We start from the raw sequence: 254,822 nt of genomic DNA on the forward strand, positions 1-254,822 counted from the left end.
AGCAGGAGGCCCCATTAGCTAAAGTGGTGCTTCGGGTTAAGAACAGTTTCAGATTAAGTATGGACCTCCGGAACGAATTAAGTACTTAACCTGAGGTACCACTGTACTTAGTTCCTGGGCCAGGTCACAGGCTCACACCCTATTCATATCTTAAATGTGCCCTTAAGACAGGATTTGTGAGGAAAGAGACATTGGGAGGTTTCCCACTTTGACCTTTCAGAGAAAACATTTGTTCAGTTTAGGAATCAAAATGGTTCCAGGTGGGTTTTCCTGTGCTGATCTATGTATGTGCTTGGTTGGTACACTTATGAACATTACCATATATCTAAGACCTCAAAATTCCTATCACAGGCGCGTCTTGCAGGAGGGGGGCGCCACTCCAGCTCTCCCCCCCCGCATGGGCAGGGGCAGCTGCCCCCCCATCAAGTAAATAAATAAAAATACTTAAGTAAAATTAAAAATTGTAGAAAGATTTTGACAGATTTTTCTGAGCACTTGGGGTCAAAAGAAAGTAATTTAAAACAGCTGTTGTTGTGTTGAGACGTTTCATTCCGAATCTGCTGCGCAGAGCAAGACAGAGGATGGCGTCAGGTGGTTGTCCTGCCAACCCCCCCCAACATAAATCGCCCATGCCCCCGGGCAGTAGGCCCAGGCAGTAGCAGTGAGGGGGCAAATGTCCACCTGGGAAGGTAGCCCACAGAGAAGAAGGAAAACGCGCAGGGCATCTTCAGGAAGAAAAGGCTAAGGGGTAGACTCTACACCAGTGTTTCTCAACCGGGGGCCATGTGGCCCCCTGCCCTTCCCCAGCTATTCCAAGGGGGGCACAGGTAAAATTATATAATTTATATTGTAATAAACAAAATCTGCCCTTATTCCCTTATGGGGTACACAAGAGCCCTTGTAGAGTCCTTTGTAGGTTCTCCATCGGTTGGAGAAAATATCAGAGGCCAACCAGAGAATATTGAGAAGCAAAGCAGCTCGTAAGCCTGATCTTTATTGATCTGTTGCAACAGGGTGCTCCCCTCACACGCAGGAAAGGAGGAGGAACCCAGAACCCAGGTGTGTTCGCCCTTATATAGACATTTTAAATTCCCTGCCCTGGAGCTCAAGACCCCCCCCCCCAGAAACAACATACATACATCACAGAAGGGGTGGTCTACAACAGAAATCTGAGTGTGCTGTTTACCAGAAACCTGTTACTGCTTACTTGATTGGATTGCCTGGGGAGCCTGGCCAGTCTTTTGTAATGATAAATACGGTACTTAGTTCCTGAGGCAGGTCACAGGCTCACACCCTAGTCATATCTTAAATGTGCCCTTAAGACAGGATTTGTGAAGGAAAAGACAATGGGGGGGGGGCTTTTCTGTTTTCCTTTGACTTTGCAGAGAAAACATTTGGTCAGTTTGGGAGCCAAAATGGCTTCATGGCTGTTTTCTCCTGTGCTGCTTCAGACATGTGGTTTATATATTTATATACGTGTTTGCTTGGTACATTTATGAACATTTATTACATATCTAAGACCTTAAAATTCTTATAACACAGCCCCCATCCCGTTGTCTGAAATATCGGTGTTTGTGGGAGAGTGGCAACTGTGGTCTCTCTCTCTCTCTCTCTCTCTCTCTCTCTCTCTCTCTCACACACACACACACACACACACACACACACTGTGTAGTCAGAGGCTAACCATGCTAAGATAAACAATTAAACAGCCACCACATGGCATACGATTGCGTGAGTTCGAAGGTGGTGCGGCGTTGGACATTGTATCAGTTGATTATTCTACAGATCTGCTGATCCGCTGTGATAAATAAGTATTGTAAACAGGCTGTCTGGGATATTCACCCAGCCCATAATGTCTCCCATCTCTGGAATGAGGAACCTGGCACAGGGACACGATTTACAGTAAAGGTTGGCCTTTTGTGCATGAACTGGAACGGAGCAGAGAGTGGGGGAAGGAAGTGAGGACTCTAAAAACAAACTCCATAGCGGGGAAATCCCAGCCGTGCAGGTTTTGCTCATTAGTCTAACAGCCGAGGCCTTGCTGAGAACACAGTGTAACCTGGATGGCCATTTTGAAATTGGGAACTGGTACATGAGCAGAGAGGGACGCGGGTGGCGCTGTGGGTAAAACCTCAGCGCCTAGGACTTGCTGATCGCATGGTCTGATCGCATGGTCGGCGGTTCGAATCCCCGCAGCGGGGTGCGCTCCCGTCGTTCGGTCCCAGCGCCTGCCAACCTAGCAGTTCGAAAGCACCTCCGGGTGCAAGTAGATAAATAGGGACCGCTTACCAGCGGGAAGGTAAACGGCGTTCCGTGTGCTGCGCTGGCTCGCCAGATGCAGCTTGTCACACTGGCCACGTGACCCGGAAGTGTCTCCAGACAGCGCTGGCTCCCGGCCTCTTGAGTGAGATGAGCACACAACCCTAGAGTCTGGCAAGACTGGCCCGTACGGGAAGGGGTACCTTTACCTTTTACATGAGCAGAGAGACACAGAGAGACAACAGGAGCCAACTCCTGGGGCTGAGGTCCCTTTGGCCCCCCCCATAAAATATTTGAAGGGACCGATCCCCCCAAGTTGATGGGCATTGCCATTCAAAGGGTGTGCTTGCACCACATCTTGTGACACATCATGCAGGTCCCCCCTGCCCCCCATATTTTATTTAAGGTGGCACCCTTGCATAGAAAGTGCCTTCCTGTTTGGGTCTGCTCGGGAAAGTTTTTTGGGGGGAAGCCGTTTCCCCAAAGATGAGCAAATCCATTTCGGAAGTTGCGGCTTGTAATATCTGCTTCTTTTACTTTGGTGTTTCGGTCAGTTTTGTTCTGCATGTAAACCATAAATAATTCACAGGATAGTATGCAACTGGGTTTTACTCAGAGTAAGGTAAAGGTAAAGGGTTAAGGGACCCTTGACCATTAGATCCAATCGTGGCCGACTCTGGGGTTGTGGCGCTCATCTCGATTTATTGGCCGAGGGAACCGGGGTACAGCTTCCAGGTCATGAGGCCAGCATGACTAGGCCACTTCTGGCGCAATGGAACACCAACACCAGAGCAGCGCACGGAAACGCTGTTTACCTTACCACCGGAGTGTTACCTATTTATCTAAAAAAGGTAAAGGTACCCCTGCCCGTACGGGCCAGTCTTGACAGACTCTGGGGTTGTGCGCCCATCTCACTCAAGAGGCCGGGGGCCAGCGCTGTCCGGAGACACTTCCGGGTCACGTGGCCAGCGTGACAAGCTGCATCTGGCGAGCCAGCGCAGCACACGGAAACGCCGTTTACCTTCCCACCAGTAAGCGGTCCCTATTTATCTACTTGCACCCGGGGGTGCTTTCGAACTGCTAGGTTGGCAGGCGCTGGGACCGATCAACGGGAGCGCACCCCACCGCGGGGATTCGAACCGCCGACCTTTCGATCGGCAAGCCCTAGGCGCTGAGGCTTTTACCCACAGCGCCACCCGCGTCCCCACCTATTTATCTACTTGCACTTTGATGTGCTTTCGAACTGCTAGGTTGGCAGGAGCAGGGACCGAGCAACGGGAGCTCACCCCGTCGTGGGGATTCGAACTGCCGACCTTCCGATCAGCAAGTCCTATGCTCTGTGGTTTAACCCACAATGCTACCCACATCCCTCTACTCAGAGTAGTCCCATGTAAATTAATAAATATGACTAAGTTGGGCCCATTCATTTTAATGGCTCGGCTCTGAGTAGCGCATAGTTGTATCTATTGGCCATTCAGCATCTTACTTAAACCTCATCTCGTCCTAGTATCGGTACATACATCCTTTCATATCACTAATACCTGACTACTGATCCTCTGCTAAACGTAGCCAACATTCATGAAGCACAGAGTTTCTTTAAAGCCACAAAGCCCATCCAATTGGAGAACAGCCTTTACCAAAGGTGTCATGGGCTTTGAAGACACCTGAACTCAGAACACAAGGGAGAAATGTGCTAAGAGGAAGGCACGCTTGGCAAATCCACACCATGATCAACTCCTGCCTGGAAACCTATGTCCCCACTGTGGAAGGACGTGTGGATCCAGAACTGGCCTCCACAGTCACTTACGGACTCATTGTTAAAACTGTGTTTATGGAAGACAAGGCTGATCGCCGAAGAATTGATCCTTTTGAATGATGGTGCTGGAGGAAACTCTTGAGAATCCCATGGACTGCAAGAAGATCCAACCTATCCATTCTGAAGGAAATCAGCCCTGAGTGCTCACTGGAAGGACAGATCCTGAAGCTGAGGCTCCAAGACTTTGGCCACCTCATGAGAAGAGAAGACTCCCTGGAAAAGACCCTGATGTTGGGGAAGATGGAGGGCACAAGGAGAAGGGGACGACAGAGGATGAGATGTTGGGACAGTGTTCTCGAAGCTACCAGCATGAGTTTGACCAAACTGCGGGAGGCAGTGGAAGACAGAAGTGCCTGGCGTGCTCTGGTCCAGGGGGTCACGAAGAGGAGGACACGGCTAAACAACAACAACAACAAACGAGGGATCGCAGAAGAAGAAGACTACTGATCCTGTTGCCTCCTCTCCCATCTTCACTCCTCTCCTTCCTGGCACCAGCCCCATCTGTCCCATCTGTATTGACAATTTCCCCCCTTAAACTCCATGAACATATCTCCCCACCATCTGAGTCATTGGCAGCAACCAACTAAACCTGGCACTCTCTCAGCTAATAGCTAGAAAGACTTCTGACAAAACAGCCTCTGTTTTCCAGAGGCTTTTGGTCTGCTTTTACCTGCCAATTTGACAAAAGAGGGTGGGGCTTTGCATAGCCTGGGTCTGATCCAGTACTGGGGCTTTTCCTTCTATGCACACCACAACCCACTCCCTCTTCTGAACCAAAACTCCAGTTCCTCCTATCGACAACTTAGTGAGGAATTTTGTCCCTGGAGACCTGGTTAGATTTCAAGAGATTTGTCTGCTGTCAGGCCAGCTCAGGAGATTCATCACTGCTAATCTCTCTGCTTTAATCAAATAGGACTTGGGTTCCATTTTTGAGTGACAGGCAGACATGTGAAGAATTAATCTCCTGAAATTCGGAGCTTAAGATCAGCTGAGCCTGCTAAATGGCAAAGAGGTCCCAGCAGAGGCAAGGCTGACGTATCTGTCGGCTGAAGACGCAAGTCTGGGCTCTGGATTTGGTATTCAGCAATATGAGAAGACGTGGACAATATGCCTTATAGCATTTATATTTTCTCATCTTTCCAATCTTCAGTTCTCCACATTTCGACATCAGTTTGCATTAAAAAAAAGAAAAAATCCTCATGCAAATTAATCAGCATTTGAGTGCTAATTTCTCATATACACATTTTTGAATGCGCTTTTGCCTAATACATATTTTTTTTGCAGTATGATTTACCCTAATACAGTGGTTCTGAAACGGAGTGTGTATTCAATGAAGAAGAAAAATATTAATAAAACAATAAACACCACCACTGCTTGTGTGAGCAGTTCTATAAGATTTTGCCCTTAAATGGGAAAAACAATGCAAAGTGGCCTCTAAGTGTGTTTTTCAATGATTTCCTCTCAGCACCGAGCAACCACTGCTGCTAATGCCTGTTAAGTTGTGGGTGAACATATCAGATGACACAGCGATTCTTCAAACAGCTCTTGTTTATTCACAGAACAGAACAGAACTGAACTGAAGGGTTCAGCCAGCCTGCTTATATAGAGCTCCACTACAACGCAACTGTAACCACTTTCCGTAACTATCCAATCACTGAATGTCACTTTCAATCCCTTATTTGCATATGTGGACCTGAGTGAAAACTATCTACAATATCCCCCTGCTGGCCCAGGGTGAGAACTTCAGTACATAACAATGCCCCTCCATACAGATCTGGATTTAGGGGACTGGCTTCCAGTGAGATGATATGGCATTTAGACAGACACAAACACTGGCGTCTCTAATTTTCAGCGACCAGCTGCTCCACCAGGACAACCTCTGAGGCTTCCTGGCCATGCTTAAGTTAGGCATGTGCTTGATCTTCAAATTGGATTCCATCTCCGCCGTATTAAGCAGTTGGTCCCTTACCTTTCTTGCCCTGATCTGGCCAGTGTGATCCATGCGACGGTCACCTCCGGGCTTGATTATTGTAACTCGCTCTATGTGGGGCTGCCCTTGAGACTGACCCAGAAACTACAGCGGGTGCAGAATGCCGTGGTGAGGCTCCTTACGGGGTCCTTGCCACGGGATCACATTCATCCAGTGCTTTACCAACTGCACTGGCTCCCGGTGGAGTACAGGGTCAGGTTTAAGGTGCTGGTTTTGACCTTTAAAGCTCTATGTGGCCTAGGACCCTCGTACCTACGGGACTGCCTCTCCTGGTATGCCCCGCAGAGGACCTTAAAGTCCACAATAACAATACTTTGGAGGTCCCAAGCCTCAAGGAGGTTAGATTGATCTGAACTAGGGCCAGGGCCTTTTCAGTACTGGCCCTGACTTGGTGGAACGCTCTGTCACAAGAGACTAGGGCCCTGCGGGACTTGACATCTTTCCGCAGGGCCTGCAAGACAGAGCTGTTCCGCCTGGCCTTTGGTTTGGACTCAGTCTCACCCTTATGTTTCCTTCCCCTTATGCTTTTGATCCATGGGCTACTTTTAAAACGAGGCTGCATTTTAAATTGCATTTTATCCTGTATTTTAAATTGGGTTTTTTTCCCTATTATGTTTTTACTGTAATTTTACTGGTGTTAGCTGCCCTGAGCCCGGCTCTGGCCGGGGAGGGCGGGGTATAAATAAAATTTACTATTGTTATTATTATTATTATTATTAAAAATGACAATTCCCTACGATATAATCGTAGAATTGTAGAGTTGGACAGGGACCCCTAAGGATTATCCAGTCCAGCCCCCTGCTTAAAAACCTCCAATGAAGGAGAGTCCCCCACTTTCCATGGCAGTGTGTTCCACTGTCAAACAGCTCTTACAGTAAGAAAGCTATTCAAAGGCTTTGGAGCGAAAAAAAGGGAGCAGGCTTTGGGCACTCCACCCTCCAACTGTCTTTCAAACCAGGAAACCATGCCAAGGAAGTAAACCAACAGCAAGTATTTCTAGAAGCACCACTTGTGGTCTTACAACACACAGAGTGGACCGGGCTGCTGGTCCCAGATTGGAAGGGCAAGCAAAGAAGCATTGCCGGCATGGGCTGCTATCATTTCCCTGTGGTGCCCCTTTTATTATTGTGTCTTCTCTGCTGCACCTGGACCCATGGTGAGTGACTGCTGCCAAGTCTCACTGACTAATGCATAGCAACGTGTTGGGGGGGGGGGGAGAAAGGTGGCTTTGGAGGAAAGCTGGAGTTCCAGAATCAGCCAAATCCTTGCGTTGGTTCATACACAAATCAGCTGTTAATAACCTTTGGCCAAAGAAAGCAAAAACCAAAGTGTGTTTTTGTGGCTCATGTGAAAACATGGGCGCAGAATTACTCAAGATCAGTGAAAAACTAGGGAGCTTGTCCGTTGTACCACAAGGAGTAGCTCATAACTTTCAGCTAGAAGGTGCATGAAATGCTTTTGCAGTGACAGCAATCTTGCAATGCATCATGGAGTAAAATAGGCAGAGAAGAAACCAGTTCACAAGAGAACCATCTTCCTGGCTCAGTTCTGTCTGTGGCATATTTTACTTCCACTGCGCCATGCTCCCTAGAGATTTTAGCCACTTTGGGAACTGAATAGCACCAGAGTTGTATTTTCTTTTCCTTTCCTGGGAGCTGTTGAAATACGCTGGAGTGTTGTAACAGGCAAAGCCCCAGGGCAGTTTGGACCCTGTGCAGTGTAGAAACTGCTGCTGCTGCCTTGTCTTTTTGGCATGGATTCTAAGGCTTGCTTCAGGAATCTCTTTTGAACAGTTGAGTGCATGTCAATTTCATATCGGTTTCTTCTCTAGTTGTTCTCTGGGGAGGAGGGGAGGCATGCAAATTGAGGATCAGCCACTGGAAGCCCTGGGGCCAAATCAGCCCCCACCTGAGGTGTCCACTTGTCCACCTGCTGCACAGTTGCCAATGCAAAGACAAGTGTGGTGTGCGGATGGAGTAGTAGCTGACACCAGGATTCGCTAGAAATCCAAGAAGGATAACCCAGGTGTAGCCCGTGGGCAATCTTATCATCCCTTCCTAATAGCGGCCCTCGCATTCAGTTGGTTGCTGACCTTAAAGGTAAAGGGACTCCTGACCATTAGGTCCAGTCGCGGACCACTCTGGGGTTGCGGTGCTCATCTCGCTTTATTGGCCGAGGGAGCCGGCATACAACTGCCGGGTCATGTGGCCAGCATGACTAAGCTGCTTCTGGAGAACGAGAGCAGCGCACAAAAATGCCGTTTACCTTCCCGCCGGAGTGGTACCTATTTATCTACTTGCACTTTGACGTGCTTTCGAACTGCTAGGTTGGCAGGAGCAGGGACAGAGCAACGGGAGCTCACCCCGTCATGGGGATTCGAACTGCCAACCTTCAGATCGGCAAGTCCTAGGCTTTGTGGTTTAACCCACAGCGCCACCCGCGTCCCTGGTTGCTGACCTTGGGATCCAGCAAATGGCCTAAGAACAAGAGTAGCTGTAGCACAACTGAACTAAGAACATAGGGGGCTTCTTTATATTAAGAGAGCAATTGATCCATGAGGCTCAGTACTGCCTACACTGGCTCTCCAGGTTGCAGACTGGGATCCCTCGGAGATCTTCCTGGGGACACCAGGGATTGATCCTGGGACCTCCTGAATGCAAAGCAGATGCTCCAACCCTGAGCTGCATTCGTTCCCAAGCTATGCTAGCAGAAATCTTTATTATTAGCATTAAACAAGTCAGTACACAACCATGAGCGTTTCATAGGAAGTACACAAACAGGTGTCTACTCAGAAGGAGCTCACAGTTTAAGGCAGACAAACGGGGAGAAACTGAGGGATTGATGATTCTGAGGATAAGCCAAAGGCCATGCAGGGAAATGTGGGTTTTTAGGGGAGTTTTGAAGGAAGGGAGAGAGGTGCTAAACTACAGGGGAGCCCAGTGAGAGACACAAAGGAATCCATAAATATTTTCAAAAGAAAACAATCTTTTTTAAAAAGTTGCTGGGGTGCAAACTGTGTGAAGGATGTTGCCATATCCCATCTCAGAATTTTTGTCTGTCTAGCCAAGTATGGAATTCTAAAAGAAATTTTCAGTTCCTGGAGAAGGTGAGCTCTTTCTGTGCCACAGTGCAGAACTCGATCTCGCTTCTCTTCCTCCTCAGGTGCAGCCACAGTTCACTCTGCCTTCACAACAAGCTCCAGTCTCACCTCCACACCAAAGACAAATGCATCAGAGAAATCCACCGTTCCATTGCTAAGCAGTTCCACCACACACCCCTCAACAACAGGGACTACCCCAGGTCCTGACCCATCATCCTCTGCAGGTAAAAGCGCTGTTCAGATCACATCTGAGGAGACCACCACTGCTATTTCAGAAGGGACTGTCAGCCCTGCAGAAGAAACCACCCATTCCCAAGCAAAAATGTCCACAGAAGAATTACCAGTCCCCTCATCAGCTGTACCCACACCTGGAAGCTATTCTACCAATACTAGGCCATCCAGGTTCACCCTGGTAACTTCTCATTCCACCTTCGCAGGTGAAGGCTCTCCTACCATCAGCACTACGGCCAAAGTCACTTCCAATTCTGTTGCTCCCACCATTTCACAAACCACAACCAGGCCCAGTCTCACTAGTACAGAACCAAAGGCAAGCTCAGCAACTCAATCCACCACTGTCCCATGGCTAAGCACATTGCCAACCATGGATGTCACCGCAGTAGCTGACTCCTCCACCTCCATCAGCACTGCAGTAGAAGACAGTAGCTCAACGCTGGCGGTATCCTACAGCACAGAAGAAGCCACATCTGCAGAAGAAACCACCACCCCAACAACAGTTCATCCTTCATCCTCTCCTGGTGGAACGAGTGTTGAGCCTACACCTTTTATCCAAAGAAGTGCAGTCACTCCAACAGAATCACTAGCTAAGACCACGGATGAAAGTACCACCACTACTGGCACAACGCCAGAAAAGACCACGTCAACAGGCCTCTCTTCCACCACCCCATCAACTGAAATCACAGGTCAAACAGCGAGGCCCAGGAGCACTGAGCCAACACTCAGCCAACAGCCAACAATGTTCCTCTTCTCTTCACTGCATGATTCAACAGCTATCACTGGCACTTCAGAACCTGGAACCACGGATTCTACTACTTTGGAAGAAGAAACAAGCCCTACAGTCCTATCTTCAGCCTCTCAAGACAAAGCCACGCCCATCACAGAATCTGTTGCTACTTTGCATACCATGACCACAGCCAAAAGCTTTGCCACCCCCAACACTGGAGCAGGAAGATCCATGCATGCGTCTGGCTCTTCCACAGAACATCCACCAATCTTCAGCACCAGTGTAGAAGTCACCTCCACAGCCCTTTCACCCACACTCTCAACTGTTTCCCCTCCATCCACATTCTCTTCTGCAGCCCTGCAGCCCCACACCAACTCACCTCGGACAGTTGCCGCTGGCAGTTCAACATCTGGAATGACCACCAGCCCTGGTGCTTTAGGTGATGTGGCTAGCAGCTCTGCACCTGAAATCCCAGAAGCCACCAGCACTATGATAGTAGAAACTAGCTCAAGATCCCAATCGCTAGCTCCTCAAGACATAACCACATTCAAAACCACAAAGCGTAGAGAACTGACTTCAGCGGAGGAGACCACCACTGCTTTTTCAGACGTGACCATCAGCCCTGCAGAAGAAACCACCACCCCAACAACAGTTCATCCTTCATCCTATCCTGGTGAAACGAGCGTTGATCCTACATCTTTTATCCAAAGAAGTGCAGTCACTCCTACAGAATCACTAGCTAAGACCACAGATGAAAGTACCACCACTACTGGCACACTGCCAGAAGAGACCATGTCAACAAGCCTCTCTTCCACCACCCCATCAACTGAAATCACAGGTCAAACAGTGAGGTCCAGGAGCACTGTTCCAGACGTAACACTCAGCCAAAAACCAGCCAAAAACCAACCAATGTTCATCAGCATTGCAGTAGAAGACAATAGGCCAACACTGCTGGCATCCCACAGTCCAGAAAAAGCCACATTTGCAGAAGGAACCTCCACCCCAACAACAGCTCCTTCTTCCCATCCTGGTGAAATGACCTCTGAGCTCACAACTTTTATCCAAAGTTATCAAGCCACTTCGACAGCACTCCTCTCCCCATCGCTAGCTGCAACCAAGGGTGAAGGTAGTATCCCTGTTGTCACATCGCCAAAACAGACCACATCAACCACAACTGAGCTCACAACCACAGCTGGAAGCTCCCCTGCCCTCACCTCAGGACCACAGATGACCTTCACAACCACCTCCAGAGGTGAAGCTTTATCTACCACCAGTAAAACTGCCAGGGTCACTTCAACAGTTGCTTCTTCCACCATTTCACTGCTCCAAACCACAACAAGCAGCCCCAGTCTCACTCCTACAGCACCGAAGGCAAGCTCAGCAGCCCAACCCACCACCTCATTGCTAAGCACATTGCCAGCCACGGCAGCTGAGCCCTCCACATCCGAAACTGCTGTGACTGCCACAAGGCTCAACACTTTGTCAGTCTCCAGTCCGTCTTCCTCTCCAGGTAAATCCACAGCTCATCTCACAACTGTTGCAGCGCACAGTTCTCTCTCACCAACTGAAACGACATCTGAAACCGGCACTCCAGCAGTTGTGACTTTCAGCACAACAGAAGAGATCAGCACCTCCATTAGCAGTGCAGTAGAAGACTCAACGCTGCCAGTATCCTACGGCACAGAAGAAGCCACATTTGCAGAAGGAACCACCATCCTAAAAACAGTTCATCCTTCTTCTTATCCTGGTGAAACGAGCGTTGATCCTACATCTTTTATCCAAAGAAGTGCAGTCACTCCAACAGAATCACTAGCTAAGATCACAGATGAAAGTACCACCACTGCTGGCACACCGCCAGAAGAGACCACGTCAACAGGCCTCTCTTCCACCACCCCATCAACTGAAATCACAGGTCAAACAGCGAGGTCCAGGAGCACTGTTCCAGACGTAACACTCAGCCAACAACCAACTATGTTCATCAGCACTGCAGTAGAAGACAATAGGTCAACACTGCTGGCATCCCACAATCCAGAAAAAGCCACATCTGCAGAAGGAACCTCCACCCCAACAACAGCTCCTTCTTTCCATCCTGGTGAAACCACCTCTGAGCTCACAACTTTTATCCAAAGTTATCAAGCCACTTCGACAGCACTCCTCTCCCCATCGCTAGCTGCAACCAAGGGTGAAGGTGGCATCCGTGTTGTCACATCGCCAAAACAGACCACATCAACCACAACTGAGCTCACAACCACATCTGGAAGCTCCCCTGCCCTCACCTCAGGACCACAGATGACCTTCACAACCACCTCCAGAGGTGAAGCTTTATCTACCACCAGTAAAACTGCCAGGGTCACTTCAACAGTTGCTTCTTCCACCATTTCACTGCTCAAAACCACTACAGCACCAAAGACAATAGGGAAACCCACCGCCTCACGGCAAGCTACCACACTAACTACAAATGTCACAAGGGCAACTGGTACCACCACATCGTCAACAAAGGTGACCAAAATTATTAAGGTTCCAATTTCAGCGCCAGGTAAGCATACTGACTTTGACATTCATCTGAACAGGGAAGACTCACACAAGCAGGGGGGCCGACTTGAATACAATATTGGGGGGCAGTTAAGTTCTGCCCAACCGAATTGATCACATGATGTGGCTCACATCCACCATTTGAATGGCAGTGACCGTCAACCCTCGGGAGGGGAAGCCTCCTCAAACATTTGGGGTGTGTGTGAAGGGACTTCGGCCCCGGGGAGTTGGCTCCTAGGCACACAAGTACAGTGGTACCTCAGGTTAAGAACTTAATTCGTTCTGGAGGTCCGTTCTTTACCTGAAACTGTTCTTAACCTGAGGTACCACTTTAGCTAATGGGGCCTCCCGCCGCCACCGATTTCTGTTCTCATCCTGAAGCAAAGTTCTTAACCCGAGGTACAATTTCTGGGTTAGCGGAGTCTGTAACCTGAAGCGTCTGTAACCTGAAGCGTATGCATTTTGAGCTAGGCGGCAGAGCTGGAAGGAATGCAAGTACCTGTAGGCTGAGATAGCTGCCCTGGGATCATATATACTCTGCGGTATATAAATTTAACAAACAAACAAATAAGGCTAGCATTATCCTAACCCTAAGAAGTGGGTTTATTGAACATTCACCTTGCACAGAACATAAACAGAGGTCAGACTACATCTGGTTTTTATCAAAATTGTTGTTGTTATTAATATTATTATTATTATTATTATTATTATTAATCTTTTTTACCAAGGTAAGTAACTCAAAGCAACTTATAATATATTAACAAACACATACATTATTATTATTATTATTATTATTATTATTAATCTTTTTTACCAAGGTAAGTAACTCAAAGCAACTTATAATATATTAACAAACACATACATTATTATTATTATTATTATTATTATTATTATTATTATTATTATTAGTTCTGCATGGGAGGGAGTCTCACAACTGGGGCAGTACCACAGAGAAGGGTCTACTCATGTTCCCCACCAGCAGCCCCTCTCCCTAGTCTCAGCAGGGCCTGGGCTGGTTGATGGGGCCAACTTATGTGGGAGGGGCTGGATCTTTTGCAAGCAAAGAGCTGACTTGTGTTCTTGTGGCTCCTCCAGCTCCTTCCGCAGCTCCAGTTGGAACCAAGAGGCCCCCGCCAAGGCCTTCCTGCCCTTCTCTACCTCCAAATACAGGTAAGCTCTTGTCATCCAGGGACTGAAGCATCCTGTGTCGCTCTTCCTAAATCTCACCTGACTTTGCAATTTCTCTTCCTGCTTCCTTGCCCTGACGGGACGTGGGGTAGTTGAATGCCTCCCGTCGTGAAAAGCAGGATATAAATGTCTTAAATAAGTAAAGCAATTAAATGGCAGGCGTTTATACAAAGACACATGATGTGAAGAAAAGGTTTTTCTTCCTGTCTGCTTATACTGCGACTTGTGGCTGAACTTGTGCAGAAAAGGAACAAATGCGGTTTGTGTGTGATTTTCTCCTCTGCTGGCAGGTGGGACCCAGGTCATCTTGTCAATGGGCTTGACCACTTCCCTGAATATCTCAGACCCCACAACCCAAGAGATGGTTTTGAACAAGGTGAGGGTTCATTATTATCGTACGGAGTCCTCCAGGCAGCTTCTGATTTAACATGGAGCGATTTTAAGTGCTTGGTAACCAAATATCAGTTCTGTTTGGATCAGTCATCATTCCTTCTCTTAGTAATAATGTGATAATGTTTTCTGAAAGATTTAGTCTGGATCTGAGTGGTCAATGGCCACCGATTTTGTACGGCTTTTTATTGCCATCACTATTATTATTAAACAGTCTCAAAATATCTGTGGGATGTCAGCAATTTTGAGGTAAGGGATCACATCCAAGCCAAAAGATTACAGGATATATTCTTTCTTTGGCAATCCCTCGTAGCCGAGTAAGATTGTCTTCCATGAACACGGTCTTAATAGTGAGTCCATAAGTGACTACGGAGGCCAGTTCTGGATCCACATGTCCTTCCATTCTGGGGACATAGGTTTCCAGGTGGGAATTGATCACGGTGTGGATTTGCCAAACATGCCTTCCTCTTAGCACGTTTCTCCCTTGTGTCCTGAGTTCGAGGGTCTTCAAAGCCCATGACACCTTTGGTCAAGGCTGTTCTCCAACTGCAGCACTCACAGGCCAATGTTTCCCAGTTGTCGGTGTTTATACTACATTTTTTTAGATTTGCCCTGAGAGAGTCTTTAAACTTCTTATGTTGACCACCAGCATTACGCTTTCCGTTTTTAAGTTTGGAATAGAGTAGTTGCTTTGGAAGGTGATAATCAGGCAACCGAACAACATGACCAGTCCAACGAAGTTGATGTTGAAGAACCATTGCTTCGACACTGGTGATCAGAGAGAGGGGCTCGCAGTATTAATACCCCAACAGAGCTTGATTTACCATTAGTGACAGCTTTGAATCCATCACAGAGCAAGCAAGTTGCTGTTTCTCCAGCTTCCAGCTCTGTTTGCATACCACTCTGGCTATTGCCCTCTTACCTAGCAGCTGGCTGAGCGGGGTGGAGAAAAGGACCACTCATTAGCCTGGCAGAAGCCATCACTTAGGACTCAGCTACATGAGTCAAAGAAAACATTTTGGGTGCATTATAAACACGCAAAACCAGATGGCACCAGAGAGCAAATAAATTTTCGATGTGTTTTTTACATAGCGTTTCCCCCCCTTTTGTTGTAATGATTTAATTTCTGACTTATTTATAGGATTTTTTTTCCTGCATGAAGATCAGCCCTTAGTTGAAGCTCTCTCAATTTAGCTAATTCTTTTGGGACGCTGATGAGGACACTTAAGTGGCCAGCTAAGGTTGTTGTCTTACAAAGAAATTTGTCTGACCCATTCAGTAAACTCCTCTGTTAGATTCTAACCCTCCCTGGTTATAGGATCCCAATAACTGGAAAGAATTCAGGGCCTCATCCAGACCCCACCCCACCCTACCCTGAACTCACCACGTCATCTTTAAATGCCGATACAGTGGTACCTCGGGTTAAGTACTTAATTCATTCTGGAGGTCCGTTCTTAACCTGAAACTGTTCTTAACCTGAAGCACCACTTTAGCTAAAGGGGCCTCCTGCTGCCACCGCACCGCCAGAGCACGATTTCTGTTCTCATTCTAAAGCAAAGTTTTTAACCTGAAGCACCATTTCTGGGTTAGCGGAGTCTGTAACCTGAAGCGTATGTAACCTGAGGCACCACTGTACAGTAGTACCTCTGGTTGCGAATGGGATCCGTTCAAGAGGCCAGTTCGCAACATGGAAAGAGCACAACCCGCAGCAGCACGTCTGTGCATGCGCGGGTTGCGATTCGGTGCTTCTGCGCATGCGCGTGATGTCATTTTGTGCTTCTGCGCATGCGCAAGCAGCGAAACCCGAAAGTAACCCTTTCCGGTACTTCTGGTTCGCCGCGGGACGTAACCTGAAAGAACGTAACATGAAGCATACGTAACATGAGGTATGACTGTATCCTTAACATGAATTCATATATCTTATTCATTTCCCCACCCCTGTGTTTGTCCTTTCCTCTCCAGCTGAGTCACGACTTGAGAGCCAACTTCCCCTGCGCTGCCTTCAGTGTGAAATGGATAGAGCAGATGAAGTAAAGCTCTAAAAGTCTCACAGCAGCCTCTGGCTGATCAGAAATGAAGGCAGAATGAGCCCCACAAAAGGAGAAGGAGAGATTCTGTAGCAGCTGAGCTCCAGTTCTGACACAAGAGTGTGAACTGATTCTGTATTTCCATCACATGCAAATGGATATCTCTAAGTGCATACTCCTTGCTTGCAAAGTTTGCTCCTTATGGTTATCTGCAGATGGACCAGAGGGTTGGCATAGCACTGCAGTGAAGAGACTGAGCTACGTACCCAGAAGGTCATTGGCTCAAATTTCACTCCTGCCATAAATTCACCAGGGGTCCTGAGGCAAGCCCCTTATCTTTAATGAACTGGTTGTTTTGGGTGCTATGTTGTGCCGGTCCTTCAGAAACAACCACACCCTTGCCTCAAATTGGCTAGATCCTTTTTCCTAAATGGCAAGATCTCGAATTGACTAGATCCCTTCTCTTAAATGTCAGTCACTGCTGTGACTCTTTCCATTGGCCAAAATGCTGAAATGTGAGGGAAAGCTACCATATTTTCCGCTCTATAAGATGCACCAGACCACAAGACGCACCTAATTTTTGGAGGAGGAAAACAAGAAAAAAAATATTCTGAATCTCAGAAGCCAGAACAGCAAGAGGGATCGCTGCGCAGTGAAAGCAGCAATCCCTCTTGCTGTTCTGGCTTCTGGGATAGCTGCACAGCCTGCATTTGCTCCATAAAACGCACACACATTTCCCCTTACTTTTTAGGAGGGAAAACGTGAGTCTTACAGAGCAAAAAATACAGTAGTTTCTGGCGAAACTAACGAGGAAAATAGCACCTGCACATGTTGCCTCACATATCAGACTCCAGAATCTTACTTTTAACAAAAAAATAAAAAGTGCACATTTTTTTGTTTGAGAATTTGGGAGCGGTGCAGATTTTGAAAGGCAGCTGCATTTCAGCCCCGCATTTCAGGGACTGCAAATTAGGTAGTTTCGCGTGGAAATTCAAACTGAATCGAACTCGTCCCTCAACCCTAGAAGCCATCGAGGGGAGACGTTTTTGTGACAATTGCAGGTGTGGACCAGCTGACCCACCCAAGAGTCGCCTCAGGAGGACTGCAAAGAGCTCAGTGTCCCATCTGGTAATTTCTTCCTTATTAGAAATCCTTCTAACACCTCAGGCCATTAGTGTCCTGCTCAACGCTTCAGGAGTTTGCTAACCCTGTGACGCCACCGCAAGTATCCAGTTCATTAATTTGGAAAGCTGTTTGGAGGGCTTGAAGGCAATCCTCCGCTCCTGTGCCCCCCCTCGCCAAATGCCAGGTTGCGTAACAGCTTAGTCACCTATTAACTCTTTAATCAGCTTGGTAAAATCAAACTAATAAACCTTTGTGCAGCTGAATTTGGTTAAATGTCACCTTGGAGGAAAGTCAAATGCTTTCTGGTGGCAGCTCCAGATTTCGAAAAGAAGCTCAGGGAAGATATCTGAGAGAGGCTTCCCAAACTGATTCAGTGAGCATCATCACAGAAAGTCCTCAACTCATGGGATGCCTACGGTTTTCCATGGGGAAGAGGCAGGGGAATATCTGCATGGGATATATTTTCTGTAGGGAAGCTCATATGCTTGCGGGCTGTGGACCTAGATTCATTGTCTCAATCAACAGCTATGGGGTCTTTTCCTTCCCATACATTTCCAAGCACAATTCAAAGTGTTGGTGCTGACCTTTAAAGCCCTAAACATCCTGGGCCTTGTATACCTGAAGGAGCGTCTCCACCCCCATCGTCCAGCCCGGACACTCAGGTCCAGCTCCAAGGTCTTCTGGTGTTAACCTCACTGCAAAAAGTGAAGCTACAGTGAACCAGGCAGAGGGCCTTCTTGGTAGTGGCACCCTCCCATCAGATGGCAAGAAGATGAGAAATTATATCACATTTAGGAAACCTGAAGGCAGCCGTTTTTAATATTTGCTGTTTTATTATGTTTTTATATATGCTGGAAGCTGCCCAGAGTGGCTAGGGAAACCTAGTCAGATGGGCAGGGTACAAATAATAAAATTATTATTATTATTATTATTATTATTATTATTATTATTATTATTATTTATTCAGTTCTTTCATGAACCAGTTTTGAAAAGCCAAATTCTATCAAAGAGAGCAAAGGAGGCACATTTTATTGCTGTTTTTAAATGGCATATTGGTTATGAATTGCATTCAGGTGCATTTTCCTGTTGTAAGTTGTTATGAATCGCTCCCGCGCCCCCATAGAATATGACAAACAAATAAACCAATCTGGTGCTAGGTGAAAATAAATTGGAGACTTGCATTTAACCAATGAAGGTGCCCCCTAGTAAGAATCTTCTCTGCCATCCTTCAGGAGAATTCTCCCAGCCTTCTGGTCTGGCTCTAAAACATGCACACTGAGGTCCAGCTCCAAGGGCCTTCTGGCAGTTCCCTCTCTGCGAGAAGTGAGGTTACAGGGAACCAGGCAGAGGGCCTTCTTGGTGGTGGCGCCCGCCCTGTGGAACGCCCTCCCATCAGATGTCAAGGAAATAAACAACTATCTGACTCTAGAAGACATCTGAAGGCAGCCCTGTTTAGGAAAGTTTTTATTTTTGATGTTTTTCATGTTTTTAATATTCTGTTGGGGGCCACCCAGAGTGACTGCGCAAACCCAGCCAGATGGGCAGGGTATAAATAATAAATTATTATTATTATTATTATTATTATTATTATTATTATTATTATTATCCCATCCCCACTCAAACAGTGGGCTCCTGCGGAGTGTCAGCTGGAAAATGGAAATTGAAGACCAGGAGAAGAGAATGAAGGAAAAGGAAATTGGCCTGTTCTATTCTCCGGCAGCTTAGAGCAGAGATGGGGGACCTCAAAGGAAAAGGGGCAATTTATGAGCCTTGAACGCGGGTGTAAGCTGGGATTCAACATTTGAAAAGCCAGGAATATCTCTGAAATATACTCGGAGTCGAGTGTGAATTTCATGCTCTTTATTCAGCTCATAGTAGCAATGAATGAAACTTTCCCCAAAATGTCTAGCTACATATACATTACTTACACAATGGACCCTGCGTGATTGGCTAATTCCGGGCTGCTCCTGTAGGCCAATCAGGTTGTCAATTCACTTCATCCAGGAGCCTGATTGGCTGCTCCTGCAGGCCAATCAGGTCACTGATTCACTTCCACCTGGAGCTGGATTGGGGGGCTCCTGCGGACCAATCAGACTGCTGCATTCTGGATCCTATTGATCTAGGATTCAGCTCAGTACATAACAATCTCCATCGATCTAAACCTTGCAAAATTCTTTTGATAGCATCGAGGTGCGGCTGTGACGTTTGCCCCGCTCACAAGGTGTGCCCGTTATCAGTGATGCTGCCTTTTACTGGCTGGTGACATAATGCCCTCTCTGTCCCTTCCCAAGACGCGGCCAAGGCGTTTGTTCCAGCTGAGCGGAGAGCCCTTAATGACCCACGGTCTGTGACCTCATCAGCAGAGTTAATGGGCCGTGTGGGCACTGGCGGAATTAGCAAGTTTATATCTCCGTGGCTCCTCAAGTGTGACCAGAGGCCCATTGAACATTCCTGGCCCTCTTGGAGTGGGCGATGCTTGCAAGCAGGAGCGGCTGGCGGCTGGCATGCATGCCAAGCTGGTCTTCCCGGACCCCCTTCTGCGTTTTGGGGATTCTCGAGGGTCCCGCAGCACAATGCAACGCCTGTTCTAGTTGTTTGGAAACCACATCCCGGGGAGTTATCGACAGAGGTGCGCCGACGGTCCCTTGGCAAGTAGTTGTATCGGCACACACACACACACACACAGAAAATCACTTTACCCCACTAGCCAAATTAGAAATTATTACATTTTACAAGACCCAAGTACTTGAAGCATCCTGAGTTAGGGTAAGAGGAGGAGGAAGGGAGGAAAAATTGCACGCCTTTGTGATGTGGTGTAAGAAAGATGAGAAGCTTCTGCATTTGACCTTTCCATAATACTGGGGTACACATATGTGTCATACAACCCAGAGTCTGATAGGTGATTTTAGTGCCCCTGACTGGGGCACTGGTTTTGCCAACCCCTAGCTTGCCGATCAGAAGGTCGGCGGTTTGAATCCCCGCGACAGGGTGAGCTCCCGTTGCTCGGTCCCTGCTCCTGCCAACCTAGCAGTTCGAAAGCACGTCAAAGTGCAAGTAGATAAATAGGTACCACTCTGGTGGGAAGGTAAACGGCGTTTCCATGCGCTGCTCTGGTTCACCAGAAGTGGCTTAGTCATGCTGGCCACATGACCCAGAAGCTGTACGCCGGCTCCCTCGGACAGTAAAGCGAGATTAGCACCGCAACCCCAGAGTCGGTCACGACTGGACTTAATGGTCAGGGGTCCCTTTACCTTTACCTTTAGGAGACCTTTGGCTACTGGATTCCTTGGAAGCATCTCATGGCAGCAACAGATTTAGGGCAGGGCTCAGGGGGCGAAAAATATTAAAGAAATAAAAAACCTGAGTTATTGTGGGAATAAGCAATCAATCAAATCTTTTTTATGGTCATAGACCACCATAAGTAGGTTGGGGTACAATCATTTAAAATCTGTAAACCGTTTTGGAAAGCTAAGATTATTAAAACAGAAGGTATATATAAAAGACTGTTAGAATAGAAAAGAAGCGAAAAGAAGGGTTTGGAGCATTAAACGGATGTGGAAGAGCATAAAAGGTTAGTATATAAAAGAAGAAGAAGAAGAAGAGTTTGGACTTGATATCCCGCCTTTCACTCCCCTTAAGGAGTCTCAAAGCAGCTAACATTCTCCTTTCCCTTCCTCCCCCACAACAAACACTCTGTGAGGTGAGTGGGGCTGAGAGACTTCAAAGAAGTGTGACTGGCCCAAGGTCACCCAGCAGCTGCATGTGGAGGAGCGGAGACGCGAACCCGGTTCCCCAGATTACGAGACTACCGCTCTTAACCACTACACCACACTGGCTCTAAAAGTCTATAGCTATCAATTTACAAAGCACTCCAATATGACTGTTCATTAAATCTACCGTAGTTTGTGGTGCAGGTCATCAGCCAACGAGTTTTGAACATTGCTGAGCAGAACCTGGCAACACTGTACATTGTAGCAGGATTGGTACCTCAAAGCAGCAGAAGGTATAGAATTGTCCTGTGCGCCCTGGGTACTGATGGAGTAGTGGGGAGATGAGGCGAATACGGATGTCTCTATAATATAGGCACTGGAGAAGTACATGCTCTATTGTTTCTGTTTGTCCGGAATCACAGGCGCCTTGTTTCTCCGAGTAAACTGGGGAATAAGAAATATTTAGGGGGAGCACCCAATTTGGTCTTCGCTCAGGGCTCCACAAAGTCTGCCCCTGCTCACGGGTTCCCTAAGAATGCAGGAAGAGCCCCTGCTGGATCAGGGCCAAAGGGTGTTCCTGAATGATCCAACATCCCATTTCGCACCATGGCCAACCCCACGTCTCTGGGAAGGCCCCCACAAGTGGGGCAAAAGAAGCGAAGAAGAGCCCGGAAGCTGGATAAAACCAAAAGCCCATCTCAACCGTCCCGTTTCAACCGGGACATCCCAGAATTACAAAAGCCGTCCATTATAATAATATAATAATTTATAATTTCTATGCCGCCCATCTGGCTGGGTTGCAACTCCACCTTTACATCAGGTGAGATTATTGCTGCATCGGGACTATATCCTTCCTGGATAGCTCAGTTGGTTAGAGTGTGGTGCTGATAACGCCAAGGTTGCAGGTTCGATCCCCGTACCGGGCAACTGCATATTATTGCATTGGAGGGGGTTGCGCTAGATGATCCTCAGAGTCCCTTCCAGGTCTGCCATTCTGTGATTCTATGGCTTGCATATAAGGCAGCTTCCTTTGTTCTTGTGACGCTTGACACACAAGCCAGCACAAAGAGTCCCTAAGTGACACCTGTCTGTGATGAAAGGCTCCAGAACCAACAAGGGATGTGTTTGCCACTTCTAGGTGCTTATGGACTGACTTCTCTGGCACAATCCTGCAGGATCAGGCCCACCTAGTCCAGCATCCTGTTCTCACAGTGGCCAATCCGAGCACAAGAACTCTTTCTTTCTCGTGTTCTGCAGCAACGGGCATTTTGAAGCATTGCTGCCTCTATGCATTCCTGAAAGGATTATATTTGCACCAACTTCATGATAGTTTTTTTCCTCCACGAGATTATGAGGCTTCCAAGTCCTTCTCGAGAGGCAAACTGATGTTATATCAGCAGGCATTAACCCACACATGTTGAGGCACTTTGAAATCCACGCGGAGAGAAGGAAATGTGCCATGCCAATTCCCAAGATGCCAGCTCTGCCACAGGCTTGTCAATAGACTCACGTGTGCTCAGATGTGGCCCATTGCTCTGGCCGAGAAACTGACCTGCCAGTTCAGGACGGGGCCTCAATCCTTCTACAACACCTGCCATCCATTCATCTCCCATATGAGACGCGACAATCAACCGAGGCAGATTCCCCAGATCTACAGAAACTTCTGCAGAAACTTACTTGATTAGAGTCTTTGATGTGGGTCTAACTTTAAGCTGCTGTTTTGTGTTTTCCCAAGAAACAGTCTAGGTGTGCTACTGTTGTTGTTTATTGTAGTTTAAATCATGTTCTTTACGTGTGAGAAAGAGCTGGACCATAAAGAAGGCTGATCGCCAAAGAATTGATGCTTTTGAATTATGGTGCTGGAGGAGACTCTTGAGAGTCCCATGGACTGCAAGAAGATCAAACTTATCCATTCTGAAGGAAATCAGACCTGAGTGGTCACTGGAAGGACAGATCGTGAAGCTGAGGCTCCAATACTTTGGCCACCTCATGAGAAGAGAAGACTCCCTGGAAAAGACCCTGATGTTGGGAAAGATGGAGGGCACAAGGAGAAGGGGATGACAGAGGACGAGATGGTTGGATAGTGTTCTCGAAGCTACGAACATGAGTTTGACCAAACTGCGGGAGGCAGTGAAAGACAGGAGTGCCTGGCGTGCTCTGGTCCAGGGGGCCACAAAGAGGCGGACACGACTAAACGACTAAACAACGTGTGAGAAACTAATAAAATAATGTGTTTTTCTTTAAAAAAAACAAGATGCTAGCTGAAGACACTATTTAGACATTACTCAGACATCTCGCCAAATTAAAGAGGTGCTCCTGCTCCCCGATTTCCCAGGGGCTTGCAGTTAAGAGCAATTGTGTTTCAGCTGTCTGACTTCATATTACATATTCCGTCTCTTCCAGGCACCTTTAGCAAGGCGCACCTGGTTTTTTCCAGCTCTTTGTTTGTGGCACAGTGTCATTTGGTTGATATGCATTGCATATGACTGGGAAGTGAAGGTCTTGCAGGTGGGGGGTTGAGGGGGAGGAGGTTGGCTTATTAAATTCAGCCCCTTCCAGCCTTCCTGCAAAAGGGGGGGGGGAGAGAATGGGAGTGGTCAAGGGCTTCCAGCCCACGCAGGCATATCCTATAAATGACTGGAATCTCCTGAGAGGCAGTCCACGCCAAGTCCTGCCAAAGGACTGAGCCCCCTTTAACAAATTCGATTTGCTGGGCAAATGGGGAGACAGAAAGGGATGCTTTGGGCCCTGGCAGGTTTCTGGGCATGGCTTCTGTGCGGTAAGTTTATTCTTTTTCTGGCTGCTCTCTGTGAATCTGCTCCAATTAGGATCAAGAGGTGGAGGCAAGCTCAGCCAGCCTAAGATATTAAGCTGTGATGCAGAGTGAAACATTTTCCTCTGGGCGAAGAGGAGAACTTTCTGCTTTTATCCACACACCAGCAATAACAGGCCACAGGTTCTGCTGTACTGGTGCTGCCTTTCCCTGCTTTCTCTCCCAAATTTCTTGGGGCTCCTGTTTAGTCGGCATCCACTAGATTCGCTTGCACAAAGCCTATGCAGGGGATGGAGTCTAGACGATGTCCGATCTTTACTGCACATTCATTCTGGTTTGTTTATGGGGTGATTATACAGCAATGCATTGAGCATTCGTCCTGGTTTGCCACCCCACACTTTCCAGTGCATTCACTGTCACTTTCCTACCAGCAAACAGTCTGGTTTTTTTAAAATAAAAAAGTCGTATTTGCTTTGCGCTTGAATCCCTGCTACAAAGCAGTCTGGATCCAGCTTTCATTAAAAACACGTAGCTGCGGTATGGGGATGTACTACGACCTCAGAATTATTTTCATTAATTCCTGCTAAATTTGTATTATTTTGGCAATGTGTGTGCCAAATCCAAGTTCCTCTTGACAGCTTCAGTGTTCTGCATCACTGTGGAAAAGCACTGGTTTGGGTGGAAGTTGTTCAACCCAGTGGCTGTGTAGTAAACAGAAGATGCCTAAGAGCAACAGCACGACACGCTCTTCTCCTCCTCCTTCCCCAAGTAACTCTTTATGAGTTACTTAGCAAACCTGATATAGAAATAGGTGGAGAAAATGGACTTGGACTGGGGAGAAGGTCAGGCAAGGGACTGCTGTCCGAGGGAGGGCTGGAGGAAGAAACTTGATTCTGTTTGCATTTTAACAAGAAAGCACCTAAACTTCACTTCTCGAACCAAGACGCGAAGTGAAACACAATTACCTTGCGGAATGCACACTTCTCCGATATCCACAATGCTGTCCTCCAACCACATGATGTGCACAAAAGTACATATATCAGAGGAAAGCGTACATAGAAATGCATATAACATATATGTCAGGGCAAACTGCGCTGATGAGTTTTCATGAGGTTTAAATCACAAACTGCTGTGGAAATCTGGAGACTGGAATTCAAGATTGGAAAAATGAGAAGCTGAGATTGGCAGGTCTCATCCATCCGTATTCCGGGGTTCAGAATTGACGATTAATGTTTTAAATGAAAATGAATGTGTATCGCCAACTTTGTTCAGGGAAGCAGCTCTTGAGATGATACGCTGTCGGAAGGGAAGCTAAGATTATGGCAAAGATAAAATGAAGTCAGGTTATACCACGTCCCACCATGTTAAGGTAATAAGAATAGGAGGCAATCTTCCTCTGTACCTGTGTTTTGCCGACAATTGGAAACTTTCCTTTCTGAACAAGATTGTGAGTTTGGTGTTGCTTCAGGTATTCATTGTGGGTGTTTGTGTGTTTGTATGTTGTTGTTTTTTCTCCTGCTGTTTTAGTTTTCATAATTTGTGATTTCATAGAATTGCAGAGTTGGAAGGGACCCCAAGGGTCATCTAGTCCAACCCCCTGCAAAGTACGAATCATACACTCGGTATACACTACTGAGCTGGCTGGTCCATAATAAATAATAATAATATATTTTTATTTATAGCCCGCCCTTCCTGGTTCAGAAAACCGGGTTCAGGGCATCTAACAACAAATTTAAAACACTTAATTGATGCAACAAAAACCAGCATAAAATACAGTATAAAACGTGAATAACAATAAATTCAGAATTCAAAAATCAATTTAGGGGGGAAATCCATCCAATAAACATTAGATGATCACCAGGGCTAGCTGGCTAAATCAGTCCTATTTGGGCCTGTGAGGCCAGGGGTCTGATTCGGTATAAGTCAGCAGTCCCCAAACATTTTCAAGCCACTGCCATAAACACATCCCTTGTGCCACCTAACCTATAGCAAAAATTATTCATAAAAGCACTTTGCACAAGCCACTAAGGATCATGACCTTCTGTGCAGAAAAAAATTCTCGTAACAAAAGAAAAGCGTTTTACAGCTTTGCTTGCAGATACCTGGTTTAAGCATTGCAGAAACAATGAACGATATATTGTCTCGGTTGTTTATTTCCATTCCTACATAGATTGATCCCAGTATGAGCCTCAATAACATATCTTTGCCCAAAACCAGTATTCCAGCTAAAAATCAAAAGAAATCTGACACCTCTTTTTATCCTGTATTTTTATCTTGTGAACCACCACCCTGAGATCTTCAGAGAAAGAGCAGAATAATAATAATAATAATAATAATAATAATAATAATAATAATAATAATAATAATTCACAGCTTGCTTGAATTTGGCCAGTGCCCAGGGAGATCTGTGTGTCCTTGGAAAAAAACAGTTTTGTGTCCTTGGGAATCCTATCCAAAAACTCATGACTCAGTCATAAAATCTAGCCCATCCCACTGTTGCTATGGAAAAACACAAGCCTGCATCATATGATCATGTTTACACCATTTTATGTAACATTAAATGACTTTGACAACAAGTGGTTTCCAAAGGGGGCAGTGGGATTACCTAGGGGTGTAAATGACTACCAGAATTTGAAAAGCTGGTGTCTCTGGATCAATTTCATCTGTTTTGTTGAATTAATTGCACTCAGTGGTTTGGACTGTATTTTAAATAGCCATGCAATTAATTGTTTAATTTTATTGTGTTAATGTCTTCATCAGTGGGACATGCAAACTGCTGTTTGGAATAATGCTATTTTCATAGGGTAGGGGACATTGGGGTTGAGTATGATGGACGCGGGTGGCACTGTGGGTTAAACCACAGAGCCTAGGACTTGCCGATCAGAAGGTCGGTGGTTCGAATCCCCGCGACGGGGTGAGCTTCCGTTGCTCGGTCCCAGCTCCTACCAACCAAGCAGTTTGAAAGCACGTCAAAGTGCAAGTAGATAAATAGGTACCACTCCAGCAGGAAAGTAAACGGCGTTTCCGTGCGCTGCTCTGGTTTGCCAGAAGCGGCTTAGTCATGCTGGCCACATGATCCAGAAGCTGTACGCCAGCTCCCTCGGCCAATAAAGCGAGATGAGTGCCGCAACCCCAGAGTCGGCCACGACTGGACCTAATGGTCAGGGGTCCCTTTACCTTTACTTATGGAACCCAGGGGGTGTTTACCTGAAAAAAATCTAGGAACCGCCAGTGACGCACTTACATTTGGGGGGCCCTGAAGCTTGAACTGTCACGAGGGCCCCTTCGCAACCAGCAAAGGAGCCTGGGTTATCGCTGTTATCTTCTTCAATGGGGTCGTCCCACGACAGATCGCCACACCTGTGCATCATCTGTGCTAATGACTCTCAAATTTGGGGATTGTTGAAATATATACAACCAAAAAATTAATCAATTTGATGCAAACAGTTGCAACTCAAATTGGGTATGCTAGACTCAAAAATGTTAAGATGTGGACTATAGTTGCTTCTGTTTAGAGAAGCTTTTAATGTTTGATGGACTACTGTATTTTGATATTTTGTTGGAGGCCGCCCAGAGTGGCTGGGGAAACCCAGCCAAATTGGGGGGGGGGTATATATAAATTATTATTATTATTATACCTCACCCATCTGAATTGGTTGCTCCAGCCACACTGCACAGCTTCCAATGGATAAAAACATAATAAATGGATATCAGCCCCGCTCAAGGCATGACGGACAACAGCAACAACAGGGAAAAGTTAGACATAACATTTTACAAGGACAGGAAGAAATTTCATGGACAGAATAAATGTCATACACAGGAAGAACAATGATACAGTGTGAGATCCTCACTTGTAGTCTTGCAAATCATTTAATGTGTCAACACTAATAGAAGTTATAAATATTGCAGCTGTTGTATAAGGGCTTATTATTATGACTGGAATGCCATTGAAATCAATAAGATTTTGGAATGAAGAAATAAAGAAAATCATCAAATAATCAATTCTAGGACATGGGAGACCACCTGATCTAAATTATATAATTTGGTATTTGAATGATTGATATTAGTAATTGTATTGTAAATTGGTATTGTTATAATGAGGCTATAATTGGATTACAATGGAAAAATCAATAAATATGATCAAAACACGCAAATAATAAATCATTAAAAAAATTCCATATGCAGGGCTGCCTTCAGGTGTCTTCTAAAAGTTGTATAGTTACTTATCTCCTTAGCTCAGGGGTCACATAACTCCATACCCCCTCCCATTTCTCCGATGAAAATAGGGACGTCCTAAGGAAAAGCGGGACATTCCAGGATTAAATCAGAAACCAGAACGGCTTCTGTAAATCCAGGACTGTCCCTGGAAAATAGGGACACTTGTAGGGTCTGGAACCTCTGACTGTTTTACAAAGCAGTCTTGAATGACAGACAAGTCCCTTGCTGATGCAAACATGTAACTTTCCATCTTACTTTTGTCAACTCCTTGCAGCGCCTGGGAAAACAGTTGCCGTCCCAGTTCCCACAGAATGGGAAGAAGGAGACCTGGGCGACTTCACCACCCCCAGTGATGGCCTTTCCTGGGGCACAGACAGTGACTATTTCGAGCCCACCATACTTACGACCACAGAGGCGCCTGTCTTCATGGAGGAAATCCAAGCCACAGAATTATATACTCCTAGTCCTCTCCTTGGGAAACCGGAAGAAAACCTGAGTTCTATTAGCTCAGCGAACTCTTCCAGTCCCGTGGAGGAAGAAAGGTCAGGTTCTCCGTCGGCCTCCACTCTGGCAGGAAACGTGGCTTCTTCCAACGATGGTCCCAAGAACCCAGGAATCACACCCCCAGGAGGGAACGCCAAGGAAACGACAGAAGTCCATGCTGAAGAAAAGGCCGTCTTCCCGGCCAAGATGAACTCTTCTTTGGAAGAAGGGACAACTAAAACAGCTGCAGTGGTGTCTAAGGAAGCAGCCACACCTGTCACCTTGCTTTCTAAGGAAGAAGAGGCAGCTGAATTGCCCGCGGAGAGGACTGAAGAAACAGCCACGGCGCCCATCTTGCTTTCTGCTTCTGCCTCTGAGCAGCCTGGAGGAACAGAGCTTCTCATGGAGTTGGTGCCCAGCACAACAAGCACATCTCTTCTCAGCGCCACCAGCGGTGAAGGGATACGGGCATCTCCCTCCGAGGAAGGGGCTAACAGCGTTGCTTCTGGCGAAATGAGTTTTCCACCACCAGCTGCTGGAGACGAGGAGGCAATGGATGTGGACACCAGGGGAAGCGACGTGGGTTTCCAGCTCAACCCCACCGTAGCTTCGTGGGAGGAAACACCAAACGTCATCCCAGAAGCAGATGAGGAGACTCCAGAGCTTTCTCCAGATGCTGGCAGTGAGGCTGCAGCCCCGTCCTCGAGCCCAGGGGCAGACCCTTCCAGCCACACAGAAGAGCTGCCTGTAGAAGAAGAAGAAGCTGCTCCTGCTGATGGAAGCTCTCCTCCACCACCTCCAGAGGGAGATGCTGTGACGCCACCGCCAGAATTGCCCCCATCCGGTTCGTTGCCGTCCGGTGACACAACTGCGGAGTCATCAGAACCCGGTGAGCTTGTTGCAGTTTCCACTCAACTACCTCCTGCTGATGAAGCTGCTCTGGATGTAGAATCTGCTCCTGGAGAAGGAAGGGGCGATGCAGATAGCTCTCTGTCTGCAGAAGAGCCCGAAAGCGATACGGAGGCAACTGCAGTTCCCTCTTCTGCAGGCCCAGAAGTTGGCCCTGAAAACACGGCCGATGTGCCCTCTGGAGAATCAGAAGACCTGCTGAGTGCAGAATCATCCAGTTCCCTTCCAGTAGATGAGTCCACGCTAGACAGTCCACCCGGCATTTTATCTCCCAGTGATGCTCCCTCTGAACCTTCACTGAGGATGGAAGTGTCTTCTCCTGCTGGACTCCCATTGGGGTCGGGTTCTGCTTCACAGTTACCTGAGGATGGTGAGACCCAGGCATCTTCCACAACTAACGAAGAGGCAAAGGAAGGTTCTGGAAGCCCAGACAGCAACAAGGAAGCATCTTTTGCTTCAGTGTCTCCAGAGCAAGGACCAGCTTCTTCAGGAACAGATGTCCCTGCTGGAGAAGAAGTTTCTGCAGACCTTGCCAGTGGGGCAGCCTCCCCCTTAAATCCTGGTGTGGAAACAGATAGTTCAGAGGTGGCAGAGAATGAGCAGCCCACAGTATCAACCCAGAGCGAGCCTTCTTTAGATATGACCACCATAAATTCAGCTGGGGTAGCAGAGAAGGTACCAGGGACTTTGCCCGACACCAAAACATCCCCTACTTCTCTCCTGGAGGATGAAACAGCATCCGAAGCTCAGGGGTCATCTGAAGAAACACCCTCTCCTATGTCTCTCAGTGTTACACCTTCTCAGCAGGAGGAGGGAGAGATCTCCCCCAGCGAAACACCTGGAAAGGTTGTTGGTTCTTCTCCTGAAGGCAGTGAGGCAGCTACAGGACCAGATGTTGCATCAGGATCAGCCACAACTGATGCAGTCGCACAAACGAGCAGCGAAGGCCAGAGCGAGACAGACTCCCCACTCTCCAGCTTGGAGCTTATCCCACCTGTGGGAAGATCAGAGATTTTGGACACTGAAGAATCCAAGTCACCTGCAGAGGACATGGTGGTAACAGATCCATTGGGAGGACAAGCCACCTTCCCCTCCACATCTCCTGATGAGTCACCTTCTGGTCCCTCTGCTACAGATGCAATGGAAGCTCCATCAAATGGGCCACCTGGCTCTCCACCTTTCTCCCACCTACCCCCAGACAATGACACGGGGGCAGGCTCAGAGGTCACCACGGGGCCAGAGGAACTAGGACATTCTGCTGCTGGGAACAGGGAGGAACCATCTCTTTCCCCAGTGTCCACCGCAGAGCCTGAACTGGCTCCTGCAGAAACAGAGGCCGCTGAGGATGGAAATGTTTCTGAAGACCTAGGCAAGGTATCAGCCTTACCCTCCAGAGAAGAGACAGTAGGAGCCACCTCAGAGGCAGCAGTTGATGAGGGATCCCCTTCAGATAGCAGCAGCTTTCTGGACGAAGTCAACACTCAGCCCCCAGAGCCACAGCTAGGTCCAGGAAGTGCAGAAGAGAACAGTCCACCAAGCTCTGCAGAGGTGGCAGATGCAGAATCTGGAGATCTTACACCCCTTCCTGAGAGTGGTGGAGAATCAAAGGAAGCTCAAGAGTCATCAGAAAAAAAACCCTCTTCTTCATCTTCTTCTGGGTCCTTCAGTGTGGAAGACGAAGAAGGCGAAGCCTCCTCAAGCCCAGCTTCTGACAACCTTGGTCCTTCCCCCCAAGGCACTGATGTTTTAGAAGGTAGCAGGGATGGTGAGGGCAGCACTGGATTGGTTGAAAATGAAGTAGCTGGGACAACCAACAGCGGGGGCCAAGCTGGAACGGACCTCCCACTTTCAGGTGCAGAAATTGGCCCCACTGAAAAATCAGAGCTGCCTGCAGGACCACCAGGAGCTGTGGCTGATGGAGAAACCCCAAGTCAACCGCCTGTAGAGGATGGCGAGACATTAGTAGGAAACACAGCCTCAGGAGAAGAATCTCCCTTAGTCACCCCAAGTGAAAAATCCCCCCCTTCCGTTGTTTTTGAGCCATCAGGAGCTGAGCCTAGTGGGTCCACTAGTTCTCCAGTCTCCTATCAGCTGTCTCCAGATGTTGCATTAAATCCAGGCTCTGCAACTTCTGAGGAGGCCCAGGGATTGGAAGATACTTTTAGTAAGAAAGGATTGGATTTGGTTCCAATAGACATGGGGTCACCACCGGCCTCCCCCTCCAATGATGGGATAGTGGCTACTGGCTCAGACTTGGAAGGTAGTGAGGAGTCTCAACTCTCTCCAGAAGATGCTGCGACAGCAACAGATGAGGGAGCAGAACCATCTGAAGGCTCTTCCAGTGTCGGCGGCAAGGAAACATACTTGGCTCCGTCAGCCTCAAAGCCACCAGTTTCCTCCTCTTCCGCTGAAGAGGTGCAAATGGATGGATCACCATCAGTCGATAGCGAGGAGCCTACTCTGTCTCCAGATGATGCAGTGAGAGCAGGACCTGTCACTTATGAGGAGGGAGAAGAATCAGAAGACATCTCTGCTGAAAGTGGAAAGGAACCATCGTTGTCTCCATTGGCCACAGAGTTACAATCAGCAACTGCCTCCACCGAAGGCGTGGAAACTGCCATCTCTGAATCAGAACCCAGTGCAGGATCTCAACCATCTCAAGATGCTGCAGGACCCGGAGCTTCTGAAGGCATAGAGCAGGGGGAAAACTCTTCTGCTGCAAGTGAGCAGGAAACGCCTTTGGGTTCATCGGTTGGAGAACCACCAAAAACATCTGCAGGTGAAGAGGTTTCTGAAGGACTTGTTGAAGGAAGACCTTCCCTCTCCACTGAGTGGGTGGATCCTGCCAGCTTTGAGAAGGCAGCAGGGGAAGGATCTCAACCAGTTAATGCAGGAGTGTCCAATGGGAAGGAACCATCATCTGCTCCATTGGCTGCAGAGCCACAGTCAGACTCTCTGTCAACTGAAGGGGTGGAAATGCCCAGCTTGGGGCCAGCAACTGACACAGGATCTCAACCATCCGTAGATAGTGGAGCAACAGCAGGGGCTGTAGCTTCTGAGGAGGGAGAAGAATCCTCTTTGGCCCCATTGTCACCAGATTCACAATCCTCTGGAACACCTACAAGTGAAGATGTTTCTGGAGGGCTTGGAGAATCTTCCACCCTCCCTGAAGGTGTGGAAACAGGGGCTGTAGCTTCTGAGGAGGTAGGAGAATCCATAATAAGTGAAAAGAAATCCTCTTTGGCCCCATTGTCACCAGATTCACAATCCTCTGGAACACCTACAAGTGAAGATATTTCTGGAGGGCTTGGAGAATCCCCCCTCCTCCCTGAAGATGTGGAAACACCTATTTTGGATTCAGCAACTAACACAGGATCTCAATCATCACCGGATGGTGCAGCAGAGGGTGTAGTTTCTGAGGAGGGAGGAGTATCAGAAGACGTTTCTCCTGTGAGTGGGAAAGAGCCATCTTTGCATGCATTGCCCACAGCCTCACAATCTTCTGGAACATCTGCAAGCAATGAGGTTTCTGAAGGACTTGGTGATGGAGATTCCTCCCTCGCCACTGAAGGGGTGGAAACAGCCGGCTCAGAGTCAGCAGCAAGCAAGGCATCCCAACCATCACTAGATGATGCAGGAACAATAGTGTCCAATGGGAAGGAAGCATCATCAACACCATTGGCTGCAGAGTCACCATCAGACTCTCTGTCAACTGAAGAGGTAGAAACGCCCAGCTTGGGGACAGCAACAAATGCAGGATCTCAACCATCTGCAGACAATGCAGATACAGCCGGGGATTTAGCTTCTGAGGAAGGAGAAGAATTGGAAGACATTTCCACTGTGAACGGGAAGAAGCCATCTTTGGATGCATTGTCCACAGCCTCACAATCTTCTGGGACATCTGCAAGCAATGAGGTTTCTGAAGGACTTGGTGATGGAGATTCCTCCCTCACTATTGAAGGGTTGGAAACGCCCAGCATGGGGACAGCAACAGATGCAGGATCTCACCCATCTGTGGACAATGCAGCTACAGCAGGAGCTTCTGAGGAGGGCATGAGTGGGAAGGAAGCATCATTTAATCCATTGTCCACAGAATCACAATCCCCGGGAACATTGACAAGTGAAGATGTTTCTGGAGGACTTGGTGATGGAGAACCTTCCCTTCCCACTGGAGGGGTGGAAACTGCCAGTTTGGGATCAACAGCCACCAAGGGATCCACCTCTTCCACAGAGACAGTCCTGAGCCCAGAAAACGTAGCAGAGCAGCTAGAAGAGAAATCTGGCTCAATAACTGGTGCAGAATCTTTCCCTCAACCCTCTTCTGTGATCGACAAAGCTTCAGGAGGAACCTTGCCTTCTGCTTCTGCATATTCTGATGAGAGCTTGGCCACCAATGCTGGGGCAAACCAAGTCTCTGGCATTACAGAGTCTTCACAGCCACTTCCAGGGAGTGGAGATGTTAGTGACAACATGGCAGGTCTTGATAACACAGGAAGTTCAGAAAAGTCTGTAAGTGGACAGCCCGGTTCTTCTAACAGTGATGTCTTGGGTGGGTCAGATTCTTCCTCTCCAGGGGCAGAAGTCAGCACAGAGATTTTAAGAGGAGATTTGGGGACTGGTCCAGGGTCCTTCCATACAGAGGAATCTCCTTCTGCCTTATTGCCCTCCAGTAACACACTGCCCTCTGGACCCGCCAACTCATATGGCAAAGGCACAGGAAATGTCATTGCTGATGGCTCAACTTCTCAGAAGGTAGAGGAGGCACCAGCTGGCTTAGAAGCAGGAAAAACAGACTCTTTCCCCTCTGATTCAGAGACCCAAGAATCCAGACCCTCACCCAATGGGCTTTTGAGCTCTTCCCCAGCGTCCGAAGGGAGAGGCGATGCAGACAGCTCGGTTTTGGCAGCTGACAAGGGTCCAGCCACTACATCCACTGCTGGTGGAACCAGTCCTTCCCTGTCTAGCACACACCTGAGTCCAGCGAATACCCTGAAACTGCCTTCTGGGGCAGAATCAGGCCCTGAGATCAAAGGAGGGACGTCTCCTCTGTCCTCCAAGTCTGAAGACCCAGGAAGTGTTAAGCCCATACTTTTAGGAAAACCACCCTTGAAGCCATCATCTCCCGCTGGTTCCGGCATCTCATCCCTGCCTCCTGCCTCCGCCCAGAGTAAGCCAGCTGTCGGTGTGGGCAAAGACACATCTGGCAACAGCAAAGCATCCTCCTCCGCAGGGAAAGCACCCAGCTCTGCCCTTGGAACGTCCAGCAGCAGCTCTCCAGTTCCTAAGCCCATGAAGTCGGGGTCTTCAACCAGTTCCGGCATCTCATCCCTGTCTCCTTCCCCCACGCAGAAAAAGCCGGCTGCTGGCGTGAGCAAAGTCGCACCTGCCAATAGCAAAGGAAAACCAGAGGTCCCCCTTGCCGCCACAGGAGATACTAAATCTTCAGAAGGCACCGGCAAGACAAAGAAGCCCAATTCAAGGCCCCAGAATTCGAAGGATGGGAAAACATCAACTGCTGATGGAAACTCAGCAAAGTCCGGCCGCGTCTCTGCAGTTCCAGTTCCTGTATCATCACCAGGTGAGTGCATTTAATATCTCCTTGTGATAAACTGGAATCATAAAATCATAGAACGGAGGAGTTGGAAGGGAGCCCAATAGTCATTTAGTCCAAATACTTGGCTCTGCCAAACAGTGATGAGCTAAGACAGTTCTCTTCAACCTTTACAAGACCAGGGACCCGTCTTTAGCCCAGCCATGAATTTGGGGACTCACTTCTTAATGCCATGTATTTATTTATTTTTTACTGTACATGTGCACAGGCTGCGTGATCCAGCTATGCATCTCAACCCAACAGCTGAAGACCAGAATTCCAGGAGGCATAGGGTTGTAGTCAACAGAGTTATACCCAGAGTACATCCATTAAAATTAATGGACACAAGTCACACCTGTCATTTTCAATGGATTTACTCTGAGCAGGAGTAGTATTTGATAAATGGCCTACTGGGGGGGGGGATTCAACAGAGCACTAAGCCGAGTATAAGCATTTGCTTATACTTCACCAGTAGAAGCACTTGCTGATGGAACTATCTGCCCTCTCCTCCCCCTGTATGCTCTTCCAGGAGATCTCCTGACACCCCCTCCCAAGTCAATTTGGGGGGGCCATGTGTGTGGGAGAAGGAGAAGGAGGAGAGGGGTGAAAAGCCCCATTAATGTTAAAATGAGGCTGCATTTTAAATTGTATTTTAACCCATATTTTAATAAACTGGTGTTTTGGTTTTGTTTTGTTTTGTTTGTCCCCCCCCCCATTATGTTTTATTGTAATTTTATTGGTGTTAGCCGCCCTGAGCCCGGCTCTGGATGGCGAGGGCGGGGTATAAATAAAATATATTATTATTATTATTATTATTAGTCCTTGTGTGACTTAGTTTAATGCAGTTCACAGAATTGGGGAGATGCCCAGTGCAATGGTGTCACCAGCAAGTATTGTTTTATAGAAGAGGTGAAAGGTAAGCCCCCTCCGACTGATGGTAGTTCAATGCTTCTTACGATGTGTGGCATCCTGTTACTTATAATGATAATGAATTTATTATTGCACCCCAACCATCCGACCGGGTTGCCCCTGCCACTCTGAGCGGTGTCTAACAAAATAGAAAAACACCACCATATACTGCCATCCACACGAGGGAGAGACTTTCACTTGTGCAACAGGACCCACATCCTCTCCCCACTTTACAGTCCCTCCTGCCGCTCCCCCAAATCTTGGGTGTTCCTCTCATGTGGATCTGCAGGGGGGGAGCAGGAGAAGTCTGCTCACAGAGTCTGGGTGATATTACCAATTGTCTAGTTCAGTCTCAGAGACATGGACACGGTTGTAGTCGCAGGTGAGGGCCAGGATACAGGATGCAGGTAGACTCTGGAGGGATGGGAAGGTCTTGTCGAAAGATCCACCTTGTAATGTTCTTGTGTTTTGATGTGCAGCGGCGTCCCTCTTCCCATACGGAGCAAGTGCGAACGACAAGGAATACGTTCAAAGGAAAGTGGATTTCAATTCGCCTCTGTTCAAGCCCGAGATTGGAATCCCGCTGGGAAAAACGCTGCGCAGCTCCCTCTATGTGAGTCTTTATGAAATATACTGGAAGTCGAGAGTGGATTTCATGCTCTTTATTCAGCTCATAGTGGTGAGGAGGAATGGAAGTTCTGCCAGAATAATAATAATAATAATAATAATAATAATAATAATAATAATAATAATTTATTATTTATACCCCGCCCATCTGGCTGAGTTTCCCCAGCCACTCTGGGCAGCTCCCAATCAGTGTTAAAAAAGTACAGCGTTACATATTAAAGACTTCCCTGAACAGGGCTGCCTTAAGATGTCTTCTGAATGTCAGGTAATTATTTATCTCTTTGACATCTGATGGGAGGGCGTTCCACAGGGCGGGCGCCACTACCGAGAAGGCCCTCTGTCTGGTTCCCTGTAGCCTCACTTCTCGCAATGAGGGAACCGCCAGAAGGCCCTCGGCGCTGGATCTCAGTGTCCGGGCTGAACGATGGGGGTGGAGACGCTCCTTCAGGTATACAGGACCGAGGCCGTTTAGGGCTTTAAAGGTCATAGAATCATAGAATCATAGAGTTGGAAGAGACCACAAGGGCCATCGAGTCCAACCCCCTGCCAAGCAGGAAACACCATCAGAGCACTCCTGACATATGGTTGTCAAGCCTCTGCTTAAAGACCTCCAAAGAAGGAGACTCCACCACACTCCTTGGCAGCAAATTCCACTGTCGAACAGCTCTTACTGTCAGGAAGTTCTTCCTAATGTTTAGGTGGAATCTTCTTTCTTGTAGTTTGGATCCATTGCTCCGTGTCCGCTTCTCTGGAGCAGCAGAAAACAACCTTTCTCCCTCCTCTATGTGACATCCTTTTATATATTTGAACATGGCTATCATATCGCCCCTTAACCTTAACCACCCCTTAACCACTTAACACCCCTTAACCACATAACACCGGTTCTGAGAGATCTGCATTGGCTCCCAGTACATTTCCGAGCACGATTCAAAGTGTTGATTCAAAGGTTGCAGATTCACTTCCGCCTGGAGCTGGATTGGGGGGCTCCTGTGGACCAATCAGACTGCTGAATTCTGAATCCTATTGTTCTAGGACCAATCAGACTGCTGCATTCTGGATCCTATTGTTCTAGGACCAATCAGGCTGCTGCATTCTGAATCCTATTGTTCTAGGACCAATCAGGCTGCTGCATTCTGGATCCTATTGTTCTAGGACCAATCAGACTGCTGAATTCTGAACCCTATTGTTCTAGGACCAATCAGGCTGCTGCATTCTGGATCCTATTGTTCTAGGACCAATCAGACTGCTGAATTCTGAACCCTATTGTTCTAGGACCAATCAGACTGCTGTATTTTGGGTCTTATTCAACTCAGTACATAACACCCACCCTCCCCATTTATCTCTGCCATGTCTTTCAAAGAGGCAGAGGGTCTGGATGGGCAGACGGGAAGCAGGATGACGCCACACTCCTTGGCGCTCTGGCAAATTTGCTAGTCTGGCACTTGGAACCTGGAAGGACTGCCAGAATATTTTAAGGGTGTGTGTGGTAGATTGCTTACCTTGTCAGCATTGCAACTGCCTGTGTGCATCCCTGGTCTCAGTAGCACAAACTTATATAAGCAACATTTCCTGTGGTCCAAGCTCTGGTTGATGGAATACTTTTGATACATCCACACAATTTGGATCAACTAGGCAACTTTCACGAATGCCCATGGTGCTTCACAGGGAAAATGTAAGCAACAATCAGAACGAAAGCAGAAGCTTACATTAGTGACACATTTACAATTAGCATTTGCCAGAAAAACCCAATTCTGAAAGCAGAACTTCATCTACTTTGCTGCATCTTGCCGGACCTCATTTGCACCTCTCCTTCATTTAGTTCACAGACAACGGACAAATAATTTTCCCGGCTTCTGATAAAGATATTTCCAGCTATCCTAACCCAGCTCCGAAAGGATTTAATGGCCGTGAGAAAGTACCAATGATAGCCGTGTTTTGGGACAATGCTGATTTCTCCAGAGGCAAAGGAACCATCTTTTACCAGGTGAGTATTTGGGGTGGTTTATTATATCTATACAGTGGTACCTTGGTTTATGAACTTAATCCATTCCGGAAGTCCGTGCTTAAACCAAAGCATTCTTAAACCAAGGCGTCCTTTCCCATAGCAGTGGGGAACTCGATTTACAAAAGGAACACACTCAACAGGAAGCAGAACATGTTCTTAATCCAAGGCAAACTTCACAAACCAAAACACCTACTTCCGGATTTGCAGTGTCCTTAATCCAAGTTGTTCATAAACGAAGCTATTCTTAAACCAAGGTACCACTGTACTAAGATACTCATAAGTGTTCATAGGTGGAAACTTTGTAACTTCAGATGTGGTTCTGGAGCTACATGTGTCCTTCTGTGTTATTTCCATGGCATAAGTTTAAATGTGTGTGTGAGATTCCCATCTGTAATACGCTCCTCTGTTGCATGCAGGAATATGTTACCCAGACCTCTGCAAAACACCCCGTTGTCCGTGATGTGGAAGCAAAGATTCAGCAATATTTGAAGTGTTCCTATTCAGCCACCTGGACACTCAAGATCACCTGGGTGAAAGCGCAACCTTACCCAGCACAGGGACAGAACGGCAGAGTGAGTTGTCTCCAGCAGTAGAACACTGCTATCACTGTACTTTGGTATTCTAAGAAAGATCCAAGTAACGCTTTTTAATGAAGTGCCTTATTTTAAGGAGCCTTGCAAATATATTCTGTGGCATCTTGTTTTATTATTTTGTAGAATCCTAGAATTACAGAGTTGGAAGGGACCCCAAAGCATCCCTCCAGCCTCTGCTTTAAAATCTCCAAGGAAGGAGCAAGGGTGCCAATTTGAATAAAATATTGGGGGGTGGGTGTGTATGCCATTTGAATAATAATAATAATAAATAATAATTTTTAATTTACATCCCGCCCATCTGGCTGGGTTTCCCCAAGACACTCTGGGCGGCTTACAACAAATAAAACACAACAAAACACCAAACATTAAAAAACAAGGTATCCTATACAAGCAACAAACAAACCAATAAATCAATAAAAACCAATAACAATAATAATACTACTACTACTCCATGCTGATGCCCATCAACTTGGGGGAGCAGCCCCCTCAAATATTTTATTGGGGGGTGCAAAGGGACCTTAGACCCTATATGAAGGGGACTCCATTCCACTGACTGTTCCAATGTCCAACAGCTCTTACAATCAGAACATTCTGCCTGATGTTGAGTCTGAATCTTCCTTCCTGTAACTTGAATCCTTTGATTCAGATCCTGCCCTCTGGAGCAGCAGAAAACAAGCTTGCTCCCTCTTCCATGGAACATATCACCTCTTATATTTCATGGGGCTGCCATACGTCTGGGATTTTCTGGACATATTGTGGATTCGTCCACTGAAAATAGCGTCCGGGCGGAAATTTCAAAAATTGGTTAAAATGTCTGGGAAAACCTGGTCGTATGGCAGCCAATGTTGATTCTTTGGCGAATTTCCTAAAAAATAGCTCAAAACCTCATTCTTCTTTGGAGATTTTGTGAAAAAAAAAGAGTCATTCTTGAGCAGAATTAGCCAACATAGTGCCCTCCAGATGTGGAAAGGAGATGGAGAGAACTTTTTTTAAAGCAGCAATTTGCATTTGACTTGTGGCTGCTTAATATGCATAGACTTCCCTATTCCTTTTTTATTTGTGAAGGTAGAATAAGAAAAGTGTTTCCTGAGCCTTGAATGAGCACCTGGATAGTATGGCGGGAAAACTGTCTCACCTCTTATTTATGTATCTTCCAGACCAACACGTACCAAGCCATCCTAACCACTGATGGATACAGAACATACACGCTGTTCCTTTATCAAAACGGTGGAATGCAATGGGATTACAGAAGAATCGCTCCTGCAAATGTGCTGATCGGGTGGACCAGGTATGTGCAGTTCCTTAACCAAAGGACATAGGTGGGCGAGCCAGGAATAGGAGGATTTGTCACTGGTGGTCAAACCCCTGTTGCCATGATTCAGAGACCTGTGCATGTTGAAATATGGGTATGTTTTGGATAGTGGCAGCCACTTGAGAGAGCAAAGGAATGTACACCTGGAACTGCTTCCTCCACTGCACTGAATGGGAAATTTTCAGATTTGCCAATTAATATATGGGACGTAGGTGGCGCTGTGGGTTAAACCACAGAGCCTAGGACTTGCTGATCAGAAGGTCGGTGGTTCAAATTCCCGCGATGGGGTGAGCTCCCATTGTTCGGTCCCAGCTCCTGCCAACCTAGCAGTTCGAAAGCACGTCAAACTGCAAGTAGATAAATAGGTACCACTCCAGCGGGAAGATAAGTGGTGTTTCCATGTGCTGCTCTGGTTCGCCAGAAGCAGCTTAATCATGCTGGCCACATGACCCGGAAGCTGTACGCCGGCTCCCTCGGCCAATAAAGCGAGATGAGTGCCGCAACCCCAGAGTCGGCCAGGACTGGACCTAATGGTCAGGGGTCCCTTTACATATATATGTGTGTGTGTGTGTGTGTGTGTGTGTGTGTGTGTGTGTGTGTGAAGAGGGAGACTTTGGCTCCTGCACATGGACTTGAAATCACGGGGCCAAACTACATATTCACCAATTTCTTGTCAAAAGTCCCAACCGGTGCCAGATTTACGTATAAGCTAAACAAGCTATAGCTTTTGGGGCCCCCCAAAAAATTTAAAGGGAAAAAAAGCTGGATGTACATTTCCAAAGTATAAGGTAAGGTCAACAATTACTTTGATAAAATACATATTTTGTTATGTGCAAATGGCTTTAGATACCTATTAGATCCATAAATTACCATATAGCATATATTCAACACAAAAACAGTGACAATTTGTTGTTGACAAAGGACAGGTGGACATATAAAGGGCCCCATTACCTTCAGTAGCTTAGGGCCTCATCAAACCTAAATCCGGCCCTGATCCCAACTGCTGCTTTTTACACCTTTACAAAGAGTAGGGGGGGAGGTGGATGAGTTGGCTATGACTACTGTGAGATGTCAAGCGTGTGGAAGGCTAGCTCTCCCAAAATGTAATGCGGGGATGATCTCTTCTTTGAAAGGATTGCATTCAGCTACTTGAGATCTGAACGATCTCCTGGTTTGAGAAGGGAAAATATTGTGTATCCTTGGAAAGATTAAAAAATCCGCTTTCTTCTTCTTCTTTTCTCCCACAGTGGTGACGGATATTTTAAAAACGACGACCTGATAACTAAAACGCCAGCTGAGAAATACCGGCCAGATCAAACCGAGGGCTACAACACAGGTATGGTTGACGCATCGCTAGAAACCCACTGGCACAAACAAACCAGATTCTTGTCCGCCTGCGAGGCTGCAAAGGGGTTCAAGAGAAGCAAGATACTTGCATTGCTCCACACACCTATGCCTCTGGCCCCACTAATAATAATAATAATAATAATAATAATAATAATAATAATAATACATTTTATTTATACCCCGCCCTCCCCGGCCAGAGCTGGGCTCAGGGCGGCTAACACCAATAAAATCACAGTAAAAACATAATAGGGGAAAAGAGAAGGGAGAGGGAAAATACAATTTAAAATACAGGTTAAAATGCAATTTAAAATGCAGCCTCATTTTAAAATAGCCGATAAATCACAACTGACATGTGGCCCCCTGAAGGTTGCTCAGAAAATGCCCCCCCTGATATCCTGTCAGGGGCCTGAAAGCCCCTTTGCGCTCGCAGAAAGCAAAACTCATACCCTCCAACATTTCTCTGATGAAAATAGGGATGTTCTGTTCCATCAACATCATCATGGCCATTTTATTATTTATACCCTGCCCAACTGACTGGGTTGTCCCAGCCACCTCTGGGTGGCTTCCAATGCATATAAAAACATAATAAAACATCAAACATTTTAAAAAACACCTTTCCTATACAGGGCTGGCTTCCGATGTTTTCTAAAGGTTGCATAGCTACTTATCTCCTTGGTTCAGGGGTCGTGTAACTCCGTGCCCTCCGACTTTTCTCAGATGAAAATAGGGGTGTCCTAAGGAAAAGCAGGACATTCTGGGACCAAATCAGAAACTGGAACGGCTTCTGTAAATCCGGGACTGTCCCTGGAAAAGAGGGACTCTTAGAGGGTGTGAAAATTAGAAGCTTCTAAACCAGGGGTAGGCAAACTAAGGCCTGGGGGCCGGATGTGGCCCAATCGCCTTCTCAATCTGGCTGGCGGACGGTCCGAGAATCAGCGTGTTTTTACATGAGCAGAAAATGCACCTCTGGGTTATTTGTGGGGCCTGCCTGGTGTTTTTACATGAGTGGAATGTGTGCTTTTATTTAAAATGCATCTCCAGGTTATTTGTGGGGCACAGGAATTCGTTCATTCCCCCCCCCCCAAATATATAGTCTGGCCCACCACATGGTCTGAGGGACGGTGGACCGGCCCACGCCTGAAAAAGGTTGCTGACTCCTGTTCTAAACGGCCTCTTTCAAATGTGGTTTTGTTTTCTGGTTCTAGCATTGGGGTGCAGAGTTGCAACCTTTGGCCTTTAAGAACACAAGGAGTGCCTGCTGGATCAGGCCAATGGCCCACCTAGTCCAGCATCCTGTCCCCACAGTGACCCAAAAGATGACCCTAAGAGAAACACTCAAGTTGTGTGAAGGAGGACTTCATTTTATCTGTCCTTCCAACATTCAGCTTCCTTGGGTGTCCACAAATTTTAGCAGCGTGAGAGGGGGGAAAACTCTTGCACCATTTTGTGAACTTCTATTTTGTCTTCTTTCACTCACTTTTTCTTTAAACCGCTAAGCCCCAAATGCTGCAACTGTTCCTCGAAGGGGAATTCCTTCGCCCCCTTGATCATTATGTCTGGCGTCTTCTGAAACTTTTCAGAGCAGTTAAAAGCTTCTCACTAAATTGGTGGTCCAGGTCAGGACGGGAGTCCCAACACACACTTGGATTATTCCGTTACGTTATACCAGGATGATGGCAGATATCTGGAAGGAATTCGATAGACTTAGGGCCGCTAGGTGGGGATGTACCGTATTTTTCGCTCTATAAGACGCACCAGACCACAAGACGCACCTAGTTTTTGGAGGAGGAAAACAAGAAAAAAAATATTCTGAATCTCAGAAGCCAGAACAGCAAGAGGGATCGTTTCACAGTGAAAGCAGCAATCCCTCTTGCTGTTCTGGCTTCTGGGATAGCTGCACAGCCTGCATTCACTCCATAAGACGCACACATATTTCCCCTTACTTTTTAGGAGGGAAAAAGTGAGTCTTATAGAGCAAAAAATACGGTAAGTAAATTAAGCTTCACGCCCTTGATTTCCCTCCTGTTTTCTTGCACCCTCCTTCCAGGTGTGCGTGGTCTCTGGGTATACAAGCTGGACAGCCGCATCCGGGTGAACTACAGGCGGCGGTGCCTCGACTGGTTTAGCCATGAGGGGCAGCCATCTGCCTGGAACAAGGACTTGCCTCCCTGCCCTTGCTCTCTGCAACAGGGGCTGTTGGACGATCGCTTCTCCCGCAGCAAAAAAGGTGCGTGGCCAGCCCTGCGACTCGGACACACTGCTTGGATTCAAGCCAATCTCGGACCACTGAATGCATTGAAAGCAACTCTCCAGTTTGGTTGCTGTGTGGCTCAAATGACGTTGACCCCATAGCTCCATGGCGAAGCATGTTTTCGTGCAGCGTCCACCCCTGCGAAATGCAAGAAACCTTGGAGAACCACTGTAGACAATGCTGAGTGAGATGGACCAGTGTTTTGGCTTGGTGTAAGGCAGCTTTAGGGACGCGGGTGGCGCCGTGGGTTAAACCACAGAGCCTAGGACTTGCTGATCAGAAGGTTGGCGGTTCGAATCCCCGCGACGGGGTGAGCCCCCGTTGCTCGGTCCCTGCTCCTGCCAACCTAGCAGTTCGAAAGCACATCAAAGTGCAAGTAGATAAATAGGTACCGCTCCGGCGGGAAGGTAAATGGTGTTTCCATGCGCTGCTCTGGTTCACCAGAAGTGGCTTAGTCATGTTGGCCACATGACCCGGAAGCTGTACGCCGGCTCCCTTGGCCAGTAAAGCGAGATGAGCGCCGCAACTCTAGAGTTGGTCATGACTGGACCTAACGGTCAGGGGTCCCTTTACCTTTAAGGTAGCTTTGCATGCCCATCCATTTCTCTCTGCATTGTCATAATTTCTGATGCCCCTGCATGGGTCCTCCTGCCTTGTAGATAATAATAATTATTATTTATTATTTAAACCTGGTCCATCTGGCTGGGTTTCCCTAGCCACTCTGGGCGGTTCCCAGCAGAAGATTCAAAATAGAATCAAACATTAAAAACTTCCCTAAACAAGGTTGCCTTCAGATGTCTTCTAAAAGTCTGGTAGTTGTTGTTCTCTTTGACGTCTGGTAGGGACGCGGGTGGCTCTGTGGGTAAAACCTCAGCGCCTAGGACTTGCCGATCGAAAGGTCGGCGGTTCGAATCCCCGCGGCGGGGTGAGCTCCCGCTGCTCGGTCCCAGCGCCTGCCAACCTAGCAGTTCGAAAGCACCCTCGGGTGCAAGTAGATAAATAGGGACCGCTTTCTAGTGGGAAGGTAAACGGCGTTTCCGTGTGCGGCTCTGGCTCGCCAGATGCAGCTTTGTCACGCTGGCCACGTGACCCGGAAGTGTCTGCGGACAGCGCTGGCTCCCGGCCTCTAGAGTGAGATGAGCGCACAACCCTAGAGTCTGTCAAGACTGGCCCGTATGGGCAGGGTACCTTTGACGTCTGGTGGGAGGGCGTTCCACAGGGCGGGAGCCACTACCGAGAAGGCCCTCTGCCTTGTTCCCTGTAGCTTTGTTTCTCGCAATGAGGGAACCGCCAGAAGGCCCTCAGCGTCCAGGCAGAACGATGGGGGTGGAGACGCTCCTTCAGGTATACTGGGCTGAGGCCCAATATACCTTAAGGTATGGCCTATCAGTGTTGTGTAATAATGGAGTTGGGGGATGTTTGAAGCAGTGATCCATGGTGTAAGGACAGAGGTGTATAAGAGGGGTCTTTTCAGCTGGGGAAATTTGAAGGGTTTAAGAACGGTGCCTTTCTTTTCCCCCCTCCTGAAGATCTGCAACGCAGAACTAACTTCTTTAACCTTTGCAGGTTTGCCGGACTCTCGCTTAACCATGCTGTATTCCTCTGCCCCAAACAAGTACGGTGCTGGGGTCCGGTGTCTTTATAACAGCAAGAACCAGCTTGTGGAAGGTCACCAGGAAAGAGTCTGGAAGAGTTCGAGAAGCTCCCCCAACAGCGGTAAGCTGTACTTTGGAGGCTGTGTAACGGTTATCTGCCTGAAGATACCTACAAGTTATCAAGTTAACAAGAGGTTGTAGGTGTTGGTGCAGGAGGAGGGGAATATATATATATATATAAATGGAGAATTCCCTGGGTGACAAGATCCCGGTTTAGGGCAAGTACTCTATGGTGAGAGAACCCTAGCAGAGATTTAAAATCACAAAGTGTGGAACTATAGGTTGTTAGACCTTTAAACTATGCCTTTGCGAGCTCCAAAACTTCCCTCTTCCCTCAGCATAGGAAAAGACCACACGTTTTGCAAGTTTAAAAACTGTTTTACTTACAAACTCTTCAAAGGTCAGGTTCATGTGCTTTTCCATACATCAGTCAGAAAAGTTGCACAGGCAGTAAAACCTGACCTAGTCAGAAAGTGGTAAAAGTTCCTAAATTATGGGCATTGGAACACAAGAATGGCTTGAGAGAGCTGAGTTCATCAGGAAGACTGGAAGGGAAACAAAGGCTTGATTGTCTAGTTCCTTCCTGGGTGAGAGGGAGTGGACTTAGCTAAGCCTGACAGGACAGCTTACTCTATAGTATTAACCTCTTCATACACTAGCAAGTTGGTTACATGAAGCTGGTTATCCCACAGCAGAACACAGCAAGTGTTTGTATCCCTAACTCTAGTAGACAATGAAAGAACACAAGCCCTACTGGATCTGGCCAATGGTCCATGTAGTCTAGCATCCTGTTCTCACAGTGGCCAGCCAGATCTTTGTGAGAGACCAGCAAGCAGGAATTTAGTGCAAGGGCACTCTGCCCTCTTGCCATTTCCAGCAAAAGATATTGTGCGGCATAGAGCCTCTGACTGTGAGGTGGAAAACGGCCATTGTGACTAGTGGTAATTGATAACCTTATGAATCTCCCAGCAGAATCTCCCACCTTCTGTCCAAGTCAGGCTCTTGGTCTGAAATATTTCCAAATCAGGCTCTGATAATTTTCCTTTCCTTTCTTTCTCGCAATTCCTGTTTGCAGACGAAGAGTTGAAATTATATGACTGGTGCTGTAACCAGACCGGAAACCTCCAGTTCTGTGATAAGTACAGCCAGAAAAGGCCAAAGATTGGCTGTGACGGATACAGGCCTTCAATCCGGGGTGAGCACTCAATCTTTGCAAGGCAGGGACAGAGTCCTTGGGATCAATAGCAGACGGCGTTCATTCATTCTGCCATATCCACAGGATGCAAAATGGATTGCACATGTTTATGTTGTAAACAAAAATGGCCTTTTTCCCTTATGGGGTATCCAAGAGCCCATATAGAGTCCTTACTTAGGTTCCCTATTGGTAGGAGAAAATAACAGAGGCCAAGAACACTGTCCCACCATATCGTCCTCTGCCGTCCCCTTCTCCTTGTGCCCACCATCATTCCCAACATCAGGGTCTTTTCCAGGGAGTCTTCTCTTCTCATGAGGTGGCCAAAGTATTGGAGCCTCAGCTTCAGGATCTGTCCTTCCAGTGAGCACTCAGGGCTGATTTCCTTCAGAATGGAGAGGTTGGATCTTCTTGCAGTCCATGGGACTCTCAAGAGTCTCCTCCAGCACCATAATTCAAAAGCATCAATTCTTCGGCGATCAGCCTTCTTTATGGTCCAGCTCTCACTTCCATACATCACTACTGGGAAAACCATGGCTTTAACTATACGGACCTTTGTTGGCAAGGTGATGTCTCTGTTTTTTAAGATGCTGTCTAGGTTTGCCATCACCTTTCTCCCAAGGAGCAGGCGTCTTTTAATTTCGTGACATCGTACCTACATCACAGAAAAGGCGGTCTAAATCAGAAATTTGAACGTTGTTTTTCTCCTGTCGTTGTTTATCTCCTGTCTGGCAGGTTACTTGATTGGATTGCCTGGGGAGCCTGGCCAGTCTTTTGTAATGATAAATACTTAGTTCCTGGGCCAGGTCACAGGCTCACACCCTATTCAAACACAGACATACCCTTAAGACAGGATTTGTGAAGGAAAAGACAATGGGGAGGCCTTTCCATTTTCCTTTGACCTTGCAGAGAAAACATTTGGTCAGTTTGGGACAGTTTGGGAATAAAAAATGGTTCTAGGTCAGTCTTCCTGTGCTGATCTATGTACGTGCTTGGTTGGTACACTTATGAACATTTAACATATATCAAAGACCTCAAAATTCCTATCACATTTAGATGTGTGCAATTTTTTTTGAGGGGAGCTCTCTCTCTCTCATGCATAGTTTTAAAGTTTTCCTGCACCAATTCAAAGAACAAGCATAAACAATGACATAAGGAGGCTGAGCGACTCTGAGCTGCCCAAGGTCAGCCGGTGTCAAGCGTGGAAGTTCCCCTCTCCCTTCAGTAGCTCACAGATAAGAATTAACGTGCAGTTGATAGATTTATAGTCCTTTTATTACAGCATCATGTTGCAAGCACAGACAACCCTCCGTAAAGGATCAGTTGCCTGCTCTGAATCCTCATTCCGACGTAAGGAGCAATCCAGTGGGAAGTTCCTCCCCCTCTTTTGATCTCTGATACGTTTGGACCTCCGAGTCCGTGGTGAGGGGGGTTCCCCCATACTTTCAACTGATGTGTCTCCCAGCCGCCCCCTCACTTTTGGATCTCTTGTCATTATCCCGTAGTTGGGTAACTCCTCCCTAATCTGTTCAGCTTCTAAGTCTGTGTCTGCCTCTCTCTCTGCTTCTGAAAACGCTGGAGGCGGGGGGCACACAAATATTCCCCCTCCTCTTTTGAGAGGAGCTGATCTGCCTGCGACTGTATTCCCCAGTCTTCGGATCCAGACCATTCCCTGACAGCTGGAGATATTTTATGGCTGAAGGACAAGTTCATAGAATCATAGAATCATAGAGTTGGAAGGGACCACAAGGGCCATCGAGTCCAACCCCCTGCCAAGCAGGAAACACCATCAGAGCACTCCTGATATATGGTTGTCAAGCCTCTGCTTAAAGACCTCCAAAGAAGGAGACTCCACCACACTCCTTGGCAGCAAATTCCACTGTCGAACAGCTCTTACTGTCAGGAAGTTCTTCCTAATGTTTAGGTGGAATCTTCTTTCTTGTAGTTTGGATCCATTGCTCCGTGTCCGCTTCTCTGGAGCAGCAGAAAACAACCTTTCCCCCTCCTCTATGTGACATCCTTTTATATATTTGAACATGGCTATCATATCACCCCTTAACCTCCTCTTCTCCAGGCTAAACATGCCCAGCTCCCTTAGCCGTTCCTCATAAGGCATCGTTTCCAGGCCTTTGACCATTTTGGTTGCCCTCCTCTGGACACGTTCCAGTTTGTCAGTGTCCTTCTTGAACTTGAAGTTGATCCTTCATTTCCTCCCTCCAAACCAGACATGGTTCTCTGCATGAGTTGAAGGCCCCAATGCAGGGGTAGTCAACATGGCGCCCTCCAGATGGACTGGAGGGCACCATCATGCTGGCTAGCCCTGCCCTACTGAATGAACTGACCAGCGTTCTCCAATATGTGGGGCCTGGGCACCAGCTGAGCTTCTGATTCTTATTCCTGTTGGTGAACCCTCTGCTGTCACCAACATACAAGTCAGGTGGATATATTGCGTGGCGTTGGCATAAGCCAGTGTTTGATCTTTTATTTTTTTAACAGCAGCGACTTCATCGGAAGAGAAGGTGGACAGAAAATCAGAGGAAGAGAGAGGTAAGAATGGGTGGGGTGTGCAGGAATACAGGGGATTTGGTGTGTGTGCACATGTTTGCATATAACATGTGCTTCATGTGTGGCATTTTACTTGCTTCCAAGTACGTAGAACATTTGCACTTAGTGAGAAAAAGCTTTTATGAAGAAGCAATGCAGTCCAACTTATTTAAGGGCAAAGCACCTTTTTACCTAGGCTTGTTAAGAACCTTTTATTTTAAATATTTTTTATTGGTTTTTGCAAGAACAAATTTAAAATAATGAAAAGAAAAAACTTTTAACATATCCATATATGAGGTGCTCTGAATCTCATAATTTCCCCACCGTTCCCTGCATGCGTCCTTAAAATACTTTCCCCCTAAAACTACGTATCATTACCTTCTCCACAGTTTTCATCTCTCTAAATTATCCATGTCTTTCGTTTCTTTACAAGTTATTTTTAAAGTCCAGCTAACGTTCTTATTTGTTTACAATGGTCTCCTAAATAAGTTGTGAATTTCCCCCGTTCTTTTTTAAAGTCATTATCTTCTTGATTCCTGAGTCTCCCAGTCAGTTTTGCCATTTCTGCGTAGTCCAGCAGTTTGGCTTGCCATTCTTCCTTGGTCGGTACTGTTGGTTCCTTCCATCCTTGGGCTCGTAGCATCCTTGCAGCTGTTGTCGCATACATGAACAGTCTTTTCTGGTCTTTTGGGATGTTGGCACCTGTAATTCCTAATACAAAGGCTTCTGGTTTTTTGACAAATGTTGTTTTAAACATTTCCCCCCCCCCAATTCATTGTATATCAGTTCCCAAAGAACCTAAGGTTTGCACTGTGAAAAAAAAAGTGGTGGACGTGCCCAAAGATTAAGGCTTTCTGGGAGATGATATATAATGAAATGAAAAAGGTATTTAAATATACCTTCCTGAAGAAACCAGAGGCCTTTCTCCTGGGCATAGTCGGCCAATTGGTGCCAAAGAAGAATAGAACTTTCTTTATGTATGCTACAACAGCAGCAAGAATACTTATTGCAAAGTACTGGAACACACAAGATTTACCCACTCTGGAAGAATGGCAGATGAAAGTGATGGACTATATGGGAATGGCAGAAATGACGGGCAGAATCCGAGACCAGGGAGAAGAGTCGGCGGAAGAAGATTGGAAGAAATTTAAAGATTACTTACAGAAATATTGTAAAATTAATGAATGTTAGAATGATGTTGGATAGAAATTAAGTGGTTTCCAGCTGTAATGTTTTAAGGGAACATGAGAAACAGGTTTAGAAACAGGTTAAAACTTAATGGTAAGGATTTGCTGAACTAACAATTTGAATTGGAATACAAAAAAGGGAGGTATGAGGAGGTCTGGGAAACATGTTAAAGGAAAATGAGAAATGGAAAATCTGCATGTTTTTTTTCTTTTTTCTTTTCTTTTTAATTTTTTTTCCTGTATTTTTGTTATTATTGTTTACTCTGCCTTTTCCTTTTTACTGTTATTGTATTAAAAACCTTAATAAATATTCTTTTTTTAAAAAAGAACCTAAGGTTTGCACTGTGAAAGGGCACAGGATCCCCTAAGCAAGGAGGCTTCGTTAGCATAATACAGGACTCAGCGGTTGCCATCTCAGGGTTGTTATTCTCAGATAATCACCTCGGTCTATATTCAATTCCTTAGAAACTTTATCTGGGTAAAAAGAGGGGTGAAACTTCCTTTAAATGCAGCTTCCTGGTCTTCTTTTGCAAAGGGAAGAGCGTTCCAGGGTTCATGGGGGCACCGTAAACCTTGCCAAAACTGTGCAAATTGACACGTACCGGAGTCATCAGCAACACACAGCAGAATAGGCAAAGATTTCCCTCAAAAGTCTGAGAACCAGAAATAGAATCAATTTGCCTTACTCCAGTTACCTGTCACAAGGCAGAGATGCTGACGTTTCTTTAGAAGCAGATAATGATGCTCCCACTTCCTTTACCTTCCAGATTGAGATCTCCTCCTCCTCCAGACCTTGTTTCGCCGCAGATCAACGTCAATGATTCGCCCCCCGGACTCCTTTTTGCTCCTCTGTTTTATGCAGGAGCCGAATGGGGAAATGGCTTCCAAATCCGTTAAGGCTGAAATCATCAACTTTGCTGAATAAAATGCCTTCAACACCTCGTTACTTCTGTCTGCAGTTATTATCCCAGTCGTAATGCTGGGAAGAATCAAGGCCCTTAGCATGAGGAGAACCTGGGGGCAAGGATAGGGATGGACAGAGCGGCCAATTTTGGTTTCTCGTTCTTTCCAGCCTTAGATTCTTAACTCCACCTTTCCAGGCCAGTTTGTGATTTTATTTGAAAACGGAAAAAAGCCCTCATGAAAATTCACCAGCATCTTCGTAGAATTATAGAATCGTAGAGCGGGAAAGGGACGCGGGTGGCGCTGTGGGTAAAAGCCTCAGCGCCTAGGGCTTGCCGATCGAAAGGTCGGCGGTTCGAATCCCCACGGCGGGGTGCGCTCCCGTTGCTCGATCCCAGCGCCTGCCAACCTAGCAGTTTGAAAGCACCCCCGGGTGCAAGTAGATAAATAGGGACCGCTTACTAGCGGGAAGGTAAACGGCGTTTCCGTGTGCGGCTCTGGCTCGCCAGAGCAGCGATGTCACGCTGGCCACGTGACCCAGAAGTGTCTCCGGACAGCGCTGGCCCCCGGCCTCTTGAGTGAGATGGGCGCACAACCCCAGAGTCTGTCAAGACTGGCCCGTACGGGCAGGGGTACCTTTACCTTTACCTTTAGAGCGGGAAAGGACCCCGATGGTCATCTAGTCGAACCCTCTGCAATGCAGGAATCTTAACTAATGCATCCATGACTCTGCTTAAAAACCTCCAGTCCACATCTTAGTGTGAATTTCCTCTAATATTTCTAATGCAATGTTGCCTAATATACACATTTTTGCAAGCCTTTTCTCCCTGTGTGACACATTTTATATGTGATGTTCACTAATAGATGCATTTTGGGGGACACTTTCCTGTAATATACATTCCACCCTCCAAAATATTTCGTTAGAGAACTGCATCACGCAATTTTGTGGAGGGTGACTATGTGGTTCATGTTAAAATCCAAAGCGAATTCCTCCACCATCCCTAGTAAATGGGAAGAACGCATAACCATTTCAGCTATACATCCTTAAGTGTTGCTACAGGGGTTGTGCCAAAGGCCTCGTGGAGAAAGAAGGAGGGCAGAGTCTTCTGAGGTTGCAGGAGACCACTGGATGGTGAAGATGGAGCAACAAAGGTCACATGCTGGGATGTGCCAGCACATAAAACCAGAGACTACACTTCAGCTTATTTTCACATCATTTATTTTGTAGGCCACCTTGAACATGCCTTGGTACTGAAAGGCCGGACATCAATACTGCAATACACACATGAATACATAAAATAATGGAGGGATTTGAGGATGAAAAGCTTTGTCTTCACAATAAGCATATCCCAGAAATTTCATTGGAATTGAGACACCGCAGAGGATGAAAAGCACAAATGGATTATTAGGGGGAACTGAGCAAAGTTCTTAGAGAGAACAATGGCCGATTTCTCACCTGGGATAGCTGAAGAGACACCTGTTCTGTAAGTAGAGCAAAGTCAGGGAGTTTTATGAGGTGTTGTTGGGGAGAGGAACCCAAAGAAGGCAGAGATTAAAACACCCAGTAGAAATTTGGGGTGGAAGTGGATCTGGACGCCGTAGGCAGGATCAGACGCATGATTCAAACCCAAGCGCCAAGGCAGGCAACGAGGAACAACTGGCCTGGTCAAAGCCCAGGGAGTGGAAACAGGGAATCGGCCCTGGCAAACCAACAGCAACAAACCTGTAGTGGTGGCTACTGGATTGAGATGGAGCTGGTTTCTGGCGGAGAAGGCCTGGGATGGAAGATAGCTTGGGTGAGTCAAAGTTGAGATGGAGACAAGTCATGGCTGAACAAGGTCTGGTGGGGCAGGCGAGCAGGAGTAGAAGACACAGGTACCTGAGTTTACAGGAGAAAAGGACATTGTATGTGGACCACTCCATGGGACGTTAGGTCCCTTCCCCTCCAGACCTTGAGCTCCCCTGCGATTTGAGTCGATTGCTGGGAAGCCGGGATTGTAGGGGAGAGGGGATGCTTGGGTTGAAAGGTGGTGGTCAAAACTGTACGGTGGCAGGTCCTGATGGGGTTCAGCCCTCGAGAGGGACTGTCTGCAAAACCAGCCTAACCCACACTGAAGGCATGGGAGAAGGGGAGAACTTCTACACTGGAGTCTACAAAGCTCCTTCCCTCCCCAAAGTCTGCGGAAGGAGAGGCTGCGAAAACCAACATGAGCAGTTTGCCAGACTAGGCGCTCCTCCGTAGCTCATTCAGGAATTCATCACTTGCTGTCTGCCAGGCTGTTTTTAAAATATTCGTTTGTTAAATTGTTCCGTTTGCCCTCCTGGGCTCCTTTGGGAAGAAGGGCGGGATCAAAATCAAGGAAATAAAGGAATAACAAGACCTTACTATAACAGCTGCTCAGCCTTCTCTGTGGGGAGGTTACTTTAAGTAATAGGTTTGAACACTGAATGTGAGCTTGTGTCTAAAGTCTATGGATAGAACAAACACTTGCTGGATGTTTAATGGTTATTGTTATTGTATTTGTCTAAAAACCAATAAAAAAATATTATTTTTTGGTTTTTATTTTTAAAAAGATGGCTGCCAGCAACAGTTAGTCCAAATTTGTCGGGGGGGAAAGGAAGAGAGAACAGCCCCCACCAAGTGATTCATTCCCTGCCCAACTTTTACCTTTCCCCCCACCCCTTTCCAGAGGAAAAGCTTCTATCTTTTCCAGATCCTTCTGAGTCTGCTGAAGCATCTTCCCAGGAAGTTTCCCGAAGGCTGCTCCTCTTGCCCCAAGGCCTCCGTTATCTCGGATACCGCCATTTTGAGGTGGGATGATTTATTTTCCACTTTCACAAGATCCAGGACTAAGTGAGGAGGGAAAGGAAAACACAGAGAACAGCCACAGAGAGACGCTTTCACTGCTTCCTTTTTTCTTTTTCTTTTTTTAAATATATTTTTAGAATTATTAGCATTATTTGCTGATTTACACACATCTTGGTTGCCAAGGTGGCTTCTAAACAGTTTATATGTGTTAAGCCATGATATATCTATCTAGATACAGTCATACTTTGGGTTGAAGTCGCTTCAGGTTAAGCCTTTTCGGGTTGCGATCCGTGGCGACCCAGAAGTAACAGAACACATTACTTCTGGGTTTCGCCACTTGCGCATGCGCAGACACTCAAAATGATGTCACGCACATGTGTGGAAGCGGTAAATCGCGACCCACGCATGTGCAGACGCGCGGACGTGGGTTGCGTTCACTTCAGGATGCGGACAGGGCTCCGGAACGGATCCCGTTTGCATCCAGAGGTACCACTGTATAGATATGCACATACAGATACCAACTCTAAGGGGGCCAGGTTCCTTTGGGGCCCCCAATACAATTTTTTGGGGGAGTGAAATATACCAACTCAGTACATAACAGGGAGCCAGGTCCCCTCAATATTGAGAACAATCCGTACTGTTGCGGCATTTGGCCTCACCCCCCCAGCTCCACCCACCACCCTGTGCACATTATGTACATGCCATCGCCCCCCAATCTTCTGCTCAAGAGACCTTGGGCCAGCCACCCACTCTCAGCCTAACCTACTGTACTTCACAGGGCCGTTGTCATGATTAATTGAGGAGGGGGGCCACCACAAACGCCCCCTTGAGCTCCTTCGAGAGAAAAAGGTGGAGTATAAATCCAGTGCAAAAAAGAAGAAAGTAGAGTCAGAAAAGGAGGTGGCAGAGCCAGAATTGGGCAGGGCAGAGGCACCCAAACATCATTCCTACTCACCGGTTGCAATGGCATTTACTGTTCCTTGGTGCTTTGACTCCTGAGCGATGATTTCTAGGGATAGAAATGCCCGCCGTGTGCTTGGTCAGAAAGGGCTGCCACTCCCCGAATGACAAACAAATGTTGAACAAATGTTGAAGCAGGGAGAGATGCCAGCAACAGGTTTTGCCAGGGGCTACAGGGTGAACGCAGGGGCGCGGGCGGCGCTGTGGGTTAAACCACAGAGCCTAGGGCTTGCTGATCAGGAGGTCAGCGGTTCGAATCCCCGCGATGGGGTGAGCTCCCATTGCTCAGTCCCTGCTCCTGCCAACCTAGCAGTTCAAAAACACGTCAAAGTGCAAGTAAATAAATAGGTACCGCTCTGGCAGGAAGGTAAACGGCGTTTCCGTGCACTGCTCTGGTTCGCCAGAAGCGGCTTGGTCATGCTGGCCACATGACCCGGAAGCTGTACGCCGGCTCCCTCGGCCAATAAAGCGAGATGAGCGCCGCAACCCCAGAGTCAGTCACGACTGGACGTAATGGTCAGGGGTCCTTTTACCTTTACCTTTTTACAGGGTGAACGCAGTTTAGGGGAGCCGACTCCTTGCTCTCTATTCCAGCACTACCAAGGGAACTGCAGTAGCCCAATGGCAGAGCACATGTCTCCGCAAGCCAAAGGGAGTGGGTTCAGTTAGGAAAAGTCACAACGCTTAGCCACGCCATTTCAGAAATGGCAGCACGGTTAGAGCTTTTCCCACTTCCCTGGCACATTCTGCCCCTAACTCGCTCTAGAGGCAAGTGAAAAATTAACGGCTCAGCTCAGCATGGACTCGTTTAGGATAGCCACTGACAGGGCAAATGAAAGCTGTACATGACTGTGGAAAACTTGTTCTTTCATCTTCGTCCTGCCCTTGCGATTCCTGCATTGCAGGTGGTTGAACCAAATGACCCCTTGCCTTCTCCCAACACTACGACTCCATCATTCATCTCCAGCTAAAACCTAAGGCTAAGAATGTGAGACTGCATTTTCTGTCCCTTCTTCCTCTGGTGCTTGGTAAATTCAGGTTGCGCAGCTACGGTATTTGTGCAACGAACCCTCCTCCCCAAAATATTGGACTTTCTGCAGTAAGGAAAAGTGCACTGGAAAGTGTGGGAGATCACCTGCGTTGACCCAACGTCATCTAACCACCTCACAAACAAATCAGAACAAGCACTTATTAAATAGCCAAGGATGAATCTACTATATATTTTGGAAAATGGTTTGTACGTTGCCTGTTTTCTAGGCATTCTGACGCCTCTTGGGATACCAAACCTGACGTCAGGGTTCCTGAGGTGAAGGGTGTAGGTTCTAGGCACCATTTTGAATCAAGATGGCAGCCCCAAATGTGACTTTGCCGTGACTGTACCTCCTTGTTTGGCATAAGTATGGCCAGCTCTCAAGATATTGCCGCCAAACTCGCCGTGAGAGCTCTTGAGGCGCGTGCGGCAGTTTTTGTGGACACTGGGATCCCGGGCACCATTTTGAATCAAAGATGGCAGACCAAGTTCGGTGTGACTTCACCTGCTTTATGATGTGATGGGTCCAATCTCACAAATCACACTATCCATTTTAAAAAAAGCACAGTATTTTGGGGTTTCAAAAAATTCCCTGGGCAGCGCCACATACTCCCCACGCGTGCTAAATAAGCAGGAGATCTGGAAGTTTTAAAGGGCAGGGAACTGCCCTCTGCTGCTGTTGTTTCCCAGAAACATTGTCTGAAGCACCATGTGCATTACTAATAAATGACCGCCCAATAATTTCATAATAAACATAACTTGCCTAACAGCCTGATGGCTCCATCTCTCAAAGCGGTTCGGGGGTTTTCCAGGTAATCAAAGGCCTGATCCAGAAGGACGGCTTCCCCTTGTTCTCTGTAGCGCTGCACCTGGGAGGCAGGTCCAAAAGAGAAGGGAGCTGTGTGAGGAAATTCTCCCTTCCTTCTAATACATGCTATTCCTCACGAGCAAGGATGGAGCCTGGGCAGGGTCGACCCAAGCCTACCAGTCTTCCACAAGAACATCAGTAGAACGTACTGGACCAGGCCAGCAGTCCATCTAGTCCAGCATCGTGTTCTCCCAGGAGCCGACCAGATGCCTCTTCTGAGAAACCCGCAAGCGGGATTTGAACACAAGAACAACTCTCCCCTCCTGTGGTTTCCAGCAAGTAGGTTTCAGAAGCATGGCTGCCTCTGACCGTGGAGGCAGAGCACAGCCATCAAGGTTAGTTGCCATAAAACAGCCCTCTCCCCCATGAATTCTTCTAATCCTCTTTGAAGACATTCAGGTCAGTGACCGTTACTAACTCCTGTGGGAGGCAGTTCAATAGTTTAGCCATGCACTGCGTGAATAGTCTTCTGCAGAGAGAAGGGAATACAGGAGGAGGCAAAGGTGGACTTGCCTGTTCTGATTCCTCTCAATCTCTCAATCCTCTACCCTTAAGTTCAGTTTTCTACACTGCCACATCAGTTTGCAATTACTATTATTAGCTGTTTTTTATTGTTTGTTTGCTTGTTATTATTATTATTATTTTATTTATTATTTTATTATTCTTGTTAGCCGCCCTGAGCCCGGCTTCAGCTGGGGAGGGCGGGATATAAATAAAAATTATTACTATTATTATTATTTTATTTTAATAAGTCTTCATGAAAATTCAGCAGTATTGCTGTGCGAATTTCTCACAACAACAACAACAACAACAACAACAACAACAACAACAATTTATTATTTCTACCCTGCCCATCTGGCTGGGTTTCCCCTGCCACTCTGGGAGGCTCCCAGCAGAATATTAAAAACATGATAAAACATCAAACATTAAAAACTTCACTAAACAGGGCTGCCTTCAGATGTCTTCTGAAAGTCAGATAGTTGTTTATTTCCTTGACATCTGATGGGAGGGCATTCCACAGGGCGGGTGCCACCACTGAAAAGGCCCTCTGCCTGGTTCCCTGTAACCTCACTTCTTGCAGTGAGTGAACCACCAGAAGGCCCTCGGTGCTGGATCTCAGTGCCCAGGCTGAGCGATGGGGTGGAGACGCTCCTTCAAGTATACTGGGCCGAGGCCATTTAGGGCTTTAAAGGTCAGTACCAACACTTTGAATCTGAGGGCCAGTGTTATACGGTCTTGGCAACCACTCCCAGTCACCAGTCTAGCTGCTGCATTCTGGATTAGTTGCAATTTCCAGGTCACCTTCAAAGGTAGTCCCACGTAGAGCGCATGACAGTAGTCCAAGTGGGAGATAACCAGAGCATGCACCACTCTGGTGAGACAGACAGCGGGCAGGGAGGGTCTCAGTCTATGTACCAGATGGAGCTGGTAAACAGCTGCCCTGGACACAGATTTGACCTGTGCCTCCATGGACAGCTGTGAGTCCAAAATTACTCCCAGGCTGCGCCCCTGGTCCTTCAGGGGCACAGGTACCCAATTCAGGACCAGGGAATCCCCCACCTCCGCCCACCCCCTGACCCCCCAAAACAGTACTTCTGTCTTGTCAGGATTCAGCCTCAATCTGTTAGCCTCCATCCATCCTCCAACCACCTCCAGGCACTCACACAGGACCTTCACCACCTTCACTGGTTCCGATTTAAAAGAGAGGTAGAGCTGGGTGTCATCTGCATACTGATGAACACCCAGCCTAGGCCCAAATAGGCACATATTTGTATGCAAACATTTTCCCCCAAAGCACTTTTCTGCTGTACAATGCAGGCTATTTCCACCAATATGTGCATTTTTATTTTTATTTATTCATTCAATTTATATGCCAACCAAGGATCACAGGGGGGGTTTTAGTATAAAAACACAAAATACATAATGTAACAACAACAGTAACATCAAAACCCATTTTTTCCCTCATCGCTCTCTGGCTGCCCACTCCCTGAAAAACAACATAAACAAGAGGTGCTCACAAGACTTTTGCAGAAGTTCCAGGTTTCGTTTTCCCGGATGGACAACTGGATGAAGGATTTCAGAAACTTGTCAGCTCTTCTCAGAGTGATCCAACACATCTGTAAAAGAAGTGAGGATGGGAGTAACAGCTTCTGCCACTGCAGCTGCTGAAAACTCAGGCAGAATATTGAAGAATAAATTATTAATAATAATAATAATAATAATAATAATAATAATAATAATAACAACTAATATACAGCCCTACTTCCATAAATCTTGGGGCAGTTCACCACAAAAAATATATAAAAAAACACCCTGCCGGGAGGATTGCACAACCACACCGCGATCAGCCCCCCTCCGGGAGGATCGGGCTGCGATTGGCCCCCCACCGGATCATGCCACCTTGCGGATTGCCCCCAAGGGTGGATCGGCCTGCCCCCACAGGCGGATCTCCGCTCCGGGTGCCCGAGTGGCTAGCTCCGCCATTGACAAGCCTAAATCGTTGCGCTAATGGAATGAGGGCTTGGACACCAGATGCTGACATCCTAGCCGAGAGGCCTTGCTACTTTCTTTTCCCCCTTTTCTAAAATATATTTTTATTAAAGATTTCTTGGTTTACAAAAGTATGTGCAATGTCTCTTTTTTCATGTTCCGTTTTCTACAGATCAGTTTCATTTGTTGTGAGACATTAGTGTTACATTAGGGAAAAAAGGGGGAAAGAGTTGGAGGGGAATGGTGGGTGGGTGGGGGGTCAGGGGGCAATGCTTCTATTCTACTTAGTGTATGTGTGGGGTTTTGTGTCAGCGTCACTTGTGTGGGTTCTCTTTTCTGTTCGCTTGTATTTCTTTAGTGGTGAGAGAGGTTGGCGGTGGCCTAGGGTGTGGTTGGTTGTCTTTGATTGGCTGGAGTGAAAGTTGTTTTCATGTGTGACTAGGGTGTGTGTGTTTGAATCAGGATAGCCAGATTGATTTGTGTGCTGTTCACTGGGGTGAAGGCGTCTTCTATTTGTCCCTATGTCAGTTTCAGTTTGTTGGCTAGTTTTTCTAGTAAGGCTGTTTCCCATACTATTAGGTACCATTGTTCAATGCTTACTCCTGACAGGTCTCTCCAGTGTCTGGCTATGATGCTTCTGGCTGCTGAGAGTAGGCAGTTTATGAGTTCTTTGTGTTGTGAGTGGGCATTATTGTCTTGGAAGATGTTTAGTAGGGCCAGTTCTGGGGTGACTTCTAATACTTGCTTAGTTATTTTGCATATCTTTTGTATGATTGCTGTCCAGAAGAGTTGGATTTTGGGACATTCCCACCACATGTGGAGATATGTTCCTGTGGAGGTGCATCCTCTCCAGCATTTTGGTGAGGATCCTGGGCGTATTAGCGTTAGTTTCCATGGTTTTAGGTACCACCTGTGAGTTTCAAAGTGAGTTCTTTCCTTTTCACTGATATGGATTTGAAGGGAGGTTTAGACCACATTCTAGTCCATTGGGTGGGGTTGATCTCATAGCCTATGTCGGCCTCCCATTATTACCGGTATTTTTTATTACGTCTAGGGGGTTTGTGAGCGCAAAATATGGTCTGAAGCTCAACATCAAAAAAACGAAGATCATGGCCACTGGTCCCATCACCTCCTGGCAAATAGAAGGGGAAGAAATGGAGGCAGTGAGAGATTTTACTTTATTGGGCTCCATGATCACTGCAGATGGTGACAGCAGCCACGAAATTAAAAGACGCCTGCTTCTTGGGAGAAAAGCAATGACAAACCTAGACAGCATCTTAAAAAGTAGAGACATCACCTTGTCAACAAAGGTCACTATAGTAAAAACTATGGTTTTCCCAGTAGTGATGTATGGAAGTGAAAGCTGGACCATAAAGAAGGCTGATCACCGAAGAATTGATGCTTTTGAATTCTGGTGCTGGAGGAGACTCTTGAGAGTCCCATGGACTGCAAGAAGATCAAACCTCTCCATTCTGAAGGAAATCAGCCCTGAGTGCTCACTGGAAGGACAGATCCTGAAGCTGAGGCTCCAAGACTTTGGCCACCTCATGAGAAGAGAAGACTCCCTGGAAAAGATCCTGATGTTGAGAAAGATGGAGGGCACAAGGAGAAGGGGATGGCAGAGGACGAGATAGTTGGACAGTGTTCTCGAAACTACCAGCATGAGTTTGACCAAACTGCGGGAGGCAGTGGAAGAAAGAAGTGCCTGGCGTGCTCTGGTCCAGGGGGTCACGAAGAGTCGGACACGACTAAACAACTAAACAACAACAACAACAAAGGGGGTTTGTGGAATTTTGTAGTAGTATTTTGTATATTGCAGATACCATCCCTTTGCCGTGTCCCTTTGTTGTTAGGAGATGGGACGTGGGTGGCGCTGTGGGTTAAACCACAGAGCCTAGGAGTTGCCAATCAGAAGGTTGGCGGTTCGAATCCCCGCGACGGGATGAGCTCCCATTGCTCGGTCCCAGCTCCTGCCAACCTAGCTGTTCGAAAGCACGTCAAAGTAGATAAATAGGTACCGCTCCGGTGGGAAGGTAAACGGTGTTTCCGTGCGCTGCTCTGGTTTGCCAGAAGCGGCTTAGTCATGCTGGCTTAGTCAAGCTGTACCCCGGCTCCCTTGGCCAGTAAAGCGAGATGAGCGCCGCAACCCCAGAGTCGGCCACGACTGGACCTAATGGTCAGGGGTCCCTTTAGCTTATTTTGTTGTTAGGAGGAGGTTTCTGAAGGTTGTGAAGGGCCAGGTTACTACTGGGTTGTTTAAGAGGGCATGTAATTGGTGGTGTGTTAGCTAAGATTTGCTGCTTTTTGATGAACTGCGTCAGCCTACCTTCTGCACTGGGACACTGTCCTGGAGATGCACCATCAGGGGGACCAGGCTCTGGAGAGCGAGCGCCTTCATCTGCTCTTTGCCTCCCCACTGGACGATCTCAAACAGGTGGCTGAAGGTGGAGATGGCAGCCAGCCTCACTTTGTTGGACGCCTGTGCCGAGAAGGGGGGAGAAATGCCATCAGGGAACGCGGAGGGCTGCTGTCCCCTTCAAGCTGGGATACAGCAGCAGAGTCCATGAGCTCTCCAGGATCGTGAAATGATCAGGGTCAGGGCCTTGAGCGCCCCCAGGAGGGAAACACAATTCCTCCCGAATCTCCAGGGAAGGGCCAAGGAACCTCAGGCTCTGAACTCTGGCCCTCCAGGCTGCTCTGTCCGGCCCTTGGAACTCTCTGCAGGCCACCCCCCCCTCGCTGGCCCTGCTTCACACTGCTTTTGCCTGGCTAGAATATGTATGGACCACAGAAAAAGGCTTGTGGTGCGGAAGGGAAATCAATGAGGAAGAACAGTTGATCCTGCCTTGGATACAACAGCGGGAGGAGGAGGAAAAGGTGGGGAGAGAATCGTAGAATTGTAGAGTTTGAAGGGACCCCGAGGGTCATCTAGTCCAAACTCCTGCAATGCAATAATCTTTTGCCCAACATGGGGCTCAAATCCACAGACCTGAGATTAAGAGTCTTACACTCTACTGCAGGCGTAGGCAAACTCGGCCCTCCAGATGTTTTGGGACTACAACTGCCATCATCCCTGACCACTGGTCCTGTTTAGCTAGGGATGATGGGAGTTGTAGTCCCAAAAAATCCGGCGGGCCGAGTTTGCCTATGCCTGCTATATCGACTGAGCTATCCAGCTCAGTCGGGTGTCAAATTTTCATCCCAGGCAGCAAAACAGACGGAGCAGACCCTGGCCATTCTCAGTGCCATTGTCAGGCTCAGAATTGCACCAGGAAATAACTGCCATCCCTTCTGAAGATACACTTGGCTGTACTTTTCCCAACCAGTTCCGTCTCTGTTATGTACTGAGTTGAATAGGATTCAGAATGCAGCAGTCTGATTGGTCCTAGAACAATAGGGTCCAGAATGCAGCAGTCTGATTGGTCCACAGGAGTCACCCAATCCAGCTTTAGGTGGAAGTGAATCCGCAACCTGATTGGCCTACAGGAGAATCCCGGAATTAGCCAATCACGTGGGGCGCATTGTGTAAATAATGTATATAAAGCAGACATTCTGGGGGAACTTCCATTCCTCCTCACCACTATGAGCTGAATAAAGAGCATGAAATCCACTTTTGACTCCAAGTATATTTCAATCTCCTTTAACTCCCAGCCCCCCAAAGAATCGATAATAGAGATACATATGCATTTTGGGGGTAAAAAAACCCCCAAGTTGATGGTGCTCATATCTTGATCAAAGTGCTGGGTTGAAAGTGCAGTACAAAATGGCAGGGAAAAGCTGTAGACACACACAAACATTGGGCGGCTCCCCAAGAGATCATTCCCACCAATTCTACACCCAGCCACTGGGACCTGCCCTGCGCCCACAGGTGCTGCCCCACTTGTTGCACCTGGCCTGACTCACGTCGTCAAAAAGTGGCATCACGCTGGTGGCCACCTCGACGGTGAGGGAGTTCACCTCCCTGCTCTGACACTTCAGGAGGTCTGGCAGGAGCTTGAGAGCCTTCACGTTGATGTCTCTGTCGGCCTCGCGCACCCTGGCTATGATATCTGGAAAGGCAGGCTTCAGTTTTTTCATCTGCGCGACACAAAAGGCTGAGTCACACATCTCCAGAGAAGCAACCAAGACAGGTACGTAGCGGATGTCTTTCTTCCGGGGAATCTTTAGCTTGGAACAGAACACAAGATGCCACAGAGGGAAAGGCTCATGGCTGGTTCCGCGCCCTCCCTTGTCAAAAATATTAAAATGGTGGCGTAGAAGACATGAGCCAGAAAGTATTCGGATTCCATGCCATTAAAAATCAGCATCTGCACATGCAGATGTTCCTTATGAATTCCACATCTGTTCACCAAACTGTTGGAGACTTTGCAGGAATAAAGGGATTTTCCTTCCCCATATCTGGTGGGAATGCCCACAGGTTGCTTTTATTCTGGAAGAAAATTCATCAGGCGATACTAGATATTATCAAAACACATATTCAGATTTCTCCTCTGTTTTCCCTACTAAACACGTGGACATGTACCATGGAGACATTTTGCCGGAAGGAACATCCGACACAGATGTTGCTGGGATCCCTATGGCACAACAATGGAAATCGTAAAAAAAACAACAACCCGAAATACTAATATCATTATGGTATAAAAATATTTGGAATTTAGTTACTGCAGAAAAAAGTAACACATAAGCTATGGGTCTCTAATGGACAGGAATATTCTGGTCATTTCTACTCAGTGTGGAGGGATTTTATTTCATATAGCATAGTTTCAGACTTACAGGTATCTTATTTCCATGCCCTCTAGAGAAATGTGGCTGTCATGATCTTAGATTGTGTGTTATTCAGTTCGTTTAGGTTTTGCATGCCCTGCCTTTAGTTAGATATCTGATTGAATTTTTGCTCTTGTTTATTTATCTTTGTGGTTCTATAATAAATTGAAAACTGGTGATGATAATGATGATGATGATGATGATAATAATAATAATATTGAGAATACAGAACAGTGGTAGTCAACATCTGTCCAGCAGGTGTAATTAGGCAACCAGCAATATCTAGAGCAGGGTTTCCCAAACGGGGGCCTCCAGCTGTTTTGGGACTACAATTCCCATCATCCCTGACTACTGGTCCTGCTAGCTAGGGATGATGGGAGTTTTAGTCCCAAAACAGCTGGAGACCTAAGTTTTGGAAACCCTGATCTAGAGGATGGTAGGCTCCCCACCCACTGGGAAGACCTATTGGTCTACTGGTAGATCACTGTGTGTGTCTCTCACCTTCTCTTGATGATCCAAAAAGCAAATCATGCCGTCGAGAGCTAGGGATCTGAGCTCCAACCGGCTGGCCTTCACCTGCCGGCACAGCTGCTTAATGATGATATCTTCCATAGCTGGCGCTAAGGCTCCCTTATGAAGGAACTGGAACAGAAGAAGAATGTGCAGAACTGGCAGCAGCAGGCCTTGAACATGAAAACATGAGAAGAGCCTGCTGGATCAGGCCAAAGAGGAGCAGAAGGAGGAGGCCAGGAGGTGGCAAGATGACATCGCAAGGGATTGTTAAAGAGCCATCACCTCTTTAATCTTCTACCCTCGGGCAGGAGATATAGAAGTATAATCAGCCGTACCAACAGGCTAAAAAATAGCTTCTATCCGTGGCCTGTTAGGCTGTTCAACAGAAAATGACACTGTGAAATTGACTTGCGAGGTGGTGTGTTGTTCGATAAGAGATTGAGTGTTGGGGGGGGAGCTCGTTTAATTTCATTGTACACAGGTTGTACAATGACAATAAAGGTATTATTATTATCAAGCTGCGTGCTCCTTGGATGTGTCATCTTGAGGCGACTTCCTCAGCATGCCTTATGGGGGGGCCAGCTCTGCTTGCCAGACCTCCCTGTTTGGCCCACAAGGGCCAAATATGTGGCGTCAGGGCTTGCAAAGCTCTCTGCACTGGTCTCTGCAAACTCCTTCAAGCAGCTGAGACGCAGGGTTCGCAAAGCACAGGTGACCACAGCTAATTTGTGGCTTGGGAGGTGCTGTGCGCTGGGCTCTGGAAGCCTTTGCAGTCCGCTGAAAACAACTGTGCACAGCTTGATTTGCCAAAAATGTGGGTTGGGGGAATGGCTTTGGCTATGATGCTCTTGGGGGAAGCAGATGGGAGTCTAAGAGGGGCTGGGGCGGATTAGCTGTACAATTAACCAGACCCACCTACCTCCATAAAACAAGGCTCACCTCAATTAAGAAAGGCATCACAGTGATGTGTTTCGGATACCCCTCGCTTTCCAGAATCTCCAGCAAGTAAGGCAACATCCTTTGGCTTCCCTTGCCCCTGACTATCTCTCTTGTCATTGAAAAACAGAAACACTGGGTGTCCAAAGCATTGCAAAATGGAGTGTTCTTCTCCCATGATCCAGCCAGCCATGTCTTCTTTCCTGCTATTCTGTTCCATTTTCGGGGAACATGCGGAGCATACCTCCCTCTTGCTTCTCAGCTCTCCTGCTTTGACTACCGAGCTGTCATAACACACCACCTGAGCTAGCTATTGGTGTTTCCTGCTTGGCAGGGGGTTGGACTCGATGGCCCTTGTGGTCTCTTCCAACTCTATGATTCTATGATTCTATACATAAGGAAGGCCCTGCAACAAAATGCTGCAGAGTGGATTCCATTCTCGCTGAATGGGTGACGGGGAGGACTGGACATGCTAGTGGCCCAATCCCAGTCATGATTAATTATTTGATTTCTCCATTAAAGTTTATGGGCAGCTCCTATTTTGGAGACACCTGAAAACGGCTTCTTGGTATGAACTGAGAAATGGACTACTGCAATGGGCTCTACGTGGGGCTACCTTTGAAGGTGACCCAGAAACTGCAACTAATCCAGAATGCGGCAGCCAGACTGGTGACTGGGTGTGGCTGCTGGGACCACATAACACTGGTCTTGAAAGACCTACATTGGCTCCCAGTATGTTTCCGAGCACAATTCAAAGTGTTGGTGCTGACCTTGAAAGCCCTAAATGGCCTCGGTCCAGTATATCTGAAGGAGCATCTCCATCCCCATCGTTTTACCGGGCACTGAGGTCCAGCACCGAGGGCCTTCTGGCGGTTCCCTCACTGCGAGAAGCCAAGTTACAGGGAACCAGGCAGAGGGCCTTCTTGGTAGTGGCGCCCTCCCTGTGGAACACCCTCCCACCAGATGTCAAAGAGAACAACAACTACCAGACTTTTAGAAGACACCTGAAGGCAGCCCTGTTTAGGGAAGCTTTTAATGTTTGATGTATTACAGTATTTTAATATTTTTTTGGAAGCCGCCCAGAGTGGCTGGGGAAGCCCAGCCAGATGGGCGGGGTACAAATAATAAATTATTATTATTATTATTATTATTATTATTATTATTATTATTATTATTATAAATTACCTATGTGGACAATGAAATGGTTTTAGACCTCAGAGTCTCTATCTCCCTCCTCCCTTTCAAGGTGCTTGGTTCCATTCACTCTCCCCTGCCCCCTTAGTCCACATTCAATGCCATCCAGACCCTTATGGGGCTGATATGAAGTTCCACGCCTTAGGGATCTTCCCCAAAGATTTTTGGAAACTCTTCAGATCTCGCTGCTCCTTTTAAGAGCGATGTGCTTACCTGGCAAAGAGAGCGAGACCTTTCAGGTGGGTCCTGCGATGCAACAGGAGTTCTGAACCTCTCCTCTTGTTCATGATGAGGATGAGGTCCTCATCTCCTGCTCGCCTGATGAGGCCTTTGAAAGTTTTCAAGGCAGACCTGCACACAGAGCCAAATCCGTATTAGAATGGATTTCTTGTGCTGGGTTTACAGCAGTTCCTTAAAGGGATGGGATGCATTACCTCGGTGATTTGGGTAGGCCATTGTGCCTCATAGTTTATGCTGGTAAAAGATAGCTGGCTCTCACAGAGTCCCGGGCACCACAGGGGTTGGGGTGCGGAGACCAACTTGTGCTGAAGTTGTTCCCTTGATCACAGCAATCCTGGCTACCGTCACTCACATGTGAACCCCACGCCGCTAAGCATTTCGAAGAAAACACCCATGCATTTTCAGGCTTTTTTCTGCATGCAGCCTTGAGGACCAGAAACTTGCGAAAGCACAGCCTGGCGTGACAATGCAGAAGCTGCCATTCTTCAATTAGAGGCTGTCGCTGTGTGTCATGTCACAAATTAAAAAGACAATTTCCCAAAAAACAACCTTGGGCCGGACGAGGAGAGAAGTCCGGCTCAGCAGGGAGCTGCGTGCATGCGTCCGGCCGCCCTGGCTACAGGGCTACCGCAGTATCAGTCGACCCTGCCTGTGACAAACAGGGAAAATCGGATGAACCAAAAGAAGCGCACCTGAAAGGAGCAGGAGGGATGGGGATCTCCTGGCGGATGCAGGCCGTCGTGTAGACATCCATCTCCTCTGGTGTAAAGTACACGGCGAAGGAGATCTGGCAGAGGATCGCTATGGACAGCGTGGTGAACATCTCTTTCAGCACCTCCCGGCAGGCTGGGGACGGGCGCCTCAAGATCTCATAAAACGCTGCGTTGGCCTGGGAGGTCGGTCAAGGCGCCTGATTGTACCTGAGCAAGGAGAGGAATTTCCCGCCCACTTCCCTTCCCGGCCACGTCCTTAGGTGCCTCAAATGGTCACCCGGACGCCAAAGGGGCAACTCTGGGCTCTGTTTCATTTTGCTGCCTGAGGCAAGGGTGCCGCCCCCCCCCTTGCCTCCCTTACCGGGGTCGTGTGGCGGCTTTGGGAGAGGAAGCCGGAGTCTGCTGCCACTGCGTGACCCAGCAGTGGCAAGGGTGGGTGCTGTGCCTGCAGTGGCACTGCCCCATGGAAGTCTGCTGCCCGAGGCGGGTCGCTTCCCTTTGCCTCGTGGGCAGGCTGGCCCCAGGGCCTTGGTGATGTCACACACAGGGCCGCTTTGCTCTTTGGGTGCTTTCTTGGGGGCCAGAGTCCTGCCAGCACTTACAGCCAAGGGTCGCAAGGAGGCATTAACCCTGTGGCCATCCCAGTAGATCTGCTGCTCCTGCAGGATGGACTGCAGCACGCCCAGGACCCTCTGCGCAGTGTCGGAGAAGCAGATTAAGCTGTTCCACATGGCGGAGGCGATGCTGTGAGGGGGGGGAGAAGCAGGGGCTTCGGTTGGCGCACAAAATGCATTCAGATTACGGCGAAACGAGAGAAAGGCAATTTAGACCAGTATGTGCGTGGTGCCCCTCTCTTCAAGAGCACTGGCTAGGCAGTGATATGGGACTTAGGGCTGAGGGATCATTCTGTGGGAGTTGTTATGTACTGAGTTGAATAGGATCCAAACTGCAGCAGTCTGATTGGTCCTAGAACAATAGGATCCAAAAGGCAGCAGTCTGATTGGTCCTAGAACAATAGGATTCAGAATGCAGCAGTCTGATTGGTCCTAGAACAATGCAGCAGTATGATTGGTTGGCAGGAACCACCCAATCATGCTCCAGATAGAAGTGAATCCACAACCTGATTGGCTTACAGTAGAATTCCGGAATTAGCCAATCATGTGCAGCCCATTGTGTAAATAATGTATATAAAGCAGATACTTTGAGGGGACATTCATTCATTCCTCCTCACCACTATGAGCTGAATAAAGAGCATGAAATCACTTTGCGACTCTGAGTATATTTCAGGAGTGGAGAAAGATGGAGTGTAACTCGCGAATAAATGTGCTTTTAATTTTTTTAAAAAAGGAAAAGAGCATTGGGTGTTCTTCTACAGTTGTCCAGCAGGGATGTGAGCAGGGATGTTCAACTCTGACGAATATGAGAGAGTGGAAAAGAGAAAGGCATCTCTGCGTTGATGAGATGAGTGTTTGCTTGTCTCAAATTAGACCCAGGACTCAGCTATACAGCTGCAAACATAACGTTTTAAGTACATCATACATAGAACTATATATAAAAAATATAAAAAAGTCAAGTAGCACCTTAGAGACCTACTAAGTTTGTTATTGGTATGAGCTTTTGTGTGCATGTACACTTCTTCAGCTACGATGCGCGCACACGAAAGCTCATACCAAGAACAAACTTAGTTGGTCTCTAAGGTGGTACTGGACATTTTTTTAAATATATTTCTACTGCGTCAGACCAACATGGCTACCTACCTGAATCATACAAACATGACACTAGATGGCAGTGATGAGCTTATGGCAAATTCAATATATTTTTCAAAACGCTTTTTAAAAAAAGCATTTTCAGAGTGTTTTTTAATGCGTGTCTAGATTCCACCCTGGTATAAATGAGATTACCTGGCAAAAGCAACCTCTCACCTCTCACTGAGTTTGTACACATACTTAAGTTTCATGCTCGTTTATAATTACATTTTGGAAATGATTCACCTTCTTACATAGCTGTATTCTTTGATACTTTCTGGACATCCCATGATCATATTACAAAGTAGTTGTGTTCTGTGTTATAAATCAAGCACTGCTAGGAGTTATTTCTTTTTGTTTCCCAATATATTTTTATTGACAAAAATTCGGTGTGGCGTAGGCAAATTTGTACAGTGGTACCTCGGGTTAAGTACTTAATTCGTTCCGGAGGTCCATTTTTAACCTGAAACTGTTCTTAACCTGAAGCACCACTTTAGCTAATGGGGCCTGCTGCTGCTGCCCCGCCGCTGGAGCACAATTTCTGTTCTCATCCTGAAGCAAAGTTCTTAACCCGAGGTAATATTTATGGGTTAGCGGAGCCTGTAACCTGAAGCGTATGTAACCTGAAGCGTATGTAACCCAAGGTACCACTGTATTCTGAAAGTGTGGCCCAGAGAAAAAAGTTCGAGAACCACTGATTTAGCCAGTACGAAAAGGATTTTAAATCAAAAATTTTTATCCCCCTGTCCATCCCGCTCACCTGTCACACTGGACAGAGCAGGCCAGGAGGGTCTTCACCACATCCTGAGGGCGGCTCTTCCCCAGAAGCAAGAGGAACCTGAAGACTTCTAGGCGGGCCTGCGGGTCTCCGATGTGCTCCAGACTGAAATACATGAACCTGGTGGTTTTGGGCACCTGCGGGGGAAAAGAGGTGGGAAGAGGTGTCCGAGACCAGGGAGAAGAGTTGGTGGAAGAAGATTGGAGGAAATTTAAAATTTATCTACAGAAGTATTGTAAAATGTATGAATGCTGATGACATTGAAATAAAATGAAGAGGTTCTTGTAATAAGAGATAAAAATTTGAAATTTGGGAGGTAAAATTTATAAGGATAAAGTAGAAGGATATGAATTTGCTGAACTAATTGTTAAAAAGGGATATAAAAAAGGGAGGGGTGAGGAAGTCAGGAAAATAAGATAATTGAAGATGAATAATCAGAAAAGAGTGATTTGTGTTTTTCTTATTCTATTTTTTGTGTGTTGATTGTTCTTTTTTTTCTTGTTAAATGTTTGTATTCTATGTATTGTGAAAGTTTGTATTGTTGTGTTTTATTTTTTTGTGTGTGTGTTCTTATTGTCCTATTTCTCTGTTGTTAAACTTAATAAAATATCATTTAAAAAAAAAAAAGAGGTGTGAAGAGGTGAGTGGGGAGAGAGGAGAAGGGGGGACAGGAGGCTCCAAGGCAGCGTACCTTTATGAAAACGGGCTGGGGATCCCTCAGCATGGCTTTCAGCATCAGGATGGCAGCCTTCGTGTGGTAAAGGTTGTCGTCCCTCATGCCCTTGATAGCTGCTAGGAGGAAGTCCATCTGCTCGTCAGCATGGAGGCATTTTTTGAATTTCTGAAAACGGAGGGGGTCCGTTGAAAGCCTGGTGGCGGTTACACCAAAGAGCTGGGATCCACCATGGTTGGGATCATATCTTGGGATCAGCCGACTGGCTATGGGACCCTCCTTAAGATCAGTCGGTAGAGCATGAGACTCTTAATCCCATGGTCATGGATTCGAGTCTCACTTTGGGCCAAAACTTCTTGCATTGTAGGGGATTGGATTAGAACGGGGTTTCCCAAACTTGGGTCTCCAGCTCTTGTTGGACTACAGCTTCCATCTTCCTTATCTTGCAAGACCAGTGCTCAAGGATCATGGGAGTTGTACTCCAAAAAGAGCTGGAGACCCACGTTTGGGAAACCCTGGACAAGAGGATCCTTGTGGTCCCTTCCAATTCTATGATTCTCATGCTGCAGAAAAGGTTGCAGTGCTCTCCTTATGCATAGGAAAGACCACAGTGCAGTGTTAGGGCTCGTCCACACTTCTAACCAGTGCTAAAAATGGAGGCCAACCAATTGACATTTGCTCCGATTCAGCAGTAAAAATTGGTTTTACTTGGGGGAAAGTTGTGGGGCAAGTGGATGTGTGGATGAGCCCTCTGAGTGGGGACTAGGACTAGGAATTAAAACTCTGCAGCATTAAATGGTCCTATTCAGGATTCCTACCTTATAGCCAGACAGCCAGGCCATTTCTTGGATACTCCATTGCATCCCCTCTCCATTTTTTTTCATCCCTGCTGCCCCCACTGTCACTCAGTTTTCTGAGTGCTGGGCATCTTTTGTGTGCATTCTTTCTTTTTAAAAACTTTCTCATTGAAACGATCTCAGATAGAGCAGCGGAACAGAGAAGGACCTTTGAAGAGCCACTGGCAGTCAAACACAGTCCTGGGCTCAGTTATACGATCACTAGCTCAAAACCCAGGTATGCCCTTGGCTGCACAGGAAACACCAAGACACAGCCCGTCCTGCCTCTCTGCATGTGCCTGAGTGCAACTGGATGTGCTTCCTTTTTAAAAACAAAACAAAACATAATTTTATTGATCTAGATTAACTGGATGGGTTTCCAAACTCCTGTGTTGGTTACATTTGTTTCAGTTGCACACTGTAAAACAGGTCCACGCCCAAAATTGCCAGGTGTGAAGAAGACACTTGTTGGAGCTGGTGAAAAAGGTTTACCATGGTGGTGGTGCTGATGTCAGAGAACCAGGCCAGCCAGAAGATCTTTTCCTCTTTCCAGTCCTGCATAAGCTCCATAAATTCTGTGTTGTTCTCAGGCTTCATCAGGCCTCAAGAAATGTACAAAGGAACCAGAGATTAGATAGATAGAAAGATAGATATAGATACAGTCATACCTCGGGCTAAATATGCTTCAGGTTGAGTGTTTTCAAGTTATGCTCCGCGGCAGCCCGGAAGTAATGGAACGCGTTACTTCCGGGTTTCGCCGCTCACGCATGTGCATACGCTCAAAATGATGCCACGCGCATGCGCGGAAGCGACGAAATGCGACCCGCACATGCGCAGACGCACAGTTGCGTATTACGTTCTACTCAGGATGTGAACAGGGCTCTGGAACGGATCCCGTGCGCATCCAGAGGCACCACTGTACAAAGAAACTCAAGATATATACGGTATATCTATATAGAGAGATATAGATACATATCGATACCGTATTTTTCCCTCTATAGGACGCACTTTTTCCCCTCCAAAAATGAAGGGGAAATTTGTGTGCATCCTATGGAGCGAATGCAGGCTTTCGTTGAAGCCTGGAGAGCGAGAGGGGTCGGTGCGCACCGACCCCTCTCGCTCTCCAGCCTTCAGGCAGCTATCCGCAAGCCTTCGGAGTACTCTGAAGGCTTGCAGATGGCAGTCTGCAGCCAGAAGCCCAGGGAGCGCAGCGCCAACTGCTGCTGCACTCCCCGGGCTTCAGGCAGCTATCCGCAAGCCTTCTGAGCCTGGCGGGAGTTCCCGCCACGCTCTGAAGGCTTGCGGATAGCCTGTTCTGGGGACTGGGGTCGGGGGAAGCCCCAGCCCCGCAAGCTCCAGGAGCGGTGGCGAGGTTGCGCAATCTTGTCGCCTCTCCTGGTCCCACTCGCTGTCTTGGCTTCTTTGCTCTTTGGGGCTTGGGGGGGGAAAATAATTCCCTCCCTTTATTCCCCCCCTAAAAACTAGGTGCGCCCTATAGTCCAGAGCACACTATAGAGCAAAAAATACTATATATAGGTATACAGTGCTGCACCGCCCCCATAGGTGCCAATACTCACCATGAAATGTATTAGCATTGGGACAGTGACCTTTGGAGGTTTTGAAAGGCCACGCGACACGGATTTCCCCAGTGGGTCACCCCAACGGAAAGTGGAGTTGGAAGAGTTGGGGGTCAGCTCAAGGGCCATGGGGACCCCTAAGCAGGGTGTGGAGAGGAGATGGCGCAGTGAAAGGAGGCCGCCCAAGACTCCTTCAGGCTGGCCAGCTGGGAAGTTCAGACCTGGACCCTGAAGGTGGCCCTCCAGGGCTCTCCACCTGGCCCTCAGAAAGGCAGGGTTGGGCTGACAGACAGCCTGGGAGAATAGCAGGAGCAGCCATGAAACAAACCTCCACCAGGCAGGCTCAGAAGGTGAAGCCACCCTTGCCAATCTGAGGATGCTCTAAGTGAAGACCCTTTTTTGCTTTAACTCCTCTGGCGGGACATCCCGCTTCCCAGCTATTGCCAACCCATTTATTTCCCTTTCCCCGCCATGAACCGTCTTGGGGAAGACCTTGCTCTTACTCTTCTGGTGAAGGATCAGGGTGTACAGGCAGTGAAGTGCGTCGGCCGCCCAGTGGCACACGCTCTCGATGGAGTCCTTGCTGCAAAGCGCCAGATGCCCCGCCAGCTTCCCTATCTTGAAGTCCTTCATTCCCTGCAGGAGAGAATCATTCTACTGTACCTCATTTTCTACTCCTCCTCAAGTGTGGCAGCCATTTTGTGTCATGCCACGCACCCCACGGCAGCCATTTTGTGCCGTCACACACACACCACAGCAGTAATTTTGTGCCATCCCACACACACCACAGCAGCCATTGCAGCCATTTTGTGTCACACCTCACACCTCACAGCAGCCATTTTGTGTCGTGCCACATACTCCATGGCAGCCATTTTGTGCCATGCCACACACCCCACAACAGCCTTTTTGTGTCGTGCCACGCACTCCACGGCAGCCATTTTGTGCCATCCCATGCACCCCACAGCAGCCATTTTGTGCCCTGCCACCCACCATGGCTGCATTGGGGTGCAAAGAGAAGCAGGCCTTATTCAACCTCCCTATGGATTTGGACCCTGTTGCCAAGATATCCTCAAATGCACCCCTTTACTCTTTCCTGTGAAGGTGGCACACTGACATGGGCTACTAGAGAGTGTTATTTTAAAGGGGTGAAACTTAATTTTTTCAGATTCCTTCGGTGAGGGATCTTTTAAAAAATGGTTTTGGGTGTGAGGAATTCAAATCTGCTATTATTTTTGTGACTGGACAACATTTAGCTTGGCTAGTACGTTTGAGGAAGAAGCACATAAACGGCTTTTGGAAAACCAAAGAATTTTAATTTTACCTTCTGAAAATGCCAGGTATTGCTTAATAAAAATAATAATAATGCAATATTAATATATAGTATAACTGCAAGTACTTGGCAATAATTTCTAATGATTTCTATGCAATTTTATTCACCAAGCAAAACTAAATTATATTAATTTAACAAAAATATCTTTTGAATTCCCAAGTCCTCCTTCAGTGTTACAATTTTTTAGCACCCCTCATTTGGGGAATTTGAAAGTTGAAAAATCCAGTATGTCCTAATTTGGATACAGTGCCGCAGGCAATCTTTGCACTAAACAAGTCCTCATTCCTTTACACATATATAAATTCCTCCCCCCCACAACCCCCCGGACTGTCAGTCATCATGACGGGCATTTTACCCCGATGACTGGTGTCAGCTGAGCTGGGAAAGCTCATTCTGAAAGGGAACTAGTTCTAATCCAAGTTTGGCACGCCCGTCCCTTAACAAAGTGAGCAAATTCAGTTGATGTCGAACTCTCCGATTCTGTGATTCTATGATTTGACAAACAGTTCAAGTTCAAATAATCCCCACCAGGCAGGTTAAAAGTTGCTGGGCTGGAGTGTAAAATCACAGAAGCATAGAACTGTACCTAAGAACAGCAAGAAAGTATCTTAAAGCACGTGCAGAGAGTGAATTGCTCCATTTACAGTATTTTTCATGATTCGCCATAGCGATCCATAGCTAAAATCTGAAAATGTGTTCTCTCTTTTTGCTCTTCAGAATATGGCAACCCGAAAAACCCGAAAAACTGCAGGTTCAGCAGTTATGGGAACTACTTTCAGGTGTAGTTTGGAGGTTTTCTGAACTACTTCCATGAAGTTTGCTAAGAAGAAGAAGAGTTTGGATTTGATATCCCGCCTTTCACTCCCCTTCAGGAGTCTCAAAGCGGCTAACATTCTCCTTTCCCTTCCTCCCCCACAACAAACACTCTGTGAGGTGAGTGGGGCTGAGAGACTTCAGAGAAGTGTGACTGGCCCAAGGTCACCCAGCAGCTGCATGTGGAGGAGCGGAGACGCGAACCCGGTTCCCCAGATTATGAGACTACTGCTCTTAACCACTACACCACACTGGCTCTGGGAAACCAGCCCTGGGAATGGGTGACTGAGCCTCACTTTGGGTGTGCAATGGGACGTGATGCAGCAGACCAGCTTGGTGATTCTGGACAAGGCCATGATCCGCTCCTCGACAAACGGGGATCCCGTTTCAGGAAGAAGGAACTGGAACGGCAAAAAAAGGACGTCGTACTGCAGCAGAATCCATGGAGGTTTCATGAGACGCATTCTTGTAGAGCACAAGTGGGAGCTGCAACCCAGAGTTGCAGCGTGAAGTGCTCTAGGGCATTTTGTTCTATTCCCCCTCCAACCTGCTTCCAAATTTCTCTCCACAAGGTCTGCAAGCATTACAAAGCCCCCAAGCATGCCCAGTCCTTTCTGGGCTGTTTTCGGGAAGTTCTCCCCCTCAGGGAGTTCTGTTTTTTGGTTTCTGCATTTCCATCTCTCTGTGTAGCTGTTTTGGCTACACATCTCTCTTTATGAATGGGTGGTGCTGTTTTGGCTGCACATGTTCACCCTATACTTATACTATCAAAGAACTGTAGAGTCGGAAGGGACCACAAGGGTCATCCAGTCCCACCCCCTGCAATGCAGGAATCTTTTGCCCAACGTGGGGCTCGAACCCGCAACCTTGAGTTTAAGCGTCTCACGTACTACCGACTAAACTAGCATCTTATGTTTAAGGAGCCCCCAATGATGTAACCTTTCCTCCATCCAGTCTAGGCCATTTCTGCCGTATCTCAATGATATCCTTTTTGAGGTTTTCCTACGATGGTTTTCCCACAGCCAAACAGAGACACAATTACCAAGGCAAAGTCATTTACCAAGGCAGGGTCAGAACGGGCAAACCATAAAGCTGTGGGCTTCTTGTTATGTATTCAGACTGGCTGCAGTTCTCACTCTGGGCCACCAGTATGCAAATGAAGGATTGAGAGTTGCTTTCACCGATTGGGTAGCTAGTTGGAATTTGTTACTGTTACAGGTTATTGAGCATTATATAAGGCAGCCAGCTTCACTGTTCAGAGAGTAGTGCTAAGTGCTGTAATAAAGAGCTGTTGCTTAAAAGAGCTGTGTCTGTCGCCCATCTTTCCCACTATACAACACTTCTAGTGCTAATCTTTCCTTGGGCTCCGTTAGGAGGAGTTTTTTAGGGCTATTTTCATTGTCCGCACTCACATGTACATGGGTCGGCTTACTCACCATGAGAGTTTCCCTTATCAGGCTCGGGTTGTAGTGACGTTGACCAGTGTAGCCCACCTTACTGCTGTCGAGGTTTGCGCTCATGATGTCTATGCAGTTCAGGAACTTGACCTTCTCAGGTAATTCCTAGCCTCCCCAGCCAAGGACAGGAAGATGAGATCAAGAAGGAATAGCAAAAGCGGCAAGCCATCTTGACTACCGCAACATGCTCTCTGCGGGGCTGCCCCCGGAAAGATTTGGAAACTACGACTCTTCTGGGGGCGTTCCGCAGGGAATGTTTTACTCCAGTGCCGTGCCTACTTTGCCGGGTTCGAGCCCAATTCAAAGTATTCCTGAATTATGTGACTGGAGGAAGAAGCCCCCACCCCCTCCATTTTTAAGGAACTCATGTTGTAGCAGGGAAAGCGAGGGCAGGGTTGGGGTGCAGATACCTGGTGGCTTTTGTGGAGAAACTGGTGCATGAAATGCATGACAGCCCTCATGTCTCCCTCAGAAGAACTAAATGTTGACTGGGAGGAGTCTGAGCTTGGTGAATCTGAAACAGATTTATTAATTTAATAAGTAAATACTGCTCCTTTCCTCCCAGAGGAGCAAAAACAAAAAAACCTTCATTATTAAAAATATATATATAAACAAAACAAAACAAATTTAAAATTTAAAATATTTAAAAACTGCTAAACTCATCTAAAAGCAATGAAACACAATTAAACAACAGACAAGTTTTCAGCAACCTTTTTCAGCCGTGGGTTGGTCCACCCTCGAACAATGTGGGGGGCTGGACTATATTTTGAAAAAAAAATGAACGAATTCCTATGCCCCACAAATAACCCAGAGATGCATTTTAAATAAAAGCATGCATTCTACTCATATAAAAACACGCTGATTCCCGGCCCGTCCGTGGGCCGGATTGAGAAAGCGATTGGGCCGCATCCGGCCCCCAGGCCTTAGGTTGCCTACCCCTGGTCTAAAGGAATATGCAGCTGCCTCATATGGGGATTGAACCTGAGACCTTGGTATCATCAGCACCACGCTCTAAGCAGCTGAGCTGTCCAGAGACAGAACTGAACCTTATCCTCCCACCTGGGCTGCACCAGTCTTGTCAGCTGAAGGGCAGGTGTACTGGTCTGGGGGAAATGGCCCGATGAGACAAAATGGACCTCTGGCAGGCTGGAGGTTCTGCACCCCAACGTAGTGGAAGCCTCCATGTGCAAAGCTGTGATTTGTGCTGGCAATTAAGACAAACCTATTGTTATGTACTGAGTTGAATAGGATCCAAACTGCAGCAGTCTGATTGGTCCTAGAACAATTGGATCCAAAAGGCAGCAGTCTGATTGGTCCTAGAACAATAGGATTCAGAATGCAGCAGTCTGATTGGTCCTAGAACAATGCAGCAGTATGATTGGTTGGCAGGAACCACCCAATCATGCTCCAGATAGAAGTGAATCCACAACCTGATTGGCTTACAGTAGAATTCCGGAATTAGCCAATCATGTGCAGCCCATTGTGTAAATAATGTATATAAAGCAGATACTTTGAGGGGACATTCATTCATTCCTCCTCACCACTATGAGCTGAATAAAGAGCATGAAATCACTTTGCGACTCTGAGTATATTTCACCTATTCTCCAGGTTAAACCAGGTTAAACACAGGCGGCGCTGTGGGTTAAACCACAGAGCCTAGGGCTTGCCGATCAGAAGGTTGGCTGTTCGAATCCCCGTGACAGGGTGAGCTCCCGTTGCTCGGTCCCTGCTCCTGCCCACCTAGCAGTTCGAAAGCACGTCAAAGTGCAAGTAGATAAATAGGTACCACTCCAGCGGGAACGTAAACGGCATTTCTGTGCGCTGCTCTGGTTCGCCAGAAGCGGCTTAGTCATGTTGGCCACATGTTGTACGCCAGCTCCCTCGGCCAATAAAGTGAGATGAGTGCCGCAACCCCAGAGTCGGCCATGACTGGACCTAATGTTCAGGGGTCCCTTTACCTTTAACCTTTATTCTCCAGGCAGCAGACTCAAGAGCATTTTCATAAACATGCTTCCTTTTCTGAAGAATGAGGACATGATGCACCAACAGGAAACCCTCAAGCAGGAATTGAACGCAAGCGCCCTCTCCTCTTGTTATGTACTGAGTTGAATAGGATCCAAACTGCAGCAGTCTGATTGGTCCTAGAACAATAGGATCCAAAAGGCAGCAGTCTGATTGGTCCTAGAACAATAGGATTCAGAATGCAGCAGTCTGATTGGTCCTAGAACAATGCAGCATTATGATTGGTTGGCAGGAACTATCCAATCATGCTCCAGATAGAAGTGAATCCACAACCTGATTGGCTTACAGTAGAATTCCGGAATTAGCCAATCATGTGCAGCCCATTGTGTAAATAATGTATATAAAGCAGATACTTTGAGGGGACTTTCATTCATTCCTCCTCACCACTATGAGCTGAATAAAGAGCATGAAATCACTTCGCGACTCTGAGTATATTTCACTGGCGACGAAGGTGGGATCCCGCTGAGCTGACTGCCACACACAGCACCGCAGCACCGCCACCTGCCACACCGCTGCCTCGCACCGTGTATCCAGGCTTCAGCTCCGGGACACAAGGAACTCAGAATGGCAACCGACAACAGCTTCTCGCCATTCAACCCAGCATCTGGAGACTGGGAAGCGTACGCCTCCCGTTTCACCTTCCTCCTAGAAGCCAAAGGGGTCACCGACGAAGAAGACACCAAGAAGAGGGCGATATTCTTCAGCGTCTGTGGAGAGGAGACGTTTGAAATCGCCCGGGCTCTCCTTGCGCCTGAAGACGTCGCTACTGTTCCATACAAAACAATAATGGAACAGCTGAAGGGGCACTTTTCGCCGCAGCCCTCAGTGGTGGCTCGTCGAAATGCCTTCTACGCAAAGCGGCAAGCCCCTGGGGAAACCATAACTGGGTTTGTGACCTCTCTCCGCCAAGCCGCCCGGTTCTGCAACTTCTCAGAGCTGGAGAACATGCTTCGTGACCGCCTCGTCGGTGGCCTGAAGGATGAGAAGCTGCAACGACGCCTCTACGCTAAGAAGAACCTAACGTTCCAGGTCACTCTGGAGGAGGCCCTGGCAATGGAAGCTGCCGAGAGGTCGACGCAAGAGGCATGGCCGAGCCAGCCGTCCCAACCGAGGGTCCACCACGAAGACCTCACTGACGACTCAGGATCCAACAGGGAGGAGGTGCACCGAGTACAGCAGCGCACTCAAGCAGCCCACATTCCACAGCTGCCTCGGCGAGAAGGAGGGAACTGCGCAAGCTGTGGAGAAAGTCACGAGAGGAGGACCTGCCGTTTCCGCAACGCAGAGTGCAGGCAGTGCAGAAAATTGGGACACATCGCCCGGGTGTGTCGGGCTCGGCTCACCCGACGCCAGGCATCAGATGACCAATCCAAGAGCCCCAGGTCCCGGGGCCCAACGCACCAAGGCAACTTGACGGAGCTCACGGACTTCCAGGTATACCAGTTGCCTCACCCCAACGTAGAGAAAATTTATGTAGAGGTACAGATAGAGGGGGCCCCATGCCACATGGAACTTGACACGGGTTCAACTCTATCCATAATCTCGGCAAGGACCTTAAGGAAACTGTGTCCTACTGGGGGTCCCAAACTCAGGCCGGCCCCATTCACCCTCCGGGACTTCCAGAAACGTAAGGTCCCCACAATGGGGGTGGGGACCTTCAGGGTGCAATACCGAGGGCGGACGCGACAACTGGACTTGCTTGTGGTCAAGGGCCCCTACATTAGCTTACTGGGATTGGCATGGTTTGGACCACTGGGGCTAGCCGTCACCGGGGTGAACCACACGAGCTTACAAGTGGACGTGGACGCCATATGCAAGGAATTTCCGGGGGTTTTCGATGGGAAATTGGGACAGTATACGGGCCCCCCCATTGCTCTACAGCTTGACCCCGCAGTACGACCGGTCAGGCTCAAGGCCCGCCGGGTCCCGTTCGCCCTGAAACCCCGTATAGACGAGGAATTGGACCGGCTCGTGGAGCAAGGAGTGCTGGAGCCGGTGCCTAATGCCCCCTGGGAAACCCCAATCGTCACACCTGTCAAGCCTAATGGTTTGGTCCGCATCTGCGCAGACTACAAATGTACCATAAACAAGGCCCTCACGGCCCATGCATACCCAGTACCAGTGGTCAGCCATGTCCTTGCCGGCTACACAACCCGCAAACATGAACTGTCGGCCCACAAGGGGTGCCTGTTATGGGGAAGCAGGGTCGTTGTTCCCCAGCCCCTCCGCAAAAGGGTCCTCACAGCCCTAAACGAGACACACCCAGGGGTAGTAAGAATGAAGGCCCTTGCCAGGAGTTACGTATGGTGGCCGGGGATCGATAGAGGCCTGGGTCAAACACTGCCAGGCCTGCCAAGAATCCCGCCCAGATCCCCCAAGGGCCCCAGTCCAGTCCTGGGAGTCCGCCCGAGCACCATGGTCACGCCTGCATGTGGACTTCGCTGGCCCCTTTCAGGGGAAAACATTCTTCATAGTGGTGGACTCCTACACCAAATGGCTGGAAGTCGCACTGGTACCGTCCACTTCTACGTCCGCAGCCATCCGGGTACTACGCAGGCTGTTTGCAACCCACGGGCTCCCTGACACTCTCGTCTCAGACAACGGGACTGCATTTACATCAGGAGAATTCCAAACCTTCACAGCGCAGAACGCCATCCGCCACATCCGTTCAGCGCATTCCACCCTGCCACCAATGGCCAAGCAGAACGCATGGTGCGGACCACCAAGGACACCCTTCGCCGCATGACGCAAGGGGATTGGGAGTACCGCCTTGCCACATTCCTTCTAGCACAGCACAGCACCCCCAGCTCAACGACTGGCCGGAGCCCCGCTGAACTACTAATGGGTCGGCGCCTTGCAATCAGATTGGACCGCCTTCACCCCGATAGAGCTCAGGATGAGGTAGTGGTGGGGGAAGGCAGGAACCCCCGGACCTTCGAGGCCCAGGACCCAGTGTATGCAAAGAATTTTGGGGCAGGCCCTGCATGGGTACCCGCCACAGTCGCCAGGGTCACTGGCCCCATGTCGTACGAGGTGCTAACAGATGGGGGGCAATGCTGGCGCCGCCACTGCGACCAGATACGGCGACGATTCCCGGGAGAAAACCAGGAGGAGGAGGACAGGTCAGAGGAGTCCCAAGGGAACAGTGGGGCAGTGAGGCCCATAGAGCAGCAGGGGCCAGCAGGAGAGGCAGAATCAGTAAGTACAGAGAGGACCCGTGAGGCCAGAAGGACACCGGAACCAGAACCACGACTGAGCGAGCCGGTTGCACCAGACCAAACAGCCCCATCACAGCCAGCATCCTTGGAACACGAGCCAGAACCTGAACCCCGGACCAGGGAACACCCCAGGCCGCAACGCACACGTAGGCCGCCGGCGTACCTTGAGGACTATGAATGCGACCTCCCGGGCAGGACTGGAACTTAGAGGGGAGGAGTGTTATGTACTGAGTTGAATAGGATCCAAACTGCAGCAGTCTGATTGGTCCTAGAACAATAGGATCCAAAAGGCCGCAGTCTGATTGGTCCTAGAACAATAGGATTCAGAATGCAGCAGTCTGATTGGTCCTAGAACAATGCAGCAGTATGATTGGTTGGCAGGAACCACCCAATCATGCTCCAGATAGAAGTGAATCCACAACCTGATTGGCTTACAGTAGAATTCCGGAATTAGCCAATCATGTGCAGCCCATTGTGTAAATAATGTATATAAAGCAGATACTTTGAGGGGACATTCATTCATTCCTCCTCACCACTATGAGCTGAATAAAGAGCATGAAATCACTTTGCGACTCTGAGTATATTTCACCTATTCTCCAGGTTAAACCAGGTTAAACACAGGCGGCGCTGTGGGTTAAACCACAGAGCCTAGGGCTTGCCGATCAGAAGGTTGGCTGTTCGAATCCCCGTGACAGGGTGAGCTCCCGTTGCTCGGTCCCTGCTCCTGCCCACCTAGCAGTTCGAAAGCACGTCAAAGTGCAAGTAGATCAATAGGTACCACTCCAGCGGGAACGTAAACGGCACCAACAGGAAACCCTCAAGCAGGAATTGAACACAAGCGCCCTCTCCTCTCTTGCGGCTTTCAGCAACTGGTATTCAGAAGCATTGCTGCCTCCAGCTGTGAAGGAAGATCTCCACCTCTGGAAGCACCCTATGACTGTGTCATCAGCGAGAGGAGCTTACCTGCATTTTTGGGCGCCGACACTGAGCCTTCCCAGCTGCTAAGCTCTTGCGACGACTGTGTCCAAAACATTCTCCGATTCGTTTAGCAGGAAGCGCTGCTGGGGGAATGTTGATATTGGCTCATGTATGCTAGCAAGCCCAGGCACTGGGCATTCACCCAGTGCCACAACTGTATCTGTGATTAATGCGTGTTGGCTCAGTTATCTGTTAGCTTGCAGTTAGTACGTGAGACATCAGTCTGTTGGTGTTACTTGTCCCGTGTTACATCTTGATTTGGTGGAGTTTATTTGGAGCAACAGAGATACTTTGCACTTGTACATATCTGTACATATCTGTATCTGCAACAGCCTACAAGCTGCGTCTATCTATGTCCAGAACTGTTTTAGTGAGCCTTATCTTCTGCAATAGTAAATTATTCGGACCTTAAGCCATTTCTGTGTGGTGACTGGTACTGGGAGCAACTTCCATTGCGTGTGGAGCTCACCTGAGATTCCCAATACAGCTCATAGGTGGCCCCTAGAAAGTTGTCTAGAAGATTTTGGACACACAAAATCAGCGATCAAGAGAGACTGAGTTTTGGATCTGTATCTGTATGTGTTTTTTATTTGGAATGTTTCTCCCCAAGCTATGTTTACACAAATATATTGCCTTCCTGTTAATTATACTTATTTAGACTAGGATATTTATTGTATTCTATATTTGATCTTCTTTTGTAATGTTGTATTTCGCAATGTTCTGTTTAATCTGTAAACTGCTTAGAGGGAATTATGAAATGATATAGAAATTATTGAAATATGTAAACTTTGGGACATCTCTTGGAGTTAAGTTATGCTCAGCCCGTAGATTTGGGCAAATAATACACATATATCAAAATAGGCACAAACCTCCAATGATGTCATTTGAAGGAAACTGACCTTAAATGCACATTGGAAACCCTGAAATATCTCTCAGAAATTGGGGTGCAGTATAACAATATGATACAATGCAACACACAGCGAACACTAATGGAGCTGTGTAAATAATGAATCATTTTGCAAGAGACCACCCCAACCCAGTAAGAGTTTTACCCACAATCTTCCATCTTTTGAAAAGAATGAAAAACAAAACAAGAGGAAAAAATGATTGCATCCTACCTGCTGAGCAAATATGAGAGAATGATTTCGCTGGGACAGTGGCTAGAGGTGTTTTTCACCCTTAAAAGTCTCACTGTTTCAAATCCATAGTAAGCCAGAAGATGAAAGGAAAATGAGTGTAGAAAGGTTTGGTGGTCAACACAACTGAAGATGTGGTCTGGACACTACTGGCTTGAGGCAAGGACTGCCAGCAACTGAACCAGGCAAGGTGGCGGTTGAGATCAAGTGTCCGTGGCAGTTATTGATGTCATAATGGGCAACCAATGACACACAACAATCAAATGCTCTGCTCCAACGGACGTTTCCCTCCTAAGCTGGTCTTGCCTCTGGAGAGCTTCATGGAGGTTCAAATTATGAAAAGTTACTGGTGCAGATATAAAACAGTGAAGGACCAACACCCCAATTTTAATGGAACCCTATTTGTACGAGTGCATCTTGCTGACACTTTCCTTACCACAAAAAGTCATTTTAAAAAGAGAGAGCCAGAGTGTGTGGGTCTGCAGTGCGAGGGATCCAAATTGCTTTAATCCACCTTCAATTGGGCAAACCTAAATTTGCCGGCATGTCATTGAATTCCTCTTACTAAATGGTGACAGCCTGCAGGAGGTCCCTGGTTATGTTAGGCTAGGATACTGGAACTCCTGCGTATTCTGTATAAAATGTTCTGGGTGTCCATTCCCCTGATTTTTGGAAAAATCTTTACCCTGACCTTTGACACCAGAGGTTTGTGTGTGTTTTCTGGGCATACCCTATTCCTGTGATTGTAATCTGCTTTAACTGTTTTGGATTGTGAGTCTTAAATTGTTGTAACCTGTTCTGGGACCTGCCGGTTAAGGATGTGTAATAAATTTTAAATAATAATAATAATGTTTAATTATTATTTCTATTTAAAAAAACCTGATGGTTTAAGAGCAGAGTTTATGTCACTTCAGAAAATTGCTGAGTGCCCCGGGGGCACCAAGTGCAAAGGCAAGTCCTTCTGTGTTGATCTTGTTTTCCTGCTGCCTTCACCACCTCATTAGAGACCTTTCCAAACTTGTTTCTCATGTAGAGGGTCACCTTGTCTTGACTGTGAGCACTGCGGAGTGCCTCCGACGATCCAGATGTGTTGAATATTTGCACATCAGTGTCATGTTCACCTCTTGGCTTGGCAGCTGCTGCTGACATGCAAACGCTCCAGCACATACAAACAGAGCAGGCTTGGCCAACCTGGTGCCCTCCAGATCGTTTGGACTGCAACACCTGCCACCTGTGATAACTGGCCCTGCTGGCAGGGGTTGAAGGTTCTGGAGTGCACCAGGTTGGGAGAGGGACAGTTGAAGAGCACGGCATTTGAGTAGTGTTACCCATAATGCAAAGTGCAAGAAGACACCCAGAGCACTCTGGGAACGGTAGTTCTCTGGAGAACAGAAGAGCCTTCTTTCATGCTATTGAGGGCTTCTATCTCCTAATAAAGGGACGCGGGTGGCACTGTGGGTTAAACCACAGAGCTAGGACTTGCTGATCAGAAGGTCGGCGGTTCGAATCCCCGCGACAGGGTGAGCTCCCGTTGCTCAGTCCCTGCTCCTGCCCACCTAGCAGTTCAAAAGCACGTCAAAGTGCAAGTAGATAAATAGGTACCACTCCGGTGGGAAGGTAAACGGCGTTTCCGTGCGCTGCTCTGGTTCGCCAGAAGCGGCTTATGACCCGGAAGCTGTACGCCGGCTCCCTCGGCCAAAAAAGTGAGATGAGCAACGCAACCCGAGTCGGCCACGACTGGACCTAATGGTCAGGGGTCCCTTTACCTTTACTAGTCTAGTGTTGCTTTAACTTTTCAAAAGCCTGACATTATCGCTGTTAACTTTTTCCTTTACCTTTACCTTATACCAGCTATTGAGGGCTGGCAGCTGTGTGAAAAAAGGGATGCTTCTATTTCCAGGAAGAGAAATCTTCAGAATTCTTAGGCTTGCACCTTCTCCTATTGGACTCCAACGTGACCAGTTTCCACCAAGTCCTCGCCCAAACACTGTCCACCACCCTTCCCGCCCCATTCGCCCGCGGACATGAATTGCCATTTGATCCGCCACTCCTTTCTCTCCAAAATAGAATAGTATATTTATATATTAATGTAACACTTCTCTTTACAAAATAAATCCGACACGAAGCAATGGGAATAATGGTCGGAAGCAGGGGGACGGGGACAATGACGACAAGCAAACACGAAACCGCCTGGGGTCGGCGGAGGGGGAAGGGTCAGCGGCCCGGTCTCTGGTGCGGGGGGAACGCGTGTGGGTTTGGCCCAGCGGGACCAAGCTACAGTCTTGTGTGCCTCTGCTCTGCTGTCTTCTGCCTTGGGGCAACTTAGGCTCGGTCCGTACACCTCCTCAGAAAGGGCTCCTCAGAGCAGCACCAACCACGGGAACCCATGTTGGGTCAACCAGTCCTGTTTTGGGGTACTCCTGCAGCTCACCGCCTGCAAGGGGAAAGATTCAGTAAGTGGACGACGACAGCAAGAATTCAGTAAATGTGGAGTGGGCCTCTGAGGAAGCAGAGAGTCCCCCAACCCTTCCCAAAAACGAAAGAGAGAGAGAGAAAGAGATACCGTATTTTTCGCTCTATAAGACACACTTTTCTCCTCCAAAAAAGTAAGGGGAAATGTGTGTGCGTCTTATGGAGCGAATGCAGGCGGGAGGCTCTGCTCAGCGCTCCCTTTAAAGAGCCGCGTGGAGCGTGTGTGCGGTTCTTCAGGGCTTTTCCCCAAGGAGGGAGAAGGGCTGCCCTCCTCCCTCCTTGGGGAAAAGCCCCCAAGAGCCGCACACACACACTCCGCATGCTCTTTAAAGGGAGCGCGGCTCTTGGGGGAGCCTTAGCCGCATGCAGCCTCTCCCGGGCAGGGGATGAAGGCTCCCCCTGCCAAGGAGAGGCTGCATGTGGCTATCCCATAAGCCAGGACAGCGAGCAGGATCGCTGCGCAGCAATCCCGCTTGGTGTCCTGGCTTCTGGGATTCAAAATCCCCCCCCCCCCCCGTTTTCCTCTTCCAAAAACTAGGTGCGTCTTATGGTCTGGTGCATCTTATGGAGCGAAAAATACGGTAGCTGTCCATATTGAATCCTCTCTCTCCATGTGATACTGCATCTGAGCATCAGCCAAGGACTTTTCCCACCATAAGCAACAGCCTTTTTCACCTGCCTTGGCTTCAGGATGGAGTTTCTGGTACGGGTATTATGTGCCTGTGTCTTTTGCTGAACAAAGTGGAAGATTAGACTGTCTGCCACTATGCTTTTTACTATGCCTTTATTATGTTTTTGTCATTGGTGTTTTGTAATCAGAGAATCATAGAATTGTAGGGTTGGAGGGGAACCACACGCATCATCTAGTCCAACCCCTTAATGGGTTTCTAATGTTGTACACTGCCCTGATATCTTTTGATAAAGGGTGGTATATAAATTGAAATGATAATAATAATAATAATAATAATAATAATAATAATAATAAAATAAGTAGCAGTAGTAGTAATAGTCATGGGGTTGGAGAGAATGTATGTGTGCAACTTCAACCGTGCTTAGCTTGTTTTTGGTAATTAATTTGTTAATGTCGTTAATCCTATTTTATGCATTACGAGTGCTGCAATGCTTTGCAATTCCTTAACCTGTCTTTTGTTGTGCTGTTTAGCTCAATTTTTTAGTTGTTTCGTGAATAGTGTTTTATAGAAGGTGGTTTGCTTCACTGATGGTTTGTCATAGTTTTTCTGGCGATCTGTTAATTACTCCATACGGTTTATGTTGTCATGGGGATGTTCTGTTGTGTTGTTGGTATTTTTTGTTTGCTAGCTGTTTTTTTACTCGTGTGAGTGAAAAGCTGCGTGGAAATAGAATAAAACGAATGGATGGAAATGTAGGGTAGCATTTGGGCTGCTAAGGTCAACATTTAGGTCTGCTTCCCCACCCACTTTTGTGCTGGCCCACGGCCCCAGGATGAAAAAAGGTCCCCTGCCCCCCCCACCTCTCTGCTCTAGGTGATCTACTGAGGCCGCCCTGGCTTCTCTGCCCCACGGAGCAGGCAGCCACTGAGAAATCAGTCCACAGCCGTGGCACAAAGTGTTGTCCTGCTCTTACTTGAGCCGGAAGGCGCTGTAGGGATCCAGCAAGTGAGAGCTGGCCTGCTCCAGGTTCCAGTCGAACATCTCCAGGACTTTGTGGCACTCCAGCCGTGTCTTGAGGCCCAGGCAGAAGAGCTGCTCCACCTGTGGGGAAGGACAGGGCACAAGGCTGAGCTGGGGGGAGGCAGGCAGGTAAGGCTCTGAGCAGCAGACTCATGGGCGCTGGGCTCCCGTCCTGGGGCTGTGCCCGGCCCGGCCAGTGGAGGGGGCTTAGTGAGCCAAGTGCAACAAGGAGACATTGTCCTGGCAGCATTTGGGTGGAAGAGCTCCATCCCACTTTGCCAAGCAACATTGGGATGGCAAGGAACCCAGGAAGCAGCCTTGTACTGTGATAGGAATTTTATGGTCTTAGATATGTGGTAATGTTCATAAGCGTGCCAACCAAACACGTACATAGATCAGCACATAGACCAACCTGGAACCATTTTGATTCCTAAACTGAGCAAATGATTTCTCTGCAAGGTCAAAGTGGGAAACCTCCCCATTGTCTTTTCCTTCACAAATCCTGTCTTAAGGGCACATTTAAGATATGAATAAGGTGTGAGCCTGTGACCTGGCCCAGGAACTAAGTATTTATCTTTACAAAAGACTGGCCAGGCTCCCCAGGCAATCCAATCAAGGTAACCTGCCAGACAGGAGATAAACAACGCACTCAAATTTCTGTTGTAGGTATGATGTATTTGAGGGGTGGTCTTAGGTTACACCCCTTCTGTGATGTATGTATGATGTTTCTGGGGGTGGTCTTGATCTACAGGGTGGCAATTTCAAAAGTCTTTATAAGGCCTTGCGCGCCATTTTTCAAGGTTCCTCCTCTCTCCTGCAGGTGAGGGGAGCACCCTGTTGCAACAGATCAATAAAGATCAAACTTACTAGCTGTTTTGCTTCTCAATATTCTCTGGTTGGCCTCTGTTATCTTCTCCTACCAATAGGGAACCTATGTAAGGACTCTATATGGGCTCTTGGATACCCCATAAGGGAAAAGGGCATTTTTTGTTTACAACAGTACCCAGTATTCCTCCCTCCATCTCCACCAACCTGCCGCGGTTCTCCAGGATTTCAGGCAAGGGCCCTCTCTCCTGGCTTGAGGCCTATTGCATGCAGAGAGGATGCCCTACGGCTGAGCCACGGCCCTCCCCACCCAAAGCACACCTCCCTGGCTGCCGTTTACCTTCAGGTACTGAATGGCCTTCTGCACGTTCCAGCTGTGGTTTTGCAGTGCTGTGTGGCACTCCTCCGTGGTGACGCCGTGAACCGTCTCTTGGACCTGCAGCGAAAAGCACAAATGTAGCAAGAGAATGGTTTATTATTATTATTATTATTATTTACTTCTCTGCGCAGAATTCGGACCCCCTTACGTAAATGCAGTGCAGAAAAACAAAACCATAATAAGAACTCAGTTTAAAACTCCCACCCGTTTTTAGAAACAAACTCCTCAGCCTGAACTAGTTTTGGTCCATCTATAAAGGTAAAGGTAAAGGTACCCCTGCCCATACGGGCCAGTCTTGACAGACTCTAGGGTTGTGCGCCCATCTCACTCAAGAGGCCGGGGGCCAGCGCTGTCCGGAGACACTTCCGGGTCACGTGGCCAGCGCTGCACACGGAAACGCTGTTTACCTTCCCGCTAGTAAGCGGTCCCTATTTATCTACTTGCACCCGGGAGTGCTTTCGAACTGCTAGGTTGGCAGGCGCTGGGACCGAGCAACGGGAGCGCACCCCGCCACGGGGATTCGAACCGCTGACCTTTCGATCGGCAAGCCCTAGGCGCTGAGGCTTTTACCCACAGCGCCACCCGCGTCCCTTTTTGGTCCATCTAGCTCAGAGGTTTTCAACCTTTTTGAGTCCACGGCTCCCTTGACCAACTACCTTCTTTCTTCAGCTCCCCTGTGGGGCTCAGGAGCTCAGTGAGGTCACCCCTTGCCTGCAGAGCAGGCAGCCTCTCAAACTTTTTCGAACACCCTCCCTCAGCCTCCTCTCCCCTCACCTTGGGAGTCATCAAGGTAGCCTCTGCCGCCATCCCTGGTCTCTGAGCTGCCCCCCCCAAGAGAAGTGATTCCTCACACTGCCCCACAGGGGCCTAGGACTTGTCTGTCCATTCCCAACAGCAAGGGCTGGTAGACTGGCTGTCAGGAGTGTGTGCAGGAGCCGGGCCCTCTGACCAGTAGGGCTTCGCAGGACTGGGGCCTTCCTAAGTTTGTTCTGGAGAGGCAAGGTGCGGCCGCACAGGTGAGGCCGCTTGGTAACTCACTGCACCTGGTGGCTAGAGCTGGGAAGGCTTCTTGCTTCCTGATCCTTGGACCCTTGACTTCGTGACTCCCTGCTTCCTGACCCTCAGACCCCTGGCTTCTGGACCGTCGTTCCTGCTCCCACCCCGCCATCTTGCCCCCGGTCCTGACGTCCTCAGCCGGGACTTCGATCGCCAGTAGGCCGGACCATGACACTGGTTGGCTGGGTTTCCTCACCCGCATGCTTGCTTACTCCTAGGCTGCCTCAGCTCCTGGCAACCAGCACCCCCTGGCCAGCGCCAGAGGCACCATTCGCCTGGGGAGCTTGTAGCCAGCGCTGCTGCAATGAACAGCTGTGCAAGCCTTTGGGAGGCAGAGACTCAAGAGGGCATCAGACGAAGGAGGGAAGGAAAGAGGGACAGAGGCCAGTGTTGCCAACGGCACCCCTGACCATCATTCAAGGCACCCCAGGGTGCCACGGCACACTGGTTGAAAACCACTGATCTAGGTGATTATGGTCACCAAGTACTGACAGCAGCTCTGCAGGGGGCCTTCCCAGCTTTCTGCTTGGAAATCAGATGCCTTGACCCTGACCGGCAGCCCTCTCCCAGTCCTGACATAAACACAAAAAATGAGGTGTGGTGATATTGGGAAATCTCAGTAGTTTAAAAACTTTGGTTCAAGTTGGAGAGGAGCATGCTGAGAGAACCAAAGATTGTAGAATGTTGGGAATGTGTATTTGGGTCTTAATTGCAGACTTTTCACTTTAAAAGTGTGAAGGGGGTTATCTTTTTCCCTTCGCAGGAAGAAAGTTTCTAGCTGATTTGTGGTCTTGACACCTGGGTGTCTGGGACCTAGATTCAGAGTGAGAGCGTTATCTGGCTAATTTACAACTCAAAGAATCTGGTGTGTCTCTGGGAATGCTTTAATCTTCAAGGCCCTTTTGAATAAACAGAGTTCAGCTGCCTCCTAACAAGCCTCTGTTATTGTTCCTCCATGTAACCATTGGCAAATTGCTAATTAATCCAAAGAACTGATTGGTTTCTAAGTTTGAATCCACGTGGGTTCAAGAAGGATAAAACCTGAAGAAACTAAGATGCAAATTGCAACAGATCATCTTGCCAAGCACCCAATGATTTGTAAGAGATGTGCCACCTTTATGTTCTGAATAACCTTTCTTTTTAATAAATTTGGAAAAAGGATTTTTTCCTGCCTTTGTATTTTGTGCCTTTCTGTCAGGGAAGCCGAACCAGTGCCTAATCTACTTAGTCGCCTCCCAGAGCACCTGTTGGATTTCTGTCTGTGTCACGGTAAAGTGACATAGAGTGGGGCAGTCCGGAAAAAACTGAAGAGTAATTCCCTTCCTTGGGTTACTTTTCGGGGGCTGTTCTGGGATAAGGAAGTGGTGGCAGCAAATACTGCTTGAATTTGTGTTTTGAAAACCCCATTTGCGTGCCTGTCTCTCGCCCTTCCGGGTCCTGACGGAGTTTGGAGAACTGGTTAGGGGAGTAGGGAGCGCGTGCGAATGCTCCATGAGGGCTAGTGGGGAGATTTGGGTCAGGTTTGTACACATGAAGCTGAATCAGAACATTGGCCCATCCAGCACAGCGCAATGGCTCTCGGGCCTTTCAGATCACCAAATGGTGCTCCCCAGTCACACCGTGGGGACAGAACTGACGAAGGGCAGTTTGGAAAAGGAGGAGCATAATAACTAGTGATGCCGCGGGGTGGGTATGGGTCCAGTGGCAGAATGGGGGCAGAGCAACCAATACGACTCCTGCCGCTGGACACCCGGCGACATTCCAGCCAACCGAAAAGAGTCAGAGGTTTCTGCTCCCAGCCTTCCCTTCACCCAGGCAACCATTAGGCATTATTGCCATTTAGGGACACAATCTAGCCAGGAAAAAGCTCTCCCGGAGGGCAAAGAGAAAGGAGGTGTGGGGCCTGGGGAGAGTTCCAAGGATCAGATAATCTTGGGGGGCCACATTTTGGCCCATGGGCCTTCCTGCACCCTTGTTGCCGCACGAGTCTGTTGGAGGACCTTGGCACAGAATTTGGGGGTTTACTTTTAGCACATCGTCCACCCAGACAAAGCAACAAGACACGTTTTCGGATGGCAAGGTTGGTTTCGAAGCGTGCCCGCCGACACAGGGAGCTCTTACCCCATCCCAAGAGAGCCACTCACCAGCCGTATTTTCTCCGAGGGCCTGGGGCTATCGGAGCTGTCGTAGATGATCTTCTGAAGGCCGCAGGAAGCCTTGAAGGGGACGTTGCTGTTGTTGGAGGAGAAGTTGGCTTTGTAGTCAGGCTGCTGCTGGACCATGGGTCGGACAGTGGCCGTGGTGACCACCCTGGCCGGAGGCGGGGCTTCCTCGGGGTTCTTGGCCTCCTTGAAGAACTTCTCGTACTTGTCCAGGTAGGGCGGGCGCTCAGGGAGGAGGTAGTAGTGGGTGTTGCTGACCTTCCGGCCGTCCTTGACGATGGGCAGGATGCAAGGCCCCTTGGCGCTCTCCTTCCCTTGCGCTTGGATCACCTTTGGGGTGGCGTACTTGGGGTCCAGGGCAAAGCTCTGGGTGGTGGGCATGGGCTGCTTGCCGGGTGACGTGGACAGGAAGGCCCCCAGGGACAACGGGGAGCACAGGTTGGTCCTCGGCTGCGGGGACCCCCCTTGCAGAGCCATGGGGCTGGGAGTTCTGGAACCAGGCTGGGACAACGGTTCTCGTGGTGGGATCTGGGGAGGCCGGTCCTCCTCGCCCGCCGAGGCTGGCGACAGCTCCCCGGACCAGCGCCCGTGCTCGTTCCGGCGGATCGGTCGGGGCAGGATGGGGACGCGAGGCGGGATCTGGGGCTTGTCCTCCCCTGGGCTGGGCGTGGAGGCCACAGAGGAAGCTCCCAAGGGCACGTTGAGGTGCTTCATACATTCCTGCTGGAGTTCTTGGAAAAGCTCGGTCGTCTGGGCAGGGCTAGGCTGCTTGATCTCCTTGGGGGGCAGGAAGAGGTTGTCCTCCAGCGGGAGAGTCGTGGGGTCTTCCTTGGACCCAAAGCCATCCCCGGTCTCACCCTTCTCCCAGTTTTTGCAGCTGCCCCGGCCCCCCACCAGCCCTTCTGCGCTGTTGATGGAGCACACCTCGAAGTCGTCTTCGTCTTGCGCTACGTCGTCGTACGTGGGGGGCGGAGGGAGGGGCCGGGCGTCCCAGTCCACGATGGGCGTCGGGTGGAGGGGCCGGGGCAGTGCTTGCGTGGGGCTCTGAGGGGGTGTCTTGTCCAAGAGGGAGAAGGCTTCCATGGCCAGTTTCGCCAGAGATGGGGCGCAGAGCTCCCCGACAGGCGATGGGGTGGTGGGGACGGGTTCGTCCCCGAAGTCGATCAGCGTTACCTCGCTGCCGGGCAGAGCGCCTCCCTTGGTCCGGGGCAGTAGGAGCCTCTCACCCACTTTGGTGCCGGAGATGCGGGCCGATGGCTTGGCTGGGCGCAGACCTCGCCCCGTGCCGGGCTTCTTCAGGCAGAGGTGCTTGAGGCCTAAGGAGAGCGGGTTGTCCTCTTCGCTCACAGGATCGTACGAGGGCTCTGGAAGGGAAAAGGGGGCTGGGTGAGGTCCTGGGGGCAGAGGGCACTCCGATGCTCATGGGCTATCTGAGCTAGGAAGAAGAGTCCCCGTCCTTCTGACATCATGTCCTCTGACACCAAGAAGGCCACTCAGAACCCACAAGGTTGGCTTATGGGGAGCCCTGGTCATCTCAATAACCCTGGCAACCTCTAGTTGAGTCTTTGCCAAGCGGATGCCCTCTAGATGTTTTGGAGTACCATGCCCATCACCCAAAACATCTGGAGGGCACCAGCTTGGCAAAGGTTGCTTGATACCTCCATAATATCCTATACAACTCTCAACACTTTGTTGATTGCCCCATTGCTGCCCCTGCTCATCAACCCCCAACCCTTCCTCTACCCTTTTGTTTCACCAACGTCTGAATATATGATACAGAGCTTTGATATCCCTAAAGGATTTAGGAGAAAGTGATCATTTGGGGTCATGATTTTTAGCTTTGGTTTTTCCAGACCCAGGGTGGCCATGGGCCCGTGCGCAGACTTGAGAAACGGTTGTAGCCACCACACATTCCCACAACCAAGCACACATGGCAACCTATTAACCACAACAGAACACTTCTTTCAAGCCAAATTTCAGCCAGGACCCTGGGGGCATCAGGGGTGGTTTCCATGGGCCCAGCTGGGCCTACAAGTGCCATGTTGCCAGCAGCTGGTTTTAAGGGGTTGTTGGTGGGCAGTGGTGGGGAAACCCCTTTGTTCCATGACAGAATCAGAGAGTTAGATGGGATTGACCATAACTTGTTACTGCAGTTTGGGATGGCTCATCCCCTGACCCCGTGCAGATCAGCCACTGAAGTCCAAACACAATATTCCACAAGCAGAGAGAAACAGGGCCCCTCCAGAGGTCATTTTTATCGTGCCCTTGTGGTGATTTGTGCTCAGGATGCAATGATATGCAACACAGCTTGTTCTGGGGCAGAAGTACTGCTTTGTTCCTAAATGGCGCATGTCCCATAGTTTCCTGCTGAGATCCTGCAACCTTTTAAACAACTAATGTCCCAGTTCATTAATTTTTGTCCCCCTTTTCTTGCGCTATAGGGGAAGAGTGGCCTTGTAGATGGCAATAATGCGGTATTGTTGGGGAAGCGTCGCAGAACAGCCAATAGAGTGGAATTATGTGTGTGGACAGACCCGTATAAACCCACCACCGATGTACTATTGTTGCATCAGAGACATGTTGCAGAAGAGACACCCCTCCAACAAACTAACACCGATCTGGAGAGAGCAGCCCTGTTACAAAGAAAGATCTGTTTGGAGCAAACAGCTGAAAATAACAATCCTGCGCCCCCCCCCCACAAAGCCACAAAGACCGAACTACTCGCTGTTCTGCTTTGCTGTCTCCACCACCCATGCACTGAACACACACATGCTTCTTAGAGGCATGGAATCGTAAGGTTGGAAAGGGACCCAAAGGCCATCTAGTCCAACCCCCTGAAATGCAACCCCATTGCTTCCTCCCTGCACACTCCACACAGCCATGCATCCTCCCACCTGCCCTAGCTCCCCCCCCCATTCTTACCTCTGCCAGGTAACAAGGTTAGTACATGATGCAAGGATGCAGCCCAGCCCAGTGTAATTCACAAGCCCTTTTAGAATGAATTGATTTTAGAATGCTGTGTTTTACTGTTGTTAGCCGCTCTGAGCCCGGCTTTGGCTGGGGAAGGCGGGATATAAATAAATTATTATTATTATTATTATTATTATTATTATTATACTAGACTTCTGCGGTTGCAGCCTAGAATCACGCCCGCTTTCTTTGCTGCTGCACCACACTACACTGCCGACTCATCCCTAGCTAGAAGTATTCCTGTGTCCTCGCTTGCGCACCTCTCTGGAGTCCCTCACATGCTCCTGGTAGTTCTGTGTGTGCAGCCAGGCAGGGGTGGTTGAATGCCGGGCAGGGAGCTCTCCCAGCTCACACTGGGACACACACACACACACATGCACACCCAGGTACCTGTGAAGAGAGGAGCTAAGAGAGCGCGCAGAGAGCAGGCGCAGGGGGCAGGGCGGCCTGAGAAGCGCCCCCACTTACTCTTTAGGAGGATCGAGGGCTGAGGTGGCCGAGGCGGAGGCTCCCCTGCAGGAGAAAGAGAGAGAGAGAGAAACACAGACACCCCACAGAAGAGAAAGAGTGAGCATCATGCGTGGGGCAGAGGGGTGGGAGGTGCGCAAGAAGCAGCTAGAGAAGAGGCAAGGAGCAGTGCAAGCAAGCCGTTTTGACCCAGGCGTTTCTCAAATGTGGGTCTGCAGCTGTTGTCGGACTACAATCTGGTACGTAGGCTGAGACCCTATCTGCCTGCGGACTGTCTCGCCAGAGTGGTGCATGCTCTGGTTATCTCCCGCTTGGACTACTGCAATGCGCTCTACGTGGGGCTACCTTTGAAGGTGACCCGGAAACTACAACTAATCCAGAATGCGGCAGCTAGACTGGTGACTGGGGGCGGCCGCCGAGACCATATAACACCGGTCTTGAAAGACCTACATTGGCTCCCAGTACGTTTCCGAGCACAATTCAAAGTGTTGGTGCTGACCTTTAAAGCCCTAAATGGCCTCGGTCCAGTATACCTGAAGGAGCATCTCCACCCCCATCATTCTGCCCGGACGCTGAGGTCCAGCGCCGAGGGCCTTCTGGCGGTTCCCTCATTGCGAGAAGCAAAGCTGCAGGGAACCAGGCAGAGGGCCTTCTCGGTAGTGGCGCCCGCCCTGTGGAATGCCCTTCCAGCAGATGTCAAAGCGATAAACAACTACCTGACATTCAGAAGACATCTTAAGGCAGCCCTGTTCAGGGAAGTTTTTAACGTGTGATATTTTACTGTATTTTTGGTTTTTATGGAAGCCGCCCAGAGTGGCTGGGGAGGCCCAGCCAGATGGGCGGGGTATAAATAATAAATTATTATTATGATTATTATTATTACAACTCCCATCATCCCTGACCACCGGCCCTGCTAGCCAGCGACGCGGACTTATAAAAAATATTGGGGGGGCCCGGGAAAGCTCATGAATAATAAATAAGCTCATGAATATGCAAATAAAGTGGCGCCGCCTCCTCGTGAGCGAATAGGGGAGAGCGTGCTGCGCCTATTAATCAGCTCCAAAGGAAATTGGGTGGAGCTTTTGCTCGGGAGGGAGGGCAGGAGGCATGCAGCCCGCCCCCCCTGTGCATTTTGGGCTGGGGGAGGGGCGGCGATGGCGCTCTGCTGGAGGGGCGCCGGAGATTATTGGGGGGGCGGAGCCCCCCCAAACGAATTTTTGAGGGGGCTCGGGCCCCCTCAAGCCCCATGGAGTCGGCGCCTATGCTGCTAGCTAGGGATGATGGGAGTTGTAGTCCGACAACAGCTGCAGACCCACGTTTGAGAAACACTGCCTAAATGTTGTGGGGCTCCCATCAGCGCCAGGCAGCGTGGCCATTGGTCAGGGATGATGGCAGCTGGAGACTGACAAGCTCCGGAGAGCCACTAGTTCTCCTCCTCTGGCTTAAAGCCACCAGGTGCGTGGAGAGAGGAGGCGGTTGCTGCAGGTGCCTCACAGGATTCGCCCTGAAGTCTGAGGAAACGTAAAAAAATAATCCAGGTACGCACCGTTCCAAAGGACTGGATAGGAAGGAACGGGATGTGAAAGTTTGGTTATATTGCAGAAATGCCCAAGTTGTGCAAAGCTGTCCCATTAAGGCAGAGAAGTCACTGCAATTGACACCCATTTTGGGGTAGAAAAATAGAGTATCTGGTTAAAGAATCACAGAATCATAGAATCATAGAGTTGGAATAGACCACAAGGGCCATCGAGTCCAACCCCCTGCCAAGCAGGAAACAGAATTGAAGAGAATTGGGAGGGACTTCAAGGGACGTTTAGTCCAACCCCCTGCCGTGCAGGAATCACAGAACCGATTTTTCAAAATTTTCAAGATCAACCAAATTTCCCATGCCTTCCCATTGAACAGAGGAACTGCACCACATTTTGGCACTGTAGCCTACAGATAGTCAGTGGTTCTAAACGTAGGGGGTTAAGACTACCCACTTACATCTTTGCATTTGTTTATTACGTTTAGCTATTGTTTATTTCATCCTTCCCTCTAAGGAGCTCAAGGTGGCACGCAGAGTTCTTCCCCACAACAACCCTGTGAGGTAGGTCAGCCTCAGAGAAGGCGGTGACTGGCCCCCAACGTCACACCCAGTGAGCTTCATGGGGCTCAGTGGGGATTTGAACCCAGGTCTCTCAGGTCTTAGTTCAACACTCTAACGCTATGACACACTTGATGATGCAGATCTGCCTTCGCCATAGCTGTCAGCCTTTCCCTTTTCTTGCGAGGAATCCTATTTGGAATAAGGGAATTTTCCTTAAAAAAGGGAAAAGTTGACAGCTATGGCCTTGGCCAACCTGGGGCCTGACCATACACGTCAGCCAGCGCCATGACTAGATGGACGACTGATGCAACGCATAGCAAAAAAATATCTGGAAGACCCCCAGGAAGTGAAGGCTGATGCAAACGTTCTTGCTGCAGTCAAGTGTGTAGTAATTTAATAATTTTGCAACTCCCCCCCCATACTGCTAGAGACTTCCACAACAACCCCCTTATGAAATTGGCATCTATGAAGCAGAGGAGCCAGAAAACACAAAAAGAGGAGAAACATTGGAAGGCCAAGAAGCCATTGCAAAGCCAGTAAAAGCTTAGAGGACACCACCACCGTTTTCGATCTCCTGGTAACACGAGACCTTCCTAAACCTTCCAGGATCACCACGTGTCAAAGGAGAAATGACTCAAGCAAGCCAGGCTTCCTTAGGTGCAGCCGCAACATCACCCACACAGACTACAACACCCAGCATGCAGTGCAGGGAGCGATGACACAGACAAGCATGCTGGGTCTTGTAGTTCTTCCGAGTTACGGTGCATTCATCCAAATCCATATCTGCTGCTATGGCAGGCTCAGGCTGAGCGGGACAGGATCTAGCACTGGCAAGAGGAGTTGGGGGGGGGGGGTTGGAATAGGTAAGGGATTGGGTTTGGGGGGCACAGGGACCTCCTTACTTTTCGCTCTTCCAGGGAGCTGTGTGGGCCTGGCTGCGTTCAAGTCGACTCCTAGGACATCGGGAGGGTCCATAGGGTTGCCCAGGTACAAACTGCAGAGAAGGGCAGAAAGGAGAAAAACATATAAACCAGCGGCTCCTGAGCTTTTTAAGGGACGTGGGTGGCGCTGTGGTCTAAACCACAGAGCCTAGGACTTGCCGATCAGAAGGTCAGTGGTTCGAATCCCCACGACAGGGTGAGCTCCCGTTTTTCGGTCCCTGCTCCTGCCCACCTAGCAGTTCGAAAGCATGTAAAAGTGCAAGTAGATCAATAGGTACCACTCCTGCGGGAAGGTAAATGGCGTTTCTGTGCGCTGCTCTGGTTCGCCAGAAGCGGCTTAGTCATGCTGGGCGCATGACCCGGAAGCTGTACGCCGGCTCCCTCGGCCAGTAAAGCGAGATGAGTGCCGCAACCCCAGAGTCGGTCACGACTGGACCTAAAGGTCAGGGGTCCCTTTTCCTTTACCTGACCTTTTTAGAGCCACTGACCTGTTCGTTCCATAAACACATCTCCAGGGCCCCCTACCCTATGAAACACATTATTCAGAATAGCAGTTTACAGGACCCACTACGGAAGATACCAACACATCGAAATTCCAAACAGTAACAATTAGCTGCACATTCATTCAAAACCCAGCTAAAGCCATTTAGTTGAATTAAATCAGCAAAACTGACAAACCTGAGCCAGGGATACCAGTTTCTTACAGTCTGATGGTCATTTACACCTCCTAGGTAATCCCACCCCAGGGGGCAGTACTGCCCCACTTTGGGAGCTGCAGGGCTGATAAAAAAGCAGTCTCACTGCCACAACTTTCCCTTACGATACGATAATCTTTATTGCCACTGTCCCATACAGAACAACGAAATTGAAAAAATCTACATCAGACATTCAAAAACCAACCAGCCTGCTATCCCAGCTATCCAGCCTGGTTAGCCCCCTAAAAACTCTGATACCCCATAATTAAATACAATATACTCCCATAGAGACTACCTTACACTGCGTTTAAAACCAAAACCGCATTTGGATAGAAACTGTTTCTCAGGCGGCTAGTCCTAGTCTTTATAACCCTGTACCTTCTTCCAGAAGGCAGAAGCTGAAAGAGATCATTTCTGGGGTGCGCACTATCCTGCGCTATCTCTGCAGCTTTCTTATGGCACCTGGAAGCATAGATTTGATCTAAGGTGGGAAGAGGGCACCCAATTATTCTCTCCGCAGTCTTTACAACCCTGGACAGCATTGTTTTTTCGCTGACCGTTCAGCTCCCAAACCACACACACAGACCATAAGTTAATACGCTCTCCACATTACAATGGTAAAATGCCATCAACAGGTCCTTTGAGAGATTGTTTTTCCGGAGGATTCTCAGAAAATATAACCCTCTGCTGTGCTCTCGTCATCAGGTCTTTGCTGTTTTCTCCCCAGGTTAGGTCATCTCTCAGCTCCATTCCCAGAAATCGAAACATCGAGACCTGTTCCATGCACTTCCCCTCAATAATAAGTGGCTGAACCCTTTTGAACCCTTAAGGCATTATCAGCTGCAGGGAATACACAACTGCAAGGTGGTCTGTGCCCCCAAAGCCACCAGGGCTGGCGTCAGGTGCAAGTCAGCAGCCAAAACAATAAGTCAGCTAAATCTTTATTCTAGGAAACAAATCACAGCTCATGTCTCAGCAACTCTTTCCAGGAGAACCTGGTGAAGCAATTGCAAGGACTGAAGGTGCCCACCTTCTCAGTGCCCATTAGGACTCCTCTCCAGAAACACCCACTGCTCTGCCCATTTCATTTCTCCAGGGAGACCAGCAGGGAGGGGAGCTTGTCGCATCAGGAGGGAGAGACTCCCTGGATTCTTCAGCAGCCTGTCTCCACTCTGTCTCCCTCTTCTCCTGCCTCTGAGTCTGCACTGCCCTCTGCCAACGCCTCTTCCTGCTCACTAAACACTGTTGACTCTCCTGCTCCTGACATCTCCCAGCCTGCTCCTTCTTTACCCTCTGACCGCTTGTCGTCATCCTGCCGCCAATCCCCGGGCTCCGAGCCTTCTTCCCTTGGGGGTTCCCTTGCTGGTGCCTCCCACTGCTCCCCTACATTGAGCCAGCCCAGGACAGAAGGCTTACAGATCTCCTTGTGATGTCCATAGCAGCAGCCTTCCTAGAGGGAAATTCAAACAATTGGCCCAGGGGGCGAAAAGCAAAGTTTTCTGCCAGGCCAATAAAAGAACAGCTACCTGGGGGCGGCGGTTTGAATCTGCTGCACTTAAACCCAAGTTTGTTCCGGGACACTTAAAAAACCCTGCTCCGCCCTGCCCCACGGGTCGTCCTGCTAAGCCCAGCCCAAGCTTTGGGTGTTGCCGGGCACCCCAGTTTCGATCCAACCAGCGCCGTGGGGAGCAGGGAAGGCCAGGCAAGGTGTGGCTGGCACAGCAGAGGGCAAGGGCAGTGTTGGTACACCTTGCCGGCTGCAATGGGAACATCTCGGGCTTGGCACAACCTGAACGCGCTGCTACATCTGCCGCCCACACAAGAGATGACGAAACACAGACGCGAAGCTCAGAGACGGTTCCTCGGAAAGAGAGGGTGCAACCCGTAAATATGGGGCACGGCAGGGTTTTGCAGGTGCGCTTTCTGATCTGACCTACCATCCTTTGCCTCTGAGCTGCAGGAAGGACCTGGAGGCTCATGCACGGGAAAGATGCCAGCCCAAAGTGTGAGGCTTGGCAGCGGGCACAACACAAGCCTGCTGCCTGCCTTGGTTAAGGGCAGACGGTTGGTTAAGAGAGGGCGATGCCAAGCCAAACTCACAACACTCATGGCTTAGAGTCACAGAATTGTAGAGTGGGCATGCCAGCCGTATCTGTCGCTCCATCCCTCCATGTCTAGAATGTCATTATTATCTAATGTAATCCAGTCTCTGATCCACCTAAAACATGCAGCGTCATAGTATATTCTCAGGTCGGTCAGAAAGTTCTTCCTGATGTTTAGTCAAAACCTCCTTTCTTGTAGCTTGAAGCCAGTGGTTCGGGTCCTACCCTCCAGAGCAGGAGAAGACAAGCTTGTTCCACCTTCCATGTGATATTTGAAGATGACTGTCGTATCACATCTCAGCCTTCTCCAGGCTAAACATACCCAATGCCCTCATAAGGCTTGGTTTCCAGACCCTTGATCATCTTGGTCGCCCTCCTCTGCACACCTTCCAGCTTGTCAACATCCTTCTTAAATTGTGGTGGCCAGAACTGGACACAGGACTCCAGATGTGGTCTGACCAAGGCAGAATAGAGTGGGACTATTGCTTCCCTTGATCTGGACACTAGACTTCTCTTGATGCAGCCTAGAATAACATTAGCTTTTTCTTGCTGCTGCGTCACACTGTTGAAAGGAACAAGCCGCATAGCAAAAACCCACAGGCCCCCAACTTCTGCAGAGCCCATGGCAATGGTGCTTGTGACCCATCGGAGGGGCTCAGGGTTCAAACAAGCATGATTTTCAGATGTCAAACTGGAATCTGAACATTCTGAAATGATGTAAAGTTCTGGATTTCCTGGCGATAAAATTGCCAAAATCTAAATTCAGGGGCGGGGGGATGTGAGAACCTAGAAACACATTTTTTTGGGGGGGGTACGGTTGTTGTTGTTTGCCTTTCTCAACCTGAGGGTCCCCAGATGTTGTTGAACTACAACTCCCATCACCCCTAGCTAGCAAGGCCAGAGCTCAGGGATGATGGGAGTTGTAGTCCGACAACATCTGGGGACCCACAGGTTGAGAACCGCTGGTCTAGGGGGAGGGAGTATCATTCAGGCCGCAGAATCTTTAGTAGGGACAAACAATTCTTTTTTTAAAAAAATGGACTGACATTTAGGATTCAGGTCTCACGGGATTGCCATTCTGAAGATTTAAAATGCAAGGCGTCCTTACAGTGTGGGCAAAATTTGGAGCACATCTGCATTGGAAAGACGACAATCCTACAGAGAGGGAGCGTGCGGACCAAATATGAGTTGATGCAGCTGCAAATTTCTGTCCCACAAGGTCTGTGCCACTCATCCACAACCAGCGCATGGCTGCCACGGGAGCAGTGCTTGGGCTGTGGCCACGGCCTGGTCCTTGCACGCCACGTGGCTCGCAGGAACCAAGCCCCTGAAGGAGTGCACCTGAGCCGAAAGCTCCATTGCCAGCGGTGGCAAACAGTGTCCTTTGGGACTGGTAGGGTGGAAGGCTGGGAGCCTGGCAGCAGGTGGCGCCAGAGAGCCAACAACAGGGTCAGCCAAGCCAGTCTAGTTTTGCTCCCCTCCCCCTCCCCGCAGAGACTGAGGAGGAGCAAGCAGACAGTCTGGGTACCCTCTGGACTGGACGCAAGACAGAAGCCACCAAGGTGCAAGGGTGAGGGCAGACAGAGCCTGGTGGGGCAGCCCCCCAACTGCCTTAATCAGGCCCATAACAGGCCCCTCTCTTGCCTTGAAACAGCTCCCCAGGCCATTTCTTGACCCAAAGGGGACTTGGGCCACTGGCACAGAAGCCAGGTAGCCTTGGCCAGCGGCTGTGAGTGGGCAACTGTATGCTTTTCCAGAGGAGCCCCCAAGACTGGCATTAGTTCACGGGGCAGCCATATCCCCCACAGCCACGAGGCCACGGCCGGTCCTTCCGGGAATCCCCCAAACAGCTGCGGGGAAGGAAACTGGGCGGAAAGAGAAAAGAGCAAAAGTTCTTACTCGTCAATCTTATCGGGGAAGCCCCAGCACTGTTGTGGGTTGGTGTCTCCATGGCCCGTGTGGATGAAGCTGTTTTTGAGGGGCTGGCTGATGTCGTGGGCGGACAGCCCTGCCACCGAGGTCACCGTGTTGCGCGGGAACTGGCCCACCTTCAGGGTCCGTTTGTTCTGACCCCGCCACCAGTAATTCTCAGCCCTGCGGAACAAAAGTGGGACAGGTTAGGAGGAAAGCAGGTCACCTGTACATTATAGGATGGGGAATCATAGAAAGGAGATTCCGACTCAACATCAGGAAGAACTTTCTGACGGGAAGAGCTGTTTGACAGAGGAACAGAGGTGGTGGACTCTTCTTCCTTGGAGGTTTTTAAGTAGAGGTTGGGTAGGCAACCTCTGCTTAAATTACTGCATTGCAGGTAGTTGGACTAGATAGTTAATAAAATAATAATAATAATTTTTATTTATTTATATCCCGCCCTCCCCAGCTGAAGCCGGGCTCAGAGCGGCTAACAACAGCAACAGTAACACAGTTTACATAAAAACCACAATCAGTTAATTAAAATACATTCTAAAATCAATTCAGAGTCAAATTAATGGCAACCATTGGGCTAGAGTTCTATGAGGATTACAGAAGGAGAGGGTCAGACTGTGCCTTGGCCAAAGGCCTGGTGGAACAGCTCCGTCTTGCAGGCCCTGCGGAAAGATGTCAAGTCCCGCATGGCCCTAGTCTCTTGGGACAGAGCGATCCATCAGATCGGGGCCACAGCCGAAAAAGCCCTGGCTCTGGTTGAGGCCAGCCTAACCTCCCTGTGGCCTGGGACCTCCAAGATGTTTTTGTTTGAAGACCGTAAGGTCCTTTGTGGGACATACCAGGAGAGGTGGTCTCGTAGGTACGAGGGTCCTAGGCCGTATAGGGCTTTTAATTATTATTATTATTAATAATAATAATAATTTTATTATTTATACCCTGTCCATCTGGCTGGGTTTCCCCAGCCACTCTGGACGGTTTACAGCACGTAAAAAATTGTACATTAGACATTAAAAACTTCCTGATACAGGGTTGCCTTTTGATGTCTTCTAAAAGTCAGATAGTTGTTGATTTCCTTGACATCTGATGGGAGGGTGTTCCACAGGGCGGGTGCCACTACCGAGAAGGCCCTTCCAACTCTATGATCCTATGACCCAATCCCAGCTGCTGCAGATGTCCAATACCCACCCTGGTCCTGAATGGGGCAACTGTGCCCCTGAAGGACCAGGTGCGCAGCCTGGGAGTCATTTTGGACTCACAGCTGTCCATGGAGGCGCAGGTCAATTCTGTGTCCAGGGCAGCTGTTTACCAGCTCCATCTGGTACGCAGGATGAGACCCTATCTGCCTGCAGACTGTCTCGCCAGAGTGGTGCATGCTCTGGTTATCTCTCGCTTGGACTACTGCAATGCGCTCTACGTGGGGCTTCCTTTGAAGGTGACCCGGAAACTACAACTAATCCAGAATGCAGCAGCTAGACTGGTGACTGGGAGCGGCCGCCGAGACCATAGAACACCGGTCTTGAAAGACCTACATTGGCTCCCAGTATGTTTCCGAGCACAATTCAAAGTGTTGGCGCTGACCTTTAAAGCCCTAAACGGTCTCAGTCCAGTATATCTGAAGGAGAGTCTCCATCCCCATCATTCTGCTCAGACACTGAGGTCCACCTCTGAGGGCCTTCTGGTGGTTCCCTCACTGCGAGAAGCCAAGTTACAGGGAACCAGGCAGAGGGCCTTCTTGGTGGTGGCACCTGCCCTGTGGAACGCCCTCCCACCAGATGTCAAAGAGAACAACAACTACCAGACTTTTAGAAGACATCTGAAGGCAGCCCTGTTTAGGGAAGCTTTTAATGTTTGATGTATTACAGTATTTTAATATTTTTTTGGAAGGCGCCCAGAGTGGCTGGGGAAGCCCAGCCAGATGGGCGGGGTATAAATAATAAATTATTATTATTATTATTATTATTATTATTATTATTATTATTATTGCCACCCAAGCTGGTGGCTGAGGAGATTTCACCCCTCCCATTCCAAGAATCTGCTGATGTTCTCTGCTGATTCTCCAGAGAGGAGGGGGACGGTTTCTGCTCACTACTTATTCCGCTCCAGCCTCACAGCAAAGAGAGAGACTGAGTGTTAGAGAGAGAGTGTGTTATCTCTGTATAGATAAGGTTGCTGCTAAGAGCAGCTGCAGACACTCAGTGCAGTTCAGCTTCTCCATTTAGCTCTGTATATAGTTTGTATGATAGTTGTAGATAGAATAAAACTAGTTATTCGACAGAGCTGTTCTCCGAGTGGTTTATGCTCTGCTGTACTCTGCTGTGCAACGACTGTCTCTGGGAGTGAATCTGGTGCTCACAGCTCTGAGTTGTGAGTCCACAGCACTTAGACCTGTTCCTGTGCAGAAGGTGGTCTCTGGAAGTGCTACCCCAGCTCGCCTGGCCCAGTCGGGCTGAAGTGGATGAGTCCAGTCGGTGGCACTGGCTCAAGGGCGATGCTGACAGTGGCTACCTCTGACCCTTGTGGCAGGGGGTTCCATAGTTTAACTGTGAGCTTCCTGTCCTGAATCTTCCAACATTCAGCTTCGCTCACGAGTTCTAGTGTTAGGAGAGAGGGAGGAAAGCTTATCCACGGCGCAAAGAAAGGCAATCTCAAGGGGGGCTTACAGGGCAAAAGCTCGAGCAAGCAAGCCAAGCCACACATTACAGAGGGACAATGCACCAAGTCACTAGGCAACATGACCTTAGGAATATAGGCAGCTGATCCTTCAAACTCTGGCTGGCAGCAGCCCTCCAGGGAGCCTTTCCCAGCCCTCCCCAGAGATGCTGCAAACCTGGGGTTTCTGCACCCAAACAGATGCTCCAGCGCTGAGCGACTTGCATCGCTTCCCCACCTGGCTGGGGAACAGGGGGGAATTCCTCCCTGACTCAAACCAGGAGTGGCAACCAGCCAAACAGTCCGAGAAAAAAGCCATTCACTGAGTCACCATTCCAGTAAGAAATTTACGGTTTGCAACCCTGTGACACCGGCTGCTTTTCACGGTGGAATTTCCTGGTGCTTCCGAGGGAAAAGTTCCAGAATGGGCAGGAACAAGGGAATCAGCGCAAGCGGGACGCGCACTTTCCATGATTTCTGTCAGCTGACGCTGAATATTCTGAAAGCAGGCTCTTCCCCCCACTTTTCAAGCCCTTTTCTCACCATATATATATAATATTTTTTTTACTAAGCTATGTAGAACATACAGAAAGCGAGAAAAGTCAGAAACCAGAAAGCACCAGGAGCTCCAAACACAGGATACACCCAACATTATACCACGGCAGGGTGAACAGACCAGGCAAGTCACATTTCGCAAACTAGCTGCAGCCAACGTGAAAATCAAACAACGCTCCTCTTTTCTGTTTCTTACAGGACTTGAATGGCAAAGCAATGAAATGTATTCTGCTAAGGGTTGTAGCTTCCCAGACCCACTCCCAAATTTTAAATGATATATTATTATGGCAGACTCACCTCAGGAACAGATGAACAAAGTTTTGGTAAAAGTATGAGAGCCAAGCTGTTCAAGATACTGGGATAATCCCTCTGCCATGAGATGGAACAGCTCAGTTGGTAGAGTAAAGGTAAAGGTAAAGGGACCCCTGACCATTAGGTCCAGTCGTGACCGACTCTGGGGTTGCAGCACTCATCTCGCTTTATTGGCCGAGGGAGCCGGCGTACAGCTTCCGGGTCATGTGGCCAGCATGACTAAGCCGCTTCTGGCGAACCAGAGCAGCGCAAGGAAACGCCGTTTACCTTCCCGCCGGAGCGGTACCTATTTATCTACTTGCACTTTGACGTGCTTTCGAACTGCTAGGTTGGCAGGAGCAGGGACCGAGCAACGGGAGCTCACCCCGTCGCGCGGATTTGAACCGCTGACCTTCTGATCAGCAAGTCCTAGGCTCTGTGGTTTAACCCACAGCGCCACCCACATCCCACTTGGTAGAGGGTTTGGGTTCAAGACCCATGTTGGGCGAAAGTTTGCTGCACTGCAGGGGTTGGACTAGATGACCCTCAAAGTCCCTTTAAACTCTAAAATTCTACGATTCTATTTACCTCATTGCTCTCACCAAGTAGTTTATTTTTTTAATTGCAAAAATATTTATATATTGGTGTTCATTTAAAAACAACAACCACAGAGCTGTTTACAACAGTTATACATGAAACTATATACGACAAAAAAGAACAATGTTAGAATCAGAAATCAACTACAGTCGTACCTTGGTTCTTGAATGGAATCCGTTCCGGGAATCTGTTCAACTTCCGAAAACGTTAGACTTCCAAGGCGCAGCTTCTGATTGGCTGCAGGAGCTTCCTGCAGGCAATCGGAAGCCGCGTCGTAAATTTGGCTTCTGAAAAATGTTCGTAAACCGAAACACTCACTTCTGGGTTTGCGGCGTTCGGGAGCCAAAACGTTCTGAGTCGCAAGGCATTCCAGAACCAAGGTACGACTGTACTATGGAAATATGCATTCTTAATTGACTGATGGGACAGGGAAAATATCAGCAGCTGCTTTAAAGTTCGAAATACATTGGAAACTTCCCCACTGAAGAAGCTTGCAGTGATTCGAAACCCAAAGAATCCTGCGAACTGTAGTTTGGCAACGGTTTGGGGAATTGTCGCTTTGAGAGAGGATAAACTACAGTTTCCAGGATTTTTCTCCAGGTGCTTTAAGCGTGCTCTAAACCACAGAGCCTAGGACTTGCTGATCAGAAGGTCAGCGGTTTGAATCCCTGCGACGGGGTGAGCTCCCATTGCTCGGTCCCTGCTCCTGCCAACCTAGCAGTTCGAAAGCACGTCAAAGTGCAAGTAGATAAATAGGTACCGCTCTGGCAGGAAGGTGAACAGGGTTTCTGTGTGCTGCTCTGGTTCGCCAGAAGCGGCTTAGTCATGCTGGCCACATGACCCAGAAGCTGTACGCCGGCTCCCTCGGCCAATAAAGCGAGATGAGCGCCGCAACCCCAGAGTCAGCCACGACTGAACCTAATGGTCAGGGGTCCTTTAACTATATGGAGTGTGCACAGCCATAGAGTCTTATGTTTTGCTTTCGGCGTGCCACGAAATCCAGCCTGATTAAGCAGCCTCTCGGCGATTGGGAAACCTTTGCTCTGTTCCTCGTTGCCCCGAGTGTGAGACTGTTAACCCAGAACTGAGCTGCTCTGTGTTCACAAGGGAGGAGGGGCCGGCCCTGCCTCTCGCTGCCGCCCTCCCGTTCTCCACGCTGAGTAATAAGTTGGCACAGAAAGACGACTCATCGAGAAGGTAAACAGGAAAGGGGGTGAGCCAGGCCTGATTGCAAGCCGGTGACTCACTAGGTAACTTCAGGAGACAGCCGTCCTCCAGCATGCACTCTTAGCAGCCAGAGAGCACCTGCTCGGAGTTCCGGCTGCAGCAAAAGCACAGCGCGGCCGTGTTAACCTGTGGAACTCCCTGCCACAACGGCCACCAACTTGGACGGCTTCCCATTGGGGCAGGATGCTCTTCTGACGTTCTTATGGAACCTCCAGGTCCAGAAGCACTCTATCTAGGCTTCTCGTGTTTTTTAGGAGAATTGGGCCACTGTGGGAACAGGATCCTGGCCTCTTCTTTGGCCTGATCCTGCTGCTTCAGGGCTCGTATTATGGTCTTCTGCCCGCTAGGGAACTTCTTCTGCACACCCGAGCTCTTGAACAGCTCCCATAAGTTCCCATGAGCTATGACACAACTATTTCTAGAATAAATATTGAGTCTGGTTTCTTTCCTTCTTTTGAGAAACCCCATTCGTCTCCAGTTTGGTTTAGTGGTTGGAATACTGAGCTGGAACCCAGCAGGTTCAAATCACCACTTGGCCAGGAAGCTCAATGCCTCTCTCAGCCTAACCAAAGTTTTTGATTTGAGTTTCTACTGAAATGAGGCTGCATTTTAATGTTGTATTTTAATCTTGTTTTTAAGTTGTATTTCAATCAATTGTTCTTATACCTGGTCTTAGCTGCCCTGAGCCCGGTCTTGGCTAGGGAGGGCAGGGTATAAATATATTATTATTATTATTATTATTATTATTATTATTATTATTATTATTATTATCACCTACCTCACAGGGTTGCTGTGAGGCTAAAGCTGGACGTTGGTGGTGCAGGGATAGATCCATACAGCCCCCACCCTGAGCTCCTCGGATATATATCTAACAACCAACCAAGTCCGGTCCATTGGCAATTATGTCAAGAGATTAGGCAGAGTTTTAAAACTAGATCATATGCTCAAAACCTTTCTATGCGAGGGGGAAATCTGCCATGGAGGAAGTTAGCTTATAAGCACTGCAGTCACGTTGCTACTGAGGGTGACTCATGCCCACAGAGGAGGGGTCCCTGAAAAGTGTGCAAAGTCACCTGCAGCGCTTAGTCACCGGGAGTTTGCTCTGCATGGGTGGCTTTGAGCGCACGAGCGTGAACCGAGAGCAGCCGAACTCGGAGCAACCCTGAGAGTCGCCCCAATCCAACACGGTTCTGTGCTGCCTTTTTAAAGGGCTTCTACGTTTTCCACTGGGCTGTGTGCCGCCCCGATATTTTATGAGAGGGCGGAGGGCGAACGCTTTCGCGAACAAACGGCCGGATTGAGCATGCTGAACTTAATTCACAGCGAAGTCTTTATCTGTTCTCCTCTTAAGATGCCGCAGTTCCCCTGGGGAATCTGATTAAGCCTCTCTGCCTAAGCTCAGACGCACTGTTGCTTTGCTCAGTAGTCATAAAATCATGGAGCTGTCGAGTTGAAGGGGACTCCCCAAAGCCCATCTAGTCTGACCCCCTGAAACACAGGAACCACAGCTGGAAAATCCCAACCTCTCCAATGCAATGCAATCCTCTTTATTTACGGTGCTGGAGAGCCCAGGCGGCTATTGAAAGGTTTGGATTCTTTATTTTATTGCTTATAAAAGCCCCCTTTGGCGCTAATTCTGCATTCCCTGTTCCCCGCGGCTGCAAGGGAGGAAAAGAGAGTGGAGAGAGCCATAGCCGGAGCCAAATAGCCTTATACTGAGTCAGACCCTTGGTCCATCCACCTCAATACTGTCTGCTCTGACTGGCAGCGGCTGTCGAGGAGTGCAGGTAGGGAGTCTTCTGCTTCCCATGAAAAGCAGCTGCCCCACCTCTGAATGACAGTCCTTCCTCTATAAACAACGTAAGATCCTAGTCCTCATGGAGGCTTTGTTTAAATGTGAGCAGTGACTCGGACCATTGGTCCACCTAGTGTTGCCCACACTGGCTGGCAGCAGCGGTTCCCAGGATTTCAGGCAGCGAGCCTCTCCCAGCTCTACCTGGAAACGGTGTCAGTGTTTGACCTTCTGCATGCAAAGCAGGTGCTCTGCGGCTGAGCTATGGTCACTCCCACAAAAAAGGGACGAATTCGGCAGGCAGGGCAATGGGGTCTGCCACAAAAACGGGAGGGGAGGACCTGCTTGTCCAGGTGTTGCAGGATCTCAGTGCATAGCTGTCAACTTACAGATTTGAAAATAAGGGACCAGCAGCCTCAAAAATAAGGGATCAGCAGCCAAAATAAGGGATTTTCCGGGCACAGGTATGTTCAACTTCTGAGCCCCTCCGAGCCAAAGGCAGAAAGCCCAGCCAGCAGCCAAACGAAGCCTCAAGCGGTGGTTCCCACAGCGCAATAACCCAGCAAAGGGGATGCAGCACGGAAAACCACCGTCACCTCTCCGCTGGGAAGCGCTGAGCAAAAGCGAGTTCCCAAGCAATGCGGCCGATTTGATCGGCACAAGGCATGCAAGCTCCACCCCCCCCCAGTCGTTTTTAGACTCCTTATTGGGTGAGCAATGCAGCCAAGCAACACAGTTGGAGCCTCCCTCCTCCCTGGCCGGCAGGGAAGGAGGGAGAGGAGCTGCTTCCTTTGAAACCCGGGAAATTTAAGGGACATCATCAATAAGGGACAGCAGCGGGACACAGCACTGGGATAAGGGACTTTCCCGCCAAATAAGGGACGGTTGACAGCTATGTCTCAGTGCCCATCGTACCTGCTGGCAGGTGTTGATGGGAGCTGCAAGTAGAAGCACCTGAAGGGCGAAAGGCTCCCTGCTTCTGCATTAAACTGTACAGGTGATATGACTGGGAAAGGGGGGGCACCCTGAGTTCCTTGGAAGGCAGGGCAGGAAGCGCATTTGATTAATTAGAAACTGCAACAACAACAATAAGTGCTTGAGACAAGAGGGAACAAGAGAAGTTAAGAGCACAGCCAGATTGAGACACGTCAGGCAGACAATGACCCGAAGCACATTATATAATCGAGAACTGATACACCGGGCAGATTAATCACCAGGACTCTTGTGCGCCTCCTGCTCATCTCTGCACCTGCGCGGCTCCCACCAGTTCCGAATAGGCTCAAAACTGGGGTTCCTGGCAGAGGGGGCCCTGAAAAAGGCCGGGGCTCTTGCAGATTATACCCACTAACTGGCAGGCCTGGTTAAAAGAAGTTTTCATAGAATCACAGAATTGTCAGAAGGGATCCCGGTGGTCATCCAGCCCAACCCTCTGCAATGCAGGAATCTCAGCTAAAGCATACATGGCAGATAGCCATCCAAGCTCTGCTTAAAAACCTCCAATGGATGAGTTCCCACCATCTTGCAAGGGAGTCCGTTCCACTCTCAAACGGCTCTTGCAGTCAGAAAGATCTTGCTAATGTTTAATGTCTGAATCTTCTTTCTTGTAACTTGAAGCCATGGGTTCGAGTCCTACCTTTCGGAGCAGGAGAAAACAAGCTTTCCCCATCTTCCATTTGACAGCTCTTGAGATATGTGAATATGGCTCTCCTATCTCCTCTCAGTCTCCTCTTTTCCAGGCTAAACATACCCATTTCCTTCAACCGTTCCTCATCAGGCTTGCTTTCCAGACCCCTGATCATCTTGGCCGCCCTCCTCTGCACACCTTCCTCTTTGTCGATATCCTCCTTAAATTGTGCTGCCCAGAACGGGAAACAGGACTCCAGGTGAGGTCTGACCAAGGCAGAATTTGGTGAGGCTCTGGGGTTTGTGTGAGAGAGGTGGACGGATCATGGTTCGGTGATAGAGTAGGCCCCATCTCTAGAATTGGCACGGGGAGCTGGGAAAGACCCCCTGCCTGAACCCCTGGAGAGATACTGCCAGTCAGGGTTGGCCATACTGAGCCAGATGGACCCAACAGGCTTTATATATTCAATTCCCTGCATCTCCAATTAAAGGGTGTTTGTGTTTGGAGACAAAACGAGGCAAGATGACTTCAGCGGCAAGATGACCAAGGCTGAACCATGGTTTTTTTTAAGCCTTAATGTGCTTAAACCTCGGACTCCTGAACTCTTTGCACCCATCTGTCATCCTCTGGCAGGGCTGCAAGGAAATCAGAAACCATCCCTTTCACTTTCCAACCAGGCCTGGGTGGAATGAGCAAGCCAGGATCATTATTCCTGCGGGGTTGGGCTAGATCAGGGGTCGGCAGCCTAAGGCCCATGGGCCACAAGCGGCCCACGGGCGTCGTTTAACCGGCCCCCGAGCCACCCCCAAACCGAGCTGCCTACTTGGCGAGTCCCCGTGCGTTGCACTAAACCGGCGCAGCCTGGCACAGGGACTTGCTTCCGCTGGTGCTGGAAATCGCATCTGCGCAGACGTTGGAAATCGCGGGAGTGCGCACGATCCGGCGCACGGAGGGTTCTCCGCTGGAGTGAACCAGCCCAGGCGAGGTAAACCTTGCCGACCCTTGGCCTAGATGACCCCCTGGGGTCCCTCTACAATTAATAATAATAATAATAATAATAATAATAATAATAATAATAATAATAATTTATTACCCCGCCCATCTGGCTGAGTTTCCACAGCCACTCTGGGCTGCTTCCAATCGAGTGCTAAAAACAATACAGCATTAAATATTAAAAACTTCCCTAAACAGGGCTGCCTTCAGATGTCTTTTAAAGAGAAGATAGCTGCTTATTCTATGATTCTATCAACCACAGTTCGACCCCGGCTTATTCCGAACCAATCAGAGCATAAACTAGGCAAAGTTTCCAAGGGGGACTCTGGTTAGCCAAAAAGCAAAAGCTCTCCCATCGTGCCACCCCCAAGGCTCAGCCAAGTACTGAATGCAAAAGAAGTGATGTATCTGCTCTTAAAGCGACGCGGGTAGCGCTGTGGTCTAAACCACAGAGCCTAGGACTTGCTGATCAGAAGGTTGGCGGTTCGAATCCCTGTGATGGGGTGAGCTCCCGTTGCTCTGTCCCTGCTCCTGACAACCTAGCAGTTTGAAAGCATGTCAAAGTGCAAGTAGATAAATAGGTACCGCTCTGGCGGGAAGGTAAACGGCGTTTCCGTGCGCTGCTCTGGTTCGCCAGAAGCGGCTTAGTCATGCTGGCCACATGACCCGGAAGCTGTACGCCGGCTCCCTCAGCCAGTAAAGCGAGATGAGCGCTGCAACCCCAGAGTCGGCCACGACTGGACCTAATGGTCAGGGGTCCCTTTACACTTTACCTTATCTGCTCTTAAGGGCAGCCAAAGAGCAGACGGCAGACTGAGGTCTGCTCCAGGGGTCGCAAACCAACGGGAAACTCTGGACAAGACTGGCCAAAATTAAGCAACAGGCACGTGAGCTTCCTAGCAGATTCTGCACCAGGTCAGTTAATGGAAGAGGATCTGCCCATAGTTATTTTCCCCAATTCAAACAGTCTTAAGCCAACTCTTGCCTGCAGTTGCTGCGCAGGCGAGCAGGAGACCAGGGCAGGGTGCAAATGGGCATGTGCAGTTCGCGCTTCCTAGAGCTGCAACTCAGTGCGCTGGGCAGCTGCCTTGCATGCAGAAGATCCCAGGTTCAGTCCCCGATGGTGTCTCCAGGTCGGGTTGAGAAAGAAACCTGGAGAACTGCTGTCAGTCTGTGCGGGCAATACTGGCCTATGGTCTGACACAGCATAAGGCAGCTTCCTATGTCTTAAACCAACAACATGCAAAGGAAGTCCACTTAAAAGAAAAAAACAAAGCGTTCAAAGATCCGACTCGCATTTGAATCAGAGAATTGCAGAGTTGGAAGGGGTCCCCCAAAGGTCATCCAGTCCAACCTGCTGGAATGCAGGAATCTCAGCATTTGGTTTGAGCGTCACAAATTAGTTCTCCATTTCCCCGCCGCCCGAGCAATGGGTTGGGGTAACAAACAGATAGGTTGAGCCAAGGCAGGGCTGGCACCAACAAAGCGGCACGGCGGAACTTGAACCCGCAACCCCAGCTTCCAAAGCAGAGCAACGTCCACCAGCAAAGCGACGGCTGGCAAACCGGCAGCAAAGCCTTGTGCATGTGCAGCCCCTTGTGAACATGAGGAGAGGCTGGCCAAAGCAGGGCAGCCCATCTCCTCCAGAAGGCCTGTTCTCAAAGGGGGCAACCGGACGCCCCGATGGGAAACCCCAAAGCAGGACCCGAGTGCGAGAGCAGCAGCTCTCACTGCCTCTGGCAGTGGACTGCAGTTCCACCCACCCACCGGCCTCAGTTTCCCCTCCCTGTCAGAAGCATCACCTGTGCGGGGTCTCCCCGAGGGGAATCCACGCCGGATCCTCAGGCGAGCCTCCCAGCCGGCAGGGAAGCCCGAATCTCTCTCACCACCGCGTCCCGAGTGTGAGAGAGAGGCAGGGAGGAAGGGCTGTTTATGTGCTCAGCCTTGTCATTCAGCAGGGCCGTGACGTAATGCTCTGCGCTACGCCCTCGTCGCTGGCTCTGGTTGCCAGCCAACTCCCTGCAATTAAGGCTGCCCAGCCCAGGAGCAAGAGTCACGGAGAGGCAGGCGGCAGCGAAAGCCGGTCCCTGGAGACACACCGTCCCGCCCTGGCCCACGGCCGCTGAATAGAGGGGGGACGGACCCAGCCTGCAGCTGGGCAACAGAGCCAGCCGTAGAGGGGCAGGAAAGGGGTCTTCAGGGATGGGCCCAACCTCTGTGTTTCGTCCTTCCGCTGGCATTCCGTGGCCAGCCGGGTGTCCTCCACAAAATGGTAGAGTTGGGAGGGAGCCCCCCAAAGATCATCCAGTTCAACCTGCTAGAATGCAGCAATCACAGCTAAAGAATTCCCGGCAACCTCTGCTTAAAAACCTCCGAGGAAGGAGAGTCTACCAGCTTCTGATTCCATTCTCCTATCGAACAACTCTTGCTGTCAGAAAGTTCTTCCCGATGTTTAGTCAGAATCTCCTTTAACTTGAAGCCACGGGTTCGAGTCCTACCCTCTGGAGCAGGAGGAAACAAGCTTGTTCCCTTTTCCATGAGGTATCTGAAGATGGCTCTCGTATCTCCTCTCAGTCTCCTCTTTCCCAGGCTAAACACGCCCAGCTCCTTCAACCGTTCCTCATCAGGCTTGGTTTCCAGACCCTTGATCGTCTTGGTCGCCCTCCTCTGCACACCTTCCAGCTTGTCAACATCCTCCTTAAACTGTGGCGCCCAGAACTGGGCACGGGACTCTAGGTGGGCGTCTGAGCGAGGCAGATGTGCTGGACCACAAATCCCATCAGCGGGGGCTGATGGGAGGGGCAGACCAAGAGCATCTCCTCCAGTTGGCAGAGGGGGCAGCCTTAGCAGCTTGCCAAACCCTGGGGGAGAAAGAGACCCATTCCTCGTCCTGCCCCCCGATATCCTTGCCACTGAATCACAGAACAGCAGAGTTGGAAGGGAACCCTAGAGTCATCTAGTCGAACCCCTGGCAATGCAGGAATCAATCTGGAGATGCCAGGACTGGTACACACAGCGAGGGCAGGAGAATGGAAATCTGATGGGCCCCTCCCAAAAAACCTTAGCCCACTCCCCTCAAATCCAAATACATTAAAAGCCCCCCCCTCTCTCTTGCATAGTATTTCTACAACTCTCTCATTGTCCTTTTCTCTAAAAATCCTTTTCTTACAATGGCCAACCAGGTGCCCGTCGGACGCCCACCTCCAGGGCCCCCTGGCATCCAGATGGATAGGGGTGCCCCCTTCGCGCCTTCCTGCTTCTCCTCATGCCAGGCTGCTGCCACCCTGGGCAGGAGAATCGCCTCTTTCGGAAAACCCTTCTGCGGTTGCCAGGTCTTCTGGGGAAACCGTCCCAGGGTAGCTAGCCAGCCAGCCAGCCAGCCAGCCAGCCGGTGCCGTCTCCTCTACGGGCATGAGGATCAGGTGAGCGTGGGTGGCAGGGAGCGGCAGCCAGAGCGGGGGCGTGCGAGAGAACGTGGCTCGCCGAGCACTGGAGGGTACGCAAGCCAAGGCAGAAATCACACTCCGGGGAAAGGAGTGACTCAGAGAGGGGCCCTGGCAAGGGAGGCCGGTCGCTCCAGAGCCCGGGCGGCACTGCTTTGGCATGGCATGCAGGCTGGCAAAGGGCAGGGCACTGCCACAGACTCGTAGGGTTGGGAGGGACCCCATGGGGTCATCTAGTCCAGCCCGCTGCAATGCAGGGATCACGGGTGAAGAACCCCTGGCAGATGTCCTCCCAGTCTCTGTTAAATGCCTCCGAGGAACCCCACACTGAATAATCCCAGCCACGCTGAGCTTGAGCAGACGAAGCCTTTCTGAGCATCCCGCCCACAAAGCTTTATGTATTAATTCATTCTATTTATTCCATAAAATTATGCACCACTTGATTGTAAATCAACACATACACACAGCTCAAAGCTGTCTATGAAAAAAGATAATGCAGTAAGATGACCCATGTGAAAAAGTTAACAGCAATATGTCAGGCTTTTGAAAAGTTAAAGCAACACTAGACTAGTAAAGGTAAAGGGACCCCTGACCATTAGGTCCAGTCGCGGACGACTCTGGGGTTGCAGCGCTCATCTCGCTTTACTGGCCGAGGGAGCCGGCGTGCAGCTTCCGGGTCATGTGGCCAGCATGACGAAGCCGCTTCTGGCGAACCAGAGCAGCGTATGGAAATGCCATTTACCTTCCCACCGGAGTGGTACCTATTAATCTACTTGCACTTTGACGTGCTTTCGAACTGCTAGGTTGGCAGGAGCAGGGACCGAGCAACGGGAGCCCACCCCGTCGCGGGGATTCGAACCGCCAACCTTCTGGTTTAACCCACATTACCACCTGCGTCCCTAACACTAGACTAAAAACCTATTTAAACTCGCACACAGTTTCTAAGCATCTGGGTCTGCCAGGATCCCAGCCCCTGACTCCAAGGGGGAGCAGAAAGAACTCCCAGCTAAGTTAAGCAGAAACCAAATGTAACTGGATGCTATGCCCGCTACATTCCCCCTCCTTCCCAAAGCACAGCCCCTTTAGATTCCTGAGCCCATCCTTCACATTTTATGATGATCCAGGGCAATTTCAATCAGAGGAGCTTTTGCTGCTGTTTGACAATCTGTTTGCGCTTGCCCTCAAAGTCACCTATTCTGAAAATCGGGCGGGGACGACTGTGGCAAAGCAACTTGGCCAAGACAAAACAGCGAGCCAATGCTCTGGTCAGACTCTCTCTTCCCAGGGACTCTCTGGCAGGTGGGATCCCAGAATCTTAAGAGTTGGAAGGGACCCCCAAAAATCATCTAGTCCAACCCCCCTGCGATGCGGGACACTTTCTGTGCAACGTGAGATTCGAACCCACAATCCTGAGATCAAGAGTCTCGCGCGAGACCGACTGAGCTATCCCGCAACAACCTCCGGAAACAGCCTTTGCAAAGCAGGTGATTTGGGCAACCGTCTTGCAGAATAAGTTGTGTTTCTCGGTAGAAGCGCATAGGGCCGCACTGCCTTCGGTGCATTAGGTTTCTTAGGTGAGGTCAGAATTTGCCCACCTGGGTCCCTCTCGAAGTTTGCCCAGTCCTCCCCTTGCCCCACGCTACCTGCCCTCGATGACCGTGATGATGTCGTTCATCTGGATGTGGAGCTTGTCCGGCTCGTCGAAATCTTGCAGCGCCCGCATATCCGTGGGCTGCGCCTGGAGGAGGAAAGCAGGGGAGACGTGAAGGCTCCGCAAAGAGACCACCCAGCTAAAAGCTTGCAGATCTGCAGGGAGGGAAACTGCCCTGGCCCCCAGCCAAAGACGAGGACCTGAGGGACCCGAGTTCGAATCTCCACTTAGCTGCCGATGAGCTCACTGCAACAGTCACAGTTTCTCAGCCCAAACCGACCTCGCAAGGCAGTTGTGAGGATAAAACTAGGCTGAGAACCACGCATGCTATCTTGGGGAGAGGTGAGATAAAGATGTGAAAATACAAAATGCAATACAAGTGGTACCTTGGTTCCCAAACGTGGAAAACCCGGAAGTAAGTGTTGCGGTTTGTGAACGTTTTTTTGGAAGCTGAACATCCAGTGTGGCTGTCAGCTATTGTTTCCAGGGCGCCTGCACCAACCGGAAGCTGCACCTTGGTTTTCGAACATTTCGGAAGTCAAACGGACCTCCGGAATGGATTAGGTTTGGTGCTTTTGTTTTTGCTATTTATTTTGCGTTTTTGTTTTTGAGGCTTTTTTGGTTAATTTGTTTTTGTGGCTGTGTGGATTGATTGATTGACTGTGTGTGATTGATTGACTGCGGAAATGGATAAAAGCCCTCCATCCAAACAATAACTATCATCAGTGCAGGTGAGAAAGAAAAGAATTTTTTTATTTTTATCATCTACAATACTGTCTTATTTGTTTTATAGTACAGTACATTGACTATTGCTTTCATTTTATGGATCAATGGTCTCGTTAGATAGTAAAATTCATGTTAAATTGATGTTTTAGAGGTTGTTTTTAAAAGTCTGGAACAGATTAGCCTGTTTTGCATTACTTTCTATGGGAAAGGGCACCTCGGTTTTAGAACGGACTTCCGGAATGGATTAAGTTTGAGAACCAAGATACCACTGTAAAATAAAATAAAACCTGTGGCTGTTGCCTCTCTCTCTCTCACTAGGTGGCAGCACTGAGGACACCCAAATAAGAGATGCCTCCATGGGTTTCTGAGTCATAGAATCATAGAACTGTAGAGTTGGGAGGGACCCCAGTGGTCATCTAGCCCAACCCCTGCAATGCAGGAACCCCTAAACAATCCTTGCCAGTAGGCCACCCAACCTCTGCTTAGAAAGCTCCAAGGAAGGAGAAGCCACAGCCTTCTTTCTGAGGAGGTCCATTCTGCTATCGAACAGCGCTTAATGCCAGAAAGATCTTCCTGATATTTAATCGGAATCTCCTTCCTTGTAACTTGAAGCCATTGGTTTGGGGCCAACCCCCTGCAGCAGCAGAAAACTAGTTTGCTTGCTTACATCCAAGGTTGCCCACTCCCCATGGATTTCCCCCTAAATTGATTTTGAATTCTGAATTTATTGCTATTCGCGTTTTATACCGTATTTCATGCTGTTTTTGGTTGTATCAATTGAGTGTTTTAAATCTGTTGTTAGCCGCCCTGAGCCCGGTTTTCTGAACCGGGAAGGGCGGGGTACAGTGGTACCTCAGGTTACATACGCTTCAGGTTACAGACTCTGCTAACCCAGAAATAGTGCTTCAGGTTAAGAACTTTGCTTCAGGTTGAGAACAGAAATCAGGCTCCGGCGGCGCGGCAGCAGCAGGAGGCCCCATTAGCTAAAGTGGTGCTTCAGGTTAAGAACAGCTTCAGGTTAAGTACGGACCTCCGGAATGAGGTACCACTGTATAAATATATTATTATTATTATTATTATTATTATTATTATTATTATTATTATTATTATTCCTCCACACATGATTTAGTTTGGGCGCACAGGTTAACACTGATTTTCCCAGCTGTTATTATTTTGTATTCCTCCCCCCCCAAAAACCCCCTCAAAACACCTCTCGCAAATACCTCCAGGAGGAAGTCACGCAGGGCCACAAATGTGGGTCTGTCTTCCGGCTTGTGTGCCCAGCATTGCAGCATGACGTTGTAGATGTCCTGGGGACAGTCTTCTGGCCGCGGCAAACGCTCTCCCTCCTTGTCGATCTTGTGCAAAATCTAGGCAAAGGAAACAGGGCTCAGGAGAGCAAGCCGGAACCAGCCCACTGGCAAGCCTCCTTGATGAGGACTAGGAGCTTGGTGGCAACGCAGAGAGCGATGCAGGAGGTCCAGCGCACATCATTTAAAAACAACAGCACCCTCTCATTTGTGAGGATTTCAGCTCTCTTCTCATGAGGTAAGGTGAGGCACCGTGCAGACCAGGCCTCTGCAATCGTACCTGACTGCCGTTTAGGCCAATCCAAGGCTCCTGTCCGTAGGTGAACATCTCCCACAACGTCACGCCGAACATCCAGGTGTCGCTGGCGTGAGAGAAGGTGCGGGTCTTCAGGCTCTCAGGGGCGCACCTGGATTTGCAGGTGAGCAGGAGGAAAGAGAGAGATGCATCAGTGCAATTTTATAATGAAATGATTTCAGAATGTTGTATTTATTTTATTGTTGTTAGCCACTCTGAGCCCGGCTTTGGCTGGGGAGGACGGGATATAAATAAATTATTATTATTATTATTATTATTATTATTATTATTATTATTATTATTTGTTTTGTTTTTTTTATAAAATATTTATGGAAGTTTTACAAAAACATAGGTTTGCAAAATACATAAAGAAAAAAAGAAAACATAGGAAAAGAAAAAGATAACAAGAGAAAACATACAAAAATACATAAAAAAGAAAAATGAAAAAGAAGAATACAAAATACAAAAAACGAATAGATAAAAAAGAGTTAAAAACAAATCCATTTTTTGTAACTTTAAACTCATTAGCTTGTTTCCTTGACCTCCTCACACCTCCCCTTTTTGTATTCCCATTTAAATAATCAAATCAGCAAATCCTTACCCTCTTTCGTTTATCTTAACTCTATATCTTAACATATTATAACTCTATATTTTCATCCATTATCAATTCATTTTTTCATATTCTCATTAACTTTGTTGCTAATGTCACTTATTTTCAATCCAACATCATTTTTAACATTCATTAATTTTACAGTGTTTTCGCAAATAGTCTTTAAATTTCTTCCAATCTTCTTCCACCAACTCTTCTCCCAGGTCTCGGATTCTGTCAGTCATTTCCGCTAATTCCATATAGTCCATCACCTTCATCTGCCACTCTTCCAGGGTGGGTAAATCTTGTGTCTTCCAATACTTTGCAATGAGTATTCTTGCTGCTGTTGTTGCATACATGAAGAAAGTTCTATCCTTCTTCGGCACCAATTGGCCGACTATGCCCAGGAGAAAGGCCTCTGGTTTCTTCAGGAAGGTATATTTAAATACCTTTTTCATTTCGTTATAGATCATCTCCCAGAAAGCCTTAATCCTTGGGCACGTCCACCAAAGGTGAAAGAATGTACCTTCAGTCTCTTTACATTTCCAGCATTTATTATCAGGCAAATGATATATTTTTGCAAGCTTGACTGGTGTCATGTACCACCTGTATATCATTTTCATAATATTCTCTCTTAAGGCATTACATGCCGTAAATTTCATATTTCATTATTATTATTATTTGAAGGGGGGCAGGTATAACTGCAATTCAAAACAATGTGGGTGGAGAATGAGACGGGTTGGTTAGCCCCAAGATGGAAAACGAGCGAGGTCTCAGCTAAAGAAGAATAGCAACTTAAGCTGACAGAACATGCACAGCTTGCAGAAAAAGCTTGCAGAAAAAGTGAACAAGAAGAACATAGGTTTAAAGAAGATTTGAAAATGTTTACTGAATATATGGGAAATAATTGTGTACACTTCAAAATGTTGGCAGCATTAAGAAATATTCAACAGTGTAAATAAGTTTTGATGGATGCAATAATGGAATACTGACTGGTTTAGTTTTTGTAAAATATGCAGGGATCTGTGATATGCAAAATGAACTATGGAAAGAGAAGAAGGGAAGTCGTTGATATTTTAAGGATGTTTAAATGAGTATTTTGAATGGTAAAACAGAAAATTGAATAAAAATTATATACAAAAAGGGAGAGAATGAGATGGGTTGTGTTCAGCTAGGGACACTCCTAAGAATGCAAGAACAGCATCAGACCAGTGGCCCATATAGTATGGCAATCTCACAGGTAAACTGGAACATGAGATGCAAAGACACTCTTTGGGTCACCCTCCTCAGGACAGCAGAGGGACCAGGGGCTCCCCAAAAAACATTTTCAATGAAATATTTTTGCTGCTAATTCAGCCTGGCTTCATTTTCCTTTCTGTATATAATTTTATTAAATTTAAATTTTCTGTTTTACAATTTAGAATATTCATTTAAACAACCTTAAAACGTCAATGACTTCCCTTCTTCTCTTTCCATGGTTCATTTTGCATATCATAAATCCCTGCATATTTCACATTAACTATACCATTCAGTATTCCATTATTACATCCACCAAAACTTATTTACAGTGTTGAATATTTCTTAACGCTGCCAAGTGTACACAATTTTCACCCATATAATCAATAAAGATTTTCCAATCTTCTCTAAACGTATGGTCTTCTTGTTCTCTTATTCTATATGTTAAGTCCACAAGCTTCGCATATTCCATTAGTTTAAGCTGCCATTTTTCTTCAGTTGGGACCTCACTCGTTTTCCAATTTGGGGCTAACAAAACACGGGCCATAGTAGCGGCATACATAAATAACTTTTCCTGACACCTGGGAATTTCCATCTGACTTATTCCCAACAAAAAAGGACTCTGTTTTTGTTTTTTTTGGAAAGTACTTTTAAACATTTTTTCAATTCATTATGGATTCCTTTCTGGGTTTTGTGTTGCGTGTTTGTGTGTGTGTTGCATTCCTCGATTGTATCCTGCCATTTTTAGCCCGAGTTTCTGCTAAGCCAGTCTTTTAAAAAAAATAATAATAAAAATTATACCCCGCCCTTCCCAGTTCAGAAAACCGGGCTCAGGGAGACTAACAACAAATTTAAAACACTTAATTGATGTTGCAAAAAACAGCATAAAATACGGTATAAAACATGAATAACAATAAAATCAAAAATCAATTTAGGAGAAAATCTATCCAATAAACATTAGATGATCACCAGGGCTAGCTGGCTAAATTAGTCCTATTTGGGCCAGCGAGGAGACCAGGGGAGAATTAGCTGTGGGATCCCAGAGCGGGGAATCTTCATAAAAGGGGGAGAGGGAAGGAAGGGGATTAAAAGATCAGGCTAAGTTCAAATTGAAAGCCAGGCAGAATAGCTCTGTCTTACAGGCCCTGCGGAAGGAAGTTAAATCCTGCAGGGCCCTGGTCTCCTGGGACACAGCATTCCACCAGATCGGAGCCACCACTGAGAAGGCCCTGGCCCTGGTGGAGGATAATCTGACTTCCTTAGGGCCCGGGACCTCTAAACTATGGTTATTCATGGACCTTAAGGTCCTCTGTGGGGCAGACCAGGAGAGGCGGTCCCGTAAATACAAGGGCCCTAAGCCACAAAGGCCTTTAAAGGTCAAAGCCTTGATGGGGCGCAGGTGACTCACCAGGCAAAGGGCACCTTTCGATGCTCCTGCATGACATAGTGGTCGTCGTTCTTGGGCAAAGCCCTCATGAGCCCGAAGTCTCCAATCTTGACCAGGTCGTTGGTGGCCAGCAGGATGTTGCGGGCAGCCAGGTCCCGGTGGATGAAGCGCTTGGACTCCAGGTAAGCCATGCCGCGGGCGATCTGGATGGCATACTGGCAGAGGGTGGCGATGAGGAAGTGGCCCTGGTTCTTGCGCAGCCGGTCCAGCAGGGAGCCCAGAGGGGCCAGCTCCGTGACCTTGGAGGCAGGACAGAAAGACGTCACGCACAGCGGAGGCCGGGACCCTCGACTCGGGGTTGGCGATAGGGCCGCTGCCCGGTTACAGAGACCGGAACTGATTCATAGAACGGCAGAGTTGGGATGGGACCCCGAAAGCTCATCAAGTCCAACCCCGCAGGAATTACGCTGAGTGAGTTAGAGGATGGTGCTGTTAATGGCCATGTGTTCAGTCCCCCCCTGCACTGAAATGGGTTGGACTAGATGATCCCCCAGGTCCCTTCCGACTAATTACAGTGGTGCCCCGCAAGACGAACGCCTCGCAAGACGGAAAACCCGCTAGACGAAAGGGTTTTCCGTTTTGGAGGCGCTTCGCAAAACGAATTTCCCTATGGGCTTGCTTCGCAAGACGAAAAAGTCTTGCGAGTTCCTTCGGTTTTTTCCCCCTTCCCCCCCTTTTCCTAAGCCGCTAAGCCGCTTATCAGCTGATCCGCTGATAAGCCGCTTAACAGCTGATTGCTAAAAGCCGCTAAACCGCTAATAGCGCTAATCTGCTAAGCTGTCAATGGGCTTGCTTAGCAAGACGAAAAAACCGCTATACGAAGAGCCTCGCGGAACGAATTAATTTCGTCTTGTGAGGCACCACTGTAATTAATTAATTAATTAATTTGCCACCCATCTGACTGGATTGCCAGTCTGGGCGGCTTCCAACAAAATATTCCAACACCAAAAAACCCCCTCAAACGTTTCTATGTGTTATGTACTGAGTTGAATAGGATCCAAAATGCAGCAGTCTGGTTGGTCCTAAAACAATAGGATTCAGAATGCAGCAGTCTGATTGGTCCTAAAACAATAGGATCCAGAATGCAGCAGTCTGATTGGTCCTAGAACAATAGGATTCAGAATGCAGCAGTCTGATTGGTCCTAGAACAATAGGATTCAGAATGCAGCAGTCTGATTGGTCCTAGAACAATAGGATTCAGAATGCAGCAGTCTGATTGGTCCTAGAACAATAGGATTCAGAATGCAGCAGTCTGATTGGTCCTAGAACAATAGGATTCAGAATGCAGCAGTCTGATTCGTCCTAAAACAATAGGATCTGGAATGCAGCAGTCTGATTGGTCCACAGGAGCCACCCAATCCAGCTCCAGGTGGAAGTGAATCCGCAACCTGATTGACCTACAGAAAAATCCCGCAATTAGCCAATCACTTGGGGCACATTGTGTAAATAATGTATATAAAGCAGACATTCTGAGGGAACTTCCATTCCCCCTCACCACTATGAGCTGAATAAAGAGCCTGAAATCCACTCTCGACTCCGATTATATTTCAGAAATAAACCACTATCTGACTTTTAGAAGACATCTTTTTAATGTCTGATGTTTTATAGTGTTTTTAATATTCTGTTGAGAGCTGCCCAGAGTGGCTGGGGAAACCCAGCCAGATGGGTAGGGTATAAATGATAAATTATTATTATTATCCACCACCAGCCCCAGCCCCAAACATCGCTTTTCCCTCTGTGGCTGGAGCCCAGAAGCGGCGTCTGTCCTCAGCCTCTCCAGAAGGGAGCCTGGTCCTCACCATCTTCATGGGGTTGGAGAGCACCACGCCGTAGAGGCGGATGAGGTTCAGGTGGTCTAAGGAGTGCATGGCGTTGACCTCGCGGATGAAGTCGTCCAGGGCTTCCGGTTGGCTCAGCACGTCCGTCTTGAGGCATTTGACAGCCACGTTCAACTGGCGGAAGAAGCAAGAGAGGGCAGTGCCAGGTTAAGCTTTGGGCATACAGGTTGCAGCGCAATCTTTAACCCAGAGGGCGGCCAGCACGGTTGTTGCGGATGACGTTAGAAGAAGAACCAATTGTTAATTTGCTGGAAGCCACCAAGCGAGGCTGAAGTTGCGCCGCTCCAACCTTGCAAAACCTACATAAACGTTCTGTTCGGTTGGCAGCTGGTGCCAGGATTCTATTGGCTAGATAAACCCACAGGTGCATCAAACCCCAATATTTACCCAATGGTAAAAAGGTAAAGGACCCCTGGATGGCTAAGTCCAGTCAAAGGCGACTATAGGGTTGTGGGACTGCCTCTCCTGGTCTGCCCCACAGAGGACCTTAAGGTCCATGAATAACCATAGTTTAGAGGTCCCGGGCCCTAAGGAAGTCACACTATCCTCCACCAGGGCCAGGGCCTTTTCAGTGATGGCTCCGACCTGGTGGAATGCTCTGTCCCATGAGACTAGGGCCCTGCAGGATTTAACCTTTCGTCAGGCCTGTAAGACAGAGCTATTCCGCCTGGCCTTAAATTTGAATTCAGCCTGATCTTTTATTTCCCTTCTCTTTCCTCCCTCTCCCCTTTTATGAAGATTACCTGCTCTGAGACCCGACAGCTAATTCTCCCCTGGCCTCCTCGCTGGCCCATGTAGGACCAATTCAGCCAGCTAGTCCAGGGGATTATCTAATTGATTTTTGAATTTTATAGTTAGTCATGTTTTTATATTGTATTTTATGCTGCTTTTACAATTAGGTGTTTTAAATTTGTCGTTAGCTGCCCTGAGCCCGGTTTTCTGAACCGGGAAGGGTGGGGTATAAATGAAATTTTATTATGATTATGATTATGATCATCTTGCTTTCAGGCTGAGGGAGCTGGCGAAAGTCAGAGACAGCTTTCCGGGTTATGTGGCCAGCAGGATTAAACCGCTTCTGGCGCAACGGGACACTGTGACGGAAACCAGAGCGCACGGAAACGCCGTTTACCTTCCCTATTTATCTACTTGCACTTTGACGTGCTTTCAAACTGCTAGGTTGGCAGGAGCTGGGACAGAGCAACGGGAGCTCACCCCATCGCGGGGATTCGAACCGCCAACCTTCTGATCAGCAAGCCCAAGAAGTAGTTTAGTCCTGCTGGTCACATGACCTAGAAAGCTGTCTGTGGACAAACGCCGGCTCCCTTGGCCTAGAAAGCGAGATGAGTGCCACAGCCCCATAGTTTCCTTTGACTGGACTTAACCTGTCCAGAGGTCCTTTACTTATTTACCCAACAACACCATACAGTGGTGGGACGTGGGTGACGCTGTGGTCTAAACCACAGAGCCTAGGACTTGCCGATCAGAAGGTTGGCAGTTCGAATCCCCGCGACGGGGTGAGCTCCCGTTGCTCGGTCCTGCTCCTGCCAACCTAGCAGTTCAAAAGCACGTCAAAGTGCAAGTAGATAAATAGGTACCGCTCCGGCGGGAAGGTAAACAATGTTTCCATGCGCTACTCTGGTTAGCCAGAAGCGGCTTAGTCCTGATGGCCACATGACCCGGAAGCTGTACGCCGGCTCCCTCGGCCAATAAAGTGAGATGAGTGCCGCAACCCCAGAGTCGTCCACGACTGGACCTAAAGGTCAGGGGTCCCTTTTCCTTTTCCATACAGTGGTACCTCGAGTTAAGTACCTAATTCGTTCTGGAGGTCTGTTCTTAACCTGAAACTGTTCATAACCTGAAGCACCACTTTAGCTAATGGGGCCGCCTGCTGCCGCACAATTTCTGTTTTCATCCTGAAGCAAAGTTCTTAACCCGAGGTACTATTTCTGGGTTAGCGGAGTCTGTAACCTGAAGCGTATGTAACCCCAGGTACCACTGTACTGGCTAAACTCCCCCATCGCCTCCATTACTGCCAGCGCAGCAGGAAGCCAGAGGGAGGAACGCCTGGGGGAAGGTGGCCCCCTTACCAACTTGCTGGTGGGGGTGCACCACTCCCCTCGCCGCACCACCCCGAAGGAGCCGTCGCCCAGCTTCTCAAAGAGCATCAGGTCCTTTTCGCTGATCAGGCATGTCAAGGCCTGCTGCTGACCCTCTTCCAGGGGGGGCGAGGTGGACTGCTTGCCCAGGCCGCACTGCGCCAGGGGCTGGAAGTCTGAGTCAGGCCGCTTCCCGCTGAAGACCTGCGCGGAAGGAGAGAGGAATTATTTATCTGTATTGTAAAATTTCCCAGTAGTGATATATGGAAGTGAGAGCTGGACCATAAAGAAGGCTGATCACTAAAGAGTTGATGCTTTTGAATTCTGGTGCTGGAGGAGACTCTTGAGAGTCCCATGGACTGCAAGAAGATCCAACCTCTCCATTCTGAAGGAAATCAGCCCTGAGTGCTCACTTTAAGGACAGATCCTGAAGCTGAGGCTCCAAGTCTTTGGCCACCTCATGAGAAGAGAAGACTCCCTGGAAAAGAGCCTGATGTTGGGAAAGATGGAGGGCACAAGGAGAAGGGGACGACAGAGGACGAGATGGTTGGACAGTGTTCTCAAAGCTACCAGCATGAGTTTGACCAAACTGCGGGAGGCAGTGGAAGACAGGAGGGCCTGGCGTGCTCTGGTCCAGGGGGTCACGAAGAGTCGGACACGACTAAACAACTAAACAACAATTGTAAAATTTACACAGCGGCAAAGGGCTTTCCCTTAGGGTTTGCTTCTGAAGCCTTTCTCACAAACGAGTATAGCCGTGAGGCAGTGGAGGTTTAGGATCAGATTTTTCCTTCTCCTCTAATGCATTTCTTTAAAAAATTGCCATTATATTGGGGTGCCCTGGGATGCATTTTTAAGAAGGGCGAGATGCAACCGTCCGAAGTAAATTAAACAAAGGCATGTAAGGATCATTAACCACCTCGAGATAGAATCATAGAATCATAGAGTTGGAAGAGACCACAAGGGCCATCGAGTCCAACCCCCTGCCAAGCAGGAAACACCATCAGAGCACTCCTGACATATGGTTGTCAAGCCTCTGCTTAAAGACCTCCAAAGAAGGAGACTCCACCACACTCCTTGGCAGCAAATTCCACTGTCGAACAGCTCTTACTGTCAGGAAGTTCTTCCTAATGTTTAGGTGGAATCTTCTTTCTTGTAGTTTGGATCCATTGCTCCGTGTCCGCTTCTCTGGAGCAGCAGAAAACAACCTTTCTCCCTCCTCTATGTGACATCCTTTTATATATTTGAACATGGCTATCATATCACCCCTTAACCTCCTCTTCTCCAGGCTAAACATGCCCAGCTCCCTTAGCCGTTCCTCATAAGGCATCGTTTCCAGGCCTTTGACCATTTTGGTTGCCCTCCTCTGGACACGTTCCAGTTTGTCAGTGTCCTTCTTGAACTGTGGTGCCCAGAACTGGACACAGTACTCCAGGTGAGGTCTAACCAGAGCAGAATACAGTGGCACTATTACTTCCCTTGATCTAGATGCTATACTCCTATTGATGCAGCCCAGATACATTTTGTTTTTTTAAAAAACAAAGGGCAGACTATAAATAAATAAGAAAGATATAGACACGCACAGGGAGATGGACGAGGGTGATGGTAGCTGAGGGCCTGAGAAGACGGCCCTTTCCCCGTCTCCATAGGCTGAGCTTCACAGCATATTCCCAAACACTCCAACTTCCCAGGGACTGGTGAGCAAGAGAGAAGGCCTATTGGCCATGAGGTTTTGGGCAATAATAATAATAATAATAATATAATAATAATAATTTAAAGTTTGGTAGTTATTTTTCTCTTTGACATCTGGTGGGAGGGCGTTCCACAGGGCGGGCGCCACCACCAAGAAGGCCCTCTGCCTGGTTCCCTGTAGCTTTGCTTCTCGCAGCCAGGGAACCGCCAGAAGGCCCTCGGCGCTGGACCTCAGTGTCCGGGTGGGAGGGGCGGTTCTCTCATGATCCCCATCTCCCCGTAAAAAATCCAAGCGGGTTCTCATGGTGCCCAGGATTCGATCAGGGAACCGGCTCGCATGGGGCGCTGTAAAGAAGGGAAGCCAGAGGGCTCTGCCCGCAACAAATTCATTTTACTTTATTTACCAGCATTCATGTGCCACTTAATCACAGACAACCTCGGTTGCTTCAGCTGCTGTTAAGACACCAGGAGCTGCATGTTTGGCGACCACAGGATACTGGGAAACTGAGGCAACGGAGTGGCTGGAACTCTTAACAGAAGAGCTGCATGCTGCAACATTTTGCTGCAGTCCCAGTGGTACCTCTGAATACTCACTGTAGGGCCTGAAGGGAGACCTGGACAGGGTTATTGCCTCTATGTCTCGCTCAGGAGTTTCCTAGAAGCAGCTGTCTGGCTACTATAAGCAGCAGAAGGCTGGACCTCAAAGGGTCTCTGGCCTGATCCTGCTTTCATAAGGCATCCCAGGGGACGTGCCCCTTCAGATCCCCACCCTCTTCAGCAAAAGGAGGGCTTCTCGCTGCGATGATCTGCAAGCAGTTAAGAGCCTGGCTCCAAGCCAGCCATGAAGGTTAATTCAATACTCTCCTGATAATTACTGTGAATTCAATTTGCAGCCCTTGAGCTCACAGACATCACGGCCAATTGCAGCTATTTATCACTTCCACTTGCTGCTTGTACAGTGGGTCTGTGTGCATGCGGGGGGGCAGGGACCCCCCTTCCAACTGCAGCACCCTATGCAAACAGACGTTAATAACAGCAGAGTGGCAGAGTCGGTCCACCAGTAGCAACGCAGCCTGGCAATGAAAATTTGCTCCTGAGGAAGCCTCAGCCAGAAGGGGGTGCCAGAGGGACCAAAAGCACCAGGCTCCCATCTGACGGCTCAGCAGAAACGAAGGCGGTTAATTATTTTGAGCTTGCAACTAATCCTGTAAACTGCAATCGATTAGCCAAAGTGCCTTGGGAAATTAACCTTCCGAGGACAGAGGTCTGTATGGTGCATCTGTCCACAAGCGCAGTTTTTTTAATCTGCTCTTAATGCAGATTTCTTTCTTTGATTACTGGGGTTTTAAGTCCGGTTTCGCTTGCATTTTGTTCTTGCATTAGTTATTTATTTATTGCATTTATATCCCACCTTTTTCCTCCGAGGAGCTGAAGGTTTAACAGTCCTAGAATCACAGAACTGTAGAACTGGAAGGGATCCCCCCAAGATCATCTAGTCCAACCCGCTGGTCGCAGATCCCAAAGGTGACACAGCAGCCATCTTTGAATATCGGAAGGGCTGTCTCCCGCTCCTCATTTTAATCCCCTCATTGGTCCTGTGTGGCAGGTTAGGCTGAGAGGCGCCCAGAGTCACCATGGCCGAGTAGAGATTCAAACCCTGGACCCCCAGGTCCCTAGCCTGCTGCTCTAACCACTACTCCACACTGCTTTGTTGCACATTTTGTAAATATGCCGCCTTAGAGACCCCGTGGTGAACAGCTGGGTGTGCATCTTTTAAAGGAATGAATAAGCAAATAAACAGAGCATGGAGGCTGAAAAATCGGTAATGGGAGACTAGCAATGTGCCTCTAGTCAGTCCTTAAGAAACAACCATCCAGCGGGGATTTTAAAGACTGCTTTTAAAAAACTAAGTTTCTAGCCCTCTTGAGTACAGCTGCCCTTACTTTGCTCATCCAAGATTTCCGCTTGCACACAGCCTTCCTCCTCTTGACGGCTTCCCAGAGGCGCCTCTGACCTGTGAAAACAAAAGGCGAGGGTCAGTCAGTGTGGGGGGGTGGACTGGTCAGTTCCCAAAATATCCACACACACCACCCCCAATCCCCATTGCATGCATGTGCCCCACAAGGAAATCATCTCCAGACTGGATGTTTCATTGTGGCAGGTAATTCTGCAAAGATTTGACGTTTTCATCTCCAAAAAGTTTTAGATTTGAGTTTCTACTGAAATGAGGCTGCATTTTAATGTTGTATTTCAATCTTGTTTTTAAGTTGTATTTTAATCAATTGTTTTTATACCTGGTGTTAGCCGCCCTGAGCCCAGTCTTGGCTGGGGAGGGCGGGGTATAAATAAAACTTATTATTATTATTAAAGATATACCGAATATTGTAGCTGAAACACCCTCTAATTCTCCTAGCTCCAGGACACTACGGGGCAAAGCACACAGTACAAGCAAACATTTGCAACATGCCCTGCGTGTTTTTCATAAATGAATACCAGCTAAGTCCGTGTGGGGAAACTCCCCTTTTGAGTAGCGGATCAACTCGGGGTGTATGGGGGGAGGTTCTTAGCTAGCTGGTCAGTTTTCCACTCAAAGCAACCCTGAAGTTCCAGATTTGCAGACACAAATCCAGAACGCTGTGAGAGGGGAGTTAGTGGGGAAAGGGTGAGGGTTCATTCTGAGCAAGAAAATGCCCGGCAGGGACAGGGCTAAGCCCTTTCTTTCCTTCTCTCTTCTCCCACTCAAACTCAGTCTCCCAAGAGAACTGCTTTTCATTTAATTCTTTTTTTTTAAATAACACCCAACCCACAAAACCTGAAAGTCTTCATTTCATACATCTGTGTGTCACCTATGTTTCGTCCTGTTAAAGGTTTGCCCAGCAAATTCCTGGCTAGGCATTCCAAACTGCAGGTGGATATTTAGTGTTGGGAAGAAGTAAAAGGGGACTGGGATCATCGTTCAGGCCTGCCTCTTTCAAAATAAAGGCAATTTTCTTTTCGTTTCATAACCTTGACTCCAAAAGGGGCAATAAGGTGTCATGCATTAGTTTTAAAAATAAGGTAAAGAGACTCCTGACTATTAGGTCCAGTTGTGACCGACTCTGGGGTTGCGGCGCTCATCTCGCTTTACTGGCCCAGGGAGCCGCCGTACAGCTTCCGGGTCATGTGGACAGCATGACTAAGCCACTTCTGGAGAACCAGAGCAGCGCACGGAAACGCCATTTACCTTCCCGCCGGAGCGGTACCTATTTATCTACTTGCACTTTGACGTGCTTTCAAACTGCTAGGTTGGCAGGAGCAGGGACCGAGCAACTGGAGCTCACCCCGTCCCGGGGATTCGAACCGCTGACCTTCTGATCGGCAAGTCCTAGGCTCTGTGGTTTAACCCACAGCGCCACCCGCGTCCCTAGTTTTAAAAATACATGGAAATAAAAATTCATAATGCACTTCACATTTATGTGGCCCTTGAGCGGTGCAATCCTACACATGGCTGAGTTCTGAGCTACTCAGAGGGCCTTCCAGACATGGTTGTTTTTTTTTTAATAGAATCACAGAATTGGAGAGTTGGAAGGAACCCCTGAGGGGCATCTAGTCCAGCCCCCAAGAGAGTCCGTTCCACTGTCAAGCGGTTCGTACTGTCAGAAAGTTCTTCCTCATGTTTAGTTGGAATCAACATTCTGCAATTTGAATCCCTATGGAGCAGCGAAAACACGCTTGGCTCCCTCTTCCGAGTGACAGCCCTTTGGAGATTTGAAGATGATTTATGCTCATGATGGTATCGGGGCGGTTATACACAATCCTGCTTTCTATGTTTTGCCCTTGTGAAACCCAGCAGGGAGCAGGATAGGTGCAAAACGGGAACTCCGCCTGTCATTGCCTCTGGCTCAGCCTATTCTCTGCCTCCACTTCACTAGTTCTATAACCAAATTTCCATAACCTTGGAACTCCCTGCCTATTGATATCAGGCATTAACATTCTATGACCTTTTAAATGTGTCTGTGGGAGGCTGTTTTCTGTTTGTTTGTTTGTTTTGCTTGTGTTTTATTATGTATTCAGTATTTCCGTTTTGTATTTTTATGTTGTGATTTCCGGGTGAAGGGTGGCATGCAAATTTAATAATAAGAAGAACAATTTGTGGCCGTATTATAGCGCTGTGCTCTAAACCACTGAGCCTCTTGGGCTTGCCGATCAGAAGGTCGGTGGTTCGAATCTGCACGATGGGGTGAGCTCTTGTTGCTCTGTCCCAGCTCCTGCCAACTCAGTAGTTCGAAAGCATGCCAGTGCAAGTAGATAAATAGATACCACTGCAGCAGGAAGGTAAAATGGCATTTCCGTGCGCTCTGGCTTCCATCACAGTGTCCCGTTATGCCAGAAGCGGTTTAGTCCTGCTGGCCACATGACCCAGAAAGCTGTCGTTGGACAAACACCGGCAACCTTGGCCTGAAAAGTGAGATGATTGCTGCACCTCAAAGTCACCTTTGACTGGACTTAACTGTCCAGGGGTCCTTTACCTTTGTTGCTTTACCTTACCTATACCAGATCATCCACACATCTGGTGTGTGGATGATCATCTAACATCTGGAGTGGTCCTCCTGCACTAGAGAACAACCAAAGTGGGACAGAAAATAAAGCCGGACATTTGTGGTACAAAAAGTTATGGGACTTCCATAGGAAGTAATGGGGTATGCTCTGATTGGCAAGAACCAGTGTGTTTGCCTTGAAACCGTTGAAAGCAGGATTGCAAAGAGAGGTTTAGAGTGATTAGGTATATTTTAATTTAGTTAATTATGTAATAGGTTCATGTTAGAAAATGAATATGGATGTTGAATTTGATGTTGTAATTTTTCTTTTTTGGTTTTGGAAATAAAATAATAATAATAATAATAATAATAATAATAATAATAATAGGAGGATTGCATATAACTACCCTGAGACCTTCACAGATTCAGAGGGACCCCAGGGGTCATCCAGCCCAACCCCCTGTAATGCAGGAGTCTCAGCTAAAGCATCCGTGAGCACAAATCGTCATCAACGCACAATAAAAAGGACACCCAAATTTGCTCCAAAGCGTCCTCCTTCCCTTTCGCTTCCCATCCCGTGATGCTGCTGCCGGTTGAGTCGGCGTTAAGTGGCGGGGACTCGCTTACCAGGCCTCCCCATGCCAATCTTCTCCAGATCCTCGTTCTTGACATATTCGAAGTGCGAGAGGCGCGTGACGTTGAGGTCGTCGCGGATGCGCAAAAAGTACTGCTGCAGCTGGACCTCAGTTAACAGTTCCAGCAGCCAGTCCGTTCCTTCATCTGCTTGCATGCCACAGCTCAGCTTCTGCAGGGAAACAGAAGGAAGAAAAAGTCAGGCAGGTGAGGGTGGGGTGGGGGTCCTGGTTTTAGGAAACAGTCCCCCCAACTTCTCCTCGGCTGGGGAGCAGGCAGAGGCCCAGGAAATTTGGAGAGCCAGAATTATGAATTCTGGGCAGGCGGGTATGTGTGAACCATCAATCTTTACCATCAAGGGCAAAAAAGAGAGATGTCATATTCAGTACTTAGGTTAAAACTATAAGGGACGTACACAAACCTTTTAGAAACCATAGAATCATAGATCCGCCGTTTTGACCTCAAAAGCAAAGCAACATGTTGCTAAACACTTCAAATCCGGGAATTACAGCCTGTCAGGCTAATCAATAACTGCTACGGTGAAGTCAACAGATCTCGCAAAAGGAGAGAACTTTTATGGAAGTACACAATGGGCATTATCTGGGGTGGGGGGCCCCAAGCAGCAAGGAGGTGGCAAAGAGGCTCCGGAGGTGTAAATGACCATAAGACTTTGAAAAGCTGCCTCCAGTTCACCGCTACCGTCAAATTAATTGAACTATAAATAGTTTTGACTGGATTTTGGATAAATGGGCCATCAGCTGCTACTGTAACTGAACCTTATTGTGTAATAATAATAATAATAATAATAATAATAATAATAATAATAATTTATATCCCACCCATCTGGCCGGGTTTCCCCAGCCACTCTGGGCGGCTTCCAACAGAACACCAAAATACAATAACCTATTAAATATTATGATCTTCCTTCGTGGGCTGTGCAAACCCACGAATCTGAGCAATGCTTTTTCATAGGTGAGGGAGGGGGCACTGGGGGTGTTTAAGGGACAAAGCAAGGGGTTGTGTGGCCCCAGAAAGTTTGGGAACCGAGTCTGGTGGCCACAACGCGAGGCACCTTCCTGCGCTGCTTGGTGCATCCACCGCAGGGATCCGAAGGCGATCTGGAAGTTTAAACACCCCTGTTTTTTTGTGCGGAAGTTAATCATTTAAACAGAGTGTGGCTTTGTCCAGGGATGGGAGAGAGCTGGGGGGAGGATAAGACCAGAAGCCCCTTACTGGAACAAGCCAGCTTACAGTCAAGATTTCCTCGTCCGACTATCTCCCACTGCTGTCACAAACGGGTCAGACCTGGGCCTGGCCTTTCCCAGGGGGCAGCTGAAACCCCATTAGCCCCCCAGCCCTGCTTAATGGACAGTAATAGGTCTGCTGGCCAGTTTCCCAGAGGAACGTGTGGCTCGCAGAAAGGCCTTCTGTTCTTGCTCTGAACGATTCCACATTTGCGGCACGGTCCCCGGGAGTCTGCCAGCGGAGTCGGGGGCCGGAAGGAATCCTGGCCAAAAGGAGTCTGGATTTCGCATCACAAGGTGGGAGGAAGAAGAGACCCGCGAGCCGCGCTAGGTGGGAAATGGGGCTGCTGGGGAGGAAGCCGTGGTTTTGGGGGTCTCTCTCTCCGCAGACCGTCTGGAGAAGCGATGGTGGCCGAAAAGGGCAGGCAAGGCTCAGGTAGGATTGTGGAGGTGGAGGAGAGGAAGGAGCCACGGAGGAAGCAAAGACGGCGATGTACAGGAACAGGAGTCAGTACTGTAGAGATGGAAGGGTCCCTCAAGGGACATCTAGTCCAACCCCCCTGCAATGCAGGAATCACGGCTGAAAAATCCCTGGAAATCCAGCTTTCCATAAATGAGTCAACCACCTTCCACGGTAGGCCTTTCCACAACTGAATGGCTTAGTGTCAGAACCCCTTCCGAATGTTGAGTCAGAATTGCCATTCTTGAAATCTGAATATGATGGTTCAGGTACCACCCTCTGGAGCAGCAGAGAAAACCTTGCTCCGACTTCCATATCACACAGCCCTTCGGAGAATTAAAGGTGCTGTGATCTCCAAACACCCCCAGCCCACCAGCACACTTCCAGATCTTGCATTCCTCCCCCCCCCCTTTTTTGAAGCAGGGTGGTACAATTTCATCCGAAATACTATATTTGTGTTACTTTTATTGCTGTTAGCCACTCTGAGCCCGGCTTCGGCTAGGGAGGGCGGGATATAAATAAAAATTATTATTATTATTATTACAGTGGTACCTCGGGTTACATACGCTTCAGGTTACATACGCTTCAGGTTACAGACTCTGCTAACCCAGAAATAGTACCTCGGGTTAAGAACTTTGCTTCAGGATGAGAACAGAAATCGTGCTCTGGCTGCACAGCAGCAGCAGGAGGCCTCATTAGCTAAAGTGGTGCTTCAGGTTAAGAACAGTTTCAGGTGAGAACGGACCCTTGGAACGACTTAAGTACTTAGCCTGCGGTACCACTGTAGTATTATTATTATTATTATTATTATTATTATTATTATTATTATTATTATATTTAAGAAGGCCCTCAAGAGCACTTAGAAAGCACTTTTTGCAAAGGATCAGCTCCATGGGTTCAAGTCTTCAGCTTCCACGGCGCTTCCCAGTCTTCAAAGCACGTCACAGATTCTCATGATGCAATCATTACAACAACCTTTTAACGTAGAACAGTACTTTTATCCCATTACTGAAGATGGACCGAGAGGGAGAGAGGCCTGGGTTAGCCAACGTGGTGCCGTCTCCAGCCAACAGGCTTGCTATCTGCGGTTGATGGGAGATGTAGGGACCACATCCACTACCCTAGATATACACGCCTATTCACAAATGTCCCACTGAATCCAAATTGCAGCCTAAGGCAACCTAGCAAGGTCATGGCGATAAAGATACTGTATCCCAGATCGTTAACCCAATCTCTTAGTCACTAGAGACACTGGCTCACAAATACACTTACATAACACACACACACAAAGATACACATGCTAACATTAACCATCGGCTGCCAAGTTTGCTTGTATTCCTCTTCCCTCCCCATTGCTCTTTCCTTTCATGCCATGTCTTTTTAGAGTGCGAGCCTCAGGGTAGCGGCAGCTACTCGTACAAATACATAAGCCACTGTTGGAGCCTTTCCGGCTGAAGATTTAGGAGGAGAAATGCTTTGAATAAACAGCATAAATAAATATAAAAATGATTCTTAGTAACTTTTTCGAAAATAAAAAATGGGGAGAAGGGGGAAATAATTCTTAGGGGACACCAAATGATTCAGCGCCTCTGGAATCTTCCAATCAGAACAAATCCTATTGATCCCTAGAGTACTCTCTCAACTTCTGTGGAGAGACGGTGGCAATGTGGATCAAGGCCTTTTCACTCACAGCGTTTCACCTCTGGGACGGCCCCCACCCATTCACCAGGCCTCGTTTTTGAAGACCTTTATTTGTCAAATTTACCGGTATATCCTGCCTTTCCTTCCATGGAGCTCAAGGGAGCACACACGGTTCTCCCTCTCCCCATTTCATCCTCACAGCAACCTTGCAAGGTAGACCATTTCTGCATGCTGCCCCTCCCGGACCTCCAAGCTTGCCACAGGGTTTGACAGTGCCCGCTGCTGCTGCCAAACCAACCCCTGAACAAATCAATCTATAAGAAAACCTGCTGGGCTTTGTGTCTTGAAAACAGACAAAAACACGAAGGACTAGTATCTTGAGGGTGAAAGACCTCCCCAGAAAAGAGTGTTTGCACGTAGTGTTCAAGGAATGCCTCATCCCGTGCCCACAACAGCCGGGCTTTCTAAAGCAGCCCAGGGCACGCTCTTTGGCACAAACACTGGCACACACGCAGAGACGGCTTGTACCTGGGTTCCAGGTGAAGAAAACTGGTCGGAAGCTGCCAGGGACGCTGCAATTCCAGCAAATGCAGGTGGCGTCTCAAATGAAAGTGACAGCGAAGAGTTGCAGAGAGAGGAGGCTCAAATAGGACCCTCTCTTCCTGCCTGTTTTTGCACCCAGCGGTGCCATGCCTTGCTGGTGCCCGGAGGTGACGTCACATCCTGTGGGTTCCGTTGCCCTGCCCAGATTTCAACTCTGCACCATTAAAAGCTTCAGTGTTTGCAGGCGTTTTAAAATGGAAGATTTCTCCGCTTGGAAAACGACAACTATTCCATATGTATATATTGGAATTTTAAAAATTAAGGTCTTTTATATACAGTGGTACCTCGGGTTACATACATTTCAGGTTACATACGCTTTAGGTTACACACTCCGCTAACCCAGAAATAGTGCTTCAGGTTAAGAACTTTGCTTCAGGATAAGAACAGAAATTGGGCTCCAGCGGCGCGGTGGCAGCAGGAGGCCCCATTAGCTAAAGTGGTGCTTCAGGTTAAGAACAGTTTCAGGTTAAGAACGGACCTCCAGAACAAATTAAGTACTTAACCCGAGGTACCACTGTATATGTAATAAATGCTCATCAATGTACCAAGCAAACACGTACATAAATATATAAACCACATGTCTGAAGCAGCACAGGAAAACAGCCATGAAGCTATTTTGGCTCCCAAACTGACCAAATGTTTTCTCTGCAAAGTTAAAGGAACAGGGAAAAGCCTCCCCACTGTCTTTTCCTTCACAAATCCTGTCTTAAGGGTATGTCTGTGTATGAATAGCGTGAGCCTGTGACCTGGCTCAGGAACTAAGTATTTATCATTACAAAGGACTGGCCAGACTCCCCAGGGTATCCAATCAAGTGAGCATTAACAGGTAACCTGCCAGACAGGAGGCAAACAATGCACTCAGATTTCTGTTGTAGACCGCCTTTTCTGTGATGTAGGTATGATGTTTCTGGGGGTGGTCTTGGACTCCAAGGCGGACAATTTAAAATGTCTACATAAGGGCAGACACACCTTTGTTCTGGGTCCTCCTCCTTCTCCTGCGTGTGAAGGGGGAACCCTGTTGCAACAGTTCAATAAAGATCAGGCTTGCTAGCTGCTTTGCTTCTCAGTATTCTCTGCTTGGCCTCAGTTATTTTCTCCAACTGATGGAGAACCTACAAAGGACTCTATAAGGGCTCTTGTGTCCCCCATAAGGGGAAAAGGGCAGATTTTCGTTTATTACAGAGTCTATTTCCTCCCCAACCCCCTTTCAAATTGTTCTAGATGGCCACACTTGTGTGTGCGAGCACACTTGTGGTGACGGTGTCTGCATAACGTCCCGGAATTAAAAACATTGCACGCTGTCACAATAAATAAATCTGTGGCTTCTTTTCGCACCGTCTGCACAAGAATGACATCTCTGAGCATGTGCAGACTTCCTGGCTGCTGAGGAACCACAATACGCTCTGCCGCGCAACACATGTTTAGAATTTGCCAATGAAAAAAGACATAGAATCATAGAGTTCAAAGGGACCCTGAGGGTCATCTAGGCCAACCCCCTACAATGCAGGAATCTCGAACCCACAACCCTGAGATGAAGTGTCTCACGCTCTGCCAACTGAGCCACCAGAGTTCTCCTAAATACGTATTGCCGAATAACTGATGAAATAAAATAAATAATTCTTATGGTGCTTTTCACCAGCTCAAATGACAGTAATTTTGTGCCTCGCTAAAATATTGGTTTCTAGGCATTTTCTGACTGAGGCTATCAATGAGGTGCTATTTATAAGGAAACAAGCCATAAGCCTTTTCCTTTCTCGCACTTAGCATCTTCACAGCCAAACAGCGACCGAAGTAACAGAGCAAAAAATGATGGTTAATGTTCAATCAAAATTATGGTTTTTGTCGTTATGTTTGGAAATTCAATAAATTGTTATTTAAAAAAATATGGTGAATTTGAGCAGCGAATGGTTCCCATCCTGAGGGAGGGAATTATTGCCACTTTTCAGGATGAGAAGGCGGCCCTTCGAAAAAGACCCTTCCCCACCCGATATTGTTCCCCACAGAACCCCACAAGTCTACCTCATATTATAATACACTTTGATAATAAATGTAGGTGTATCGGAAACCCTGTATTACTCCAAAGGAGCCTGCCCAGGCTTTGAGATTTTCTGAGAAGGCTCATTTCTCACTCCTGCTGTGGGGGACAGACGGACCCCAAGGGCCTCAAAAATGACAGCTCTTTCAGAAACTGCTGGCAAAGCCTTTACTCTTATCGGAAGAACACAAGTTGCTACACACGCAGGTTCACAGCACACACAATGCAAAGCGCAACAGCTTTTGCAACATAATGTATTTATGTGAAGGCCAGGCAGTCAATTAAAGCTATGTAAGCAAATGCTTATACTTATGCTTGAAGTAAAATGTATCTAAATGGGTTTTGGTTAACAACAGCTAGTTTTCTTCCTTGAATGAGGTAATGAGAATGTTTCTATGCATGATTGGAGAAAATTTTAATGCTTTGTGTAAGAAACCTGTAAGTAAATGCGCCCCCCCCCCCCAGGGCAATGGGATGGGGTTCAGCCTTTGGGGAAGTGATTCCGCTGAACTTATTGCTTTGCAAAGTAATAAAATCATTGGACTCTCTCTCTTCCTGGGTCCTGAGTTTTTTTGGCAAGACCCAGGAACTACAGTGGTACCTCGGGTTAAGTACTTAATTCGTTCCGGAGGTCCGTTCTTAACCTGAAACTGTTCTTAACCTGAAGCACCACTTTAGCTAATGGGGCCTCCCGCTGCTGCCACGCCGCCAGAGCACAATTTCTGTTCTCATCCTGAAGCAAAGTTCTTAACCTGAAGCACTATTTCTGGGTTAGCGGAGTCTGTAACCTGAAGCGTATGTAACCTGAAGTGCATGTAACCTGAGGTGCCACTGTATGGGCTTTGTTTGCCTGCAACACTGCCACCTTCACAGACACGTTTGGTGAGGACACAAGACAGGGCCTTCTCGGTGGCTGCTCCTAGACAGTGGAACTCCCTTCCACAGCCTCTGGAAAAGCGAAGCCTCGAAAGCCTGGGGCAAGAGTTGTTTTGCCCTCTCTGCTTTGCTCTCGCCAACCAGCCAGCAAAGACATTTTTTGTTCCAACAGACCTTTGGTGGCTAACTGGCTGCTGCGAGAGGGCCTTCTAGGGCCGCTGTTCTTCGTGTGTGTTTTAAAAAATGAATCTAAGTCATTTCGACACTGCTTTCAATAGGTCCGTTTAATTGTTTTCAATTGTTTGTTGTTCGTTTTCAGATGCATCCGCGTTAATGTACGTCGTGAGCCACCTTCCACGGAGAAAGGCAGGCACAAGCGAAACAAATCATGCATTTTGATGCAATTTAATGGCAAGCTAATGTTTACTACAGGACATTTCCCGCATAGTTTGCTGTGGAAAAGCAGCATGTAGATAGAGTTAAAGTGGACTCGGGTAAACGGGTGTTGCGAGGTTTTGCAAAAGGCAGCGAAACCTGTTTGGCTGAAGGTGACAGCAGGACGCGAGAAAGGCGTGCATTTGAGAGGTGAGCACACAAATGCTGAAACTGCTTTATCAAGGCCCCTGATCATGTCTTTTACAGATGTTGAAGGGAGCACACTGAGCATCGCTCTGCAGACTGCCCTCCCAATGCACACAGAAGGTTGGAGGGAAGAGGGGATCTGTGCAACGAGGCTTCTGTGCACACACCTCTCCCTGCCAACACTTTCTGCATTTGCACAAGCCAGGGCCCGTAGATCCATGCGTATCCCTTGTTTCCTTATAATTAGCTCATCGTTCTATGGCTGTACCTTGCAAAAATCCAGCGGCCTTTTCCTTTTTACGCACTGATCATCTTCACAGCCAAACATCAACCGAAGAAACAGAACATAAAACTGAATACAGTGGTACCTCGGGTTAAGAACTTAATTCGTTCTGGAGGTCCGTTCTTAACCTGAAACTGTACTTAAACCTGAAGCACCACTTTAGCTAATGGGGCCTCCTTGCTGCCGCTGCACAATTTCTGTTCTCATCCTGAAGCAAAGTTCTTAAGCCGAGGTACTATTTCTGGGTTAGCGCAGTCTGTAACCTGAAGTGTCTGTAACCTGAAGCGTCTGTAACCCGAGGTACCACTGTATAATAATAATAATAATAATAATAATACCCTGTCTATCAGACTGGACAGCCATCCTGGGCAGCTTCTCCAAAACTAAAAAACATAGTAAGGCAATCCTATCAGATGCGCGGAAAATCCAAAAAGAGGTTTTGCGGAACCCAGCTTCAATTCAGCAGGTGAAATCGGGTTTTCGCAAGTGTGTCTGGGTTTGCCAAAGTGAGGGTGAGCCCTGACTGCCCCGCTGAATTCAGCAGGACTTGAGTTCAAGCAAACAGGTGCAGGATTGAGCTGGGCGCATTTGAATGCTCCACCCGCACACAGAAAACTAGCTCTTCAAGGCTTTCCTCCTCCCTGACCTTCTCTGTTCCCGCTGGCAGGGAGCTCCTTTTGGACCAAATTCTTTTGCGTGCCTTATTGGCAAAAGTCCACAGGCACACCCTACATTTAAAGCACTGTTATCCCACTTTAACACGCGTGGCTTCCCCCGAAGCATCCTGGGGGTTGAAGTTAGTTAAGAGTCACCTGATGTATGGAAGTGAGAGCTGGACCATCAAGAAGGCTGATCGCCGAAGAATGGATGCTTTTGAATTCTGGCGCTGGAGGCGACTCTTGAGAGTCCCATGGACTGCAAGAAGATCAAACCGATCCATTCTTAAGGAAATCAGCCCTGAGTGCTCACTGGAAGGACAGATCCTGAAGCTAAGGCTCCAGTACTTGGCCACCTCATGAGAAGAGAAGACTCCCTGGAAAAGACCCTGATGTTGGGAAAGATGGAGGGCACAAGGAGAAGGGGACGACAGAGGACGAGATGGTGGGACAGTGTTCTCGAAGCTACAAACATGAGTCTGACCAAACTGCGGGAGGCAGTGGAAGACAGGAGTGCCTGGTGTGCTCTGGTCCAGGGGGTCACGAAGAGTCAGACCCAACTAAACAACTAAACAACTAAACAACAACAACAACAACAAGAGTCACCTGACACCTCTCAGCAATCATAAGAAGCTACAGGTGTGGGCCAAAACATTTGGGGAGGTCCCAGTTTGTGGAAGACTGCTCTGATGGGTTTAAAAGTGGGTCAGTGATTCCCCCAAAACTCCAGGATGAATGAACGTGGACTGCCTTGCTCCAGAAACATGCTATAAGTACAACAAATACATTTTCCTTCTCTTGGTTAGCATCTCCTTTTTACAGGATTCTCCACTGTGGTTTCCCCGCTCTGCTCTGCTTTTTAAAAGGCCATCTGGGCTTGATCTGCAAGCGGAGCAACGAAGCTACTCCCTCCATTCTTGGCTCGCTGTCCAATCGCTGGTAAACTGCCCTCCCAGTTAAACATCTGGCCCCGATTTTAGGGGAAAGCAACAACAACAGCATTTGTTTGGCTTTCCGATCCCAGCTGTGCTCACTCGCTCTGCTGGAGTGGAGAGCCCTTCGCAGCAGGAGACCAAGGACCCATTCACACAAGGGGGATACAGAGGTTATTCTGGGATGGAGTGCATGTTGACTCAGAAGTAAATCCCATTGCATTCAGTGGGAGTGATGCCAACTCCCTGGTTTAAATGTACGGCCTCAATTTACGATGGGGTGGCTATGAAGGACTTGCTCACAAATTTATTGACAGCTGCACAAATTATAATACAGTGGTACCTCGGTTTACGAACTTAATCCGTTCTGGAAGTCCGTTCTTAAACCAAAACCGTTCTGAAACCGAGGCGTGCTTTCCCTAATGAGGCCTTCTGCTGCCGGTGCCCTTCCACCGTTTGGCTTCCGTTCATAGACCGAGGTAAAAGGTAAAGGTAAAGGGACCCCTGACCATTAGGTCCAGTCGTGACCGACTCTGGGGTTGCGGCGCTCATCTCGCTTATTAGTTATGAATTAAATGTAATTGAAGAAGTGGGAAATGTGTATTTAGAGATTAGATTGGAAAATTTTCAGATGAGATTGATGGAAGTCAAAAAAATTGCATAAGGTGTCAAAATGTGTTTAATTACTGTTGAAAATGATATGCTGAAAATTAATAAAATTGAGAGAGAGAGAGAGAGAGAGAGAGAGAGAGAGAGTCTCATGCTCTGCCAAGTGAGCTATCCCAATGGCATAACTTTCCTTACTGCAAAAACAATTGGGGTAGCAGCCCAAGTGCCACAAACCCACTTTGACAGCAGGACCTGAATTTGCAAGCATGTTCTTGAATCCCACCTGAAAACAGGTGTTTGCAATCCATTGGGCCTCCCGCAGCCACGCTAATTCTTTTCTGCCCCCCTCCCTGCCTTCCTGGCTTGCCTTTCCCAAGAACCTCCCTGCTTCCCCAGACAGAGTGGGGGGGGGAGGAGAGTCTGCCTTGGTATTCTTGGGCTGCAGCCACTTCAAGCTGCCACACGACAGTACAGATTCTCTGTGGTGCAGGCCGGGCTAAAAATGTTTGGGGCCGTGTCCAGTGGGAGAAAGTGGACGTCCCTTTTGCAAGAAGGGTGGGGAGGAGGGGGAAAGAGAGAGTTGCAGTTTCTGGACAAGAAGCATTCAAGTTTGGAGACTATTTGAGAGGCAGCCTGGTGCAACTGAGAGAGGGCAGGAGACCCGGGTTCAAATTCTTACTCGGCCATGAAGCTGACTGGGCTACCTGGAGACAGCCCCTGCCTCTCAGCCTAATGTACCTCACAGGGTTGTTGTGAGGATAAAAACGAGAGGAGAAGTATGCAGGCCTCCTTAAACTCCTTGGAGTTGTTCCTGTGTTGCAGCGGGTTGGACTAGATGACCCGTGGGGTCCCAACTTTTAAAATGAATTGATTTTAGGATGCTGTGTTACTTTTATTGTTGTTAGCCGCTCTAAGGCCGGCTTTGGCTGGCGAGGGTGGGATATAAATAAAAATTTATTATTATTATTATTATTATTATTATTATTATTATTATTAACTCTATGATTCTTTGTTTCTCAATTTGATCCTTTCACATGGTTTTGTTCTGTGGTGCTTTATGCATCGTGTGTTGCTGTTATTTCTATTGATTATCGTTTACTATTATTTCCCAGAACAAACTTAGTTGGTCTCTAAGGCACTACTGGACAATTCTTTGATTTTTTAATTTATTTCGACTGCGTCAGACCAACACGGCTACCTACCTGAATCGAATTACTTCTTGTAATTGTTAAGAAAGGATTTATTTTCAGTTATTATCTCGCAATATTTAATTGTATTGTGTGCTGTTCTAATGGATTATTGAATATTACTTTATCTGATGCGAGTTGTTCATTCTTAAGTTATGTTTTTATTATGAATTCTTTGTATTGAGTCAGATGGTTATACGGTGCGTAAACTTTGTTGCTTCTCCAGTTTGCAAACCGCCTTGTGTATAGCAATATGGAAAGGCGATAGACAAATCAAAAGTGAAACGAAATGAAAATGGGATACAAATGTAATAATAATAAAATAGTAATCCTGTCTGGCCCTGTTCAAAGTACGCAAACTTCTCCTGGACTCCTTATCCCTGTAGAATTATTATCATAAATTGAACAGCTTAGACAAAGTTGCAACGTGGCAGCTACTGTTTTGGAGTAATGAGACTGCTTTATCCTGATTCCAACCATTGGTCCATCTGCTGTGATATTGTCTACACTGGCAGGCAGCATCTCTCTAAGGTTCTCAGAACGGGATATCCTCCAGTTCCACCACTGATATATAGTGAGAAAACGTCTCCATCCCTCTCTCTAACAGGTCAAGTCCGTAACAGGTGAGGTAGCAGTGGCTAAGATAGAGTGCAGTCCAGGACATGTCTACTCAGAAGTAAAGCCCAGTGATTTCAATCGGACTTACTCCCAAGTAAGTGTCTATAGGACCAGAGGCTACAATCCTATGTACACCTTCCTGGAAGTAAGCCCAGCTGAAATCAGTGGGAATTGCTTCTGAGTAGACATGCAAAAGCTTGTGCTGAGCTAACGCTCTGGATTTGAATCACACCGCTCCAAAATCCTCATTATGGCACTAAGGACAGTGGCCCGCCTTCCAGGGTTGTAGCAAAGATCTCAGCCAATGTATGTGGAGCGTTCTGAGCACTCAAAAGCACCATGTACAGGCTAACTACGTAATCCTTAAGCTTGCGCTCACACAGAGGTGTCTTTCCCTTAGGGGAAGCCTGTTTAGGGTTACAGTTTTGAAATCTTCTCAAAGCGCAAACAACGGAGAAGAAAGTTTAGAAGCTGGCATACAGCAAAAGTGAACCCCTTTTTGCCGACAAAATTCAGAAGAGCAAAAAGCTGGAACCTGGAAAGGAAGGACTGCGATGAGCCGCCGCGTCTGTGTTGATGTCACACGAATTAGGACCACTGTTTCCCCCCAACACTGCATGGACGGGAAACTGAGGTCAACAGAGAAAAAACTTGCAAGGAGCTTTTCCTGTGAGTTTATGATTGAGAAAGGATTAAAAAGCCAGGTCCCTTTTGTCCAGATTCTGACACGCTTTCTGCTGTGCGCCATCGCTGCAGGGTTTATGCAATGTGCTGGGCCAGTCACATGTGAGGATGCACAGACCCAGGTTGGTTTTGCTTGCACCAGTCCCTACAACAGTCTCTTGTACTAGTCCTACACGGAAGGTGCTTTCTCATGAGGATCCCTAGACCAGGGGTGGCTACCTTTTGGGGCCCCTGGTGTTGCTGAACTCCAGCTCCTGCCATCCCAGAATATTGGCCTTGCTGCCTGCTGGAAGGCTGCAAGTTCCCTACCCAACCTCCTAGCCCAAAGTAAAGCAGGACTATCCTTGCTTCAGCTTCCCGGAGATGCACCTTCGTAACCCAGACCATAGCGTGGCGGAATGGCGCCTACAGAGCAAGCAGCTAAAGAGGTGGCTCTAGTAAGCCAGCCAGGCTGCACACTCGCGTAGAAAGCAGCAGGGGAAGACCAACCCCGAAAGGGAGAGGAGGCAGGGCATTTCCTCATTGCAAATGGGTCTGTGCGCATCGTTCTCTTACCGTGTACATGCGGAAGCGGGCCAGAAATGGGAAGGAGCGCCGCAGAGCCTCAAAGCGGCGCATCTCTGCTACCCAGAGAGGATGCTCTCTGACAGCCTTCCTCCTGTCTTGATATGACCGACGCACCTTTGGGAAAGGGACCCACAACATAAACAGGAGAGGATCCTTGCACTGTCAGTGGCTAGCAAAGGTCCCCCAAACCACCAGAGTTGCACCACAATCCAACCAAGGCTGACTCCATCGGAGGGCAAAGGCATCCATCAATCCAATCTCTAGATGCTTCAGGGAACACTTGCATGTGCCCAAGGAGAAATCCGAAGGTTTTCTGTGGATGACGGAGATTGATGCAGTTCCAGGCAGTCAATTTCAGAGGCGTCTGACCTTTTGGGGGGAGGCATCCTCCACGCTGCCTCGGCGTCTCCCCAGGAAAAACCAAGCGGAGACTTCAGCAAGGGTCGTAGGTGTCAAAACTGCCTGTGCCGGCCTGCCTGAAATCTCCATGCTCAGCTTCTGATGCTAAGAAGAGGCAGCAAACCAGCTCAGGCTCCAACTTCCCAGCATCCGAAAGTTATCTGAATCCTGACAGGTCTGGGATCTGGGTTCCTCTGGGCAGCCAGGGCAGGAGGGAGCTTGTTGTGCAGCTCTCCACAACAGGACACTGTTGAGTCTGGTGCGTGCTGCGCCTGCAATCGCGCATGCTTGTTTTCTTTCTCCTCTCCTCCCCTTTCCTCCTCTCTGGCCGGTCCCAAGGGAATCTCTCCCTTGCCTGCCCGCTAGCCTGGAACAGAGACTCTATGGTATTCGCAGGGAACGCAGTTTGACCGGCTGCCAAGAGGTCAGCTTTAACTGTGGGCTGGAGAGGCAATTTCCTGTGGGCCTCTGCCTGGGATTTCAAATCACTTCTCAGGCTCTCCTCCAGCCGTCTGGCTCAGACCTTGCTGGCAGACCTTGCTGGCCAGGGAGCATCCTGGGGTACCCAGGTTTCCCGGCAACATTATCACAGAACTGCGGAGATGGAAGAGGCCCCCAGGGGCCATCTAGTCCAACCCCTGCAATGCAGGAATCACAGCTAAAGAATCCCTGGCAGATGGTTATCCAAGCTGTTTAAAAACATCCAATGATGGAGAGTCCAAGACTTTTCGAGTGAGTCTGCCCCACAGTCAGACGGCTCTCACCATCTGAAAGTTCTTCCTTATGTTTAGTCAGAATCTCCTTTCTCATCTCTGAATCTGTCAGTTTGAGTCCTGGGAGCAGGAGAAAACAAGCTTGCTCCCTTTTCCATGTGACTGCTCTTCCACAGAGCCTAGGGCTTGCCGATCAGAAGTTTGGAGGTTCGAATCCCTGCGACGGGGTGAGCTCCCGTTGCTTAGTCCCTGCTCCTGCCCACCTAGCAGTTCGAAAGCACGTCAAAGTGCAAGTAGATAAATAGGTACCGCTCCGGCAGGAAGGTAAACGGTGTTTCCGTGCGCTGCTCTGGTTCTCCAGAAGCGGCTTAGTCATGCTGGCCACATGACCCGGAAGCTGTACGCCGGCTCCCTCAGCCAATAAAGCAAGATGAGCGCCGCAAGCCCAGAGTCGTCCGTGACTGGACTTAACTGTCACGGGTCCCTTTACCTTTACCTATCGTATCTTCAAATACAGTGGACGCTCAGGTTGCGAACGTGATCTGTGTGGGATGCACGTTCGCAACCCGCAGCGGTGCGTCTGCTCATGCACGGGTTGCAATTCGCCGCATCTGCACATGCACAAAGCACAATGTAGCGCTTTTGCGCATGCGCGACCGCCGAAACCCAGAAGTAACCCGTTCTGGTACTTCTGGGTTTCGGCTGGTGCGTAACCCAAAAAAACGCAACCTGAAGCGGCTGTAACCCAAGGTATGTCTGTATCTGAATTCTCAGTCTTCTTTTCTCCAGGCCAAATGCCCCCAGTTCCCTCAACCGTTCTGCATACGGCTTCATTTCCAGACCCTTGATCATCTTGGCCACCCTCCTCTGCACACATTCTACCTTGCCAATAAACTGCGATTCCCAGAACTGGACAAAAGTTGAGAAGCGTGCTTTATGTCCTAATTTGCAGTTAACGCTTTCCTTGGTGTCGAATTTGGGGCTGATGCAAAAATGTCAGTCTTTGTTTTTCCTCTCCTGCTCAAGTGTGTACAACCCCCCCCAACCCCCCCCCCACCTAATTTGAGCCTGGAGCATAAGAAAGTGCCAAGCCGGGCGGAATGTCCTCAGCGGCAAAAGCCACTATTTACAGGGGATAATTTGACGGCAGGCCTGGAAAAACGCTGGAGATGCGAGAGACCTGGAACTGCAGGAAACAGCGAAGTCGCCTCCTCTGCAAAACTGCTTCCCAGGCCTGCCGCAGGGAAGGGTCTCATCCTGCCCCAAAGCCCCCTTGGGCCTGCTGGGGATGGGGCAGAGCCCTTTCTTTAAGGCTTCCCAGCCTGTGCACCTGACAGATGGCTGGTGGGGAGGCTGCGGGGGGAGGCGAAGGAGCAGGGAGCTTCCTCCAGCGCTAGGGTCTTGTCCCTCGTCCAAGCGGGGAGGAAAACAGGAGGAAAACAGTGCGACCTTTGCGGTGCCCTGGCTCCTTAACACTGCTTTCTTGTCTTCCAGCACATCCCCAAGGAGAACAGCTGGCCGGATCTGGAGCTAAACATTTTCTCTGCAGAGGGATGCTGAAGGCGTGAGGAGGGAGAGAGAAACAACAGGTTTCGGTTTTTTCCTGGTAGGGGGGGTAGCAAAATCCCGGGGGAATGGGAGGCTTTCCTTCCTGTTTACCAATTCGCCTGGAAAAATTCCCACACTTTCAAGGCAGTTAATAATAATAATAAAAAGCACCAAGCGCCGTTTGAAGCATCGCACTTTGAAAAAAAGTATGCATTTTTGTTGAAAAGGAAAGGGGGGGGGAGCCATGCAGAAAGATTGAGGGGAAAGCTTATTTTTGCAGCTGGCTTCTGATCAAACTGCAGACTTGCAGAGGATCGGTAGGCTGCCTTCCTCTCTTTTGCAGGCAAGGAAGCGCAACACGGGACACGTCAAAACAGCAGGTGCAACCAGGGGCCTGCAATGGAAAGAGCTCCAGGTGACTCGAGACAGCGAGCCAAGCCGCAAGTAGCTAGGGAAGGCCACCCTCTGACCCTCTCTTCTGTTCCTTAGCCAGTTTGAGGATGAATCAGGGAGTCCTTACTGACCCCAAAACTGGACTAGGAATGTAAGAAGCACTGTGCCAGATCGGATGGAGGGTTCATTGGCTGCAGCCAGATGCTTCCAGGAAGATCGCAAGCAAAGTGCAAAGGCAGCCAGCAAACCTCTGCTGCTGCTTCTCCGTAGCTCAGGTCCTGGGTTCAATCGCAAGCAACCTCAGTTAAAAAGGAATCTCAGGCAGAAGAGCTGGCAAAGATGAAGAGCAGGTAGAAGAGCAGGAAACTGTCTTATACTCCACACCCATAAGAAATCCATCTTGGCGGCATCTACACTTGGAACTCCCTGCCACTTGATATCAGGCTGGCGCCGTCGCTGTACCCTTTTCGGCACTTGCTAAAGACATTTTTGTTTCGACAAGCCTACCCAGGTATCTAGAACGCTGGTGTGCTTTTAGCTTATTACTTTTTTTTTGAACATTTTAATTGCTTTTATTAATAATTTTATTGCCTCATTTTTTATTTTTTTGCAAGCTGCTTTGAGGGCATTTTTAAACAATCAAGTGGTAGGTAAAGGTAACGGGACCCCTCACCATTAGGTCCAGTCACGGACAACTCTAGGGTTGCAGCGCTCATCTCGCTTTATTGGCCGAAGGAGCAGGCGTACAGCTTCCGGGTCATGTGGCCAGCAGGACTAAGCCGCTTCTGGTGAACCAGAGCAGCGCACGGAAACGCCGTTTACCTTCCCGCTGGAGTGGTACCTATTTATCTACTTGCACTTTGACGTGCTTTCGAACTGCTAGGTTGGCAGGAGCAGGGACTGAGCAACGGGAGCTCACCCCGTCGCGGGGATTTGAACCGCCGACCTTCTGATCGGCAAGCCCTAGGTTCGGTGGTTTAGACCACAGTGCCACCTGCGTCCCACTAATCAAGTGGTAAAGGTAAAGGTACCCCTGCCCATACGGGCCAGTCTTGCCAGACTCTGGGGTTGTGCGCCCATCTCACTTAAGAGGCCGGGGGCCAGCGCTGTCCGGAGACACTTCCGGGTCATGTGGCCAGCGTGACAAGCTGCATCTGGCGAGCCAGCGCAGCACACGGAAACGCCGTTTACCTTCCCGCCAGTAAGCGGTCCCTATTTATCTACTTGCACCCGGGGGTGCTTCCGAACTGCTAGGTTTGCAGGAGCAGGGACTGAGCAACGGGAGCGCACCCCACCGCGGGGATTCGAACCGCCGACCTTTCGATCGGCAAGTCCTAGGCGCTGAGGCTTTTACCCACAGTGCCACCCGCTTTCAGACAGGGGCCTCATCCATCCCTAACTGGAGATGTAGCAGAATGAACCTATTTAGTATTTCTTTGTTAAACGTATACCCTGCCCTTCACCCAAAGATCTCGGAGATGTTCAGAAGATAAGAGCACAAAATAAATAGTTAAAGCAAAACAGAATAATGACCACCACCCGCAAACACATCTGAAAGGTCCTGGGATATTAATCAGTCAAAGGCCTGGTCACCGTAGAATTGTAGAGTTGGAAGGGACCCTGAGGGTCATCTAGTCCAACCCCCTGCAATGCAGGAATTTGCAGTTGTCCCATGTGGGGATCGAACCCGCAACCTTGGAATTATCAGCACCACACTCTAACCAACTGAGCTATCCAGGCTGAAGAGGGACGTTTTCACCCGGCGTCTAAAAATATATAATGAGGGTGGCAGGCAAACCTCCCTGGGGAGAGCATCCCACAAATGGGGAGCCACTGCAGAAAAGGCCCCGTTCTCGTGTTGCCGCCTTCCAGATGTCTAGTGAAGGAGGCACACAAAGAAGGACCTCAGATAAAGCTCCTAGAGCCTGGGTCAGTTCATATTGGGCCCAGAAACTAACGGGCAGCCAGTGGAGCTGAGCCAGGATCAGAGTAATATGTGCAAACTGTCTTGCCCTGGTGACAATTTGGCTGCCAAATTCTGCACCAGCTGATGTTTCCATACCGTCCTTCAGAGGCAGCCCTACGTATAATGTGCTGCAGTCATCTAACCTAGAGGTTACAAGAGCATAGGCAAAGCGGCCCTCGGGAGAGATGCTGGCAGCCAGAAGAGGCTGCAATAGGCTCTATGGGCCAGTGGCCTAGCTCTGTATCAAATGTCTTCATCCCGAACGCGAAGGCTTCCTATATCTACCAGCTGTTGCCAGACCTCCCCTCCTCCGTAGACTTCTTTAAGCCCATTTTCAAGCCGGAGTCTGCTGCCACATCTGGTGGCAGCAAACCCTGCCGTTTAAGTGTGCCGTGCGAAGAAGTACTCTCCCGCGTGTGTTCTGAATCCGTGCCATGACTCAGTTTTCCCTCCCTCTAATTTTTTGCAGCCTCCCGTGCCTCCGAGAAGAGTCAGGGGAAAGGATTCTTCGTGTGGGGCTTAATTCAAGCCAGAATTCTTGCAGCGCTCAGCCCCACAAACATTTCTGAACAAGGCTGCGGAACTGCGCCAGAAGCAGGGAACAGGGCAGAGAAAGTCCTTGCCCAACCTCTTGCCCCCTTTCCCCAAATATGCAGAACCGTCCTTGCAAAGGCCCATCGCTCAGCGCGAGAGCGTGTGCTTGGCATGCAGAAGGTTCCCAGCTTCAATCCCCAGTGGCATTGCTAGGTGGCTAAGAAAAGACTCCCTGGAGAGCTGGCAAACAGAAGGGGAAGAAATGGAGGCAGTGAGAGATTTAACTTTCTTAAGACAGCATCTTAAAAAGCAGAGACATCACCTTGCCAGCAAAGGTCCGTATAGTTAAAGCCATGGTTTTCCCAGTAGTGATGTATGGAAGTGAGAGCTGGACCATAAAGAAGGCTGATCGCCAAAGAATTGATGCTTTTGAATTATGGTGTTGGAGGAGACTCTTGAGAGTCCCATGGACTGCAAGAAGATCCAACAGATCCTTAGGGAACAGATTCTTAGGGAAATCAGCCCTGAGTGCTCACTGGAAGGACAGATCGTGAAGCTGAGGCTCCAAGACTTTGGCCACCTCATGAGAAGAGAAGACTCCCTGGAAAAGACCCTGATGTTGGGAAAGATGGAGGGCCCAAGGAGAAGGGGACAACAGAGGATGAGATGGTGAGACAGTGTTCTCGAAGAGACCAGCATGAGTTTGACCAAACTGCAGGAGGCAGTGGAAGACAGGAGTGCCTGGCGTGCTCTGGTCCAGGGGGTCATGAAGAGTTGGACACGACTAAATGACTAAACAACAACAAACCCGCAGTTGTGGAATCGCAGAATCCAGAGGCCGTCTCCACCAAGAGGAGACCCCTGTCCATGCAGAGCAAATCAGCTGAGTCACATTTCGATGCCCTCCTTGCCCCTGGCACCACCTGGCAAACACCCCCTGATGGAGACCACCAAATCCACCAGGACTTGCTCAGCATAGATGCCCCCCTCCTTCCCAGTAACAGAGACAGGGCATGAACCAGTAAGAAAGTCCCATGCCTGAGACCCAGCGAACCGGAGCTGAACGAGAAGAGCAGGCAGTTTGGCCTCCGAGGTCTGATCCGTTTGTGTCCCAGGCTGCCCCCCATATTGGTGCCTGTTTTCTGAGCCCCCCAAGGCCACTGACTCACCTCGTCCCCCTCCAGGGCCGGGCCACCTCTGCCACCAACCAATCTGAGCTGAAGGAACGGATTCTCTCAACCCCAAACACAACGACCTACGAGATCTGGATTAGCGAGACAGGCTTTCTTTTTAAAAAAGGCATCTGAGAGCAAAAGGGGGAAAGGTGAAAATCAAAGACACGCACCCCCCCTCTCTGTTTTATAGGAATATGTCTACTTACCTGCATGTGGCCCCTATCCAAAATGCACTTTCTCTCTCCATTGCCCTTGCTGAACATCAACAACACCGCCATTTCCCCTCAGATCGTCAGCTACTTTGGAATCTGGACGGTCCTGTTCCCCCCAATTGATCTGTTTACACTTCTTCTAAAAAGAAAATCCAGACTAACAAGCCCACATGTCCGCTTTGGGGCTGCGTTCTTCTGTTGAGTCAGTCGGGATTGCCAAACGTATGTGCCTGACCCATTGGCCTTGGACTGAGCACAGGAACCTGCCCCTGGTCCCTCCAGACCAGTGTTGCCTGCTCAGACTGGCAGCAGCTCCCCAGGCTTAAAGCCAAGTGTGTGTGTGTGAGAGAGAGAGAGAGAAAGGAGCCGTAGCCTTCCGGACTACAACACCCATAATTCCCTGAGACATTGTTCATACTGCCTGGGAATTATGGGAGTTGGAGAGCATCAGGTTCCACACCAGGTTTTTCCACCTCTGCTACCCAAGAGCTGTTTAAACTGCAGAGTCCAGGGATTGAATCACAAGAATTCTCAGGGTGGAAGGTACCCCGAGGGTCATCTAGCCCAACCCCCCAGAACGAAAGCATGCACTTGGCCACGGAGCCCTTTCCATCGCCCTGGCATAATTGCAAACTAAACAGAGTTCCTCTGGGCAAATTTGGATCCGGATCCACTTCTTTTTCAAAAGCGGGATTTCACACCACAAGAGAGGAGGAGGGATGTGTGGCTGAAGCGATGCAAAACCGAATGCAGCCGTGCACAAGGAGGTAATTAATAATAATAATAATAATAATAATAATAATAATAATAATAATAATAATAATTTATACCCCGCCCATCTGGCTGGGTTTCCCCAGCCACTCTGAGTGGCTTCCAACAGAACACTAAAATACAATAACCTATTAAACATTAAAGCTTCCCTAAACAGGGCTGCCGTCAGATGTCTTCTAAAAGTTTGGTAGTTATTTTTCTCTTTGACATCTGGTGGGAGGGCGTTCCACAGGGCGGGGGCCACTACCGAGAAGGTCCTCTGCCTGGTTCCCTGTAACTTGGCTTCTCGCAGGGAGGGAACCGCCAAACAAGGCTCAGCGATGTGGCATAGGGAAAAATTCTGTGATAGTATTTTTTAGTGTTTCATTTTTTGTTTATAAGTAATGTCGTTATGTTGCAGGAGGGGTGGTTTTTCATGTTGTGAGCCACCTTGAGCATGGTCTGAACTGTGGAAAGCTGGCAAGCAAATAAAATTAGGATCTATACGGATGAAAGGTAGATTTTAAATTGTTTTATCTCCCGTAATTAAATCACAGGAGTGCCACTAAAAAGGTGCGTAAATATTATCAATGTCTATACCAGTCTTTCCCAACCTGGTGTCCACCAAATATTTTGAAATACAGCTGTGCTGACTGGGGCATTTGGGAACTGCATCCCAAAACATCTGGCGGGCCCCAGGTTTGGGAAGACACATCTGCATGTCATCATCATTTTATTTATTCCATTGCATTTATATCCCACCTTTTTTCTCCCCCAGGGAGCTCGAGGTGGCATGCATGATTCTCCCCCTCCTCATTTAATCCTCACGACACCCCTGTGAGGTAGGCCAGGATGAGAGGCAGTCACTGCCTGCCTCCCGATTGCCCACTGAGCTTCGTGTCTGAATGGGGATTCGAACCCTGATCTCCCAGGTCTGAGTCCAACACTCTAACACCACACATTTAAAGCCCTGTGATACCACTTTGAAGAGTCATGGTTGGTTAAAAGAGGTATGAAAAAAGAATTTTAAAAAAGAGAAGGGGGGTATGACTAGAATAATATTATGTCAAAGTATATAAAGTGGAGTAAAGGACCAAGATAAGGGAAATTAGAGACATAATTAGTGGGAATATATAATTATAATTATAAACGAGGTTTGAAAGAGGGTTAGAATTTGCTGAATTTGACGGAATAAAGAGGAATACAAAAAAGGGAGATGTGAGGAGGTCAGGAAAGAGGGATATAGAACTTTGAAACTTAAAAGTGGATCCTTTTTCTTTTTCTTTTCTTTATTAAGTGTGTTTTTTCTGTCTTCTGTTTTGATATATGTGTTTGTTTGATTTCTATGTTTTGTAAAATCCCAATAAATATTTATCAAAAACAAAAAACAAAAACCAAGAGTCATGGCTTCCCCCAAAGACCTTTGGGAGTTGTAGTTTATAATGGGTGCAAAGTCTAGATAGGAGGCCTTTATTCCCCTCACAGAGCTACAATTCCCAGAGCGGTTTTACAGCCAGTCCCTCTTCTCAGAATACAATCTGAATCATTGAGAGAGTGTTGGGATGATGGGAAATGAGGCAGGGGTGAATAACAGAGGGTGAATATGAGTAAATGCATTTACACATGCTTCACTTCAGCAGTGGGAGCGATTAAGGCTGAGTCTTCACAAATGTCTTTTAAGGAAGGACTGGGGGCTGAGGGAGCTGGCACTGTGTGGGCTTGTAAATTTATTTAGCTGACTTTTTAATGTGGCGATATGGTTGTGGGCCGCCCTGAGACCTTAAGGGGAATGGCAGATTGTGCTGATTAAAAGTTAATAATAATAATAATAATAATAATAATAATAATAATAATAATAATATCACAATAGTAGTAATTTGTAATTCCTGGGAGACAGCTACAAATGTACAGGGCACCAAGGCGGAGAGATATCAGCTTGCAACATGGGTGGGTGGGGGGGCACTGAAACCCCCATACCTGCAGCCCCTTCTAAATACAAGGAGGATTCCCTAAATGGGGAGCCCTTTCATTTCTGGAAGAAAAAAAATAAGAGAGGCGCTGGGGCTTCCCCCTTGCAGAGGCGAATTGAAAGGGAAACCCAAGCATCCCCCACAACCTTCACACTCCCCACAACCCATCCGTCAGATCCTGACACCCCACAGGGGTGAATTGGGGGTGCCATAGGAACCCCCTCTCTCTCCAGCCCCCCCTTCCTTGCCAAAGCCATACTGACCCTCTGTCCTGGTACCACCAGCAGGTCCGGCCTGGGCGCCCGGGGCTGGGATTCTGGGGCAGCCGCGAACCCCTCCACCTCCTCGTCCTCCCCAGTCGAGAGCCGCTGATAATCCGACTTCTCCCCCATGGCTGAGCGGAGCTGTGCCAAATCCGGAGGCCAGATCCTGGCCGAGAGAGCGAGGCGTGCTGTGCCGCAGTCCCAGAATGCGAGGAGACCGGCCCCACCTCACCTGGCTGAGGGATCAGGGGGCCATCTTAGCCTCTGGTCAGGAGTGAGTCAGCCCTTTCCAGAGGTGGGTGGCAGGAGGATTCTCCTGGAATTCTCAGGCATCCCTCTGGCCAACCCCCTCCCTCCTGCGCCTGCATCCCGTCGCCATGGCGAGAGAGAGAGAGATGGAGGGAGGCCTCTCAGAGAGGATGCTGTGATGCTCCCAGCTTAATGCTATGTGGCGGATTGTGGGAGGGAGGGAGGATTCCCGGCAAAGAGGCGAAGATTCGGAAGATTCAGTCGTCCTTTTTCCAGGCAACTGGGCAAGGAGGGAGCTGATGGAGGAAACTGGTCCAGGCAAAGGCTGATGCGAAAGCAAGGTGGCACAGAAAGGACAGGGCAGCGATGCCGCTCAGAATAGAAACCAGGAGCAGCCCCCCCCCCACATCCCCTGCCTGCAGCTGTGCTCTCCCCCTCCCCTTGCAGGGCTGCATCTCCCCCTCCCCTTCCCCTGGCGATCCAATCAGCAAGGACCCAGAGAGGGAGAGGGGCTTTTTCCGGCTCACACCACCTGGCCCAGCTGCGCTCTTCAAAGCAGGGGGGGTTGGGGAGTACAAAGGGGGGTTCGTCTGCCTAGATCAGGCTTTGGCAACCTGGCACGCTCCCTCCGGCCCCACGGAGGGCGGAATGCATGGACCACTTCTCTCGCTCATTCATGGCCTTATCCTCCTCTTAAGCAAAAGCCTAAGAAAATAGTGGCCATCAATGCCTCTTGGAGGAGAAAATTCCTCCGTGTGTGTGTGTGTGTGTGTGTGTGTGTGTGTGTGTGTGTGTAAGACCAGCTGGAAGGTGTGCAGAGGAGGGCGGCCAAGATGATCAAGGGTCTGCAAACCAAGCCATATGAGGAATGGTTGAAGGAGATGGGTATGTTTAGCCTAGAGGAGACTGAGATGAGATATGAGAGCCGTCTTCAAATATCTCAAGGGCTGCTCCATGGAAGATGGAGCAAGCCTTTCTCCTGCTTCAAGGGTAGGACTCGAACCCATGGCTTCAAGTTAGCAAGAAAGGAGATTCCGACAAAACATCTGGAAGTACCTTCTGAGGGCAAGAGCCGTTTGACAGTGGAACGGTCTCCCTTGGGAGGTGGTTGGAGGTTTTTAAGCAGAGGTTGGGTGGCCATCTGTCATGGATGCTTTAGCTGAGATTCCTGCATTGCAGGGGGTGGAACAGATGACCCTTGGAGGTCCCTTTCAACTCTACAATTCTATGATTCTATGAAGAGTCTTCTGTCTTGAATCTCCCATTCAATGACCTCCACTGGGTTCTAGTATTATGAGAGAGGGAGGAAAAAAACACCTCTCTGTCCACTTCCAACATACCATGCATGGTCTGAGACACTCACGTCCTGCTTGAGGGCATCTTCCGTGAGAAGAGGATGCTGGACCAGATTTGGCACTGGCCTGATCCAGCAGATGCTTTTATGATAAGAGAGGCTGACTTCGCACGCTGTGTGCACCAGCTGGAAAAGCAGGAACCGGGTCCCAAGGAACACTGGTGCCCAAGTCCAAGAGAGGAACATGTGGCTCCCATAAGCCTCAGGCAGCGCAGTCCACAATAATGCCATCTGATAAAACATCAGTGGAGTGACTCTTAAGAACAGAGGAAGAGCTTCTGCTGGATCAGGCCAGTGTCCCACCTAGGCCACCATCCTGCTCTCACAGTGGCCAACCACATGCCCTCAACGGGAAACCCGCAAGCAGGATTCAAACACAAAGGCACTCTCCCCTTGTTTGGTTTCCAGCAACTTGTATTCAGAAGAATTAATACCTCTGAACAGGGAGACAAAGCATCGTCACTGTGACTAGCAGCCATCAACAACGCCTCCTCCATGAATTTGTCTACTCTTTTAAAGCCATCCAGGTTTGTGGCCACAACAAACTCCTACAAAAGGGAGTTTCCCAAGGCACTGCATGAATAAGTCATTTTCTTTTTATCTGTTCCCAACCTTCCAGCTTCAAGCTCACCTTGCCAACAAAGGTCCATATAGTTAAAGCTATGGTTTTCCCAGTAGTGATGTATGGAAGTGAGAGCTGGACCATAAAGAAGGCTGATCGCCAAAGAATTGATGCTTTTGAATTATGGTGTTGGAGGAGACTCTTGAGAGTCCCATGGACTGCAAGAAGATCAAACCTCTCCATTCTGAAGGAAATCAGCCCTGAGTGCTCACTGGAAGGACAGATCCTGAAGCTGAGGCTCCAAGACTTTGGCCACCTCATGAGAAGAGAAGACTCCCTGGACAAGACCCTGATGTTGAGAAAGATGGAGGCACAAGGAGAAGGGGACGGCAGAGGACGAGATGGTGGGACAGTGTTCTTGAAGCTACCAGCATGAGTTTGACCAAACTGCGGGAGGCAGTGGAAGACAGGAGTGCCTGGCGTGCTCTGGTTCAGGGGGTCACAAAGAGTCGGACACGACTAAACAACAACAACAAGTCGGTCTCCGGAGGATGGGAAGCTGAATCCATGCCCTGCATAGAGCAGAATGGCAGAACAGGGACACGGAAGCAGGAGCCATGAAAGAAGGAGGAAGATTAGGACTGTAGGGCAAGATGGCAGGGAACCTGTGGCTGGACCGTTGGCCATGATCGCTGGGATTGGAGTCTATATGGAAAGCCAAAGGTGACTTATCCCTGCCTTAGATGAAACACAGCTTTAGCCCCCTACAATTCCGTGATTCCTTTGACTTCCAGTTTATTTATTCCAGGCTGAGAAACCTCAAGTCCAGCAGAGCAATTTCACGAATGCTTTCCCCTCCCACACAAAGACGTTCTGAGGACTGAGCAGGAGCAGACATTTCTCATTTATTTATTCATCCACAGCACTTGTCTGTTCCTCGTTCCTCCGGGGCTTGGGAGCCTGGAGCTGGCGGCTTTCCTGTCCCTCCATCCCTCACTTCCGCCTGCCAGGGCCTGGCGTGCTTCCTGGATTCCTGCTCTGCCGGTGCGGTGACAGGCGTGGGTGGGCAGGGCCCCTTTCGCGCGTCTGCTGCCTCAGGGCTCTTCCTGCCTCAGCCCATGAGCTGCGCTCTCTGGTATGACGGAGGAGAGCAGGCCTGTCATCTGGGACCTTTGAGGAGGCCCTGCATGGAACTGGATGCGCACACAGGTGTTCCCCGTGAGCACCTGGAGTTGGTGATGCTTTGCTGGTGCGAGCAGATACCGTGCCGCGTTCGTCGAGGACGGACAAATCTCTTACTGCTCTTCCAAGCGGGGAAAGAGAACTGTAGGAGCCGAGGGGGTGAAGAAAGGTCTCATTGCCTGGGACTTTTTAATGGAGAGAAAAGTCGACATGATAGAAGCACATAACACTATGAATGGCATGAATAGGGGGGACACCCATTTTTTCTTCTGCTCTCCTAGCAGTACAAAGGTACCTCGGGTTACAGACACTTCAGGTTACAGACTCCGCTAACCCAGAAATAGTACCTCGTGTTAAGAACTTTGCTTCAGGATGAGAATAGAAATCGTGCAGCGGCAGCAGGAGGCCCCATTAGCTAAAGTGGTACCTCAGGTTAAGAACAGTTTCAGGTTAAGAACGGACCTCCAGAACAAATTAAGTTCTTAACCAGAGGTTGTTGTTGTTGTTTAGATGTTTAGTCGTGTCCGACTCTTTGTGACCCCCTGGACCAGAGCACGCCAGGCCCTCCTGTCTTCCACTGCCTCCCGCAGTTTGGTCAAACTCATGCTGGCAGCTTCGAGAACACTGTCCCACCATCTCGTCCTCTGTCGTCCCCTTCTCCTTGTGCCCTCCATCTTTCCCAACATCAGGGTCTTTTCCAGGGAGTCTTCTCTTCTCATGAGGTGGCCAAAGTATTGGAGTTAACCAATAACGATCTGTCCTTCCAGTGAGCACTCAGGGCTGATTTCCTTCAGAATGGAGAGGTTTGACCTTCTTGCAGTCCATGGGACTCTCCAGAGTCTCCTCCAGCACCAGAATTCAAAAGCATCAGTTCTTCGGTGATCAGCCTTCTTTATGGTCCAGCTCTCACTTCCATACATCACTACTGGGAAAACCATGGCTTTAACTAGACGGACCTTTGTTGGCAAGGTGATGTCTCTGCTTTTTAAGATGCTATCTAGGTTTATCATCACTTTTTCCCAAGAAGCAGGCATCTTTTAATTTCGTGGCTGCTGTCACCATCTGCAGTGATCATGGAGCCCAAGAAAGTAAAATCTCTCACTGCCTCCACCGACTCAACCACAACAAATGCTTGGTCTCTGGTCGGCAGCCCTTCCTCCCCAGACCTCAACAGAGGCTCCCCAGTTCAGATTCTCCTTCTCAAACAGAAGTGGGAGACCGAGACCTGTGCAATGTCAGGACAAGCCAGGCCAGTGACCTCGCCAGAGCTACTAGACCTTGTGAGCAGGATAAAGAAAGCAGGTCATGGGCTGACTTCCCCCACATCCTCTTCCATGATGCAGAAGGCAACATAACTCTGCACCCTGATGTCCCTGCGCATTGCAGAGGCCGTGGCCCAGTGGAAGAGGATGTGCTTTGCAGACAGAAGGTCCCAGGTCCAATTCCTGGCACCTCTAGATGAGGATAAGGGAGACCCAGATCAAAAACCTGCAGAGCGGCTGCCGGTCCGTGTTGGCAACACTGGGCTGGGTGGACCAATGGTCTGACTCCATATATAAGGCAGTTTCCTCTGCTTCCTATATTCCCTGCCCTGCACTCCACGCTACTGTCTGCCCCTGGCAGTGGGCAGGGAAATGCACATCCAGGAGACATAAAACGGTTAGCACATTTGCAAAGATAAGCAGGGTCTGGTATGGTTTCGAATTGGATGGGAGACCGCATGTTGAGATCCTGCAATGCAAGGGGTTGGGCTGGATGACCCCCAAGGTCCCTTCCAGCTCCACTATGATTCTATCATTCAGAGCTGCTGCAGACCTGACAAAAATCCCTCTTACAAAAGGCCTTTCCATATACTTAAAGTGAGAAATTGTGAGTATCAGCAATTGGAATGTAGAATTTGCATTGTATTTCTTGACCCTTTTCTGTAAACAGCCTAGGGATTTCTGTTGAAGTATGAAGTGGCATATGCGTGTGTTAAACATACATACATGGAAATGGAAATACGAAAAAAATAATTAAAAGGTTTGCTTCACAGGTGTGAAATGACCAGGTCAGAAATTGTTATGCGACTACTGTACAGTAGAGGGACGCAGGTGGCGCTGTGGATTAAACCACAGAGCCTAGGTCTTGCCGATCAGAAGGTCGGCGGTTCGAACCCCCGCGACGGGGTGAGCTCCCGTTGCTCGGTCCCTGCTCCTGCCAACCTAGCAGTTCGAAAGCACATCAATGTGCAAGTAGATAAATAGGTACCGCTCTGGCGGGAAGGTAAACGGCGCTTCCATTGGCCTGGTTCGCCAGAAGCGGCTTAGTCATGCTGGCCACATGACCAGGAAGCTGTACACCGGCTCCCTCGGCCAGTAAAGCGAGATGAGCGCCGCAACCCCAGAGTCGGCCACGACTGGACCTAATGGTCAGGGGTCCCTTTACCTTTTTACTATACAGTGGTACCTCGGTTTTCTAATGTAATCTGTTCCAGAAGACTGTTCCGAGTTCTGAAACGTTCGAAAACTGAAAACTCAATAGCCTCAGGATCCTGCACTCAGAGGAAGCTGTGGGGCATGTTTGACTTCCGAGGCGCGTTCGAAAACCGAAGCATTTACTTCCGGGTGTACGGCGTTCGGAAACCGAAATGTTCATCAACGGAGACGTTTGAAAACCAAGGTACCACTTTATATGCTTTCTGGCTTCGCACAAGAGGCATCTGGTTCTGCCCCTGTGAGGACAGGATGCTGGACCTGATGCGCCATTGGCCTGATCCAGTAGCTGCTTCTCATGTGAGTAATTACCACACCTGACAAGCACGTGGAGATCTGCTTCAAGTGTGTATTCGCACTGTGGCCTCACAGGGCAGGGCTGCTCATTTGTACCCGTTGCAAAACAAACCGTAACACTCTCTGCTGTCGTCACACACATGGCAGAGCATGAGGCTCCTGACATGGGAGCAACAGCTGAGCAGGCCTGCGTAATGCAATCTCACTCCGAGTCAGACCATTGGTCCCTCGGTAATGTCTACACGGACTGGCAGAGGCTCTTCAGGAACACAGGAAGCTGCCTTAAACAGAGCCGGACCATTGTTCCATGTAGCTCAGTATTGTCTACACTGAGCGGCAGAGGCTCTCCAAGGTTTCAGACCTAGGGGACATTCCCAGCCCAACCTGGAGATCCCAGAGAAGGCCCTGGGGCCTTCAGTATGTTTCCGAGCACAATTCAAAGTGTTGGTGCTGACCTTTAAAGCCCTAAACGGCCTCAGTCCAGTATGCCTGAAGGAGCGTCTCCACCCCCATCGTTCTGCCTGACACTGAGGTCCAGCCCCGAGGGCCTTCTGGCGGTTCCCTCCCTGCGAGAAGTGAGGTTACAGGGAACCAGGCATAGGGCCTTCTCGGTGGTGGCACTGGCCCTGTGGAACGCCCTCCCACCAGATGTCAAAGAGAAAAACAATACCAGACTTTTAGAAGACATCTGAAGGCAGCCCTGTTCAGGGAAGCTTTTAGTGTACGATGTATTGCAGTATTTTAATATTTTTTTGGAAGCCACCCAGAGTGGCTGGGGAAGCCCAGCCAGATGGGTGAGGTATAAATAATTTATTATTATTATTATTATCATTATTATTATTATTATTATTATTATTATTATTATTATTATTATCATTATTATTATTATCATTATTATTATTATTATTATTATTAAAAAGAGGCTCTTCCACCGAGCTACAGATCTTCCCCAGCTTTCTCATTAACAAGTTGACCTAGGAACCATCTTGTAACACTTAGTATTTTCAGAACACATTTCAAGTGTCCAAAGTGCTGCATTTGAATATATTTCTTTTTAAAACTATTCTGTTTCACTTCTCGTTTTGAAAGCAACCCAGAGAATCCTTGTTGATGAGAGATCATTTCATCATAGATAAAACTAAATAAGTTCACAGAGACATAATTTCATTAATTCTTACAACAGTCCTGTAAGGTAAGCCAATTCTATTGCTCCCATATTTTGACCTGCCAGTGAATGGCATGTAATACATTTAATAATGTACGTTTCCGAGCACAATTCAAAGTGCTGGTGCTGACCTTTAAAGCCCTAAATGGCCTCGGTCCAGTATACCTGAAGGAGCGTCTCCACCCCCATCGCTCTGCCCAGACACTGAGGTCCAGCACCGAGGGCCTTCTGGCTGTTCCCTCGCTGTGAGAAGCCAAGTTACAGGGAACCAGGCAGAGGGCCTTCTCGGTGGTGGCACCTGCCCTATGGAACTCCCTCCCACCAGATGTCAAAGAGAACAAGAACTACCAAACTTTTAGAATACATCTAAAGGGGAGCTTTTAATGTTTAATAGGTTATTGTATTTTAGTGTTTTGTTGGAAGCCGCCCAGAGTGGCTGGGGAAACCCAGCCAGATGGGCGGGGTATAAAAAATAAATAAATAAATAAATAAATAAATAATGACGATACTAATAATGATGATGACACACTTGGCCGAGGGGGGGCAGGGGGAGAGAAAGGGGAGACACAGTCCTGAAAGGCGCACAGGCGTCTATGGAGCAAGGCGTCTATGGAGCAAGCAACCTTTGAAACAGAAGCTGAGAAGTTTGTAGCTGCTAATCCCCATCCCTTCTCAGTGCAAACAAACACCTGTCAGTCACATGTGCCATGAGGGAACCCCGGGCGCACGCAATTTCCGATGCTGAAGCGTAAGAAATGCATTACACACCAAGGGACCGTTTTCAGCAACATTCCACAGAAAGAAGGAAAAGGCCAACCGGGTCAAATAAGCGATAAATCACGTTTCCACAGAAGTACCACTCACTCAAACTGAAAACGCATGTTTCCTGTTACACAAACACACACACGATATTTTTTGAAGCGTCAAACTGCACTTCAGACAAGCCTGCTCCAGATCCTGGAAGCATGCAGCCAGTCACTAAAACCACCTAGTTATTACAACAAGTGAGTAGCAAAGACACAGGAAACGTTGCTTTAACACCTCCCTTTTCCTCGCTGCGCTAATGAACAAATGCACACATGCAATATAGATCTTATTGACCTGTAAAAAGACAACCCAGTTCCCACTAAGGAACAAAACGGCGCTTTTGCAAGCCCCAGTGGACTGTTCTCAGTCCTGACCTCCCTGAAGTCTCAGGGTCTGCATTTAGTCGCCTTAGGGGTTTCAACCTCATCGCAAGCGGCCCAGGGCCCACTGGAGAGCTTGAAAAACAAAAGTTCTCTGCCCCAGCTGCTTTGAAATCACACTTTGAGCAACTCCTGGGCGCTGCTGCCAGCCTCCCACATCAGCCAGGGCCGGGAGCGGGGGCATCGGGGCGGCTCCTGGAGTCGGTACTCACCTCCTGCATCTCTTCCGGAGGGATGCCTTAAGGCTCAGGTGGCTGGTTGCCCATCGCCAAACATCTGGCCAGGAGTTTTGCTCTGTCTCTCTCTCTCTGCCTCCCTCTCTCCCAGCCAGGCTGCCTCTCTCCCAATTGGCCAGCCAGTCACATGACCATGACTTCACCCATCCTGGCATGCAGAGAGGAAGGTGACCACTCACTCATTAGCAGTGACGTCAGAGTTTCAGTGACAGGCTCCCATTCACCAGGGAGACGCACCGGTCCGGGTGGTTGGCTTCCTTGGAAAGTCACACTGACAGCCTCAGACGAAGAAGTTGAAGAAGAAAAGGGAATCGCGCAACACGCAGCCTCCAGGCTCCCGTAAATTCCGGAGAGTCTGGCAGGAGCTCCAAGGTGAATCCAGTGCATCTCCCATCCCTCAGGTTCAGCCACGAGGAAGATTATCCACCAGGAAGACCCTCCTGCCATCAGGAATGCCAGCTGCTGGCACCCAAAGCCCACCCTGCGCCAGGACTTCACCTGATCCTCAAATTCTTTGGAGGGGTCATGGATGAGAGATGAACTATTGCCAGATGTTATTGATAAGGAAGTGCTGTGCTGCTTTTATTATCTATATTCCAATAGTGGTATGGGTTTTTTAAAAAAATCATTTCAATTCTATTGTAGTTTAATTACTTTTTAGCTGGGCAACCCAGACAGATGGGTGGGGTATAAATTATAAAATTATTATTATTATTATTATTATTATTATTATTATTATTATTACTAATTATTTTATTACCTTTATCTCTAATTGGTGTTTTAGTCTGTGTGAGCAGCCTGTGGGGAAAAGGCACATAGATATATCTATTTATATCTATAAATAGATGATATAATAATAATAATAATAATAATAATAATAATAATAATATGCAGTGGCCCTACTGAAGAAAGTACAGTGGACGCTTTGGTTGCGAATGTGATCCATGCGGGATGCACGTTCGCAACCCGCAGCGGTGCATCTGCGCACATGCAGGTCGCAACTCGGGGCTTCTGCGCATGTGCAAAGTGCAATTTAGTGCTTCTGCGCATGCACGACCGCTGAAACCCAGAAGTAACCCATTCTGGTACTTCTGGGTTTCGGCAGTCTGTAACCTGAAAAAAATGCAACCTGAAGCATCTGTAACCCGAAGTATGACTGTAATGACCTCACAATGGAGAGACTTCCTTCCACACAAACCCCAGCCCAATAGTTATGGGGCATTAGTGGCTGCAGAGTGGGACTTTGGTCTGATCCATGGGGTCTCTCCGAATGTTCTTAGGCTCTTATATTTACCCTCACCGCTGCAAATCCCTCCCATATGCCAAATCCAACGTCTTCCGCTGCCGCTGCCACCCCAACCCTGCAGTGGGGGAGGATTTGGGCAGATAAACAGCAGCAGCCTGTTCTGCCTCGAGTTGGGCGACCCTGAGCCGTGCTCTCGGATTGTAGCTCGACTTCTCCCCCTCCTTTCTCGCATCGTGGGTACCCTCTTCCCATTTTCACAGCTGCCATGAGGGTGGGGAAGAGCCCCTCCTCATTTTTAAGATATCCACCCCCCCTTATTTTTCCAAAGGCAGCTGGCATAAATCGAAGGCCACTCATCTGAACCCTAATAAAAACAACAAGCGCCGCTACTAACCAGGAAATGCCTAGCAACATCGCCCTGTCGCTTGCCTTAAGGTGAGACTCAATAGCTTAATGGTTGAAGTGGGTGTGCGTTTGTGTGTTTGTACGATAGAGTAAGAGGAACAGAGCGTGCCTCCCAGACCGTTTTGCAAGCGGGATTCACGTGTGAGCCAGAAACATCAGGAAGCACTTTCTGACAGTAAGAACTGTTCAGCAGGGGAACAGATTCTCTCGGGAGGTTCTGGGCTCTCCTTCCTGAGAGGATTACAAGCAGAATTTGTTTGGCCACCAGGGATTCCGTAGCTGTGATTCCTGCATGGCAGGGGGTCAGACTAGATGACTCTGGGGTCCCTTTCCAACTCTAAAGTTCTCTGATCCCATGTAAACGCTGCACAAGCAAATCAGGATCAACGCTTGGATCAGAACAAACGCTCAAGAAAGATCAGACATAGTTTCACCTCTGCATCTGTTTGTTGTGTGCAAATCAAGATGAATGCTGAATAAACAGGTCACCTGTGGGTGCTCAGAAGGACAGCTTTGCACTCAGAAGATCTTCCCACCAGCTAACGTCCAAAGCCTCTCAGCCAGCAGGGCTGAAACCTTTCGGAGAGTTTCTGCCAGCTGAGAAGTGGGGCAGGAAATTTTCCAGCACTTTGTTTTCCCGTGGAAAATTTCCCGTTTTGTAAGTTCATCCGTTAATTACGGTGAACGGGTGCCAACTGCAAACAGATATTACGCAAGCTTGGCCGTTTCGTAGCTTTCGGCCTCCTTTACTCAATGCATCCCAAAAATGGGTCTAATTTTCATAGCAAGTTCTCCCAGGAAACATTCCGGGTCAACTTTCCCCAGAAAACTGACAACACAGGCTGCCAGGGGATAGAGAGTTTGGCTAGAGGGAGATATGGGGGGCATATGGCCCTCCCAGCAGACTCCACTGTTGGACTCCAATTCCCACCATCCGCAGCCGGCATGGCCATTGGCCAGGGATGAGGCAAGGAGCAGCGGAGCTTCACCTGAGGGATACCAGGTTCCCTATCATTGGCATAAATGCAGATAAGATTCACTGTTTGTATAAGGCAGGTTCATATTTTGGCAGTGAAATAAAAAATTGAAGGTCTTATATATATAATAAATGTTCACAAATGTACCAAGCAAACACGTACATAAATATATAAACCACATGTCTGAAGCAGCACAGGAAAACAGCCCTGAAACCATTTTGACTCCCAAACTGGCCAAATGATTTCTCTGCAAGGTGAAGGAAAATGGAAAAGCCTCCCCATTGTCTTTTCATTCACAAATCCTGTCTTAAGTGTATGTCTGTGTATGGCAATTGAGAAGCACTGGCCTGTGAGCGCTCAAATTGGAGAACAGCCTTGACCAAAGGTGTCGTCATGGGCTTTGAAGATGTTCAAACTCAGGATGAAAAGGAGAAACGTGCTAAGAGGAAGGCACACTTGGCAAACCCTCACCGGGATCAACTCCCACCCAGAAACCGATGTCCCCACTGTGGAAGGATGTGTGGATCCAGAACTGGCCTCCACAGTCGCTTATGGACTCATTGTTAAAACCGTGTTTATGGAAGACAATCTTACTCAGCTACTCAGTACTCAGTTACTCAGTGATCACCAAAGAAGAAGAACATGTGTATTCCTATAGTGCCCTCTAGTGGCAAGCGGGTAGGGGCGTGGGTGGCACTGTGGGTTAAACCACAGAGCCTAGGGCTTGCCGATCAGAAGGTCAGCAGTTCGAATCCCCATGTCGGGGTGAGCTCCAGTTGCTCGGTCCCAGCTCCTGCCAACCTAGCAGTTCGAAAGCACGTCAAAGTGCAAGTAGATAAATAGGTACCACTCCGGCGGGAAGGTAATCGGTGTTTCCGTGCGCTGCTCTAGTTCGCCAGAAGCGGCTTAGTCATGCTGGCCACATGACCCGGAAGCTGTAAGCCGGCTCCCTCGGCCAGTAAAGCGAGATGAGCGCTGCAACCCCAGAGTCGGCCACGACTGGACCTAATGGTCAGGGGTCCCTTTACTAGTGGCAAGCTGGAGTGAGCAGCGAGTGCAGGACATCCCCCTGGAAACTGTTTTGAATACCAGTTGCTGGAAACTGTAGTAGCGATTTTGTGCTCAAATCCTACTTGGGGGGTTCACTGTGGGGGCATCTGGTTGGCCACTGAGAAAACAGGATGCTGGAGTAATAAGGCCATTGGCCTGATCCAGCTAAAGGGTTTTTCTCCCACCCTCTGTAAGCCTGTCCCTCCCCATCCTCTGTGCCTGCTGCTGTTGAGTCTGAGCAGGGAGAAAGAGTGACTTTTCAAGCCACGCATCTTGGGTTTTATAGGAATTATTCTCTCTCTGCTGATGTGCATAACATGGGGAGATGAAACCTGCTTTTTCGAGGGGCCCCTCTTGCACGCAGCAGCAATGCCCATAAAATGCCCCCTTCTTTGTCCCCACTTCCCCATAGGGTGGGGAGAAAGAAACAGTTTGCTAGCTCCATGCTTGGTGCTTTGGGAAATGACGAGAAACAATGTCCTTGAGCAGCGCAACGTGCAAGGGATTTCGGACAGGTGGGTGGGGCAAATCACCTGTCAATTATGTGACATCATCATGAGGGTGTGTCACTGCCATATGGGTCCTGCCCACCTGTCGCATTCTGCCCATAATGTTGATCCTAATTAGCATCTGACTCGCGAAACCAAAAAGAGGTCTCTCCCCTTTATGTAGGCAATGCTGAGCCACTGAGTACCAGATAAGGCACCTCCTTCATTTGGGGGGGGGTTGGTCTAGATGACCCTTGTGGTCCCTTCCAACTCACAGTTCTATGATTCCTAAGTTCCCAAGAGATGGAGCAACGAGTTGGGGAGGCCAGGTTTCAAATGCCACCCCTGCTGGGCAGAGATCAAATGAGTCTTGAGCAAGCCACACACAAGCCTGCTGAAACTTTCGTTTTCTGCCAGCTTCAGTGACAGGTTTCCTGAAAACAGCTTGCACACTCAGGAAACCACTTGCGCAATTCACCACCTAGTTAGATGCCATGCTCAGAAACATACACAGCAGACTATGTACTTAAAGGTAAAGGTACCCCTGACCATTAGGTCCAGTCGCAGATGACTCTGGGGTTGCGTCGTTCATCTCGCTTTATTGGCCGAGGGAGCCGGTGTACAGCTTCCGGGTCATGTGGCCAGCATGACTAAGCCGCTTCTGGCGAACCAGAGCAGCGCACGGAAATGCCGTTTACCTTCCCGCCGGAGTGGTACCTATTTATCTACTTGCACTTTGATGTGCTTTCGAACTGCTAGGTTGGCAGGAGCTGGGACTGAGCAACGGGAGCTCACCCCATCGCGGGGATTCGAACCGCCAACCTTCCGATCGGCAAGCCCTAGGCTCTGTGCTTTAGAACACAGCGCCACCAACGTCTCCCAGCCTATGTACTTATTCACCAGTTAAAACAAGAAATAAATAAAACCTTAGAGGTCTTAACCATCCTTCATCTGATCCCATCCACAAAAAAGCCATTGAAAGAATTTTTCTACTAAGAAAAACCTAGACGCTACTTAGCAGTTCCAGGTTTGATGGTCTCAACTCAGAGGATGCGCTAAAACCTCGGGAGGGAGGAAATAAGCTCCTGGTTCTCAGTGAGGCAGAAATCCTGTGTCTGAGCTGTGCAACTTCAGAGCAAGTGGTGTGTGTGGTGGAATCCTTCCCCAAAGCACGCCAGGGAGACGTTTAGCCTAGAATCCATCTCCCTGCTAAACAAACAGGCCCTCAATCACCTGAACCTGCTTTAAAAAAATAAATCAAAAGGTATCAGGCCCTGAAGATGCGTTTCCACTGTAACCATGTCTGGACTTTTCTTAAACGCGGCTGGTCTTTATTGTACAACCTGGAAAGTCAACGCTGATCAGTCCTAGGCTAGATAGCCTAAGTTTGCAATCCTATGTGCAGCTACTTAGAAGCCCATGAATCTCAGCAAGGCTTACTTCTGAGTAAACCCACCTACGATTGTTTACCTACCTGAGGCTGTGTTATTTGGGTCATCTTCTGCCTCCCTATCCCAGCGTTTCCTTTCTCTCCAGAAGGCTCTGGAAGAGAAGAGTCAGTCCTTTGCTTCTCCACCTTCCCTTACGGCTTGCTTCTTCTCCCTCAAGAAAGGATCGACCTGGAGCAGGAGATCTACTGAGAGGGGGCCATCTAAGCACCCAGCTGCTTCAGACGGTTAGGGTCTCCCTCAGGCAGAGGATCCCAGGATCCCAGTTATCGCAGGGTGGTCCATGGAGGTGAGTCACACCCAAACTGCAAGAGGATGGAGAAGACAGGTGTCAGTCACCAGAGATTTCCTGTCTGGAGCTGCAAGTGTTTGAGACAGAACAAGAAGTGGCTTCAGCAAAATATGGGGTTTCGTATTTAATATAATTAGAGAATCGGAGGCCTGACTCTCTGCCATGCTCTGTGACACTTTAAAGCTTCGAGTCCTCAGTTTTCTCCTTCCCCAATAATTCTTCCCCAGTCTTGGTTTCTGTTTTCTACACAGATAAGTTGTCCCCTGTTTCCCCCTTCCATGACAAATGGCCATCTCTCAGGGATGCTTTCGTGGAAGGTGTTTAAAAGATACTTGCAAAACCATATCGAAAAATCAGAACTCCTATTAGAATAAACAAGTTCCGTTTCAAATACTGAAATACTAAATAAGATGGATAACAATGTGTAATAGAAAAAGAAGTATGAAATTAGGTTAAAGGCGTGTGAAAGAAAGTAATAGAAGTGGAAAGAAATTAGAATCATAGAATCATAGAGTTGGAAGAGACCACAAGGGCCATCGAGTCCAACCCCCTGCCAAGCAGGAAACACCATCAGAGCACTCCTGACATATGGTTGTCAAGCCTCTGCTTAAAGACCTCCAAAGAAGGAGACTCCACCACACTCCTTGGCAGCAAATTCCACTGTCGAACAGCTCTTACTGTCAGGAAGTTCTTCCTAATGTTTAGGTGGAATCTTCTTTCCTGCAGTTTGGATCCATTGCTCAATTGCAATTGAGTAGATTGGGAGTCTAACACAAAGGTGGGGTGAGGGGTGGTGGATGGTGATGGGAAAGGGAATTATCTGTGGGATTGAGTGTGGGTGTGTTTGAACACTTTTAAGGATTGCAGGAAATGTATGTTTTGCATGCTTGTATATTTGTAATAAATGTGTATTAATGCTGAATTATTTTAACAATAAAAACTATTTTTTTTTTAAAAAAAGGAATGCTTTCGTTGTGATTCCTGCAACTGAAGCTAAGCAGGGTCTGGTGTGGTTTCAAATTGGGCGGGGGACCTGCATGTTGAGATTCCTGCATTGCAGGGGGTTGGGCTAGATGACCGTCGGGGTCCCTTCCAACACCACAATTCTGAGATTCTAGGATATGTGCCCACTCAGCCACTCTGGTCTGTGGAAATCTGCACTGCTACAAGGGCCATGTCATACCCATTTGCCCGCTGAAAACCATTTCACTGCATTGCAAGGTCCCAAATGCTGCAAGCGTTTCCTCGTGGGGGAGCTGCTCAATCATTTGGTTGGCCTGATCCTAGTTACACAGATGCCCAGCCGCAGCCTAGCGACTGTCTTCCCCAGCCAACTCTCAGGCAAGGTCAGGATCCGGCCCTTCTCCCTGCACTTGGCTACAGCTAAAGGGAAAAGCCAGCGCTTCCTTGGCGTGTGAAGAACAACAGAGTTATTGTTGCTAATGGGGGACACTGCAGTGTGATTTCTCGTGAGTAGAGCAGCCCAGATCTGTAGGAGGGCAGATTTTCCATGCCCTGTCGCTCCACCCCCTTCCTCCTCTGGCCAGCCTGCCAGTCGCTCTGCTTGGGAACATTTCGGGAGGGCTGAGCACAGAAAAACACTCCGCGCCGAACAACACCCCGTAAAAACAGCTATTCCCAGGGCGATACGATACGATAATCTTTATTGTCATTGTCCCATACAGAACAACGGAATTGAAGAAATCTACATAAGACATTCAAAAACCAACAAGCCTGCTATCCTAGCTATCCCCACCTGGTTAGCCCCCTAAAAACTCTGATACCCCATTTTTAAATACAATATACTCCCATAGAGACTCCTTATACTGCGTTTAAAACCAAAATCGCATTTGGATAGAAACTGTCTCTCAGGTGGCTAGTCCTAGTCTTTATAACCCTGTGGGACGCGGGTGGCACTGTGGGTTCAACCACAGAGCCTCTTGGCCTTGCCAATCCGAAAGTCGGCTGTTCGAATCCCCACGACGGGGTGAGCTCCTGTTGCTCGGTCCCTGCTATTGCAAACCTAGCAGTTCGAAAGCACATCAAGGTGCAAGTAGATAAATAGGTACCGCTCTGGCAGGAAGGTAAACGGCGTTTCCGTGCGCTGCTCTGGTTCACCAGAAGTGGCTTAGTCCTGCTGGCCACATGACCCGGAAGCTATACGCCGGCTCCCTCGGCCAGTAAAGCGAGATGAGCGCCGCAACCCCAGAGTCGGCCGCAACTGGACCTAATGGTCGGGGGTCCCTTTATCTTTACCTTCTTCCAGAAGGCAGAAGCTGAAAGAGATCATTTCCGGGGTGCGCACTATCCTGCACTATCTCTGCAGCTTTCTTATGGCACCTGGAAGCATAGATTTGATCCAAGGTGGGAAGAGCGCGCCCAATTGCCCCCTTCACCTCTTCTCCCTCGCCTTGCCTTCGCCAACCCCGGATACAGAAAACTTTTTCTCCCTCTCTCCTAACTCTGCAACTCAGGGACATGTCATGAAGCTGGATGCTGGAAGATTTGGGACACGTGAAAGCAAGGACTTCTTCATGCAGAACACTGTTAAACTATGGAACTCCCTGCCACAGGAGGCCACCAACCTAGATGGCTTTAAAAGAGGATTAGACAAATTCACAGAGGAGGAGGAGAGGGCTATCAAAGGCTGTTAGTCGTGGTGGCTCTGCTCTGGTCCACAGTTGGAGGCAGAAATGGTTCTGAATGCTGGTTTCTGGAAACCACAGAAGGGGAGAGTTGCTCTTGTGATTTATTATTTCTTCTTCTTTTTCTTTTTTATTGGTTTTCACATATTACATTACAATACAGATGTACCAAAGCCAACACCTTTTCTTCCCCATCCCCCCATACATTTACATTTACCGTATTTTTCGCTCCATAAGACACACTTTTTTCCTCCTAAAAAGTAAGGGGAAATGTCTGTGCGTCTTATGGAGTGAATGCGTGGTCCCTGGAGCCGAATTGCCCAGGGGCAAAAAGCAGGTGGTGCTTTTTTTATTAGAAAGAGGGAAGGGGGTGTTGAAATGAAGCCGCTGAGCAGCTGATCGGCAAGCGATCGGGAGGGAGATAAGGGACTCTAGCGATAAGGGAGACTGCCTGGGAGGGGGGAGGTAAAGACAGCGAACTTGCAAGGAGAGGAGACAGGAAGACTAAATCAACGAGGAGAGAAATTAGAAGAAAAGGAGGGGCAAAAAACTGCTCCAGCTAAGGAAAAGGCACTAAGGCAAACAAGAGGGAAGGGAGTGTTGAAACAAAGCCGCTGAGCAGCTGATTGGCAAGCAATCAGGGAGGGAGATAAGGGACTCTAGCGATAAAGGAGGCTGCCTGGGAGCGGGGAGGTAAAAGCCCATGGATCCTCAGGATTTTTGCATTGGGTCACCCCAAATTCTCCATCAGACCACATAGCATGTCCATGGCTACAGCCTGCACCAAAAAAATCACGCACCCACTGTTTCATGGGGGTGCAATCGTGCTAAAACGTGGTTACAAAGCACGGATACACATGTATCCTCAGGATTTTAGCATTAGGCTACCCCAAACTCACCGTCAAACCACATGTCTGTGGCCACAGCATGAACCACAAAAATCATACATCCACTGTTTCGTTCAGAATATTTTTTTTCTTGTTTTCCTCCTCTAAAAACAAGGTGCGTCTTATGGTCAGGTGCATCTTATGGAGCGAAAAATACGGTACATTTCCTCAATCCATCATATTATTCTTTCCTCCTTCCTCCCTCTTCCCTCCGCCCCCACTCGATTTCCTCCACATTATACAATTTACAATAATCTTTGCATCCTACCATCTTCTCAAATCATCTATATATTCTTATTATCTTTCCTTACTCTTTTTTCTTCCATCCAGTACTTCACATTTTAATCTAGGCATATTAGCGTATCTTATGGCAATATTTTGCCATATATTCATCAAAACATTTCCACTCCTTTTTAAATTTTCGATTCGACTGATTTCTTATTATAGCGGTTAATTTTGCCAAAATTAAATATTCATTTAGTTTACAAATCCATTCCTCCTTTGTGGGTGTAGTTTGTGACTTCCACCTAGCAGCAATCACTATTCTAGCAGCTGTACGGGCATATAGAAAAGTTCTTTCTTTCCCCCGTGGTATCTCTTCATCTATCAATCTAAGGAGATATGTCTTTGGTTTCTTTGTTATTGATATTTTCAACATCTACTTTAGTTCTTCATGTACTACTATCCAAAATTTCTTAATTTCCTCACACCTCCACCGCATATGTATTGTTGTTCCTATTTATCCACCACATCTCCAACAGAGGTTGGATTTAAATTTATATATCTTTGCCAAGTTAACTGGCGATAAGTACCACCTATAGAACATCTTTACAAAATTTTCTTTAATTGTATATGAGGCAGTAAATCGTATATCCTCTCGCCAGAGTTTTGGGGAGAGTTGCTCTTGTGCTTGGGTCCTGCTTGTGAGTTTTCTATTACAGTGGTACCTCAGGTTACATACGCTTCAGGTTACAGACTCCGCTAACCCAGAAATAGTACCTCAGGTTAAGAACTTTGCTTCAGGATGAGAACAGAAATTGTGCGGCGGCAGCAGGAGGAGACCCCATTAGCTAAAGTGGTGCTTCAGGTTAAGAACAGTTTCAGGTTAAGAACGGGCCTCCAGAACGAATTAAGTTCTTAACCCGAGGTACCACTGTGGTAGTAGTAGTAGTATACCGCCTATACCCGCAGGTCTCAGGGCGGTTCACAAGATAAAATCACAATATAAAAACATAAAATACAAAAATTAAAATAAAAACAAGAACAACCCAATCATTCCCCCAACCTGAAAGCATTTTAAATGGGCTTCTACTCGGCCACTGGCCTGATCCAGTTCTTCATTGTAGGTTCAGCATTGCAGGCAGAAATCCAGGTGGGCAGTGTGGCCCAGTGGTTGGAGTGTCAGACTAGAACCTGGAAGATCAGGGTTCAAATCCCCACTCAGCCATGAAGCTCACTGGGCAACCAGTCACGGCTTCTCAGTCTGGCCTACCTTACAGGGTGGTTGTGAGAATAAAACAGGCTGGAGGAGAACCTTGCAGGCCGTCTTGAGTTCCTTGGAGGAACAAGGTGGGATTAAATAAGAGAGGCTTCTGCTGGATTTCTGAGGGCAGGAGAAAAGCGAGTGAATGCTAACTCATAGGAACATAGGAAGCTGCCTAATACCGAGTCAGATCATTGGCCCATCAGTACTCTCTACACTGGCTGGCAGCAGCTGTCTGGGATTTCAAACAAAAGTCTCTCCCAGCTCTACCAGGGAGTGAACCCAGCGTTAGAAACTCATATATATAATCCAATTGCCAAAAAGCACCTTAAACCTATGTTACAGTTGCCCCAATGGAATGTCTAGGCACCTTTTTTTGTCAATGAAGATGATGATGATGATTATTATTATCCATCTCATTTCTATACCGTTTTATATTTGAAGGGGGAAAATCCAAAGCAGTTTAGCACCCATTAAAACATCAAATAAAACAATCCTTCAAGGGAAATATTCCAGATCCTTCTCTTTTTGCTTTCCCCAGTTGCCAACCCAGTATCCAGAGATTTCCATGCGGCCGCAACTGGACCTGTGCCAGTCGCAAAATGCACCTGGCTGATTTCTAACTCTGATTTGAAACTGGGACCTTCTGCCAGTGAGCCACGATCCATCGCCAAATCCCCTTCCCCCAGCCAATGTACCAGATCCCCATGGGTGACCTTAAGCCCCCATCGCTGCCTCCTGCAACTTTGGTTATCAGCAGAGAGTGGGAGAGAGCAATTAACGGAACAGAACAGAACAACCAAATGCCGTTATCGTCAGGGCCTTCCTCCCTCGCTGATAGTTTCTTTTCGAAACATCTGGGCCAGGCGGGGGCCCTGCCCAAAGCCTGGACAGAATGGGCTCCGCAGAAGATAAGGCTCAGATGCCAGCTTTCCGGCGGGGGCTCAGCCTTCCCAGGCCTGGGGATGCCCTCTAGATGTTGGGGTCAGGGACAACAGCAGCCATGGTGCAGGAGCATGGGGAGGGCACCAGGTTGGGGAAGGCTAACTCAGGCTCTTCAGAAGAGTGCCATCAAGAATTCTTTGCTGTGCCCCTTTCCACAGCTGAACAATGAGTGGCTCACAACATCATAGGGAATAAAATGCAACACAGCTCAGGATCTCAATACTGTGCCTTAAGGACTGCCCCTCCCCATACGAACCGACTCAGACCCTGCGCTTGTTATCTGGGGCCCTTCTCAATGACCCCAGAGGGTTTCAGAGAACGGGGCCTTTTCAGTGGTGGCTCCCTGACTGTGGAATGCTCTCCCCAGAGAAGCTCGTCTGGTGCCATCATTACATGACTTTAGGCACCAAGCAAAAACATTCCTCTTTACCCAGGCCTTTGGCTACTGAATAATCTATGGCTGTTAAAGCTGGGGGGGGAGAGCTGTTATTATGATTCTTTTATTATTCTGTCCGCTACTATGCTTTTTATTACATTTTTATTATCCATGCTCTGTAATACAGTGGTACCTCGGTTAAGAACTTAATTCGTTCCGAGGGTCCGTTCTTAACCTGAAACTGTTCTTAACCTGAAGCACCACTTTAGCTAATGGGGTTTCCTGCTGCCGCCGCACCACAATTTCTGTTCTCATCCTGAAGCAAAGTTCTTAACCTGAGGTACTATTTCTGGGTTAGCGGAGTCTGTAACCTGAAGCATCTGTAACCTGAAGCGTCTGTAACCCGAGGTACCACTGTAGGTTCGTAATGTTGTACAGTGCCCTGGGATCTTTGGATAAAGGGCGGTATATAAATTGAATAAATAATAACATTAATTTCAAGATAATGTGTTAGGAGTCACAAAACAGAGCGCAGCTCAAACACCTGTCCCAATATCATCTGCACCAGCCTTCCCAACCTGGTGCCCCCCAAGATGTTGTTCAGCTGCAGCTCCCATCGCCCTTCACCATTGGCAAGCCTGGCTGATGCCCATCTACATCTGGAGGGCAACATCTGGTTGGTCTCCTCCAACGAACCAGAGCCGTTGGAAAAGAGCCGTTCCATTCCTGCTGCCCTGACCTCCTTCGGCAGGAAGGGCAGGGTACAAATTCTATATTATTATTATTATTATTATTATTATTATTATTATTATTGTCATTCCTAGCCCTATTCAGTGGGCCAATGGCCTGATCCAAAAGGCACTTCTTACATTCTTGCAAGGCCTTCGGGAATTATGCCAAGAGCAGCAAATGACACCTTTTGCACAGATCACAATCTTTTGTCAAACGCCAATGGGCAAGTTCTGGTTTCGCAGGGCTTAGTTGTGATCCTCTGTTCTGACAGCTCCTCCTGCATTGCACTTCTCATAGGCAGAACGGCACCCAAAAAACCCTCCCACTTTGTGCCATTTCTGGACCCCCAAAATGAGAAGCTCCCCTGCCAGCAATCTGCCTGTCTCTTTGGAGGCTCACCAAAGTCGCTCAGCACTTTCTCAGCACAGCCGCCTCCGACCCCCCAGCCTGGATGTGGCCCAGAGCACGGAAGGGGAAACAAAGGGAGGAAAAGAAAAGAGAATGGAGAGGAAATGCTTTGGGGCACCATCTGCACAACATCTGGAGACCCAGGAGAACAGAAGGGCTCTGATCAACAGGAACCATGTGTCCCCCGCCCCACACAACATGTTCCAGTGGCGCCACGTTGGGTGGGATGTGGGCTTGTGCGTAGGCCAAAGCACATTGCTGTGGGGGGAAGAAAAGCAGGCTTAGAATCATAGTTGTAGGCTGGGAAGGGACCCCCAAAGGTCATCCAGCCCAACCCCCCAACCCCCGCAATGCAAGAAATCTCAGCTCATGGCAGGTGGCCATCCAAGCTCGCTTAAAAACCTCCGAGGAAGGAGAGCCGCTTCCAGGCTTCTCACTGTGGGATGTGAAACACAAGAGCAGTGAAGTACAACATTCCTAGAGTGAACATGTTTACACATGGGGAGGAATGTCCAGCCAGCAGGTAAACTTCCTGTTTCTTTCTGGGCTGAGACAGACTTCCTCTGCATGTGACTAGAGGTGGGCATGGCCTCACCTGTGCAGGTAACGACAAAAGCACAGGGCAGGGCAGCCATCTCTCTCTCTTTGACTACATGCATCGAAGAAGCAACATCTGCTTAGCCAAAGATGTTCTCTTGGCCTCCAGCCAAAGGGACTGTCTCTTTATGAGATAGTTTCCAGGTGTATGTTACTTTTCTAAGCTAAGTCTGCCTTCTGGGATCCGATTGTGAACAGAATGATGTGTGAGTAAACCTTTTCATACTTTTATAGAAGACTATTACATGCCTTATCTTTTATGAGGGAATAAGGGGGAAATACCAGAACAGTTATTATAGAGGCTTTAGCGAGCCTGAGCAAATGCATCCGCTGCGAGTTTAAAAAGGGGAATGTTACTCTGCTAAATTGTGAACTTGTTTACACAAGTTGGAAAGGCTATAATCAGACAATATATCCTCTCATGCATCCCTGAACATTCCCACACTCACTCTTTCACGGGTGGGATTCCAGCACAAACCAGCAAACCTTTCTGGAAACCAAGCCATGCAACAAAGGCCGCCCTCCCCTCCGCCATGATATTTTTGCGGGGAGGCTGGTAAAATTCAGGCTAGGCAATGTTTCTGTTATGAGGATTTGTAGCTGGGTGACCATCCGAAAGCGTGCTCAGCAAGGGGTCTTCATCACCCTGGGGAGAAAGTGACAAGTGGGGTGCTGCAGGGTGTTGTTCGACATGGTTATATAACTGAAGGAACTCAGGGGAAGCCCATCAGATTTGCAGCCTGGAAAAGAGGAGACTGAGAGGAGATACGATAGACATATCTTGAGGGCTGTCACATGGAGGAGGGAGGAAGCTTGTTTTCTCCTGCTCTGGAGGGTAGGACTCGAACCAATGGCTTCAAGTTGCAAGAAAGGAGATACAGTCTAAACATCAGGAAGAACTTTCTGACAAAATAAAAAAAATCCTTCCAATAGCACCTTAAAGGTAAAGGGACCCCTGACCATTAGGTCCAGTCGCAGATGACTCTGGGGTTGCAGCGCTTATCTCGCTTTAATGGCCGAGGAAGCCAGCGTACAGCTTCCGTGTCATGTGGCCAGCATGACTAAGCCGCTTCTGGTGAACCAGAGCAGCGCACGGAAACACCGTTTACCTTCCCACCGGAGTGGTACCTATTTATCTACTTGCACTTTGATGTGCTTTCGAACTGCTAGGTTGGCAGGAGCTGGGACCGAGCAACGGGAGCTCACCCCGTCGCGGGGATTCGAACCACCAACCTTCTGATCGGCAAGACCTAGGCTCTGTGGTTTAACCCACAGCGCCACCCACATGGGTCACCTTAGAGACCATCTAAGTTTGTTATTGGTATGAGCTTTCGTGGGCATGCACTACTTCAGAACTTTCTGCGCGTAAGAGCTGCTCGGCAGTGGAACAGAGAGGGGGCGGCCTGTCCTTCCTCAGGGTTTTTTAAGCAGAGGTTGGGTGGCAGTCTGCCAGGGATTCTTCAGCTGTGATTCCTGCATTACAGGGGGTTGGTCTAGATGTCCCTTGGGGTCCCTCCCAACTCTGGAGTTCTCTGAATCTATTCCCCAAGCCACAGGTCCTAATCCTCCCTCTGCCCTTTCCGCCAAGGGCACAAGGCAGCTCAAGAGGCCAGGCAGCTGGGTCAACCTGGGAGCTAAATGCAGGAATTTAATCCATCCCGCAACTGAACGCTCAGGAAGGCAGCGTGACTGCCAAGCCATTTACAAGGGCACAGCGGCTCTGAAGAGCTCACGCCAGCTCCCACCTTCGCTCACGGCAAGAGCCATCACGGAACTGACCTCCCCACAGGCAGGACCCTGACAGGCTACATTGGAAGTCACAAGAGCAGGGTGACTGGGACACCCCAAATCTAAGACTCTTAAAGAAAACCAAAATAAAATCTGTACCAGGGACAACAAAATTCTCGACTCCTAGCGAAGCAGCCACCTGCTCTTGTTGTTATTTTAATTGCACAAAACAATGAGGACTAACCACTTGACTTTTCTCCCTTTTTAATTTCAACCTGAAGCTTATGCCAAAGTCCAAAATCCACAGGAACAAGAGGCCTACTGCCCTTTATCGATTGCCAGTTGACAGGGGTTTTGTGCAAATACAGTTCAGGCAACTCTCTCTCCCTCTCGAAAAAATAAAAGAGAGACAAAGACTGGGGTGGTTTAGTTGAGATTCCTGCATTTCAGGGGGTTGGACTAGATGACCCTTGGGGTCCCTTCCAACTCTACAATTCTATGAAATCTTGAGATCGCCTCCAAATTGCAAGAGTTGAAACGGGCCTCTCGATTCCAATTTGCCCAGTCAAACACAGGACAAGGCAGCCCACCATTGCTTCTTCAAACGCCATCCCTGTTCACGCGTGAAGTAGGGAGAGAAGTCTCTGGTTTTTATACTGGAAAGGGAGCCTGGGGAGAAGGAGGCAAACTGCCCTGGCTGGGGAGGAGAACAGGGAAAGCAGGTGGAGAGCAATCACGCCTAGTTTGGTCCTGTGGTTTGGCTCGCTTGCTTGAGTGCTCCGGAGCTATCAGTACCCAGGAATCCTCCTTCGCTACAGAGCCACACGCTGTTCAGGGGGAAATATGCAAGCATTTCACAGAATCGTAGAATTGCAGATTTGGAAGACACCCAAATGGTTATCCAGTCCAATGCAACGGGGGAATCACAGCATTTTATGCCACACAGGCAGGGTACTTGGGACTGGCGCATCCCAAATCTAAGATCCATAAAGAAAAGGAAACCTGTACCAGAGACAGCCAAATTCTCTTAGCAAAGCAGCCACATGTTGCCGATGTTAAACTGTGTATAATGAGGACCAACAACCTTTTTCTCATTCCAGTTTCAAACGGAAGCTCATGCCAAAAGCCAAATTCTGCAGGGGCCAGTTTGTGCAGCTCTTGACAGGTCTGAAACAAGCGTCTTCATCTACCAGCCTGCCCAGAAGAAGCCCACCCTAGTGCCCCTTCCCCAACCTGGTGCCCACCTCAGATGTTTCTGACTATGACTTCCCCCCAGTCCACTTTCTGCTACCCATGCAACACCCTCTGTGGACACCACAAATCTGCCTCTACAAAGCAGTACAATTATCCGTTCCAAGACAGAACTGTTTATGAGAGAAGAGAAGCGGTTTGTATGGGGGGGGGGTTTAGGAGGAGATACAGGGCCTGTTCATCCCCCTTGCAGATTATTTTTTAGCATGAGATGTTCTTCCGTACTGCTATAATCCACAGAAATTCAGAGAGCTTTCCAAACCCTCCTTTTACAAGTGGTTTACAAGGTCTGCAGTTTTTGCACTCGTGTTGCAAACCGTGGAGCCAACATTTCATAAAATATCATTTAAAAGCACCCCACAGGAACCCGCTTCCTTCCTCAACAGGCTCTAGATATGGCTTAAGTCAGTCCGATCTGACCCAGGCAACCTTCAGATCAGAGTATAGTGAGCGATTGCCTGTTGCCTGAACACACAAAACAAGGAACTCTACACAACAGGGGGTGGATCATTCAGGGCCCCCCCGAATCTCCCCACAGGCATTTCACTTACCCACCAAAGCCTCTGCCTTCGCTTGGGGCCTTTTATCTCCTTGTCCTGCCATGGGGATCCCACATCTGCTCTCCAGCAGAGAGAGGAACGAATTCCAGAAATTGCAGTGTGCACACTCTGGCTGGGCTGTTTTGCTGGGCTGGCCAGCTGCCGCCGCTGCTGATCTTACACGCCAGGAGGCCCGAGCGAGTGTTGTTGACACACGCAGACAACCTCTCTCGGTTGCTTTGGCTGCTGCACACCGGCAGGGACAATGCGCTCTCTCGTGGCCGCACGCTGCCAAGGCGGCTGCTCAGGTAGAGCTGCTGCTGTTAATCCGGCAAACAGTGAGATAACATTGTTGTGGCTTTCCAGAGCAGGCAGAGACACAGGCAGCTGTTAGATGGCCAGGCTGGCAAGTCGCACACTGCGCAGAACTCCACGCGAGGAGGACATCAGGAGCAGCTGCGGCAATCCACAGGACCACACAGGGATGCTGAACATCAGGGCTGAGGTTTAGGGCCCATCGCGAGGCCCCCCTGCTCTCTTTTGCATGACACACCGCTGGGAGTTTGCAGAGCCAAGATCTCTGGCGGAGAAAGAGGCTGCTGGTGGAGCAATCCAGATACAAGCAGAGGAGCGAACAAGGCGTTTGTGGTGCACTGCAAGGGCTTAAGACTTCATGCAACTTCTAGGAATTTGCAGGGATTTGTGTTTCCGCAGGGAAGACGATCCTGCAGTAAGTTCAGTCCATACAGGAAGTAGGAGGAAACGCACACAAAACAGCTTGCAATACGCAGTGTTAAAACTTCCAGGACTTGGAGCGGAAAGGATGCACAGAAGGCCAGGAAGGAGCCGGGAAAGCTGCGCAAAGAGGCTTGCGGATGAGAGAAAGGCGACGGCAAGGGTGATTGAGCCAAGGCAGGACCTTTCAGCAGCCTCTGCCACAACGGGAACGGATTCTGCCCCCCTTGCAGCAGATCCAGGCTCCTTTTGGCAGGGAAAGCCGAGAGCCCCTCAGTTTTCCAACCGGCCCTGATTGAGCTTTCAGGGTCCGCTGGCCTGGATCTTCTGGGAAGGGGGGCCCTTTCCTTGGCAGCACCTTGCTAGCCCTGCAGGGGCTGCCGCCTGCCCGCGTTCCCTTGCCCTTCCTGCAGCCCCCAGCCCAAGCCGCCCAGCTCCTGCCGCTGCTCCTGCACCCCCCGCCTCAGCCCCCCCACCTCCTGCACCCCCTGGCCCAAGCCCCCTTCCTGCGAGGCCGAGTGCTGCACCGCCTGCCGGACCTCCTGCCCCTGGGGCTCAAGGCCTGACGCCGGGCTCACATCCCTCTCGCCATGGGGCTGGTGCTGGCCCCACAGGCCCACCTCCTGGCCCAAGCCGGCCCGCCCCTCCTGCTCCTGGCGGCCCCCCAGGCTCGGGCCTTCCTCCTGCTGGCCTGCCTGGCCCAGACCTTGCTCCTCCAGCAAGCCTGCTCCACGCGGACCCCCAAGCAGCTCCTCCGGCTCCCCCTTCTCCTCCCAGACCTCCCCCAAAGGCGGGTGCTCCTCTTCCACCCCACAGCGCTCCGGCCGCTGGCCAGCCGGCCCCTCCTGCACTCCAGCGCCCCTTGCCAGCCGCCTCTCGCCTGCCCACTGCACCTGCCCCGGTGGCTCCTGGGGGGTCCTCACCCGCCTCTCCGCCACCCCACTCTGCAGCCACTCCTCGCCCTCCTCCTGCTCAGCCCCAAGGCCCCCCAGCCAAGGGCCTCCCCCTGCCCACCCCCCAAGGGGCTCTCCTCTCCCCCTGGCCTGACTCTGCTCCTGAACCCCGCAACGCAGCACTTCCTCCTGCACCCCCGCCCCCAAAGCCTCCTCCTGGACCCCCACCGCCAAGCCCCACGCCTCCTGGACCCCCTGCCCCAGTCCCAGCGCCTCCTGCTGGCAGCAAAGCCCTCGCCTGGCCCGCACCTCCGGCCGCCGGATGGCTCAAGGGGGAGCCGGCTCACCCCACCGAATGGTCACCTTGGGACACCTGACCCCTTCTTCTCCAGCCCCACAAACTCCCTCTCCTGCTCTGTCACCTGCGCCCCGAAGTCTCCCCAACCTCCTCCTGTTCCAGCCGCTCTTCCTTTCCCCGACCGGCCCCCCGGGCGCTCCGTCCGGCCCTCCTCTCCACCTTGACGCCTGCAAAGCGCCCTCCTTCCTCCTCCAAGCTCCCCTTCTAAGAGTCCCCCCGCAAAAAAACACCCGCTTTCCTGCTCCCCAAAAAGTACCCCCAAATTTTTAAAAATCAACTTTTCCCCCTCGATCGCCTTTGCCAGCAGCCTCTTCCTCACTTTGCGGGCGCGCCCGAGCGTCGCCCTCCCCGCCCGGCCGCGGCCTCTGCGCCACCCGGCCCGGCTCGGCTGGCCAAAGTCGCCCGGAGCGTGGGTCGCCTTGTTCCCTTCGCGCTTCGCTCCGCCTCCGCCGCCTCCCTTAAAGGAGCCTCAGCTCTGCAAAATAAAGGAAAGGGGAAAGTGGGGGCCGCAGGGCGAGCGGGCAAGGGAGGGGGGTCCGATCACGGAAAGTGGGGGTGTCGAGGGCCAGGGAGAGGAAGGAGAGGGGTTGGCTCAAGGGGTCTCTCTGCGCCTCTCTTCTGCGCCCAGGGCGCACCGAGGCGGCCCGGGGAGAGCTGGAAGGAAGGGGTTAACGTGAGTTTGTGCCCAAAAGGAGGGGGTGGGGGTGGCAAACCTCCCCCATTCATTAAGTCACTGCCCGGGTTATGTAACAGGCGGCGATGACTGCGCAGACCGTCGGGACAGGCGAAGGGCGAGCCCCCGGAGGAGGAGGCGGCGGCGCCAGGCCGGAGTGGTCCAGCCGTTCCTGCATCCCCGCATCCTCCGGCCCCAGCGAGACGCGCACTTGGGGCAACTCGCCCCCCGCCCACCCCCAGGATGATGCCGACGGGGAAGTTGTTGACTGGCCGCCAATAGCTAATGGCTCTTTGGGTTTTGGATCCAGATTTCAAAGGCTGAGGGAGACCTTAAGGGGTTTGGGGACGCGCCGAGAGTCTTAAGAGGGGCTGGGGGAGCTCTCCATCCAGGCGTGAAACGGCGGCCTCCAACGGCCAGACCGTAAAAGTTTCGATTCACCCAGGGTGACCTTTCCTGCCCTGTGTATTTTATGACATCTACGGTTTTTAACATCTTGCTTTTAATCGCTATTTTTTAAATTGATATTTTATATTGCTGTATTTTAGGTAAACTGCTTAGAGGCTGTTTGTTTTTCATGGAGCACTATATTATTTATTTGATACATTATATCCTGCGCTCCCCTACCCTAAGGGCAGCAAACAGCAACTAAAAAAATATATCTTTAAAACGTTTTAAAAAAACAATCCCAATCTAGTAGCAGCCTGGAAAATATCTCAGCCTTGCTAAATAAACATAGATACCTGTTTCAATTCACATCTCACAAACACGAATAGTTTTCAAGGTGGGGGTGGGGAGGTCTTTAGGGGGGGGAGTCGATAGATAGATAGATAGATAGATAGATAGATAGATAGATATAGATAGATAGATAGATAGAGATAGATAGATAGATAGATAGATAGATAGATAGATAGATATAGATGATATAGATAGATAGATAGATAGATAGATAGATAGATAGATAGATAGATAGATATAGATAGATGATAGATAGATAGATAGATAGATAGATAGATAGATAGATAGATAGATAGATAGATAGATAGATAGATATAGATAGATGATAGACAGATAGACAGATAGATAGATAGATAGATAGATAGATAGATAGATAGATGATAGGTGGGTAGGTGGGTAGGTAGGTAGATAGTCAGTCTCAGTTCACATGTGATGATTTCTGAAGAACACCAGCATCTCTGGCCAACTCAGGGAACAGTCCTATACTGAACAAGTCATCCATTTGCCACCCTCTTGCCTTCTAGATGTGGTTGGGTTCAAGACCCCCATCAGCCCCATCCAGAAGAGCCAATTGCCAGGAATGGTGGGGGTTATGGTCCTCCATCACCGGAAGGGTCAAAGGTCACCCATCTTTGATCTAGAAGATCTTGCCCCATAATGCCAATTTTATTCCAGGCATTTCCAAAGAACTCTACAGACACAGTGACTAGAAGCTTTTGCCACAGTCCAGCAAACGTTCTCTGGTCCTGGTTGAAGGGGACTCGAACAGAATGACTAGTGTGCTCTCTCACAGCTCCCATTCATTTTAATTAGGCTTGTGCAGGTGATCTTCCCATTGGAGCATGCCCATTTCGCTTTTACAAAAACATCCCAGACTTCAGTGTGTTCCAGTCACTGGTGTTTGAAGCCAAGTACGCACGACATTATCCGTAATCCACATCAGTCCTATAGTTGCTTGAAGAATACTCCTGTTGGGTATGTTTTCCTTCAAACTGGCTTGCCTCCGAGTTGAAAAGGTAAGCCACATTCCCTCTGCAGTTAAGCAGAGGTGTGTGCATTTGAGGCAGCTGTTCTACATGCCTAGATGACAGCTTTATGAATAAGAGTATGGCGGGGTTGCAGGTTTGGGGAAACCAAACAGGTCACGCGCATCAGGTGAAGACATCCCTGTCCCGCTCTCCGGTGTGCATAACATTTTGCAAATGCAACTTTAAATGCGCTGCGTTTTAAGCCGCTAATGTTTACATAGCCTGAGTGATACGCCACAAGGCTTTCCATAGAACTGCAGGTGGATTGAAAAGCCTTGAGTGTTGCTCTCTGTTATGGAATTTCTCACAAAGAGGAGGCATTTATTGCAACAGCCTCTGGCTCCCTAAGGGGGGAAAAAACCAGAGCAGGAATGATCTCATTTCTGTGCCCAGACTTGCATCTGCTGTACGGATGGAACCTGAACCGTCTCGTTCAATAACTTAATCTGGTCCCGCTGCTCCAGAAACTTGGCTGCAAATCAGTCCCTGGAAAGCACCTCCTCCTGTGCCGAAGGGTTTTGGTTTTTTTTTTTTTTTTGCTAAACTGGCACAGCAGGTGTTCTTCCACATCCTAAATCTGTCCCCTACTCTTAATCATTATGCGTTGCAAATCAGGGTATCAGATTCCTCCTCTGCCCTCCCTGTCTCTGCTTTCTAGGTCTTCTGTGTGACGTCACTCGGTGGCACTTACACAACTGTCTAGGTTTGCATGCATGCACCCCTCTGTGGGCCTGCACCCCTCTTTAGAGACAAAGCTGCACTGGCTCCTGCTGGAGTACAGGATCAGGTTTAAGGTGATGGTTTTAACCTTTAAAGCCCTATACGGCCTAGGACCCTCGTACCTACGGGACCGCCTCTCCTGGTATGCACCGCGGAGGACCTTACAGTCTTCAAACAAAAACATCTTGGAGATCCTGGGCCACAGGGAGGTTAGGCTGGCCTCAACCAGAGCCAGGGCTTTTTGGGCTGTGGCTCCGATCTAGTGAAATGCTCTGTCCCAAGATACTAGGGCCCTGCGGGACTTGACATCTTTCCACAGGGCCTGCAAGACAGAGCTGTTCCACCAGGCCTTTGGCCAGGGCACAGCCTGACTCCCTCCTTTGGCAATCCTCACAGAACTCTAGCCCAACGGTTGCCATTAATCTGATTTGAATTAATTTTATAATGAAATGATTTTAGAATGTTGTATCATTTTATTGTTGTTAGCCGCCCTGAGCCTGGCTTCGGCTGGGGAGGGCGGGATATAAATACAATTTTATTATTTATTATTATTATTAAAGGCAAAATGGGATGCGAACTAAACATGACCAATTTCAGCAGCGCAGCTAAATTAACAAAAGGTTTTTGTGTGATATATTACTTACAATCTGTCTGTTCTGTGCCTTTCGCTCCCCAGTTTCATAGGGTAACCCCAAGTTCTCTGCCTGTTGCTAAGGTTTATGATCCAGCTTTCAAACAAGTTGGTTCAGGGCACCTAAACAATATATTATTTCAGAGTGCAGTGAAATGACTAATGCGTAAACATAAGTTCAGTGCAGCAAGTCTCTTAAAGCGGCATGAAAATAATGCATGCAGAGAGAGAATAAAACAGGGTTTTAAGAAGTTTTAAGAAGCCCTCACTTGGCACTGGGAAGACATCACAGTGGGTGCCAGGTGAGCCTGTTCGGGGAGATTTTTCCAAATCCAGGGGCCACCACCAAAAAGACCCTTTCCCTGGTAACCACCCATTGGAGCTCAGATGGCATGGGTAATCAGAAAAGGGCTCTGGCGGTGATATCAAAGCACAGGCAGGTAATCCTTCAAATATTTTGGCCCCAAACCAGGAAGATCACTTTGATGAGGACCCAGTCCTATGAAGTTGTTTTGGGTGCTCTTTGTGAACCAGGGGACAGGTCATAGCACAGTGGGAGGGCATTTCTTTGAAGGCAGAAGGTCAGAGGTCTACCTCCTGAGCTCTCCAGGTAAGGCTTGGAAATGCTCCTGCCTAAAACCCTGCTGAGCTGTGGCCGGTCAGTGCACTGTAGACAATGCTTATGGATCAATGGTCTGATTCTGTATTAGGCAACTTCCTCTGTTCCTTCTCCATAGTCACACCCTGACAGCAGAACGCCCTCCTCCCAGAGTCTCGGATGGCTTTGGCCTTGTGAGCTCCTGTTGCCTGGTCAAACCTTTTCTCTCAGGCCTGGTGTTAGCTGGTACCAAGATTGTATTCTTGCTCTTTTACTTGGCATGGTTTAACTTTGTTTTATTATACTGCATTCGTATTTTTAATTTTTAAAATTATTTATATGCCACTGCTCATTTGAAAAAATTATCAGGGTGGTTTATAGCAAATTGTACAAGTTAAAATCAGAAATCAGCTAACTATTGTGGATAGATGTATTATTATTTTCTGAATGAACCTGCTCTGCACCCACCTTGAGAATTTTTGCCTGGCTGGAAAATATCATTGAACTCTGATAATGCCTGCTCGCCTGGAAGCAAAACAGAGAGGGGTGTGTGGATGTGTGTAGAAACTATCCTTCTGCACAAATGTAAACTTCGTGTTCATTGCTCTGTCTGTTTTTCCTTCTGCCCCCTTCCCCGCCATGCAGCCCCCAGAAAGTTGCCCAAAAGGGAATGAGGCCCTCAGATTGAAAAAAAAGGTTATCCACCAGAGCCTTGCAGTAGGGAGATTGCACAAAAAGGCTTCCCCTTCCCCATGCCTTGGGGTCAAAGGCACCACTTAGCAAACCCAACCACTGATAATTTATTTTCACCTGGAAAATAACCTCACAAGGTTGTTGTGAAGATGAAATGGGGAGGAACAGAACCATGTACACCATTTTGAGATACTTGGAAGTTAAAGGTGGCATATAAATGTAATAATAATAATAATAATAATAATAATAATAATAATTACACATTTCCCCTTTGCAAATGCCTTAACTTTTTGCCAGAAGTGGGGAAATGTTCCCGTGAGCAGTGCTGCAGCGCCATCTACAGGACAAAATGTGTTAGAACATGGCATTCTTTTCTCTTTCAAAGCACCTTCTACAACGGGGAAACAGACTAGGAGCCCCTAGATCAGGTGCCCTCTTAGTCTGCTCCACAGACAACTCTTCTCAAAGTTCCATCTCTTTGTGAGACCCAAATGTGTAGACAACCTTCCCCAAACTGACGCCCTCCAGATATTTTGGACTACAACTCGTAGCATACAGACTGGCTGGCTGGTGGGAATTACAGTGCAAAGCATTTGCAAGATATCAACTTAGTAAGGTTACTGCAAAAAAAATAAGCATGGGTTTACTCCAATTTTAAAACAGCTGCACTGGCTGCCAGTTCATTTCCAGGCCCAGTTTAAAGTGCTCACATTCGATTAAATGACCCAGACCCCAAATACCGGACTCTCCCCTTCCCTACAGACCCTCTTGGGTGCTAAGATCAGCAGAGGGTGCCCTCTCAATTATTTAATTTCATTCATTCATTCCATTTTGATCCCACCTTCTTCTCCAAAGAGTGCTAGGTGGTGCAACTGGTCTTCCGCTCATTGTAATTTCCCCAACAACCCTGCGAAGTAGGCTAGCCTGAGCAGCAGTGATCAGCCCAAGGTCACCCAGCAAGCTTCCTAGTCAAGTGTGGATTTGAATCCTGACACTCTTTAACTACTACAGCACACTGGATTGTTTCACCATCCTCAGAAGTTTGGGTCTGGTGACCCCTAAGTCGTGGAACTCCCTCCCGCCAGAGGTGGATCTGGCAGAGCTCCTAGAGGATGATGAAGATACAATTACTGCTTGGGGTGTATGTTCTTAGGAGCCACCTGATTCCTGGGTAAGTTGTTTTGAACTGATTTTAATACTGTTTTGAGCTGTGCTTTAATTGTTCTAACCTGCCCTGGGACCTTAGGGGGAAGAAGGGTGAGTAATAAATCATAGCAATGGTATATGGGCATGGCTTAGAAGCTATGCCAGGATGTGGGGCAGAGCAGCAGTGGAAGGCAAACTGGTGTCTTTCCGTTCCAAACATTTCACAATCCCTTTTCCCCGTCGAGTGTAAAAACCAAGAGCTGGGGCAAATCTAGTTTCACCTTCCAGACCCAAGTCCTGCAAGTTGAACGCACGTTGCCTCAGGCCTGCCTACAGTCCTAAGGAGTCCCTTTTGACGTCTCCTGTGATCTAGCCTGTCGGGTCTCAGATTCGGAGCAAGCCACAGAGGAGCAATATGGCTTGGCACATTGGGCCGCAACTACCCTAAATCCGCCAGAAGGGGCTCTGCGAGGCTGGAGATGGCTCTGGGCTGCTGCACCGCCTGTTCGATAGCTGCGAAGGTTGTACGTGCAGTCTGTGCTGCTGGTGTGCGAGACACAACCGGCTCAGGACAGGATCACAGCTCCTTTTATAGCAACAGCTGCTCCAGATGCCGATGCAAAGCAGGGAAATGTCACACTGCAAGCCGGAAAAGGGACCTTTCGTTTACATGTTGTGTTGACCCAACCAAACACCGCCTTGGCATGAGGTTGCAAAAGAGCAATCAGTTTGCCGTTGACAAGGCTGAGGTAGGGAAGGCAGAGGGGCACGTCCTGTTCTTTGCACAACCAGCCGTTGTGCAAGACTGGGCCTGTCCTCTTCTGCCTGATCATGGCGCTGCCTTGAGAAGGTGGGTCTGCCGAACACTTTGCTTGCCAGGAGCATCATCTTAGCCTGCTGAGACACTCTCAGCCCACATACAGGCCCTAAAACATTTGGCTAGTAAACAGGGGCCCTTGGTCCCAGGGGCACACGAGTAACTCACTCACACGCCTTCCTCTGAAGGATGGAAAATTTGGAAAGCATCTTGGCTCTCAGTCCTGGGAGACCTGTCCCTGCCTTGCTCACCTCTTTATGCCTGTCTTGGGAGGACAGGGCCCTGACTGACTGCAGTTACAAAAACTGAGCCTGAACAGACACTTGGGCCTTGCAAAATGCAGGACTTGGAGGTTTGCAGGAGTGTAACAAAAAAACCTTTTGCCAAGCTGCTTCTTTAACTGCTCCACACCTAATGTCATACATCAGGCTTGGTTATCTTAGCCTTGAACCAATGGGTACTTTCAAATGAAATAACATGTTTGTATCGCAACTCCCCCACTTTCAACCTGAGGTGTCTGTCCTGCTAATATATAATACAGTAAGGTGGATACACAATACAAAAACATCTAAGCTGCTATGAGGTGGGGAATCTATGCAAGGATGAGCCCGACGATTGGCCTTTACATAATGGAGATGGTATGTGGTCTGCACTTTTTATTTCTGGGCAGGCCACAGAGCAGACTGGTAATTAGCATCTTCCTAGGAACTTGCATGTCCACTAACGAAGCTTAATAAACCACTTCACAGTCAAGTCTTCCTTGTTCTTTATTGACAGTCAAGTCTTGCAGTTCTCGTCAGCCATAACACCAAGATTACAACCCCCAACTCTAAATAATCTCATAGCACAACAGCACAAAACACAAATTTCAGAGATACACATAGCTTATATATTTGAGATTCAGTCCAATTTTACCCCCAGTAACTATGTCTACGCGTTATTACCCACCCAAGATGCATGCAGCGCTATGGGAAGACTGCTACTACTTTGATGACCCGGCATTCACAGGCCTCATGAAACGGAGGAAAGAAAACCACGCATGGGAAATTACCAAGCTAGATTTTTTTCACTCTCACACACAAAAGGTTTGAAATGTAATTGACTTTATCTACACCAGCTTTAACCAACCTGCTTGTGCGCTCCAGCTGTTTTTAAACTACAATTCCCATGAGTCCCTGGGGCTGCAGGCACTTCCAAGTTGGGTAAAGCTGGGGTAAGCAGAATTACGACGTGGAAGAGATTTTACAAGAACACATGACTTTCCATCCTTGTGCCCAGCTCATCAAGCTTTCTCCAGCACAAAGCATGAAATCCCAGTGTGCGGAAGCTGCTCATTTAAGCAAAGAGCCTTAAAAGCAGCACTTATGAATAGTATGGAGAGCATCTTTATCAGCCTGAGTCTTTGGAGAGCCAGAATACACAACTTGTTTCTGCTGAGGAATATCTAAAGGGATGTTCCCACAGATGTATGAACCAGATTTTTGTACCAGAAGCCAAGTAAAAAAAGTGAAGTGCAACAATCACAGTAGATTCAGTTATTTCAGTGCAAGCAACTGATCAGAATCATCCACTCAAGTTCTTGAAGCATTCCCAAAAGACACCCACATTTTAACACAAATTTCTTTATAGCCATAAGCAACTCTTATATACATTCATCCAGCCATTTCTTGAAGTCTTAGAAGTAGAATTGAACAAAAAAGAAGAGAAAGAAGGGTCAGGCTTCACCAAGAGTCAGCAAAAGCCCACTGCTCAGTCGTCTCCAAGGTTCTCAGCAATATAAAATTAGTTGTGGCAGCCAATTACTACCCTGGCCTTGCCCACAGCGTAGCAAGAGCCACTAAAGTAGTTACTGCATCCAGCACAAAGTGAGACCAGACAAAGACAGACAGTTGCAGATGTTTGAATATACATGTTAGATACTAACGATCATGCTCTGCAGGTGTTATTGCATGGTGAGCATTTACAAAAAAATTATGGGAAACACTGTTCCCGATAATTAAGACACCCTTAGTGCAACATATGGAGGTCACTGCCTCCGATACAACACTGTGGTAGGCAAAAACTACCTTGTTCTTTAACATTATGGGAGACACTGCTCCCGATAATGTGACCCAAGTTCTCATGATACATCGCAGTGCTGGAAGTTCTGCACAAGAGCTGCTGTTGGAGTCAAGCACAGCTCAAGACAAGCCTGCAATGGTTTGCATCAGCCTAAACGCAACCAGCAGTCAGAGGACTGGTAGAAAGCCCAATTGATGGGGCTCCAGATCTACTGAAGGAAATCCCCATCACATACTGGTTGAACCCAGTCAAAGGAAGCTTTTCATTGAAAGGGCCCGGCAGAAAGTGCATCTCACAGCTTTCGCTCTATCTTCTGAGAGTGAAAAGCAAGAGCAACACTTCCCGGGACTTCCCCTCACCTGCTTGGACTGCATGCTCCAAGAGATGAGACGATGTCCCTACCCTCCGGAATCCCAAATAATCTTCTGAAGGGATGGTGCTGTTGCAGGCCACTGAAGGCTTGGTGGCAAAAATTCCAGTTATCATGGTTGGATTGTACTAGCAGATGCTGCTTTATCAAAAACGACAGTATAACTGTCATAATTATGGAAGTCACTGCTTCCGATAATTATATTCTGTAGAAAAAACAAATACCATTTATAGTGAACACTGCCACTGATAAATAAATAAATAAATACCTCGGTACCAAAGTCTGCAGAGTCAGTCTCTCAAACAAGTGCTGCAAGTTAAGACTAGGCCAAGAGACTTCTCGTTTACTGAAAAGGCCTCACAGCAAGGGCTTGAGTACAACCAGTCTCCTCGTAGGAGGAACGGTTATCGTTTTAGTTTTTAAATAGTACCACAGGACCACTCAAGGTACTATAGCCTTCATTTCTTTGGCGTGGCCTTCCTTAGTACGGAAAGGAGCAAGCCACAGGAGAATTTCACCTGGGACTCTCTCAATTCCTATTGGGAAGGCGAAAGGTTTCATTTTCATTCCCTGCTAGACAGATCTTATGTCAAGGTATGTTGGCTGTATCCCAGAGGCCAAGGGGTCTGTGGAAGAGCTTCTGTACCCAGGGGAGATACTTCCTAATAGGATTAAAGACGTGGGAGCTTTTAGGCTCACAAGACACACAGCAACTTTGTGTTAGAAGAGTCTGGGAGGTCAGGTTGAATTCATAAGAATCCAAGAGCCCTTACAATTCTTATGAGTTCAATGCTGTGGTTGCTTTGTGTGCCTCTCTTGGAAGAAATGCTTTACTCAGCCCAAGATCAGCCCTCTCAAATTTTGGGTTAGAGAGGCCAGCACATTTTAAAAGGTGAATCTACATACATTTATGTTCTCTGGGTCAGGACATTTTAACTTGCTTGGAACTGCTCAAGTTTCAGCCTGGACAACTAAAAATCCTCTGAAGGCCTAAGGGGACTTTGTTATGTGCTACTGGTTGAAAAGGAAGGGGTTCCCTGTTGCTGTACTTCAGAATTAATGGTAGCTTTCAACTTTCTCAGAACTCATTGTCTGTGTTCCAGATGTCACCAGAAAGGGCATTAGCAGCACTCTGGATTGTCCAGGTTGCCAGAGCAAGCTGGTTCCTGAACAAATCTTCATTGAAGGCGCTCCTGTTTGTCTTCAAGAGACCCAAGTGGTCCAGCAACGCCTGGAGAGTATGGGAGCCAGAACCAAAGAAGATGTGCCGGAGAGGAGTGTCTTTTGGAGAGAGGTACGGGGAGAGGAAGTTGTACTCCACCTTAAAAGGAGAGAGAGAGAGAGAGAGAGAGAGAGAGAGAGAGAGAGAGAGAGAGAAAGAAACACAAGTGAAAAAGAGCTCTGGGATTAGGCAACCCTGACAAGTGGAAACACCCTCTGAATTGCTGGTGACTTGTGGAAACCAGCAGAGTATGCGGAGCCCCAGCAGAGTCTTCAGACATTTCCTTCTCCCAGCAGAGCAGCTTTTTCAAGTCCCCGGGTAAGGGAAAAACTCCTCTCCCACAGTTCAAAGTGTTTGTATCTAGACGCGGGCGGCACTGTGGTCTAAACCACAGAGCCTAGGGCTTGCTGATCAGAAGGTCGGCGGTTCGAATCCCGGTGACGGGGTGAGCTCCCGTTGCTCGGTCCCTGCTCCTGTCCACCTAGCAGTTCGAAAGCATATCAAAGTGCAAGTAGATAAATAGGTACCACTCGGGCGGCTTAGTCATGCTGGCCACATCACCTGGAAGCTATACGCCAGCTCCCTCGGCCAATAAAGCAAGATAAGCGCCGCAACCCCAGAGTTGTCCGCGACTGGACCTAATGGTCAGGGGTCCCTTTACCTTTTTACTATTGTACTCTAGACAGTTATTCTGGTGTTTGAAGTAAAGATGCATATGTACAGATCCACTAACACAGAGGTTCCCAACATTTGGCCTACCGCCTCCTTTTCAGAAAAGAAATTACTCAGTGCCCCCGCTGGAAATCTACCTTCTTAGGCAAACCAACAGAAAGATGCAGTGACAATTTGCGTTCTTTTATATATCTATATTTCTACCTACATTCTACAACATAAAGAAAGATTATCAATATTAATGGATTCTAGACTACTAGCTGATTAGACCAGAGGGACCATGTACAGAGTTGACTACTCCTAGCTTATGGTTATCACGGATTTGGGCTCTTAGCCTTGTCACTGTAATTTGCACAGGGATTGATCAGATTCCAACCGGTCATCAGGTTCTTCTGCTATTCACTCCATCAGGGTTTACAAAATCTCTCAGAAAAGGCTCCCTTAAGATTCTCATCCCTTTGGGGAGGAAGGGAAACAACTCACTTTCATGATCCTGTCATTCAAAGCACGACAAGCAGCCTTGTTGGTGAGGTCGGTGTTTCTGATATCTTGTGTCAGGGTGCTTGTAGCTCGGTTGAAGTCTCCACGGGCAACCATCAGCCACTGTTGGCCCAAGCCCATATTCTGCAAGCGAAGACAGTAGGCAAGAGTTTTATGCAATATTTGAAATGGGTGGTAAAAGAACAATTTTCTCCCTTATGCTCCTTTAGGAATCTTCCCCTCCTGTGCTGAACACTACAAGGGCCTTAATCCAGGCTGGAGTCTTGAATAGCAGCTCTCCTGTTAGGGCCCAAATAAGTACACAATACAGTGGTGCCTCCCAAGACGAAATTAATCCGTTCCGCAAGTCTCTTCGTCTTGCGGTTTTTTCGTCTTGCGAAGCACGGCTATTAGCGGCTTAGCGGCTATTAGCAGCTTTAAGAAAACAAGGAAACAAAGGAAACAAACTTGCAAGAACTCGCAAGACCATAGGGAAAATCGTCTAGCGAAGCGACGCAAAAACCGAAAAACCCTTTCGTCTTGCGCGTTTTTCGTTTTGCGAGGCATTCGTCTTGCGGGGCACCACTGTACAACCTATTGTTGGTGGTCCCCACTGATCCGCTACAGATGAACATCTATCCCTATAGACATTTGTCTCCATTAACCCTACCCAGTGCCAGAAGCATTTACATTGCAAGAAACCACTGTGAACACCACAAGCGCTGCCGCAAGACCAGGCACACCACTGCAAACCTGAAACAAAACCCCACTTCCCCAGCACCTCTTGGTATTTTGCACTACCTGCATCTCTTTCCGGTACGGAATTATCTTCCCTATAAAGTCACGCAGCTTGTTATTGTAGCTCTCGTAGTCCAGGTACAGTTCGTGGTCATGCGTCATCCTCAGAGCTATACGGCCAGCGATTTCAGCTGCTTTGCGGATTGTACCTTCCACTTCATAGGGGGCGCTGAAACGTCTCATCAGGATGTCCATATTGTCTAATTGGGTGTCAAGGAAGGGATACCCTTTCCCATTCTGCAAGAAGTAAACAGAGTAAGATTCTTTGCCTGGTGCTCCACACTTCCCAAATGGTTTCTCTCATGCATTTGAAATACTTCACATTGTCCTAGCAAGTCTTCCACATCCAGAAGACAGAAAATTGCAGGTTCTTGTAAATTACAGTGGACCTCGGGTTAAGAACTTAATTCGTTCTGGAGGTCCGTTCTTAACCTGAAACGGTTCTTAACCTGAAGCACCACTTTAGCTAATGGGGCCTCCTGCTGCCGCCGCACTGCCAGAGCACGATTTCTGTTCTCATCCTGAAGCCAAGTTCTTAACCCAAGGTACTATTTCTGGGTTAGCGGGGTCTGTAACCTGAAGCGTCTGTAACCTGAAGCGTATGTAACCCGAAGTACCACTGCAAAAGTAAAAGAAAAGCTGCAGGGGCAGGGTATTTTTATTAGGTCCAATGGCGCGTCACAAAGTACCAAACAATTACCGTATTTTTCGCACGATTGGACGCACCGGACCATAGGGCGCACCTAGTTTTTTTGGGGGGGAAATAAAGGAAAAAAAATTTCCCTTTATTTCCCCCCCAAAAGCAGGTCAGGGAAACCGAACCAGGTCGAGGAACAGCGAGATAGTGGCGCTGCGCCTCCCTGCTGTCCCCCGAGCTTGTGGGGCTGGCTGATGTCTGCCTGGCGCGAGGGGCGCTCTGCTTCAGGGCGCCCCTCGCGCCGGGCGGCAGGCTGCTATCCGCAGCGTGGGGAGCCCTGCGGGGAACTCCTGCAAGGCTCCCCACGCTGCGGATGTGTTCCCGAAGCGCCGGGCGCTCTGCTTTCAGGGCGCCCGACGCTCCGGGAAGCAGGCTGCTATCCGCAGCCTAGACATCCCTGCGGGATCTCCCGCAGGGTTGCCTAGGCTGCGGATGTGTTCCCGAAGCGCCGGGCGCTCTGCTTTCAGGGCGCCCGACGCTCCGGGAAGCAGGCTGCTATCCGCAGCGTGGGGAGTCCTGCGGGGAACTCCTGCAAGGGTCCCCACGCTGCGGATGTGTTCCCGAAGCGCCGGGCGCTCTGCTTTCAGGGTGCCCGACGCTCCGGGAAGCAGGCTGCTATCCGCAGCCTAGACACGGCTAGCAGAGCGCTAATCCCGAAGCTTGGGGCTGCGGAGCTCAGCGCGCCCCAAGCTTCTGGGTGCCGGCAAGGTCTAGACGGCTAGCGGAGACCTTGCCGGCACCCAGAAGCTTGGGGCGCGCTGAGCTCCGCACGCCCCAAGCTTCGGGATTAATGCAGCGCTCCGCTAGCCGTGGGAGAGCTGGGTCTCCCACGGCTAGCGGATAGCTTCCTGAAGCCTGGCGAGCGAGAGGGGTCGGTGCGCACCGACCCCTCTCACTTTCCAGGCTTCAGCGAAAGCCTGCATTCGCTCCATAGGACGCACACACATTTTCCCTTGCTTTTTAGGAGGGAAAAAGTGCGTCCTATGGTGCGAAAAATACGGTACTTTTCTTCCTAATTCCTCAGGGTGGCTCTCAACTAACGAGGTCTAGGATGCAAGCCAGTGAAGGGTCAAATTCAGGAGATGGCTACAACTTGCCTCCATGATTTGGCTTACATTTTAAAATCTGAGTGGGCCTTCTGCATAACTGACTGCTCCAGTCAAATTCTCCCAAGAGTAGGGTATTGTGCCCTGCTGTGGCCAATAGATAATTTTCAAGAGGGAGCACATAGATGAGCTTGGGCCAGGAAAGCAGAACAGCATTAACCAACTTACATTACAGAACCGGAATGAAATAGATGGTATCCCCGAGTAGGACAGAAAAGGAAAGGCTGCGTCATCAATACGAAACGGGACCCTGCAAAAGGAGAAGTTTTCAGCTGCTGTGCTCAGCACTGAAGAGTCATATACTTCAACAGAGGTTAGAAAAGCCAAACAGAATCCCAAGGTCACTGCAAGGTACACATGGCACACAGTTCAGCTTTTGCTGAGAGCACATTTCTAGCTTTTGGTAAGAGCCTATTTCTCGCTTTTTGGGTTGCAGAAGTTTGTACAGTTGTACCTTGGTTTTTGAACAGAATGCGTCCTGGAAGTCTGTTTGACTTCCAAAATGTTCGGAAACCCAAGGCACAGCTTCCGATTGCGCAGGCGCACCGGAAACAATTGTGGAAGCCCAATCGGACATTTGGCTTCCAAAAAAAGTTCAAAAACCCGAACATTCACTTCCAGGTTTCACTTGTACCAGGTTTGGTACAAGTACCAAAGCATTCGACAACCAAGTTATTGTCATATGCCTGCCCTGTTACCCAAGAAAAAGCACTGGCAAGGTAAGACCAATGTTCTGATGATTTAAATTGACATCTTTTTTTATGCCAGATCTCAAGGCAGCCTTGGAGATGGGCAGAAGAAGCAAAACTGATGCCCATCTGCTGCGGATGGAACAAAGCAGGTACTACAGGTCGTTATACTAAGGTTACCAGATATTTTTCAATGAATCCGGGGACACTTTTCAACTTCAATGGATTTTGTATGGGGACTGATTTGTAAATCTGGGGAATGTTCCTGGGAAACGGGGGTGTCTGGTAACCTTACGTTATACTACCAGGACCAAAAGGATTTCCCACCGCAGCTACCCATCTGTAACAATACTTACTCTTTTCTGGCCAAAGTGGAACGAAGATCAGTTGACGACACAGTAATCTAAAAGTGAATAAAAGATGCACATTTCAATAAAACCTTCTCCAGATAAAGTACAGTCTTCCACCCCTTCGTCTAAAGCAGTGTTTTTCAACCACTGTTGCCTGGTGTGCCGTGGGAAAAATTGAAAAATTCGAAAGATTTAAAAATAAAGTATTTTATAATTTTTCATATTTCTGTTTACTTACTATTTCATAATAAAGTAATTATAAAATACTTTCTTTGTGCTTATTTGATTCCTATTCAAGAGAATTACTTTATATATAGTCAATATAGGCAAAGAGTTAAATTTTTTAACATTTTCTAATGGTGGTGTGCCTCGTGATTTTTTTCATGAAACAAGTGTGCCTTTGCCCAAAAAAGGTTGAAAAACACTGGTCTAAAGACTCTAGTGTTCTGCAAAATTCTGAAGGATGCTTTGTCATCAACAGGTATTCCCAGCCACTTTTGCAATCAAAGAGCTTGAGTTAGCAAGACTCATACATATGGCTGTGGAGTGCTTCTCGAGCTTTTGATGAAGACCCTCTGTGTGGAGGAACAGAACATGGCCCCAGTACCAAGTTTATGGTTCAGTTTCTCCAGGTCACTGCCTGGAACTTTCAAGAGACGATACTCACCCCTGTGACTGCATCTTCCAACAACCTTTTCAACATGGGGCTGGCAGAGAACCTGAAGTCCTTCGAGCCTGTGGGGTACAATTTAAAAGTATTAGTTCAAGGCCTACTGAGATGGACTGATGATCTGCAGTGCAGCTATGGACTGTGGCTATACATATTCACTTCCATTTTAATTTCAACGAAGCACATCATCATTATCAGCCTTTGGGATGGAGAGGTGGTGCTTACCTGCAAGCACTAGTTTCATACCTCAGGTGCAAGGAAGCTGAGTTTTTTCCTTTTTGCAAAAAACTAAGAAACAAGGACACTAAATGCTTCTTAACTAATACCTTAAGGAAGTAAGGAGGGTGCAACTCTGATGTGACTGTAAGGGACAAGATTCATGTCCCACAGTATTTTTGCATGATGCTCCCATAATAATGAGGTTGTAGCAGGAGCATTTGTAGGTTTTCATCTTACAACTTGCAATGCCTTTTGCACCTACATTTTCTCTACATGGGGTGCTGGATTAGATGGGACACTGGCCTGATCCAGCAGACTCTTCTTAGGCTCTTATGGAAGTTAGTTCTATGGAACAGTTAAAGGCCACAGCCCCTACCCCAAGTGGCTGAATTTCAGTAAATCAAAGTGGCAAAGATCTCCAAGGGAAGTTTAGCCTCAAAGTGCATTTTTAGTCCAATGAGAAAAAGAAACCAAGAGTTTAGTGCCCTCAGTCTTTTGCGCCAGTCTAGTCTAGAAAATGACCAGGATTGTTTATTTTTTATGTGTAACGCAAACACACTCACCCTTCTTAAGATTGTTTTGGACTAATCTGTTGTACACATTTATCCAGTTTATATTATCCAACTTAATCATCAAATCACATTTACAGTATTAAATTTACAGGGAACGCCCTCTATCACATGCAATCTTTAATGACAGTTACCCGAAACTGCTGCATCCAAGTTGATATACGCAACCGCCTTCATGTGGAGAGATGAGGAATAGCCCTGAAGAGAGTAAAGGAACAGCAGCAATTAGCTATTTGCGTGATTTGGCTGTTCTGAACTGACCAATACATTGGAGCCGAACTTACCTCCAGCCATTCTGTGGCACCGACAGCTCCAAAGGCTCCAGCACTCCAACTGGCAAACACAATACTCCGGCGGGGCTTGTACCCATCTGCAAAGAGGAGAGGGGACAACTACTGTATCCAACTGTATATTCATGCCGAAGAATCCCTTCTGTAGACGCTCAGTGCCAATCTCCTTACCAAGTTTCACGATGTCAGAGAGTGCTTTGGCAAGCTGCCGAAGCAGGCTGGTTCCTATGCCAGCCTTTACGAATCCAGGCCCCCAGGAATCACGCTGGGCTCCAATGACTACATACCGATCTGCAAGACAGGGATCAACCGTTAGAGCCTCTATCAGAATCGCAGGATGGAGAACTAAGGCTATGCTTAACACACACTGTGTTATGGTGCACACCAGCTCCTTGAAACTAAGTCAGCTGAAGACTTGGGGACTAGCCTATGCCATTATCCTAGTATATTATGCAGCTCAACCTTCTTCTGCTCAACAGCACCAAACTGCAATGTGTGGATGCGTTTCAGTATCTCTTAGCCACCTATTTCACTACCAAACAGGCATAATGCATTCAATGGAGCATCTTGCAGTGTTTCCATTACAGGTCTCATCATCCTGTGAGTCTGGAATGTGCTCTGTTATTGAACACAGGCTGGGCAAGCAGTCTGGCGTGTTGCCCACACAGCATCTCTGTAGATCATTTGCAGAGTAGGGAGTAGGCCAAATGCCCATCAAGATCCCTCCCAACGCCACGAGGGAGCTCTGAATCACAAAATGTTAAGAAATGAACTAAGGGACACAATCCTTCCCTTTTACATCTGCAACAGATTGGCAAAGCTTTTACCTTGCTCCTCAAAGCCTTTGATCACACCAAAGATGTTTAGGATTTTCTTTTCCACAAGCTTATTGTTCACCCGCAGCGTCACACTTCTTCCAGAAGAATCTGACCGAAGCTTGTAAACGGGGAGATCTCCTTTCCATGGATTTGGACAGTCTAGCACATTCATAGCGCTGAAAAGAGGGAAAACTAGTTATTTGAAGCACACAGCGCCTCCTACCAAGGTCCTCCTGAAATGACAGTCCTAATAGCCAAATTCTGGGCTCTTGGTGATTTAAATCACAAAAGGAATTCAGCAAGCAGCTTTACTGGGCCTAACACACTGTTTATTTCTAGTGGTAGAGGCAACCAGAGATAGCCCCTAGAAAGCACAAAATTTCCTCACATCACAGGCAGCAGCTTTGGACTATAGGGAGGCACCTACTTCCAACCAGCTACAGAGCATTACAGCTTCTGCCTAGCAGAGTGCAAAGAGTAACTTGTCAGGAAGGAGCCTGTCCCTCTCCTCCAAATGCTGCTATGTTGTAGGAATTCCTAGCTGGGAATATGTGGCATTGCTATCATTCAGGTGCCAGGCAAACACATTTTTGCCAGGCATTATAGCAGCTTTAATCCAGTAAACGTCCATCTGTTTTTGAAAGTGAGGGGTTTTTTTGGGGGGGGGCTGCTCTGATTTGGGTTTTTTAAAAACGGCATATCACCCTTAAATCTGGTAACAGTAGCTCTTGAGAAAGGGTACTGACTCTATCATTAGCTTGAAGGGAGAGTTTGTTTACCTGAATATTTTTATTGCAGCAGAGCTTGAAATGGTTTGTACTGGAATGCGTGGGAGGCCTGAGGATTCAACTGGGGGAAACTGAGTATGGTTGAAAGATGGAAATCCAGGAGTAAAAGGGTCTCCTGTCCCAAGGTGAGCCTGCCAAGGCAAAATCCAAGAATTATATGAAAAATGGAGACCAAAAAGCAGTTCAAACAGGTCTATTTCAGGGCATTCACAAGTTAAAAGGGTGGGATTATGCCTCTGTTTGCTCAAGAGGAAGCTATTTGTCTTTGTCTTTCATTTGCTGTGCTAGGCAGGCTCCAGAATCCATCTAGGAAGCCTGCAGAAGAGGCACCCACATTCCCCCAAGGAGGTATAGGAAACCACTCACGTGTCCAAATTGGGAATAGGTCTCTCCAAGGTTCTCATAGTCAGCTGGATCTGGATATATCAAGACTCCTACAGCACCCATCTTCTTGGCATTTGCCACCTAGGAGGGGGCGTTTAGCATATTTATTAGCAGGTTTGTGCCAAAGAAAACAGTAAAATATTAAATGGAACTGGTCAATTAGTAGAGCCATTCCACTGTGACCAATGCCCAGTATCTATAAAAGCTCTACAGCCCGCCATGTAGTCATTTCCCCATGCTTTTGTCCATTCACAACCACAGTGGCACATATGCTTTTATTGAGTAGTGGCCAGGCTGTTTTTTTGCAGAGCACAAGAAGGACCTGGGAAGCACCAGGTAGATCATAAGAGTTCAATTTGGCTCAGGGGATGGTGTCTGTTGCATGTCCATTCTGGAGACAGTGCCAGCTCCTGAGCATTCGTGACACGTGCAAAAGAGATGGGAGTTGAACAGGGAACTGGAAGAGCCACCACAGGCTCCCTACAAATTCCTTTATCATGCAGCATCTTTACTGGTCCTGTCTTAAGAGAAGAAAACTTACTTTTTCAGAAAAAGCAATTTCTCCAGCTCTCACAAGGATCACTGTTCCAGTTAAGTTGACATTTTTCTGCAGCAGTTGATAGAAGTCTTCATTGCGCCCATAGTTGGCATAAACAGGTTTTCCCTATAAAAGAGCAATTAAGCGGCAAACTAATCTTGCTGCACCTCCTTTCAACCAGACCACAAGATTTCACATTAGAGACACCTTCCTGAGCTACAATGAAGAATGGTTCCTGTTTCATCCCCAGAGATCTTAAAGCATCTCAGGCAGCATGACTGAGAAAATGTAGCCAACCAATTGTCTAAGCAGAACATAAGGTCCAACCCCTGGCCCAACAGAAAGAGTAACAGTGTGCTTGGAATATTTCCTAAGGCCTGGAGACCTTGCTTGATTGTATCCACTTCTTGACGTGAGTTAGGACTAGCGTTCTACACGCTACACATGCCCATTGACTTATATAGGCGACATTAAAGATGAAGTTTTGTTTTCAGGTAACACACCGAGTTAAGTCTAGACCAGTGTTTCCCAAACCGTTTTTTTGGCCATGCCCCACCTAAACATCTCTAAAATCCTGATGCCCCCCACCCAACATATAATTCTTATTATTCAAAAAGTGAACGGTTCACGTGGAGGAAGCCTAAAAGGCCATTAACTGTAAATAACTCATTCTCGAATTGCCCTTCTTAACAATCAAACTGCCCCCCCCCTGTAGGGCATGTGCCCCACATTGGAAGCCATGGGTCTGGACCAGGCATCCCCAACCTGCGGCCCTCCAGATGTTTTGGCCTACAACTCCCATGATCCCTAGGTAACAGGACCAGTGGTCAGGGATGATGGGAATTGTAGTCCAAAACATCTGGCGGGCCGAAGGTTGGGGGTGCCTGGTCTAGACCATTGCAAACCAGCTTACTGGCCAAAGCAAGTTTTACTTAATGTACAAACTAGCATGCCACTATGCTGAAAGCAGAACTTCAGGTACCTAACAAGCCAAGCCAACTTACAGAAACCTCTGTACTTTCACTGTATGCTACATAAGCTTGAGGAGTCTCCAACATTTCATTTGGCTGTTCCAGGGAAACTTCATTCGGAGATCTAAGAAAGAAGAATAACAGCAGTCAATCAGAGCGTTAACACAGAATTTTAAAATGTTTTTGGTCCCAGTTACACAACTAAGGGCTGCACATATCCTGGACCATCTAACTATCACTCTTTGGGGAGCTTTGAAATGCAAGCCTGTGCTAGTTTTTACTGGTTACAGCTAACCTTGTGACCACTACCCTAGGACCAGGAGGACAACAGCAGAAATCACAGCCTTAAGATCAATTTGAACCTGGACCTTACTAGACAGGAAGCCTGTTCTTTTCTAATATGTGAATATTCACTTCCTGTATTTTGGCTTTCCACATTGGGTTAATTCTCAGAAGATCTGCCAACCAAGTTACACTGCAGACACCTTGTTCACAGCTTCAAATAGAATCAGCTCTAATGCCTGAGACCAACCAGAGGAGCTCTGATATGAAGAACTGAAGAAGCACATACCCTGGGGTCGGCAGCCTGACGTAGTGCTCATCATCCCAGACTTTATCCAACTTGAATTTCTCAAACTCTTGATGAATGATATTGGCTAGGTTCTCATCTCCTGGACTGCCAGCATCTTTCTCACCGAACCTGAACACACGAGGTATTCCAGTTAAGTTATGTTTCCAGAAGCCAAGCATAGAAGCCAGCCATTATTTTGAGTCTACTGAAATGCTCTTTTAGAAAGGATTTTTGAGAAGGTTTCTAAAAAAGCTTACCCAGTTTTATCTCTGAAACTTGCAGAGCGCAGCCTGGACGACAACTTGCTTTTAAGGTCACTCCAGTATAACACAGGTTCCGGTTCCGGTGTGTCATCTTCAGGCTCGGTTGAGCATCGATAGCCATGGCATGCTTCAACAACATCTTCACTTTTCATTGCCTGTATCCTTCCACGGAAACTCAGATAGCCAATCAGGAATCCTGTTTGTGTAGATTTATTCAATGAACTTAGTTTATATACCACCTTTCTTAAAAACAAACAAACCTCAAGGTGGTTTACAAATAAAAAACCAATACAGTGGTACCTCGGGTAAATTCGTTCCGGAGGTCCGTTCTTAGCCTGAAACTGTTCTTAACCTGAGGTACCACTTTAGCTAATGGGGCCTCCTGCTGCCGCCGCACCACAATTTCTGTTCTCATCCTGAAGCAAAGTTCATAACCCGAGGTACTATTTCTGGGTTAGAAGAGTATGTAACCTGAAGCGTCTGTAACCCAAGGTACCACTGTACAAAATAAAATGCAATATGCTATACACAAATACAGTGGTAACTTGGTTTTCAAACGCCTTGGTACTCAAACAACTTGGAACCCAAACACTGCAGTGTTCCAGTTTGCGAACTTTTCAGAAACCAAACGTGCTCCACTGAGTGTTACACTTTCATTTTGAGTGTTATGCTGACAATTTGAGTGCCACACTTCCATTTGAGTGTTACGCTGAGGTCTGTCTGTTTTTGCTATTTATTTTGCCTTTTTGTGTCTCTTTTTTGTGTGTGATTGTGTGGGACCCAGTTCAGCTACTGATTGACTGATTGTGTGACTGCAGTACATTGTTTGCTTTTATTTTATGGATCACTGGTCTCGTTAAATAGAAAAATTCATGTTAAATTGCTGTTTTAGGGGTTGTTTTTAAAGGTCTGGAATGGGTTAATCCATTTTGCATCACTTTCTGTGGGAAACCGCACCTTGCTTTTCGAATGGACTTCTGGAACAGATTAAGTTTGAAAACCAAGGTACCACTGTATAGTATTCCAGACTTTGTAAAACTGAAATAGTTGATGAATAGATGCTGGCTTTACATATGCAAACCCAAGAAATTCAAAATTCAGAGGAACTTCTAGCATGTTCACAGGAGCACCACCAATGAACAAAATTCCCCTCTTACTTTTTTTACAATTCCAGCAGAGATCAGGGTGGGTTTTTTAAAGTCTATGACTATTCCTGTGGTTTGATACCATTGCTGCATCATTTTTTCTTTATTTTCCTGTAATGCAGATACTACCGTATATGTCCATAAGTAAATCCTCCCTAGAAGATATAATACCCATGTGGCACCATTTTAACTTTTAATACACAAAGTTTATTTCTAGGAAACACTGCTGAATTGTGCCTACCGGAGGGAATGCATTATTCAGTGTGCCTTGGAAGATACAAAAAGAACAACACAAATTGCTCTGTACTTCTCACCTATTCAACTTACCTATAAGGAAAAGGAGAGCTGCCCCAGTAAGTACACAGCAGAGGTGTCGATTGTTGTTCCTTGGTTTTATTGGTCGGGTGTGAAGATGGTCAATTCCTCCATTTTCAATACCTTCCTCATCTTCAGCAGACAGTTTCATTTCCACATGACTGTTGTCGCCATCTGGCTGTCGAGACAGACTGAAGCGGGTGTATGAGAGGGGCTCTCCTCCAAACTAGATAGAAAAAAGAATTCATCAGAGATGAATGAAGAGTGCTAATGTTAAAGACACCAAAAAGTCAAGCTTATTTGTTGGTACTGATAACACCAAGAGAGGCCTTTAATTCCACTCACCCCATTAGAACTTCAGAGTGTAAAACAGCTTTATGGCACTTTAAAATCTAACACATTTATTATGGCCTAAGAATTTGCAGGCTGTGGTTGACTTCATCTGATGAAAAGGAATGTAGTTCACAAAAAATTATGCCATAACAAGTTTGCTGAACTTTCAAGATTGCTTTTGCTGCAGTCTGCTAATATACCGTAATAGCCTTGCTGCAAATTATTTGTAATAATTGAATATCTGAGATTGGAATAAAATCTGGTACATATGAATAGGAAAAGTAACTCTGGCTGTTCTTTCCCTACTGTATATCTTGACTGAATCAAAGAAAGGAGGCAGAAATATATAAAACGACATGACATCCAAAGCATGACATCTCACATACTAGGCTTAAAAATAAAAATTGGGGGGGGGGGGTAGGACAGCATGCAGTATTTTCGGTTCTCAAGTTAGATGCTGCAGAACATAAACCTATCTGGGCTTATGAGATTAACGAACATGACATAATCAGTCCAAGGCATTTACATAGACATGACCCTGCTCATTCATAACTGTGGTCATAATTAACCCATGCGTCTCTAGGCCTAAGGACCAATCTACATGGGAAGGCTTAGATTTAAGCTCAGCAGTTGAGGAGCTACTTCAGGCACATACAAGCACAAATACTTGTTTCCATTGAACAACTGGCTATCTACAGTTCTTTGTGACAAAGTGGGGTAGATAGCCAGTGCCCCCCCCCGTCCCCATTATCTCCAGCCTGCATGGCCAATCATCAAGAATGGTGGGAACTACAGCTTAGCACCACCTGGGAGGCCAGAACAGCATCCCCATAATTAAGAGTGCCATTCAGGTCCAATTCTGCATGCTGGAACAGCTTTTGCAGACCAAGCTACATGTAAAGACAGGGACTAAGTGGTGCATCAAGGTTTTGGCCAGGGAATTTTTATTATTTGAGTAAACCTGATAATGCAGTTTGATTATCCTTACCATGTTAAATATTGCTTTCCTAGCATGATCCATAGCTGGTCACTCCTTCAGGTACTTAACTGAAACACAGATGTTTGAAGACATTTTAGCAAAGCAAGGTCTTCATTAGGACAGTAAAAGCCACATCTATAAAGAACAAGAGTTCCTCCCATCAAAACTAAAAACTGCAGTCACCACTAGAGGCCTCTACAACCACATGGACAGGTTATCTGCAACACTTTAATATACAAGTGCACTGTACTTCATTCTATCTTTAGTGAGCCACATAGTATTAGGAAATGGCATTTATAAACACCAGCTAGTAGGTAGCTTTCCAACATGGCTACCTGGCTCACTTACCACCTGTTACCGAATGTCAGTGATGCTCTTCCTGCAGAAAGAGGACACGCTGGCAGCTGCCACAAGCAGTGGCCCTAGCTAGCACCCATTACCAGAGATGCCACAGGACACCAGGCAACTATTGAAGCCATGCAACAGTGCCATCTGAACTTAAAAGCCGCACCTTTTGTAAACAAGATGCAACTCAGGAATTACTAGTCTAATTCAAGTACTTGTAAGGACATTAAAAGGACCCCTGACAATTAAGTCCAGTCGCGGACGACTCTGGGGTTGTGGTGCTCATCTCGCTCTATAGGCCGAGGGAGCCGGCGTTTGTCCACAGTTTTCCGGGTCATGTGGCCAGCATGACTAAGCCACTTCTGGCAAAACCAGAGCAGCGCACAGAAACACCATTTACCTTCCTGCCAGATTGGTGCCTATTTCTCTACTTGCACTTTTTGGCGTGCTTTCGAATTGCTAGGTTGGCAGAAGCTGGGACCGAGCAATGGGAGCTCACCCCGTTGCGGGGATTCAAACCGCTGACCACCTGATGGGCAAGTCCAAGAGGCTGTGGTTTAGACCACAGAGCCACCCGCGTCCCTTTTAATGAATGGACAATTAAGTAATTTCAATCACTTTTAAATTTAAAAATGGACATGCAGTATGATGCTAAACAATGGAACCAGGGATGGGATTAAGGGGAAGTCAACTCTTTTATGTTTGAATATGTATTGTTGTTTTTGGGAAAATAGTAATATATACATATATATTTATAACAAGTATAATTCACATGGCAGGCTGGAAATTTTGTCCAGAGTAGCTCAGTTCTGCAGCCATGCCCGCTACTTTCAAGGACTTTCTTTGTGACAGGCTTCACCTGTCACATACAGAGTACAGTAGATGACCTTTAACACATCTACATTTAGAAACTGTTGTTTAGAGTTCCTATGTAAGCTTGGCCTGAAGTCTATGTGCATATTTCACAGGGTTATTTTAGGGGGGGAAAGGGGAGCTTAAGGATGAAAAATCTTCACAGAAGCCCTAACTAGTAATCTTTTGCTGGTGTTCTGCAATACACAGCTACTTTATCCTGCATGCCACTTCTATGCTTTTGCATGCTAATTTTCTTGGTTGGCAATAACTGCAGCTGTAGTCATGGTTGAGTTGAAAGGTTTTTCCTTTTTAGTGTGTCATGTCTTGAGTTTTTACTATTTTTTGTTGGGAGCGGCCCAGAGTGGCTAGGGCAACACAGTCAGATGGGCGGCATACAAATAAATTATTGTTGATCTGGCTTGTTGATTGCTACATATGAAGTGTGAATTGGTTAGTAAACAATCTCAAGAACCTATCCAGCTGGACTTTCTCTTTCTTACCACCAACTATCCTGTAGGAAAGCCTTTTTAAAAACCACTAAATGTATTTGAATGACTCTTGTAATCTGCTTTGAAAGGATTGTATAATGAGTGGAACGGTATAAATAATTGTAATACAGTGGTGTCTCGGGTTAAGAACTTAATTCGTTCTGGAGGTCTGTAGCACCTTAAAGACCAACTAAGTTAGTTCTTAGTCAACTAAGAACTAACTTAGTTGGTCTTTAAGGTGCTACTGGAAGGAAAAAAAATTTTTGTTTTGACTATGGCAGACCAACACGGCTACCTTTCTGTAACTGTTCTTAACCTGAGGTACCACTTTAGCTAATGGGGCCTCCCGCTGCCACCGTGTGATTTCTGTTCTTATCCTGAAGCAAAGTTCTTAACCCGAGGTACTATTTCTGGGTTAGAAGAGTCTGTAACCTGAAGCGTCTAACCCGAGGTACCACTGTAATACACAATGTAGTTGTGACATGGGATGTTTCAATGCTGTATTTTGATGCCTATTATGAAATACTTCCTGGATGGTCCACTGCAGAAAGGCAGCATGCACATAAAACTAAACTGAAGCTCTGTTACCTGTAAAAAGACTCAAACCTACACCCAGATTTATCCTTATCAGGCCAAGCTCTTCATTCAGTTGGATCAAGTGGCTCAGATTAGTTTATTACCTCCAATCCTCCCAACAAGATTTGATCTTCAATCACTCCCTGAACACAGACTTTCCAAGCTTCCTCAGATCTTGACATTTTATATTTAGGTAGATGCTAAAGTTCTAAATGCCAGCACCAGTTCTGAATAGTGTTTTCAAACCGTTTCTTTTCTTGGCAAAATATATAAGGTAAAAGATTTTGGCAGCAGCTATTTTACTTGTTTGAACTAATAGCAATATGAGTTCACATGCACCTTCAGAACTGGTGCAAGGTGCATGTCTTTATGCTGTATCCAACACATCAAGCAAGAAGCAGCCCCCAGAAGTCCCAGTACATGGCAGAATGGCCAGTCTCTCAGTTGTGAAAATGTGCCAGGCATATATATGTACTGTGTTTGGAGTTACATGAAGCTCAGGAGTCAAGCTTAGCCACAGTCTATCTCTGGCTATTACACATCAGCAAATGATCCCATAGCCTGGCCAGAGAAGATAACCACTTCAAGGAAAACTGGGTAAGCTGCTATGCACTTAGATAGCAAGCAAATGAACTCCACCTTTCTGTAGAAAGCAATGAGTCTTCCACAGAAGGAGGCAACTGATATGTCCCTTTCAAACTTCAACTTCAGGAATACTAGGGTACACAGAATCACCTTTTACACCGGTGGCCCCGTTAGGTAGGTGTTAAATGCTTGCAGCTACTGAAGCGGATCAACAAGCACACAGCTCCATTAAACACCAAACCAGAAACAGCTTACAGAAGTGGCAAACCTCAGGCTAAACTTTTACGTTATTACACATCCACATTCCAAGCATCTACCTAAAGTAGTGATGAAGAACCTGTAGTCCTCTGGATATTGTTGGACAGCGACTCCCATTATCCCTGACAACTGCCCAGGCTGGCTGGGGCTGTTGAGTCCAACATGTGGAGGACCACATAATTAATATTTTAATTGCACTTGTGCTCTACTGTCTTAATATTCTGCTACAGGAAGTTGAGCTAGTAAGAATCTGGAACTACTCTCAACGTAAAGTAATAAAGTTCTACAGTATTTCATTCACAAACTGGTTCAGCACACTGCCTTATTTAGCTTGTTTGAGTAGGTTCTGGGATTGCCAGAAACACTGCAATTGCAATATGCTGGAATTACCAGTTTGTTCTACCAGTTTATGAAGGAGTCAAACAAGCCAGTTTGGCCTGATTTAATCTTACCATACCTTGCACTACTATAGCAGTCAAGGAGTCTTCAGCACAATGAATAAAGCAAGAGTTCTAGAACTCTTAGAACATATTTTCATTCACGGCAAGGCAGAAAAGTAATAGATATACTTTACCTATAACTTCACAAACTAATGTTTACAGTAGCACTAGGTGTGTCACCAGCTCACTGCCAAGGCTTTCCATTGGTGGCTAAGTATCTGCAGGGCACCATGAATGGCAGAGCCCAAGGTGTGCCAGAAAGCAAAACCAATGATTAGGTGGCACAAACTGCTTGTTGAAATTATCCTAAAACAAGTCAACTCACCATGAACCTTCATGTACATGGGAAGCATTGATCTGTTTAGCGTAACTGTACTGTCAACCAGACTATACACCCCATTTTTATTTATAAAATACGTATTTATTATTTCAATTTCTAGCCTGCTTTCTACAGTGCATAAAATATCCCAAGCACAAAAAAATGCAAATCAATATATCATAACTATAACTATCTAAATGCTAATTGATTTCAAAACATGGTATAGAATCCAAATAATTCATTTTGGTAACAGGGACATAACATTTCATTATAAAATATTTAAAGCATATCAATTGATATCAGTTAGCTAAAGCAAATAATAAACCAGAGACAGATATGCAAAACATTTCCAATGCAGTTATTTTACAATAATATAATTAGAAGGCAGCACGTGGCAGTACTATGCCATATGCTGTAAAAATTAGTAAAGTGCACAATTTTTTTTCATATAGGCTAAAATGTGCAGACAGTTCCTAGCTGCTTGATCATTTACTATAAAGTGCTCAAAATCACCTCTCAGTAATCCTCTCAGAAAGACACTCTGTCGGCAATAGATGGCTTCAATCACCTTCAGTTTAGCCTCTCACCCCAGACTCCCATTAAAGCCATGAGGTAAGAGTTTTGTGGTTAAGAGTGCATATATGAAACCAACCCACCTCTCACAGTGAGGCCCCGCCCAACACCCCTCCCTTCCTGGGCTGTCCCCCCCAACCAGGATTTATAGCTAGTAAAACAAATAAGAGCTCCCTCTGCCACACTAAGGCTCAACCCCTTATAGGCTGCCCCCTCAGTGCCTCCTTTTACCCCTGATCCTACCAGCACTAAAACAATTTGCCACCACTGCTCAATGGCTGCTGCTGCTGCTGCTGCTAAGCACTCTGCTGATCAAAGGTTAGTGTCACCTCCCTTCACCTTCACATTTATACACAGTAAAAAAACACCTGGAAAACATGAAAACCTCCATCACACTGCCATTACTATTTAAGTAATTGTTTAACAGAAGAATCCTAATCTTGCCTTCTTAAAAGAGGTCCTGTTAAATTAAATAATGTTCTAGCATGCAGTAGCAGCCACTTGCCACAAAGCCATCAGAACGATCAAACATCTCTGCCCTACATGTGTGGTGGGATTCTGTGGGAACTCACGGTAGAATTCATTTAAAGGCACTCAACTATTGCAACTACTTCCCTTCCATCTCCTCTATTCTTAACCGGTCTGACTGCACAATTAACCTGTGATGCAAGGGTCCGCCACATTTGCACAGCAACACAAACCATGTCCTAAGGATGTACTTTAGGGTGGTGACACAAGCTTCTACAGAAGCTCTTCTAGGCAAGATTTGTTTCTGAAGCTCCTTTTAACTTGGACTGCATGGACACTATACATTTAAAGTGTTCTCAAAATAAAGCTTGCTGGTAGAGCTTTTGCTCTGTATGCAGAAAGTTCCAGGTTCAATCAGATTTGGGGGGAATCTCCTGTCCGAAATCCTGGAGAGTCATGGCTGGTCAATACAAAAAATTTTTTTCTTCCAGTAGCACCTTAAAGACCAACTAAGTTAGTTCTTGGTATGAGCTTTCGTGTGCATGCACACTTCTTCAGATTCACACAGATGTATCTGAAGAAGTGTGCATGCACACGAAAGCTCATACCAAGAACTAACTTAGTTGGTCTTTAAGGTGCTACTGGAAGAAAAAAAAAATTTGTTTTGACTATGGCAGACCAACACGGCTACCTATCTGTAAATGGCTGGTCAATGTAAACTAAATGAACCAAGGGTTTCCCTCTGTGTTTGGCACTATGCCTAACAAGGCAGCCTTCCTCAACAACTCTGCACTGGGCAGGAAGAGGGAAATTAATGAAAAAGCAGCAAGTCATACTGCACCAGCAGACAAGCACATGAGTGGGCAGAACAAAGAATTTAAACGAAGATGAGTAAAGGGCCCTGGGCCCAGAAATATCAAGAAAAATCAGCCTCCTGTAATAACCCATCGTTATTCTTTATATAAGCAAGCTGGGGCAGAAACCGCGAGGGAGAAGGAGTAACAGCCAATGGGCAGGCTTGTTGCCTCACCCCTTCCTTTCCCAGCATGCAGGGCCCCCAGAGTTATCCCTTCAAGGTCAGGAAACATGGAGCCATGCGCTCCAAGCACATGTAGAGCTCCCCTCCCCAGTCAAAACCCATGGAGGTGCACCTAAGGGCTCCTATCCCTAACAACAGGATCCTGCAACTATACAAAAAGCAGCGCATACATGCCCCACGTTCTCCCCGGATACTTCCGACTGGTAAACGGTAAAACACTCCCCCCCCCACCTTCTGTAGCGCCTTTCCTATTCCCCAGTAATAGGTCCTCCTCCTGTCGAGAAGCACGATTTCAGCTCTGCTCTACAAAGCACAAAGGCCACAAATTGCATTCCCCGCCTCAAACAACCCATTAGCCTGGAGGTCTTCCCCGCCCGCCCTTACTTCACCCCACCCCACATGATGCGGAGAAGGGACGCCTCAAGCCCTGGTCGGCCTAAAGAAAAGGTCAAAGCCGAGCAATGTCACGTAGGCAAGCTTACAAGGAGATCGGCCGCGGCGCAAGAAATGCGCAGAGGCTTTTAACAAAGGGGAAAAAGGGGGAAAGGGACTTGCAAGGGCGAAGGGCCCTTTTTAAGCGAAGGGCCCTTTTAGGGCCGCAATGCAAACGGGATAGCGCCCACCTCCAAGTTCCCAGAGCCAGCCTCTCCCATTGCATAATGCAAAGCCTCGCGCAGAACCCTTTTTCCCCCCCGCCCGCCAGCGAGCTCTGTAGGCAAATGAATGGGAGGAGAGGGAAGAACGAGCATGCCTGGAGCGCAAGGCTGTGCAAAGCCGCCGCCGCCACCTCCCTGCCTTTGCAAAGTGTGCAGCTACCATGCGGCATTTGCATGGACCTGGAGCACAGCCAGACGGAGCACGCGCCCGCGCCCTCTGGGGCTGCCGCCCGCGAGCCCCCCGCCCGCCCCTCCTCCCGAGAAAAGCCCTTCTCCCGGCGGCCTCCCCCGCGGCCACGCACCCGCTGCCCCCGGCGCATCACCTTTCCCAGGCAGGCCCTCTCGCGCGGCGCCTGCCGCAAGCACAACCAGCTCGGTCTGAAAGGAAAGGGCGGCCAGCAACGTCGCGCGCAGGCGCGTAAAAGGGCAGCCCGGAGCCCCGCCCACCGGCGGCGTGAGCGCGCGACCCGCTTTTCAAGGAGCGGCTGGGCGGAGCTCGCCCCGAACACACCGCTGCACGTGGGAATGCTGAGACGCGGGTCCCACGCGCACGGGAAGCGGGGGAACATCTCCCCCCAACACATGGAAAATAATAAAACTGAACGGCCAAAAAGCACCGTTTCGGGTTTCGCCCTCTCCTTTGGGCAAAGAGCGAGGCTGTCGGCCGCCTTCACCTCAGGCAGCTGAAACGGGCTGGCAGCCGAAGGCGGCAGCGAAACCGCCTTTTAAGCAAATAGTACGATGAAGATGGTTTTCTGAGGCTGGGGCTTCCGCCTCAGGCGCGCCTTTAGCTAAGACGCGGGTCGCTCGTCATGTCTGTAATTGGCCTGAGGCGGGAGATAACAAGCACTCGGAGCACCTGCTCCTTGGGTCTTGGAGGGGCTTCTCTGACAGCGCACAGAAATCACGTCCCCCTCCCCCGCCATGTAATGAATCTGTTTATGCAATCCCTGCCCGCTCTACGGGTCTATGACAGATTCTTGTCATGGCGGGTTGGGCTAGATGACCCCTTCTGGTCCCTTCCAACTCGACAATTCTATGACAGCCTTGAAAGTTCTCGGTTTACCCTCTATGACAAGCGCAGAGCAACAACAGGCCACCCTCCTCCCCACCTCAGGAAACCCTCGCTTGTGGCGGCAGCTTCCGAGGCAGGAGGGCGGCGTTAATACCACCCACCCCCAAAAAAAACGTAGCTGAGGAAAAAAATGGGTTCCGGTCGCTGTTCCCTCAGAGCTTTAATTTAATTTAAATTTAATTTAAAAAGGCACGAAAGGAAGCGCGAGAACAGGGTGGGGGTTGGGGGAGAATCAGCATCGATTACTCCTACAAGTACAAAGGTCCGTGCGCGGCCTCTCCCCTCACGCCCGGGAAAGAATCACAGCCTTCTTAAAAGCGACGGAAACAAAGGAGGGTTTTTTATTTTTATTATTTCAAGGTTATCTCAGTCACCTGACAGGTTTCAGGCTCGGTGGCGGAGCCGATCGCCCGCAGGGAGTTTCTGAGGGAAGCGAAGCTAAATGGCCGTGGGGGAGGGGCGGGAAAAAGGCGGGAAAAAGAAAATGCGCGGCCTGAGAAGGGCGGGAAAGAGGAAGGAATGGCCTCGCTCCTCATAGAAGTTGTTGTTTAGTCGTGTCCGCCTCTTCGTGACCCCCTGGACCAGAGCACGGCAGGCACTCCTGTCTTCCACTGCCTCCCACAGTTTGGTCAAACTCATGTTTGTAGCTTCCAGAACACTGTCCCACCATCTCGTCCTCTGTCGTCCCCTTCTCCTTGTGCCCTCCATCTTTCCCAACATCAGTGTCTTCTCCAGGGAGTCTTCTCTTCTCATGAGGTGGCCAAAGAATTGGAGCCTCAGCTTCACGATCTGTCCTTCCAGTGAGCACTCAGGGCTGATTTCCTTCAGAATGGATGCGTTTGATTTTCTTGCAGTCCATGGGACTCTCAAGAGTCTCCTCCAGCGCCATAATTCAAAAGCATCAATTCTTTGGTGATCAGCCTTCTTGATGGTCCAGCTCTCACTTCCATACATCACTACCGGGAAAACCAGAGCTTTAACTACAGTGGTACCTTGGGTTACAGACGCTTCAGGTTACAGACTCCGCTAACCCAGAAATAGTACCTCGGGTTAAGAACTTTGCTTCAGGATGAGAACAGAAATTGTGGTGCGGCGGCAGCAGGAGGCCCCATTAGCTAAAGTGGTGCTTCAGGTTAAGAACAGTTTCAGGTTAAGTACGGACGAATTACGTACTTAACCTGAGGTACCGCTGTATACGGACCTTTGTTGGCAAGGTGATGTCTCTGCTTTTTAAGATGCTGTCTAGGTTTGTCATAGAAGTTTGAGGGACCTAAGTGGCCATGCCTTTCCTCCGCACTTGGCATAGGTTTTATGCAGCGCAGTGAAGGTGCTCCGATCCTCTCGCCACTTAACGGTCATTTTCTAAGCCTTTCCCCTGAAACCAGAGCACAAGGCGTGCCATTCCTCTTTCGCTTTGCTGCACCTGACAAAGTGGCCCAAATATTTATTACATAAATTTTTATATACTGCTTGATGGTCAGGGGTGGGGAAAACATGTCACAGCTGCTTACGAAAGATAATAAAATCATCGATAAAATCAGCTATTTGAAACATTCAAAGATAAGGTTAAACACCCACCAGCTTTCTACATATCTGGGTAGGCTCACCTAAACATAAATATTATTATTATTAAAATTATTTATATCCCGCCCTCCCCCTGCAGAGCGCAGAAAATATGTTGCTGTGACCAAATAAATTTGTTAAGACTTTAAGGTGTCGCAAGACTTGTTTCTCCTTGTTTCTGCAACCACCTACATTATATAAGGGCATTTGGAAGCCAGCAGCTTTTATTACTTGCCAGTAACCAAAGGGCAAAGAACACAGATGAAGAAGTTATGGAGAAAGGTGGTTGCCAAGTCCTTCAAAGGCAAAAACAACAACAACCCCAACTCCACAGCCTCGTGTTATCCATCAAGTGATCACCCTTATTATTAGCTATAAAGTCCGAAAGCTTCCGTTTTACATCTTTGAGAAGTGACTTCTCTGTCTTGGGGAAGCAAGTGGTTCCTATTAAGTGGTTCCTAAACATTAGGAAGAACTTCCTGACAGTAAGAGCTGTTCGACAGTGGAATTTGCTGCCAAGGAGTGTGGTGGAGTCTCCTTCTTTGGAGGTCTTTAAGCAGAGGCTTGACAACCATATGTCAGGAGTGCTCTGATGGTGTTTCCTGCTTGGCAGGGGGTTGGACTCGATGGCCCTTGTGGTCTCTTCCAACTCTATGATTCTATGATTCTATGATTCTATAATTTGAACGTGTAAAATGGCACTCAGGGATATATACGCCTTAATATATACTAATTAATATATATACTTATATATACTTATTAATACATATATATATATATATATATATATATATATATATATATATATATATATATATAATATTATAATCTATACTTATTAATATATATACTTATTAATATATATTAGTCTTATATATATATATACTTATTAATATATACATATACATATATATATATATATAAAAGTATATACTTATTAATATATATATATACTTAAAGGAGTACGACAAGGCTGTATTTTGTCTCCCTGCTTATTTAATTTATACGCAGAATACATCATGCGAAAGGCTGGGCTGGATGAATCCCAAACTGGAATTAAGATTGCCGGAAGAAATATCAACAACCTCAGATATGCAGATGACACAACCTTGATGGCAGAAAGTAAGGAGGAATTAAAGAACCTTTTATTGAGGGTGAAAGAGGAGAGTGCAAAATATGGTCTGAAGCTCAACATCAAAAAACCTAAGATCATGGCCACTGGTCCCATCACCTCCTGGCAAATAGAAGGGGAAGAAATGGAGGCAGTGAGAGATTTTACTTTCTTGGGCTCCATGATCACTGCAGATGGTGACAGCAGTCAAGAAATTAAAAGACGCCTGCTTCTTGGGAGAAGGGCAATGACAGGCCTAGATAGCATCTTGAGAAGTAGAGACGTCACCTTGCCAACAAAGGTCCGTATAGTTAAAGCTATGGTTTTCCCAGTAGTGATGTATGGAAGTGAGAGCTGGACCATAAAGAAGGCTGATCGCCGAAGAATTGATGCTTTTGAATTATGGTGCTGGAGGAGACTTGAGAGTCCCATGGACTGCGAGAAGATCAAACCTCTCCATTCTGAAGGAAATCACCCCTGAGTGCTCTCTAGAAGGACAGATCCTGAAGCTGAGACTCCAATACTTTGGCCACCTCATGAGAAGAGAAGACTCCCTGGAGAAGACCCTGATGTTGGGAAAGATGGAGGGCACAAGGAGAAGGGGGCGACAGAGGACGAGATGGTTGGATAGTGTTTTCGAGGTTACCAGCATGAGTCTGACGAAACTGCGGGAGGTAGTGGAGGACAGAGGTGCCTGGCGTGCTCTGGTCCATGGGGTCACGAAGAGTCGGACACGACTAAACGACTAAACAACAAAATTAATATACTGTATGTAAGTATATAGTTATTAATATATACTTATTAATATATATATACTTATATATATGTACTTATTAATATATATAAGTAGTCTTAAAATAGTCAGGGACATACATATATATAGAGTCTCAAAAGATTGCCAGAAAGCATAGGTACTTAATTCTTTCCCAGCCATTTCTCTCTCTCCTAGTGTAGTCCAGGTGAGGTGCATATTCCTCCTTGCAAGCAACTACTTGGAACAAGCACTAGACTGAATAAAGCAGGTCTTTGCATGTCCACAGATTCTGACTCTCCAGTCTTTGCCACAAAAAGTTTGCTGTCTTCCAAATCTTGGATATGTTCGCTTGCAGTTGTTATGAGTTAGCTAGCTAGTTATATAACATCATACCTGCATGGGCGTTTGGCACTTTACGAAGTGTAAGAGAACTGGCCGTTGCCCCGAGGAGCTTACAATTTTAAAATTCAACACAAGGGAGAGAGATGGAATCAGAGGGAAAACAGGGGAATGCATATACAGCACGTTATATTTATTTACTTATGCTTGGCAACAGGTGGGGTTCAGGGAGAAAGAGGTTCTAATGTCTTCTTCATGAAAGCTAGGTTTTGAGGAGAGCCGTGAAGGAAGAAAGTTGGCTCACACAAGTTCTGTCTTAATTCACATTTGGTGTATCCGAAATGTAGTTGTCGTTTAACACTGGGGCTGAAAGCCAAACTAGAAGTGAAGCGCAGTATCTGCATTCACCATGAAGGTTCTTTAAAAATGCAAATACAGTAGTGCATTTTGGGTGGGCTGATAATTACCAGGATTGTAGCAGGTGGAGCATGGGTAGACAAACTAAGGGCCGGGGGCCGGATCTGCCCCAGTCGCCTTCTCAATCTGGCTTGTGGACGATCTGGGAATCAGTGTGTTTTTACATGAGTAGAATGTGTGCTTTTATTTAAAATGCATCTCTGGGTTATTTGTGGGGCATAGGAATTCATTCATTCCCCCGCCAAAAAAAGACAGTCCGGCCCCCCACAAGGTCTGAGAGACAGTGGACCCGGCCCCCTGCTGGAAAAGTTTGCTGACCCCTGAGGTGGAGAATATAAGAAGCTCCCTTATACAAAGAAAGACCATTGGTCCAGCTAGCTCAATATTGTCCACACTGACTGGCAGCAGCACTCCAGTCTCAAATGGGACATTTCCAGCCTTACTTGATGTTGTTGAGCATTGAGCCTGGGAGCTTCTACAGGCAAAGCATAAACTCTACCACTGAGCCTTAAATTTAATATCCTGCTGAGGTCCTAAGGAGAAGTCCTTCCCTGATGCTAGTATTTGCAAATTAAATCTTTCCCCAGAAAGCAACTACCCATTTTCACACAAATGATTTTCCTTAGTAGGGGAGGAAAGGGTTACTCTCTCCTTTCCAACCTGCAGTGATTACAGCAATTATCAACCTCATCCCCACACAGCTGGTGCTGTTTGCATTAAAAACAACATCACCTACCTTCATGTTAAATGCAAAAAAATTTTTTTTATGTCACATGTGGCTTGGCCCTGAGCTTGAAAAAAAAAACCCAAACAGGAAGTGGGTGGGGAAAACCCATATAAATTATTAAATTAATTTATATGCTAAATCTGCTTTTAGAAATCTGTAACAATCTTTTTTTTTTAAACAGGCACATTTTGTCCAAACCCCCCCCCCAATATAAGTACCGGTACATCTGTTTTTCAGTCATAATAATATTGGAAAAGGGCAACTGCAAGAGATGACAGTACCGGCTTCTTTAGACCTATTGGGGTTACCAGTGGGACTTTCCTCTGAACTTTCCTGTGACTTTCCTGTGAACAGCTGGATCATTACAATCTTTCCATCTCTTCCTGGAAAATAAGAGTTGATCATTTTCAATTGCAAATGGAGATGCACTTTGAAAATATTGTAGGCCATTGATTTGCATGGAAGTTAGCCAGTGGAAAAACAGGGTAGGCAAGCTGAGAAACTTCCCAGGAGGCAAGACTCCCTATCAAGGTTATTAATAATTTTTATTAGCTGCTTCTTACCTCATGTATTAATTGAATGGAGAGGAGTTCCATAGCCATTTAGTTGTTAGGTTGAGAGGTGAGCTATGTACAGAACTACGGCTGCTACATACTGTAAAGTGGGTTTCCTCTTGTAGAGGAAAATACTGATCCATGCAGATTGCTAATCAGAAAATAAAACAAATTCTAGAAAACTCTCCCTCTTCCCCAAACCAGATACCACAGTCCACAGGAGCTGCAGAACCCTGACCCCATAATTTGCCACCTACCTGGATTGAGAAAACAATTGCCACAAGACTGTTGCTGAGTGATAAACATTGCATACATATATGTTTGAGAGAGCACACTGCACATGCAGAATGGAAAAAAACGTTGCACTATCTTAACAGAGTGTTATAGTAGCTACGTCATGATCAACTCATTCTCTTCTGTGTGGTTGTTCCATCTTTTTCTCAAACCACATAAACTCACTTAAGAAAAGAATGTAAGAGTAGCACAATGTCTTTAGTGCTAATCTTCTGTCTTTCAAGACATGGTTTTGACAGGCGCTGCACTGAGTTGGTGAACCTATTGCCACTTTGGGATACCTTCACTATGACCTTTTCAATGGCATTATGTTGTCCCAATGTTTATTATATTTGATTGATCTTTCAATTAGCAAGAAAACATGTCTAGGCTTTTCCATTGCTGCTGTTTTTTTTTATTTTTAATTATGTTTATTAAAATTTTCAAAAAAGAATACAAAGGAAAACAGAAAAGAGAAAAAGAAAAAAAGAAAAAAGAAGAGAAAAAGAAAAACAGCAGTTTAAAAAGTTTACCATAATTATATTCCATACCCAATTTCCTTGACTTCCCCACACCTGCCCTTCTTGTATTCCAATTCCAATTTTTAGCTCAGCAATTTTTATCCCCCCCACTTTACCTTATTTCCTCTAATTCAATTATCTTAAACAAATTTTAACTTCTAAACCTCTATCTTTATATTTCAAAACTTATTCTTAACATACTTTCCCTAAATTCCTCCATCAATTTAATTAACCTATTTAAACTTAAAAATCCCAATCTTTATACACGAAACACTTATTTTTGATAATCTTTTGCTAAGGTCGGCCCCAAATCTCTCCCCAAATTCCCCATTTTTATGTTAGTGGCAAAAGCCAACTTAATTAAAACAGAATCATATTTTTACACCCTTTAAATTCCCGAAGCCCTCCCACCCCCTTTCCCGGTTTCGATCCCCTACCAAAGTCCATCAGTCCATCCAAAATCAGCCTGGCGATCTCACATCCGAGGCACTTAACCCTCTCTCAATTTCTCTCTGCCGGTTTTCTTGATAGTCCTTTATTTTAAATTCCGAATCTCGAAGAGGCTCTGTTCCAGTAAAATCCATATTTCTTCCAGCCAGACCTCCATATTTAACAATGGAGCCAGAATCTTGTTTCTTGCTTCTCATAAGTTCAAATGTCCCAAAGACTCCAAACTCTGTACTGTCCATATTTATTTTCCATATGTCTTCAGATCCCCATAAGAGGAGATCTCTCCAGATTCCATTCTTCACTTCCAGCCAAACTTTCATTGTCATGTTCTTATTTTCAATTGTTTCCAACTTAACAGGCCTCTGGCTCTCTTTAGCCATCTGCAACATCCCAGCGCCTCCTTCTTTCTCATATTCTTTAAATGGCATCTCAAATGACTCAGACTCTTTCTCCTGTTTGGCTATAAGGATTTTTGTATCAGCAACAACACTTCCCTGTTCATCTGCAGGAGCTTGAATCATATCCTTTCCAGGTTCAGCAATTTTGTTTACTGTTCCCTTCATTGTTATTACACTCATAGTCAAAACATCTGTCTGCTTCTGTAGATTTCCCAAAAGACGAAAGGTCTTTTCCAGTTCAGCCAGTATTTTTCCACTTACAGCCATTTTTGTAATGTCCTGAACCCCCTCTAGAGGGATTCTAGTTACTTAATGACAAATTAACCTTTTCTTCTTTGTTTTTAACAATTTGTTACCAAATTGTATCAAATGTAACCAGCAAAGACAGCAAAGACACAGTTCTCCTTTTTTTTCCAGCTTTGACAGCTAATTTGACAGCTGTCAAAATCTATAAACCTCTTCCACAGGCTCTCTCCCCGATCGCTCCCGGGTTTTGGGGGAGGGGTGAATTCCGTTCTCTTATCCTCCAGCACAGTCACTTAAATTGGCCCAATATAAAGTTAATTGCTCTTTTCCACAAAAAGAAAGACATTCACACAACCTTAGTAATAAAATCCTTGCTTTTACGATGTTTACAAGGTGGGCAGGTTGACTTCCTTTTTAGCACCTTACCCGATCTTGCCTAATTCCCAGAAGTAATTTTCCCTTTTAAGTCCAATTACCGTGTTACTCACGGGTCGTTACTTTTGATCCAAAAGTTCAAAAGAAGAAGTTAATGCTCTCCGTCCATGGCATGCGGCTTCACTCAGCAGGGGAAGCAGTTGAACTCTCAGCACCACACCTCCCTCCGTCCCCCGTTCCGAAGCCTTTAAAAAGGCTTCTTTGCGGGTCGGGGGGGCGCGCAAATGGTGCCCACCGAGTCACCAGGTCCACAGGCTTCAGCGCCTGTGGTTTCTAAGGGTCCCCGCGTCGCCGCCGCGGCAGAACCCGACCCCTGTTGAGCAGATTCCCTCCGGAGCTCGGAGGGAATCCGCCATTAGACGATGGCGCCAACCCGGAAGTCCTCCCATTGCTGCTGTTTGAGCCACTTTTGCACTTCAGGTTTCTGCAAAAAAAAAAAAAAAAAGTAAAAAGTGTTTGGGTTGATTAAGCAGTAGCATTTTAACTTGTACAAGTGAAAATTAAAACTTTTTTTAAGATTAAAAAATAATAATTAATGGATGCTTTGGTGAATTTTCCACCTTCATGACTATGCCACACCCACTAGTGTGGACAAACCATAATGGGATGTACACACCAAAAATGGTCTATCCCCCTGTAATGTCAACAGCAGTTCCTCTTACGGCATACAGTGGAAGAGCAATCATTGGGAAGTTGTGGGATCTGGACTAGATGGGCCACTTTTGGGGTTCTTCATATATTCTTAAGAGCTGCCCATCTGGAAGTTCCCTACAATCCAGGATTCTAATATGGAAGGTTGAGAAGCCTTTCTCTCCGCATGATTGGAGAATTCAACACAAATAAGCAAAAATAAATAGCAAATGACCCTAGATCTAAAAACATTTCCAATGTAGATTTCATGTAAGAGGCTATTAGACTATATTGCTACATTAAGTGTGAATTCATTGACTACTATTTATGTTGCTGCAGCCCCAGAGCCATATGTGGGGGTACACTACTGAGGCGTATCTTAGCAGCCTATTTTGATAATAAAAAAATGTGGATCCATAGATCAATGTCTGACACATTATTCGTCATTCTTCATGTCTTTGCTTGTCTGGTTTTCTAGAAAGCTTTCTTTTTTCTGTAGCTAGATGGAAACATCTGGACATTTGCTGTACCCATTTGGACATCATTTGTTTATTTTTTTAAATACAGACCCATGAGTATAAGGGCCAAAGCCGGGCAGAAATTGGTGGGGGGATGATTTGAAACACAAACTTAACTACTGGTTTACAGTATTCTAGAAACACGTGCAACATAACTCCTTCCCCCAACCTGAGTTTTTATTAAACAGGTGTCAGATGGAATGTTATCCATTCCTTTTTCCCCCTTTCCCAAGTCAAAACATGGACAGTGCTACAAATGTCACTGGCATCTTAAAAGCCCACAGATTTAACCCCCAAGGAGGGGCCAGCGCCACAAGCGTGCATGGTTGGGCATCTGCTGAAACCCACACACTGGCAGACACGGGGCACAGCTGATAGTGGCCCAGCTTCTGATTCTCATTTGCACTTTCCCTCTAGCCCAGGGAGGGTGGGTGAGTGTTATGTACTGAGTTGAATAGGATCCAAAATGCCGCAGTCTGATTGGTCCTAGAACAATAGGATCCAAAATGCAGCAGTCTGATTGGTCCCAGAATAGGATTCAGAATGCAGCAGTATGATTGGTCTGCAGGAGCCACCCAATCCAACTCCAGATGGAAGTGATTCCACAACCTGATTGGCCTACAGGTGAATTCCGGAATTAGCCAATCACGTGGGGCCCATTGTGTAAATAATGTATATAAAGCAGACATTCTATGGGAACTCCATTCCTTCTCACCACTATGAGCTGAATAAAGAGCATGAAATCCACTCTCGACTCTGAGTATATTTCAGAGAGCAAACAGTAGGGGTGTTGAGGAAGAGTCACCATAGCCTGCTCATTTGCTTGCCAACTTGCAAACGGGGAGGGGGAAGAAGAGAAAACAAGAAGAGCCTGCCAGATGAGGCCAGCGGCCCATCTAGTCTAGCATCCTGTTCTGGATCCAAATGCCAGTGGGAAACCCATAAGAGGAAGCTGAGTACAAGAGCAGGCCTCCCTCCTACAGTTTATGGCAACTGGTGCACAGCAGCACAGTAGCAATAGGAAAAATGGCAGCAGCTGGTTGCAATGAGGGAGGAGGGCCTACTGAAGGTATTCTTAGGCTTGTTGTTGTTTAGTCGTGTCCGACTCTTTGTGACCCCCTGGACCAGAGCACGCCAGGCACTCCTGTCTTCCGCTGCCTCCCGCAGTTTGGTCAAACTCATGCTGGTAGCTTCGAGAACACTGTCCAACCATCTCGTCCTCCGTCGTCCCCTTCTCCTTGTGCCCTCCATCTTTCCCAACATCAGGGTCTTTTCCAGGGAGTCTTCTCTTCTCATGAGGTGACCAAAGTATTGGAGCCTCAGCTTCAGGATCTGTCCTTCCAGTGAGCACTCAGGGCTGATTTCCTTAAGAACGGAGAGGTTTGATCTTCTTGCAGTCCATGGGACTCTCAAGATTCTCCTCCAGCACCAGAATTCAAAAGCTTCCATTCTTCGGCGATCAGCCTTCTTGATGGTCCAGCTCTCACTTCCATACATCTTAGGCTTAGGTTCAGTATTTTCTTGACCGACAACGGCTCTTGAGGGTTTCAGGCAAAGGGTCATGCTCAGCCCTACCTGGATGAACCAAGGATTGAACCCTAGGATCTTCTGCATGCAAAGCCATAGATATCACTGAGGTGGAGTCCTCCCCACCCCCCCTGGGCAGCAGCTCATAGCAGAATCGGCCTGTTCGTGCAACTCAAGCATGAATTTGTGAAATGAAACTCCCTGCTGATAGCAACGATAAAGTCAGCAGAAACAAAGAGGAAGTTTTGCCAGGTGTGGTTTTTCATGCTGGAATGACAAAAGACTATTGCTGAGGGAGCGATGGAAGCCACTTCCCCCTTCCAAGGCATTAAGCCTCCCATCATTGCCAGCTTCATAAATTGTACAGAGGTGAGCTCTGTAAAGCATAGACCTCCCACCTTTTTGTGTGTGGAAACCACCTAGCATGTGACCACAAAGAAACAGTAAACAGCAGTTATAGCATTAAACCGAGACTAGCAGAAATCCCCACTTTAATTGTACCAATTTTCATGGTGGTACTTTGCTTCTCTTTGTAGCTTTTCTTTAAAATTCTCTCTTCTTGTGTGTCTGAAATACCGCGTAACTCTGGGGCCTAGAGTCTAGGCTGTTAAGTATGTTAACAACATCTTTTATTATATTAGCTTGTCAGCATCCCTGGAAATATTCACACTGAAGGATAGCTTATCATTAATGCATATATAGTTAACCAATAAGTATTTTCTCTGCCCATTTGGAGTTTTCGCCTTGAGTATGGTTATCAAGTCAAATATCAAATACCATGAGTACAGTGGTACCTCGGGTTAAGTACTTAATTCGTTCCGGAGGTCAGTTCTTAACCTGAAACTGTTCTTAACCTGAAGCACCACTTTAGCTAATGGGGCCTCCCGCTGCGGCTGCGCCGCTGGAGCACGATTTCGGTTCTCATCCTGAAGCAAAGTTCTTAACCCGAGGTACTATTTCTGGGTTAGCGGAGTCTGTAACCTGAAGCGTATGTAACCCAAGGTACCACTGTACTTCCAAGAGCTCTGCTGGTTACCATTACTGTATGTTTTTGCGCTGATGTCAAGGGTTGGTTCTTGCCTTTAAATTTTGGTCCTGGGATACCTTAGGGCAGTGGTTTTCAACCCATGTGCCGCGGACAACACTGGCCTCTGTCGCTCGTCCCTTCCCTTCCTTTTTCTGATGCCCTTTTGCATCTCTGCCTCCCAAAGGCTTGCACAGCTGTTTATTACAGCAGCCCTGGCTATAAGCTCCACAGGCAAATGGTGCCTCTGGAAGGTATCTCTCCTTGGTGCTCCAGGGATGGCAGCAGGAGCTGCCCGGAGGACTCCCAAGGAGAGGAGACAGGAGAGGAGGCTGAGGGAAACCCAGCCATATTGGTGGGGTATAAATATATTCTTATTATCCACAAGGGAAGGTCTTCAAAAAAGCGTGAGAGGCTGCCAGCTCTGCAGGCAAGGGGTGACCTAACTGGGCTCCTGAGTCCCACAGAAGAGCCACAGAAATAATATAGTTGGTTAAGGGAGCTGTGGACTCAAAAAAGGTTGAAAAACTCTGCCTTAGGGAGTACCACCAATTCCCATACAGTGGTACCTCAGGTTACATACGCTTCAGGTTACAGACTCCGCTAACCCAGAGATAGTAGCTTGGGTTAAGAACTTTGCTTCAGGATGAGAACAGAAATTGTGCTCCGGCGGCGCAGCGGCAGCGGGAGGCCCCATTAGCTAAAGTGGTGCTTCAGGTTAAGAACAGTTTCAGGTTAAGAACGGACCTCCGGAACGAATTAAGTACTTAACTTGAGGTACCGCTGTATGTACCTCATCAACCCGCAATGAATCTCTGCTGCATGTACCGCCTACTTCAGGGTTAGATTGACTTTCAAAATGTCATTCTTTGTTGCCAGCCTGAGATTCCCCAGATTAATTCATCACCCCTTGAGATTCACCAGATTTGAGGGCTTGACCTCATGCAGGGGTTGCAGCATGGTGTCCTCCAGATGTTCTGGACCTGCAACTTCCATCTGCCCCAGCCAGCGTTACATGGCCTATGGTAATGGAAGCTGGGAGTTGTATTCCAATATCATCTGGAGGAGGGTCTTCTTCTTCTTCTTTGGCGATCCCTCGTAGCCAAGTAAGATTGTCTTCCATAAACACGGTTTTAACAATGAGTCCGTAAGTGACTGTGGAGGCCAATTATGGATCCACACGTCCTTCCGCAGTGGGGACATTGGTTTCCGGGCAGGAAGGGCACCGTGTTGTCTGCTCCACTGTAAGGCTTTCCAATGCAGAGTTTGGTTTATGCTCTTCTCCCTTCCTTTGATACGATTTTGATTGGTTTCCCATGGGTGCTTTAAATAATTAATTAATTGCTTCAAATAGTCTCTCTAGCAGATTATAACCACTCAGATACAGTACAGTGAAATATTTGAGATAAATATTTAAAATCAAGGGATGCGGGTGGCGCTGTGGGTAAAACCTCAGTGCCTAGGGCTTGCCGATTGCATGGTCGGCGATTTGAATCCCCGCGGCGGGGTGAGCTCCCGTCTTCAGTCCCAGCTCCTGCCCACCTAGCAGTTCGAAAGCACCCCTAAGTGCAAATAGATAAATAGGTACCGCTTTATAGCGGGAAGGTAAACGGCGTTTCCGTGGGCTGCGCTGGTGCTGGCTCGCCAGAGCAGCTTCGTCACGCAGGCCACGTGACCCGGAAGTGTCCCCGGACAGCGCTGGCCCCCGGCCTCTTAAGTGAGATGGGCATACAACCCTAGAGTCGGACACGACTGGCCCGTACGGGCAGGGGTACCTTTACCTTTATTTAAAATCACAAGCATGAACTTTAAATGTTTTAGAACTAACTGTTCCGTGAACGGCGTTAGAGTGGATCAGTGAGGACCTGGCAGTCTATGTTGGGTCAGGAGGAAAAGAGACAAATCAGTGGATTAGTTTATCAGCTCAGTGGGGCGGAGTAGGGGAATTCACCCTCTGATAATGAACACAGTGTGCCAACGGCTACAAGTTTAGGTAGCTTTAAAAGGAGATTAGGCAAACTCATGAAGGATGCTCTATCAATGGCTATCAATCATGATGACTACGTGGAACTATTTGCTGGGGAGCTGATAGGTTTCCCAGAGGCCTCTGTGGGAAGCAGACTGTGCTAGCTTCACTATGTGTGAAAAAGCATTAAAGAATCCCACCTGCTCCACACATACATTTCAGGCACATTTCTCTCCTCGCTGCCAGGAATCCTGCAAGATGTAGTTTGTTAAGGGTGCTGCGTGCTGGGAATTGTAGCTCTGTAAAGGATAATCTACAGTTGCCAGAATTCTTCAGGGGCGGGGGAAGGAATGGGATTTAAAATGTTATTTAAATCTGCGGTGGTTATATAGTAGTCCAGCCCAGAATTCTACCACATTTACCAATTCATTATGCATAACATGTGGATTGTAAAAGTAGAAACTAGCAGTAATCAACTCATCTAACCAAGCACTTGCCTAAAGTTGTTTTACTACTTTGAAAACCAGGCTAAGGTTTGGCACCTGCTGAAGACATTCTTATGTAGACAAATCTGCCCAGATGTTTAGAAAGTTTGTGGGCATTTAAATTTTTTTAGTCTATTTTATTGCAGTTCTATCCTTCTGTATGTTTATTATGGTGTAAATTTTGTAGTGATAATTTTGTTTTATCTTTTTTGTAAACGGCTTTGAGGTTTTTTCTACAATCAAGCAGTATATACTTTTAATGAAATAATGACAATAGAAATAATAAATAGAAGGTGGGGCTACAGGGGACCTTGTTTAGGATATTCTCTGACTGTGCTTTAACTTGCAGCCCACCCCAACCTGGTACCCTCCAATTGTTTTAGATCACAGAATAAGAATAAGAATTGAAGTTCAGAATAACTGTAGGTCACCAGGTTAAGGGAGGCTGTCCTATAAAAACAATTGGCTCTGGAAAAATTAGAATAACCTACTTTATGAATTTTCTTACATAAAATGTGACCTGAAATAATCTTTCATAACACAGAGACTGTGCGGTTCAAATTATAAGGGTTTGGGTTTTAAAAAATAATATTTGATCATGTATATGTTCAATGCCTACTTCCAAGAAAAATCATCTGTCTGTGTGGACTTGAATCTTTGATGCACAGCTTAAACGCTTCCCAGCACCAGTTCTAGAGAGGCTTGCAAAAGGGGGGAGCTGGAAAGTTTAGCATAACACATGATTGTAAAGAGGATTAGTTTTGTAACAGAAGAATAAATGTTCTCGAGGTTCAGATTCCTACTTCACCAAAGGAGAAATTAATTTGATCTGAGTCTTGGCATACACGCCTTGTGTCTAATTTCCTGAGGCTTTGCCTGCGTTGGTGGCACTGGAGGGTCTGCCTGCCCAGTGACTGTATTGGCACAATATTATTGCATTTAAAAGGTGTATTAGTGTGAAAGGGACAGCTTTAAGAGAATGGCAGAGTTGCAAGGAAATCACACAGGAGACCTAGTCAGCAAGGGCAAGCAAGACCCCATTCAGCTATGGCCTATGGTGAATATAAACAGTGGCATCTGAGATGCACAAAGAATGTTCATATGAATACTTGTCAGGCAAGGGATCTCACCAGAGGGAATTGGCTTCCATGCCATTAACAGTATTGGTGAAGAAGGCGTCTACCATCTCTGGAATGAGTACAGGATAGCTCTCATGCATTTGGATGGATCTATGGTTCAGACATCACCTTGCCAACAAAGGTCCGTATAGTTAAAGCTATGGTTTCCCCAGTAGTGATGTATGGAAGTGAGAGCTGGACCATAAAGAAGGCTGATCACCGAAGAATTCATGCTTTTGAATTATGGTGCTGGAGGAGACACTTGAGAGTCCCATGGACTGCAAGAAGATCAAACCTCTCCATTCTGAAGGAAATCAGCCCTGAGTGCTCACTGGAAGGACAGATCGTGAAGCTGAGCTCCAAGACTTTGGCCGCCTCAGGAGAAGAGAAGACTCCCTGGAAAAGTCCCCAATGTTGGGAAAGATTGAGGGCACAAGGAGAAGGGGACGACAGAGGACAAGATGGTTGGACAGTGTTCTTGTAGCTACCAGCATGAGTTTGACCAAACTGCGGGAGGCAGTGGAAGACAGGAGTGCCTGGCGTGCTCTGGTCCAGGGGGTCACGAAGAGTCGGACACGACTAAACGACTAAACAACAACAACAACAAGATGGTTCAGACATCCCCCCTGTGGGCCATGGCAGAGACAAATGTGGCATCAAAGATCAAGTGTCTAACCTGAAAATCAGACATGGCTTAAGGCAGGGGTCAGCAACCAAAGGCCCATGGGCTGGAAGCGGACCGCCGTTTGACCGGCCCCCAAGCCGCCCCCAAACCAAGCTGCTTGCTTGCGTGCCGCGCTAAACCGGCACAGCGTCACCTGGGGACTTGATTCTGTGGCACTGAAAATCACATCTGCGCACATGTAGACATCGAAAATCGCAGGCGTGCGTGCATGATCCGGCCCACGGAGGGATCTCCGCTGGACTGATCTGGCCCAGGCAAGATAAACCTTGCTGACCCCTGGCCTAAGTGCTAGAATGGCAGGCAAGCATTAATTGCTGCATGCATGGATAAAAGAAGCTGTGCTTGTTGAATTTCTGCCTGACATACAACTATTAGGGGAAGCCCTGTTAGGGAAAGAAGAATGTGGAAACCTTTGGGCTTAGAAATTGAGAAGCAGTGCTTCTGGTGAAAGCTCTATGGCTCTGGAGCTGTTATGTGAGGCTTTTCCTTACTGTGGCTGCCCTTGATTTGTTTAAACAACTCATACACTGCTTAACTATGATAGTCACTAAGTGTCCTACAAAGAAGCAATACAAAAAAATAAAAATCAGTTAAAACTATCAAATCAGGCTTCAATTAAAATGCCTGCTGGAATGAAAGAAGGGTGTGGGCTTGTCCGATCTCAGCTGGAAGTGAGTTGCATAAAATTTAATTCAATGAAAAGGGAAATGAACAAAGAGTGAAGGAGCACTTTTCTGTGCCATATCACTAACAGTCTTCTTTGCAAGCTGAGCTTTTTTTCTGCATTCCTGAGATGAGCCCCAAGGCTAGAACTTATCATGCCTCACCAAGGACATCTTGAGTCCTTTAACTCTCTGGCCTTCTCTAAAGTACCCTTGGCTAAGAGGAGATACTGACTTATCCGGACATTAGTCATCATGACAGCGAAAATGATAAAGAGGCAACAAAGATAAATGGATGCGCAGCTGGTCAAATTCTGGAGCTTCATTCATGAAAGCAAAACCAAGCAGCCCAAAATAGTTCTGTAGGAGTTTTTCTGAGGTGGGGACTTAGCCCAAGAGCCACATCCACGATTCTATGATATACAGCAGTGGCTACAAGCTCTCCAGGTGAATGATGTCTCTGGCGCTGGCCAGGGGGTGCTGGTTGCCAGGAGCTGAGGCGGCCTCAGGGTAGGCAAGCAAGCAGGCAAGGGAGTTGAGCCCGCCAGCCCTTGCTCTTGGGAATGGACAGTAAGTCCCAGGCCCCTGTGGGGCAGTGAGGAATCACCTCTCTTTGGGGTGGGGTGGGGCAGTTCAGAGACCGGGGCGGCAGCAGCGGCCACCCAGAGGACTCCCAAGGAGAGGGGAGAGGAGGCTTAGGGAGGGTGTTTGGAAAAGGCTGAGAGGCAAAAATATCCAGATACAGATGATAATAATAATAATAATAATAATAATAATAATAATAATTTATTTATACCCCACCCATCTGGCTGGGTTTCCCCAGCCACTCTGGGTGGTTTCCAACAAACACTAAAATACAATAACATATTAAACATTAAAAGCTTCCCTAAACAGGGCTGCCTTCAGATGTCTTCTAAAAGTTTGGTAGTTATTTTTCTCTTTGACATCTGATGGGAGGGCATTCCACAGGGCAGGTGCCACTACCAAGAAGGCCATCTGCCTGGTTCCCTGTAACTTGGTTTCTCGCAGCGAGAGAACCGCCAAAAGGCCCTCGGATCTGGACCTCAGTGTCCGGACAAAACGATGGAGGTGGAGACGCTCCTTCAGGTATACTGGACTGAGGCTGTTTAGGGCTTTAAAGGTCAGCACCAACACTTTGAATTGTGCTCGGAAACGTACTGGGAGCCAATGTAGGTCTTTCAGGACCGGTGTTATGTGGTCTCGGCGGCCACTCCCAGTCACCAGTCTAGCTGCCGCATTCTGGATTAGTTGTAGTTTCCGGGTCACCTTCAAAGGAAGCCCCACGTAGAGCGCATTGTACAGAAGGCTACCTTCCAGACAAGTAATGTCTGAAAATAAAAAATGGGTGCGTGGAATCAGGGTTGTTAGTCTATATACGCACACACACATTTCTTAACCAGGCAAACGAGAAGAATTACATTGCCATTCAAGCAGACATTGCAGGCAGGCTAAAGCACTCAAAGATGATGTTAAGCATGGGCTTTGAGGGATGTGGCTGAGGGAAGTAGTTCTGAGGACCCTTTTGGACTTCCAGACCCAAGGATCCCCACCCCTGAACTAGGTTCTCACAAGGGTGCTTGCTGGGCGCCTGGGCCTTTCCCATGGTCCCACATGAACTGACAGTGTGCCCTAAAGCATACCCCAAAACATACCCTGCTGGCTGCTATAGGAAATGGTAGGGAAAGCCATCTAACAATTACTTGTCTTCTGCTGATAAAATCCAGACTAGAACACCGTTTGAAAGCCATTGAAGGCTTGTGGCCATGAGGGTCTGTTCCTTCCAATATGATGGAATGCTTTTCATTCTTTTAAATCCAAGCAGGTCACAATGTCCTGCCCAACCGGTTTTCTGCACCTGCTCACCCACTGGAATCAAACCGATCAGATAACTTGCACTGTCATAGCTTTCCTGCTTAACAGTCCATGGTCCATAGCCATGGAATCAAGGGGTGGAGTACAGACGGTACTCAGGGGAAGCGTACATTTTAGGACCAACCTAGGTAGCCAAAGGCCAGGAGCTTTGCTTGGTATGCAGAAAATTTGGGGCCCCAGCTAATAAGACACAAAGTTACATAAAATGTATGCATGTATACATGCAGATTTAGAATTTAAATGTCATTGCTGGTGTACAGTGACTGGCAGTCTGGAGGGAGATGAGCAATAGACCAGTTGCTTCTGCCCATGGCTGGCAACCTGAACACCAGCCTCTGCAGCTGGGTAACTTGGTGGCTCAAGAAATTTATGCATGCACTCACTCCCTTGAGCTCAAATTGGATTTGGGGTTTTGCTAGTTGAGAGAACAACGGTGTTTCCAGAGGCCGAATATATTGTCCTTAGAACTGGTTGGCGGGGAATGGCACATTCTACCTCACTCACAGTCGGAAGCTAACATGATAGAAGTTTATGAAATCGGGCATGGCATGGGGACAGTGGATAGGGAATTATTTTTGTCCCTCTCTAGTAAGACTGGAACAGTTGGACATTCCATAAAGCTGAATGTTGGACGTGCCAGGAAAGTCCTTCTTCACACAGTATATGGTTAAACGATGGAACTTGCTCCCACAGGAGGCAGTAATGGCCATCACATTGGATGGCTTTAGAAGATCATTAGACAAATTAGACAATTGTCTGCCAGTGCCTTCCAAGAAATAGTATGTCTCCTGGTTCTGTAATAGTGGTGACACTGAACAAAGAGATGAGTGATTTTATCCTCAAACTCCCTGGCAAACTTTTCACACCAGGCCTAAAAACTATTATCAGGGACAGATATCAGCAGTCCTCTCGCCACATGGAATAATGGAATAGCTCTTTTGGCTGGCTGCTCAGAGATGTTTCACCACTGCCATGCAATAGGCGCAACCATGCACTCCAGCACGTATCTGATCAGCTTTTAATCAAGTCTTACGCCACTTGCGCCCAACCTGTTTCATAGCTTGGCTCCAGAGGCTTAGAGAGGGCTCTCAGGAGCAACTGCACCAGCAGCCCAGCACATCTCGCCATTCCATAGCAGGACAAAAGACTCAACGAGATTGCTAGCTCTGACTTGTAGAAAATCCCCCAAAGCATGCCAAATCCCTTCTGACAAAGGATGGGGGGAGACCTTCCTAAAAAGGTCCCCTCCTGCATGCACACTGGGGGGGTGTGGCGGTCTGACACTGTAAGATCAGACGGCAACAGATAGTGGTCTGATCATGACCGCAGGGTTAACCCTCCCAATATTCAGACTCACCCCCTCTTCAGTTCACCAAACCAGGCAAATCCGCCACCAGCCAGCCTCCTCTCCTCCACTGTCTACTCAGACACATTCTGATTCATATCAAGGTTTTCATACTCCCCAAACCCAGGACCCTGAATAAAAAAAGCTCCCGAAATAACACACAGATAGCAGCAGCATCCACCTTGCATATATGCCCATCAATGGCTTCCATGCTCTCACCAGGTCACCATTCCCCAGCACTTGACCTCTCACCAAGTCCTTGGGTTAGGCGCATGAATGCTCTCTGGATCGTTCTTGACTCTCACACAGAAGCCAACACAATTGACGAGCCAAACAAATTTAGTAAAGGGCCATTAGGTCCAGTCGTGACCGACTCTGGGGTTGCGGCGCTCATCTCGCTTTAGTGGCTGAGGGAGCCGGCGTACAGCTTCCGGGTCATGTGGCCAGCATGACTAAGTCGCTTCTGGCGAACCAGAGCAGCGCACGGAAACACCGTTTACCTTCCCGCCGGAGCGGTACCTATTTATCTACTTGCACTTTGACGTGCTTTCGAACTGCTAGGTTGGCAGGAGCAGGGAGCGAGCAACGGGAGCTCACCCCGTCGCAGGGTTTCGAACCGCTGACCTTCTGATCAGCAAGTCCTAGGCTCTGTGGTTTAACCCACAGCGCCACCTGCGTCCCTCAAACAAATTTACTAAGGGGGTAAACACCTTCGCACCGTGGTTCCTTGCAGCCAAGGCAGCAGCATTCCTGAGGGCTGTGGGACTGAGGGCAAAGGCAGACACCGGTGCCAGCTATCAGAAACTGCTGAGCCAAGTCTGGGAAGCCAAACTCTCTCGCAGAGCCAAACAGCTCTGCAAGAGCCCCACAGGTGGAGACAGGAGCACAGCAGATGCTAAAAGCACACTGCTCCCTTTCTACCTGGGCACATGGTCTTCTCTGCCTCGCACATGAGCCAAAAACAGTGAGCCTTGCGTGTGGTCTGATCATGCCCATGTCCACATTCAGGCTGCAGTTGCTCTACCTGGGAGGTGCCATTATTTGTTCAAGTCCTGAGAATCCCCCTTCATGTCAGAACTGCTACTCTTGCACTTCCCCACATTGAAGCTTGGGTGGGGGGGGGGTGCTACAGGTCTTTTATTCCTTTTACTATAAGTATCTTCTTTGAAAAAGGATTAGCCTCTTTTATTCCTGATCCAAGTTTTTTTTTTAATGCAACAACCAGAATTTATTTGTTTTAATTATACTGGGATTAGTGCAGAAAGGCAGAGAAAGCATTGGGGAGGGCCAGGGTGAAGGGGGGCGGCAGCTGTGTGGCACATGCACATTATCTTGCCACACAGAAGCACCCAAATCCCACCCTCTTTGTACCTCCAGGAATTAAGCCTCCGGCAGCATCGCAGATAAGTCCCTCCTTCCATCCTGGGAGATCTGCTCCTCTAGTGATAACTGACTGTACGGTCCAAATCCTGCCCTGTTTAAGACACCTTTGCTTTGGGCTTATCCATATTGCAGCTCAAATTTGTAGGCTGTTGGCAGGCTTGTGTGCAGCGCTTGGATCCTGCCAAACATCTCCCATGTTCCTCCACTAGCAGCTCAGAGCCACAAGAGTCTATCTGCCCTCAAGGATCCTTGAGAGCTGGTCCAAAGAACACAGCAATTGCTCTGGCGGAGGGTCCATCTTAGTCCAGAACCCTGTTGTCTCCAGCAGCGAGAGATGTAATGCCCCTAAACATGGAAGCTCTACTTTTGGCTGCAGTAGCAAAGGAGCAACGCTAAAGAGTCAGGAGAGCTGCAATAATTCAGAGCAACCCAACAGGCCTTCCACAAGATGAATCCTGGCCGGCCAATTGTAAGGCATATATTTATTTGACGGTACCCATCAAAAGGGACGCGGGTGGCGCTGTGGGTTAAACCACAGAGCCTAGGACTTGCCAATCAGAAGGTCGGTGGTTCGAATCCCTGCGACGGGGTGAGCTCCTGTTGCTCGGTCCCTGCTCTTGCCAACCTAGCAGTTCGAAAGCACATCAAAGTGCAAGTAGATAAATAGGTACCGCTCCGGCAGGAAGGTAAATGGCGTTTCCGTGCGCTGCTCTGGTTCGCCAGAAGCGGCTTAGTCATGCTGGCCACATGACCCGGAAGCTGCACGCCTGCTCCCTCGGCCAATAAAGCGAGATGAGCGCTGCAACCGCAGAGTCGTCCGCGACTGGACCTAATGGTCAGGGGTCCCTTTACCTTTACCTTACCCATCAAACAAACTGAGATACTCTGTTCCTCTTCAGCCTTGGACCAAATCTTGCAGCTCTGGCATTGACTATTGCTTGCCTTGATGCCATCTGACACTCCAGCTTTAGGCCCAACTCTGCCCCACTGGCTCCCCACTGGCAGCACCCACATTCTTGGCTGGTCTTTTTTTTTTTTTTAAAAAAAGATATTTATTGAGTTTTTCCACCTTTATACATTAAACAGTCAAAAAAAGAAAAAACAAAAAAGTTAAAAACACATAAAGTTTACAATCCTTGTTTTCAATAACATATTTCCCTGACTTCCCCACACCTCCCCTTCTTATATTCCAATTCAAATTGTTAATTCAACAAGTTCTTGTCCCCAATTTTAGACCTTTTTATATTTAATTCATTTAAAAAAAAACAATTTTAACTTATAAACATCAGTATTTAAACATCAGTGCTCATTCTTAAAACTTTTTTCTAAAGTCGACCCAAATTCCCTTCCACGAATTCCCCAATTTTCATACTAATAACAAAACAAAATAAAAAAAAGATTATAATTCTGCACCCTTTGGATTCCCACCCCCCCCCTTTCCCGGTTTCAATCCCCAACAAATGTCCATCAGTCTTAGTCTACTATCAGCCTGGAGACCTCACGTCCGAGGCTCTTAATTCTCTCTCAATTCCTCTCTGCCGGTTTTTTTGGTAGTCCTTAATATTAAACGCCAGATCTCGGAGAAGCTCTGTCCCGATAGGGTCCATATTTCTTCCAGCCAGACCTCCATACTTAAAAGTGGAGCCCGAATCTTGTTTCTTACTCCTTTTAAGTCCAAATGTCCCAAAAGCTCCAACTTTCACCTTAATCAAATTTGTAATCCATAGGTCTTCAGATCTCCACATAAGGAGATCTCTCCATTCTTCAATCTTCAATTCAAAACAGATTTTCATCATCCAGTACTTATTTTCCTTTGTAGCCATCATGTCAGGCCTCTGGCTCTCCTTTGTCATCTGCAACATTACATCTCCTCCTTCCTTTTCCTCAGAAACAACATATATCTCTTTCTCCACACTCTCAAATCTTTCAAGTTTCTCTTCTTGTCCAGCTGCATGGACTTCATGAGTCAAATCCTTATCAAATTCAATGAATTTGTTTACTGTTAAGTCCAGAGTTGCAACATTTGTAGCCAAAACATCAATTTGGCCTTGTAACTTTCCCAAGAGAAAAAACACTCTGTCCAATTTAGCTTGAATTTTTCCTCCTTCAGCCATTCTTGTAATGTCCCAAAATCCCCTCTAGTGGGATTTTGGTTACTTTATCTTCCTTCTAGTTCAAATCCAAAAATCAAGTTAGTTTGTATCAGTTCTTCCTTGTTTTCAACAAAATATAACCAAATTGTAGCAAATATATCCAGCAGAGACAGCAGAAACAAAGTTCTCTTTTTCCTTCTTGACAGCTAATTTGACAGCTGTCAAACTCTTCTATATCTCCTCAACAGGCTCTCTCGCGGATCACTCCCGGGTCCGGGGGGGGTGGCACTTCAGCTCTCAAAATTAGCTCTTATCCTCCAGTGAAATTACTTATACTGACAAATCGTGAAATTAATGTCTTTTACCCAATAAAGAAGAAGGAATTCTCTCAACCTTAGTTAGCTAGTCCTTGCTTTAGATTATTTATAAGACGGGGAGACGGACTTCCTGTTTGCGCCTTTCCCGATCGTGCCTAATTAAAAAAAAATATTTCTTTACAAATCCAATTTCCGTATTACTCACGGGTTGTTGCTTTTAGAGTCCAATTGTTCACAAGAAGAAGTCAGCGCTCTCCGACCATGGCATGTGGCTTCACTCCGCAGGAGAAGCAGTCGACTCTCAGCACTGCGCCGCTCACCCCGCCCCCCATTCCGAAGCCTTTAAAAAGGCTCCTTCGCCGGTCGGGGGGGCGCAAATGGTGCCCGCATTCTTGGCTGGTCTTGAGAGGCCAGGGGTTGCCAGTTGACTGCAGAAAGTGGCCAGCTTACGTTCTTTTAACAGCAGGTACAGAGATGGGCATGTTATCACGTGGTAAGTCCTGCAGGTCACACTGCTGTTAAAGGCAGAAGTGTGTGGAGTCCAGGCTGGTAACCTCACCTGACACTCAAGTTTGTGTAAATAAAAAAAAATAAAAAAATTGTCCAGTAGTCCCTTAGAGGCCAACTAAGTTTCTTCTGGGTATAAGCTTTCGTGTATCTGAAGAAGTGTGCATGCACACAAAAGCTTATACCCAGAATAAACTTAGTTGGTCTCTAAGGTGCTACTTATCTAAAAAAGTAGAGACATCACCTTACCAACAAAGGCCCGTATAGTTAAAGCTATGGTTATCCCAGTAGTGATGTATGGAAGTGAGAGCTGCACCATCAAGAAGGCAGATCGCCAAAGAATGGATGCTTTTGAATTCTGGTGCTGGAGGAGACTCTTGAGAGTCCCATGGACTGCAAGAAGATCAAACCTATTCATTCTGAAGGAAATCAGCCCTGAGTGCTCACTGGAAGGACAGATCGTGAAGCTGAGGCTCCAAGACTTTGGCCACCTCATGAGAAGAGAAGACTCCCCGGAAAAGACCTTGATGTTGGGATAGATGGAGGGCACAAGGAGAAGGGGACGACAGAGGACGAGATGGTGGGACAGTGTTTGGTCAAACCAGAGTTTGACTAAACTGCGGTAGGCAGTGGAAGACAGGAGGGCCTGGTGTGCTCTGATCCATGGAGTCACAAAGAGTTGGACACGACTAAACGACTAAACAACAACAACAAGGTGCTACTGGACAATTATTTATTTATTTATTTATTTTGACTGCGTCAGACCAACACGGCTACCTACCTGAATCACGTCTCTGTGTTACTCTACACCCCACCCACCAACCTACCAGTGAGTGTTCTACTTTCAGCCACCCCCTCAGTCGATTTTCGTTTTAACGGTTTCAAACAGCAGACGATGCACTTCTCAGTTTTACACAAAAATGCACTAAATATAGGCAATTCAAATAATTTCTAAAAATCATCTGACAAGTCAGGCTGGGAGGGTGGGAGAGGAACCAGCCATCTATTTTATTTTTAAAAAGAAAGGTGCAGGCATGTTCCCCTGCTGGAGTGTGCTGGGAGCACCATTTTCACTTCTTGTTCTTGAAGACCTCTCAAAAGTACACGCAAAGAGGATGCGAGGAACTGAAACAACACATGGTTTCTCATGAAACATGAAATGCCTGGAACAAAACCTCAAAAAGCAGAAAACAAGCCTGAAGTTACGCATGAGGGCAGCAGACCCAGGTCTGCATAGATTTGCTCTGTCCACATGTGAAGTGGGGAGTAATGTGCAACTTAAGACTCCACCCTTAAGTGCTGCAAGGTTTCATAGAATCATAGAATTGTAGAGCTGGAAGGGACCTTGAGGGTCATCTAGTCCAACCCCCTGCAATGCAGGAAGCTCAGCTAAATCACCCAAGACAGATGGCCTCCAACCTCTGCTGGAAAACCTCCAAGGAAGGAGAGTCCACACCTCCCGAGGAAATCCGTTCCACTGCCAAACAGCCCTTACTCTCAGAAAGTTCTTCCTGATGCTGAATTGGAATCTCCTTTCTTGTAATTAGAAGCGTCGGTTCTGGTCTTAGGACTCAGCTATACAGCTACAAATAAAACGTTTTAAATGTGTTGTAAAGTGCAGTATACAAATTTGACACTAGGTGGCGAAAGTGAGCTATGCAAAATTCAATGTATTTTTCAAAACTTTTTTTAAAAAAGCATTTTCACAGAGTTTTTTTATACGTGTGTAGATTCCACCCTACTCTCCGGAGCAGGAGAAAACAAACTTTCTCCATCTTCCATGGACAGCACTTAAGATATTTGAAGATGGCTGTCGTATCTCTCAGTCTCCTCTTTTCCAGGCTAAACATAGTTTGCTTGAATGTAGCCAGTATGCCTTGCAAAATCTGGATTGGAACCCTAGCATCACAGTTAGGGGATTTTAGCCATTTGTCCCCAATCATTTAGAAAATGCCCGTGTCTGCATTTTCCACTGCCAAGAAAACGACCCACCCATTTCCATTTCATTCATGGATCTGCTAATGTGCTTCCTTAAAAAAGTGCTGGTGTTTGGTACTACTCTCCCTGTCTCTCCCTCTTTCTCTCTTCAAGACTTATGCACAGAATGTTATGCCTCAAAGCGGTTTACAAAAAGATAACACAGGAAAACCGAGAAAAAAATTAAAACCATACTTGTAAGACATTATAAAGTTAAAACAGATTAAAATCCATTTTTATTTCAAAATTATACAGTGGTACCTCGGGTTTAAGTACTTAATTCGTTCCGGAGATCCGTACTTAACCTGAAACTGTTCTTAACCTGAAGCACCACTTTAGCTAAAGGGGCCTCCTGCTGCTGCTGCGCCGCCGGAGCACGATTTCTGTTCTCATCCTGAAGCAAAGTTCTTAACCTGAAACACTATTTCTGGGTTAGCGGAGTCTGTAACCTTTTTTTTTATATATATAAATTTTTATTAAGTTTTTCTTTTACAAATAATTCGTACCACCATAATTACATATTTGCTGTTTTTTGAACTTCCATCGGCACCTCCCTCAATCATCCATTTTTCTTATTTTCCCGCATTTTCTTTATAATATTGCCAATTTAACATTAACCTTCCATATCTATTTCTTTTTTACAATATACCTTGTTTTTTCACAAAGCCTCCTTAAAAGCCACTAGCGTTATCTGTTCGTCACATATAGTTTTCAGATAATCCGTAAACTTTCCCCAGTCCTCGATGAATTTGTGATCTTTCTGATATCTAATTTTCCCAGTCATTTTATCCAGTTCTGCATAGTCCATAAGTTTCATTCTCCACTCATTCAATGTCGGTAGCTCCTCTTGTTTCCATTTTTGGGCCATCAATATTCTTGCCGCTGTTACTGCATACTGAAAAAGTTTATAATCACTTCTATTTATCTCTCTTCCTGTTATTCCTAGCAAAAGGGCTTCTGGTTTTTTAACAAATGTATATTTAAACATCTTTTTCAATTCATTGTAAATCATTTCCCAGAAACCCTTTACCTTCTTACATTCCCACCACATATGAAAAAATGACCCTTCTTTTTCTTTACATTTCCAACACTTATTACATGTCTTATACATTTTTGCTAACTTTACAGGTGTAATGTACCATCTATATACCATTTTCATAACATTCTCCTTTAATGTCGTAGATGCAGTAAATTTCATATTTTCATTCCATACCTTTTCCCAGTCATCCAATTGTATATTATAACCAAAATCTCTGGCCCAATGTATCATAACCGACTTTATCTCCTCATCCTTTGTTTGCCATTCCAAAAGTATTTTATACATTTTTGACATTATCTTAACATCATTATCAATTATTTCTGTTTGAAATTTCGATTCTTTCTCTGTATATCCCCTCTCTTTAAGGTCCTTTTTGAACCTTTCGTTTACTTGCAGGTAGTGTAACCAATCGTAAACATGCTCTTTAACTTGTTCATATGGCTTCATTTTCCATTTCCCCCCTTCTTTAGTTACTAACTCTCCATAAGTTATCCAGTTCTTTCTCATATTGATTTTCTTTACACTCATTACCTCTAGTGGTGACAACCAGTGCGGAACTTTGGGTTCTAATATATTTCTATACCTCTCCCATATTTCCATTATGGAGCTCCTAAAGATATGATTATCAAAACCTTTATGGCTTTTCTTCTTCTCCAACCATAAATAAGCGTGCCAACCAAATCTATTATCAAAACCTTCTAGATCTAATAATTTGTTATTTTTTAATTTTATCCACTCCCTTAACCAACAGAGACAAGACGCTTCATAGTATAGTTTCAGGTCTGGCAGGGCAAAACCGCCTCTTTCCTTAGCATCTGTTAATAGCTTAAATTGTATTCTTGGCTTTTTGCCCTGCCAGATATATCTTGAAATCATTCTTTGCCACTCTTTGAACACGCTTGTTCCCCTGATTATGGGAATCATTTGAAACAAGAATAACATCTTTGGTAGCACACACATTTTGATCGAGCGGAGTCTGTAACCTGAAGCGTATGTAACCTGAAGCGTATGTCACCCGAGGTACCACTGTACATCATTTTAAAATATTCATTTGAATTCCTATGACGATTCTTTATCATTGGGGCAAGCTAGCAGCATCAAGGGACAGATTTGAGACCGAAAATGGGCTTAGCAGGGGAAAGGGTTAAATCAATACCCCGCCCTCAGCCAGAGCTGGGGGCTCCCCGGAGTTGCTCATCACTAAGAATGGGGCGTGGCCAATTTAGGCGCTTTTTGGAAACTTGAGCTTAGGGACCTGGCCAGTTTGCCCCAAAGAAGGGGGGGGGGAGTGCAGAGAAAGTTTTCTCTGCACTGCTGCCCTATATGGAGGGGGAGGAGAAGGGGGTGCTTATCTCCTCTTTCCACACACTGCAGAATCCTCGCCCTCCCTTTGACAGCATCGTCCGCCCCTCCTGCCCCCCCCCCCACCGCAGGCTCAGGCCGGGGCTGCACTTCAGAGTCCATCTAACTGGAGTTACGCAACGGTGCAAGAGGAAACGCAGCCTTCGGACCTGACAAATACATGGATATGTTTTCGTTCCAGCCCTATTCTGCTGTTTTTGCATTTTGCAATCTGGCTTCCCCCCAGTCTGGGGCCAGAATGCAGGTAAACACGCTGCCCCAAGAGCACTCTAGCCCAGGGGTCAGCAACCTTTTCCAGCTGTGGGCCGGTCCCCCGTCCCTCAGACCATGTGGCATAGCTGTCAACTTACAGATTTGAAAATAAGGGGCCAGCAGCCTTGAAAATAAGGGATCAGCAGCCAAAATAAGGGATTTTAGCCAACCGGCTGAAATACGAAGTTAAAAGGGACCAGATAATTTTGGAGAGCAACGCTGGTTTTTAGCCCTTCGTTTCCAGAGGTTCCTGCTCAAGACACCAGCTGATGAAACACTGCAATTAAATAACTACAAGCAGCAACCTCTTTTCGCGCAAAACGAAGTCCAAGCTACGAAGATGCTGCTGCAGTTCTGTATCTTTTCTCTCATGCTCCATCTGCAGCTCTCAATTCCATCAGGTGGGGTGGGGGGGGGGAGAATAGCCTCCAAAGTAAACCCGCAGATCAGACCATCTATGCTAGTCTACCACTACAAATCTATGGGAGAAGCGCTTGTGGTCCTTCCCTTGTAGCCCTTCGAACACCTGCCCGCGCCTCCGCCTCCTCCTCTTCCTCCTCTCTTTGAACTGCTTTCTCTATGGTTGCCCTCGCTCTCCTCTCAAGGCTCCTCAGCAATTCATAGGCCATGCCAGGCTGCCCATCTCATCCGGGTCCTTTGGCGGCACAGCCACAGTACGGCCTAGTGGGAGCGGTGGCGATGGGCAGAGGGGAGGCCCCAGACGCTCAGTTTGGCGGCCGCGAGGAGGATGGCGGCGGAAGGGCCAGAGGCTCCCGCCAGTCTTGGCAGGGAGGGGCTCCCGGGGGCCGAGGCTGGTGAGAGGAGGCCGGAGGGGGGCGGGCCGGGCATCCAAAATACAGTAAAGCAGAAGCTTGACAACCATATGTCAGGAGTGCTCTGATGGTGTTTCCTGCTTGGCAGGGGGTTGGACTCCATGGCCCTTGTGGTCTCTTCCAACTCTTCTATGATTCTATGATTCCAAGCAACACAGTTGGAGCCTCCCTTCTCCCTGGCCAGCAGGGAGGGAGGGAGAGGAGCTGCTTCCTTTGAAACCCGGGAAATTTAAGGGACATGCATCAATAAGGGACAGCAGCGGGACATGGCGCTGGGATAAGGGACTGTCCCTCCAAATAAGGGACGCTTGACAGCTGTGCCATGTGGTGGGCCAGACTATATTTTTCGGGGGGAAATGAACAAATTTCTATGCTCCACAAATAACCCAGAGATGCATTTTAAATAAAAGCACATATTCTACTCATGCAAAAACACCAGGCAGGCCCCACAAATAACCCAGAGATGCATTTAATTTTTAAAAATGCTTTTTCTTGAATTTTCTTTAACATAAACAAAACAAAATACAGTAAAATTCTGCAGTCGTATGTCCACTTGTTTTCTCAACGCTCTAACGAGCACAGACTTCCCTCCCTCCCTTCAACAGGCTTTCATATTAATCTTTCATTTTTTGCAGATTCTTAATAACCCCAGAGATGCATTTTAAATAAAAGGACCCATTCTGCTCATGTAAAAACACGCTGATTCCCAGACCGTCCACGGGCCGGATTGAGAAGGCGATTTCTTTAGCCTTTCACAGAGAATTGTAGAGTTGGAAGGGACCACAAGGGCCAACCCCTTGTAATGCAGAATCTTATTGTAATTTTGCGTGATGTACATTGCCTTGCTGTCTTTTTATTATAAAAAAAAAGCTGATAAATATTCAACTCCGTTCTTATGTTCTCAAACACCATGTCAGACGGTTGTTTCAGTCTTGTCTGTACTGACTGACTGGCCGTGGCTCTCAAAGGTTTGTTGTTGTTGTTGTTTAGTTGTGTCCGACTCTTTGTGACCCCCTGGACCAGAGCACGCCAGGCACTCCTGTCTTCCACTGCCTCCCGCAGTTTGGTCAAACTCATGCTGGTAGCTTTGAGAACACTGTCCAACCATCTTGTCCTCTGTCGTCCCCTTCTCCTTGTGCCCTCCATCTTTCCCAACATCAGGGTCTTTTCCAGGGAGTCTTCACTTCTCATGAGGTGGCCAAAGTCTTGGAGCCTCAGCTTCAGGATCTGTCCTTCCAGTGAGCACTCAGGGCTGATTTCCTTCCGAATGGAGAGGTTTGATCTTCTTGCAGTCCATGGGACTCTCAAGAGTCTCCTCCAGCACCATAATTCAAAAGCATCCATTCTTCGGCGATCAGCCTTCTTTATGGTCCAGCTCTCACTTCCATACATCACTACTGGGAAAACCATAGCTTGAACTATACGGACCTTTGTTGGCAAGGTGATGTCTCTGCTTTTTAAGATGCTGTCTAGGTTTGCCATCGCCTTTCTCCCAAGGAGCCGGCGTCTTTTAATTTCGTGATTGCTGTCACCACAGTACAGTGCTACCTCAGGTTAAGTACTTAATTCGTTCTGGAGGTCCGTACTTAACCTGAAACTGTTCTTAACCTGAAGCACCACTTTAGCTAATGGGGCCTCCCGCTGCCGCTCCACCGCCGGAGCACGATTTCTGTTCTCATCCTGAAGCAAAGTTCTTAACCCAAGGTAATATTTCTGGGTTAGCGGAGTCTGTAACCTGAAGCGTATGTAACCTGAAGTGTATGTAACCCGAGGTACCACTGTATTGTCTGTACTGACTGACTTGCCGTGGCTCTCAAAGGTTTCAGACCAGGATTTTCTCCAGCCCTACGGGGAGATGCCAGGGATTGATTTGCTTGCTAGAGCATGAGACTGTTAATCCAAGGGCTGTGGGTTCAAGCCCAAGTTGGGCAAAGGATTCCTGCATTGCAGGGGGTTGGACTAGATGACCCTTGGGGTCCCTTCTGTCTTTACGATTCTATGATTCCGTGACCCTGGAGCCTTCTGCACGCAATGCAGATGTTCTACACTGTGCTGTGGCTAGACCTTCCTGAGACAGTTTTTACTGAGACCATTGGTCCATTTAACTCAATACTGTCTACACGGACTGGCAGCTGCTCTCCAGGCTTTCCAACCCCAAACTTTCCTTCTAGCTGAGAAAGCTAAACAATTTGCAGTTCAGCTTAAATCCAGCAAAAGCCTCTAAGCTCTATTTAAAAGCACATTGAAACAGCAAATGCCTTTCTCGTTTGCCTCCTGCTTCCTTTTAAGAAAACCTCTTGCCAACAGCCATCAAGAGGCACTAAATTCCCCGCGTTAATTTTGCATCTCGCGAAGGCCTTGCAACCTGTTCAGTTTTGCAGCCTCGTAAAATTTGCACAGGGTGGTGAGAGATGCAGTGATTTCCTGCCTTTTACAGGAAGGTGGGTCTCCAGCCAACACGTTATAGCCCAGATTGCAAAAAAAAGCAAAAAAAAAAAAGCTTGCAATTAAGAAGTCACACAGCTCCTCCTCCTGCCTTGAAGCTAAGTACGGCAGTTATGCAGGCACCATTTCTGACGCTCCCCGCAGCACGTCTACATGTGGGAGAGAGGTAGCTTGCTTCATTTCCCAGCTGGCGGCAGGCAGCAAGGCTTGCAAAGCGATGAGGCCGTGGCTGCAGCATGGTTAGAAATGGGACCTGAGCAAACATACCCAAGAGGAGCGGGGAAGCCGGGCTTTTCACCTGCTCCACAGCAGTCCTATCCTCTCTGAATTTTAGAGCTGATCTCAGGGATTACCATATGTTCCAGTTTGCTCGTTGATCTAGTTTAACCTCCTAAATTTGCACCTCTACCAAGAGCTGGTCTAGAAAATGCAGGCCAGTATACAGCTATCTGGGACGCGGGTGGCGCTGTGCGTTAAACCACAGAGCCTAGGGTTTGCTGATCTGAAGATCGGCGGTTCGAATCCCCGCGACGGGGTGAGCTCCCGTGGCTCGGTCCCTGCTCCTGCCAACCTAGCAGTTCAAAAGCATGTCAAAGTGCAAGTAGATAAATAGGTACCACTCCTGCGGGAAGGTAAATGGCGTTTCCGTGCGCTGCTCTGGTTTGCCAGAAGCGGCTTAGTCATGCTGGCCACATGACCCGGAAGCTGTACGCCGGCTCCCTCGGCCACTAAAGCGAGATGAGCGCCACAACCCCAGAGTCGGCCACAACTGGACCTAACGGTCAGGGGTCCCTTTACCTTTATGCAGATATCTGGTAGCCATGAAAGGGTGGGTGGAGGTTAGATAAACTTATTAGCATTTATGGTATTTATCGCTTGCAGTTTTCTCCCACCTTTTCCTCCAAGAAGCTCAAAGTGGTGTACATGGTTCCTCCCTCCTCATTTAATCCCCACAACCAGCTTGAGAGGTGGGTTAGGCTGAGAGGCAGTGATCCAGGTCACCCAGCAAACCTCATGACCCAGTGGGGCTTTGAACCCTGGTCTCCCATATAAAATTAACAGATTGCATACTGTTAAGAGAGAATTACATGAAAATGATGTATAGATGGTATATCACACCAGTGAAAATGGCAAAGATGTTTAGGAAAGAAAATAACAGATGTTGGAGATGTAAGGAAAAGGAAGGAACATTTTATCACATGTAGTGGGAATGCAAATGCATTAAAAATATTGGGAAATGATATACAACGAATTGAAAAAAAAAGTTTAAAATGAATTTTGTCAAACACCCTGAAGCCTTTTTGTTAGGTATCTCAAATCAAGAACTACCAAGAGAAAAATGGACATTATTTATGTATGCTACAACAGCGGCAAGAATCTTGATTGCACAATATTGGAACACGGAAGAAATACCATCAAAGGAACAATGGCATGAAAAGTTGATGAACTATGTGCAGAATTGGCTAAGCTAACAGACAAACTACAAGAGAAGGACAAAAAAGGACTTCAAAAGACTCTGGGAACCATTTACAGTTTATTTGCAGAAACAAATAAACTGTAATGGACTGGATTCACTGGCAGGATTTGAATAAACTTTCACAATTTCATTTGAGTAACCGATATTTCAGAGAAATGATAAGGGATTTTATTTTTGTGTAGGAAAAGCAAGATACAATAAATAAAACGAAATAACTCAGCAAAGGGGGAGTTGAGTGAAGTCCAGAGGAGGGGAGGGAGAATAATTGTAAATAACACGATGAATGAGATTTATATCATTATTTGTTATAAAATTCAATAAATATTCAAAATAAAAAAATGAACCCTGCTCTCCCAGGTCCTCGTGCTACACTAACCCAGTGGTTCCCAAAGTTGGTGGTTCCGTCCTCTGTGGTGGTATTCCCCAAGGGGGCGCTAGGAGGCAATCAGGTGGCAGGGGGGGCAAAGGTGTCAGTGACTGTCAGTCTCTGAAAAGCTGGTATCATGGATTTTGAATAAATGTGCAATCAATTGTTACTGTTTTGAATTCTATTGTGTTACTACCTTTTTTGCAAAGTGAACATGGCTTACATTTTCAGATTGGATGGAAGTTGGCTTGAAGGGAGGTGCATTGAGCAGAAGAAACTTTGTTGTTGTTGTTTAGTTGTTTAGTCGTGCCCGGCTCTTCGTGACCCCCTGGACCAGAGCACGCCAGGCACTCCTGTCTTCCACAGCCTCCCACAGTTTGGTCAAACTCATGCTGGTAGCTTCGAGAACACTGTCCCACCATCTTGTCTTCTGTCGTCCCCTTCTCCTTGTGCCCTCCATCTTTCCCAACATCAGGGTCTTTTCCAGGGAGTCTTCTCTTCTCATGAGGTGGCCAAAGTCTTGGAGCCTCAGCTTCAGGATCTGTCCTTCCAGTGAGCACTCAGGGCTGATTTCCTTCAGAATGGAGAGGTTTGATCTTCTTGCAGTCCATGGACTCTCAAGAGTCTCCTCCAGCACCATAATTCAAAAGCATCAATTCTTCGGCGAATGGTCCTTCTTTATGGTACAACTCTCACTTCCATACATCACTACTGGGAAAACCATAGCTTTAACTACACAGACCTTTGTTGGCAAGGTGATGTCTCTGCTTTTTAAGATGCTGTCTAGGTTTATCATTGCTTTACTCCCAAGAAGCAGGCGTCTTTTAATTTCGTGGCTGCTGTCACCATCTGCAGTGATCATGGAGCCCAAGAAAGTAAAATCTCTCACTGCCTCCATTTCTTCCCCTTCTATTTGCCAGGAGGTGATGGGACCAGTGGCCATGATCTTAGGTTTTTTGATGTTGAGCTTCAAACTACACGATATTATATAATGGATTGTGACTAATGTCATCTTTAAATTGCTATGGAGCCCAAATAAACCAGGTGAGGGCGAACTGAGGTTAGTGGGGCAGTTCTCCCATTCACTCAATTGGGCAAACCTCCGCTGCACATCCGGCTTAAAAAAAGGAAGAAGTTGTTTAACACACAGGGAGTTTGGGCAGGATCTCTTTATCCAGTTTGCACAAGACCCCGGTATTCAAAAACCCAAATGGAAACAAAACATATTTCTCCTATCTTCCAAAAACAAAAAAGGGAAAAGCCTCTATTTTGCTCAGCACCAATAGCACATTTGTAACCATGCGTGCCTATTGACTTCATTGGGGCCTTACTCTCAGGTAGGTGAGATGAGGACTGCAACCTTTGCTATTGTGCTCTTGCATAATTCCTGGGATTTTGTTTCCTCTTAGAAAAAGGTGTGCGTATTTGCACAGGTGTAGAAACAATAGCATGCGTGCCAATAAAAGAAACGAAAAATACCGGTGCGGGGGGGGGGAGAAGTGGCTGAGAGGAGGGACGAACAACACACCCCTCCCTCCAGATAGATGGCTATAGGTGCACCTTGTTAAGTTGTGGGTGAACATATCAGACGACACAGCGATTCTTCAAACAGCTCTTGTTTATTCACAGGCCAGAAGAGAACAGAACTGAAGGGTTCAGCCAGCCTGCTTATATAGAGCTCCACTGCAACGCAACTGTAACACTTCCTGTAACTATCCAATCACTGAACGTCACTTTCAATCCCTTATTTGCATATGTGGACCTGAGTGAAAACTATCTACAGTATCCCCCTGCTGGCCCAGGGTGAGAACTTCAGTACATAACACCCCTGGCCCCCCAAACTCCAAATGACCACTCCCAGGACACCTTAGAGCATAACTGCTAGCCAGGAAACTCAAAAGCACTTGAAAAGGAAGATGCTTGCCTGCCTTAGAGGAAGGCCTGTTTGCACACTCTTGTTGTTGTTTAGTTGTTTAGTCGTGTCCGACTAAATTCTGCTCTGGTCAGACCTCACCTGGAGTACTGTGTCCAGTTCTGGGCACCACAGTTCAAGAAGGACACTGACAAACTGGAACGTGTCCAGAGGAGGGCAACCAAAATGGTCAAAGGCCTGGAAACGATGCCTTATGAGGAACGGCTAAGGGAGCTGGGCATGTTTAGTCTGGAGAAGAGGAGGTTAAGGGGTGATATGATAGCCATGTTCAAATATATAAAAGGATGTCACATGGAGGAGGGAGAAAGGTTGTTTTCTGCTGCTCCAGAGAAGCGGACCCGGAGCAATAGATCCAAACTACAAGAAAGAAGATTCCACCTAAACATTAGGAAGAACTTCCTGACAGTAAGAGCTGTTCGACAGTGGAATTTGCTGCCAAGGAGTGTGGTGGAGTCTCCTTCTTTGGAGGTCTTT

General features: G+C 47.8%; 6 protein-coding genes and 1 non-coding gene across 22 annotated transcripts; 4 read left to right on the forward strand and 3 right to left on the reverse strand.

The window, feature by feature from the left end:
* The first annotated feature begins 9,232 nt into the window (after positions 1–9,232).
* Positions 9,233–16,928, forward strand: LOC128413480 (mucin-5AC-like). The gene is made up of 4 exons (XM_053387480.1): positions 9,233–12,662; positions 13,700–13,828; positions 14,137–14,222; positions 16,199–16,928. Exons 1-4 carry the CDS (start codon positions 9,488–9,490, stop codon positions 16,268–16,270), a joined length of 3,462 nt encoding a protein of 1,153 aa, XP_053243455.1. The 5' UTR covers positions 9,233–9,487; the 3' UTR covers positions 16,271–16,928.
* Positions 16,929–21,950: 5,022 nt separating this feature from the next.
* Positions 21,951–22,024, forward strand: TRNAI-GAU (transfer RNA isoleucine (anticodon GAU)). Its single transcript has one exon. It is a non-coding gene; the product is annotated as a tRNA-Ile (tRNA).
* A 1,721-nt stretch (positions 22,025–23,745) lies between these two features.
* On the forward strand, positions 23,746–51,639 carry MUC4 (mucin 4, cell surface associated). 2 transcript variants are annotated; one of them, XM_053387318.1, is made up of 12 exons: positions 23,746–23,877; positions 28,364–35,059; positions 36,460–36,593; positions 38,427–38,591; positions 39,029–39,184; positions 40,363–40,493; positions 41,765–41,853; positions 43,912–44,091; positions 45,682–45,831; positions 46,846–46,965; positions 49,459–49,509; positions 51,461–51,639. In XM_053387318.1, exons 1-12 carry the CDS (start codon positions 23,817–23,819, stop codon positions 51,463–51,465), a joined length of 7,938 nt encoding a protein of 2,645 aa, XP_053243293.1. In that variant the 5' UTR covers positions 23,746–23,816; the 3' UTR covers positions 51,466–51,639. The 2 variants fall into 2 exon arrangements, with proteins under 2 accessions (XP_053243293.1, XP_053243294.1); XM_053387319.1 differs by having other exon boundaries at positions 49,462–49,509.
* A 1,159-nt stretch (positions 51,640–52,798) lies between these two features.
* LOC128413329 (maestro heat-like repeat-containing protein family member 7) lies at positions 52,799–84,890 on the reverse strand. 10 transcript variants are annotated; one of them, XM_053387344.1, is made up of 21 exons: positions 84,687–84,890; positions 83,526–83,618; positions 77,733–77,836; positions 77,302–77,427; positions 76,162–76,266; positions 74,226–74,358; positions 72,638–72,747; positions 71,328–71,477; positions 70,619–70,773; positions 68,716–68,857; positions 68,093–68,289; positions 67,374–67,511; positions 65,970–66,078; positions 65,019–65,159; positions 63,657–63,830; positions 62,080–62,232; positions 59,282–59,380; positions 57,159–57,264; positions 55,361–55,414; positions 54,265–54,446; positions 52,799–53,475 (listed from the first exon to the last, which is right to left on the reverse strand). In XM_053387344.1, the coding sequence occupies exons 2-20, from the start codon at positions 83,593–83,595 to the stop codon at positions 54,298–54,300; spliced, it is 2,415 nt and encodes an 804-aa protein (XP_053243319.1). In that variant the 5' UTR covers positions 83,596–83,618; positions 84,687–84,890; the 3' UTR covers positions 52,799–53,475; positions 54,265–54,297. The 10 variants fall into 10 exon arrangements, 9 of the variants coding, with proteins under 9 accessions (XP_053243319.1, XP_053243318.1, XP_053243321.1 ...); XM_053387343.1 differs by lacking the exon at positions 84,687–84,890 and having other exon boundaries at positions 83,526–84,020; XM_053387346.1 differs by lacking the exons at positions 83,526–83,618; positions 84,687–84,890 and adding an exon at positions 79,288–79,402.
* A 1,837-nt stretch (positions 84,891–86,727) lies between these two features.
* TNK2 (tyrosine kinase non receptor 2) lies at positions 86,728–185,788 on the reverse strand. Of its 6 annotated transcripts, none has more exons than XM_053387326.1 (17): positions 184,734–185,788; positions 172,861–173,139; positions 135,609–135,786; positions 132,408–132,478; positions 128,764–128,976; positions 126,638–126,790; positions 124,800–125,077; positions 121,552–121,678; positions 121,185–121,331; positions 119,228–119,322; positions 104,387–104,581; positions 99,652–99,743; positions 96,661–96,705; positions 93,205–94,586; positions 89,966–90,061; positions 88,754–88,881; positions 86,728–87,110 (listed from the first exon to the last, which is right to left on the reverse strand). In XM_053387326.1, exons 2-17 carry the CDS (start codon positions 172,882–172,884, stop codon positions 87,104–87,106), a joined length of 3,231 nt encoding a protein of 1,076 aa, XP_053243301.1. In that variant the 5' UTR covers positions 172,885–173,139; positions 184,734–185,788; the 3' UTR covers positions 86,728–87,103. The 6 variants fall into 6 exon arrangements, with proteins under 6 accessions (XP_053243301.1, XP_053243300.1, XP_053243302.1 ...); XM_053387325.1 differs by having other exon boundaries at positions 184,730–185,788; XM_053387327.1 differs by lacking the exons at positions 172,861–173,139; positions 184,734–185,788 and adding an exon at positions 167,197–167,308.
* LOC128413481 (uncharacterized) lies at positions 185,748–186,963 on the forward strand (the record flags this gene model as incomplete). The annotated part of the gene is made up of 1 exon (XM_053387481.1): positions 185,748–186,963. A coding segment is annotated over one exon (975 nt), but the record flags the coding sequence as incomplete, so codon positions are not given.
* Positions 186,964–194,496: 7,533 nt separating this feature from the next.
* On the reverse strand, positions 194,497–218,094 carry TFRC (transferrin receptor). The gene is made up of 19 exons (XM_053387352.1): positions 217,971–218,094; positions 211,055–211,113; positions 209,746–209,959; positions 208,268–208,469; positions 208,011–208,139; positions 207,473–207,563; positions 206,472–206,594; positions 205,913–206,011; positions 205,538–205,677; positions 204,768–204,934; positions 204,112–204,231; positions 203,935–204,020; positions 203,785–203,848; positions 202,860–202,927; positions 202,199–202,245; positions 201,322–201,403; positions 199,354–199,587; positions 198,556–198,696; positions 194,497–197,499 (listed from the first exon to the last, which is right to left on the reverse strand). The coding sequence occupies exons 2-19, from the start codon at positions 211,085–211,087 to the stop codon at positions 197,257–197,259; spliced, it is 2,283 nt and encodes a 760-aa protein (XP_053243327.1). The 5' UTR covers positions 211,088–211,113; positions 217,971–218,094; the 3' UTR covers positions 194,497–197,256.
* Between the last annotated feature and the right edge of the window lie 36,728 nt (positions 218,095–254,822).

The sequence above is a fragment of the Podarcis raffonei genome, chromosome 5 (assembly GCF_027172205.1).
Source record: "Podarcis raffonei isolate rPodRaf1 chromosome 5, rPodRaf1.pri, whole genome shotgun sequence".
Classification (NCBI taxonomy): Eukaryota; Metazoa; Chordata; class Lepidosauria; order Squamata; family Lacertidae; genus Podarcis; species Podarcis raffonei.

What these genes read in the sequence shown, in the direction of transcription:
- TNK2 (XM_053387322.1), bottom strand. Translation starts at nt 148,729, where the DNA reads ATGTTGTGGGTCCCTTTCCCAAAGGTGCGTCGGTCATATCAAGACAGG. An exon ending in GGAAATCTTGGATGAGCAAA is followed by an intron (nt 128,977 to 132,407) that starts GTAAGGGCAGCT and finishes CCTTCCGCGCAG; the next exon opens with GTCTTCAGCGGGAAGCGGCC. An exon ending in CGAAAGGTGCCCTTTGCCTG is followed by an intron (nt 121,679 to 124,799) that starts GTGAGTCACCTG and finishes CTGCAAATCCAG; the next exon opens with GTGCGCCCCTGAGAGCCTGA.
- LOC128413480 (XM_053387480.1), top strand. Translation starts at nt 9,488, where the DNA reads ATGTCCACAGAAGAATTACCAGTCCCCTCATCAGCTGTACCCACACCT. An exon ending in TTCTCTACCTCCAAATACAG is followed by an intron (nt 13,829 to 14,136) that starts GTAAGCTCTTGT and finishes CTCTGCTGGCAG; the next exon opens with GTGGGACCCAGGTCATCTTG. An exon ending in AAGAGATGGTTTTGAACAAG is followed by an intron (nt 14,223 to 16,198) that starts GTGAGGGTTCAT and finishes TTTCCTCTCCAG; the next exon opens with CTGAGTCACGACTTGAGAGC.
- TFRC (XM_053387352.1), bottom strand. Translation starts at nt 211,087, where the DNA reads ATGGATCATGCTAGGAAAGCAATATTTAACATG. An exon ending in TGGAAGATGCAGTCACAGGG is followed by an intron (nt 202,246 to 202,859) that starts GTGAGTATCGTC and finishes ATTCACTTTTAG; the next exon opens with ATTACTGTGTCGTCAACTGA. An exon ending in TTTCATTCCGGTTCTGTAAT is followed by an intron (nt 199,588 to 201,321) that starts GTAAGTTGGTTA and finishes TACTTCTTGCAG; the next exon opens with AATGGGAAAGGGTATCCCTT.
- MUC4 (XM_053387318.1), top strand. Translation starts at nt 23,817, where the DNA reads ATGGGGAGACAGAAAGGGATGCTTTGGGCCCTGGCAGGTTTCTGGGCA. An exon ending in GTGCTGATCGGGTGGACCAG is followed by an intron (nt 40,494 to 41,764) that starts GTATGTGCAGTT and finishes TTTCTCCCACAG; the next exon opens with TGGTGACGGATATTTTAAAA. An exon ending in GAGAAGCTCCCCCAACAGCG is followed by an intron (nt 45,832 to 46,845) that starts GTAAGCTGTACT and finishes TCCTGTTTGCAG; the next exon opens with ACGAAGAGTTGAAATTATAT.
- LOC128413329 (XM_053387342.1), bottom strand. Translation starts at nt 76,572, where the DNA reads ATGTGTAGCCAAAACAGCTACACAGAGAGATGGAAATGCAGAAACCAA. An exon ending in GGAACTTCTGCAAAAGTCTT is followed by an intron (nt 57,265 to 59,281) that starts GTGAGCACCTCT and finishes CCTGCCTCCCAG; the next exon opens with GTGCAGCGCTACAGAGAACA. An exon ending in AGTAAATGCCATTGCAACCG is followed by an intron (nt 54,447 to 55,360) that starts GTGAGTAGGAAT and finishes CTCCTCACTTAG; the next exon opens with TCCTGGATCTTGTGAAAGTG.